The 253,959-nt window shown below is 39.6% G+C and overlaps 2 protein-coding genes across 2 annotated transcripts in view; both read left to right on the top strand.

The window, feature by feature from the left end:
- The first annotated feature begins 14,204 nt into the window (after positions 1-14,204).
- Positions 14,205-165,658, top strand: MYOM1 (myomesin 1). The gene is made up of 38 exons (XM_021686222.1): positions 14,205-14,242; positions 33,126-33,451; positions 55,649-55,789; positions 59,389-59,674; positions 60,384-60,541; positions 68,752-68,844; positions 70,782-70,870; positions 70,980-71,042; positions 75,016-75,180; positions 77,296-77,457; positions 84,192-84,333; positions 86,987-87,186; positions 89,016-89,072; positions 94,396-94,520; positions 98,994-99,177; positions 99,633-99,807; positions 102,178-102,299; positions 103,483-103,770; positions 105,874-106,070; positions 113,970-114,096; positions 116,703-116,887; positions 119,004-119,118; positions 134,144-134,300; positions 136,271-136,377; positions 136,710-136,754; positions 141,731-141,867; positions 144,464-144,608; positions 145,310-145,369; positions 145,666-145,733; positions 149,530-149,643; positions 150,577-150,664; positions 151,808-151,846; positions 151,937-152,042; positions 155,672-155,835; positions 158,245-158,281; positions 158,523-158,545; positions 161,126-161,181; positions 164,850-165,658. The coding sequence occupies exons 2-38, from the start codon at positions 33,153-33,155 to the stop codon at positions 165,141-165,143; spliced, it is 5,013 nt and encodes a 1,670-aa protein (XP_021541897.1). The 5' UTR covers positions 14,205-14,242; positions 33,126-33,152; the 3' UTR covers positions 165,144-165,658.
- A 70,841-nt stretch (positions 165,659-236,499) lies between these two features.
- Positions 236,500-253,959, top strand: part of LPIN2 (lipin 2) — a 61,706-nt gene continuing 44,246 nt past the window's right edge. The window contains exon 1 of the mRNA XM_021686042.1: positions 236,500-236,842. Coding sequence (XP_021541717.1) covers positions 236,732-236,842 — 111 coding nt within the window. The 5' untranslated portion in view covers positions 236,500-236,731. The remainder of the gene's footprint in view (positions 236,843-253,959) is intronic.

Raw genomic sequence — 253,959 nt, 5'->3', positions numbered from 1 at the left:
ACCCGCCCCCGCGCGGCCCCGGAGCGCCAGGCTCTGGCCGCCGGGCGGTCGTGCGCCTGCGCGCGGGACTCACGCCGGGTCTGGGTCGCTGTCTGTGAGGCTTTTGGGTAGGAGGTTTTATCTCGGCGTACTGCGCTGTGTTTTGAAGAGCCCCACCCCTTCCACATTGGAGCATACCTTCGGAAGTCCCCAGGGCCCTCAGCTAAGCGGCCACTAACTTTTTGGCCCAGACGGATTTCATGAGGTCACGAATGATGAAGACTTACTCCCTCTTCAAAAACGTTGTTTGGTATTTTTCCCACCAGAGCCCCGCTTAACAAGGAAAGACTGGATCTGACCAGGAAGGAAGACAGGCGACCAGCAAGAGCTAACGAAATCTTGCCCCTATCTCTCACTATGATGCAGACTTGTGGCTTGGTGAAAATAGGAATAAAAAGTTGGGGCTATTTTTTTCTCAGCTCTCCTTTCCTTGGACAGCTTCTAACAATTCATCTTGTTAAAGGAAAGCCCTCCCCAGTTCTGTCCTTTTCCGTCCAAAGCCTGGTGAGGAAAACTATGGTGCTCGTCACCTCAGCTCTAGTGAGCTCAACTACGAAAGGAGTGAATTGGATCCGGCAACGCTCAGATCATCCCAGCACTAATAAGGCTCAGTTCCTAGTTTGGCTCATGTGGCAAGAAGAGTTCTGACGTTTGGGGTGGCCCTATTGTCCTTTCCTCTCACTTGAATCACCCTGCTGAAAAGGAAGGTAAAAGCTGCTGAATAATACATTCTAAATATTAATAAACTGTAGTTTCGAGGAGCCCAGGAGCATTTTATCTGTTAACCAAGAGCATATTCCAAAGTTAACATTGAGGTGAAATCACTGAAAAATAACTGCCCTAATTCTATAGTGTGAGTGATACAAAGATGATTAGTTTCCTCAACTGCCTTGATAATAAGAATCACTTGGGGTGCTGGTTAAAAATATAAAGTACTGGTGCCTTATCTCCAATCTAATGATTCCGAATCTTCTAGAGCAAGTCCTAGGAAGCCATCTATTTAACTGGGGTCCTAAATCTTATCACGTGGGGACGCAGAACTAGACAGCTTAGGGCCTAAGATTTACACAGTGACAGGGCCAACTCCAGATGGCTTAGTGGTGGGGGACTGCAGTTTGGTTTTGGAGTTTGGCTTGGGCAGCAGTGTGAGCACCTTGCAGTGTACTCACATCTCCACCGAGTGGTGGCCTGCCACCACTGAGCTGGAGCCTTGCAACTACTGTCCTATTCTTTAATCCACAGTGAAATGGGTAGTTCAGTCTTCTCAGCTCAAAAGGAAGCAGCAGCATTCTTTTGCTTCTATACTGTCAGATAATTGCCTTCTTTGTCTTCTTTCTTTCCACTCAATCAGTCAACAGGTATTACACAGCAAACTCATTTCCAAGCAGTGTGGTGGTTATTGTGGTTTATGCTATTTGAACTAGGACAGAGTTGCTACCTCTGGGATCGAGGGAGAGGGAGTAGAAAGGGTTGCAAAGGCACAGGGAGTATCAGGGAACAGCTGTAAAACAGATCATTGCAGTACAATTAGGTAAGGCCTTTAGAAGGAACACAGAGAAGGAAATAAACCCGCCTGGGGATTTGTGGAAGGTGGCCCTAGAGGACTATTAAAGAGCTGATTCTAAAAGTCAGTGAAGAAGGGCACCTGGCTGGCTCAGTCTCCAGAGCATGTGACTCTTGGTCTGGGGTTATGAGTTCCAGCCCCACATTGGGCATAGAGCTTACTTTTAAAAATAAATAAATAAATAAAAGAATTAAAAATTAAAATTAAAAGTTAAAAAAAAAATTCAGTGGGAAAGGAGAAGAGAGATTCCAAGCAAATGGAGGAGCATGCTTGATTGTCTGAAGGTGATCAGAGGAACTGGCTGATTGAAGATGAACAGGAATTGTGTGGTCAGTGTTCATTCATTCATTTATTTATTCCATAAGTAACTCTGGGTATACAAAGGTTAGCAAGCCACTGTGGAAAATAAAAATCTTGATAAAATGTTTTTCAAATTTCCATCTAATATATTGATATCTAGTTTTAATTATTGGACCCACTGCCAAAGACCTATGACTCCATGATGTCTCTGTCCTTCTGAGCCACATAGGAGATCTTTGCCCTTAGGTAACAATTTCCTTTTTACCTTGTAACTAGAAGTTTAGAGACGGGTTCTGCTTCATTTCCTTCCTTTAGCCTACTGGGTAACACTGAGGGCAGGTCCCTCAGCTGATCTGAGCCCCAATTTTCTGATTTGTAAAATGGGGATAACATCTGTCCTGCCTACTTTATAGAGTTTTCTGATTAAATGAGATAGTTATGTGAAAAGTCTTATTAAGTACAGACCAGTGGCTTTCAAACTTTTGACTGAAACTGACTGTAAGAAATTTATATCACTGGGCACCTGGGTGTCTCAGTGATTATTGGCTCAGGTCATGATCTCAGGGTGCTGGGATCGAGCCCCACATTGGGTTCCCTGCTTAGCGGGGAGCCTGCTTCTCCCTCTCCCTCTGCCACTCCCCCTGCTTGTGCTCTCTCGTGCGCTCTCTCTCTCTCTCAAATAAATAAATAAAATCTTTAAAAAAATAGATTTATATCACTAAGCAATACTTGAGTACCTATGATGTTTTCTAAGTTTTTATTCTATTTCAATTTTATGTCATTTAACTTTTTTAAATGCTCCGTAGGACTCACTACATGTGAATTTATGATCCACTAATGCAGAGGTCCTTAACCAGGTGTAAATTGTTTCCCCGAGGAAATATTTGGCAATGTCTGGAGACTTTTTTTTTTTTAAGATTTTATTTATTTGACAGAGAGAGACACAGCGAGAGAGGGAACACAAGCAGGGGGAGTGGGAGAGGGAGAAGCAGGCTTCCCGATGAGCAGGGAGCCCGATGCGGGGCTCGATCCCAGGACCCTGGGATCATGACCTGAGCCGAAGGCAGACGCTTAATGACTGAGCCACCCAGGCACCCCTGGGGTCAGTATTTCTTATTCGTGTATCCCTAACTTGTAGGATAGTACCTAATTATCCATGAGTGCCAGTAAATATTTGGTAATTGGTTATTTGTTCAAATGCATGTAACTGGTAAATGGCCTAACCCAAAGCCCACATTTTATTTTACAATTCTGTGCTCTCTTTGGTTCAAGAAGGGAAACTCTACCCAAACAACAGGAAGCATGGCTGAATTAACCTTTGGTATTTACTGCCGAAGTTGGTAATTTCCTAGTGATCACTTACAATTTTTATTGCATGTAAGAAATTTTTGAATGGTGAGAGACATGGCTTACATTCTGGTTTTGCCTACATAAATGGAATTCTAATCCTTTCTACACAAACTAATATGTAGCAAATTAGCATTAATCCAGGAAAACAGTAGGAGGAGCTCCTTTCTTTTAAATGAAGTTAAGGTCTTTAAATTAATCTGTATGGAAATTAGCTTTAAAGCTCCAAAACTAAAAATAAGTGTATTAAAAGGGTTTAGAAATTTCTACATAAAGAATTCCTTTAAAAAATAATTACAATTACTTTAAAATTCAGGAATGATATACAAGATGAAATAATGTGGAATTGAATTAAGAATATTTAGTGGGTGGGGTCCCTGGGTGGCTCAGTCAGTTAAGCAACTGACTCTTGGTTTAGGCTCAGGTCATGATCTCCGGGTCCTGGGATTGAGCCCCATGTCCGGTCCCAAGATCAGCTGGGAGCTTGCTCAAGAATTCTCTCTACCTGTCTCCCTTTGCTCCTTCTTCTGCTTGCAAGCTCGCTCTCTCTCAGATAAATAAATAAATCTTTTAAAAAAAGGAATATTTGGGAGAAGTTATTACTTCCATACTAATAAATTTGAAAAAAAGATAAATGCTTAGAAAAATTAAAATACTAAACAGGATTCCAGAAAAGAATATGAATAAACCAAACCAAGAGAAGAAATAAGAATTACCTAAAAAATAATTTACCTGACCCTGATAATTATTAAAGAAATGCTTCTCCAATGATTAAGACAAATATCAAGATCACAAACTGTTATTAAATATGTACCTTATGATACTACTAATAATTTGTTAATGAATGAATATAGTGACCAAATTACATTTGCTGAGTTAATCTTGTGAGGCAGATTTTTTATTAAATACTCCCAAATAAAACAAATACCTAAAGCAAAAATTATGGCTTAGGCTTACTTCAGTCAATTCTCTGGTTTTCTCATCTGGAAAAGGGCGTAATGATATCATCTACTTTAGTCATCCATTGTGTGCATTAGGTGAAATAGTCCATATAAACTTCTCAGAGAAATATCAACTTTAGTTGTGTTAAGGCACTGAAATTTGGAGTTTGTAGAGTAGTTATTCTGCCCTGACTAATATACCAATGCTTTGTCTACTCAACTGGAGGAAACATGCTGAATGGTCACAGTTTAATGACCAAAGACCTCAAGTGGGCCCTTGATGTTACCATGATGCTCCTGCAATCATAGATGTCAGTTTTATAATTTTTCTCTCCTAGCACCTCCAACACCTTTTCTCCCATCCTTGCTCTCAGTTGAGGACCTTATTTCTAAGTCATTGAGAAAAAACAGAGACTCCCACAAGCTGTCACCACCACATCTACCTACTGACCAGCATCTGTCCCCATATATTGTCTTTTCCCTTTTCTTCTGTTAAATAGGGGAAGTACCCTCCTTGCTCCTGTGGAAACCAGTTCCTCCATTTGCTAATTTATGTTACTCCAATGATTCTACCTTGTCCTGCATCACCAAGTTTTCTCTCTCTTTCTCTCTTTTGGATTATTCCCATCAATAGGTATGCAGTAATGTATCCTGTATGTAGCAGATAGAATCATGGTTCCCCAAAGATGTCCACGTCCTAATCTCCAGAACCTGTGACTATGTTAGGTTACATGGCAAAGGGGAATTAAAGTTGCAGATGAAATTAAGGTTACTAATGAGCTGACCTTAAAATAGGAAGATGTCAATGTGAGTGACATCATAGCTGGAAAAGAAAGAAAACAGATTCTCCCCTAGAGCCTTTAGAAGGGAACATAGTCTTGCTGACATCTTCATTTTAGCCCAGTGAGATCCAAATTGCAATTTTTTTTTTCCAAATTGCAATTTTAACGATAGAACTGTAAGATAACTAAATTATGTTGTTTTAAACCATTAGATTTGTGGTAATTTGTTACAGCAGCAATAGGAAATTAATATATTACAAACAACAACAACAAACCCTCTTCCTGGTGTATTTTCCTCCTCCAGCTATTGTCCTGTTTCTTTGTTGCCCTTTATAAAACTCCTTAAAAGAGTCACCTAGCTCCAATTCTCTCTTAAACCCTCTATAATAAGGCTTTTTTTTACCCAACCACTTCACTGACCATGTGCTTATCAAGGTCACCAAATGACCATGTCATCATGGCCAATTCTCAGTCTTCAAACAGATTTGACAAGGTGATCACTCCCTCACCTTTGAAACACTTTCTCTCTCCTTTCTAGGGTGTCTCACTCTCCTGGTTTTCCTGGTTCCTATGGCACATTCCTTATGGCTACTCTTCAGTTTCCTTTGCCAGTTCCTCCTAATTTCCTCAATCCCTTGGAGTGGTTCAGGATTCAGTGTTTGTCTCTCCTCTCTTTTCTGTCAACACTCCTTCCCTAGCTGATCTCATCCATTTTCATAGCTTAAAATACTACTGAGACACTGATTATTCTCAAGTATGTATCTTGGCCAAGACTGGATTCCAGACTCATGATATAGTCACTTGACATCTCCACAAGGAGGTTTACTAGGCATCTAAACCTTCAGACCCCCAAACTGATCTTCTGACCTTACCTGTAAAACCTGCTCTTCCTGACATTTTCTCCACATAGGTTAATGGCAATTTCATCCTTTAAGTTGCTCAGGCCAAAAAACTTGGACTCATCTTTGCCACCTCTTTTCCTGTCCTGACCCTCATCCAACCTTTCAGTCAAACCATCTCCAGGGTCTAGAACAGCAGTTAACCAAACCTATTGGTTAAGTCCTTCAAAACATATCAATCTGACTATGTCCCATCACCCCTACAGCTACTATCCTAATACAAGGTATCAGGCCTGGATTTTTCAGTAGCCTTTTAACTGGTCTCCGTACTTCCATGTTCCCCTAAATTCTAGTCCCACAGACACAGACTGATCCTTCTAAAATAGAGATTAGATCGTATCATTGTTCTGCTCAACACCGTCCAATGGTGTCTCAACTCAGAGTGAAAGTCAAATGCCTGTAAGCCCCCAAAACATCAGACTGGGTGAACTTTCACCAGTTGCTAAACCATATTGATCAGGCTGTTCCTTGAAGAAGGTATTTTTCCTCTTCAACACCTTTGCGTTTCCTGTTCCTTTTGATTTCTTTCTTCTAATGTTTTCATTGCTTTCTCCCTCAGCTCTCTTGAGTCTTCACTTAATTATCATCATCTCAGTAATGCCTTCTCTGCTCATGTAAGATTTCATCATTCATCTTCCACCTCCAGCATTCTCTTCTCTTACTTAATTTTTTCCACTGCATTTATTATCTCTGACATACAATATACTTTTTTTGCTTACTGCTTATTTTTCATACTAAATTCTATGAAGACAAGGTTTGGGGGATTGTTTTGTTTACTGAAGTATCTCCAAGGCCCAGGACATTAATTAGCACATTACAGGCACACACTAAATAAAAATACATATTGAATGAATGAAGAACTGGAAGGTAGGGTATGAGGGGGAAATGGCAAAAATATGAGGACTAAGAGGGGCAGAGCAAGATGGCGGAGGAGTAGGAGACCTGGATTTTGTCTGGTCTCAGGAATTCAGCTGGATAGGGATCAAACCATTCTGAACACCTACAAACTCAACAGGAGATCGAAGAAAAGAATAGCAACAACTCTCTGAAGAGAAAAGCAACCACTTTCTAGAAGGTAGGACGTGCGGAGAAGTAAATCCGAGGCGATATTCAGGAGGATAGACGGCGGGGGAGGGGGCCTCTGTCGGCCGCTTCTGGCAAGTGATAGAGCCGTGGAGCACAAAGTTGGAACTTTTAGAAGTCGGCTCCGCTGAGGGACGTCACTCCGGTGGCTAAGCGGGGGGTGGAACCCTCATGGGACAGTGTGGTCTCAGGACCCTTGGGGTCACAGAAAGACCGGGGGTGCCTGAGTGCAGCAGAGCTCCCAGGTATCCGAGTGGGGAAGCCGGCTGCAGAGATGGAGCCGAGGCGCGGGCTCTCAGCTCGGGGTTGCCATAAACTGTGATCCGCCGCACAGTCGGGCCACTGCTTCTCCAGCAGGGACCCAACAAGCAGGAGATCCGGGGAGACTCACCTTCCTTCCCTGGCAGGAGCAGTGTGGGAGTGCACCGCAGGGATCTGCTGGGTTTGGAGACTCCACACGAGGTTGTGTTCCAGAGATAGAAACCCTTAGTCACAGGCCGGGTGAGCACAGAGTGTGGCCGGAGACCGGGGAGACAGGAGTGACTGACTGTTTTTCTCTGGGGGCACACTGAGGAGTGGGGCCCCAAGTTCTCGGTTCCTCCGGCTCCTCCGGGGCGGAGATTGGGAGGCCGAAATTTTCACTCTCAGCCTCCAAAGCTGTACGGAAAGCTTGCAGGGAACCAAAGCTCCCGAGAGCAAACCTGAGCAGATTACCTAGCCTGGACCGGGCAAGGGCAGGGCAATTCCGCCTATGGCAAAGATATTTGGGAACCACGGCAAGAGGCCCCTCCCCCAGAAGATCAGCAAGAACTGCCAGCCAAGACCAAGTTTACCGATCAATGAGAATGGCAGAACTCCAGCGCTAGGGGAATACTGCACATAGAATCCATGGCTTTTTTACCATGATTCTTTAGTATTTCAAGTTAATTTTTTTTTAATTTTTCTTTTTCCCTTTTTCAACCAACATCTTATCAATCCCTTTTTTAAAAAACATTTTTATTTTTCATTTTTAGAGTCATACTCTATCCCTTCATAGTAGTTATCCTTATTTTTAGCATATATATATAAGTTGTTCTCTCTTTAAAATTTTGAGATAGTTTCTTCTAACAGACAAAATATACCCTAAATCTCTAGTGTATGGTTTTATTCTACTCTCCTGCCTGATCACATTCTCTCCCCTTTTTTTCATTTTTTTTTAAATCCTCTTTTCTTTTGTCAAACAACTTCTTATCAATTCTTTTTATAAAAATTTTTTATAATTTTCATCTTTACAGTCATAGTCCATCCCTTCATCATATCAACCCTTATTTTTGTACACATATAAGTTTTTCTTTCTTTAAAATTTTGGGAGGCACTCTCTTCTAACAGACCAAAATACACCCAAAATCTAGTGTATGGCATTGATCTATGTACCAGCCAGATCATATTTGATCATATTCTGTTTTTTGTGTTTTGTTTTGTTCTGTTTGTTTGTTTGTTTTTTTCTTTCTGGTTTTTATTTTTTTCTTTTTTTGTTTTTCTCTTTTCTTTCTTTCCCTTTCTTTTTCCCCGGCTTCAGGTCTTTTCTGATTTGTTTAGAGTATATTTTCTGGGGATGTGTTACCCTGTTAGCATTTTGTTCTCTCATTCATCTATTCTCCTCTGGACAAAATGACAAGACGGAAAAAATCACCTCAACAAAAAGAACAAGAGGTAGTACCTACTGCCAGGGACCTACTGAATACGGACATTAGTACGATGTCAGATCTAGACTTCAGAATCATCACTTTAAAGATACTAGCTGGGCTTGAAAAAAGCATGGAAGTTATTAGAGAAACCCTTTCTGGAGAAATAAAAGAACTAAAATCTAACCAAGTCAAAATCAAAAAGGCTATTAATGAGGTGCAATTAAAAATGGGGGTGCTAACTGTTAGGATAAATGAGGCAGAAGAGAGAATCAGTGATATAGAAGACCAAATGATGGAAAATAAAGAAGCTGAGAAAAAGAGAGATAAACAACTACTGGATCACGAGTGCAGAATTCAAGAGATAAGCGATACCATAAGAAGAAACAACATTAGAATAATTGGGATCCCACAAGAAGAAGAAAGAGAGAGAGGGGCAGAAGGTATATTGGAGCAAATTATAGCAGAGAACTTCCCTAATTAGGGGAGGGAAACAGCCATCAAAATCCAGGAGGCACAGAGAACCCCTCTCAAAATCAATAAAAATAGGTCAACACCCCGACATCTAATAGTAAAACTTATGAGTGTCAGAGACAAAGAGAAAATCCTGAAAGCAGCTGGGGGGAAGAGATATGTAACCTACAAGGGTAGAAACATTAGATTGGCAACAGACCTATCCACAGAGACCTGGCAGGCCCAAAAGGACTGGCATGATATATTCAGAGCACTAAACGAGAAAAATATGCAGCCAAGAATACTAGATCCAGCTAGGCTGTCATTGAAAATAGAAGGAGAGATAAAAAGCTTCCAGGACAAACAAAAACTAAAGGAATTTGCAAACACGAAATCAGCCCTACAGGAAATCTTGAAAGGGGTCCTCTAAGCAAAGAGAGAGCCTAAAAGCACCATAGACCAGAAAGGAACACAGACAATATACGGTAACAGTCACCTTATAGGCAATACAATGGCACTAAATTCCTATCTTTCAATAGTTACCCTGAATGTAAATGGGCTAAATGCCCCAATCAAAAGACACAGGCTATCAGATTGGATTAAAAAACAAGATCTATCGATATGCTGTCTGCAAGAGACTCATTTTAGACCCAAAGACACCCCCAGATTGAAAGTAAGGGGGTGGAAAACCATTTACCATGCTAATGGACACCAAAAGAAAGCTGGTGTGGCAGTCCTTATATCAGACAGATTAGATTTTAAACCACAGACTGTAATAAGAGATGAGGAAGGACACTATATCCTACTTAAAGGGTCTATCCAACAAGAAGATCTAACAATTGTAAATATCTATGCCCCTAACATGGGAGCAGCCAATTATATAAGGCAATTAATAACAAAAACAAAGAAACACATTGACAACAATACAATAATAGTGGGGGACTTTAACACCCCCCTCACTGAAATGGACAGATCGTCTAAGCAAAAGATCAACAAGGAAATAAAGACTTTAAATGACACACTAGACCAAATGGACTTCACAGATATATTCAGAACATTCCATCCCAAAGCAACGGGACACACATTCTTCTCTAGTGCCCATGGAACATTCTCCAGAATCGATCACATCCTAGGTCATAAATCAGGTCTCAACTGGTACCAAAAGATTGGGATCATTCCCTGCCTATTTTCAGACCACAATGCTTTGAAACTAGAACTCAGTCACAAGAGAAAAGTCAGAAAGAACTCAAATACATGGAAGCTAAAGAGCATACTACTAAAGAATGAATGGGTCAACCAGGAAATTAAAGAAGAATTTAAAAAATTCATGGAAACCAATGAAATGAAAACACAAGTGTTCAAAATCTTTGGGATGCAGCAAAAGCAGTCCTAAGAGGCAAGTATATAGCAATACAAGCCTTTCTCAAGAAACAAGAAAGGTCTCAAGTATACAACCTAACCCTACACCTAAAGGAGCTGGAGAAAGAACAGCAAATAAAGCCTAAACCCAGCAGGAGAAGAGAAATAATAAAGATCAGAGCAGAAATCCATGAAATAGAAACCAAAAGAACAGTAGAACAGATCAACGAAACTAGGAGCTGGTTCTTTGAAAGAATTAACAAGATTGATAAACCCCTGGCCAGACTTATCAAAAAGAAAAGAGAAATGACCCAAATCAACAAAATCATGAATGAAAGAGGAGAGATCACAACCAACATGAAAGAAATACAAACAATTATAAGAACATATTATGAGCAACTCTATGCCAGCAAATTAGATAACCTGGAAGAAATGGATGCATTCCTAGAGATGTATCAACTACCAAAACTGAACCAGGATGAAATAGAAAACCTGAACAGACCTATAACCACTAAGAAATTGAAGCAGTCATCAAAAATCTCCCAACAAACAAAAGCCCAGGGCCAGATGGCTTCCCAGGGGAATCTACCAAACATTTCAAGAAGAATTACTACCTATTCTCCTGAAACTGTTCCAAAAAATAGAAATGGAAGGAAAACTTCCAAACTCGTTTTATGAGGCCACCATTACCTTGATCCCCAAACCAGACAAAGACCCCATCAAAAAGGAGAATTACAGACCAATATCCTTGATGAACATGGATGCAAAAATTCTCACGAAAATACTAGCCAATAGGATCCAACAGTACATTAAAAGGATTATTCACCACGACCAAGTGGGATTTATCCCTGGGCTGCAAGGTTGGTTCAACATCCGCAAATCAATCAATGTGATACAATACATTAACAAAAGAAAGAACAAGAATCATATGATCCTCTCAATAGATGCAGAAAAAGCATTTGACAAAGTACAGCATCCTTTCTTGATCAAAACTCTTCAGAGTATAGGCATAGAGGGTACATACCTCAATATCATAAAAGCCATCTATGAAAAACCTACAGCGAATATCATTCTCAATGGGGAAAAACTGAGAGCTTTCCTCCTAAGGTCAGGAATGCAACAGGGATGTCCACTATCACCACTGCTATTCAACATAGTATTAGAAGTCCTAGCCACAGCAATTAGACAACAAAAAGAAATCAAAGGCATCCAAATTGGCAAAGAAGTCAAACTCTCACTCTTTGCAGATGATATGATACTTTATGTGGAAAACCCAAAAGACTCCACCCCAAAACGGCTAGAACTCATACAGGAATTCAGTAAAGTGGCAGGATATAAAATCAATGCACAGAAATCAGTGGCATTCCTATACACCAACAACAAGACAGAAGAAAGAGAAATTAAGGAGTTGATCCCATTTACAATTGCACCCAAAACCATAAGATACCTAGGAATAAATCTAACCAAAGAGGTAAAGGATCTGTACTCAGAAAACTATAAAATACTCATGAAAGAAATTGAGGAAGACACAAAGAAATGGAAAAACGTTCCATGCTCATGGATTGGAAGAACAAATATTGTGAAGATGTCAATGCTACCTAGAGCAATCTACACATTCAGTGCAATCCCCATCAAAATATGATCAACTTTTTTCAAAGAAATGGAACAAATAACGCTGAAATTTGTATGGAACCAGAAAAGACCCCGAATAGCCAGAGGAATGTTGAAAAAGAAAAGGAAAGCTGGCGGCATCACAATTCCGGACTTCCAGCTCTATTACAAAGCTGTCATCATCAAGACAGTATGGTACTGGCATAAAAACAGACACATAGATCAATGGAACAGAATAGAGAGCCCAGAAATGGACCCTCAACTCTATGGTCAACTAATCTTTGACAAAGCAGGAAAGAATGTCCAATGGGAAAAAGACAGTCTCTTCAACAAATGGTGTTGGGAAAATTGGATAGCCACATGCAGAAAAATGAAACTGGACCATTTCCTTACACCACACACAAAAATAGACTCAAAATGGTTGAAAGACCTAAATGTGAGATAGGAATCCATCAAAATCCATAAGGAGAACACAGGCAGCAACCTCTTCAGCCTCAGCTGCAGTGACTTCTCCTAGAGACATCGCCAAAGGCAAGGGAAGCAAGGGCAAAAATGAACTATTGGAACTTCATCAAGATAAAAAGCTTTTGCACAGTAAAAGAAACAGTCAACAAAACCAAAAGACAACCGACAGAATGGGAAAAGATATTTGCAAATGACATATCAGATAAAGGGCTAGTATCCAAAATCTATAACGAACTTATTAAACTCAACACCCAAAGAACAAATGATCCAATCAAGAAATGGGCAGAAGACATGAACAGACATTTTTCCAAAGAAGACATCCAAATGGCCAACAGACACATGAAAAAGTGCTCAACATCGCTTGGCATCAGGGAAATACAAATCAAAACCTCAATGAGATACCACCTCCACCAGTCAGAATGGCTAAAATTAACAAGTCAGGAAATGACACATGTTGGCGGGGATGTGGAGAAAGGGGAACCCTCCTCCAGTGTTGGTGGGAATGCAAGCTGGCACAGCCACTCTGGAAAACAGTATGGAGGTTCCTCAAAAAGTTGAAAATAAAGCTACCCTATGACCCAGCAATTGCACTACTGGGTATTTACCCCAAAGATACAAATGTAGGGATTCGAAAGGGTATGTGCACCCTGATGTTTATAGCAGCAATGTCCACAATAGCCAAACTGTGGAAGGAGCCAAGATGTCTATTGACAGATGAATGGATAAAGAAGATGTGGTATATATACAATGGAATATTATGCAGCCATCAAAAGGAATGAGATCTTGCCATTTGCCATGACGTGGATGGAACTGGAGGGTGTTATGCTGAGCGAAATAAGTCAATCAGAGAAAGACATGTATCATATGACCTCACTGATATGAGGAATTCTTAATCTCAGGAAACAAACTGAGGGTTGCTGGACTGGGGGTTGGGGTGGGAGGGATGGGAAGGCTGGGTGATAGACACTGGGGAGGGTATGTGCTATGGTGAGCGCTGTGAAGTGTGCAAGACTGTTGAATCACAAATCTGTACCTCTGAAACAAATAATACATTATATGTTAAGAAAAAAAAAAAAGAAGAAGATAGCAGGAGGGGAAGAATGAAGGGTGGGGAATCAGAGGGGGAGACGAACCATGAGAGATGATGGACTCTGAAAAACAAACTGAGGTTTCTAGAGGGGAGGGGGTGGGAGAATGGGTTAGCCTGGTGATGGGTATTAAAGAGGGCACGTTCTGCATGGAGCACTAGCAGGCCACACAGAAATCTGATAACATGCATCTGCTTGTGTTTCAACACAGGACTACTTTCAACACAGGGTATTATGTACAAACAATGAATCATGGAACACTACATCAAAAACTAATGATGTAATGTATGGTGATTAACATAACAATAAAAAATAGGAAAAAAATATGAGGACTAAGAGTAAGCAGAGACCATGTCCTGAATGACCTCTAAGCCATGTTTCTGAAGGTTAGTGAGATACCACTAATCTGTCTTACTTATGGAATTAATATGATCAGATTTGTATTTTTTTTAAATCACTCTGATAATACTGTAGAGGATTAATGATTGTATTAATAATTTGGAGTAGGAATATTTGCCCAAAATGTTGACTTATTTTTTTTGTTTTTCCCAGGAAAAGAGGCTCTATGGTCTCTTTGCAGACTTTCCAGCAGGGGTTAATTCACAGAAATCAGTGCCTTGGGGCAGTATCTGTTTTGCCAGCCACCTGTAAGTATATTACAACTTTTGATTCTGAGTTCTTCTTTCTCCTGGAGAAATAATGATAAATGAAAGTAATTTCTATGGGCAGTTTCTGTTTTGTATAACTTGTCAACATTTAACACCAAACACCTCCTTTTGCATTACCCCATGGAGTGCCGATTTAGTAAAGCATTAGAGCACTGGTCTGGCAGCACTGCCCAGTAGTCCCTGAAAGACCAAAAAACCCAAAGTTAAATTTGAAGGGGCTTTTCTTTATTTTTTAAGATTTTATTTTTTATTTGACAGAGAGATAGCGAGAGCGAACACAAGCAGGGGGAGTGGGAGAGGGAGAAGCAGGCCTCCTGCTGAGCAAGGAGCCTGATGCAGGGCTCGATCCCAGGACCCTGGGATCATGACCTGAGCTGAAGGCAGACGCTTAACGACTGAGCCACCCAGGCACCCCTGAAGGGGCTTTTCCAAGATCAGTATTCTTCAGTGTCTTATTGTGTGCTACACAGTTTATTACTTGCTTCAGGAAGTAGAAAGAGCCATGACAGGAAGGAACACATACTTCCCAAGGGTGCCGCCTTCTGTTTTTATTCCCGTGACCATGCACAGTGCCAGGCATGTCACATGTGCCCAATGAAACCTAAGTTAAAACAGTAAACCTTGTTCAAGAACTTTGAGGCCGAGGTAGTAGAAAACAATAAAGGGGACTTAGGAAGTGGTTGAATGATGAAAGTAGTCCTGTGTTGAAACACAAGCAGATGCATGTTATCAGATTTCTGTGTGGCCTGCTAGGTCCGGAATGAAAGTTTTCTTGGTACAGAAGGTAGTTGTGGTGGCCGGATTAACCACAGACAGGTTAGATCTTGTTTGGATACATTAGCCCAATAAAAATTTTTGCTCAAGATGGGAGAACAATGAATAAAATCTTGTATGTTAGTCTATTAATTCTTGTAGTAATTTTGTCTGTTTAAAGTCTTTCCATATAGAGTGCATCAGATGTTTGTTAAAATAATGTGTATAACAGTTACGTGAAATTTATTTCATGTAAGTATACAAAAATAACTGTGTGTGTGTGTGTGTACTAACATTAGCACCCTTGCTTGATGTAAAATGCTTTACATGACTTTAAAACATTACAAATATCACAAGGGAACAAAATTCCAGACTTCTGAAGCAGATAGTATTAGGTTTAAAAACAGAAAAATTGGCCAAGGAATGACAAATATTAATAGAAATAGATTGAAGACTATAGGGCTCAACACATGACTTCTCAAGTGTTATTACACCATTACAATTGTGAAAGAAATAACTATTTGTAATATGTAGTTGAAAAAGAGAATATTAAAACTGAGAAAAATAAACTTGGATTAAGCTCCCATAGCATAAACCACAATAAATAGCAGGTGAGTTCTGGTCAAGCATGAAGCATAATAAGTTGAATGAAATAGAATTGTGTAAGTATCTTAACTGGAAAGAAGAGTATTTGTTTTAAAAAATGGTTTGGGGCAACCGGGTGGCTCGGTTGGTTAAGCGTTTGACTCTTGATCTCAGCTCAGGTCTTGATCTCAGGGTCATGAGTTTGAGCCCCACATTGGACTCCACACTGGGCATGGAGCCTACTTAAAAAAAAAAGTTTAACTAAAGTATTATTGGCATACAGTAAACCACACATATTTAAAATGTACAAATGTCATAAGTTTTGACGTGTACATTTGTGAAATCTTCACCACACTCAAGATATTAACATATCCATCACCCCCAAAGTTTCTTCATGCCCATTTGTAAAGCCTCATTCCTAACTCCTCTCACTTCTTACCTCCCCCATCTTCGAGGCAATCACTCTCTGTTTTCTGTCACTATAGTTTGTGCAAATGTAAGTTTTTGACCGGTGAAAGTATTACTGATTATAAGATTGATGGTTCCACTTTTATAAAAGTCAAAATGTAATGAAAACAAGGAAAGAATAGAAATGGAAATGTTTTATGATAAATGTGACAGATAAAAGCTTAACATCCAGAATATTTCAAAAATTTAATAAAAAGCGTGTTTTATTTTGACTTGTTTGATAGCAAGGAACAGAGACAAAGTCCAGTTAGCTCAAGAAAAAGGATACCTATGTTAGGGATATACATGACCTGCATCTAAACTGGAGAGTTGCTGAAAACAGAGGTAGCTTGGGGTACTTGACTCTTTGGTTTTCCTCTCATGGGCCAAATGATTGTTCTCTGATTAGGTCTCTACTTCTTTAAGCACATCTACTTAGTTTTCTCTCTACCAGCCGTCTTTCTCTGCTAACCCTAGTTTCTAGTCCCTCATAATTTCAACTTGTCATGGCTCCTCTGACTCCAGTATACACAAGGCAACTCTTTGTCCAGCCTTTTTCACTTTTGCTCCTTATATTAAGTGCATCGACACTCAACATTTCCAAATTCACATTCTCAAGAGAGGAATGTGATTGGCTTGGCTCACCTTTTTGGGCCAGGCCATACACCACAGGTGGTTGGCCAGGATATTCATCAGTTATCTTTGGGTCTGAAATGACCCATCACTGTGGGTCAGAGAGCAGGAATCACATGGTGCAAAACATCAGCATGTACTGTGAACAGGACAGGCATTGAGTGTTTACCTGTCCAGTAAAGAGGATAGTCCTTAAGAGCCAGATAGAGGTGGATTCAAATCCCAGCTCCACTATTTATTAGCTGTGTGACTTTGGGTAAGTTGCATAACCTGTCTGAACCTTAGTTTTCTCATTTATAACTTGGGGATAATAACTGCCTTGTATAATTTTTGTAAAAAATAAAATACGTGTAAAGCATGGAACAGTATCATGTAGTAGGTCTCAATTAGTGGTAGCTATTTTATTTTGTTTATTATTATATTAACAGATTAATAATGATCTCAAGAAAAATAATCCATCTCCATGGTAAAGGTCAAAAGACAGCTCATACACAGACAAAAACCAAATAGTTAGCTAACAATGAAAAAATGTCCAGTTTTTTACAATTTTTAAAATGCACTTAAAAATAGCTATGATATGGGGTGCCTGGGTGGCTCAGATGTTTAAGCATCTGCCTTCGGCTCAGGTCATGATCCCAGGGTCCTGGGATCGAGCCCCGCATCGGACTCCGTGCTTGGCGGGGAGCCTGCGTCTCCCTCTCCCTCTACTGTTCCCCCTGCTTGTGCTCTCTCACTCTCTCTGTCAAATAAATACATAAAATCTTTAAAAAAAATAGCTATGATACATTTCGCATCTGTTAAACTTGCTAATAAATTAAAATTATACATTGCAATATTGATGTGGCAGTGAAGAAAGAGTATATTCATATTTGGTAGATGGCTTGTAGATTAGCCTAATTATTCCAAATAGCAATCTCACAAAACATACCCCTTAATTCAGAGTCCCTTTCTGGGGAAATACTTCCCAAGGAGGTAATTGAAAAGGAAAACCTCTATTTGTGCAAAATATTTATAGCTCTCTTTTTAATTCAAAAGCTTTCATCATTTTAGAATGGAAAGAGACCTAAGAGATTATTTTTCCTTTGGGCTGCACATTAGAGTCATTTAGGAGCTTTTAGAAACACTCATGTCCCATGCCCAGAGATTTTGAGGTAAACGTCCTGAAATATGGTCCGAGCTTGAGTGCAGTTTAGAAACTCCTTAGCTATTCTAATGTGCAACAAGGAAGGAGAACCACTCTTCCAGTCCCACACCATTAGGGGAACTGTGAAAAAAACAGAGCCAGAGATTAAAAGGACCCTGAAAGGAGCACACATAGTTATGATAAAAGAGCTGGGTTGAAAATGAAGATGTTTGTTCCTAATTCCTAACCCTGACTTCTAGTCTTTTTTTTTTTTTAAGATTTTATTTATTTAAGAAAGAGAGAGAGCACGAGCAGTGGGCAGGGGCAGAGGGAGAGGGACAAGCAGACTCCCCGCTGAGCAGGGAGCCCAACGTGGGGCTCAGTGCCACCCAAGCACCCCTGACTTCTGGTCTTGATGATTAACTGGAAACATCCATGTGTCCAATATTTAGAGACGAGGTAACCAGTGATTGTGCAATAGTACAATGCATTCATTGTTATTGGCTATCTATGGACAAGGTAGAACATAGTGTGTACACACTGATGAGAACCAGGTGTGGTAGTGGTGTGTCTGTTGCTATCCTCACCAAGAGATTCCCAGCTGGACCTGTTGAGTTCCTCCTTGGGAGAGCCATGGTTCTCCCTTCATGCTCTACCTCCTGCCCAAGGTGGCCAAATTCCCTGAGTCCCCATCTCTGTTATGGGGAGTGGGGTTATTGATGTCCAGTACTGCTGAACTGTGGGCTGTCCATGCTGAACAGTGATGAATCAGAAGTCATGTTTTAAAATTGTGGTGAAATATACATAACACAAAATTTACCATCTTAACCATTTTTAAGTTGCACAGTTCAGTAGCATTAAGTACATTCATATTGTTGTACAGTCATCACCACCATCCATCTCCAGAAGTTTTAATCTTCCCCAGCTGAGACTTTCTACCCACTAAACAGTAACTCTCCACTTCCTCCACCCCACTGCCCCAGCCTCTGGCAACTACTATTCTACTTTCTGCCTCTATGAATTTGACCTTAGTGCCTTATATAAATAGAATCACACAACATGCGGTTTGGTTTTTTTTGTTTGTTTGTTTCTTTGAGAGAGAGAGAGAGCATGTGTTTGTGCATGTGCCTGGGAGAGTTGGGGGGCGGGGTGCAGAGGGAGAGGGAGAAAGAATCTCAAGGAGATTTCACACCCAGTGAGGATCCTGACACAGGGCTCAATCACACCACCCTGAGATCGTGACCTGAGCCAAAATCAAGAATCAGACATTTAACTGACTGAGCTACCCAGGTGCCTCCAACATGTGTCCTTTTGACTGGCTTATTTCATTTAGCTTAATGCCTTCAAAGTTAAGAGTCAATTTTTAGGGATAAATTATTCTTTGTCTTTCTACTCCGTTGTTCTTTCTTCCAAAGGCCACTTTCCTTTGGTTTGAGGATCACCCCATCCCTCCGATTGGTCCTTGCTCTCCTCTAGTGGCTACCCTGCCTTTTGCCTCTTCTTTTCTAGCCTCCGTATTATCTGGTATTATCTGGTAAGCAGGATAGGAAAAGCTAGCTCTGTAAGATTGTACCTGAAATTTGCTAAGTCTGAAGGTTTGTTTTGTTTCTGCATCTTTGTTTCTGTTTCAGTGTAGACTGGGGAAGAAAGGGGAGGGGACTCTCAGAATATGAAAGAGAAGGAAACAAAGAACATAACCAAATTAATACTTGAAGACATATGCCTGGCTAAAATGTAAAACTGGTATCTACATTATTAAAAGAATTGAAGAAGTTACAGAATTTTATCACAAGTGGATTGTTTTAGTTATGAGCAAGTATTGTATACTGGTTAAGTGTATGAACTCTGGATCTGGGTTAACTGAATTTGAATCCTCACTCTCTTTACCCCCTGGTTTTATTGAGATATAATTGACATACAGCAATGTAGAAGTTTAAAGTATACAGCATAGGATCACCTGGGATTGGTTAAGCGTCCAACATTTGATCTCAGCTCAGGTCTTGATCTTAGCATTGTGAGTTCAAGCCCTGTGTTGGGCTCCATGCTGGGTGTGGAGCCTACTTAAAGGGGCCACCTGGGTGACTCAGTTAGCGCCTGCCTTCAGTTCAGGTCATGATCCCAGGATCCTGGGATCGAGTCCCTCATGGGGTTCCCTACTCAGTGGGGAGTCTGCTTCTCCTTGCCCCTCTGCCCATTCCCCCCGCTCATGTGCTTTCTCTCTCACTCTGCTCTCTCTCTCTCCAGTAAATAAATAGATTCTTTAAAAAAAAAGAAAAGAAAAAAATGTACAGCAGAATCACTTGAATTACATATATTGTGAAATAATTACCACAGTATCTAACACTTTTTAGTTGTATGTACTTGAGCAAATTACTGAACTTCTCTGTACCTCAGTTTTGTCATTAGTGAAAGGGTATAGTAATAATAGTACCTACTGGGCGCCTGGGTGGCTCAGTTGGTTAAGCGACTGCCTTCGGCTCAGGTCATGATTCTGGAGTCCCGGGATTGAGTCCCGCGATCCAGTCCCACGATCGAGTCCCACATCCAGCTCCCTGCTCAGCGGAGAGTCTGCTTCTCCCTCTGACCCTCCCCCGTCTCATGCTCTCTCTCTCTCTCTCATTCTCTCTCTCTCTCAAATAAATAAATAAAATCTTTAAAAAAAATAATAGTACCTACCTTACAGAGTGTTGTGAGGAATAAAGAAGTTAATACATATAAAGCATTTATAATACTACCTGGAAAATAGTAAGTACTATATAAGTGTTAGATATCAATACTTTTTTGGTCAGCATTTTGAAATTTGTTATCTGTGAGACCAAATGTGGTTATTTATATAAGAACAAATATATTTAAAAATTCAAGATAGCATTATTCACAATAGTCCAAAACTGGACGTAATGTAAAGTCCATTAATTGATGAATGGATTAGCAAAACATGGTGTATCTTTCAGTGAAATATTTCTCAGCAATAAGAAGAAACAAGCTGTTGAATCTTGCAACAATATGGATGAATCTCAAAAACAGCTTGCTAAGTGAAAAAACCCAGACGTAACGGACTACATATGATATGATTCCATTTGTATAAAATTTCTAGGAAAGGCTAAACTATAGACAGAAAGCCAGGTGAGTGGCTTTTGTGGATGGGACCAATGATTAACCTCAAACTGGCATAAGGGGACTTTTCCCAGCGATGAAAGTGTTTTAAAACTGGATTTTGTGATGGTTGCCCAACTGTGTAAATTTACTAATGCTCATTGAACCTTACTCTTTTTTTTTTTTTTAAGATTTTATTTATTTGACAGAGAGAGATACAGCGAGAGAGGGAACACAAGCAGGGGGAGTGGGAGAGGGAGAAGCATGATTCCCGCTGAGCAGGGAGCCTGATGCGGGGCTCGATCCCAGGACCCTGGGACCATGACCTGAGCCTAAGGCAGACGCTTAACGACTGAGCCACCCAGGCACCCCAATTGAACCTTACTCTTAAAATGGATGAATTTTGTGGTGTGTAAATTCTACTACTCTAAAACTGTCAAAAAGAAAATGAAACTGGAGGTTCACATCCATTGCTCTTTAGCTTGGTTCTCACTTAAAAGAAGAAAAAAGTTACTGTTTTTGTAAAAATAAGGTATGTCAACTATTGGGAGACAGTTCTATGGGTCTGTCATGTTTCTGTATGTCTTGAAAGCAAGGTCCAGCTTCCGTTTGTTCCAGACCATCTTTTCAGGGATGTTTGTGTAGTGAACAGCCTTTGAAGACAGAGTGTCTCCCCTCAGGAAAAAAGGCAGGCATGCTTACTATCCGATATAATAAAGAAAATGTCTGCCTCTAGAGCAGAGGTCAAACATGCTTAATGCTCATTATATAATATATGGTTCTGTACGCTCAAAGTCCCTGTGTTTGTGCAGGTTTCACTGGCCCTTTTCATTTTTCCCTGTGGGAATTGGGAATTAGTAAACCAGTGAAGAATGTGCTCATGCTCTGGCCTCTGCCATTGCTGAGAGTTTTAAAGTCCTTTGATTCTGACCTGGAATCTCATGTCTTGTCAGCATCCACGTTACCTTGTTAACTTTCGAGTAGGGTAAAATCTCTGACCCTTCATTCTTTTTTTTGGGTGTGGTAACATATACATGACGTAAAATTTACCATCTTAACCATTTTTAAGCATATAGTTCAGTGGCATTAAGTATGTTAACCTTAAAAATAAAACTGCCAGTATTTTACCAGCAAAATGGGTTTATTCAGGAAAAGCAGAGAATTATAATTAGGGACAAGCAAGCTATGGCAAAACCATAGACAAGTCCAGATAACAAAGGAGAGGAATGCTTTTTTATAGAGGGAATTAGGGAGTTGGGAGGGCTGTTATAAACAAAAAGTCCATTGGAGGGCACCTGGGTGGCTCAGTTGGTTAAGCGTCTGCCTTGGGCTCAGTTCCCGGGGAACTGGGGTCTAGTCCTGCATGGGGCTCCCCACTCAGCGAGGAGCCTGCTTCTCCCTCTCCCTCTGCTGCTCTCTCTCTGTCAAATAAATAAAATCTTTTTAAAAAGTTCATTGGAGTAAACTGGGAATTTGAAGTATAGTGGCTTTTCATTGGCTGAGTTATGATAGTTTCATATTGACGGGGCTGTTTCAGGGGGAAGAGAAAAACCTTCCTTCCTCCCACTGGAATAGTAAAAGTAGCCAAGTAGTATGGCTTGCAGGGTACATGTCTTCCTGTGGGATCTGCAATTGACCTCAGCTGGTATGGTATGAGAACTCTCCCCCCGACTCCCTCTGACTCCATTCTAAATGAGGTTTCCTTTTATTAATTTTTCCATGTTCATTCACCACTATCCATCTCCAGAATTTTTGCATTTTCCCATATTGAAATTCTACCCATTGAATACTAACTCCCTATTCCCTCTCCCACCAGCCCCTGGTAACCACCATTCTAGTTTCTGTCTCTCTAACTTTGACTACCCTAGGTACCTCATGCAATATTTGTCCTTTTGTGTCTAACTTATTTCACTTAGCATAGCATTTTCAAGGTTCAACCATGTTGTAGTATATATCAGGATTTCATTCATTTTTAATACTGAATAATATCCCATTGTATATGTTCACAGCTCCTGACACTAATTATAAGAAAGAAAGAAAGAAAAAAACCCCTCACTATTTGGGAGTTACTATTGACATTGGCTGAGTATCACTCTAGACATCTATTTATGAGTAGACAGACAGAAAAATAGGTGGATATAAATAATGTTAGAAAATGGGCTTTGGGGGGGCACCTGGGTGCCTCAGTCAGTTAAGCATCCAACTTGTGATTTCAGCTTGGGTCATGATCTCATGTGTTGTGAGATGGAGCCTGCATCAGGCTCTATGCTCAGCAGGGAGTCTGCTTAAGATTCTCTTCCTCTGCCCCTCTACCCATTCTCTCTCTCTCTCAAATAAATGCATCTTAAAAAAAAAAAAGAAAGAAAGAAAGAAAGAAAATGGGCTTTGGGGTTTTGCTTTCTAATACTAATCTAAAGCTCCCTTGACTGGACTAAAGGCACAGGTAGGCTTCTGGGCTGAGACTTGGTCTGCTCCTAGAATCCATCCACCAGCGCCCAAGCAGTTCCCCTGCCTCAGCCAATCAATGGATGGTTGGCCGTCGTGACTCTGCTTTTATTTGTTTCCACCTCTAAGTAGTCCTTTAGTCCTGAGGATTTTTTCGGTACCACATTTCTCACTTTTCTTTATTCAGCAATTATTTTTTCATGCCTATCTTGTGCCAAGAGCTGTGCTAGGTACTAGGAGTACTTGAACAAAAGTACTCTCCTGCCCTCAAGTAATTCACAGTACAGGAGACAGAAAAGCAAACACATGCATTAAATATAGTTTGATAGACTTCCTATCCTAGTGGAATTAGGAAAGTCTTCCAGAAGAGATGGCCTTAGGAGAAGAAGGCTTAAAGGAATGAGAGTTAAGGAAGAAATGTGCATGTGCTGGACAGGGACGGGAAGAGCAGAATAGAGAGAACAGCAGGTGTGAGGGAACTGACACAGTAGATACCTGGAGTTCATGGATGTAAAAGCAATTACCTGTGGTTGGAATTTCACAAGGCAAGAAGGGAAGTGGCAAGGAGTAGAGCTAGAGAACTATGCAGGGTAAAGTGGCAGATACCACCTTATGCCATGATGCCATAATTATTTTTAAGTAACTACCCAGCTTTGTCTACCCAACTACACGGTGGCTACTTTGGGGACATCAGTAAGTCACCCCTGAACCCTGGGGCATGGCATAGTGCCTGACATAGTAGGTTTTCAATGCGTGCTATTTTTCCATATTGTTGATGCATGTGTTGTAATTGTTAACTACTACCAGCAGCTTTAAAAACATTTTTTGATTTCAGTTGGAATTTAGTTTTTGTTTTGTTTACATTACATTTCTAAAGAATATTTCTTTGTTTATTCCCTCATACATAGACTAATGGTTTGCTACTCTTTCCTCTTCCATAAAATGAAAATTACTAAGTGGCTAATATAATTTATATATTTATTTTGGCTTTCAGGATACACTACTGTTAGTTAAATTCAGCACTTCACATTTATAAAAATGTTAATACTCTTTATTTATTTATTTTTTAAATTAAAAAAAATTTTAGTAATGTCTACACCCAATGTGGGGCTCAAACTTACAATCCCGAGATCAAGAATCTAATGCTCTCTGCCTGAGCCAGCCAGGCACCGCCAAGAATATTAATATTGCTAAAGATAATTTGAAGAGAGGGTGCCTGGGTGGCTCAGTTGGTTGAGCGACTGCCTTCGGCTTGGGTCATGATCCTGGAGTCCTGGGATCGAGTCCTGCGTCGGGCTCCCCTGCTCAGCGGGGAGTCTGCTTCTCCCTCTCCCGCTCCCCCCCCTTGTGCTCTCTCTCTATCTCAATCTCTCTCTCAAATAAATAAATAAATCTTTAAAAAAAAAAGATAATTTGAAGAGAGAATGTATCTACTTTATTTTAAAAATATATATATTTTATTTATTTATTTTAGAGAGAGCGGGTGAGCGCACAAGCAAGGAGAGGGAGAGGGAAAAGGAGAGAATCTCAAGCAGGCTCCGTGCTGAGTGTGGAGCCCAACATGGGGCTTGATCTCGTGACCCTGAGATCACGACCTGAGCTGAAACCAAGAGTCGGATGCTTAACTGACTGAGCCACCCAGGCACCCCTGTGTCTACTTAAAATTACTTTAAAAAAAAAAAACAACTATGATTCTGAAAGCAAGTATTTTTTTAAATTTCCGGACTTACATAGTTAAATGCTTTTTTAAAAGTATTTTCCATTAGATGGTTTCCTGGGAAATTTGAAATTAACAGTTGGTTAGCATTCCATTAAATTTTCAGATTAATTACACATCTGTAAGGGCATTATGATTAAATCAGAGTAATTGACAGAATGATTATTCATCTATAAGGGAATAATGATTGAATCACAACAATTGATTTTTATGAGCCCAGCTAAATTTTTCTTCTTTAATTTTAGTTTAATTATACAGTACAACACAGTATGTGTGTGATCTGGATAGCTATATTTTAGATAAATACGTTGTTAGAAAAGGCTGAATCCAGATGATGCTATAACAGAAAGATCACTTAGTATACTAAGCTGGGTCTAGCTCATGCTTTTTTGTCAGATCTTACTATGTATTTGTTTGAAATAAACTATTTGACTTTCACTGGGATCCTGAGTGTCAGTGAATAAATGATAATATTTTAGTTTTTCCACAAGTGTGTGTGGACTTCTCTAATATTGTATTCTTAACACGGATCAAAGTTCAATAAATATTTTATTGATCTAATACTTGTCTGTTACATAGGAAATAAAACTGAAATTCTTTAGTAACAGTTCTTACTTTTTTTTTTTTAAGGTTTTATTTATTTATTTGACAGAGAGAGACACAGTGAGAGAGGGAGCACAAGCAGGGGGAGGGGGAGGGGGAGAGGGAGAAGCAGGCTTCCCGTGGAGCAGGGAGCCCGATGCAGGGCCTGATCCCAGGACCCTGAGATCATGACCTGAGCCGAAGGCAGACGCCTAATGGCTGAGCCACCCAGGCCCTCCAATAGTTCTTACTTCTAATGGACATTATTGGCACATGGCTCGCTCTCTCTCTACACACAGACACACAGACACACAGACACATACACACATACACACACGCACACAGTTAAATTGTTGAAAGGCAATATGGTATGATGACTGCGCTCTGAGCAGAACAGAACTGAGTTTAAATCCTCTGTCACATACAGTTGTGTGATATTAAGAATATCAACCTCTCTAAATCTCAACTTCATAATCCATAAAATGTTTTTATGTGTATATGATGTTCAAATAAGATATTGTAAAGCAGTTAGCATTAATTTCTGACATATAGCAAGTAGTCATTAAATATTAGCTAGTATTATGATGATTTATACCTCTTATTTTTGTTAATTTTTCTTCCCTCCTGCTTCGAGAAGATTTGAAACAACTTACCATGTTCTCTAGAGAAACAGCTCACTGGGAACCATTCCAATGCCTGGTGGACAAAACTCAGAACCACTACCATTCTATATTGGATGTTTAGAGAACATAGGGATGCTTGGGGAACATGAAGCTTCGAAAACTCTCATATGGATTCCAAATAGCTAAAACATCCATATGCATACTCACAGGAGGTATATGTAGATGAAGAAATGCCAAGTTGAATTTTACCAGGAAACAGCGTCAGGACTAAGTGGAATACATTCTTTTGCGTAATTTGCCTAGCTCAGAAGCTGCTGTTGGTTATGAATGGAGACTTAAATTGTGCTTGAAGACCATTGCAAAATATCTAGTTTCTTGTAAACGAAGTGTCACTAGAGGATCCATCAATACCTGACAAAAAATGCATGGGATTCAGAGTCCAAATATGGATTGAATGAATTGCATTTGTCATTTACTAGCTGTGTGATTTTTGGCAAATGACTTTGCGTTTCGAAGTCTTGATTTCCTTGGCTGTATAATGAAGCTAATCATACCTGGCTTGCAGGGCACCATGAGAATTAAGTGAGGTCATGTATATAAAGTGCTCATCACAGTGCATTAGTGTTAACTGGAGTTGTCACCAAGGAAGTTATTATAAAGTAGACTATGATATTGGGTCAGTTCAATATTTTGATAGATACAAGTGATCTGTGTTCAGTTGAGGTAATATCACTGTAATATCATGTCAGAACATAACCAACCAGCTCAATATGTATAATCTGAACAATGAGTTTATTTCTGTAATAATAGTTGATGTTCACTGAGTATTATGTGGCAGTCACTGGGTTAAGTGCATTATTGCATTTAATCTCCACAGCATTCCCATACTTTGGATATTATTTTGTAGAGAAGGAAAATGAAACTTAGGAAGGAGAATTAATTGCTTGAGGTTGCATGGCAGTTAAGTGCCATCGATGGCCAGGAATCTAGCTTTAGTCTGCCTCTAAAATGCAGGCTCTGACCACCAGGTTATGCCACCTGTTAATTTGTTACATAGTCTGAAAAGCAAAGAAAGAGAATCTCTTGTTGGACAGACTGACCCTACTCTGACTTTAGGAAAGATAAAATGTATTGCTTCTCAAAGGCTTTAATTTAATGAAAAAAGGGATTCAAATACTCAAGCTAGAAGCTGCGACTTTGAAAAACTTTCCTGACACGAGAGAAACAGTGGCTGTGTATTGTCAGACCAAAATTATCACCACATGCAACCCATTTTTAACTTGTTTTGCGTTTAGGTAGCCTCAAGTTCTTTTTTCACCTTGTGTCTTTTAGATGTACTGTACATGTGTCACGAACAGCACACCCAGAACCATATCTTGGCATTAAAATTCCATGAAGTCCATTTTGGGAATCAAATTACTACACCTATTTTTAGTTCTCAGCACAAATTACTTTTTCCATTACACTTTTAAATATCCAGTGATAAAGAGATTGAAAATAGCTCTTACAGCCAAATAAAAATCCTGCATTTGGTTTAATCAGGACAGACCCATTGACTTGCACTGGTGTAATTACATTACTGAAGCAGCTACCTGTGAGGGCCTCTTTCTTCCTCTCGTTAGGACTCCCCTCCCCATTTGCTGCTATATTTGTCTGCCCTCTTGGCCATAAAAGGCTGGCTATGTGGCTCTGACATTCTCCTGCCTGACCACATGCATTATTTTTGAACTGGTCCCCCGGGTCCTGTCTTTAGCCCTGCCTCTTCACTTTTTTTTGGGATTCAACCGACGTGGGTTTTTCATTCTCTCATCCAGCTCCACAGCCACATCGGAGCATTTCTACCCCCATCACTCCTTTGAACACGGGTAAGTGTGACACTGAGGTAGAAGAATGCACTTGATATTTGATGTGCTTAACAGCATTGCATGTGTGTGGTTTCTTTCCATCTTGTGAGTTCAGTGGTTTTCTCAGAGAGCGGTCAGAAGAGGAGAGAAATAGCGAAGGGGAGCCCCTGGGAAGGAAGACAAAAGCAGCAGGGTGCCAGTTTTCGCTGGCACGGCTCTCCTCTCACATCCATGCTGTTCTTTTTAAGTTAAGCTACTGTTTCTGGAACCATAAGGGGATAATGGTGGAACTGTAAGTGTGAGTCCCAGTACTCTTTCCAAGTTACAGTTCAATGGTCTAGTTAAAATCTGGAATGGATGAGGTGGCAGGATACAATGTGTTTTCTATCTTCCATATGCCTGCAATAGTCCCGATTATAAATTAGACCAAACGAGGTAAATTAACTCCGAAGTCCCTGGTTTCTAATTCAGTGATTTTGTTTGACAATGCCATGTGAATAGGTGTAAGAGTGCATTATGGTATTTCTAACATGGAAATGGTTAAATAATATTTCAGTGGCAACATAGATCCCCACAGAATGATCCTAAAGGTAACACTTTCTGTGAATGATTTAAATCAGCTTTTAGCCTCTAATGCCTATACAAAAGTATCATATCAGGATTACAATTATGGAATTAGTATTTCTTCCAAAATTCCCAAATTATGTTCAGAAAGAAAATGCAGGTCTTAAAGAAACAGAAGACAACCAAACCACCTTTCTTCCCAACATACTCTAGCAGTCATGTGTTGGGGATAATCCTCACTTACCTGATGAAGAGAAGGTAGCTTACCTTCATTCCAGAGGTCAGAGTGGTGACAGCCAGCTCTGATGGACTTAAAGCCAGACCCTGTTTATTTGTAATACATTATGCATGTGTCTGTGATATGAAATACTATTAAAATAAATATATTTTGGGGAAAATAGAAATAAAGAGAGTGGAAAGTAGAATTGGGGCAAGATATTTAAAGATTTTATTTTGTGAAAATGACAGCATTTCAAGTCACGTTAGCATATATGAACTTAGCTTATAACGTAATACATAAGAAGGTTATTCATCATTTATTTGGATGTCATTTAAATAATATTTGCCATGTTACAATATACTGTGTATCATTAAAGAAACTTACCTATTATCTTTATAACTGCTTAACATATTTCTGTATTAATATATTCAAATCCTTTTGTTTTATCAAAATTTATCTAATAATTATTCATTACATATGGTAATTTTCTGTATGTTTTAGAACAGAAGATAGCAATCTATTTAAGGGTTGAAGCAAAGTTGCTTGCCTAGTAGCTATTTTTTTCCTCTTGGGAAATGCCATGTAGACTGATATCTTCCATGAGCCCCAAGACAAATATTTCTGGAGTGCAGTTTGCTGGATTTTCTTCTCTAGGGAATACATACTGACTTTTAAAAGAGTTTAAATAGGGGTGCCTGGGTGGCTCAGTCATTAAGCATCTGCCTTCGGTTCAGGTCATGATCCCAGGGTCCTGGGATCGAACCCCGCATCGAGCCCCGCATCAAGCCCCTCATCGGGCTCCCTGCTCTGCGAGAAGCTTGCTTAATCCTCTCCCACTCCCCCCGTTTGTGTTCCCTCTCTCGCTGTCAAATAAATAAATAAATAATCTTTAAAAAAAATAAATAAAAAAATAAAAGAGTTTAAATAAAAAGTAGATTTAAACTTGACAAAAACATGGCAAGTTTAAAAGGATTCATTCCTCATTTAAAATGATCAAAGAAGAGATTTGGAAAAAATTATCTCACAACCAATTTTACTTGTAAAACTAAATATTTAAATTTTTAAATGTTATTTATGCTTATTTATTTAAATGTTTAAATATAATTTAAATGTTAAAAACATTTCAGAACATGCACAAAAACATTACAAATTGGAGGGGCTTTCATAAAACTATTACTTCATCGAGGTAAGTTAGCAATGTGGCTTGATAGACTCCTGCCAGTGGACACAGTATTCAAGAAGCTCATGTAGGAAGGGAAAAATGAAGGGGGGGGGAATCGGAGGGGGAGACAAACCATGAGAGACTATGGACTCTGAGAAACAAACTGAGGGTTCTAGAGGGGAGGGGGTGGGGGATGGGTTAGCCTGGTGATGGGTATTTGAGGAGAGCATGTGTTGAATGGAACATTGGGTGTTATAAGCAAACAGTGAATCATGGAACACTACATCAAAAGCCAATGATTTAATGTATGGTGATTAACATAACATAATAAAATTAAAAAAAAAAAAAGAAGCTCATGCAATGTGAAGCCTCCCCTCCCTATGCTAAGCAAACTTATCTTTTTGTCAGTTGAACTGTTAGCTCAAGTTCACAATACAAACTGCTACACTATGACTGACTCTTACTTCTTTATGTAAGAAGATTAGAAGACTTCATATTCTTTAAGGGAGCAAATAATCTGGTTTGACACTATACCTTTTTGAAGTGTTTGTGAGATTTGACAGAGTTCATTATAAGATAATACAGTTGGCCCTTGAACAACACGGGTTTGAACTGCATGGGCCCACTTACACACATTTTTTTGGATAAATACAGTACAGTATTGTAAATGTATTTCTTTTTGATTTATTAATATTTTCTTTTCTCTAGCTTACTTTATTGTAATAATACAGTATAAAATACATGTAAGGTGCAAAATATGTGTTAATCCACTGTTTATGTTATCAGTAAGGCTTCTAGTCAACAGCTGGCTATTGGCAATGAAATTCAGGAGGAAGTCAAAGGTGCTAGGTCGATTTTTTGCAGGTGGGGGTGGGGTTGGCACCTCTAGCCTCTGCATTGTTCAAGGGTCAACCATATAAGCAAACTCCAGTGTTCAGTCCTAGGACTTTTCATCTATTTTTTGGCTTTATTTACCATCTATATGTTGGTGACTGCTGAATGCAGGTGTCCATCCTGGACCTTTACCCTGTGCTCCAAAGTCATGAATGCAATTTAACATCTCCACTTGGATGTCTAGCAAGTATCTCAACTGTAGAATATCTCAGACCCATCTCCTGTTCTTTCACCCCTAACTGTGCTTTCTTACACTCCTGCCCATCTCAGTTAACAGCAACTTCGATCTTCCAGTTACTCAGGAGAAAACCTCAGGATCATCTCTCACCCCTCTCTTTGTTTCACACCCTAATTCAGAACTTTCAGCAAATGCTGTTGGTTCTACCTTCAAAACATGTACTGAGTCTGATCACTTCTCACATTTCCATTGCCACCATTGTCATCTTTAGCCTGGACTATTGCAATGGCCTTTGCCTTCATTTGCTAGGGCTTCCCTAACAAAGTACCACAGACTGGGTGCCTTAAACAACAGAAATGTATCTTCTCACAATTCTGGAGGCTAGAAATCTGAGATCAAGGTGTTGGTAGAATTATTTTTATCGGAGGCCTCTCTTCTTGGCTTATAGATGATCTTCTTTTCTCTTCACATAGTCTTCCTCTGTATACGTACACGTCTGTGTCCTAATTTCCTCTTCGTATAGAGACACCAGTCATATTGAATGAGGGCCCATCCTAATAATCTCACGTTAGCCTTATTTCCTCTGTAAAGACCCTGTTTCCAAATACAGTCACATTTTGAAGTACTGGTGGTTAGGACTTCAACATATGAATCTGGAGGAATATAACTCAGTTCATAACAGCCTTCTTTTTTAAAAAAGTTTTTTTAAGATTTTATTTATTTGAGAGAGAGCGCACATGAGCACGGGGAGGGGTAGAGAGGGAGGGATAAGCAAATTCCCCACTGAGCAGGGAGCCAGATGTGGGGCTCTATCCCAGGACCCCAGGGTCATGACCTGAGCTGAAGGCAGATGCTTAATCGATTGAGCAACCCAGACGCCCTTAAAAAAAATTCTTCAAAGCTTTTATTTTTAAGTAATCTCTCCACCCAAAATGGGGCTCAAACCCACAACCCTGAGATCAAGAGTCGCACGTTCCACTGACTGAGCCAGTCAGGTGCCCCTATAACAGCCTTCTAATTGGTCTTCTGGCTTTCATTCTTGTCCCTCAATAGTCTGTCCTTTATACATCAGCAAGAGTCTCAGTTTGGAACCTTCTGATGGTTTTTCCAGCCCTTTCAGAGGGAAAGACAAAGACCCTACAGTTGCTCATCAGACCTACACCCCACCCCCCGCCCCCGGCATCGTCTCCTATCCATCTCCCTGCACCCCGCTCACTCCTTGTAGCTTCACTGCCTATTTGTACTTCACTGCCTGGAGTACAACACGCATGTGCACACCCTAGAGTCTTTGCTATGGTCTTCCATCTAGGACACTCTTCTTCTAATTTTCTCATGCTCAGATGACACTTTTATGCTCAGAAGCCATCCCTGATGAGACTGTTTAAAATTGCATCCCAACTCCCTTTCCTGCTTTATTTTTCTCTGTAGCATTTAGCCCATTCTGTTATACCTTATATTTTACTTATTTTCTCTATTGGCTATCACCTGCAATAGAATATAAAGTTCTAGCTAAGGTTATCAGAGCAGGGATTTCGTTTTGTTCATCTCCGTATTTCTTGTGCTGGAACAGTACCAGGCTTATAGTAGGTGCTCAATAATTATTTGTTGAATGAAACCACATTGACCGTGACACAGACTCTCCATCATTACATATTCTTCCAGATGAAGCCCCTATCAGGATAAAATGCCAGAAAATTTGAAATACATATTATGAAAGGTCTGAGGAAAAAACACAATAGCTAGGGTAGGGAAGCTTTGTAAAGACCTCCTGGTTATTAAAACAAAACCCAAAAAACCAAACCCAGATTAGAAGGCAGCCCAATGGTGGAGCGGGCTTATGTGGGCTATGAAGTAGAAAGTTTGCTGAGTAACCAGTTAAGCTAACCTTCACGTCCTTTTCCATTTGCTCTTTGGAAAAGGTAAGAGTATTTATTTTTACATATTGATTTAGATACCTTGTTTCTTAATAGTTCACTCACAAGTTGCTGCTTTCTTGTAGGTCACCAGGCTCCCTCCAGGGCACACGATGTCTCTGCCCATTTATCAGAAGCTCCACCAGCACTATGACAGCAGCTACAGAAACAGGGACCTTCGCAGCACCATGAGCCAGTACCAGCAGGAGAAGAAAAGCTCTGCCATCTACACCCATGGCTCCACAGCCTACAGCAGCCGCTCCGCCACCGCGCACCGCCAGGAATCCGGGGCCTTCAGCCAGGCATCCACGGGCTCCTACCAGCAGCAGGCCTCCCGGGCCACTGAATCTACCCATGCATTCGCAGCCAGTCGGAAGACAGCCTCGGCCTACGATTACGGCTACTCCCACGGGTATGTCAGAAGCAGCCTTCCAACCTTAGCTCAAAGGCACACTCTCTAAATAACCCTCCTACATCATGTTTTCCCTTCTTTTGGTCTGGCAGCCCTACATTTAAATCAGGTTTGGAGTGGGGCGCCTGGGTGGCTCATTCGTTAAGCATCTGACTCTTGGTTTTGGCTCAGGTCATGATCTTAGGATCTTGAGATCAAGCCTTGTATAGGGCTCTGTGCTCAGCACAGAGTCTGCTTGTCCCTCTCCCTCTGCTTCTCCCCTGCGCTCTCCTTCTCTCTCTCTCTCTGAAATAAATAAATAAAATCTTTTAAAAAAACAAATCAGCTGTGGAGTGAGGCCCTGTATTTGGGAGACCTGGGACTTATGTGTACCTGTTTCCCTTTACCGTTTGAGTTTCACAGAGAGCTTCATAATCACACTGGCGTGTCTTGCTTGCGTTGCCAACTGTGATATTGCTAGAAGCAGAGAAGTTCTGCCACAGATTGAGTTCAACATTCAGTAGCAGCAGAGCCAGAAAACATCATTTCAACGCTCGCAGCAGGTTTCCTGGCCCTCAGAATGTTTCTACTTAGATGAGAAGCCAGTATAGAATTTAAAATTCACAGGTCACAGGCTCCCAAACCACAGTAGAGATGCGTTCTACTTTTTCAGTATCTGAGAGCCAGTATTAGAATTCTGAGCCATTGTTCAGGTAGGCAGCAGATATTTTTTTTAGCTAGAGTATTTTATACAACCAGGCCCCTATCTCAGTCAGCCTAAGACTACCAGAAACAAACCTGTATTCTGATAAAAGTAGATTTATCAACCCATTGCAATGAGGGAGACCACACAGCAGAGGAAAAGAGAGAGTTACTATATTAGGATTCTAGGAAGAGTGGAGTTTACATGCAGGTCTGGTCTGCAAAGCAAACCCAGTGTCCTGTTTCTATTGGAAACAGTGAAGTTGAGGACTGTTGTATCCAGAAGCCCTTTATGTGGAGCTCAGCACCTGAGTTGGGAACTGAGGCTGCTTCTCTGTGTCAACAGCAAATGGGGTCATCCAGGCAATGTCTCATTCTTACTGATAAAATTTCAAACAGCAAACTTACTGGTAATCTTTGATATTAGAGAAGAAAGTTTCTCAGTGAGTCTGTAGTCACTCAGAGAAGGAGGTTACCACAACCCTTTTTAGCAGCAGTGTCCCTGAGAGAAATGTTTTCTGTGAACTTTGCAGTTGGCTTCTGTGTCTGTAGTTCCAGCCTGATGAATGCTGGGCAGATGCTTACTTTCTCAGCCCAAGCCGGTTTTTATTTTCTTGATATCCAGAATGAAATGTTTCATTGGGATTAAAAAACACTTGCAAGATTCACGTGATTTTATTAAAAATCTATCTATAGTCCACAGAAGGAATTGCTGAACTTGCAAATGTAAACATTTCTGGGATATATGGTAAATAACCACCTGCTGCCTCAAGTCTGCCTTTCCAAAGCATCTGGCATAGATTGCATTTTTTTAGTTATCAACATAATATAATTTTAAGTCTTACAAAATTTAAGTCCACAAAATATCTGTTAGGACAACTGGAAAAGTGTTTCTTTCTGGGAGTTAAAGAAGTTATTGAGGAAATAATGCAGTGGATTGTATGAATAGAAGTGAGGCTAGTTTCTGAAGGCAGAAATTCCTGAATCCCCATTGGGTTTAAGCAGCACCTGATCTATGGCTGTTGTTTCTCGGGCACTGACAGGGACCTCCTGGGACCCTTCTGCTCTGTTTAGTAACAGAACCAGAGTCCGCTGGGGTTTGCCTGGAATGTCTGATGGCCACGTTATGAAATTCCATTTAAAATGGAACAGGATCATTTTGCAATCTCACTTTCATGGGATATTCAGCAGGACTTGGTGTTGGTTGTAAATATGGAAATATGGTCACTAAGGTGAATTCATTTCTTTTAGCACTTGCTTTAAATGAACTGCCTTCCAAAGGAAAGTTGAGAGGAATTAACACCATGTGTATGGGACAGCATCATTTTGTTCTGAAGAATGTTCTGTAGAACATTAAGAACCTCGTTTAGGAAAGCAGCTGTCTTTTAATAGAGGAGGATTACATTTTAAATATCCATTTTCATGGACTGCCTGTACTGAGTCTATAGAAGATGTTGCTAATGGAACTGCTTGTGTACTTATTTCATTTCCCCAAGGCAGTATGATCTACAAGTTTTATGAATTTGTATTTTAAAGAGATCTTTACTTCTTCAACTCTATTGCTAAATTTTATGTTAAGTTATTTTAATTTAATTTTATTTATTTATTTATTTATTTATTTAAAACATTTTATTTATTTATTTGAGAGAGAGAGAATGAGAGGGAGCAAGCACATGAGAGGGGGGAGGGTCAGAGGGAGAAGCAGACTCCCCGCCGAGCAGGGAGCCCAATGCAGGACTCGATCCAGGGACTCCAGGATCATGACCTGAGCCGAAGGCAGTCGCTTAACCAACTGAGCCACCCAGGCGCCCAAATTATTTTAATTTTAAACAAAACATCCTTTTAACCACATGTGTAATATTCATATTTCTTTATACTGGGATATATTATATTAAACATTAGTCATTAAACCTTTGAGCACTTTTATATTTTGTTCAGAAAACATTTGCTCTGTGTTATCTTTGGAAGACTTAGCCATTTCAGCTTTAAAAAGCCTCACATAGTAAAGTTTCTATAGGAAATGGAACTGTAATCATTTTTCTATACTCAACTTCATATTGTGTTCTTTCCTGCAATGTCTATATTTATGTAGATAGGTAGGTAGGTAGCTATTCATTAATGGCTTAATGTTTGAAGAACTCAAACTTCTTGGCAGAAACATGTTGACCTAGAAATGTTGGCCTAGAAACAAGAGAGGGAAGAAAACACCAATATTTTTTTCCTTTGTGTAATGCAGTGTAAAGGAAAAGAAAGTCAACCTAATGCTGGGGTTTTTAGTTTTTCTTTTTTTAGACCTAGAGCTAACAGGTTCAGATAATATTCTTTGAACATTTCAAAATCTTCATAATTCCTTTAGGTTGTGTTTTTGCTCTCTCAAAATGGAATAACTTTTCCCTGCTAAATGAAATATCTCTCTTTGGATTATGAAAAGTGTTGATTAAAACCCCTAGGTTTAGAAATGCGGTTCCATGGAATGTATGTAAACACTAGGCTTGATCTATTTTTAGCCCCTGCTTTGTAGTTAGATGTCCAGTAGTAAAGTGGAAACTATGGAGATTTATATGTGCTCAGGGCTTGGCTGACCTCAGTAGGTCTTAGGAACAATGGCCCGTTCAACATCAATGTGGTTGTAAGCACAGATCAGTTACCAATTGAATTCTGAGCCCAGGGTTATAAAATAAATCCTGGAAGACATATTCTAAATGCCTTTATTCTTAGTCACAGTGAGAAAAAAAAAAACCCTAATTCAGGAAGACAAAAATGACACAAGATTATTGTTTTATGCTAGTAATCCACAAATACTATCAGAGATTAAAGGAGAAATGGTACTCATAACTACCATTAGGCAATGGTTCTTAACTTCTATCCATGAATGGAGGGTCTTAGGTGATCTGAAATTATGTGCAAAATTAGGCACAGTTGAGAATTTGTTTTTGCTGAGAAAGATGGTAGCTTTCACCAGATTCTCAGAGAACCCTGTGACTCAACAAAGGTCAGAACCACCACCCTGGAAAGTCAACATGTAAACATCAGACAACCCCGTGTGTGGCCTGAGGATCCCTTTCTTAATGCCAATATTATACAAAGTTAGGATGAAATAAGGCAGATGTTTACAGGGAGTGTGGTATTATGAGAATCAGGGTTCCTTCTTTTCTTTTGAGTAGGCTGGATCATACATTAAGTTGGAAATAATAAGTGAAATATTTTGTTACACTTGATAGGAATGAATAACTTTCAAAAAGCAGAGACAACACAGCATAGTTTTTAGATGATGGAGGGATGTAGAGTTGTCCCTCAACCCTTTGTTGAAATGGTAGATATTTAATTGCTTGATTCTAAACAGATTGACATTCAACCCATATGATGCAACTCAGCACAGCATCCTCTGTACCATTGTATCCTTACAATAACCCTGAAAGGTAGAAATTATATCCCCATTTTAAAAATGAGAAAATCAGAGACCAAATTGATTAAATAACTTTTCTCTCTTGCACTAAGAAGTGGTAGAATGATGATTTGAACCCCCATCCTACCCCAAACCCTCCACTCTTTTCATGGGTACCCATTGACAGTTATAATCAGCTAACTCCCCTTGACCTCCTGGCCACCAGATTTTTCTTGAAGCATCAATATATAGTTTTTCATTATATTTCCTTTTATTTGCCCTTCTTGTGGAGAAGCTGTTGAACACCAGAATAACTAAGATTCAGAGTAGGGAACAGGCGATCCTAGGAGCATTCATGAATGCCAAACCTGGAACCTCACAGACTGTTTAACTTGTCACTTAGAATCAGACATAGTGACTTGCCTGGGGCATTCTGCCTAACCTTAAATTGTGCCCTCAACCTGCACTCATGTCACATGGATCAACTCCTCTTGGTTGTTACTACTATTATAGTTTGCAAAGAACACGCTAATGCTCAAAACAATTCCAATTCAGACAGAAGATACCAGTGCTAAAAATAGAGACCACTAAACACAGAAGCCCTCATCTTCTATTGGCAGGTCTGATTGCAGCAGAGACTGAGGGGGACCTGAGAACTTGCTCCATTTCCCACCCTGGTGTGGTTTCAAAAGACATTAGCAAAGAAATCCACTGCCTTGTGGACATTTTTGTGTCTTGACCTCAGCTGTTGGCATCAGACTAGTATCCACTTTCTACATATTCTTTTCCAGATGTTATAATGCAAAGTGGATAGTCTTTGGGGTCAAATGAGCCTGTGCTTCCTTGCAATTAGGCTTGTGACGTCAGGAGCTAGTTAACCTCTCAGTTTCTTCATCTGTGAAGTGGGGAAAATGTTCATCCCTCATGTTGCGAAGTCTAAAAGAAATAATGACATAAGGTACTTAGTGTAATAGCTGGCGCATGGGGACAGTCATTGAAGTCTAGGTATTGGTCATTCATTCAACAAATACTTCCTGAGTGCCTCCTGTGTGCTAAGCACTGTGCCAGGTGCTTGGGATAAACTGCTGAACAAAACCGACAAAGGTTCCTGCCCTCATGGAGCATATATTCTAGCATGAGGGACAGGCCATAAACAATAAACATAATAAAAAAGACATTGAATTTTATATCATGCTAGAAGGTAGTAGATTTTATGGAAGCAATAAAAAATAGAGTAGGCTAAGAAGGATCAGGTATGGGGGGCACGCCCCTTTGAGAAGGTGATATCTGAGCAAAGACATGAAGTACCAGAGGGAGTTCTCTGGAAGAAAGGTGCACCAGGCATCAGGAATTGCCACTGCAAGGCCTTTCAGCAAGGAACAGCACCGAGGCCACTGAGGGAATGGAGGAGTGAGGGAAAGAGCCAGTGAAGATGTCAGAAAGGTAATACTAGGGCAAGGCCAACCATATAGGGTCTTGTGGGCCATTGTAAGAATTTTTTATTCTGAGTTGGAGGGAGTTGTGACAAAGTTTAGGGAAGAGGAATGATATGAGCTGACTTAAGCTGTAACAGGATCGGTGTGTCTGCTGTGTGGAAAACAGACTGGTGCACAAGCAGAAGCAGGTTACCCAGGTAGGAGGCTAATGCTATAGTCCAGGCAGGAGCAGATGGGCAGTCAGAACAGATAATGGTGGTCTGTTAGTTATTGCTGAATTCTGAATTCCACCAATTTTTTTCATAGGGCTTTTCAGCTCCCGTAGCCACATAGTTTTGAGGCTGTGAAAAGATCCATATAGATTTTCTGTATACAATGAATTTTCTGAGATTCTCTTTAGGTAATGTGATGATGGTAATACCATATGCTTATTCTCCATTCCCCAAGATCCAACAAAGTAGCTTGTCCCATTGTTGGTGCTTTTTATGGGACTTAAGAAGAAAAGTACCTGAAATAACCATAGTTGTATGGGGATTTGAGTCCACCTGTAGATTCAAGTAGCTGAATGTGAATTACAAAAGATTATTGAACCATAGACTGTTATGGGAAATGAAGTTTGCTTGGAAAACTACTGATATATCCAGGTTGTGTATTCTTATCTTTTCTCCTCTAGAAATAGTCTTATAGCCTCTTCTCTAAATAAAAGTTTAACTATTATATATATAAGGAAAAAGCACCATGGTTTCTGGGTTACAAAAATCAATACAACGCTCTGGGATTTGTCTTACAGAATTTAAGTACCCAGAAAATGATGAATTAAATTACTTCCCATGTGATCAGAGAAGGTCAGAGGAAAATCTAATGAAAGCGGAAAAGCCAGTTACTTCCCACCTCCCCCCCCCAGAAATAGGCAAGTTTATTGCTATTTGCTTCTTTAAAAGGCAATTATGCACTGAATCCCAAAGACATACCCTGGGACCAAGGAGAGTAGCCCTCACCATGTTCAATCTCCTGTCCCTAGGAGTATGACTCCTGATAATACCAGCTTCATATAATCACCAGTTTGTAGATCCATGGAACTGTGAAATGGGCAAAGCAGGAAGAGACCAAAAGTTCATCTAACTTAAGCCCTTCCTTACACTGAGGCCAGGAAAGATCTTGGCTCATTCTCTGCTACCTATGCTTTATTACCCAAAAAATATTATTTGCTGGGTTCTTTTGCAGGTTAAATCCAAGTTTAGATGATACAAGATACTTCCAGAATGGCATTCATCTTCCCCAGACAGGTGAACCATCCTGTGAGAGGAAGGCATGTCCTTTAATAGAGTAGAATAGAAGGAGTCAGCCAAAAGTGGAAGAAGGGCAAAGTGGTATCTCCCAGGCTCTGATGTGAAATGTTAGCTTTGTTCCTGGCTGGTTGGGCAGCGAGGTGTAACTGAGCTTCCCCACAGAGGTCTGTGAACTCTGGAAGCCCATGGGAGCTGTTGCAACAGGCTTGACCTTTTCCACAGCAGCCTTTCTAGATGAAACAAGAGAAAGCAGGAGCACTTCAAATGAGGAAGGTAGCTTCCATGACACCATAGTGACCATCCTCAAAGTGGGGTGGGATGTGGGTTTCTGGGCTGCCTTGTAAATAAGTTAGTAAGCCTAACTTTTAAAAGTCCTGGAAAATTTTTAGTTCACAGATTTAGACTTTATAAGGCTTCTCCTGATACTATCTTCAAACAGCCTGCATAATATAATATCAAGGAAATAAGGAGTAAACCCTTTCACTTCTGCTTAAAAATAGTACATAATCTAGATCAATTGCTAAAATAGTCAGAAATGGATAAAAACTGAAGGATATATGTAGATAAGAACCACAAAATATTTAAATCTCTCAGTATTTTACTCATCCGCCTTTTCTGGGACACATGACTGTTCCACATTCATGTTGAGAAGTGGTTCGGACCCCCATGGTATTTGCTTTTAGATCACGGCTATACATTAGCTGTGGAAAGTTACCAAAAATGTTACTTATCAGTGGAAAGTTACCAAAAATGTTACTTATCAGTGGAAACTTAAATAGTGGGAAAATAAAGCAATAAATAGAAGAAAAAATTGTGGTTATATTCCTATTTAAGTAACTAAACATTTTTTAAAAACTAAAAATGAGATATTTCTGTTGCTGAGAAAGAAATGGAGATGGGGGGAGAAAGGATAAGTAGAAGGCAAATTATGCAAAACAAACAAAAAACCCAAGGGTGGTTGTTTGTTATGACACTACATGTCAGTAAATTTCAAGAGTGATGTTGATCAAACTAAATTCATGTTTATATCTTATAAGTGGCTTTTTCTGCAAAGTATATTAGCAAAAAAGAAAGGACTCAAAGCCTCCTATCTATCTACTAACTTTGATGTTCTCCTGAAACCTCCATAAGTGTTGAGATTGGGAAACAGGAAAATTGAAATGTCAGTAGAAAGTGTTGAGCCTGACATGATCCCATATCAAAGGAGGATCATTGAATGAAGTTGTTTTAAATCAAAAGTAGATCCAAAACAACCTTTTTGTAAAACCCCAAAGAAAGTATTCTTTCAAGTTTTGCAAGAGGGAGAAATGTGGCTGATGGAAAAGTAGAAATGGAAAAAGAGACTGCAAACTTCAAGTGCTTGCTCCTGACCCTCTAGGGGGTCTTGAAGATGAAAGAGATGGAACTTCAGATACGAGAAACGCGGAGTGGCTGTCTCGAGGAGCAGACAGCCAAGAAGGATGGTTTTCTTTTTTTTTTTTTTAAAGATTTTATTTATTTATTTGACAGAGAGAGAGACAGCGAGAGAGGGAACGCAAGTAGGGGGGACTGGGAGAGAGAGAAGCAGACTCCCCACTGAGCAGGGAGCCCCAACTTGGGACTTGATCTTAGGACCTGAGCTGAAGGCAGATGCTTAACCAACTGAGCCACCCAGGCTCCCCTTTCATATCTTCTAAGTTTTGTAATTTTAGCTTTTACATATAGAAATTTGATCCATTTTTAATTAAATTATATGTGTGATATTGAGTAAAGTTCTAAACTCATCCTTTCACATATGGATATACAATTGTTCCAGCATCATTTGTTGAAAAGACTTTCTTTCCCCTTTAATTCCTTAGCACCTTTATAAAAAATTAATTGATCATAAATAGGAAGGTTTGTTTCTCTCAGTTCTGTTCCACTGATCTATATGCCTATCCTTACACCAGTATCCCAGGGGTTTAATTACTGTTGCTTAGAAAAAGTTTTGAAATGGGTGAATATAAGTCTTCAACTTAGTTCCTCTTTTATGGAAAATCTTTTGCCTATGTGTTCCTTCATATTTTTATATAAATTTTAAGATCACCTTGTCAATGTCTACAAAGAAAAACATCTGCTGGGATTTTGATAAGAATCATGTTGAGGGCGCCTGGGTGGCTCAGTTGGTTAAGCGACTGCCTTCGGCTCAGGTCATGATCCTGGAGTCCCGGGATCGAGTCCCGCATCAGGCTCCCTGCTCGGCGGGGAGTCTGCTTCTCCCTCTGACCCTCCTCCCTCTCATGCTCTCTGTCTCTCATTCTCTCTGTCTCAAATAAATAAATAAAATCTTTAAAAAAAAAAAAATCATGTTGAAACTGTAGAACAATTTTGAAAAATGCGTCATCTTAACAATGTCAAGTCTTTCAGTCCATTAACATGGAATATTTATTTATTCAGATCTTTCTTCACCATTATCATAATAATGTTTTATCGTTTTCAAATACAAGTTTTATACTTCTTTGTCAAAGTTATTCCTAAATATTTTATATTTTTGGTACTATTGTGAATGCAGTTGTTGTCTTAATTGTATTTTTGCATTGTTCATTGTTAGTACATAGAAATATAATTTTTGTGTTTTGATTTTGTATCCTGTAACCTTGCTGAACTAATTTATTAGTACTAGCATTTGTGTGTGTATTTGTATTTCTTAGGATTTTCTACATACATGATTCTATCAACAACTAAAGATAGACTTCTTCCTTTCAGTTGTTGTTGTTTTTTTTTTTAAACTGTCCTGGCTGGGCGCCTGGGTGGCTCAGTCGGTTAAGCGACTGCCTTCGGCTCAGGTCATGATCCTGGAATCCCGGGATCGAGTCCCGCATCGGGCTCCCTGCTCAGTGGGGAGCCTGCTTCTCCCTCTGACCCTCTCCCCTCTCAAGCTGTTTCTCTCTCTCAAATAAATAAATAAAATTAAAAAAAATAAAATAAAATAAATAAATAAACTGTCCTGGCCAGAAACTCTGATACAATGTTGAATAGAAGTGCAAGAGCAAATATCATACCCTTATTCCCAATTTCAGGAGGAAAGCATTTATTCTTTTTACTATTAAATTTGATACTAGCTATGGATTTTTCATAGATGACCTTTATCGCATTGAGGAAGTTCCCTTCTATTCCTATTTTGTTGAGAGTTTTTAACATGAAGGAATGCTGAATTTTGTCAAATACTATCATCTATTGAGATGATAATGTGATTTTTGTTCTTCATTCTATTAATATGGTATATGTTACACTAATTGATTTTCAAATGGTAAATCAACCTTGCATTCCTGGGATAAACTCCACTTAGTTTAATATTTTATATGTTGCTGGATTCAGTTTGCTAATATTGTGTGAAGGATTTCTGCATCTATGTTCATGAGGGATATTGGTCTGTAGTTTTCTTTTACTATAATGTCTTTGTTTGGCTTTGATATCGGGTAATACTGGCCTTATAGAATAAGTTGGGAAGTGTTTCCTTCTCCTCTGTTTTGGAAGAAATTAGGAAGCGATTGGTATTATTTCTTCTTTAAATGTTTGATGGAATTCTTCAGTGAAGCCATTTAATTGTGCAAAGATTTTAAATTACTAATTCAACTTTTTAATTTATTATTGGTCCATTCAGAGTTTTAATTTCTTCTCAAGCTAGTTTTGGTAATTTGAGTCTTTATAGGAATTTTTCCATTTCATTTAAGTGATTGAATTACTTGATATAAATGCATCTACCATTTGCTTGTGAGCCACTTAATTTCTGTAGGGTTGGTAGTGATGTTTCCTCTTTCATTCTTGACTTTGGTAATTTGTGTCTTCTCTCTTTTTTCATGGTTAGTCTAGTGAAAGGTTTGTCAATTTTCTTGATCTTTTCAGTGAACCAACCTTTGTTTAACTGATTTTATTTGTTGTTGTTCTTTTTTCTATTTCACTGATTTCTTCTCTAATCTTTATTATATCTCCCTTCTTTTTGTTTCATGTTTAGTTTAATCTTTTTTCAAACTTCTTACAGTGCTTAAATTATTAATTTGAGACCTTTCTTCTTTTCTAAGATAGACACTTAAAGCTATAAACATTCCTCTAACCACTGCTTTGCCGTATCCCATATATTTTGATATGTTGTGTTTTTTTGTTTTCATGTAGTTCACAATATCTTCTAATTCCATTGTGATTTCTTTTCTCATAAGTGAGTTATTTAGAAGTATGTTGTTAGTCTCCTGATGCTTGAGGATTTTCTAAATTCCTTTCTTCTATAGATTCTTATTTAGTTCTTCTGCTGTCAGATAATATATTTTGTATGATTTAAATCCATTTCAGTTGATTGAGATTGTTTTGTGAGGTAGCATATGAACTGTCCTGGAGAATGTTGAAAAGAATATGTACTTTGTTGCCATTGGGTAAAGTATTCTAGAAAGGTGAGTTAGGTCAAGTTGATTGATAGTGTTATTTAAGATACCTACATCCTTGCTTTTGTCTAGTTTTATCAGTTATTGAGAGTACCATATTGAAGTCTCCAGTCATTTTTAATTTTCTATTTTTTCTTTCAATTATGTCACTTTTTGCTTCACATATTTTAGGACTCCGTTGGTGCATATAAATTTGTAATTGCCATACTTTTCTGAGGAATTGACCCTCTTACCATTATGAAATGTTTCTCTCTGTTCCTAGTAATATTTTGGTTTAAAGTATATTTTTTTATATTAATATAACCTCTCTGGCTCCTTGTGGTTATCATTTGCACAGTATATCTTTTTCATTCTTTTACTTTAGCACATGTGTGTCTTTGAACTTTTTTTTAAAGCTATGATTTTAAAGTTATCTCTACAACCAACGTGGGGCTTAAATCATAATCCCAAGATCAAGAGTCACATGTTTCACCAACTGAGCCAGCCAGGTGCCTCTATATATCTTTGAACTTATGGTGTGGCTTTCATAGCAGCATACAATTGGATTTTTAAAAATCCATTCTGACAATCTCTGCTGTTCCTTGGAGTTTTTAATCCCTTCACATTTAATAAAATTACCAAAATGGCTGGACTTACATTTGGTACTTTTGTGGGGTTTTTGGTATATCTCATATCCTTTGTTCATTTGTTCCTCCTTTATTGCCCTGTTTTGTGTTAAATAGATATTTTTAGTGTACCATTTAATTTCTTTGTTTCTTAACTATATTTTTTGTTTTTTTCTTAAAGGGATTGCTTTAGGAATTACAATACACTTATTAACTCATCCCATTCTACTTCACATTTATAGTAATTTATTACTGGTAGAAATAGAAATTTTGTTCCAATATAGCTTCATTTCCTCCCCTGCCTTTTGAACTACTGTCATATATATTACAGTTATATATATTATAAACCCAACAATGCATTGTGTTAACTATTGTTTTATGCAATCTTATATCTTCAAAGAATTTAAGAGAATAAAAATATATATATATATATTCATATACATATTTACCCAATTATTTGCTTTGTGGTGCTCTTCATTTTTTTGTGTGGGTTCAGATTACTGTCTGGTGTCATTTCCTTTAAACCTGAGGGATTTGCTTTAGCATTTCTTATCAGGCAGTTCTGCTAGCAATCAATTCAGTTTTTATTTGTCTGGGAATCTTTACTTAGCCTTTAGTTTTGAGTGATATTTTATTAGATACTGAATTTTTTATTGAGGTATAGTTGACACACAATGCCATTAGTTTCAGGTGTACAGCATAGTGATTCAACAAGTCAATACATTATGCACTGCTCACCACAAGTGTAGCTACCATGTTACCATATGACACTGTTACAGTACCATTAATTATATTTCCTATGCTATAACTTTCATTTCCATGACTTATTCATTCCATAATGGGAAGCCTTATCTTCCACTCCCCTTCACCCATTTTGCCCATCCTCCCACCCCCTCGCCTCTGGCAACCATCAGATTGTTCTTTATGTTTATAGGTCTGTTTCTGCTTTTTGTTTATTTGTTTTTTAGATTGCACATAAAGTGAAGTCACATGATATTTATCTTTGACTTATTTCACTTAGCATAATGCCTTCTTGGTGTATCCATGTTGTAAATGGCAAGATCTTATCTTTTTTTATCACTGAGTAATATTCCATTATATATATTTATATATATATAAAGTAATGTAATATATATAATGGAATTTATATATAATGGAATAGAATATATATATAAGAATGACTTTTTTTAATTAACATATAATGTATTGTTTCAGGGGTACAGGTCTGTGATTCATCAGTCTTACACAATTCACAGCGCCCACCATAGCACATACTCTCCCCAGTGTCCATCACCCAGCCACCCCATCCCTTCCTCCCCCCTCCACTCCAACAACCCTCAGTTTGTTTCCTGAGATTAAGAGTCTCTTATAGTTTGTCTCCCTCTCTGGTTTCATCCCGTTTCATTTTTCCCTCTCTTCCCCCATAATCCTCTGCCTTGTTTCTCAAATTCCACATATCAGTGAGATCATATGATAATTGTCTTTCTCTGATTGACTTATTTCGCTTAGCATAATACCCTCTAGTTCCATCCACATCGTTGCAAATGGCAAGATTTCATTTTTGATAGCTGCATAATATTCCATTGTATAAATATACCACATCTTCTTTATCCATTCATCTGTCGATGGACATCTAGGCTCTTTCCATAGTTTGGCTATTGTGGACATTGCTGCTATAAACATTGGGGTGCATGTGCCCCTTCGGATCACTACATTTGTATCTTTGGGGTAAATACCCAATAGTGTAATTGCTGGGTTGTAGGGTAGCTCTATTTTCAAATTTTTGAGGAACCTCCATACTGTTTTCCAGAGTGGCTGCACCAGCTTGCATTCTCACCAACAGTGTAGGAGGGTTCCCCTTTCTCCGCATCCTCGCCAACATCTGTCATTTCCTGACTTTCTTTGCAGAAATGTCTGTTCATGTCTTCTGCCCATTTCTTGATTGGACTAGTTGTTCTTTGGGTGTTGAGTTTGATAAGTTCTTTATAGATTTTTGGATACTAGCCCTTTATCTGATATGTCATTTGCAAATATCTTTTCCCATTCTGTTGGTTGTCTTTTGGTTTTGTTGATTGTTTCCTTTCAATGGACACTTGGGCTGCTTCCATACCTTGGCTATTGTAAATAATACTTTAGTAAACATAGGAGTGCATATATCTTTTCGAATTAGTGTTTTCATTTTATTTGGGTTAAATACCCAATAGTGGAATTACTAGATCATATGATATTTCTATTTTTAATTTTTTGAGGTGTCTCCATACTGTTTTCCACAGTGGCTGCACCAACTTACATTCCCACCAACAATGTACAACATCCTTGTCAACACTTGTTATTTCTTGTCTTTTTGATTCTAGCCAGTCTGACAGGTATAAGGCAATAATCTCACTGTGGTTTTGATTTGCATTTCCATGACGATTAATGATGTTGAGCATCTTTTCATGTGTTTGTTGGCCATCTGTATGTCTTATTTGGAAAAATGTCTATTCAGGTCCTCTGCCCATTTTTAAATCAGATTTTTTATGTGGAATTGTATAAGTTCTTTACATATTTTAGATATTAATCCCTTACCAGATATATTACTTGCAAATATCTTCTCCCATTCAATAGGTTGCCTTTTTGTTTTATTGATGGTTTCCTTTACAATGCAAAAGCTTTTTATTTTGGTATAGCCCCAATAGTTTATTTTTGCTTTTGTCTTTCTGGATATAGAATTTTTGATTAACTTTTTTTCAGAACTTAATATATCATATCAATGCCTTCTGGGATATATTGTTTCTGATAAAGTGTCAACGATTAATATATTTTTCTCCTATATGTGATTAACCATTTTATTCTTGCTACTTTCAAGATTTCTCTCTGGCTTTATCTAGGTGTGTATCTCTTTGTGTGTATGTTACCTGGGTTTATTGAGCATCTTGGATCCATAGAGTAATAGTTTTCATCAGATTTGGGGAGCTTTAGGTCATTATTTCTTTGAATATATTTTCCTACTCTTTATTGATCCTCTTTTCAATATTACTGTTACTCATATATTGGTATGTTTAATATTGTCCCACAGATCTCTGAAGGTTTTAAAAGTTTTCTTCATTCTTTTCTCTTTCTGTTTTTTATTTTTATTTTTAAAGATTTTATTTATTTATTTATTTATTTATTTATTTATTTATTTATTTATCAGAGAGATAAAGCACAAGCAGGGGGTGCGGCAGGCAAAGGGAGAAGCAGGCTCCCCACTGAGCAAGGAGCCCGATGTGGGACTCAATCCTAGGACCCTGGGATCATCACCTGAGCTGAAGGCAGATGCCTAACTGACTGAGCCATCCAGGCATCCCATCTTTCTGTTTTTTAGACTGGATAATTTTTATCTTCAAGTTCACTGATTCTTTATTCTTCTATCTAAAATCTCTTGAGTCCCTTTAATAAATTTTTCATTAAAGTTATTATACTTTTAAACTCCACAATGTTCATTTGATCCTATTTTAGAATTTCTTGGGTTTTTTAAAAAATATTTATTTATTTAGGGGTACCTGGGTGGCTCAGTCAGTAAAGCATCTGCCTTTGGCTCAGGTCATGATCATGAGGTCTTGGGATTGAGCCCCGTGTCAGGCCCCTTGAGGGAGCCTGCTTCTCCCTCTCCCTCTGCCAACTCCCCCTGCTTGTGCTCTCTCTCTTTCTCTCTCAAATAAATAAATTTGGGTTTTTATTTATTTATTTGAGAGAGGAAAAGAGAGAGAGAGCATGAGTGGGGGAAGGACAGAGGGAAAGAATCTCAGGCAGACTCCCCCTGAGTGCAGAGCCCAACATGGGGCTCAATCTCACAACCCTGAAGTCATGATCTGAGCCACAATCAAGAATTAGACACTTAGCCGACTGAGCCACCCAGGTGCCCCCCCCCCCATTTTGTTATTTCTATGTCTTTGTCGACATTCTCTCTTCTTTTGAGTCATTGTCATAATACTCTCCTTTAGTTCTTTAAACATGGTTTCCTTTATTAGTCTTTGAACACATTTAGAATTGCTGCTTTGAAGTCTTTGTTAAATCCAACATCAGGGTCCACTCAGAGACAGTTTTTTTTTTTTTTAAAGATTTTATTTATTTATTTGAGAGAGAGAGAATGAGAGAGAGAGAACACCTGAGAGGGGATAGGGTCAGAGGACGAAGCAGACTCCCTGCCGAGCAGGAAGCCCGATGCGGGACTCGATCCAGGGACTCCAGGATCATGACCTGAGCCGAAGGCAGTCGCTTAACCAACTGAGCCACCCAGGTGCCCCAGAGACAGTTTTTATTTACTGCTTTTTTTCTGTTGGTATGGATTATATTTTCCTATTTCTTGGCATGTTCCATAATTTCTGTTGTTGTTAAAAATTGGACGTGTTAGATATTGTAGCAATTCTGGATTCTGAATTTTCCCTTAAGTGTGTTGTCATTGTGTTTTGGTTTTAATAACTTGTGTAAATGCACTTATAGAATCTGTTTACTGTGTGTGTGTAAACTGTGTGTAACTGTGTGACTGCTGATGTCTCTACTCAATTTGCTTTTTAAATTATTGTTCTCATTTTTAAACCTGAATTCATAGGGATCAAATTGCGTTTGCATAGATTAATGACCAGTCAATGAATGGTGAGATATTGTATTAAAACAAAAGCTTTCACTCTCTGGCAGTAGATCTGTATGTATGTTAGGGAGGACATTTAAAGTTCAGGTAACTTTTAAATATATACATTCTGGCTTTGCTTTCCTCTAGACTCTCTTGTCTGTCCTCTGCACGTGAACACAGGATTAGTCAGCCAGTGATGTGTGGATAATTTGAGTCCTATCCAGTTTTTCCTATGCAGGCACATGGAGAACTTTGGAAGGCTTCCCATGGTGGTCTTATTTCCCAGATCTTCCTATTAAATGGCTGGCTGATCTACCAGTCTGCTGCTTTTTCCAACCATGATTGGAACCTGAGGCTAACTGAGTTGCTGGTCTTCCCTTGTTTGTTTACCACTTAGATTGCTAGTGTTTCTCACAGTGCTGCTGGATGTGAAGTTTTAACATGTTCTGCTCCAAATCAGGTCAGCCCCCTCTGGCAGTGAACATTCTGATTGTCATGCCTTTTTCGATTTTGATAGAAATACCTTATGGGCGCCTGGGTGGCTCAGTTGGTTAAGCGACTGCCTTCGGCTCAGGTCATGATCCTGGAGTCCCGGGATCGAGTCCCGCATCGAGCTCCCTGCTCGGCAGGGAGCCTGCTTCTCCCTCTGGCCCTCCCCCCTCTCATGTGCTCTCTGTCTCTCTCATTCTCTCTGTCTCAAATAAATAAATAAAATCTTAAAAAAAAAAAAAAAAAAAAAAAGAAATACCTTATAAACTGAGCTGGGGGAGGGAGAGGGGAGAAAGCTAGGCAGAATGCCATGTAGACTTCCATTGTTCATACCTAAAGTTCAGTGGCTTTTTTATGAATAACTACTTCTCAGTGTAGTGTATGTCTTTGGTTGATTTTCAGAGCCCTGAATGGGTTGGTTTTGACACCTGTATCCAGTTTTATCATTGCTTTTTGGGGAGAGTAACTGCTGAAGTACTCACTCCATCATACTAGAAGTCCCACCTCTACATTGGTCATTTTTAATAACTCCTCAGCAGATTCTGGTGTGAAGCCAAGGTTGAGAATCACTGGGCTAGGGTATGATGAAAGGAGGATGAATGATTTCACTTCATTCAGTAAAATTTATTGAACACCTTCGGGCACTGGACACAATGCAGATACAAAGATAACTAAAACTGTTCATCTCTATGAGTGGTCATAGGCAGTGAGAAAGATAGAGAAAGCAATAATGCACTATAACCCGAGCATATAGGGTTGGGTGATGCAGGGTTTGGGAGCAGTGTCAGCAAAAGACAATGCCTACAGCCCATCATTTTTCTGAACATGCCAATAGGTTATGACACTTTCGGAAAGTGATATAGCCAATAAGCAGATCCCTACTTAATGTAAGTATGAATAAAGTTACTCATCCTGGGGAACTAGGACAATTTCCCCCAAATTGTATGTTGACTACAAACATAACTTTAAGGAACTAACATTTTATTTCATGTAAAATTTAATGAGTTTTTTAATGATATATTTTCAACTGAACTGTGATGATTTCATAACCTGTGAATAAATTCAGGAATAACAAATCACCATGGGAGTCATTACAGGCAGTGTGATACAGTATTATGATCTCCAAAGTGGGGTGTCCACAAAGGCAGACCATGGAAAGATAGGAAGAAATATTAGCACTACTATTTTTTTTTAAATCAAATTTGTTTGTTGTTTTTTTTTTTAAGATTATTTATTTGAGAGACAGAGGCAGAGATAGCGAGAGAGAGGGCAGGAGCAGGGAGGAGAGGGAGACGCAGACTCCCCACTGAGCAGGGAGTCCAACACAGGGCTCGATCCCAGGACCCTGAGATCATGACCTGAGCTGAAGGCAGATGCTTAACCGACTGAGCCAACCAGGCGCCCCTCAAATTTGGTCTCTAAAATGTTTCTATTGACTGAATGTTTCATAAAGTGTGACTATTTATATGGTAGTATATGCATAGAACATATAAATAAACATATGTAGGTGGCATGCCCCCAGTATTTTTGGATTAGGAGTACTCAGTCACAAAAGTCAGAGACAACTGGTAGAGTGGTAAGAACACTGACCTAGATGGGTGCTAGTCCCTACTTCAGCTACCAACTTGCTGTGTGAACACGGGCAAGTTAGGAAGGCACTCTTATGTCTTCCAAATCTATAAAATGAGGAGCTTGTTATAAATATCCTTGAGATCTCTTCCAGTTCTGGGATTTTATAAGTGGTTTTGTTCTTTATTTTCCTGTCAAGTATAATTATGAAGTTGAGAGAACAGAAGGTTATCTTTTGTCATTGTTAAGTATTTGAATTAAATTCTGAGTTAGAAATAGGCTTACCAGAGAGAGCTCTCTCTACCTTGGCTACATCCCTTCTCTGTGGTGCTGCTGGCTGTAGATGTGATGATGCCATACACACCATGACATTTCTTTAAATTCTGTTAAATTTAGGCATAAATTTAGGCAGAGGACATACCCCAGTTAGTAGCAGAGTGCAAGAATTTGTACTTAGACACAGTTACAGATGTGCAAGTGCATGTATGCACACACAAATCAATCCTTAACTATTGCTTAATTTCAATGCCTTCATAAACTGAAATTCAGAAAGCTTCAAGATTTAAGCTCAGTACATAAAGAACATTAATTGTAGTTTTAATAGTTAAAAGATCCCAGTAGATCCATGCATATCAAGTTTCATGTCTACTCAGAAACTGACTTTAAGATGGAAGATTTTCAAAATTTAGATAAAACTAAACACCCAAGAGGTTATCAAAACCTTATTTCATCTTTTAAAAAAATTATTTAAATTCAAGTTAGTTAACATATAGTGTATTATTAGTTTTAGGGGTAGAATTTAGTGATTCATCAGTTGCATGTAACACCCAGTGCTCATTCCATCAAGTGCCCTCCTTAATGCCCATCGCCCTGTTACCCCATCTTCCCCATCCGCCTCCCCTCCAGCAATACTCAATTTGTTTCCTAGAGTTAAGAGTCTCTTATGATTTGTCTCCCTCTCTGTTTTTATCTTATTTTATTTTTCCTTCCCTTTCCCTCTGTTCATCTGTTTTGTTTCTTAAATTCCACATATGAGTGACATCACATGGTATTTGTCTTTCTCTGACTGACTTGTTTTGCTTCTTATTTCACCTTTTGATTTAAATTCAAAGAAATTAAAATTTTACATATTCTTCTTAAAACATTCTCCTCTAAAAACAATATTCAGCTTTAGAATTCAATAGAATAAGATGTTAGACTTCAGTGTTCATGGATCATGACAAAATAGACTATTGATGGCTTTTTCTTCAAATAATTAGTTACACTGGTTATTATATAGTTCCTTAAAGCTTTATGTTTCTCTGATTTAGTTTTGTTTGCTATCTTCAATAAGTGAGTTATTGTTAAATAGTCTGTTGGCATAGTATTTTAACCTCTAATCCTTTACATGCCTTTTTCTTTTTTTAAGGCTTACTTACTTATTTTAGAAAGAGAGAGAGCAAGAGCAGGAGAGGGAGAGAGAGCGAGAGAGTCCCAAGCAGACACAGTGCTGAGCACACACACAGCTCAGAGCTCCGCGCAGGCCCAGTCTCACAACCATGAGACCACAACCTGAGCCAAAACCAAGAGTTGGCCACTTAAGAGACTGCACCACCCAGGCGCCCTGCACTTTTTTTTTATTAGTGTTCAAAAGCTTGAAGAAACTTTAAAGAGCATAACAAAGATTTTTTTTTCTAAATACTTTGGATTTTCTAAATAATACTATATGTATAATATAAAACATCATAATGCTTTTTGTGAAGTTTTTTGTTCCAAATAACATATGAAGTGGAAACTGATGATAGTTCCATGAATCATTACCATAAAGTTCAATATTAGAAACCAGCCACTGAGATTTACCTGTGAGGATGGAATAATCACCTCCTGGCACATTCTATGTAATAAGTGCATCATTTCAAAGATTCATCTTAAAGGGAAAATGACAAAAAAGGAACAACAACACAACAAAAAGAATGACAAATCATAGCTGTTTCAATGTAAATAAATGTTGAAAATACGAGCTCATGAGAATGACTATAGATACTAGAATGAAAGTAAAGAAAAAAGAGCAAAAACAGAAAAGTGAGAGCAAAATGAAAAAAATGAAAATATTCTATAAATAGGAAAAAAAAGAAACTCTTAAACTCCAAAATTAATTTTATTTTGCATGGTAATGAATTAAAGAGGGCTTGAAGGAAAATACCACTTTAAACTTAGACGTGTATTAGCACAGCCTGTACTTTGTAATCTGCTGGGGATATAGAACGCAGTCATTTTGCTGCTGCCTGGAACAGGCAGCCAGGAACAAATTTCACTCAGCCTTCCAATTGGTAACCAATCCTCAAGCTTAAATTGAAGGTTCTAACCTTTAATTTCAATGCTGATCATACACTAGGACCTAGATATTCACCCTAGGGAAGGAGCTAGTTAGCGGGAGAGGAAGAAGTTGGCCACTGTGTTCTGGGGATCAAAGGCAGTAGTCCATCCTATACCCCCAGGCCCAGAACGACTGCACCCCCCTGTACTTTCTAGAAGCCCTACAGTTCTGTGCTACTTGTTTAGCAGAGGATAGATTTACTTGCATTATTATGTGTTCCTTTTGCACTATATATGTGTTTGGCCTGTCTTCTGCTTTTGATTTAGGTCATCTCTGCTTTTCCTAATGCTTCTTAAAGATTGAGAAATGGTCAGGTTTGGATGGTTTGGAAAGTTTTTCTGTCTCAGCTGGGCAGCTTGCTCTTCCCATGCCATATCACACACATGCTTCACTTTCTTCCCAAATTTTCTCTAGACAAGGGGACTTTTTAATACTGTTTTATTTTAGAATCATTTCAAATTACAAGGATAGTACAGAGTTCTGGTAGAGTTCCCTATTGTGAATGTCTTTCATTACAGTGTAGACCAGGGGATTTTAACATGAGTCCATGGATTAATTTGAGAGAGTCCATGAGCTCCTGAAATTTATGCCCACTTGTATATATTTGAATGAAAATGCATTTCATTTCATTCAAGAACTACGAAGATTAAGACGGATTGTACTTTTGATTTTATCAATCCTTTTCTGTAGGTGCAATCTCTGCTTTCATGTTTTCTGCCATGCTAATACATTTTTTTGTTTATTTAGAACACTGTCTACCTCCAAATGCACATTTGCACAAATGTGCATGGGTGGATTTTTGTGTACAACAGAACTGACCGAAGGGTTCTTTATCACACCCCTGTAACTCTCTGAATTACTTAACACTATGTGTTCACACAAAATATATTAACTCTTGTTTGATGAACTCAGTGTTTCTTCTAAGAGAGGAGTCTGTCTATACTACATAAAGGCCTCAGAGTTGAACCTAGGGGTCCTGCATCAAAATGGTTTGGTGGAGAAGGGCTCCCTATCCAGAACATTTTATATTTTATCAATCCCATGAAAAGATTTGGACAAAACCATTTTTATAGACTTCCTAAATTTTGAACATTAACTTAACAGCAAGGGGTATTTGGAACTATCACAAAAACACTGCTGTTTTCCCTTGAAACTTTCGGGCGGGGGTGGACAAAGCTATGAAATTACCATAGACCTATTTTTTTCTTGTGTCTATATAGAGTGCATTGTATGAGGTCTTTCTCACTCCTCTTTAGTTCTAAAGATAAAAGATATTATAACATTAGAAATCTAAGATTCTGTGAAACCTCCCCCTAGTTAAAACTTCCCTGTATAAGCATTTTTGAATATTTTCAATGCAATTTTTGGTTATTACCTAATGTTAGAGGTTTTGTTTCAGACTTACAGATTCCAGTCTGATGTTAGAAGATTATTCATCGAAGTTGAGCCCCCAAGCAAAGAGAGCCAAGAAGAGCCTTCTCTCTGGGGAGGAGAAGGAAAACCTGCCAAGTGACTATATAGTGCCCATTTTCTCAGGACGGTATGTATGCATTGTCTTCCTGGCCTTAAATATTAGAAAGTGAAGAGTAAATGTTGTCAGGTAATAATAATAATTGCCTCTGACATTTATTGAACACTTAACTATGTGATGATTGAGAAAGGTCTGAGGAACCTTGGAACTCTGCACTGAGGGAGACATGTTCATTGTGAAAATCGGCCATCACCTAGGATGGCTACAAGACAAAAGAGAAGGATCAGGAACTTAGTTCTAATTATGTAACTGACTGAAATTAAGAAGGAGAGCATTGGATGCTAGTGATTGGACACTATAGATAGTCACTAGAGTAGAAAGAAAGGTTCAAAACCATAAAATATTGGATGAACTAAAAAAAAAATCCGATGTTATATTTAGGCAGAGGGAAGCTATTGTGGTTGCCAGTATGGTTTTAATTATTTTTCATTAGGAAGAAAAAAAATCTTAGATAACATAGACTAAGTAAAAGAATGGCATCATAATTTGAATGCCTGCCTATTTGCCTGTATTTGTTTAATGTGAAAAAGATTACTATTTATCTTGAGGCAAACTTCAAACAAAATAATCATGAAATTACAAGTCCATTAATGCCAAATTTCTGTATTAAGGTAAATATGTGTATGTGATCTTTTTAAAAAAATATAAACTTTTTTGGAATGATTATAATATCTAGAGGAATCTTGAAACCTATTTGAGACACCAAATTAAGATTTAATGGGAACCTTCAGAGCCTTCCCTGTTTATTTTCCTTTGAATGGAGAACTATCCACAGAGCTGAGGTGATACTCAAAATGAGGGCTTCCTCTCAGGGCAAATGCCATCAGGAAATTCAGGAGGCAATGACGTGGTTGTCATCGTTGGTGACCTACCTCTGTTGCCCTGTGTTTTTCTTCTCATTCTTCTCTGATAGTTTCTTCTGGAATTGTTTCAGAAGCTAATGTCATAATTGCTCTGATTATAGTTAGGAAGGTGAGGGGGTAAATAATATGCTATTTTTAGCTTTCTCTTTGATATCTCTGATTTTTTTTAAGTGAACTTTCCATTGAAATATGCATATTTTGCTAAGTATGCTTACCCAGACTTAGCCTCTCCACAGTTAGTTTAATATACACTGACATTCTTTATAGGCGATGGCTAGGCTAGAGGAGTAAAGTATTTTATTTTCTGCTTTGTTCCCAGCTCACTCTTTTAAAAAATATATATATTTAAAAAGCACATTAACTTAGCATTAACCTACATGGCATACCTCTCCATCTCTTTACCACATGAAATGAGGCTTCTTGCTTTCAGTTGGTTTTATTTCTAGTTCTCCTTTTTTCCTTTTTAAAATATGGATCCATCTCTTATATTCTACTACTATGTTGAAAATAACACTTCGTAATGGTGTTGACAGTATTAACAATCTAAGAAGAAGATGGGGGAAAAATGAACCTTTGTTGAGTACCGATTGTTTTCTGAGAATCTTACTAGATGCTTTATGTAAACTATCTTGCTAAGTCCTCTATACAGCTCTAGAGATGTATTAGTATACCAATTTATGGACAAGGAAATTAAGACTCAATGACTTGCTGAAAGTTACATGGCTGGCAATGGAAGAGCTGAGTCTGCCGGGATTGGCCAATGCAACATAACACTGCACTCTGTGATTATAGTGTATTTCTGGGAAATACCGTTTCTTCTGGATGGCACTTGAAATTTTCACTTCTTGTACTCAGATAAATTGAGTTAACTTTGTGTCACCAGCAGGTTTTTGAGTTGAGATAGAGTATTGGGGAGGTGTGAAATTCATCTTAAATTTGTAGCTGTATAGTTTTGTCAGCATATTAGCATATTCTTGCTTTTGTACCCAGATTATAAAAGGGTTATCACTGACATACACTTATATTTACTTAAAGAAAAATATTCCTGCTGTCCTGGGTCAAAATATTTTTTAAGTGTATTTGAGATCTCACGTGAAATATACAGTCTTCCTGAAGTTCAGCTTATTTGTCATGGAAAAGGTAAGGAGACCAGGACTTCATTCTGACCTCTAGAGCTATGTCACATTAGAGGTAATGTGAGCTTAAACTTAAAGTTCTCTTATTTAAGAATTGTCTCAACTCAGGGCAAGACTAGCATTGAATAAAATGTATTATTATATATATCAAATCATTTTACAAAGATCATTTCAAATCTATTATATATTTACCTCTATGTGGAATTCCAAGCAGATTCTCATGACAGTTTGTCTTGTATTCACTTATTAATTCATTCACTTCCTATCTCATTAAAAAGAAATTAGAGATAATTATTTCAAGACACTAAACTGAAAATCTTCCATCTTCCCTTTTCTCTAAATTATAGTGGATGTATTACTCACTTACTTAGTAATGACTACCTTATTAATGTTTGGAGAGATAGAGATAAGGAAAAAGAAATTAAACTTTACTCACTGAGTGTAGTAAGAAACAAAGTAGACTAATCTTGTCTACCAGATGTTTTAGTAAAAGTCCATGAGAAATTTCAAACTTGGGCAAATATTGAGCCCTCTTTTTCAGCAAACTACACAGATTCTAGTACCAGAAACTTATAAACATAATGGCAGTATTTGCTTAAATTTGGAAATCATTATTCTTATAAGAAAATCAAAGGTAAAATTCAGCCTTCAGAGGTCTAAGGAGACTCAATTTCAAGAAAATCTTCAATATAATCATTATACTTCCTCACTGTTGGGCTTGACCACAAAGGTATTGAAGGAGATTAAAAATAATCTACATGTTTTTAACATTAATAAATTATAGCACAATTTCTATAATAAACTACTACATTAGGCACAGCACTTTTGGATGTTACCACTCACTTGCCATCATCATTAGTTATGAATAAAAACAAGTCACTTTTATAAATATCACCCCTTCAAATTAAATTTTGGTCATTTTTTTCCCTTATCAGGGCTATGTGCAAGCATAAATAAAGAATGTCGTTAAATATGTTTACACACACACACACACAAATAACCTTTAAAGAAACCCAGTAGGCATAAGGATCTCATGTAAATTTAGAATTTATTTATAGGTGCAACAGCTCTGGGCAATGCATTATATCAGGTGAGTTATAGAATCCAGATCAAGCACATAGTCCCATATCGGAATCACAGGCACAGAAACAATATCTCATTTTATAATGTCATCTTTTCTGGAAGGAAAGTCATAACTTAATCTTTTATTATAGACTCTATCCTATTTAAATACCCTAAAGAAACCAATGAAATGACCTTAAGCAAGTTATCTAATTTCTCTGAGCCTTGTTACCATGTGTCTAAAATAGAAATGATAGAGTTTACCTAGGATTATTGCAGGCTTAAAATGAGATAATGTATGTAAAGAAGCACTTGTCAACACCATGGCCATAGTAGGTATTATTATTGTTGTTACCATTATGGGTTAAGGTGATGATCACTTCTGTATGTGAAGAGTTAGCTCCTGATTTACCAGGTTTTTCTTTGTCAGGTTTTCTTTGGGCATGATACACAATGTCTAAGTTCTGATACTTTGAACTTAGTAAAAATTAGGCAATCCTATCACTGCCCTTCACAGTAGCCATGTTTTGCTCTTATTATATTTTAGCCAAGTGCATGTCAGTGGAAGTACAGATACGGAAGAAGAAAGAATTAAGGAAGCTGCTGCTTATATAGCCCAGAGGAATCTTCTTGCTAGTGAAGAAGGAATCACGGCATCCAAACAGTCCGCTGTATCCAAACAGTCAGCTATATCCAAACAGTCTGCTGTATCCAAACAGTCCTCAGTATCCAAACAGTCTACGTCCACTCTTCACCAGGAGGAAGCTTTTGAGAAGAAGTCAAGGAAAGTAACAATTCGAGAGAAGGCAGAACGGCTGTCGCTGAAAAAAACAGTAAGAAAAGACAATTTAATGTAATTTACAAATGCAGAAATGCATGTAACATTGTATGTGTGTGTACATATAGATTTATTTGTTTTGAATGAAGAAATATATAGTCTTCTGGAGAAACAAAACTAAAGAAAACAAGGAGAAAGACATCAAAATGTATGGGTCAAAGAAAGACAGACTTAGTAGTTTCAAACTCCATGAAATTTTAGGTTCTACAGAAATTATGGTTCTAAAGAACCTTAAGAAATCCACCTTAGGGGAAAGTAAAATATGTTGCTGAGGCTTAGAATGTTAAAAATTAAATGTATCTTTTTAAAAGGGGAAAAGAGGGGCACCTGGATGGTATAGCTGGTTAAGCATCTGACTCTTGATTTCAGCTCAGGTCATGATCTCAGGGTCCTGGGATTGAGCCCTGGGAGGAGCCCTGAGTGGAGCCTGACGTGGGGTTCCATACTCAGCACAGAGTCTGCTTGTCCCTCTCCTTCCCCTTCTGCTCCTCCCCCTCCCCTTGCTAAAATAAATAAATAAATAAATAAATAAATAAATAAATAAATAAATAAAATCTTTTTTAAAGACGGGGAAAAAGAGAAGGCCTTTGGTCTAAATAGAAAAGTAAGCCTCCAAGTGGAAAAATGATAATTTGGGTTTTTATTGTTATTTTAGCAGCACAGGTTACTTTGATTTCATAATATTTTCATATATTTTTTTATAGTTAGAAGAAACTGAGGCATTTCACAGAAAGTTGAATGAAGATCATCTTCTCCATGCTCCTGAATTTGTCATTAAACCTCGTTCCCACACTGTTTGGGAGAAAGAAAACGTAAAATTACATTGTTCTGTATCAGGCTGGCCAGAACCTCGTGTCACATGGTATGTTATCTGTATGAAAATTACTCATAGAATCTATTACACAAAACTAATTTTACCTCCAGTGAAAATATTCAGCATTGTGAATATGCAGGAGTCAATGAAAGTACCTACAAGTTTGTACAGATTTTTTAAATAGTGAGGAAAGGATACCAGGATGAATATTTTATGAATGAGAAGAAAGAACAGTCTCATGTACATTACGATATATTATGATACTTCATAATCCTGTTATAAAAGGGGACTTTATTGCATAAAGTATTAAAATATAGTCAACATACTTACATACAAAGAAAATATATGGCTACAACTGCTATAGGCCATAAAATGTAAATAGAAATTTGCTCCCATACAGTATAGGTATTATTTTGTGACCAGAAGCAATGCTCTTTTAAAAGATAATCATAACCCAGAGGGCTTCATCTCTACTCCTCACATGAGCTGAGATCTCAACATGCTTTCTAGAGCCAAACAGAAGAGGGACCCAGATGGAAGATATTACTCAATACGGGGTCTTAAGAAATTTTCTTTCCATAAAGAATAAGAACCCATTTTCTCTTTCTCATTGCAATTGTCAATGACTTGATGATCCCTAAACTCCAGACTTTCCTGTTATATGTCATGAATACCTGCCACAGACAGCAAAAGTATGAAAACGATGGAGCCAACCTAAAAAGATGTTTTCTGTTTAATTCCTTGACACAGGTATTTTGCATGCTGTTTTTTTATCCTCAGGAGTGGTGGTAAATGCACCCTATGTTGCAGTATAAATGCCACACAGAATGTCATTGCCACCTGCAGAGGGCCTGACTCCTCCTTTCTTAAGGCCGTTATTTCTGTTGGTTAGACACCTGCCTAGGACTAATGGAGCTAACTGACAAGGAACATATTTCAATGAAAATGAAGTTTTAAAAAAGTCAGTTTACAAGCTTTAAAGTATAAAGGTATACCAAATGAAGCTAGGGATCAATCAGTCTTAGCCCCACCTTTCTCTGCGACTATGGACTTACATACTTTGTTTGGCCCGTTAAAGGGCTATTTCCTCTAAGAAACTGATTACTTCCCACCTCATAAAAAAAATCTAAACTTTCCAATTGAAATGTGTGAAGAATAACAAATTTTCAGCTCTAATAATTCTTTGGTCAGTAAGAAATTCCTCTTATGAATTAAAATGTACTCCTGATAAACAAATAATTGGAATCCTAATCAAGTAGATTTATTTATTGCGCAATATTCTTTTTTTTCCTGCTTTTTAAAAATTAGAGTTAAAGATGATTTTCAAAAGGATACAAAAGAATTTCTAGGAGATAAATACTAATCTCTTAAGCACTTGTTTATTTTGTTAAATACATAGCTGCTATTACACAATACAACCACGTCATGTACCACTGATGGTGTTACTGAGCCAGAGTGATGTGTTTTTTTTTTTTTTTTTTTAAAGATTTTATTTGACAGAGACAGCGGGAGAGGGAACACAAGCAGGGGGAGTGGGAGAGGGAGAAGCAGGCTTCCCACAGAGCAGGGAGCCCGATGCGGGGCTCGATCCCAGGACTCTGGGATCATGACCTGAGCCAAAGGCAGACGCTCAACGACTGAGCCACCCAGGCGCCCCCAGAGTGATGTGTTTTCACGAAGGAAGAGCTCAAACTCTGTCAGAGATTAAATTCCTGCATAATGTTTTGTTGGCTGGAAAAGGAGTGATTTAAAAACAAGCAAAAAATATGAAAACTCCCCCACAAAAATATGAAATGACTAAATTGGCAACTCTTTGAATCCTAGTTAAATTGAAAAATAGAAATTCTGTCAATTTTCAGTTATTCTCACTAATGGAGCTAAGAAATAGTATGGTTGGCTCCCTAAATCTTTCACATCTGGCTTTGAAATATTTTTTTTTTCTTAACAATGAGTCTATATCCCAGGGGCTCATTTTAAACAAAAATGAAGATATAGACACAAGATTTGTCTCAGGAATGATTGGGAAGCTATTCATTTACTGTAACAAGTCTTCTCAAGTTCCTGCATATCCTTTAGTGCTTGGAGGAGACAACTCCATTCTTTATAAAATTCTCCCCCTAGGGAGCGATCAGAGCATTTCACAGAAAATCCTGTTGCCTTGCAAGCCAAATGGAAAGTCAATATGAAAACAGAAGAACTAGTGGACCACTAAGAAAATAGCGAACCATACTTCAGAGAGCAAGGTTTGCCCTTGGATAAAGCTTAAATTTAGACAGCTAGCAGATAACTGAAAATTGGCTATGGCGGTAAACAAGGTCAGATCCAGGTTTTGTGGGGCATGAAGCTCATACAATTCAGGGTCACTCTTTACAAAAAAGAATGTTAATAATATAAATTAGGCAGTGAGCCTTGAGGAGACACATGTTGGTGAGAGACTGGAAGATCCATTGGCCTCCAGGTAAATCCACCCCTGGGAGTAAACTGTGTGTGGGATCAGTGTACCTTCCTGGGTATGCTGCCTTTTAAAAAATAATCGTTAAATGAAGCTCTAACTTACTTTGTAACACTGGTACAGAGTACCCAGTCTTCAATAAGCATTCATCCCCTCAACGAGCAGGAGACCCACAACCCAAGCACAAACCAAGGTTGTTGGTGATTACTTTGCAGGCATTTATGTCTTTTTGTTACTCAGCTGTAGCTTTCTGGGCCTAACACTGAGGACAAGTATGAAAGAAATAATTGGGAATGGCCTTCCTGAATAGAAGGAGGTGAATCATGGGACCAAGTTTGTGACGATGCTATCGGCATGCCTTGTAGCTGTTAGGTCCTTAGCCATGCTTTTTCTAGGGCATGTGTGCCTGGGGCCTGTTTCCCTTAGAGCCCTTTCCAAAGAGGGTTAAGTTCCAAGTTTCCACTAAGCACCCTCGGGACATGGAAGTCCCTGAGGTCTAACAAATGATATGAACAGGCAGCAGCTGCTCTTTGGCCAATCCCATGTAATGACCAAGTCTGTCTAAATGGAACCTAGAGGTTACCGAGAAAGCACTAAATGATAGGAGCACATACCACTCATCAGGGCCAGGTGCAGAGATGCCAAGGGGCACTGTCCTATTCCCAAGTCACTTTGAGAGCAGACGGAAACCTGTTTAGGCATTGGGTCCAGTAGAAAAGTTAGTTGCAAGGATGCTTCTGCACCACCACAGTGAAGCTGGCCATCCTGAAGGAGGGCTTTGTCAACACAAAAGGAAGCGTGTATATATGGTGAAAAATGCCAAAGTTGTTTTACTTAATTTAATAGGCTGTATTTATATAATAACTTGTATAATAGGCTACATATTGGTTTAAAAGAGGAGGAAAAAAATTACATTTGTATTTGTTTTACTTGCATAAAGAAACTCTGGAAGGATTTGTAAGAACCCAAGGAGAACAGCTAGCTGTGGGAATGAGCTGGGTGGAAGACAGACACGTTTGAAGGAGACTGTTCCCTGTGTACCTTTATACTTTCTGGTTCTTGGACCATATAAATGTATTGCCTATTCAGATTTTTTTAAAGTATATGAAATAGGGGAAAAGAGAAAAGTTCTCTTTTAAGAAAGGAAGGAATTGAGTTAATTTTATACTTTTTAAAAAAAGAGCCAGATTTAATTGGATTTCCAGTCCAAAGTCTAGATCAATTTTGTCAATGAAAATCTGGATTGTAGTCTGTGGGGAGATTCATGCAAACTCACTGTGAGCAATGTGTTGGTGTTAGTGAGTAGCAGTTCATTCATTTACTTGACACCCATGTTTTTGGATCTATCTGTGAATACTAGGCTAGACTGTCAAGCAGTGGGACACTTAAAATACTTGTTTGGAATTCTTCACGTTGCCCCTAAAGTTATTGCCAAATAGACACTTAAAGAAATTTGTCATTAGGCATGATAATAGTTCAAAACCTCAGAATAAAATAGTATAAGAAATGTATTTCAGAAAGAGTCTGGAGATTTGGAAAAGTCTTATTCTGTTTTTGCAAATTATGAGAATTTATAAATTCCATAATAAAATCATACATTGAATTTATTTACAAGATTAGAGTTATTCACGATGTTATTTAAAGTTAGCTTTAATTACTACTGTATTATCTTTGGAAAACAACCTACATTTAAAATAGTTTAAAATTAAAATTATTTATAATTTATAATTATCCAACATAAGGGTTTGGGGTTTTATTTTAGATTTTAGATTTTTCTTATTTACTTAAGTCCAAAGTCTAATCTAATGGGGTAGATCTCTCTCAACCAACTGGTTTTTAAAGTGGGTAATAGCTATTTATTAAAAATACAAAGTTGGATTCTAAGTAATCACAGTTTGTGGTGAGATTCAGCATGTTAAAGATCATTTTGGCATGCATTATTTGTTGATAGAAAAAAATCGGAATGAACCTTTTTGCTTGGCCATGCTGTACGCTGCCAAAGAGCTTTCACTATAACCCCTTGTTACCAAGTCAGCCCAAGATTCAGACATTTATTTGGGGGAATGAAGTCTGTGTTTTACATACATAAAGGAAGAATATTATCCTACAAATACTTAGAGTATAATGAAAGCTCATTAACTAATAAGTAGTTCATAAACTCTATGTGAAAGTGGTAAGGAAAATGGTGTACATCTGAATAGTCACAAGAATTTCAGAAGCCTTGGGGCACCTGGGTGTCACAGTCAGTTAAGACTCCAACTCTTGGATTTGGCTCAGGTCATGATCTCAGGAGCCCATGTAGTCATAGGGCTCCCCACTCAGCAGAGTCTGCGTCCCCCCACCCCCGCTCCTCCTCTACTCATGCACTCTCTCTCTCTAAAATAAATAAATCTTAGGAAAAAAAAAAGAATTTCAGAAGCCTTTTGACAAATAATCCCAAAGTGTAGGTTACTCTCCAAAATTAGCCTCTGACTAGCCTGTTTGGAATTTCACTTTCCAGAAATAACAAGCTCTGAAGAATATACAGAGCAGGCCAAAAATCTCATAGTGGAAGATAGGCAGTCTCACAGTGACCCCAAACCTGAATGACTAGGTGAAGTTCTCAAAGAAGAGAAGAGAATTGCTTCTTAACTCAATCCTTGCGTGCTGCTTTACAACAGGCTTTTCTTAAACTGCCATCCGGAGTTCCAGAGGAAAGAGTCGAAGGTCCTCAAAGTGTTGTGTATCGTGTGCATGTACATTTTAAACCAACTTCTTATGCCAGGTGGTCACATTAGAAAAGTCCTGGGTATTTAGCTGGGGGAAGGCATTAAGGTGCTCAGTGGGGTAGTACTGAAAAGCAAGGAAGGTGAGGCAACCCGTGGCAGCTACAAGATACTGTTTTAACTCAAAGTTTATGGAGATATGAACAACATTTTTGGTCAGAAGCCAAACTGAGTGTCACTAAATTGGTTGCTCAGGTACGACTTGCCATAGCCTTCGGTGTCACATTTCTCTCCTTATGCTAAAAAGAACTACTGAAGACACCCCAGCTCATGCACCCCAGCTCATGCACAAGCAAGAGGGAGCTTTTGAGTCAAGTGTGAAATTACTGAGACCAATTTCTTCTGAGGAACATGCTGCTTAACTTGTTCTACCCTGTCGTTCATCAATACAAGGAATGTTTGAAATTAGGAGCACCTAGCAGATTTCTTTTTCTAGGCCGTCTGTGGTCAAATAGCCCTGTCTGCCTGGAGCTCTGGTGAGACAGCCGGCCGAGGACACTCTGGGGCTGGCAGGGAATGGCTCGCCCTTCTGCCGTGGGTGGGGTAGAAGGTTGTGCCTCCCCACCTGCCACGCAGCTGTGATCCTCCAGCCAGTGCAACCCTCTCATTTCACATCAGAGGGAACCGAGACACAAAGAGCCTCAGTTTACTTTCTTGGCATGTGCTTATTTTAAATTAGCCATATCATGAAGTGTGTGTTTGTCAGAACTCTGTTCCTTCAGCCAAACATTATGAAGCCACAATTAATCTATTGTTACACAATAATTCTGTTCAAGCCAACTTAACAAACACTGAGTGCCTAATATTTGCCCATGACTCATCCTTCCTTGAGAGTGGGAATAGAAGTAAAAATGGATCAGACACAAGCCCCGTCACCAAGGCAATGACAGCTTAATAGAAGAGACACATATCCAACCATAATCTGGTGAATGTTCTGTCTTGCAGCTTGAACCAAGTAACACTGGTGTAGAGAGGCAGGAACAATTAATATCGTGTGGGATTTCAGGGAGGAGTTTATTGAAGAAATGGAATTTGATCTGAACCTCAAAGGATGAGCTGGGATTTTGCTAGGTGTAGAAAGAGAATGACACATTTTTAAAAGTATAGAAAATGAATATGTTTTAGGGACAAAGGGTGTGTGTGTGTAAGCTGGGGAGAGGAAAGAACTGACTGAAGATTAGTTCCTTTCTTTCTCTCCCTTTCCACCACTTTCCCTGCTCCCATACCTTGTTATAACCGTTTCCAGAAGTCTGAAGAAATAAAATGCAGCTAAACAGAGTATATTTGGAAAATGGAAGCATCATATGTTGTCACGAGCTGGATGCTTGGTTTCAAATCCCAGCTCTGCTCTCTAGCTGTGTGAACTGGGGCAAGTTATTTAACTTCTCCATGCCTTGGTTTCTTTATCTGAAAAATGATGTTAAAAATAGGCTATCTCAGGCAGTTGTTGTTAAGAATTGAATTTTCTTCTTCTTTTTTTTTTTTTTAAGATTTTATATATTTATTTGAGAGAGAGAGAGAGTGAGAGAGAGAGCACAAGCAGAGGGAGGGACAGAGGAATAGGGAGAACCAGACTCCTGCAGGGGAGCCTGATGTGGGACTTGATACCAGGGCCCTAGGATCCTGACCTGAGCCAAAGGCAGCCACTTAACCGACTGAGCCACGCCGGTGCCCCAGAATTGAATTTTCTGATCTATGTGTAAAGCACTTAGAACCTTGTTTGGCTCATAGTAAATGCTCTGTCTCAGTTGTGGTTATTAGTGTTATTTACGTTATCTGTGCACATGAAGTGGGGTGTCTGAAGGGAAAATAAGTGAAATCTAGCTCTTCTTTTGGACAGAAAATGGCTTCAGCAGAAAAGCCTGGTTGGGCACCATAGTCACTGGCTATTGAGGGCGTGAGGACGTGGTGAAGAATAATCAAGGTGCCACTTCCAGACTCAGAAGATGGTGTCTCAGGAAGGGCCCCTCCATGTGGGCCTACCCTCTGAGGGCTGAGAGGCTTAACCAGGAATAGGACAGTCAGAAAAAGGGAATCTCTCAACTCTTATTTGTCAGACTTTTTCTTTCATGATTGATATTTAAGTTCTTCCAAGCCGAGAGCCCTGCTTGCTTTTAACAGAACAAAACACTTAAATATAAGAGCTTTCGATACAATGACATTGTTTTTAACAACATGCAAGAATGTTAGTAGGAAGAATGTTTTGCTTTCATCCTACACAGACAGCCAACAATAAAACCCCCAACACAAAGCCTTCCTTTCTGTCTTGTCAACAATGGACAAGTTTTTCTTTAGGTCTTTGATTGAAGTATAATATACACACACAAAAAGTATGTATTACATATAAATGTAGAGCTTTGATGAGTTTTTGTAGACTGCACACACCCATGTCACCAGCACCCAAACAAGAAACCAAACAGTATCAGCGCCCAAGATGCATCCTTCATATCTGCTGTCTACACCCCAGGGAAATCACTCTCTTGACTTCTAACAGCAGTAATTTGGTCTTATATGGTTTTGTACTTTATATAAAAGCAATCAATATACTATGTACTCTTTTTTTAAAGATTTTTTTACTTATTTATTTGAGAAAGAGAGAGAGAAGCAGACTCCCTGCTGAGCAGAGAGCCTGACGCAGGGCTCAATCCCAGGACCCCGAAATCATGACCTGAGCCAAAGGTAGATGCTTAACTGACTGAGCCACCCAGGTTCCCCTATGCTATGTACTCTTTTGTGTCTGGCTCTTTTCATTCAACATTGTGTATATGAGACTCCACCACACTGTTGTGAATGGTCAACTTCTTCAATGTAATTTTTATGAGAGAGGAGAGGAAAGCACGCTCATCGAGAAGTTTAATTGTATTTATAGTGCATTTTATTTAATCTGCTGTAGATTTGTATTCATTCAACAGATGCTGCTGCAACCTCAGTGCTGTGTTTATGGGTGTTCCTTCATGAACAAGAATCACGTGTGTGTATGCTTTTAATCATAAAGCTATTTACATTTCAACTTACTTTGCCTTGTTTCCGTTGTCTCACAGGTATAAAAACCAGGTGCCAATCAATGTCCATGCAAACCCTGGAAAATACATTATTGAGAGTCGCTATGGAATGCACACTCTGGAGATCAATGCGTAAGAGGACGTCAGGGTCCATGTGTGTCGCTTGACAGTTGCCTGGAGAGGTGTTCTCAGTGGTTCACAACCGCTGTCCCCCTTTCTTCCAAATGCGCCATGGTCACAAAATGATCTTACGTTTGAATTTAGTGATGATGAGAAAAAAATTAATTTGTACCTTTTAGCTTATCCTTTTATATACTTGAGAGTTTTTCTTAGACATTAGTGAGAAAATAAGTTACATAAATAGGCATTTATATTTAGTTATCCTTCCCCATTCTAAATCGATATCATCAGCAGCGTTATCCTTTTTTGCCTTGAATCAGCAAAGGCCATGGAGATTGTGGTGGGTGGCAGTGAAAGTAAGCTGCACCAGGATAAATTCTCTCCTTCAGCTCCCCAGGAAGTGTAGGAAACTATGCACCTACCCTCTCAGCCTGCAGATGGAGGCAGGACTGGACAGGGGGATGTTTTAAAGCAAAATCCAAAGCAAAATTTGAAAGCCAAACCCACATCAAAATTTCTAAGTCCTCCAACATTTAATCTATCTCCTAATATGGTTTTGAATGCAATTCTGGTTATGTGGATGAAGAAGTCCCACCATTTTTAGTTCACATGAAACCATGACATGCTGAGATGTCAAAGTAAAATTTACATCATTCTGATCAGAGCAGGTGACACACATGATACTGGGTTTCAAGCAGGACCCTAGGGCCCTGGGACATTGTCCAAGCACTGACCTTGACCTAAAGTCACTTCAGTTCTGCCAGTTGGTGGTTCTACTGAGGCTGCAGTGAGCTATGTGGTTGCTTTATGATTAAATAGTTATGAGAAAGGCAACCATATTGACCTTCCTGGAGTTCCGTTGATGTCCATAAAATTTCAACGAGAAATTAGTTTTTACAAATGACACTAAATCCAGAAGGTCAACGAAGAACACAGACACTGGTTGTGATAAGACACAGAACAACCTGCTCTGAAATCTTAGCTTGTTCATCTCTGTGAGATCATTCTTTCTCTTACTCCATTATTAAACCTATCCCGATTTCTGTATTATAACTTGTAGGAACTTCTAAATGGCGCTGCTGTGCTGTGCTGTGGGCTGAAACTCCAAGTGTGACCTGAACCTTAGTTGAGTTGAGAGATAAACACCATATTTGCACTTTGAAGCTAGAACACCGAACCACACATTAGACAGACCTGGATCCGGTTTGTAGCTCAGGGAGCCTGCGGGAGTCCTGCAGGGGAGCCTGCGGGAGTCCTGCAGGGGAGGCTGTGTCTTTCCCTCTCTGTCGCCCTGTTGCCCCCAGACTGAAACTCTCCCCGAGGGGGGCCAGCAGGAAAGTTGTACCCATGGGGTGCTCTGGGAAGTTACCTGCATGGCCAGACATTTTCTGCTCCTGATACCACTTTAGACCAGTTAATCATAATACTGTTCGTGCTGTAATTTATATGCTTAACAGTTTGTTGACATGGCGTTTTTTTGGACATTTTAAATGAACCTGGGCTAGGGTCACAGTGCTGTAGGTGTCCTCCTCCCGTACTGTGCTGCTGGCTTGAAACTGTAATAGGTATCCTGCATTATATAAAATCCCACAGGGAGCTGGATCCAAGTCAGCTTCATCAAAAGTCCCCCAAGCCACGTGCTGGCCAGTGATTTGCAGTGTGCCATGTTAGCAAAGAGATCCTTGATAGAAGAACAGCTTGGGGTGCCTGGGTGGCTCAGTTGGTTAAGCGACTGCCTTCAGCTCAGGTCATGATCCTAGAGTCCCGGGATCGAGTCCCACATCGGGCTCCCTGCTCGGCAGGGAGTCTGCTTCTCCCTCTGCCCCTCCTCCCCTCATGGGCTCTCTCTCATTCTCTCTCTCTCAAATAAATAAATAAAATCTTAAAAAAAAAAAAAAAAAGAAGAACAGCTTGTAGCGATGGTCACTCATCTCCATCTGTCCTTTCAGATGTGATTTTGAAGACACTGCTCAGTACCGGGCCTCTGCGATGAACGTTAAAGGAGAGCTTTCAGCATATGCTTCAGTCGTGGTAAAGAGTAGGTTTGCTGCACTTGTTTTATTCAAAGTGTATTTTTAAAAATTTATTCTCATTGATAAAAAATAAATCAGGCAGCAGTTCACATGCATTTCTGCTTTCTTTTCTAGGATATAAGGGAGAGTTTGATGAGACTCGCTTCCATGCTGGGGTTTCCACCCTGCCCCTCAGCTGTAAGTTTAAAAATATATTTGCTAAGTGTCATCTCTATTTAAAATACATCAGAATAAGCCATTCTATAATGCTGAAATAAAAGAGAGGATTATTATAATATATGGTAGTATGTATATAATAGCTATCTATTCTGGGTTTTATTTTTTAGATTCTTTGGTTACTATTCTCCTGAATATAACTGCTTCATTCTGGTTTTATAAAAGCCCAGATATGATGGGCTAAAAATGGAAAGGGTTTTTAAGTCTTTTTATATTAAACTGAAAAAGATCATTACACAAACCTGGGCAGAGAGATTTAACCATGCTCAACACCCGCCCCCCACACAAGTCTGTCCTGTATCAGAGCATCCAGGTCAGCATCACCTCCTGGAGAAATTCATGTCTGACTCCCACTGCCACCCCCAAGTCGAGCCAGTCAGGGTTAGGCGTCCCCAGTGAGACCACGGCACCTCCACCACAGCATCCATCACGCTGGACGCTGTTAACTGTTATGTGTCTTTTTCTCCCACCGAGCTCCAAGCCACTTGAAGGCAAAGCTGGACCTTTTATCTCTAAACCCCAATGCCTGACACAGAGTAGGTGTTTGATAATGAATGAATAAATAAATACACTAATTTATGAAGTGCAATTTAAAATGAAATCTAAGGGCTCTTGGGTGACTCAGTCGGTTAAGCATCCGACTCTTGATTTCGGTTCAGGTCATAGTCTCAGGGTCGTGACATCAAGCCCCATGTTGGACTCCACACTGGGCATGGAGCCTGCTTAAGATTCTCTCTCTCCCTCTTCCCCTCCTCATCTCCCTCTCTGAAAATAAATAAATAAATAAATAAAATGTTGTCTAAATGTTCTTTAATAACAAATGATTAAAAATATTCTGATCTGTGGTAATTTGTGAACTTCAATAATTTCACCTATATCAGAACATCTTTTCATAGGAAGCAATAAAAGTAAAACCCTTATGGTTGTTCAGATAATTCAATGCTTACAGTGATCAGACTGAAAAAGGTAGTCAAGCCTGAACTTACTTTCTAAACATTAAAAATAAGTGATAGTTTTGAAAATGCTTGAGGAAGATACTTTCTCATGGGTCAGTTTTTCACCTAACTGGTTAGTTTGATGTCCGTAGATGACCTGTTCCATCAATTTTGTGGGATGGCTCCTAATTTTAATATTCCAAGTTTTAATCTTTAGTATCAATCTCATGGGCGGGTGGGAAGGAATGATCCGTAGGAGTGAGGGAGGAACACACCCCAAATCATGTTTTTCTCCCATCATTTGATTTATACTGAGATAGAATAGTTGAAAATTCTGAAACTGACTTATCTCCCATTGTCCCTAAGACAGGTTTATTAATCATTTATTTCACAATCATCTGAATGTATCCTGCTCATTCCCACTGCCGTATCAGCATCCATATTTCTCCCATTTCTCCCTTCTCCATCAAACCAGGGTCTAAAAACCCAGCTCACCCTTACTTCTCTAACTTCTTGATCTTTCAGATTCTCCTCTGACTGGTCCCTGAATTGAGTACAGTTGTTCCTAACATAGAAAACAGAGGCTTTTTTCATTTATTCAACTAATATTTTTTGAACATCTACTATGTGCTAGGTACTGGTTTAGGTGCTTGGAATATGCTGATAAATATCATAGATAAAGCTTCCTGCTCGTGGTTCTGTTCTGATAGTTAATATATATTGATCAGTTGTACCAGACAGCATACTAAGACATTTCGTTATATGCAATGATCATTTAATGCTCTCCCAAAGCTTATAAAATAGGGGTCTTTTATCTGTACTATGCAGATGAGTAAATAGTTTTAGAGAGGTTAAATCATGAGACAAAACCACACATAATGGTAGAGTAGGGACTTATAAGTTGGTCTTTCTAACTCTAAACCATATTCTATATATTTTTTTTTGGTGGGGTGGGGGAGTAGAGGAAGAGGGAGAGAGAGAATCATTTTTTTTTTAAGATTTTATTTATTTATTTGAGAGAGAGAGCACATGAGGCGGGGGAGGGTCAGAGGGAGAAGCAGACTCCCTGCCGAGCAGGGAGCCCGATGCGGGACTCGATTCAGGGACTCCAGGATCATAACCTGAGCCGAAGGCAGTCACTTAACCAACTGAGCCACTCAGGTGCCCGAGAGAGAGAATCTGAAGCAGGCTCCACACCTAGCACGAGCCGAGGCAGGGCTTGATCTCATGACCCCAAGACCGTGACCTGAGCCAAAATCAAGAGTCAGATGCTTAGCTGACTGAGCCACCCAGGTGTCCCTCTAAACCACATTCTAAGACAAGAGTTGGCATTTTCTGCCAAGGACTCCTGTAATTATAATTTGTAAACTAACTGTAATTTGTAAATTGTAAATACATTAGGATTGTAAATACTTTAGACTTTGTGGGCCCTATGGTCTTTGTCACAACTACTCAATGCCACCATTGTAACACAAAAGTCACCATAGACAGTAGGTAAATAAATGAGCATGGCTGTGTTCCAATAAAACCTTATTTATGAACATTGAAATTTGAATTTCCTATGACTTTGCCTGTGTCACAAAATAGTCTTCTTCTTTTGATTCTATCTCAACCATTAAAAAATTGAAAAATTATTTCTAATGGTACAAAGCAGGAGGCAGTCCAGATCCGGCTGACAGATTTGCCAAACCCCAACCTAACCCTTACTATTTTGTAACTCTTATCTCTACTCCCTAAGGCAGCTTTGGAGCCAGCCGGGCTTCCCAAACAGCAAGGTCTGATTGAATTATTCCCCTTTCAATCTTAGTTGGACATCATCCTATAGAAGTGGGGCAGGTGGAACCTGTGCTTCAAAGAGGAGTTGTTTCACTCCTGGTTAGCGGTTGCCAGAGCGGTTGCCTGGTTAACTGGTTGCCTGCCAGTGTCAGTCCTGGCTCCACAGGGTCATTGTGGGCAGTTAATTCGGCCTCCCTATGCTTCTGTTTCCTCATCTATAAAACAGAGAGATGATAATGGAACTTACCCGAGAGAGCTATTACGAGGTTTGAGTTAATAGATATTTAACACTGGGAACAATACTTGACACAAGTTGAACTCAGTAAATTTTAGCTTGCATTTTCAAATTAATTCTAAGAGGTGTTAGGAGGAGAAATAAAATATGAGAGGGCCTAAATTTTAGAGTCGGGCAGCTATGGGTTTGAATTTCAATTTCACACATAATACCTTTGAAACCTGGACATTAGCTGTGTATTATTTTTGTGAACTTCTCCATTCTCATCTGAAAGAGAAGGAAAAATATATCTGTGCTGTGGGGGTTTTGTAAGGATTAGAGACATGTCAAATTCAGGTACGTGGCATGGTAACCCATTAATGGAGTCATTATTTTCCCAAGCTCTTTCCCTTGAGAAAAGAGAAAATAAAACCTAGGAGGGTTTATGATGCAGGTATTTACTCAATCTATAAGTAAGATATTTCTAAGAAAAATATTTTTTAAAGTCACAATATTATAAACTCAGTTTGAAATTTCTTATAATATTTTTCTCTCACTCAGATCATTAAAGACACTGAAGCAATAAATTTCTCCAATAAGTTGGAAAACTCTATTTTTATGAGTAATTGATCTGGCTCTTTGTCTGGAGAGTACAGCAGTTGAGTTTTAAATGAACTAGGAATCTAAAAAGTGCATATATTGTGCTAAATATTTAAGTCTAAGCTAAATGTGGTATTCATTTACGTGCTATGTGAGGTATTAAGCCTGCCCCTTAAAATTCTATTCATTGCAATAATAAAAATAAATATTGAGCTTATCTGACCAATGAAGCAAGAATTTCCACTTCACATCATAATATATGGGAATGTGCTTTGTACTTCTTTATAAGACTTAATTTTTGCCCAGAGAGTTCATTTGATCAGTGTTTGTTGTGACTGCTTATTAAAATGCTAGTGTCTCTTTGATAAGAAAAAAACAAATTGCTGATGTTTGTTTTTGTTGTACCCAGTTGGCGTGACCCCTTATGGTTATGCATCCAAGTTTGAGATCCACTTTGATGACAAATTTGATGTGTCCTTTGGAAGAGAGGGCGAGACAATGAGTCTAGGCTGCCGTGTAGTTATCACTCCTGAAATTAAGCATTTCCAGCCAGAGATCCAGTGGTACCGAAATGGTAAGCCTTTATGATGAATTCTCACTTCGGTTTTATTCACAGAAGGTGGCAGACGGGGCTTGGCACCAGAGCACGAGCTTCCATAAGACTGCAGACCTGTTTATCAGAACTGGCAGAATCTGGACATTAGAAGGCATAACCTACTGGATGTTGAAAGAGTTTTTATACATATATCAAAGTAGCAGAACTTTCATAATATATTTGTGGAGGTTATAATTTCTTATCACCAAGTAATCTGTGGAAAGGATTACAAAAATGTATTTTTACAAATTGCTTATCTATTCATTTTATAAGTTAATTTTATTTAGTAAAATTAAGGGAAGTCCACTGAAGTCCAGTGGGACTATGGAGCATGGCCACTGACCCCTCGACATGGTGGGCAGAAAGCAGCATGCTCACCAAGCAGTTGGCCTGAACTTCAGGTACCCGGGGCAGTCTGGAGCATCTGGGTCCAGACCGAAGCCGGTAATGGCAAAAGCACTGTGGATGGTGAACATGGCCCTAGGGAAGGGAAGGGGCTCCAAGTGGGGGGCAGCATGGGAACCTACAGCCCAAACAGAGTCGGAGCTTGCCAGCCCACCCCTCCTTCCCCAGAGCTCATTTCTATGGCATCTGCACAAATGCTAACTTACTGACCTGAGCATCCAGACAGGAACTACCAGCAACCAGGCAGTAAACTTTGTCAGTAAAATATTACAAAATAAAATCACGTGTATAGACATTGCAGTAAAGCATATGAAGCAGTTGTTGGAATTCTTCAAAGATTTGAGAATCCCTGGTATTGAAAACTGCTATAACACTGCACAGCAAATATTCAGAGGTTTAGAAATGTAAATTAAGCTTAAAGATTGTCGCGTTCAATGAAAAAGAACACTATTTTCGTATGAAACTGTGGATGAAGCAATTATTAATAAGATAATCTTAAAATTAATTTTTCCTTGTAATTGAAGATACAGTGATAGAATGCATAAACAGACATTTGGATTATATACAAATCATTTTCAGCTTCTTGTATAACCTCCACAAGTTACAGAACATGATAGAGAAAATATCAAAATATTATTATGTAAAATTACATTTAAAATTAAATTCAGACTTATGTGAAACTGATCTATATGAAATCAAATTTTTTTAGAAATTTTGTTCCTTAAGAATCATTAGCTCTAGAGTACTAAAATTTATATTTTGAAATAATTTATCAGAAAGTTAACCCAATGTTAACTTTATAAGAATTTATCTATATAGTATAAACTATATGATATTTTTAGTATGTAATTTCTTAACAGCTGCAGTAATAGTTGCATCAGCAGAAATATCCTTCTCAAAATTTAAAGATTATCAACTCATTTCTGATCTTGCATTTGTAAAGAGTGACTGATGTTACTTTTTTTAAAAGATTTATTTATTTATTTGGTGGGGGGGTGGGGGGATGAGGGAGTGGGGGGAAGGAGCAGAAGGGGAGGGAAAGGGACAAGTAGACTCCGCCTGAGCACAGATCCAATTGTGGGGCTCAATTTCATGACTCTGAGATCATGACCTGAGCAGAAATCAAGAGTTGGCCACTCAACCCACTGAGACATCCAGGTGCCCCTCAATTATATTGACTTAAAAAGAAGTTGCCAAAAGTATAAATCTGATGACCTAATAACTGAATTTGCAGAAAAGCAAGCCTGAAATATCTTATCAATCAAGATATTACATTAATAAAAAATTATTTTTGTATATAAAATTATGGCATGAAAGTATTTTTTTGCAATTTGTGTTACCCCAATTATATATAGTAAAATATTTTTAGAGGAAAGAGCCTTATATTTTAGTACCTGTAACTGTATTTTTTTCTTTGCTTTTTGAACAGGGGCTTTGCAGTTTCATTTTGCACTGGACCCTGCAGATTATGTATTTGGCCCTGGTCCCTTCACTTCTGATACAGTATTTTTTATCAATATAAGCATGGCAGAATGGCTCAAAGCCCTAGAGACTTCTACTAACAGTCAAATAGCTTTCAATATAGAAGAAGAGGCAGAGAGAGAGAGAGAGGGAGGGAGGGATGGAAAAAGAAGGGAGTAATGGGGGGGAAACTGAGTTAATTTTCTTATGTTTTAAAAAAATTTCCAGGAGCACCTGTTTCTTCATCCAAATGGGTTCAAACACTTTGGAGCGGAGATCGAGCAACACTGACATTTTCTCATCTCAACAAAGAAGATGAAGGCCTTTACACAATCCGTGTACGAATGGGAGAATATTATGAACAATATAGTGCTTATGTCTTTGTTCGAGGTAAGACCCAGCAAAAAGCAGAACACCCAAGAATGTTTAAAACACTGAGGCCAAATCAATCTATCCAAACGTGTTTTTTGTAATGATGAAAGGTCCATTTGAAAATTCTTCCAAAATACATGGCATAGAGTTATTAACTTCCAGTAAAATTAGACCCAGTTTAAAAAGGTTAACCCTGAGGCACCAACCCAAAGGTAACTAGCTTCCGGACTGTGTTACTATTACTAATGTCAGGACTTTCTTTATCTTTAGTAAGTCACCAGTGCAGCTCTCTATAGGTGTTCGAGTAGAGATGCTACATCCCAACAATATAAAAAGCCATTTCAGTTTATGGAAGCTGCAATAGAAGAGTGATGTGCTACGGGGGATTTACTCTTTAATATCTATTTCATGGAGCAAATTCATTATTTCACTCCAGACACCTTCTTTATAGTTTCAGCTTTACTGAACTAGGAAACAAGGTGCTACAACTTAATCCTTAAGGCAAACTGTGTGATTTTAGGAGTCTTTCTTTCTTCGTCTGTGTCTTGAATGGATTGGCTGTCTGCAAGTGGGGATGTTATTTGTACACGGGATCCCAGCGCATTTGGAAGACCATTGACACAGGCTTCAGGGTCAGTGTTCTATGTTCTTTTCTGTGATGTTAGTCAGGTGTGGCCACAAGAGGAGACACAGGAGAGGCTCAGGAAAATAAAGTTTATTGCACTCACAGGTTTTAGCACACCACATAGGGCCACCTGGGGAAACATGAGCATAGGTTGGGTTGGTCAGGAGGCAGAAGGACCAAGAGGGAGGGGAGAGCTTAGGCCATGGCTTTTATTGGAGTTTCTGTGGGAAAGGCAAGGCAGGGCAGGATTAACAGTTTAGGACTGGCTAGTTTCAATCATTTTGGTACACTCTAAACTACAGGCGTGGTCCCTAGTGGCCTGCTACCTGGCCCTGGGATGATTAAGGCAAGGGAATATGGCCTCCTGGGGTGCACAAGCCAGATGGAGGAGGCATGGCTCTGGATTGGTCAGTTTGCATATCAAAGGCATGCTCCTGGCTGAGCCCTTGCTCTCTCTGAGAATTGGCTAGCCCTGGGAGGGGCAGTGTCTCCCCAGTCAGAAAGGTTTTTAAGGTGTCAAAACATCATAGTATATAGACAGCTAAAATATAAACAATATAGGAGACCTACTAATTTTTTTAAATGTCTCATACACTAAATAGAATCATAAACTCATAGGAAATTTTGATCAAAATGGAACTTTAGAGGTCAGGTGTCCTTAACTGGGATCCACAGACTCCCAAAGGGTCTATGATTAGAATTATATTTCAATATATTTAGTTTCTTTGGCAATCTCATGTATTTTATTTTATGCATTTGAAAGCATTATTCCGAGAAGGGGCCTCTAGACTTTCTTTGTCAGTCCTGCCAAAGGAGTCTATGGTACGAAAAGGTTAGGATTCCCATTCTAGTCCAATCCTTTAATTTTAAGATGCAGAAGCTGAGGTTCAGAAAAATAAAGTCATTTACCAAAGCCTCACAGTTAGTTAAAAGCAGAAGTGGACCTAGGATACAGATCTTCTGATGCCTAACCCAGGATTTTAATTAGGGTATAAGCTAAGCTGATGAAACAAAAAAGCTTATTTCTCTCCCATGTCTATCAATTCAGAAATAGGGGTGTGGTTCAGAGTCCCACGTTCCATCTACATTGTTATTCCATTGTCCCAATGGTGCCATGCCATGTTCCCATCCCAGCCTATGGGAAGAGGAGAGAAAGGACGTGCAGGGGGAGATGCAGAGTTGCACACATCACTTCTTCATGGTGAACACTTAGCCACACACACACATCTCACAGTGAGGGAAGCTAGGGCATCATGTGGCCAGTCGGGTGGCCATGTTGCCTGCTGAAGCTAGGGCTTCTAGTACTAAAAGGAAACAAACAAAAAAAAATGGATCCTGGGAATGGTTAACAGCCTACATATACCCGCAGTGAAAAATAATGATTGTGGAATTCTGTCCTGGAACAACAACTGATAAAAATACATGAATATCTACATCATCTGAAAATGTGTCAGACTTTCTCCTACACAAAAGCCTGGTGGGAAAAGTTAGCTATCGCTGAGGGAAGAGAGATGCTAGCCTCTGGATAAATCACTGTGAAGACGGACACACTGAAACTCCTCAGCAAGTAAGTTTGTGTAGACAAACCACCTGGATAAACCTGGCTAGATAAGGACTGAAAAAGCAAAGTCTTTGCCTCTGCTCTCAGTTGTCTTACCTAAACCAGACAGTGTCTCTGGAGACTCAAGAAAAAAACCTTAGTTACTGAGACCTTGGCAATTCTTTCGTGGACTTTGTCTGGGAACTCTGATATAGTCTAGGGTTTTCTCAGTAACATTTCTCAGTGCCTGTATCCAGAATTGTGGCTCTCTGCCAGATTTAGGCCAGGCTTCACATTACTGACTATAGAAAGGAAGAAGGCATTGAAATTTGAAATTTATACTTAAGGTAGTTTTCAAATCCACAAAAGAAGGAAATGGAAAGATTCTAAAATTTATCAGATGTTGGTGTGAGAGAATTGAGAAGATAAATGGGAAAGACAAAATTGGGAAGATAAATTTCAGTAATTGCTTTGTGAACTTGAGAACTTTTAGAAAATTTTTCACTTATAAGTTTATTTTAAATGATGTGTTTTAGATTCTTTTTTTTAAAAAAGCCTTTGTTGAGGGCGCCTGGGTGGCTCAGTTGGTTAAGCGACTGCCTTCGGCTCAGGTCATGATCCTGGAGTCCCGGGATCGAGTCCCGCATCGGGCTCCCTGCTCGGCGGGGAGCCTGCTTCTGCCTCTGACCCTCCCCCCTCTCATGTGTTCTCTCTCTCTCATTCTCTGTCTCAAATAAATAAATAAATAAAATCTTAAAAAAAAAAAAAGCCTTTGTTGAGGTGTACTTGATAAACTGCAAGATCCACCTATGTGGATCTGTGGTGGAAAGCACCTGCCAGTGCTTTCAGAATATTTACAGAGTGTGCAGCCATCACCTACCATCCAGGTTAAGAACATTTCCATCACCCCTAAGGGATTTCTTTGCCCATTCCCCACTGTCATCCCCAGACCAGCCCATAGGCAACCACTAACCTACATTCTCTCTGTCGGCCTTATCTGGACATTTCTGCATATAGTATTTGGACTTTTACATCTATCTTCTTTCATTAAAACATATGTTTTGAGGCTCATTTATGTTTTAACACATATTAGCAGTTTGTTCCTTTTTATTGCTAAGTAGTATGGCGATGTATGGAAATACCTCATTTTGTCCATCCATTCACCATTTGGGACAGTTGGATTGTTTCCACTCTTTGGCTATGATGAATACTGCTGCCATGAACATTTGTGTCCATATTCATGGGTATGTTTTTATTTCTCTTGGATAGAGACCTACAAGTGGAATTGCTGGGTCATATGTTAAATTTATGTTTAACTTTTTAAGAAATTGCCAACATGTTGGTTTTTTGGTAAAGATTTTATTTTTAAGTAATCTCTACACCCAACATGGGGCTCGAACTTGCAATCCCCAGATCAAGAGTCACATGCTCCAACACCTCAGCCAGCCAGGCACCCCAAGAAATTACCAGCATGTTTTAAATGACACTTCATGTGTTTTATAAAACTCTGTATATATTGAACTGCATAGGCCATTTCAGTGCATTTTTAGAGTGCTGATATTTCTGCTGCTTAGAAAATAGCTTCTGAACCAGAACGATCAGTGTATAAAGCACCATATGTCTGCAGAAACACATTCCAGAGCTGCACATATTTGGCCAGGATTTAATTACATAGGTAGTGTGTGTTCTTTGTGAAAAAAATAGATCATATAAATAAGCAAAAAACAAAAAAGGAAAGAAAGAAGAAGAAAGGCTATTCCAATGTTATTATTTTATTACATATTCTTCTAGAATTCTATATTTTATATATTCTTCCCTCCCCTATCCTCTCCACCGCATAGAGGGAAAGAGATGATAAAGTGGCAAAGGACGGGATAGAAATGTCTTGAAAAAACAATTACAAATGACAAATAAATATATGAAAAAATTCCACTAGTAATCAAAGAAATGAAAATTGAAATGATGTAACATTTTAATCTATCATATTGCAAAGATTTAAAGGATTTTTAAAATCCACTGGGATAGAGGGATGGAGGGAGGGAATAGCACACCTGTACACTGCTGATGAGTGTTAATTGTTTCAACATTTCTCAGGATGTTTTGCTACTATGTATCAATAGTGCACATTTCCAACAATTCTAGTTCTAGGAACTTAAGTGGGCAAAGGTGAGAAAAATGTTTGTATTGGGAAAAACTAGAAGAAATCTAGATATCCATCCATGGGAATTATAAAATAAAGTATAATAAATGCCCCATTGTAAACAACAGAATAACACACAGCAATGAAAACAAATGATGTGTATCTGTATTTATTGATATGGAAACATATTAACATGAAACTGCATAGTCCAGTCCCATTTTTATTTCAAAAACCATCATTTTTTAGTTCGTAAATACAGAAAAAAATCTAGAAACATCTAGGCCAATATGTTAGTAGTAGTTATCTCTGAATTATGGAATTAAAGGGGATTTTAACATATTTTTTTTGATTATCGTACATTTTACAAGCAAGCACTGCTTTTATACTAAAGATAATAGTTACTTACATTTTGACAAAAAGTTATAATTAGCTTGTGTCAGAAGTCAAGATATAAAGAGTAGCAGGCTAATCTTTCCCCTAATTAATCAAACGTACAAAAACTTTGGCATTTTGGAGGGTTGGGAGAAAGGAGGGCACAGGCTAGGAAGAGGGCAATTGCCACGGACCGAGTGGGCGCTATGGTCAAGCAGCCTGGAGCAGCTGCTGAGAGCCGCGAGCACAGATGTGTCTCAACATAACACAGTATTTGGATTTGGCTTCCAGCAGCTCCTACACAGAACCTGTTTTTAGAAAGACTGTTAAGCCCACCCGAAGAATGGCACGGTGCAGGCCATGTTATAAATATGCTGAAAAATGGCTCCCTGGGTGCCTACTGTCTGCCAGGGGCTCTGTTATATACAGTGGATATTCAGCAAGCTAAACCGGGGATTCCTGGTTGTTACATCATGGGCCGTTAGCAAAAGGACATGGGTGAAGGTTGCCACCTGTCCCCTCCCAACTGAGTGGCTTTCCAGCATCCCTCTTCTGCCACTTAGGCCTGTTAACCTCAGCATCTTGACCCCTTTCTAGCTCTGCTCTAACTTCACCGTCGGCAGGCTTGCCCCCCAATCCAGTGCTCTCAAAGCCTGAAAGCAAAGAAGTTTCTCCCCACCAAAATGCTTGCTTTTAGGGGCCATGATTTAGTTATGTTCTGGTACAGCACTTATGCCAGAGAAGTTGCCTAGAACACTTTCCTGCAGGTTTTTGGGGCAAAAAACAGAATGTTCAAAACCAAAGTGACTTGAGCTCCTCACGGGCAATGCAAACCTATCAAATTCAGAAGTGCACAAATATTTCTGCCTTATTATCAAATGGTTTAGTAATTCCTAAGAGTTACAGAAGTATAGCTCGTTGTAAAAGAAAAGTGTTTATTCAGTCAACAGAAGTGTTTTCCTTGAGTTGAGTGGCTCCGACACGTCTCAGCCTCCTGTCCGGTTAACTCCAGTTATGAAGAGGTGGATCAGAGGTCAGGAGGAATTGGCACTGTGGACCCCACCTCCAGGAACCCTGCCTCCCACTTAAAAGGCTATTGACTGATTATTTTCCTTCTCCTTGCTCTCCTCCTGAAAACATCCCTGGTTCACTAATTTAGCTGTGCCTGAAGACACTGCTGTGAGGAGACGCACTGTCAGAGGATCTCATTTCATAAACAATAACTGCCCTCTCCTTCTTCTATAATCCTGGACTTCTACTAAACTTGGATAAACTATGCTCAGATGTGAATATTGCATCAGAGTTCCTTTCGCAAGTGTCCTCAGTCTGGGAACAAACATTTGATTAAAGTGAATGTTTTCCTTTCTCTTCCAAAGTGGGAGTGCCCCTCAGAGGGATGGGCGAAGCTTCGTGGTTTGTATTCTCTTGTGATGCATCCACAAGGTGACAGAGGGGGCTGTGTGTTCCCCTTCTGAGTAATTCATATTTCTGAGTAACACTGCACACTAGATATCTTAAGAACAGACTTTCTGGCTCAGCTTCCCTTGGACTTTTCTGATAGCGATTCCTGACATCTCCATATTTATTTTCCTTTATTTTTTATTTTTTTAGAAGATTTTGTTTATATTTGACAGAGAAAGAGAGAGCACAAGCAGGGGGAGCAGCAGAGGGAGAGGGAGAAGCAGGCTCCCCACTGAGCAGGGAGCCCGACATGGGACTCGATCCCAGGACCCTTGGGATGGTGACCTGGGCCGAAGGCAGACGCTTAACTGACTGAGCCACCCAGGCACCCCATATTTATTTTCCTTTAGGACATTTTGGGCAGGCGAAGGCCATGAGGCAAAGGTCATGAGTCCTTTTTATAGCCCTTTCTAACATAATGTTCTTTGTACTGATGATGAAAAGCACAGATTTTCATGTTGGTCAGCAAATTCTAAGATCGGAACTCGCTCTGTTTGGGCCAAAGATGCAGCCACTATGCGTGTGGTAAGAAATGTGTGCACTGAGTCCGAGACTGCCAGACTCTGATGGCTCTTGTCTGAGAGGCTTAAAGGGATCCTTCTTTATCTCCACAGACGCTGATGCAGAGATTGAAGGAGCTCCAGCCTCTGCCTTGGATGTGGTGTGCTTAGATGCCAACAAAGATTATATCATCATCTCTTGGAAACAGCCAGCTGTGGATGGAGGGAGTCCTATTCTGGGATATTTTATTGATAAGTTAGTACTTAGTTTAGTTTCAGTTCAAGTGATTTGGCCATAGAGAGGCATGCTTGATTTCTCCCACCATTTCTACGTGAAATATTTCTTTTCTGGTCTCCTCTCTCTCTTTCTCTTTCTCTCTCTCTATGTCTGTCTGTCTGTCTCTTTCTCTCTCTCTCTCTCTCACACTCACACCCCTATCTATTGACCTAAATTTCAAAGATAATTTTTGAACTTGACTACCAATGGAAGTCACTAATTTGGCAAGAATGCTATAAATTTGTAGACCTTATAGAGGGTCCAATATATTTAATGTCCACATCCCTAGTAAGTCAGTAATTTTAAAATATTAAATACCTAAAGAATAATACTTTAGGAATACTAACAAAATCTTATTTATTTCACAGGATGTGGTTTCAAGTTAAACAAAGAAATAACAAATATCAATAGTATTAAATTATGTTCTTTCTACAAGTTTTTGCAATTTACAATCTCCAAAACTTAGAACCTCTGATATTTATAGTAACTGGGTCTTACACATTAATTATCCAGTGAGTTTGGACAATACAGACAACAAATTTAGATTATCAACCTAAATACATTATTATCTGACTTAGTTTCTATTCAAATAGTTGCTACAATTCTCTTTCCATTTTTTAGTAATAGAATCTAATTGTGGAAACCACTAAGGACATATAATCTGTGCCACTGTGGTACAACAGGTTTGTACCAAGGTGTCTTAAACCAAATATTTATGGTAATAAGTAAATATATGCCCATTGGGCTCAATACCATCCAGAGAAATATTTATAATAAGTCATATACTATTTAACCATATACTAAATATTTCCACATTACTTTGTCATTTAGTAATGATGAACTGTGAAGTTTTTGGTAGATTCTTTTTCATCCTTACAGACTGCTTTATTGTCTTTGGCAGATTTCCAAGGGATTTGCAAACTTAATCAGTGTTAAGACCAGGGACAATCAGAAGTACATTTTGCTTAGTCATAATAAAAATAACCGTATTGCGGCTGATATTTATTAAACATTGCCTATGTGCACGGCACTGTTCTAAATACATCACATATATTAACCATTAACTATAACCGCCATTTGAAAGTTAGATACTTATTACAAGTAGGAAACAGTTGCTGGCCCAAAGCCACATGCTAGTGAGAAAACACTAAGTTGCCTAAATTCGCACAGGTAGTAAGTAGCAGAACTAGAATTCAAATATCAGCCTGGCCATATATTTGTGTTCTTTCTGCTCCAACATGCTGTAGACATCTCCAGAGCAGCTGCTTTCCGCCTTTCTTTCTGCCCACATGAGGGTTGGGAAGCACACTGTTGTATCACTGGGTCCCCATGACAGCATCTGCATAGGGAGAGAGGAAGAATCTCTGGAGACAGGGGCAGTTTGAAGAAATGTCCTAGGCCTCTCGGCTCCCTCCCAAACCCTACCCATAGCAGCTCCAGAATTTCTACAAAGACGAGATTTAAGGGTGGCAGGCAGGGATTGAAGCCATATTTCATAGCACTTTACATAAGGTTGAGGAAATGCTATTATCTATATCAAAGAATGGAAGGGTGAGGCTGAGGAAGCAGAGAAACCTCTTGCCCTGACTACGTTTGCACTGCCATTGGAACCCCCTCCCCCATGCAAATTATTTGGGAATTAGACATTTTAGACATGGAGCCATGTTGGCAAAGTGACATAAACTAAAAGTTCAGTGCTCTGCTCATGAAAACTGATGAGTTACTTAATCCTAATGCTGTGTAATTTAATCACACACTGAGAGCCATTAACCCCTGTCGATCAGGCCAATAGCATAATATGAACTGCCATCTATGTCTCCCAGGATGTGACCACTCCATCCCAGACACCAACTGCTGTAAAAGCACCTTGTTAGAAATCAGAGGTTCAAGCACGTAATCTCTCCCTGCCAGGCCTGAGAGTTTCCCTGCATCTCACCAATCTCATCTGTTTAGAAACACATATGTTACAATACTCTCCTCACCCTTCTACCCACACAGAATGTAATGATCATCAAGCGGGCTCTTTCCAGGGGTGACTGGCTGGCTCAATCCTAGAGCGTGCAGCTCTCGATCTCAGGGTTGTGAGTTTGAGCCCCACATTGGGTGTAGAGATTACTTAAGAAAAAAAAGTACACTCTTTCCAAACTACAGTATAAATAGGTATATTTAAGGTATTAACTTTCTCAAACAGTAGTTTTATTTTTAAAAGAAAATGCATAAAGAAGACAAAGAAGTCACCAATGGTAGAATTGAAGATGTCAGCCAGGAAGATGTTTGGGGGATCTCCCCCTCAGTCTCTCCAGTGTATAGATTGTACAAACCTACCTATTGTTGTGTCTGTTTTTCCCCCAAAGTTCTTCTGCTTAGCACACAAAGCCCCTCAGCTGCTTGCTTTTAGGGAGTTTAAAGGAAGTATGCATGTTTAGGAAGGATCTGAGGCATTTTTATTATTAAAGAATACACACTGCAATTGAGTGGAACTAAGTGCGTGCAGTTAAGTAACTACTGAACCACACTTGAGCTGGGTAGGTTATAGGGAGATCTGAAGCAATTGGGTGGGTTTGCAGCTTTGGAGCTATTAATTTAGTCATACTTGTTTTAATATTCTTTCTGATCATTCTCTTTCCCTCAGGTGTGAGGTGGGCACAGATAGCTGGTCTCAATGCAATGATACACCTGTGAAGTTTGCTCGTTTTCCAGTTACTGGATTGATAGAAGGTCGTTCTTACATATTCCGAGTTCGAGCTGTGAATAAAAATGGAATAGGTCTACCATCTAGAGTTTCTGAGCCTGTGGCTGCTCTAGATCCAGCTGAGAAAGCTAGACTTAAAAGTAAGCATCTTTCAAAAATAGAAAAAAAAAAAAAAAGTAAGCGTCTTTCAATTTTCAGGATCTTGAACCTTTTTTTTTTTTTTTTTAGTATCTACACTAGATCTCATTGCAAGGTTATTCCTCCCCCTTCCACTAGAGGGAGAAGAGAATAGGAAATCCTTTATCAGAAAATCCTAGGGAAAAAAAAACAAAACCAAAACCAATTTGTTTTTAGACTTATGTCTTCACTAAGGGCTTTATTTTTTGTCTTATTTTTATTTGATTCAGAAAACTTTCCCTTGTTAAACTGAGTTCTGGGCATTCTGTTTGAAATGAAATGTGATAAAAGCCTGGGAAGCATTTTTATTCATTTTATTAGCACATTCCAAATATACTTTTCTTTTAATTCTTAAAATTATAAGGTAAATTTCTTAACCTAGAATTTGCCCCTTAGAGCATTAATACTCAACACAGTGAGTTTCTTTATATCAAAGAAAAAATACATTTACAACCTTATGTCTCTATACTTGAGTTACCATATTAGACAATCAAAAATAATCTTTTCATGTATTTAAACTCCAAGTCTCAATGTCAAAACCATGGTACATGAATTATGCCCTGCATTTGTTTCGTGGGAACCCATATGCATCCTCAGTAATAGGGATCATAAAATGACATTAAAAGATTGTTGGAAATTAACACTTCAGACTATACCAGATTTTTCAAACTTGACCCTATTAAGACATTTTAGGCCAGGTAATTATTTGTCATAGGGGGCTGTCCTGTGCATTGTAGGATGCTAAGCAGCATTCCTGGCCTGTACCCACTAGATTCCAGTAATGCCCCTCCTCCCGTTGTGACAATCAAAATTGTTTCCAACATTAGCAAATGTCCCTGAGGGGCAAAATTATCCTAGTTGAGGACTACTGGTCTATGTCGTATTTGCAGTGTTATTCTTTACTTAGGTACATGTATGGCATCATAAAAAGCTAAGTAAAATACCTTTTCTCTGGAGACTTTTTCTAATCAAGCTCCTTGATTGCCCTCTGATTATTTTTCGCCTACTATCTGACTTCCCTACCTCTTTCCTAATTCCAGTTCATATTTTCATTTACTCCTCTTTTATAAATTCCAGTGAAAGTAAGATTTGAATTGAAAATAGGTTATCTTTCATATCCTCTTTCTGGTTTTGTACAAGCTATGGTGAAAATCTGTTGATAAAGCAGGAGTTGAACCATTCTCTCTTTCTGTTACTTGTGGGAACACAGAAATGAATTTCCTCTTCAATGAATGAATGAATGAAATGAATTTAAATGGATTTTCCTCTTTTCCTGCCCATGTCACCCATTTTCCTTACTCCAGATCTAAACTGGTTTCCTTTGTAGATAACACTTTTCAAAATACAATGGAAAGAAATTGCTTTCATTGAACTGTACTGTAGGATTAGCCTCCCCCCCTCCTCTTTTGGCTTCATTAATGCAGATAAATAACTACTGGACTTGTAATTGTTCCAGAAACATTTCCACCAAATACATGCTATCTCTTAAGAAGAGATGAGAGAACTTACATGTTTCCAGAAATCTGTATTGAACAGTAAATGAACATAGGTTATTTACCTTGCTTGTGAAAGTATAATTCCAGAAATATTGACTCCAACTAGGTGGGCTCTGTGCTCTGTAAGATTGTGGGTCCCTTGAAGACACAACACCATATATATGCTCAGTAAGATTCATTAGGAAAATATGTAATAAACTAGTATCAAACCAATTTGTGACTATTATGGCCAGTTTATGAGTGCAATTGAAACCGCATTTATGAGTTTTGTGATTTTTACATTTATCTTTGCTCAGGCCGCCCTTCAGCACCCTGGACTGGGCAGATCATTGTCACTGAAGAGGAACCTACAGGTAAAAGCTCAGTTTTCCCCAGATACTGTTGCCAGTGTTTTGCCATGTGGTTTAGCCTTTATTACAGAGGGTACAGTGTATATTATTTAAGATGTTTCAGAAAGAACATTCTGAAATATTTGGAGATCATAAAGTAGCTTATATTTTTAGAGAATCACTGTTTTTAAAAAGAAGGTTTAGGGGCGCCTGGGTGGCTCAGTTGGTTAAGCGACTGCCTTCGGCTCAGGTCGTGATCCTGGAGTCCCGGGATCGAGTCCCGCATCGGGCTCCCTGCTTGGCGGGGAGTCTGCTTCTCCCTCTGACCCTCCTCCCTCTCATGCTGTCTCTCATTCTCTCTCTCTCAAATAAATAAATAAAATCTTTAAAAAAAAAAAAAGAAGGTTTATTGAGGTGCAATTGACATCGAGTAAACTGATACCTGTAAAATGTACAATTTGACAAATTCTCCATGTATATACACCTGTGAAACTGTCACCATGATCAAAATAATGAACATATCCACCACCTCTAAAATTTCCTCATGCCCCTTTGTAATTTCTTTCTCCTACCTCTGCCCATCTCCAGGCCTTCACTGATCTGCTTTCTGTCACTCTAGTTTGCATTTTCCACACTCTTAGATAAATGGTATCATACTCATTTTTCTCTGGTTTTCTTCACTCAGCATAATTATTTTGAGATTTATTCATGTTGATATATGTATCGGTTCATTTCAATTTTTTATTCATTTACTGTCAAAAGCCTCTATGAACATCCTTGTTAAGTGTTTGTATGGACATATGCTTTTCATTTCTCTTGGATAAATACCTAGGAGTTGGACAGATAGGTCATGTGGTAGGTGTATGTTTAATTTTTTTTTTTTTGGTGTAAGTTTAATTTTTAAAGAAACTGCCAACTGTTTCCAAGATATTTGTACCATTTTATATTCCCATCAGTAGTATATGAGTTCCAGTTGCTCCACATTGTCACCAGTAATGGTATTTCATAATGGGAGCATAGTGGTTTTAATTTGCATTTCCCTAATATTGTTGGACATCTTTTTATGTGTATATTGTCATTTTTGCCTCAAATTTGAATCTTTGCCAAATCAAGTTTACTTAGATATTTTTCCTAGAAATGTTGTAGCATTAGCTCTTAGATTTCAATCTATATGCTCCGTTTTATTTTATTATTATTTTTAAAGATTTTATATATTTATTCATGAGAGACAGAGAGAGAGAGAAGCAGAGGGAGAAGCAGGCTCCCAAAGAGCAGGGAGCCCGATGCGGGACTCGATCCCAGGACCCTGGGATCATGACCTGAGCCGAAGGCAGACGCTTAACCGTCTGAGCCACCCAGGCGCCCCATATGCTCCATTTTAAATTAAATTTTTCTATATTGTGTGAAGTAAGGGTCTAAGTTTTATTGTTATCATGATCATTTTGCATACGGCTATCCAATTATTTCAGTAAACAGTTCAAAAGTTATCCTTTTTCCATTGAATTGCCTTGGCACCATTGGCAGAATCAATTGGTTGCATATTTGTGGATCTATCTGGAATCTCTATTGATCAATTTTATTTTCTCTATACCAACAACACTATCTTGATTACTGTAGCTTTAGGTTGTTGTTGTTTTAAAGCTTCCGAGTCTAAAATAAATAAATAAATAAATAAATAAATAAATAAATAAATAAAAATTTTAAAAAGCTTCATAGTTTTGAAATTAGGTAATATTAGTCCTCTATTTTTCCCCCAAAGCCATTTTGGCTATTCTGCCTTTGCATTTCCACATAAATTTTAAGATTAGCTTATTAATTTCTATAAAAACCCTACTGGGACTTCAACTGAGTGTTATATATCCTATCTTCTTGTTCTATCAGTTGATAGAGTAGTGTTGAAATCTCTGACCAAACGGTAGATTTATTTTTTTTCTTCTTGTAGTTCTACCGTGTTTTGCTTCATATTGTTTGAGGCTTCGTTATTACATGCATAAACATTTTAATTGTTATATCTTCTTATGAATTGACCACTTTGTTATTATAAAGTGACACTCTTTATCCATGGTAATGTTTTTTTGCTCAGAAATCTACTTTGTCTGATACTAATATAATCATTCCAGGTTTTTTTTAAATTAGTGTTAGCATAGTATATGCTTTCCATCCTTTTACTTTTGACCTACATGTGTCTTTATATTTAAATTGTATTTCTTGTAGGCAGCATATAGTTAGGTCTTGATTTTTCATCCAGTTGGGTAATCTTTGCCTTTTTATTGGAGTGTTTGAACAATTTACATTTTGTGTGATTATTGATATGGTTGGATTTAAATCTACCATCTTGCTATTTGTTTTCTACCAATCTACCTGTTTGTTTCCCTTCTCCTTTTTTTCTACTTTCTTTTGGATTGAGTATTTTTTTATTATTCCATTTTAGCTATTTTATCTTATCACCTATAATTCTTTGTTTTGCATTATAGTAGTTTAGAATTTTAATACACATCTTCTCACCACCTCCTTCAAATAAGATTATACTACTTCATGTATAATGTAAGAACTTAAAACAGTGTTACTCCATTTCCCCTTTCAAGCCTTGGTGCTGTTATTTCATGGATTTTATTTGTGTATATATTACAAATTGCACAATACAATGTTATTGTTTTAGTTCAAATAGTCACTTATCTTCCAAAGAAATTTAAAAGGAAGAAAAAACTTTTCAATATTCTCTCACATTTTTATCGTTTCTGTTGTTCTTCATTTCTTTGTGTAGATCTGGATTTTCATCTGGTATCATTTTCTTAGTACCTGAAGCATTTCCTTTAATATTTCTTGCAGTGCAGTCCTGCTGATTGTGAATTATTTTATTTTTTGTATGTCTAAGACAGTCTGTATTTCATCTTCATTTTTGAAATAGATGTTCACCGGTTATAGAATTCCAGATTGACAGTTTTTCTTTCAGTACTTTAGAAAGGATGATCCACTGTAGCGCATATCTGCACTATAAGAATGACTATCGTTATTCTTATTTTTGTCCCTCAGTATGTATCTTTTTCTCTCTACCTGCTTTTAACAGGTTCTTTTTATCATTGGATTGAGAAATTTGTTTGTGATATGCATTTGTGTTGTTTCCTTCATGTGTCTTGAGCTTGGGGTGTACAAGTTCCTTGGATCTGTGAGTTTACAATTTTCATCAGCCTTGGAAAATTCTTCACCATTGTTTCTTTTTTTCTTTTTTTCTTTTTTTTAAAGATTTTGTTTATTTGACAGAGAGAGATACAGCGAGAGAGGGAACACAAGCAGGGGGAGTGGGAGAGGGAGAAGCAGGCTTCCCGCGGAGCAGGGAGCCCGATGCGGGGCTCGATCCCAGGACCCTGGGATCAGGACCTGAGCCGAAGGCAGACGCTTAACGACTGAGCCACCCAGGCGCCCCACCATTGTTTCTTTAAACATTTTTTTTCTGTATCCCCTTCTCTCTGCTGTACTTCAGGAACTCCAATTACATGCCACTTGAAACCACAGATCACTGATGCTGTGTTCATTTTCCCTTTCAGTCTTTTTGCTTTCTGTGTTTCATTTCAGACACTTTCTGCCACTGTGTCATAATTTTACTATCCTTGTCTTCTTCAGTGTCTAACTTGCTGTGAATTCCAGTCAGTGTGTGGGTTTTGTTTTGTTTTGTTTTCATTTCAGACTTTGTAATTTCCATCTGTAGAAGTCGAGAACAATTTGTATTATTTTTTATATTTTCCATGTCTTTATTTAACATGTTTAATCTTTACCTTCTTGAACATATGGAATATTTTTACAATAACTGTTTTTATATCCTTGTTGGCTAATTCTATAATCTGTGACATTTTTGGTTTTGTTTTTGTTGATTGATTTTTCTCCTCAGAAAGGGCTGTATTTTCTTGCTTCTTTGCATACTTAATAACCTTTCATGAGATGCCAGACATTTTGAATTTACATTGTTTGGTGCTGGATATTTTTGTATTTTTATAAATGCTCTTGAGCTTTGTTCTGGGGAAATGATTTGATCTTTCAAGGCTTGCTTTTGTTAAGTGAAATCGGAACAGACTTTAGTCTAGGGATAATTTGGCCATGCTACAGAGGAAATAGCCTTCTGAGTAGTACTCTACCAGATGCCTGTGAATTAGGAGATTTCCGCTTTGACTGGTGGGAATATGGACTCTCCCAGGCCCTATGAGGGTTTGAGGATTATTCTCTCCAATTCTCTTGTGTGGGTTTTCCCCCCGTCTCAGGTGGTTTCCTCGCATTGATGTGCTGATCAATACTCAGGTGAGCACTCCAGAGGGACCCTCTGAAAATCTCTGAAGCCTCCCTCTCCATGCAGCCCTTTCCTCCAGTATTCATCCTTGTGACTCTATCTGTAGATACCTTGTCCTTCCTGGAATTCCAGCTTCTTCTCCTCCACCTGGGGAGACTGCCAGGCTCTACCTGGGTTGTTCTTCCTGAGCTGCTGTCTTGAAATTCTCTCCAGACAATAAGCCAGGACAATGGTAGGGCTCACCTAATTTGTTTCTCTTCTATCAGGAATCATTGTCCTAAGCCAGTAATATCCAATGTCTGTAAATAGTTGTTTCATGTATTTTGCTTGGTATTTTAGTTATTTGATGTGGAAGGGTCAGGCTGATGTCAGGAACTGCGGAGGGTCTAAAATTTTACCCTGCTTAGAAACTAATGTTTCATACCACAGTTTCATAGATGCTGGCAAAAGATAAGAGATTCCTAGGGGGAGACAAAGGACTCTATTACTCACAGCACAATTAGACAGCATGAACTTCATGTTCTCATTACTTTCCTTTGCATTGTCCCCCCGCCAAGTTCCACAGTGCGGTAGGGAGCAGCACAGATGGATGCTGTACACACAGGATATGTGTTACATCTGACTTGTACTTATAAAAGGGGCTGCCAGCAAATCTACCCAAGCTTTCTCTGAAGAAGGACATTATCTTTACTATCCTGGTGAGAAAACAAATCAACTTTCTGCCCTAGAGAATATACTGTCTTTATATTCCAAGTTTGTTTGCTATCTAAACATCCTTGAAAAGATATTCTATAAAAAGCTGATATAGGATATACAGAAAGTATAACTTATATCATTACTGTTTTTTAGGACCAGTAAGAAAATCAAAATTGCCAAGCAAAGAAAGTAAAATTGTGGCTTTGAATGAATGAATGAATGTTTTAGGAAGAATTTCAGAGATGAGGTACTTCTTTATACTGTGGAGCAGTAATTAACTCTTGCTCCAGTGGGAGAGAAACATCTATGACTCTTGGCATATGCTGGGCTTCCCAGAGCATGTGCTTTTCACTTTTCCTTGTTGTTTTTCAGAGGGTATTATTCCCGGGCCCCCCACAGACCTCTCAGTCACAGAGGCTACCCGGAGCTATGTGGTGCTAAGTTGGAAGCCTCCTGGCCAGCGTGGCCATGAGGGCATTCTGTACTTTGTGGAAAAGGTAAGACTCTGGGATCGACATTATTACCTCAGGCCTCTTCTTAAAGATTTCTTTAAAGAAATAGAGATTACATTTCCATTGTGTCCTGACCTCTTTAAACCCTTATAAACTATAAACAGTCCTCACCAAAATATGTATATCACATAGAACTTTGCCTGAAAGTTCAGGGGGTTTATGGATCCCTGGAGCTCACCCATAGACTTCTAAGAGGTCCGAAGACCCCAAATTAAAACCCTTTTAAGCAGAGAAATGTTCCTGAAACTAGATTGTTCATATGGCACTGTTTTCTAGACACTTTCTCTGTTTTCCTTGCTCTAGTAATGGCTTTTCATCTCTCTACAACTTGTCTCATACAGTCAGAAATGAACATTGATGAGGGTAGATGAGCTAGAGGAATAAAAGTTACAGTACTTTCAGAATCCTGTCAAATAGCCAGAGAGTTAAAGAGAGAAAGTCCTTACATGCTGCCGCACACTCGGCTAGTACTACTCAAGTGTAGATAGTAGGGTAGGGTCAGGAATTACAAACAGCATGAGATACTGGCTAGTTCTTGCCCTCAAATATCTTACAATTTTATTGTAATTATGTTAGAGAGGGCAGCATATAATGAAGGCCTAAAATGGGTGGGATGATGAGAATTATATGTGACTCCATCACATACCTATATTTGAAGGTGGTTGTGGTAAGTATTTCTACCCAGAAAATGGAGAGGAGCCAAGACCTGGAAAGGATGTTATTTGGGGGAAGTGCCCAGTTGCAAGTGCAGACATATAGGAGGAACACCTGCTAGGTAAGGCATACTTGCTACAGGAAAAGGGCATTTAAAGAGAATTTGCTTAAAATGAGGTTCAAAATCCATTTGTTAAAGTTTTGATTAAGATGTAATTGGAAAAAATGAAACAAAAGTAAGTTTATTTTATGTTATCTGTGAGAATGTTTACATTTTTATTGGCAGCCATGCACCATTTTATTTATTTATTTATTTTTAATGCACCATTTTTTTTAAGAACAGTGAATGAAACAATTGGCTGTACTCTTTTGTGTATTTTGTTTTTATAAAATTTTGTGATAACACGATAAGTTATCATTTACATTTTACTTTCATAGCAAAATTATAGAAAACGTCTTTATTTGGCAAAAATATTATGTAGCTTGGTTAGTTTTCCTGAGAGCTTTTCTCTTTCATCCTTAATGCTATTCTGATCATTCAATTTCAGAACACCTATTAGGTCACCTTCCCTGACAATTATTACAAGAGAATAGATATCATAGATATATAGGTGTGTACAAAAATGCAAACATCTGCAAATTAGGTGACAACATAAAACCAAAGGCAACTATCACTATGGCCTTTTAGTCATTTCAGATCATCAGAGAAAATTATACTAGCACTAAAACTGCTAGGATCTGTGGCTTTCCTATCTTAATTAATAAATTTATTAATTTATTTCCTTGATAAAGACATTTAGCTCCTGTCTTTGAGGAGCATGCCTCACTTCTTATCCCTAGCAAATTGGTAACAATAAATGGATTGTCTCTTTAACATGCAATATGGGCATCTTTCAAAAGAGTCTGATTTTACCAAAATAATATTAGAAGTTTTTATTGGTATTAATTTGTGTATTTTCTAGATGTTAGCCTCAAATTAAGTATAACTTGAGTAGCATTTCTGATTTAAAATTTTTTTTTCTATTTTTTTTTAATAGGGGGCAAGACTAGAGTGGAAAATGTTTATTTCCTGGTGTGCTTAATTCATACCCTTCACTGAATCTTTTTGAAATGCTCCGCAGGAAAAGAGTTCTGAATAAGCTCTGTGACAATAATTACCATCTTTCCTACAGTAGTGACATAGTAACAACCTACCACTGAGGCATTTTCTTCAGATGAGTTAACTTTGGCTTCTGTTGAACATTTCCTCTGGTCACATAAACTCTAATTTCTCCAGGAAAATCTATCACTTCCCTAGACCTAAATGCATATGAGTCTGTGATTAAAAATTTAAGTGTTCTTCCACCAGCGAACCTATTAGTATGGAACAGAGGGAACATGTATGAGTGCACTCTGAGTAGAGAGGCCTCTGTAGGCACCGCTGACATATACAAAAGGCCCAGGATGTTGACATATTGGGGGAGCAGAACATGCCCAGAGACTAGGGCACATTTACAGAAGAACTCTCCAGACGTCAAACCGTTCTACTCAGCTGAATCTCAGGTTATTTCTGATGAGCCTCTTCTAACATGTTGACCTTTCTAAAGGGCAGTGTTTCACATGCTCTTGTCCTGCAGTGCGTTTTCATCCCCAGAATGCTCATGCCTGTGGGAATGCTGCTTCTTCAGTAACCCTTGAGCTTGCACTTCTTTACAGAACTTGTTACCAGAAATTGCACACACATAAAGCACAAACTTGCCTGTCTTGGCTACTGCTTACTTCCAGTTACACCGTGTCTGTGAGCCCTGAAATTGTTGACATTTAATAGAAGGCATCGATGGGGCATAGAATTTGCAGTTAGTAAGAGACAGAGCTAGGATTTGAACCTGGGCAGTCTGGCTCAGTTTTCATATATTGTATCCAACTAGTATACATCATTGCATTTCAACCTTCCCAAGCCTGCCTTCTCTGGAAAACTTGGATAATCACACAGTGCTACCCCCACAATACTTACAGTTCAGAGCATAGTTGAGAGGATTAAAGAGTTACAATGGCATAAAGCTCTTAGCATAGTGAAAGGCAGCTATTATTTTTATTATGAAAGAACAAATGGTAATTGTTATATGTTCCCCAGTGGAGAAAATGTCAAAATGAATCAAAGCCATAAACTAAAGGATTAAAGATCTGGGAGAATTTTATCCCTCAGTTAGCAGCAGATTGACTGTTTAGGGGGAATTTATCCTCTCCACCCTCCCACACACAATGACACAATCATGAAAGATTCTACAAGGGCTTTAGAGGTTACCTTGTCACATTTGCTTTTTTTACAAATGATGAAACTGAGACCAAAGAATACTCACATGACTTTCCCAAGGTCACATATCTTGTTATTAACAAAGCTAGGATCGCAATGAATGCCTCTGGGTCCTTTGCACCATACCACATTGCCTTCCATTTCAAGTCAATGAAGATTACGCCAAGCGATATATCAGTATTCTTATAGTCCCAACAGCGTATCATCCTTGACAGCTGGTCACTGTATCACAAGGTTTGGATTTCTAGAAAAGTCTCTTGAAAATGTTCAGAAGTTCCGAAGCAAAATCACTTCTACTGACCTTGGGGCAGAATTGAGAGTTCAAATAGGCGGGATAAAGGATTACTGAAGACTAATCATAGTTTTCTCACTATATTCTCTACAAAGTGCAAATCGACACCACATCCTTTCAAGGATATCAGAGTAATTCTAGATCATTTTAGTTCTAAGAACAGAATTGCTTTGAATTTAGTTTACCCCATCATTTATTCTAAAATATGGGGAAGAGGGGCGCCTGGGTGGCTCAGTCGGTTAAGCGGCTGCCTTCGGCTCAGGTCATGATCCCTGGGTCCCGGGATCGAGCCCCACGTCCGGCTCCCTCTCAGTGGAGAGCCTGCTTCTCCCTCTCTCTCTGCCTGCCTCTCTGCCTACTTGTGCTTTCTCTCTGTGTGTCAAATAAATAAATAAAATCTTTAAAATAAAATAAAATATGGGGAAGAAAAAAAGAACCTCTTTAACTTTCATTAACTTCCTTCCTTCCTTCATTCAGAATTCAAAACAATTCATTCATTCAGAAAAAAACCAATTGTTGATTATCTACTATGTGCCAGATACAATTCTAGGCTCTGGGGTATAGCAGTGAACAAGACAACTCCCTGAACTCATTTCATTGAAATTTACTTTCCAATGGAGGAGATGACAAATAAACAACTTAATTTCAAATACAGTTAAGTGTTTTGAAAAAAATAAAGCAGGGTAAGGGATAGAAAGTGATGAGAAAGGAGCGAGGAACTCTTTTAGATTCTTTGATAGAATAGGGAGGGGATGATCAAGAAGGCCTTTTTGAGGAAGTGGTGTTTGAGTACAGACCTGAATGAGATTATGAGTCATTAAATAACACTCAATTAAAATAACACAGTTTATAACAATGAAAATTTAAGTATTTTATATAGCATAGTAAATCTACTTACCTACCCTAAGAATTAGAAAAGTATCTGACCCCAAACTGCCTTCAAAATAAAGTCTTTTATAAGTAGATCGATGATCTTTAGTTAATAAGTTAGTGAAGTATTAAAGTAGCATATTTGTCAAACAATCTGAAGCCATATGTGATTTTGATAATCCTCTGGACTATAGATGCTTCATCCCTAATTTCCTCCAAATCTCTTCTCCAGTTCAACTCAAAACAGGTAAGTAGTTGCTGACTGATAAATAAGATTGCTAGTTGCCTGGCTCAGAGTCCCCATCTATTCTTGCCCTACTGTGAATGGGTCTCTCTGTTTGGGCTGCAGTGTGACGCAGGAACAGAAAACTGGCAGCGGGTGAACACAGAGCTCCCCGTGAAGTCTCCCCGCTTTGCTCTGTTCGACCTGGCTGAAGGGAAATCCTACCGTTTCCGCGTCCGCTGTTCTAACTCAGCAGGAGTTGGTGAGCCCTCAGAGGCAACCGAAGTGACCGTGGTAGGGGACAAACTTGGTGAGTAAAGAGTTTGGTTGAACAACTGTAAACTGATTTTACTTCAATTTAAGAAAAAATTCCAAAGCAAGAATCTCATTAGAATGTATCTATCCAGAAGTAAAAGTGGTGGCATCCTTCTTTCACATTATAAATGTAATTGACAACTCTACCTGACTGATACGTTTTAAAAATTCATTATTATGAGTTATGAAGTTATGAAAAGTAAACTTCTCCAGGAGTTTCAACAGTATTGCTAATGTATTTTTTTCCTGGAGTATTTAGTGTATCGTTATGCCCCCAAACTAACATACGTATTTTAAAATTTTCCACTTTAACAAATTTAAATAAAGTGACTGTATGTTCGACATGATTACTTATATAAAATTTATATATGTGTGTGTTTGTTCATATGTGATAAGAATGCATTTTTTAAAACCACCCTGAGTTTGATCATCATTTTCCTCCTTTGTCAGATATCCCCAAGCCCCCAGGCAAAATCATCCCGAGCAGAAATACAGACACGTCAGTGATAGTTTCATGGGAGGAATCCAAAGATGCTAAAGAGCTGGTCGGGTACTACATAGAGTCAAGTGTTGTTGGCTCTGGCAAGTGGGAGCCCTGCAACAACAACCCTGTGAAGGGTCCACGGTAACCACAATGTTGGGGTGGGGGCTGCTGTGGGGAGCCTTCTGACTCTAGAACACGGAGGCTATGAAGAGGAAATGCACAGCAAATGAATCGTTGAGCACTACATCAAAAACTAATGATATACTATATGTTGGCTAACTGAACATAATAAAAAAATTAAAAATTAAAAAATTACTTTTTAAGGGGCGCCTGGGTGGCTCAGTCGTTAAGCGTCTGCCTTCGGCTCGGGTCATGATCCCAGGGTCCTGGGATCGAGCCCCGCATCGGGCTCCCTGCTCAGCCGGGAGCCTGCTTCTCCCTCTCCCACTCCCCCTGCTTGTGTTCCCTCTCTAGCTGTCTCTCTCTCTGTCAAATAAATAAATAAAAATAAATAAAGTCTTTTAAAAAAATTACTTTTTAATTTATAATAAAATTATGATCCTCCCCGCCCAACCACACAAAAAGAAAATGCAACCATGGTCCCATATAGCAGCACAAACATCCAATGGAGGGAGTTTTTTTTTTTTTTTAAAAAAAACATTATACTTTAAATATCCAAATGAATTTAAAATTGAACATAATCTACTGCCATATATTTGGAAAAAAAGGTTTACTGGTGATCTTAAACACTTAGAAACACATTAATGCCAGCTCTGATGAATTCATTTTATAGTATTTTCCTGATTATTTTCCTTCATGCCGTTTGTCCTTTTTACCCCTCTGTTCTGGTCTTTAATATTCAGTGTGATACCAGATTTCAAGGATCCAATAGATTCTAGCTAACATAAAGGACCCAGGCATTTTATTTATTTAATTAATTTTTTTAGAGAAGGGTGTGGTGGAAGGGTAGGGGGAGAAGGAGAGAGAGAATCTTAAGCGGCCTCGATCTCACAAAGATCATGACCTGAGCTGAAATCAAGAGTTGGACGCTTAACCAGTTGAGCCACCTAGGCTCCCCTAGGCATTTTAAGTGAATAGGAAAAAAGCATCAACATTTTACAAATTCTGAACATGGTTAAACTCAGTGCTAAGGAGACATAAATAACACCAACAAAGGGACGTTCAGAATACTTTGGCACTTATTTATATCTGTTTCTAATATGGAAAGGGTTATTTTTTTCTTGCTTTCAAATATTTTATCAACCAACTTTGCAGGTTGATGTTGAATTCTGACCTGCAACCAAACTCTGAGTCTCCTTTGATTTATGACCAATCTGGAGAATTCCAACCCCCCCACCCCCAAATTGTCAAACAGGCTTGTTAGATAGTTTCTGGCATGGCCACGTCAAAGTCCAAGGACCCCCATAGGATGAATTGTTTCTTTTGCAGAACAGGAGAGATTAGAGGCAAATCAATGAATGGGAGAAAGCAAGAGATTCATTTAGCCCATTTGTTCATTTCACTTTTATTGTTAAGTTCCCAGCCTTTTCCTGGGACTATTTAGAAATATTTATAGAGGGTTAGGCCGGGTCTGCCTTTCCACAAACAGATAAGAGCTGCTCAGGGACAGGCACCATTTTTTTTATTTGTCTTTGTGTCCACAATACCTAGCTCAGTGTCTGGAACACTGAAGTGCTCAATAAATATTTGCCAAACTGAGCTGATCTGAAGGATTGGCCTAATTTATGACTGCCTTCGTTAAATATTCCAACATTACTAATGGTAATAGAGTCATTAGCAGACCTGTTATTTCCTCTGGTTATAGTCTTCAGAATGGATTAAAATGTTACAGTGATTCATGAAACAGCTATTTATAGCCATAATAGCTATTAAGGAGTGAGGTTGTTTTATGTGTGAAACTGCCCATGGATTCACACCTCATTACTGGATCCTTACATCTAAATGGTAATCCATATTTCATCCTATTTTCAGATTCTAGTATAATTTCTCAAGTAATTATACCTTCCCTGACATGCAGGGAAGCAGTAACTAGACCTCTGTAACAAGGAGCAGCCAATGCCTTACAGCCATAAGTATATACCTGAAATAGCCATTATCAGTGTTAATACCACCTATTATTTATTAAATGCCTCTTATATGCCAGGCCCTGAAATAGGTACTTTAAATACTTTATGGCCAATCTTTACGCAAAAATTATCATGGAGGCATTATTAGCCCCATTTTACTGATGTGCACACCAGAGGCTCGGAATAGTTAAGGTACTTATTCAGGGGAAAGCCAGGACTCTGCATTGTTTGATGGAGTGAGTTTAGAAAATTGCCTTAATTAGCTGCCTTCTTGTCTAAAGCACATACATTACCTGATCTCTGTACATCTTCTTCCTTTTAGAAAACGAATTGTTTTTATAAAGCCAGATCATTCAGTTAAGCTAAAACCATCTTGTCTAATTTTCCCCCTAGGAAAAACTTCTAAAACTTCCTTTCCTTTTAGATTTACTTGCCATGGATTGGCGACTGGTCAGAGTTATATCTTCCGGGTCAGAGCAGTGAATGCAGCAGGACTTAGTGAATATTCCCAGGATTCAGAAGTGATTAAAGTAAAAGCTGCTATTGGTAAGTTCCTTATGCGTAACTTGGTAGTTAAAAATGGATTTTTATAAGTTACAAAGGAAGATACCATCCTCTCCAGAAATTGTCTAAAGCTTCTAGTATTGCTTGATGATTCCATCCTCAGATGATCATTTTCTCTGACTCCAGGTGACAGCTAACCTTCCATAGCCGTCATTTTACAGATCTTCATCACTTATCAGATTCTGTGCATCCATAGCCTTGTCATCTTCATGAGTCCGAGTTTCCTCAGATACTTCCCACTGTGTGAAACTCCATTCTAACTTCATGCTCATCCTGGGAATGTGGAGGGCCATCCGGTTCCTTGAAGTGGTATATCACCCATAACACAGATATTTTGTACCTAAAAGCCATTTCACCTGTGACAAAGCCTGGCTTGTTTTCACTAACAACACATTAACATGCTTTTTATAAACTCTAAATTTTGTGCGAGACACATGTGGTTGCTTAATCATATGCTACATCTCTGCTCTCAAAGTAACCAATAGAATAAAACCGGTAACAAAGTAATTGTGTGTATGTATATGATGTGCCTCCCAATCTTACATAAAGTAGGGAAGGGACCCAGGTAGTTCAGAGCACCAAAAATGAAGTCTGTGATAGAGTAACCCATATTTGAAGGGAAAGATTATTTCATACCAGTTATCTTCGGTTATCATGCCGTATTACTTTTTAATATTCCTTATAATATGGACAATAGTGACCATGTTTTTTGAGATTGGGAGGTACAGGCCATTAATAGTTCAGTAATGTACATAATTCTGTTATAAAATCAGGATCTTTAATATATGCCTTGTGCACTTCATGATCCTTTCCTCCCCTCATTCTGTTGAATAATAGGACTTAATATCTTTCAAAAAATGTCGGAGATTTGCTTTTTTCTTATATATACTTGGGTTCTGCAAATCAAAACAATTCCTGTTCTGTCTGTGGTTTTCTGTTCTCATTTCTTCTTTTCCCAGAATATGGAGAAGTTGAACTGTTTCCTAGGTGTAAATTATGTGAAACGTATGCTTTCCATATTTCTTGCCAATCTGAGTGGTTTCCATTAAACTAAGATTACTTTTGTTCTGCTTGTGGTCCTGTTTTTCCCTTTGTTCTATTAAGTAAGAGCAATTTATACTGTGTCTGGGCTTAAAGTGTTTCTGTTGTTATTTGGTGATTATAGGGGGAGGCGTGTCTTCAGATGTGTGGCCTGAAATGAATGATACACCTGGTGGACTAACAGACTCCAGGGGAGGCATGCATGAAGCCTCCCAGCCAACCTTTAAGAAAGATGCTTTGCTTGGTAGCAAACTTAACAAACCTTCACTACCCAGTAGCCCTCACAACCTGGGCCAAACAGAAGTGAGTAAAGTAAGTGAAACAGTTCAGGAAGAGCTTACCCCATCACCACGGAAGGCAGATGGTAAGGGGAAAAGTAAGTCTGACCCTCTGAAAAAGAAGAAGGACATAGGTGAGCGTCGAAAGAGTACAACTGTTCCATCTGTTGCCATCAGTGTCCTCACCTCATTGTCTAGATCACATTCTTCCATCTGTGTTCACTTTCATCTATGTTTATTCTTCATTTGACATGTTTTCAGCTATCCATTTGCAATACTTTTGTCTAATGAGTTGTAAAAGTAATTTTATATGAGTTTGGCTTTTATATATACTTCACTGTGCTTGATGACAATAGAATATTTAAAATAATTTGGTTATAGAGTCCTTTTTGGTTTCTCAGGCAGACTTACCTTTGGCCTCATTTCACTAAGAAAATTAGAGCTGAGAGCAGGAAGAATTTGATAATCACAGCCTATGTGGGGTCCTTTGAAATATTCATGTTCAATAATGTATAGGAAAAATATTCTACAAAGAAGTCACATTTTATCAGGATCATAGTTATTAACTTCTATTGTTCATCTTCAGGTTTTCAAGTTATCCTTTATATTTAACTCAAATAAATATAAGTAACGTTATCTCTTTGAGGTGCCATGAAAAGTTTAACAGGGTGTCATAATCACATAAAGCTAAATTCTGTGCTATATGAATCACATTCCCAGAACTGATTTATTTAAGACTACTTATCGGTAAGCTCAAAATTTTCTTATTAGGATATTTGGTACTTGTGGCTTATATATTCTAGGTGACAGTGTTTTCTGAGCAAATAAAAATGAAATGATAAACATGTACTGATACTCCACCCCCGGCTTCTGTCACTTCCCTTTTGTTTTGAACCTTTATTGTCCCCTCAACTCAAAATGGGATATTCATTAGAGAATCCACATTCAGTATTGCTCTGTAATAGGAAGAGTAAGAGAGGGAAAGTTGGGGGGTTTTTTTGTTTTTTTTTTTTAAGTAAAGAATGAAGGAGGTTGGTGAGGGGGAGGGAGAAACAAATGTATTTTATTTTTTAAGTCTTTATTGTTCTAAGACTTGAATAAGAATAAATAGTTCTTTTTTTTTCTGTAATCCAAATAAATATTCAGAAAACCCTTTGATGTTATTGCACATCTAGATGGATTTCTTTTCACCATCTGACCCTCTCTCTCTTTTTTTTTAAGATTTTATTTATTTATTTTACGGAGAGAGACACAGAGAGAGAGGGAACACAAGCAGGGGGAGTGCGAGAGGGAGAAGCAGGCTCCCCGCGGAGCAGGGAGCCCGATGCGGGGCTCGATCCCAGGACCCTGGGATCATGACCTGAGCCGAAGGCAGACCTAACGACTGAGCCACCCAGCCATCCCAAGACCCTCTCTTTCTTTATCAAAAACCCTAATTTAGTAGTTGGATAAAAAGTTGATCAGAAGCCACATGAATGAAGGAAGACTTTTAAAATATCCTCCAGATATTTTTCTGGCTAGGAACTAATAACCACAGTGACAGCTATATAGTATTTTGTACTACATGAGTAATAGTCCAATATCAGGTTAAAAATAATGCAGCAAAAGATATTATATACTAAGAGAAAAAAATCACATGGCAGATTTTGCCTTTTTTTTTTTTTTTTTTTTTTAATTTTTTTTAAGGTGGCATTTAGCTGAGCTCCAAATAAGATTTTTTTCTGTGTGTAGACAGAACTTGTTTAGTTGTAAGGTCTCACAAGAGTATGTATGCCTGAATGGTGAAATGCTAACCATTTGGAAATAACATGGAAATTCTCCATAAGCACATTGAGGCAGAAATTGATATACATTACTTCATTTTCTTCCAGGAGCAAATAAGAACAAAACCACATAAAGAAACAAAAATATATATATTGGGGAAAATATTTCTTCTTATGGGGAATAGAATCATTTTTCAGAATATTGCACCATTTTGCTTCTGGTATTTCTAAAATTGTTCTTCCATGGAAGTGGGGGGGGGGGCAGTGGAATAATAATTGTAGGACACTTTTCACTGTGTGTTGGTTTTTTTCTCATACACCAAACTGGGTGCCAAGTTACAGATCAGTCTCACATTTTAGTTTTATACTGCAAGACCCTAGGGCCCTCACACGTGGCACGAATGAAGCAAGCTTAACGTACATAAAATCATAAATGTATTTCTGTCTACTCACTTGCTATTCATATTGCAACAGCGGCACCATCTCCTCCCTGTGATATCACTTGTCTTGAAAGTTTTCGTGACTCGATGGTTCTTGGATGGAAGCAACCAGATAAGACTGGAGGGGCTGAAATTACTGGCTATTATGTGAATTATCGTGAGGTAATTGATGGAGTACCAGGAAGATGGAGAGAAGCCAACATCAAAGCTGTCAGTGATGAGGCATATAAGGTAAATGACCTTCTGTAGTATGGAGTCATATAAATGATGACATGCTCCCTTGCACTCACATGCACATCCACACCCACACTCGGCGCCTTGTAAATGATTCATGTCATTTCTCCGGTGTCCATTGTCTACAATGACATGGACTTTTGTCAAAAATATACCAAGGTAAATAGAAGTAATCTGACTGAGCAGGAAGGATTTGTATTTTCTGATTCATACACATAAACATAATAACTTCCTAGAATATTCACTATAAAATGTTTACTTATGGTAAAAATTAATGGTTATTTCAAAACTTAAAAAATATCTGTAACCAGTGTGCTGCTAGTTTCAAGGGTCCCAGAATCCAAGTGACTGCATTTTTCATTTTCAGCATTCAAATCACAAAGGATAATGGGACATGGGCCCTCAGCTCACCATCTGTGAAGGTTCCCCCACCATAGTGGCTCTGATAGCCATGAAGGGATGGTCCACATGTGTCTAACCACAGATTTCTTTTCTTCACTGCTTTGCCCATCTCAGGGTACTTGAGTCTCACTGTTGCCATAGCTATGGCTCCCCTCTTTGGAGTATTGTCAGCTAGAGGAAAGTCACCCTCCAACACTCCCAGGGCCCCAGGCTGTGAGGGCAAGAGCAGGGTGAGGCCGGGGGAGTGATGCTTTCCCAAACTCAATGGCACAGTTTTTAAATCTAACATTTAAAACTTAAGAAATATCACACGCATTCTGAACACATAAAGAATAAAACAAGAATACATAAAATAAAATTGTATTTTTAAGATTCTTCCATGTTGGTGTGTAGCTATGACTTCATTACTCTATGGTATTCTATTATATGAGTGTCTCACAATATACTTTTCCATTCAGTTATTGATTGATATTTGGGCATTTTCACATTTATAGCTATATCAAACAGTGTAACTATGAACATTTTTGTGTATGTCTGCTGGCATATATATGCACTAGTTTCTCTAGGTTATTACCTAGAAGTAGAATTGCTGGGCCAGAGAATCTGTTTATCTTCAATTTTAGTAGATAAGTCTATACTATTTTTCTGAAGAGTATGAGAATTCCCATTGTTGCACATCCCTCTAACACTTGGTATCACACATTTTCAGTTTTGACAATCTGGGTGTCAAATGAGTCTGAATATCATTTGCTATATATACATACTCCATTTTGAAATCTCCATTTATAACATGCCTGTACAGAGTCTTTGCCCATTTTTCTAATAGATTTTCTTACTGACTTGTGAAGTTCTTTATATATTCTGAGCTTAAAATCCTTGGTAGCTGTGGAAGCTGCATCTATCTTTCCTGCTCATTGGCTAGTATTTTCTTCTCCTTATAGTAACAACACTAATTCATGATAGCCAGACTTAACATTTTCTGTGTCTTTGCTCTGCCTTTTTTTTTTTTATGTTATGTTAATCACCATACATCATTAGTTTTTGATGTAGTGTTCCATGATTCATTGTTTGTGTATAACACCCAGTGCTCCATTCAGTACGTGCCCTCTTTAATACCCATCACCAGGCTAACCCATCCCCCCACCCCCCTCCCCTCTAGAACCCTCAGTTTGTTTCTCAGAGTCCATAGTCTCTCATGGTTCGTCTCCCCCTCTGTTTTCCCCCCTTCATTGCTCTGCCCTTTTAATTTTTTTTTAAGAGATGCCTTTGCCTTCCAAGGTCATGGGGATATTGTACTAGATTATCTTCTAAAAGCTCTCTGGTTTGCCACTTACAGTAAAGTCATTACTTCACCTATACATTTTGTGTGTGATGTAAAGTAAAGGTCAACATTCGTTCTTCCCCTGTAGGGACACCTAGTTGTCTCATCTATTGAAAAGTTTGTCCTTTCTCTACCATTCTGCTAGACTATCTGTATCATGTATCACGTTTCTTTGATGCACGTGTCTGCTTCTGTGTTTTCTATTTTGTTCCACTGCTGTTTGTCTACCACTGGACCAGTACCACATTAATTTAATCATTACCACTCATAGCAAATTTGATAACTGGTAGATCAAGTTATCTCAGTTTATTTTTTAATTCCAAGGCTGTTTTTAGCCCCTTTGCACTTTGATATAAATTGTAAAATTAGGTTACCATGTTCTACCAAAAAAGGACAAGCAAAAGCAAACACAATAAACAGAATTAAACTAAACTAAAACATTTTAGAATTCTGATTGGGATTGCATTGAGTCCATAAATTGAGGAATAATTGACATCTTTAAAATATTAAGCCTTCTAATAAATAAACATGATATTTCTCACCATTTATTTTGGTCTTTAAAGTTTCTCAGTAAAGTTTTATAATTCTCTATAGAAGTTTTGCACATCATTTGTTATTTATTTATAGGTATTACATATTTTCAGTGTTTAAATGGTATGTTTTTATATCATTTTGTTATTGCTGGAATAGAGAAATATACATCATTTTATGTATTGATTTTACATATCATTGTTATGTATAGGTCTCTACTAAATTTTCTTATTATTTCTTTAAGTTACCTATGAGCTTTTTTTGATTCTCTGTAAATCATCATATCATCTGTAAATGACTGTTTACTTCTTCATTTCCAAATTTTATATTTTTTGCTTCATTTTCTTAACTTTCTGCTTAAAATCTTTAACAAAATATTGATAGAAGTGGTGATCTTGGTCATTCTAGATTTGATCTTTGTCTTAAAGGAAAACATTTCACCATTGAGTATTATATTTACTATCAGTGTTTGATAGACATCTGTTATCAGCTAAAGGATGTTTCCTTCTGTTCCTAGTTAAGAATTAATTAAAATTATGAAATATTTTTTCTGAATCTATTGAGATGGTTATATGATTTTTCCCTTTAGTTTTAATGTAGTATATTCTAGTAATTAATGTTAAAATAACCTTGCGTTCCTGGCATAAATCTAAGCTGGACATTATGTAAACTCTGTCTATATATTACTGGATTTTTTTTTTTTTTTTGCTTATTGCTTATTGCTTATTTTTTTTTTTGCTTATTTTTGCTTCTATGTTTATGAGTGAAATTACCCTGAGACTAGAGTTAATTTGATACAAATACCTGACAAGGATAGTACTGAAAGGGAAAATTGCAGGTTAATCTTACTTTATTGAGATATAATTCACATATCATAAAATTCACCCAATTAAAATGTTGCTTTATATATTTTGAAGGGGTGTTATTAGATGTATACAAAGTGATTTTCTGTATCACTAACAATATATTTTGCCTTCAAGTCTATATTATCTGTTTTAATATAAATTAATCAATTTTCTTTTTGTTGGTGTTTGCATGGTATATAATTTTTCATCCTTTGACTTTCTAGTTTTAACTTTGTGCTTTATATGTGTCTCTTAAAAATAGTATAGAGTTGGATATTTTTCCTACCTGAGAGTCTTTGTCTTTTAACTAGAGTATTTAATGTTACTACTACTTTTTGGAAAAACCAATCATCTTTATTTTGTGCTTTCTCTTTGTCCTGCCTGTTCTGTTTCATTTTCTGTCCTTCCTTGACTACTTTTGAATAGTTACGTTTTTTCCTTCAGCCATCCCCTTTTCACCCTCTACGCTTCCTTAAAAGCTATAGATTCTGGGTTTCTGTGTTTGTTTTTGGTGGTTACTCTAGAAATTACAGTGAGCAAATTAACAGTCTAAATTAATTCTAGGGCGCCTGGGTGGCTCAGTTGGTTAAGCGACTGCCTTCGGCTCAGGTCATGATCCTGGAGTCCCTGGATCGAGTCCCGCATCGGGCTCCCTGCTCGGCAGGGAGTCTGCTTCTCCCTCTGGCCCTCCCCCCTCTCATGTGCTCTCTCTCATTCTCTCTCTCTCAAATAAATAAATAAAATCTTTTAAAAAAATAAAATAAAATAAAATAAATTAATTCTATTGCTTTACCCTTGTCTAAGAAAAATAGGGCCTCAGAATACCTAAGCCATTTATTCTATTCCCAACTTGTATGCTATTGTATATGTGCTTTTAACTAATTTTTTAATCCAAAAGTATTGTTATTATTGTTTTATAGTCAATAATTATTTAAGTTTATCTAAATTATTTTAGTTAAGATTTTATTTGCTTTTAATTTCACATCTTTCACCTTCCATTTGAGATTACTTTCCTTTCATCTAAATTAAATAGTTTAGAATGTTCTTTAGTTAGGGTATTCAGAAGGTACATACTCTTCATTTTTGTCTGAAAATAACTTTTTTCTTCATTCTCCAAAAAATTTTTTCTAGACAAAACATTATATAATGGTAGTTATTTTCTTTCATATTTTGAAGGTATATTCCACTGTCTTTTGGCTCGTTGTTGCCAGTGACATGTCAGCTTTTAGTCTGTTTGCTCATTTGAGGGTTGTCTTTTCTCTTAGACAGCTTTTAATATCTTCACTATCTGTTTGGTGTGCTACAGTTAAAATATTTTGTGTCTAGGTATAGGTTTTAAAAAATGCCTTTGCCTAGGATTTTGGCATGAGGAGAATTTTCAATCTGTGGGTTGGATTTTTCAGGAAGACCCTTCTGGAAAATTCTAAGCCATTTATCTCCTAAAATATTGTTGCTGCCCCATTCTCTCCCCTCTCCTCTTGAAACTCTAGTTAACATGTGTTTGACATTCTCATTCTGTCTTCCATGTCTATTAATCACTCATCTCTCTTTCCTATCTTTGTGTCTTTCTGCACTGTGGTCTGTGTAATTTCTTATAACTTTCCATTAGTTTACAAATTTGCTCTTCTTTTGCATCTGATTTCCTGTTAAACACATCCATTATTTTTCTCTTATTGTATTTTTCCCTTTTTTAGGTCACATTTTACAAAATATTTTATAGTTTGCTGTCTCCTGCAGATATTTTATTTTATTTATTTTTTTAATGTTTCAAGTTTTTATTTGAATTCTACTTATTTAACATATAGTGTAATATTAGTTTCAGGATTAGTCCTGCAGATATTTTAAGTTTGTATTTTATGTTTAAAACATAGTAAGCATAGCTGTTTTTCTAATCTATGTCTGATGATTCTACCATCTAATATCTTTGCAGGTCTGTATCTGTTATCATTGGTTTTGTAGTCTGGCTCATGGTATCTTGTTTACTATGCTTGGTTATTCTTGATTATGTGCTGCTCATTGTCATTAAAATATTATTTGCATGAATAATTTGAGCTTTAGGATGAAGGCATCTTTCTCTGTAGAGGATTTGTTTTTGCTTCTGCAAGGTGCCTGGGGATACCACCTGTTAAGTTTTTTTTTTTTAAAGATTTTATTTATTTATTCATGAGGGACAGAGAGAGAGAGAGAGAAGCAGGCTCCCAAGGAGCAGGGAGCCCGATGTGGGACTCGATCCCAGGACCCTGGGATCATGACCTGAGCTGAAGGCAGACACTTAACCATCTGAGCCACCCAGGCACCCTGTTAAGTTTTTTCTTAAATCAAATACAAGAGTTTATTTTTTTGGACAATCAAGCAATGTGAATTTGCACTGTATAAAGGCAGGTTTATTTCTAATTCAACTTTACTCCCAAAGAGTAAAGCCCTTTAGGGTTCCATCTTAATTGTAGAGGCTTCCCTTTTATTATCCCCTTTTTAGGTTGGGTCTAGGCTTTGATTTCTGAGTTCCTCTGCTTTTGAGATAATCAAAACCAAAGGTCAAATTTTTCTTTATTGGCAACTGTCCCCAAGGTAAAAGCTACTTCTGTGTTCCACTTATCTTTTTTTTGGTTTCCTATTTCCCTTTATTCTGTCCTGATAATTCTGTAACATCTTTTTTTTTTTTAATATTTTATTTATTTATTCGAGAGAGAGCAAGTGAGAGAGAGCATAAGCAGGGTGAAGGGCAGAGGGAGAAGCAGAGTCCCTGCTAAGTGGGGAGCCTGATGTGGGACTCAATCCTGGGACACCGGGATCATAACCTGGGCTGAAGGAAGACATCTAACCAACTGAGCCACCCAGGCATCCAATTCTGTAACATCTTGACACTAATTTGATGCTTTTGAAAAGATTTTTAAAAGATATTTTTATCTAGTATTTTGAATTTTTTAGCAAGACAATTAATCTCTGTAGCCTAGTTCACCATTGCCAGAAAAAGAAGTCCCATGCCACAGTATTTCACCTAAGCCTAGAATGACCAACTTTTCCCATTTGCCTAGGACTCTCCTAATTTCAACACTATACCGCCTACATCCTTAGAAACCCCATAGTCCCAGGAAAACTGGAATGGTTGGTCATACTAATGGAGCCCCAAAACAGCCCTGTACCTGAATAAAGTACTTTTAGATCCAAGTTATCTACATGATGGTTTCCTCTTAATTAAAAAGATCTTCCCTTCTTAAAGGGAATGTGTGTGCATGTGTGTGTGAATCAAAAAGGGAGTTTGTATTATTCTGTTACCATAACATATAGCCATTATATTCACCTTATACCCTAAATAACTGGCAAGACAAGCCCTCTTGCAGATGAACTTATGACTTCATGATCAAATCAGGTGTAGACTGGATCATAGATATATACTTGTTTTGCCTTGTCTTAAGTCATACAATAGGTAAGCTTTGTTAATTCAGCTGATTCCATCAATACCTCCATTATTAAGCATTTTTTTAAGATTTTATTTATTTATTTGACAGAGAGAGACACACAGTGAGAGAGGGAATACAAGCAGGGGAAGTGGGAGAGGGAGAAGCAGGCTTCCCACAGAGCAGGGAGACCGATGTGGGGCTCGATCCCAGGACCCTGGGATCATGACTTGAGCCGAAGGCAGACAGACGCTTAATGACTGAGCCACCCAGACACCCCATTATTAAGCATTTTTAAAAGATTTTATTTACTTATTTGAGAGAGAGCGAGAGCATGAGCGGGGGGTGGGGGAAGGGGCACAGGGAGAGGGACAAGCAGACTCCCCTGAGCACAGATCTTGACTTGGACCTCGATCCCAGGACCCTGAGATCATGGCCTGAGCCGAAATCAACAGTTAGACACTTAACTGAGCCACCTAGGCGCCCCCATTTATTAAGCATTTTTAATGCTCAAAGGATTGTGTATAGTCCATGGATTTTTTTCACACTAATATATTCCATCATTTCTATTTTGCAAATGTTTCACATTCATTACTTTATCACATGTATTTACCACAACCCAATTTCTTCTGAGGGATATAGAAAACATTAGGTCAATAGGGAGCACAAAAATGACAAGATTTTGAATATTTTGATTCCTAGCTTAGAATTCTTTTAATTTTCATCTGTACAAGCATTAATTTTCTATTAATTTGTTATAAAACAGTGTCCATGAGTCAGGAGTTTAGGCATGGCTTAGATGGGTCTTCTGCTTGGGCTCTCACAAAGATGTCCGCTGGGCTCATTCTACTCTGGAGCTGAGTTCCTCTTCCAAGCTGATTCGGTTATTGGCAGAATTTAGTTCTTTCAGCTGTAAGTCTGGGGCCCTCTGCTTCTAGAGGCTGCCCTTCTCCAAATTTGAGTGGCTAGGTAGTTCACAACCTGGCATTCACTTCTTCAATGCCATCAGGACAGTGTTCTCATCATGGAAGTCCCAAACCCCATTTTGACAGTTTTCATCTGATTAAATCAGGCCTACCCAGGATAATCTCCCTTTTGATGAACTCAAAAATCCACTGATTAGGGACTTTAATTACATTTGTAATATCCTCTCTCCTTTTCCATATGATGGAACAACAATCACAGGGTGATATTCCAATACCTTTGCCATATTCTCTTGGTTGGAAGCAGGTCACAGGCTTCACCCACACTCAAGGGGAGTAGATTACAAAAGGGTATAACTCATTGGGGGTCACTTCAGGGTGTGTGCAACACAGGAGGTAAGTAAACAAAATATTGAACAACTTAAAAAAAAATACCTGAATCAACATCCCCTCTCTGTGATATTGTCATGTTGCAGATTAGCAACTTGAAGGAAAACATGGTGTATCAGTTCCAAGTGGCAGCCATGAACATCGCTGGGTTGGGAGAGCCCTCAGCAGTAAGCAAATGCTTCAAATGTGAAGAGTGGACCATTGCTGTTCCAGGTAAATCATGAAAAACATTTCTCAGCACTGAGGCTTGGGGTTTCTTTCAAAAGAACCTACAACTTGGAAGTAAATTTAAGTGCCATATAGACAGCTCCTAAGGGAAAAGAATTCTCTTTTGTTTACCTGAGATATTTTTATAATCCTATTAAATAATAGGTGCCAATATAAAACTGACTATGATTTCTTGTGCTTGTATTCCAAATAAATCCTAGAGCCCTCATAGTTATACCTCTGCTTGGAATAAGATTAACAGAAGCACAAATCTGAGTTCCAATGATCATTGAAAAGGAATTCTCATTTTTGTTTGTGCTTCTTAATAAAGACCACTGAAGAGCATCCAATTCGTATCCCACAACAAAAGGTCTTAAAAACTTCTTCCTGTACTCCCTAATTCTCATGCATTCTCCCACTGTGCTGGAACCTTTCATTTATCAACCTCCCCCAAATCTCTCTCTCCAAGCTCAGCCAATGTGGCTCCTCTTCCTTGTTGTCTCTCTCCTCCCTTGCTGCTAGCTCTTTATTATATTATGTAGGCAGACTTAACATGCCTGCCTAGGACTTAAGTTCTGGACTTTCTCCGCTTCTCCAGTCCTTTCGATCTCTCTACACTTTTGTCTCAACTCTGTATCACAATAAATTTCCTGAAACTGGCTGGAAACATTCTCCTTTGAAGGTTGCCATAGTGGGTGGTTGGCTGAACAGGGAAGAAAATGGGGAGAAGGTAGAAACATTTACCTGTGCTTTTTAAAACATAGCAACAACACTGAACTAATTAAAAAATTGAATACAAATAAATTTACTAAGCCATTAAGTTTCAAACTAGCAAGACATTAATGTATTTGGTGGGTGATTTTATTTTGCTTCCAACAGTACCAACTTCACAGACCCAATGAGTGCCACAGGATGACTAGATTCTCCCACTTGGGTTTAATATTCAACATACGTAACAACTGGTATAGCACCAGTATCGACCACATTAGAACACAAGGCCACGCTGGAGCATACTGGATAGATCCAGCCCTGTCCCTGATGCCACCCTCTTCCTCTACTTGAAACGCTAGTGCCCTTGAAGAACCATCATTTTTGCCTTTGCTTAGAGAGCTTCTGTTTGCATCACTTCTCCATCAAGTGTGAATAAAAAGATTACAAGAGAAACCCAAGAGAAGTTCAAGCACTCACTCAACTTCAGTAAATATACGGGGCAAACATGCTGCCTTTCCTTGCACCTCCTTTAAGCCAGTTGGTATTTCTTAAGCTCTTTCTCTCACCTACACAAAAGTGGATCTGTTTTTAAATTCTTGCAATTCCTGAATAAAGGTAAAATATGAGTGACTAGAGACTAAGAAATACTGAGCAGGCTTGTGGAAAATGTTTTGATTGAAAGAGATGTAGTTAGCAAAAGAGGTTGTAGGGTGAGTGCTACCTGTTTGGATGCCTCATGGGGTTCTGAGGATGGCACAAGAAAATGATTTAAAATCCTCTTTGCGAAACAGAACCTGACACACTATTATAAGGCATTGATGTTATTATTTAAATCTATTACCATGTTATTTAAACCTCTTACCTTGTCGGAAGGCAAGGATGACACATACCCGTGACTGTTAAGCCAAGGGACAGGGCCCCACAAATATTGAGCTATTAATTGCAAAATGCAAAAGCATTGCATAGCATATGTTTGTAGCTGGCTTTTAGGGCACCGTGAGTCAGTTCAGGGGATTTTGATTGGTTGGTTAGAAATCAGTTATTTAAAAGAAAAAAAGGTCAGGAAAAAAGAAAATAAATATATCACCTACATAGCAGCTGGTGGTCACGGAAAGATGTGGGAGATCACTTAGTAGTTTGTATTCTCCCAAGAGTGCAAAGAGCACATGGGCAGGGAAGACATTTGGCTTTCTTCCTAAACAGGTTGATCAAGTTACTTGGCTTCTTTGAGTTTTCTGTTGTCTTAAGGATGAATGAGATAAATAAATATAAAGTACCTAGCAGTGTTTAGCTGGGACCCACGGGATCGATTTTATTTGTTTTGGTGAAAGTTCTTTGTAAACTGTAATTGTAGTTTGTTTTTACTCCTAGATAGAATATTTGCTTTATGGAAAAGATTTCCCTCCAGAGGGGAGCTATTTTGTAATATATTCCTTTTTCCTATAAAAGAAATATTACTATCTATATTCATATGCCATCAAATAGGGTTGCTTTCTTCATCCTCATTTGAGGTTTAAGGGAATTTTCAGATTACCATCCAAAAATAATCTGAAACTGAACCTGCAACCAAATTAAGCTGTTCTTGATAAAAGATGAGGACCACAAGCCCAGGAACACCCTGAAGGCAAGTTTTCATCCAGCCTCGGAGTGGGGGGCACTTTGAATTGGCTCTAACCACCTGCTGCCCAGAAAGGGACTTAGTAGGTTGATGTAGAGCCATTGAGGAAACGTGACACAAAATGAACACAAAATACCTATTTCTACAGGAATGGTAGATTTCACAAAAGAAGAACACTGGATTCAGCTTTAAGACTTCAGATGTGGTTCTAGATTTACCCATATTTGCATTTTGTCATCTACGTTATGATTTGTATACATTGGTCTCTCTGTCTCTTTTTCAGGACCCCCACACAGTGTCAAATATAGTGAAGTCAGGAAAACCTCCCTGGTTCTGCAGTGGAAGCCTCCTATCCACTCTGGAAGGACTCCAGTCACTGGTTACTTTGTGGACTTGAAGGAGGCCAAGGCCAAGGATAGCCAATGGCGAGGACTCAACAAAGCAGCTATTAAAAACATGTACCTGAGGGTAAGAGGGTGCTCATATTTTGAGAAACCTTTTTTTTAAAAAGAAGAAATGCTCCCCAAATGATATTAACTTTAAAGTTAGCAAGATAAAACACAACATTTCTGCTGTGGTCTATTTCATATATTGGGCTCCTCATAAGATTCCATTTAGCAGTGGCTGGGGATGGGGGGAGTTTCTGGTGCTTAAAGCAATTTGGTTATATTTAACCTGAATCCCTTAGCCTAGCTTCAGAAAATATTCCACAAGCTCCCTCCTCTCTCTTCTTTCCCTCCTTGCCTCTACTTACCCACCTCACATTTTTGTTACTCACGGTCTTAGAAAGGTGACTTTCTCATTTCTTCCTCTGATTTTTTTTTGAGGATGGTTTTTGATTTGAGGGTGTTATTTTCATAGCATTCATGCCAGCAAGGCTTTACCTGCTGATTCCTTTGAGTCACGCTCTGTCTCACTTCATGGGCTCCCTCAAGCTTATGCTCACGTGAGGACCCAGAGGCTAGTGGAATGGGTTCACTCAACTCGGACCTAATCCTCACCCTTATCCGCATCTTTGCCTTCCAGATTCCTCTAAAGTGTTGTAATTGAACAAATTCCTAACTTCATTTACCAGAGACTGTTCTGCTAAAGCCACTGAATCTCACTTGTAACAAATGGATATCTCAAAAGAATGTTTTCTCCTATGTCAGCAGTGACACCTGGAGACCCTGAAATCCACACTAGGGCTTTAGAAACTGTGGGAAATATGATTCTGACTCTTATGACTTAGAATGAAGTGTGGCTTCGCCACAATCATACAGAAAGCAGCACACTGCATTTCGTTTGCAGTCCGATCTGTTGCCAGAATAAGCCACTGCCTAGAGGGGGTGAGCCTTGGAAGCTACTCAGAGTATGCCTGCTCTAAAAGTTCTCTCCCATTGACCTGCCACTGTGGACTAAAGTCCATGCCATCTGTCAGCCTCTCTCCAGGGTTGAGGTATTTACTGTCCCCATAAAAAATATAAATATATCCTCCAAGAGAGATGACCTTTAAATATGCCATCAACTCAGCATATGCCAGTGAGCTCCCCAGCCCCTTACAAAACCTTGAGGAGGTAGGAAAGGTCACATTTCATGGGGAAGAGAAAAAGGTAAAGGAAGGTCAGGAAGTTAGCATGCTGTTTGGTTGTCCAAATGAGTCAAGAGTCCTCTAGATTCAAAGAAACTCCCAAAGGACAGTGTAAAATAAAAGTCAGACACATCCTGGATGGTGATGGTGTGTATTTATGGCCAGGATAATTTCCAAATCTTCAATTTGCCGCAGCACAGGATCCCAAGAGCTGAGGCTGGACTTGACTCAGGTTAAGCGCCAAGCAAAGGGGACCAACAGCCCAGAAAAAATGGGCGGGAAGAAAAAATAATACAGTTTAAACATATCAAAGAATGGTTAAGTTCACTCATTTGAAAAAAGAAAAAGAAGAGAGGCGAATATAGGAAAGAGGGAGAGAGATTGACATTGAGGTTGAATGTGCCTCTCAAACTGGGAGGTGAATTTCCTGTAAGGAAATTATCTTAGAGTTTGTCCACAATTTTTTTTAAAAGATTTTATTTATTTATTTGACAGAGGGAGAGATAGTGAGAGCAGGAACACAAGCAGGGGGAGTGGGAGAGGAAGAAGCAGGCTTCCCGCGGAGCAGGGAGCCCGATGCGGGGCTCGATCCCAGGACCTGAGCCGAAGGCAGATGCTTAACTGACTGAGCCACCCAGGCGCCCCGTTTGTCCACAATTTTTAAAGTGAAAATAGACTTACTGACTTTTCTGATTATAAAACGGACACATGCTCATGATGAAAAATTCAAATAATGTAGGCATAAAGAAGTAGAGATATCCTATAATCTTCATACCTATTGTGATATAGATTCACTCTTCTGGATGTTTTATATTCAGAAAAATTTCAGGCCTGAGGTGGAGAAAAAAATGTACATGTTAAAAAGTTTAATCTGGTAACCTTAAGTGAAGGTGGGAGATAGAGTTCCACGAATGGGAGAAGTTGAACTCTACAATGAAATTGTATGTACGAACAAAGAACACTTCTGTTTAAATGACATGGAGCACCCATCACTTCTGTGCCTGCTTCTTCCAGGTACAAGGCCTCCAGGAGGGCGCCAGCTACGTGTTCCGTGTCCGAGCCGTCAACCAAGCAGGTGTCGGCAAGCCATCAGACCTTGCTGGGCCTGTTGTGGCAGAAACCCGTCCAGGTGAGCTTTTACGCTTTCATTAAAATTAATCTCATTTGTGTAAGATACCAAAGCAACATTCAATCTTACTTTCTATGTTTTTCCTAATTTCCAAAATTATCAATGTATGCTATCTGAATAGTTGGTAAGTTTGGCCTGTGGACGTGAGTCGTTTATTGCATCATAGGCACTCTTAGGACAGGGGTAAACCAGGTTTGAAGTGATCTAGGGCTATTCTGGTCTATACCTAAAAACGGGGAAGTTCTTGATCAAATTATGTGTCTTGGACTGACCATTTCAAGCATACATTCCTGGGACGTTATTCCTGTTACTATACTGTGGCCATTAAGTCCTACAAGCGTATTTTCCCAGTTGTAGGAGAAGCTGAACAGCCTAGTGAACAAGCATGATTCTTAAACAAAAGCAGAATTTATATAACTGTAGCTATTAAGTTAAGCCAGGGGTCAGCGAATGTTTTCTGTGAAGGACCAGATAGTAAATATTTTCAGCTCTGTGGCCATATCGTCCCTGTCACAATATCAACTCTGCCATGGCACAAAAGCAGCCATAGATAATACATAAACTCATGAGCAGGGCTGTGTTCTAATAAAACTTTATTGTGCCAGTTATATGCATTATATATTACATGTATTATGAAATTTAAATTTTAAGTAATTTTCACATGCCTTGAAATATTAATTTTCTTTTGATTTTTTTTAACTGTTTAAAAATGTAAAAACCATTCTTAGCTTGCAGTCCATACAAAAAGAGGCAATGGGCCAAATTTAGCCTGCAGACCATAGTTTGCTGACTCCTGGGTAAAACTAGCAGCAGTTTTAACTGGATGATCTATAGAGTGGCAGGAACTTTCACTTCCCAGTTTGAAGAGATGCCATGATTGGACTAAGGAAGACAGTCTTCCCTTTTATTATGTGAACAAACTTTACAGTGTTCACTGTGCAAATAGTTTCAGATTATTACATAATAATTATTTATTTTTATTTTGTCATTTAATCTCTGTTGCTTTTCAAAGTTATTATGTATTTCAGCTCATAGAAGTTACATTAAGGAAAACACTATAATGGTCAGCATAGGGAATATAGGCAATCATTTTGTATACTTTGTATAGTGACAGATGGTAACTAGGCCTGTCAAGGTGATCACTTCATAAATATTGAATCACTACATTGTACATGTGAAATTAATGTAATATTGTGCCAGTTATAAATCAATAAAAAATAACTTCTAAAAAAAGCATTGGAAATGAGAGAGGATAAAAACCTATTAACCAGTTATTTTAAGTTTGCCTTCATTGTAGTCCAAGCATGTTCACTTCAATACACCTCGATTTTCAGATTAAAATAAAGAGTAGATATATAATGTGGTATTTATTTTTATGATAAGGAAAGAAAGTAAACATAGAAACTTTTGCTCTCACTGCATATTACTTGAAAAGTATGTCAAAAGTATTCTTTTAGGAAGTATCTACCCTTCTCATGCTATTACTTCATAACCTACTTTCAACTACTCTTATAACTACCCTCTAAGACCTGGGTGTGAAAAATGACCTTATACACAAGTGTGGAAGTTGTCTGGAGAAAGTGCCACACCTCATTTAAGTCCCTTTTGCAAAATTTCATGAGAAAACAGGAAAACACTAGGCACATATATACCAGGTAAAAGGCAACACGTGAAGACGCCAGGATATATTCATATAGGAATCAGACTCTGAAGTTGCCAGTTGTAAGGAAATAGAAACAAATGGACTTGCAAACTGATCCCACTGCAGACTCTTAATAAGAAGAACATTTAGGTCACCATAGAGGTAAACTCTTCACCTAATCATCGATCAGCTAAAAGCACCCTTGAGGCAGTGGATTCCAACTCTGATCAACTGAAGAAAGGTTCAATTGATTTCTTAGTTTCTCCTCCATAGCCTCAGAATGGCAGGTGGCCAGGTATGACATTAATAAAACTAACACTATGGAAGTTTGACCACCAGAAAATGATCGTCTGCTGAGCTCGTGGGCGAAGAGTTTTGTTTCACTGATTTGGAAGTCATTTTTTGTGGTCATTCCATTCCCAGAATATAACTACAAAGAACAGCTGCAGACATTGATCCACAAAACAGCACCAGATGAAGCCAGTCTTTGGCTCACAGCCTAGGAAAGAATCCTAGGATGTACAAAGTCAAAGTGCTTCAGCATGAAGGAGCACCAAAACCTAGGAGACACATGGACTTGTTCATATGCAACAGGCACATTCATTCTTGGGACGTACATTTCTTTTTTTTTTTTCTTTTTTTTTTTAAAGATTTTATTTATTCATTTGAGAGAGAATGAGATAGAGAGAGCATGAGAGGGGGGAGGGTCAGAGGGAGAAGCAGACTCCCTGCCGAGCAGGGAGCCCGATGCGGGACTCGATCCTGGGACTCCAGGATCATGACCTGAGCCGAAGGCAGTTGCTTAACCAACTGAGCCACCCAGGCGCCTGGGACGTACATTTCTTAAGGAGCTATGATGTGTCAGCACAATAGGCATGGGCAACAGGAGCAGAGGAATACGATATCATCACTCTGTACCAGGCTTACAGTCTAGGTGGAAAACTCAGAGCTTACAACATGGTGTGTGATGAGAGCTATGATAGATATTCATAAAATATTTCTCATACCCGAATAGGCTATAAACTGGGGTTTCATAGTCCCTGTAAAAACTTACATGTAGTGTGAAGTTGTCTATATTTAGTAATTTCCTTAAATACCAATATTTTACTTTTACCCAGATATTTATTTTATGTTAGAATGGATAGGGTAGGGGTGGGGAGGCATGTTACCAATTTCAAGATTTGGGGTGTGAAATTTGGATTGCTATTGCAGAAGAACAACTTCTTTTGGAATCTATTATTAAAATTTCAGAAAATAAAGCTCATCGTGTAACAGCAAGCCTCAAATAGGTCTAACAAGATATCCCAACTGTAATCTGAATTTGAGTTGAAAGTTAACTTAATCCACCAGGGTTGGAAGGATCACTGGTCTCCCTTTGAAGTCAATGAATATGCCAGCAGATGTAGCTCAGCCCCTGCCAGAATGTCCAGTTGTTCTGCCAATGAGGACCCAGAAAAATGAACCCAGTGTATCATGCTTTACCAAGAAGTCTATTAAGCTAAAAAAAGCCTATAAGAAGAATAAGCTGAAAAACATTTAGTGTAGATTTGTTGGTATATAAAGGGTACTTCTGTTCTTGACATTTGATATTTTTCAAATAGTATGTGTTGATTGCATCAAGCCTGGGGCAGGAAGGCGAGACAGAGGCAAGGTGAGCCAGATCAGATGGGAGATAAAAGAAAGACCTGCCAAGGTGTGGCAGGTGATCTGGAGGGCAACAAATGACTGGCGGTCCAGGCTGCAGGTATTGTTACCAGAGACTCAGCAGCAGGCAGGAGAATTCAGGCGATGCACAGGAGGGCCCAAACACAAGGCAGAGTCCCAAGCAGAAACCGGCTACCAGAAGTTAGGATTTAGTCACTAGGAGCAAGGCAGGTTAGAAGAACGCAACACTAGAAGGATTGATTGAGTTAACAACCTCCTAACCAATTCCAGTTTCTGAAAACTGGTTGGTCATAGAACCTGGCAGGACTGAGAAGGCAAATGTGTGCTCAGTCGCCTAGAGGTGGAGTTTTCAAGGATTCAGAGCAGGAAGCCAGGCTGCCTGTTAAGCTCAACTGGCTTCAGTTAGAAAACTTCCCTTGTATTTGTTTATTGACTGTTCTCTTTCACCCATTAAAACAGTAGTCCTCAACCTTAGCTGTACATGAGAATCATGCCAGGAACTTTTTTTGAAAATACTGACTCCACCCAGACTCCACTGCAGACCAATTATATCAGAATCTCCAGGACTGAGCATAGGTTCATTTTTGTTTGTTTGTTTAGCCGCTTGGGTAATTCTAGCATGAAACCAGGGTTGTGAACTTTGCTTTACACTGTGGGCTCCTTCAAAACAGGAACTGTGTGTCTTTTCTCCCTGTATGCGAGGGCCTAGTACCTGGTGTGTGGTAGTCATTTATTAAATGTAAAAAATAATGGATGACTACCATGTTTTGGCCAGTGAGTATGACTCTTTTATAGCCACAGTGTGTAAACTTAACTCTAGATATTTTGTAATGGAGGCCATGATGTGGGTACCAAAGTGGTAGGTCAGCCAGCAGTTTTGGTCTTAAACATAGAGGAGCTAAATATCACATGTGTCTGATTACATTAATTCAATTCTATCTGCTTCTCTTCTGTCCCACTCTCCAGTTTTTTAAACATTGCACGAGCGCGCACACACACACACACACACACACACCATGGAAAAGCACAAATAATTAAAGCTTGTAAAAACAATCTATTAATGCTGATGTAAGAGACTAAATTATGTGAGAAAAATTTGCATATCAGATTATGAAATATATAGGAATATGAACAGTTTACTGTGATTTCATTTTAGCTTTCAAGTTTTATTTTTTTTTAAATCATTTTTTGGAGAGGAGGGACAGTTAATTTCCACATCATTCATTTTAGCCCTGCACTGTACCTTAACTCATTCACATACTGGGTGTGGTGGCACACCTGAAGGGACCATTAAAATGCCATTCCACACAATCTGGTATCCCCCTGTGTCCATATCAAGGATTTGTGTAGGGTGGGGTTGAGGTAGCAGACTCAAGACAACTCTTCTTCAATCCTTTTTAGACCAAAATAATCTCATTCAATTTTCTATAGCCAAATCTCCTGTTCTTACCTGAATTCTTCATGTTCTTGAGCAGATTCAAAGGTCGTTTTTGAGAAAATCTAAGTCCTGACAGATTTTGCTCCAATTTTCCAACCCAACTCTGTGGGAGAGTGGAATGGCCTTTCATCCAGATGAGAACATCCATAGGGAAGCCTTGACTTTGGCAGCAGAATAGCAAATTTACTGCCTGCCAGTTAAGTATCTAAGCCATTTTGATCATACATTAATCAGCTTTAGAGAATATAGCTCTTCAGATATTTATGAGTTCAACCATGAAGTGACAGTAGCTCTGTGCTTGGCAAAAACTCAAATAGGCCATGGGACATTCTAAAAAGAAAATTTGAGGATGTTGTAACTACACCTTTCTTGACTCTGACACTGCACTAGGTCCATCTACACAGGCATGGTTCAGGGGACTAGCCTGGGCCTATTAGAAATGCTGGCATTATGTTAACTAACTAGAATTTAAATAAAAACTTGAAACCAGACAAAAAGAAACAAAAATGCTGGCATTATATTTGCTCTTGTTTTTTTCTAGAGTATTTATAAAAAGAATCATCCATTTGAATATCATACATCTTTCTAAAAATTGCTATAGAATTTTTTGCCCATTATATTTTAAGAACTCCTTTATTTACGGAATTCCACTATTGAACTTCCTCTTAGATTTTAATATGTGGAAAAGTTAGCCCTTCCAGTTGAACATAGTTACTTCCTTCATCATACAAAGAGGAATATATAAGCCAACATGTCCTTCCTTTTCAGATACAAGAAACTCTGAGCTCATTTTTAAGTTGTTTAATCTGCTTTGAATTTTCCAAGAGATGTCTTTTTGTTCTCATATTTATTCTTTGTTGTCCCATATAATTTCTTTAAAGTATTTTCCCAAAATGCTATTTTCTCTGTAAACCCAGAACACAGGAAGAGTCTACCTTTTTTCCGAAGGCCATCTCAATTCAATCTCCCATTAGAGTAAGATTGTAAAATATTTGGCTTATAAATATCTTTATTCAAAGAACTATGTTAATAAATTAATTAAAACTAAATAGTAGTAGAAAGCTTTGAATTTGAAAAGCATTGAAAGATTGGATGGTATCAGCATCATAATCAATGTGACAAATAAGGACAAGCTATAAGTTGTTGCATTGATCATTTTAAGACAATAACCTTGTTTTCTGTTTACACGGTGATATTTTTAAACTTCCCTGCAGTTACTTTGACTAAACACTGTATTCTAATGAGAATTGTTGCAGAGCTCAAGAAATAGGCTTACATAACTGGTATTTGAAATATTTGCAGTGAATTTGATTTTTCAAAAGCTTGAGATTATGATTACTTTTAGAGTGATTCTTTGAACCAGTTGACACATTACTGATTTGTCATGGAAGAGACCAAGCTTTGGAATCTGAGTGTAAAATTAAGGAGGAAACCCACTGTGACTATAATATTTTCTTGTCGATACTTTTATTTCATCTTGACTGTTTATCAAAATATTGGTGTTATACATAAGCTTTAATTAGACAAGTTCAAATAAGGTAAACATTGCAATTCTAAGCTGACATTTTTATTTTAAATCTGTTTATTTATTTATTTATTTATTTATTTATTTATTTTTTATTCTTATGTTAATCCCCATACATTACATCATTAGTTTTAGATGAAGTGTTCCATGATTCATTGTTTGTGCATAACACCCAGTGCTCCATGCAGAATGTGCCCTCCTCAATACCCACCACCAGGCTAACCCATCCTCCCACCCCCCTCCCCTCTAGAACCCTGTTTGTTTTTCAGAGTCCATCGTCTCTCATGGTTCGTCTACCCCTCTGATTTCCCCCGCTTCATTCTTCCCCTCCTGCTACATTCTTCTTCTTCTTCTTTTTTTTTCTTAACATATATTGCATTACTTGTTTCAGAGGTACAGATCTGAGATTCAACAATCTTGCACAATTCACAGCGAGAGTGGGGGGTAGGGTGGGAGGGATGGGGTGACTGGGTGATAGACACTGGGGAGGGTATGTGCTCTGGTAAATCTGTTTTTTCAATCCAGTCCCTTGCACATGTAAATATGTATGGAAAATATGGAAGACAAAATCCCAGCCCTTTTAGATTTTATTTTTTTTATTTTTTAAAGATTTTATTTATTTATTTGACAGAGAGACACAGCGAGAGAGGGAACACAAGCAGGGGGAGTGGGAGAGAGAGAAGCAGGCTTCCCGCAGAGCAGGGAGCCAGACGTGGGGCTCGATCCCAGGACCCTGGGATCATGGCCTGAGCCGAAGGCAGACGCTTTACGACTGAGCCACCCAGGCGCCCCCCCCCTTTTAGATTTTAATCTTATTGTTGATAAATTAAACACCAGTGCAACTTTTTGAGAAATGAAAATCCAATCAAATGCAAGTTTTAGTGAGTATTTGATTTTTAAACATTAAGTGCCAAATATAGTTTTATTTTTATTTTTCCTTTTATTTATATAAATCTCAACCAATAGCACTCACTATCACCACAATTATGTATGCATTGCAGCTGGGCCAGACACCAACCCTGCCCACACTGAGCTGCAGACACAGAGCTGCCACTGCATGTAGGTACATGCAGTCCACACAGAGGGTGCCCCTTGATCATCCAGCTCTGGCAGTCAGAGGAGATTGCACTGCTGCATTCCACATGACATTTTCTACACTCCTTCAAGACTGGGAGATGTAGCTGATTTGCCTAATACATGGAAACAAACACAGAGAGTCAGGAAAAAATGAAATGACAGAAGAATATGTACCAAGTAAAAGAAAAAGACAAAATATCAGAAAAAGACATTAATGAACTGGAGATAAGCATCTACTTGATACAGAGTTTAAGGTAATGATCATAAAGATGTTCAATGAACTCAGGTTAAGAATGGGTTAACAGTGAGATCCTCAACAAAGAGACAGAAAATATAAGAAAGTTCCAAATAGAAGTGACAAACCTGAAGAATACAATAACTGAACTGAAAAATACACTAGAGGGATTCAACAGCAGACCGGATAAAGCCAAAGATCAGATCAATGAGCTGGAACAAAGCAATAGAACTGACGCAGAGAGGGGCACCTGGGTGGCTCAGTTAGTAGAGCATCCGACTCTTGGTTTCAGCTCAGATCATGATCTCATGGATCATGGTATTGAGCCCTAGATGGGCTCTGCACTCAGAAGGGAGTCTGCTTGAAGATTCCCCCCGCCCCTCCCCCACTCATGTGCGCATGCACACACACACACACTCTCTCTCTAATAAATAAATAAATCTTAAAAAAAAGAAAAAAGAATTCACCCAGAGTAGTAAAAAGAAAAAAGAATTTAAAAATATGAACATAACTTAAGGGATCTCTGACAGAACATCAAGAGGAATAACATTTGCAATCCTGGGGTGCCAGAAGGAGAAGAGAGAGAGAAAGGGCTATAAAATTTTTGAAGAAATATGGCTGAAAACTTTCCTAATCTGAGGAGGGAAACAGACATACAGTTTCAGGAATCCCAGAGAGTTCCAAATAAAATGAACCTAAAGAGATTCACACTAAGACACATAATAATTAGAAGGGTAAAAGTTAAAGGGAGAATCTTAAAAGCAGCAAGAGCAAAGCAACTTACTATGTACAAGGGAAACCCCATAAGGCTATCAACAGATTTTTCAGCAGAAACTTTGCAACTCAGAAGAGAGTGGCATAACATAGTCAAAAGTGCTAAAAGGAAAAAACTCCCAACCAAGAATTTTCTACCTGGCAATGTTATCATTCAGAATTGAAGGAGAGATTAAGAGTTTTCCAGATAAGCAAAAGCTAAAGGCGTTCATTACCACTAAACTGGCCTTACAAGAAATGTTAAAGAGGCTTCTTTAAACAAAAAAGAAATGGCACTAATTAATAATAAGAAAATATAAGAAAGTAAAAATCTCACTGGAAAAGGTAAATACATAAAGCTAGTGGATCAATTCCTTATAAAGCAAGTATGAAGGTTAAATGACAGAAAAAAGTAAAATAAATTTAAAACCACAATAATTAATTAAGGGATGCATAAATAAAAAGATGCAAAATGTGACATCAAAAATAAAAATGTGTAGGTGAGAGAAAAATGTACAGTTTTGGAATGTGTTCAAATTTAAGCTGCTATCCCATCAAAAAAAAACCCTGAAATCTTGCCATTTGCAATGATGTGGATGGAACTAGAGGGTATTATGCTAAGCGAAATAAGTCAATCAGAGAAAGACAAGTATCATATGATCTCACTGATAATAAGGAATTCTTAATCTCAGGAAACAAACTGAGGGTTGCTGGAGTGGTGGGGGTGGGAGGGATGGGGTGGCTGGGTTATAGACATCGGGGAGGGTATGTGCTAGGGTGAGTGCTGGGAATTGTGTAAGACTGTTGAATCACAGACCTGTACCTATGAAACAAATAATACATTATATGTTAAAAAAAAAAGAAGAAGATAGTAGGAAGGGAAAAATGAAGGGGGGGAATCGGAGGGGGAGATGAACTATGAGAGACTATGGACTCTGCGAAACAAACTGAGGGTTCTAGAGGGGAAGGGGTGGGGGGATGGTTTAGCCCGGTGATGGGTATTAAGGAGGGCACATACTGAATGGAGCACTGGGTGTTATAGGCAAACAATGAATCATGGAACACTACATCAAAAACTAATGATGTAATGTATAGTGACTAACATAATAAAATAAAAATTCAAGTTGCTATCAAGTCAGAACATACCGTTATATACATAGGTTATATGTGAGCTTCACAGTAACTACAAAGCAAAAACTTACAGTAAATATATGAAGAAAATGAGAAAGGAACCTAAACATAACACTGAAGAAAGCCACCAAACTAAAAGGGAAGAGAGAAAAAGAAGAAGAAAGGGACAGAGAGGAACTACAAAAACAGCCAGAAAACAATGAACAAAATAGCAATAAGTACATACCTATCAATAATTACTTTAAATGTAAATAGACTAAACTCCCCAATCAAAAGATACAGAGTGGCAGAATGGCTAAAAAAAAAGACCCATTTATATGCTGTGTACAAGAGACTCACTTCAGATCTAAAGACATACACAGACTGAAAGTGAAGGGATGGGAAAAGACATCCCATGCAAATGGAAATGAAAAGAAAGCTGGAGTAGCAATACTCATACCAGACAAAATATCAGACTTTAAAACAAGGACTGTAATAACAGACAAGGGCATATAATCATAAAAAGGTCAATCTAACAAGAAGACGTAACATTTATAAATATATATGCACCCAATACAGGGGCACCAAGATATATAAAGCAAATATTAACAGACCTGAAGGGAGAAACCAACAGCAATACAATAATAGTAGGGGACTTTCACACCCCCACTTACATCAATGGATAGATCATCCAAACAGAAAATCAATAAGGAAACATCAGCCTTAAATGACACATTAGACTAGAGGGACTTAATAGATATATGCAGAACATTCCATCCAAAAGCAACAGAATAAACATTCTTCTCAACTGCACATGGAACACTCTCCAGGATAGATCACATGTTAAGTCACAAAACAAGTCTCAATAAATTCAAGAGCATTGAAATCACATCAAGTATTTTCTGTGAGCACAATTATAAGAAGAGTGGAAAAACCTCAAAAATGTTTGAGATTAAACAACATGCTGCTGGGGGCACCTAGGTGGCTCAGTTGTTAAGTGTTTGCCTTCGGCTCGGGTCATGATCCCAGGGTCCCGGGATCGAGCCCCACATTGGGCTCCCTGATCTGCGGGAAGCCTGCTTCTCCCTCTCCTGCTCCCCCTGCTTGTGTTCCCTCATTCGCTGTGTCTCTGTCAAATAAATAAATAAAATCTTAAAAAAAAAAAAAAAAACAAACATGCTGCTGAACAACCATTGGGTCATCAAGATAATCAAAGAAAATCAATAAAAAACACCTAGAGACAAGTGAAAACAGAAATTACATACCAAAATCTTTGGGATGATGCAGCAAAATTCTTTTTTTTTTTTTTTAAAGATTTTTTGACAGAGAGAGACACAGCGAGAGAGGGAACACAAGCAGGGGGAGTGGGAGAGGGAGAAGCAGGCTTTCTGTGGAGCAGGGAGCCCGATGCGGGGCTCGATCCCAGGATCCTGGGATCATGACCTGAGCCGAAGGCAGACGCTTAACGACTGAGCCACCCAGGCACCCCGCAGCAAAATTCTTTCTAAGAGGGAATACATAGCAATACAAGCCTACCTCAAGAAACAAGGAAAATCTCAAACAAACAATTTAACTTTACTCCTAAAGGAGCTAGAAAAAGAACAAATGAAGCCTAAAGTCAGTAGAAGGAAGGGAATAGTAAAGATTAGAATGGAAATTAATGAAATAGAGATTAGAAAAAAATTGGGAAAGATCAGTAAAACTGAGAGCTGGTTCTTTGAAAAGGTAAACAAAATTGACAAACCTTTAGCTATACTCACCAAGAAAAGAAAGGGAGAAGATTCTAATAAACAAAATCATAAATCAAAGAGAAGTTACAACTGACACCACAGAAATATGAAGGATCATAAGAGACTATGAACAATTATACACCAACACAGAGGACCACCTAGAAGAAATAGACAAATTCCTCAAAACATACAATCTTCCAAGACTGATTCATGAAGCAATAGAAAATCTGAATATACCAATTACTAGTAAGGAAATTGAATCAGTAATCAAAAAATTCTCAACAAACAAAAGTCCAGGACCAGAGCAGCTTCACTGGTGACTTCTATCAAACAAAGATTTAATACCTATCTTTCTCAAACTCTTCTAAAAAGGGGCACCTGGGTGGCTCAATCAGTTAAGCATCTGCTTTCAGCTCAGGTCATGATCCCAGGGTCCTGGGATCGAGCCCCACATCGGGATCCCAGCTCAGCAGAGAGTCTGCTTCTCCCTCTGACCCTCCCCCCTCTCATGCTTTCTCTCACTCTCTCTCTCACTCTCTCAAATAAATAAATAAAATCTTAAAAAAAAAAAAGACTCTTCTAAAAAATTGAAAAGGAGGGAACACTTCCAAACTCATTTTATCATTATTCTGATACCAAAACCTGATGACACCATAAAAAAAGAAAATTAAAGGCCTGTATCATTAATGAACATTGATGCAAAAATCCTAAACAAAATATTAGCAAACCAAATTCAGTGATACATTAAAAGGGATCATCCACCATGATTAAGTGGGATTTATTCCAGGGATACAAGGATAGTTCAATACCTGCAAATCAATCCACATGATTCACCACTTTGACAAAATGAAGGATAAAAAGTATATGATCATCTCAACAGATGCAGAAAAAGCATTTGACAACATGGATGGACCTTGAAGATATTATGCGAAGTGAAGTCAGTCAGATGGAGAAAGACAAATACCATATGATTTCACTCATGTGGAATCTAAAAACATAAAACAATGAACAAACAAAACTAAAGCAAACTCATAGATATGGAAAACAGATTGGTGTTTACCACAGGGGAACAGGGGTCAGGGGGTGGACAAAATGAGTAGAGGGGGTCAATTGTATGGTGATGGATGGTAGCTAGACTTTTAGTTGTGATCACTTTGTGCTGCATACAGATGTTGAATTATAGTGTTATATACCTAAAACTTATATATAATCTTATAGACTTAATAAACTTATATAAAATATGTTTTTCCTCAATTAAAAAAAAAACCTCAACAAATTATTGTTCTAAATTCCCAGTTGTTCCATTTACCTGAGAATTTACTGCTAAAGCATCAGTACTTTAAAATTCATTCTAAAACTCTTTGATGAAAATTCTTGTAAAATAGATCGGACTTTTTGTATGTCCTTTTCAACCTTGGATGCAGTATACTAAATCTTATTTACCTTTTTCTGTGTGACTCAGGGCCATAAGGATCAACCTTATTTATTGTACAGTGTTGGGATACAGTGATGTTATTATAGGGTGAGGAGCCATTTGCTCCTCTATTAAATAATGTCTTTGTGCCGGCATTCAGGTTTTCTGCCTCCTCTCCTGCTCTCATTTTCTTTATTCTCAGTGTGCCTGCTGGTAGTAGCTTTTTACTTCCCTCTCTTTTGGGGGTCTAATCTACTGATGGAACCCAACCAACCAACTTTCTAGAATCATCTCAAGTGAAATATAAATAGATTCCAAGGGACAATCTATGGAATTCTCCAGTGAGTGTCCAGGAATATTAGTGTGTGGACTTTGTCACATCCTTGCTGCCTCTTAGAGGCTTGTTTTCCTCATTTTTTGGTTTGGGGCAGGGTTCCAGATGGATGAAGTGTTATAGTGCAAAAGTTCTCTGTGGAACGGAGAGAAAGGCTAAGCTAACTTTACTATTCATATTCTTTCAGTTTTGTGACTCCTTTGCAAAAAAAAGTCAGATCTTTCACTTTAATTAAAAAAAAAAATCACAATTCTTAACCTAAGCAATATTTTTTTCTGTTGTAAGCTTAAATCATACCTCCAATATAATAAACAGCAAGCCTATGGATGATTCACTTCCTTTCAAAAAGGATTACAGAGAAGACAATGAATGATTAATATGAACAATCTGTCATGCCTCCAAAATAGCTATTATGCAAATAGTAAGGAAGGTCTAGTCAACCTCCATCACTTCTTTCCTCTTCATAATAATACAGATATACAGAAATATTCTTATTTGTATTCTCTCTGTGACTCAACCATGCTCTGTATCATAACACTGTCTAAACCTCAGCCCTCTTAGATGTTAGTCTTTTCTTAAGTTTCAATGAGAGCACTTTTTCACTTTTTGTTATACAACAGTGGATGGTGAGGATTCGTCATGTGTTATCAGGAGTAGCACTAAAACATGGTCTGCAACTTCCAGTGGAGTAGAGTCTCTTTAAAAGTAATACATGGTAGACATTTCACTCAAGTATAATTAAATCTTTATTTGATCATAATTTCAGTTTATAGCCAAATATGAAAATAACTCTTTTGTTTTTTTAAAAAATAATTTTTAAAAATCTCTAGAACTAGTCTTCTTTAAGTGTTCATGTGTTTAAGAAATCACTTTTTAGAGGTTTATAATTAAAGCACACCCTGTTATCTGTAAAGACAAATTAAATCAGCTGCCTGGCTTAAGAACCAAGATCTTCATGTTGCCACACACTGGGCACTAATTTTCTCTTGGCCTTCCCCTGGGAGGATTTTTGCAATTTTTTCCCCCTGACAAGTTTTATTGCACAGTAGGCCAGGATGCTGACTTCTTACAACACAATTTAGAGAGAAAACCTTCAATCTTTTGGCAGTATCTATTGGAAGGTTTTTTAAATGCCTTTTAAAAACAAAGCTGTACCTTTCTGAGATTAAATATATTTTTCCTAACATATGGAAACAAACTGAGTTTAGACTGGTAATCGAATGAGTGTCAATTTGAGAAGTACATTTTACCTTTCAAATTGGATTAGGCATAGATGTGAATATTTTATATGCTGTACAAACTCTGAATTGCTAAATTAGATGCCGGTGCAATTTGTTATAACTCTCAAAAATACAAGAACTCAAAACATTAACTGAATTGCTTTCTTTTAAACCTAAAAACCAGTCTTGAAACATCTGGATCTCTTGAAATTCATTTCCATTTAAATTTCCAAAGAGTTCAATAACAGTCATGTTTAGGTCGCTGTCATTCTAATCTAGAGGGGCACCTTTAGGTTGATTTATGGTTGCTTGATCAACAGAACAAGATCTTGGCCTCAAGTTTCCATGTAGTTCTCCATTTTTAAATGATTTATAACATTAAGCTTATGAACATAGGCAATTTTTACTACCTCTACTTTCTCCCCTTCAATTTCCCACTGGTTTCTTTATCTCTTAACTATCCTTTCCTGATGAGTAGTTGGATACGGATGTTAATGAAGCAAAAGTCATTGATTCAGTCCTGATAAGGATCGCTCAACTTTCTTTTTGCCCCAGGCTGCCTTGCTGCCCTTACTATGACCAACACACTCCTGTAACTGTACCTTCAGTCACATCAACCAATTTTTATTCAGCCCTAGACAAAGAATACTGTCCATGGTGTTGGCTCTACCTGAAAAACAGTAGGCACATTCATTTAATTCCATGTTGCAGTATAAAAGTTGAATTGTAGAGCAGGATTGTCCATTCACAGTGAGCAGCTGGAGCTTTTCCCTTGTGGGGGCTCAAGGCCCTGATTTAAGGCTACAGTAATGAATCCCAAAGTAAGGAATTCTTACTTCATTAATTTCTATCAGGAAATAATCATTGTTTTGGATCTTCTAGGAACCAAAGAGGTTGTTGTAAATGTGGATGATGATGGAGTAATTTCATTGAACTTTGAATGTGATCAGATGGCTCCAAATTCTCAGTTCAACTGGTCCAAAGATTATGTATCCACTGAGGACTCTCCACGATTAGAGGTTGAAAGCAAAGGCAACAAGTATGTACTGTTTCAGTCTTAATAATGGGTTTCCTTTTCATGATAGGAAAGTGAAGTAAGCTAGTTGCTTTCTATTTCAAATACTTAGTATAAGGGGATGAAATCACAAATATTTTTTTTTAAAGATTTTATTTATTTATTTGAGACAGAGAGAATGAGAGACAGAGAGCATGAGAGGGAAGAGGGTCAGAGGGAGAAGCAGACTCCCTGCCGAGCAGGGAGCCCGATGCGGGACTCGATCCCAGGACTCCAGGATCATGACCTAAGCCGAAGGCAGTCGCTTAACCAACTGAGCCACCCAGGCGCCCAAAATCACAAATATTTTATATCTGGTCATGTAAAAAGTAATAACCAACGTCAGCCTTAAAAAATAACAATCCTTATAAAAATACTTTTCACGTTATTTCAGTTAAAAAGCTTTCTCATATATTATCTCATTTGTGATGTTAGAAAAGCTTTGATTGACATAAAATCAGCTTTAATGATGATTCTTGTTATTTTATGAAATTTTGTAATCTTAAAGTAATGGTGAGGATGCTTATGGGGAGAGAGCAAGGAAGAACTTGCTACTTGCTGGTTCAAGTTATGGTGAATTAAATGGGCTAGGTATAATCTCTTCTGCTTTTTTCACCACCACTTATAAGTGACATAATAACACACTGGAAAGAACTCTGTATGGGAAGCACAGGATAGATGAGTTCTAATCCCAGCTCTACCAGGGGCTGGCTCTGTGACCTGGGGCAGCTTTTAACTTCCATGGGCCTTGGATTTCTTTTTCTGTAAAATGGGAGAGAGCAAAGGAGATTAATTTTGTGATCAGTTACTTCCTTTTACATCCAAGAATCTAAGTTTTCTTTTACTTTGCCTTGCTTAGCATATTTACTACCATATTGGATTGCATTTGGTAAAGCAAAATGCTTTTAAGTATTATTTTTATTACGAAGAAGCCCAAAATATCTCAGAAATAAAGAAATAGTAATTTTGTTGGAGAATGGCAAGGACATACTGAATATAATTAAAAGACATTTTTCTGTCAGTGTGCTATAAAGTCCTTGAAGTAAAACATAAATTTGGTGGGGCACCTGGGTGGCTCAGTCGGTTAAGCATCTGCCTTCGGCTCAGGTCATGATCCCAGGGTCCTGGGACTGAGTCCCACATTGGGCTCCTTGCTCAGCGGGGAGCCTGCTTCTCCCTCTGCCCCTCCCCCTGCTTGTGCTTGTGCTCTCTCTCCATCAAATAAATACAAATAAAACCTTTAAAAATATATAAGTTTGGTCAAAGAAAAGACAATCAAACTGTAAAATTTTCTTCTGATTTGTGCACTTACTAACATTTATATATTTGGCTGATCTTAGACACTGACTAGCAACATCACTCACCAAAGTTAGAAAATGCAGTGAACTAAACCATTGACCCATTCACTTATTCATTCCACAAATATTTATTAAGCACATATTATGCTGGAAGACACAAAAGGACATGAACCAGATCTTGTCCTTAACGGTACAATGACTATATAGTAGAGACGTATGGATAATAAAAGAGGCAATACCAGTGCAGTATGATAAGCTCAAAAAGGAAAGTGCAGGGGATGACATAAAGGAAGCACTTGGAGTTGCCAAAAGAAGGTTCTGCCCTGTGGGGGAAGGTATTTTTTAGGCTCCCCAGCAAAGGCAAATCAGCTAAAAATACCTTTGTTGGGGGTGGGTATTGATATGCAACATAATTTGGGGATGGGATATTTGTACCAACTCCCCACTCCTGTCATCCCACCCCCGATTCCTGGGAGGAAGTCAAGAAAGTCTTCCTAGAAACAGCTTAAATGAGCAGGTTTCAGGTCAGTAAGGGGAGATGGGAACACGTGCTCCCAGTGAAGGGAGTTTCCTGTGCAGACACCTAGAGACAACAGTAGACGTGGGCTCATAGACCCCGCACAGCCTCCCTTCTTACAAGAGTATTCTGTTCCACAGAACGAAAATGACCTTCAAGGACCTGGGGATGGAAGACTTGGGCACTTACTCCTGCGGTGTAACAGAGACTGATGGAATAGGGTCAAGCTACTTGATCGATGAGGAAGGTAAGTTCAAAATCATTCCATTTATTGGGGTACCTGGTGGCTCAGTCCGTTAAGCATCTGCCTTGGGCTCAGGTCATGATCTCAGGTCCTGGGATGGAGGCCCACGTAGGGCTCCCTGCTGAGCAGGGAGTCTGCTTCTCCCTCTGTCTCTGCCTGCCGTTCCCCCTGCTTGTGCTCTCTGTCTCTGTCTAATAAATAAATAAAAATCTTTAATAAAAAAATAAAATCCATTCACAAGTCTAACGCTGCTTTGATTCAGCAGTGATCCTCTAGGATCAAGTGACTTTCGTTTTAGTTGTTCAAGTTTAATTGTTCTTTTTTTCTCCCTACAGAGCTGAAACGTTTACTAGCTCTCAGCCAAGAACACAAGTTCCCAAGTAAGTGTCCACAGTACATCCACAGAGTTTAGCAGTCCTACTGGGTGGTGACTTGTGGAATAGGTCAGGCAACAACTCTCACAGGATTAAGAGAAGAAGCTCTTAAGAACACATAATGGAACATACACTGGTAGCTACAAATGCGCTTTCCAGAAGGGCTGCTTTTATCTTGGCCATTTTTCTAAAGAGATACAAATACTACACATCCCATGCTGTTACATAGTGAAGTGTCAGGTTACACAGGTGTAATAGCTGAGTAGTTAAATTCTTCACTTTTTGCCTATGTACTTTGGAATCCTATATATTATATGATACTGGATACATTAATCCACATGTTTTTTAGGCAAACCGATCTCTTCCTAAGCAATTTAATGTTAGCACTTAACAGAAGAATCATACTTCTAAAAAAAGATAATCTAAAGACATTATCTACCATTTTAAACTCCTGGAAAATGAGGTAAAGATGTCCTAGTCAGAAAAAGAATCCCTCTGAACTATCTACAAACTCTTCCATAAAGCACTTTCCACATAAAAGATTAAATTTCGCAGTTGACACCTAAGAGAGAGAAGTCTGAAATGATACTAGGAAAGTTCCACTGACCTGATACGTTCTCTTGCCATTGATATCTATTGGCCAAACTAGTGGATTATCCAGAAAGTTATACCCTGGAGTTTGAGACAACAAATGGAGAGTGATAATACACACTCACTCTTTTAAAACAGGAATTTTATTTTGTTTTGTTTTGTTTTACTCTTTAGTCCCTAAAATACAACTCCTTCACCAATACAGACTTTTCAGGAACAGGAAACTATACCATGACTCCACACTATAGGCAAAACCCTGTATGTTTCTATATGTACATTTTTCTAGGAGGAGGGTCTGTAGCTCTCCCGAAATTCCCAGTGAAGGCTCTGACTCAAAAATAAACACACACTGCTCTGGAACTAATCGCCTGACTTCTTTTCCATTCCCAAGGAATCTTGTTCCATCCTGAGGCTGAGTGTTAGTGACCATTGGCCTCAGTTGTTATGTTCTCAAAACCAACGTTGTTCAACAAAGAGGCACAATGGGGTGCCTGTGGAGTGTGGGTGTAGAATACAGACTTTCTGAATTCTGGGAGAGACCATTTCTCATCTGTATGCTTATTCACCATAAAACTAGAAAAGTAAGACTATGAATGGTGTCTTCAAAGTTATATTATTTTTTAATTGCATGGAAGGTAGAAGTTTGGCTTGTATTCTTTGTTCTGTACTTTTGACCCACTCTATGAACCTTGGCAACTCAATTTTAATTTCCCCATGCCTTAGTTTCTTTTCTAGAAATGGCTGTTTTAATCGTTTATAGCACCTACTGTATAGAGATGCTGTGAGAGATCCTTGAACTTTTCAGGAAAAATATAAATATTGATGGAAACAACAGTGATCCTCAAAAAACCCACTTGTAGAAGATCTGTCTGCGAGCTATACAGGATGTTCTACCTTCACATCCCCAGGGCTGTGAAGTAAGGAGTGTAGGAGAGGGTCACTATGTTGAACACAGCCAGACCCCATTAGGGATCAGACTGCCTCCTCCCAAACATTGGTGGAAATGGAGAGAAACCGCAGCATCCACTAATCTAGTCAGACAGTAAACATTGGCAAAGTGTCTAGGCAACAGCTGGTCCAAACAACATTTACATTTAGCTTAAAAGATGGAGATGAGACAACATGGGGTGTTACTGTTGAATTGGAGGTGCCCAAGCCTCCCTGATGTTCAGTGATCATATGGACTTTGAGACAGTAGTTGTCTGATGTCAGTGTCACGTATACTGAGAGATTTATTTTGCATAAGCATGATCACTCTAATTACTGGTTCTAGGAGAGAGAGTAGCAGCAAACTCAGGTTCCCTTTTTATTAGAGACCTGGTGTGGCATTTGAGTAGGCAGAGAGAGAGAGAACTCAACAATGTGTTAAAAATTCTGACATGCAAATGTCAGATCTCCTAACCCAAGGGAGATTTGCTTAGCCCATTGAAGTGGCATTTTCAAGAATACAGCTCCCACACTTTTCTTCCCCCGACTGCTAGTAGATCAGCCTGGTGACTACCTGAATATTTTCAGAGATCTGATGAAGAGTCAAAGCAGCATATCTAATTTCTCAATTTATACCCACTTCCTGGCGGTAAATGTTGAACATCATTAAGTCTTTTTGTGAGATTTTGTAAGTTTTTAAATGGGTCTTGTTTCTTACAGAATGTAATAAAGAGCATGGTGCTCCTTTATCCCTTGGCACAGTAAATTCTATTTTAAGCTGTTTTCAAAAATATTTTGAAAACCACTAAACATATGCCTTAAACCTACAAAAAATAGATATTTTGCTGGAGCAAATTAACTGCCAGAGAAAAGAGTGTAAGGAAATTTAGGACTGAGAAGAAGTAAAAATGTATAAAGCTAAAAACAGAAAATAGCCTAGTTGGTCTTGCCACTATTGATATTAAGCGGCAGTGTAGAGAGACAGCTTACTTAAAGATTTCAAGGTATTGTGAGGTAGGTGATGGAAGGTATCCTTCAGTATTGTTAACATCCTGCATAATATCTCTTGGATATTACCCCACTTGTACCCATATACCCTATGTGTACAGATATATGCAAGCACATATACATAAATTGTATCTATTTCGTATGTCCTCTTAGGTGTCAATACATTATATTTTATAATTGGTAGTTGTAGGGTGTTGTTGAAGCAACTGATGGAGGAAAGAGATACCAAAATATTAATAGCCAAATTTATAAAGCACTTGTTATATGCCAGAGTATTTATAGGGTGCTGAAAGGGAGTGTATCATTTAAACTCCACAGTGACCGTAAAAAGCTCGGTTCTAAGGTGATTTAATTTTAGAGATGTATGAGGCCCAAAGAGGTTGGGTAACTAGACCAGATGTACACAGTGGATACCCGTGGTTAAGCCCAAGTGGTCTGACCCTAACCAGGACATGACTATTAATGTGTATACACCTGCTGTTTGCCACCACACCCTCTCTGGTGATTCCTGGTAGCCAGTGTTTCCTCGTGTGATGTTCCTATTACTCAGAGAGGGCAGTGAACACTAAGGGAGCTTGAAACTTCCAGGAGGACATGCCCTTTCTCCTCCATCACCACTATGGTCCCCTTAGGTAACTGCAACACTCATGTATTAAATTTCCCAGAACGAGGTCTTCAGACTTTCTCAGGAAAGATTCTACTCTCCATTCTCCTCAAGAGTTACTTGTAGCAAGTAGGAGTGTCCTGTAGGGAGAAAGCTTAGCCTCTGCTCTCACAACCCTGGAGTCTGTCCTTGTTGCTTTACTTAGACATGCTCACACTGGCCAATCACTACTGTTCTTCAGAATGGACAGCCAGAACCAAGAGGAGCACAGAATAGAGGGAATAACCCTCTCAGCTCTGCTGCCCAGATATGTTACTAGCCTTTCCTGGGGCTCAGTTTTGTCATCAGTAAAATGAGGAGAGAAAAGAACTCACCTTTCCTGAGCACTGGTCATTATTCACAGCGTCTTAGTGTCTTCTGGTACTGTATTCATTGTTCTTGGTGGTCTTATGAGGCAGATCATATCCATGTTAGCAAGTGAGGAACATGAGGTTTCCGAGAGGAGAGAACTGTCCAAGGTCACGGTGTGACATCAGAGCCCATCTTCAGTGCATCACAGACACTCTGCAGTAGATGACATCTGAGCCTCTGTTTAGTTCCTCATGGGAACAAGTTTATAACTGAGTTTCACAATGACTATGGAACAGCAAATGAAAGGCATCCCTTAAAGTTTGGAAAAGATAGTTTTAGGATAAGTACAAAGAAATTTTGATGTATATTTGATACAAGTTTGGGAAGCTTACAATTTAAAATGTAGCATCTGTTGAAATTTTGAGATTAGTTTAAGAACCATTTAGAGACAGCAAAGGGTGATGATTTCTCCTAAAGGAAATGAAGGACTACTAAACTTTGAGAGACAGCCATGGTTTTCAGCAGAGTTTGCCCTGGAGCTACCACTGATACAAAACCATTGGAGGAGACTTTATAGAGAACATTTTCAAGTTACAAGAAATTTAGAAAACTGTTCTTGAGGGATATCAGCCAACTTTTAAAATTTCACCCAGACTCAAATGGCTTAAGCAATACAGGTATATATCAGAGATACCATATGGTTCCTTTACTTTCTTTGTGCGGCAAGCCATGCTATATCTTAATATGCCTTCTTATAGTGACTCACATATTTGCCTCTGAAAAATGTTTCCTTGTCTAAGAATGTAAATGAATTGGCAAACCAGTGGGATGGATAGAGTTTAAATGATAAGCTAGTTCATCTTGTATATATCAACATTAATTCTGTTTTAAAATTCATTTTTAAAAACATTTGAAAGAACCTCCAAAGTGAGTTTAATTGTTGAGAAAAATAAAATTTAACTCCTTTCCCAGTATTTTGAAGTAATTAAGATTATAGAATATTGGAGCTGGAAAATCTCTTAACCATTTAGGACATTCAGTACAATCCCATTCATTTATAAATGAGTCAACTGAGGCCCAGATATGTGAAGTGACCTGCCTAATATTACACAGTTGCTGATGTTGGACTAGGCTCCAGCTCTCCTGGGGCCAGCCCAAGACTATTTCATCACACTTTGTTATTGTCCCTAAAGCCACAGTAGAGAGTCACACAGGTTAGGTGAAGGAACCCTGGAGGTAAGTTTATCTTCCTCATTTTTACAGTTGAGATATCTATGACTCAGGGAAGGTGAATGACTTGCCCAAAGTGGCAGCAGGATTAGAACCCAGGTCTTCCATCCTTGAGTATCATTCTTTCCCTACAACGTTCTTACTGCCTCCAGGCTTTGCAAGAAGCAAGGTGCTGTATTGTCATTTCCATTGAGTGTTTTTTCACTGAAAAATCGGTATTAATATAATTGGTTACCAATAAAATTACTGTTTTTGTTTTTATTTTGCATAGCTGTCCCAATTAAGTCAGAGTTGGCAGTTGAAATTTTGGAGAAAGGCCAGGTCCGGTTTTGGATGCAGGCTGAGAAGCTGTCTGGCAACACCAAAGTCACCTACATATTTAATGACAAGGAGATTTTTGAAGGACCGGTATGTTTTACACTTTTTTTTAATTTTTTAAAAATTTTTTTTTTTAAAGATTTTATTTATTTATTTGAGAGAGAGAGAATGAGAGAGAGCACATGAGAGGGGGGAGGGCCAGAGGGAGAAGCAGACTCCCTGCCGAGCAGGGAGCCCGATGCGGGACTCGATCCAGGGACTCCAGTATCATGACCTGAGCCGAAGGCAGTCGCTTAACCAACTGAGCCACCCAGGCGCCCAGTTTTACACTTTTTAGATTCTAAACATATCACTGTACAATGTGCTGAGGGAGCCCTATTAAAATGCAGCTAAATTGTTATGAAAACCACTGGGTGCAGGGTGGGAGAGTAAAAAAAAAAAAAAATAGGGAGAGGAAAATATAGATTGATTATATCATATTATCCAAACTGGGATACTGTTGAGAATGAAAGACGGTTCTAGTAATAATTTTTCCAGGACAAGAATCAAACCAAAACTGTCCCGGGCAAATCAAGAAGTATGGTTACCCAGGAAAATAGAGCTGCTCTCCTGAGAAGCAGAGGAGTCAGCATGCTTACCTGAACTTACATACTCACATCAGAAACCTCAGCAGGAGCTTGGTTCTCTACAGGGAGGAAATGGCCTCCATTGTTCCAATGGCTCAGAAAAAAATGCAGCAAAAATATCTTTCCTTACTTTTCTGCTGAAAAATGCAATACATTTTTATTGTAAAAAAAATTGTAAAGACTCAAAAGGGACAAATCACAAATTCTCACAACTTTTTAATATACACATTGGTTTATACTTTTTTGGTCTTTTTCTACACTTCTCTGTGTGTGTGTGTGTGTGTGTGTCTGTCTGTCTATGGATGTCTTCTTTAATTTACGTAGGTGTTTGTATGTATCTACTCTTTTCTTTGCTTTTAACATAAACATAGTTTCCATGGATAGAGTTACAACATCTGCACTGTATTTGTCCTCCCAGAATCAAGCCAGTGCCCAGTGGTACTGAAGAACTTGGGTTTAGGAGCTCTGGCTCTTACCGGGCTATCACAGGTATAAATGAGAGTCTCAAAAGATGGGAAAGAGGTGTGATATGTGGCCTGTTCTCCTTTCATCAAGATATGTTTTTAAAACATTTCAGGATTCATTAGTGAGTGGGAGAATGAATAACATAAATAGCAAAAAAAAAAAAAGTAATATATTTCTTTTCAGCTCATTTAGCAACTGTGTATAGAACCTGAGTAAGTCACACAGGGTCCACAGTGGCCCATCTTCTCTGTTTTCAAGATATTCTCCTTGATCGCCGTGCTCATCACCTGGCCAGTAGAGGGGAAGGAAAAGCATTGTTGGCATCACTGTCTGCTGCCACAGCCATTTAGGGACCACTCGTGCACACACATTCATAGATGCACTCCCCTTCATGTGTTCACACATGGTTTCATGCTGTTGTACACATGCGCACATGCACATACATACTCTGAACTTGGTGAACTGTTCATTGTCATTGCAGTTAGTTCTTACACTATTTTGTTGGGTGGAAATTAGTGTCTTAGGCTAAGTTCCCTAGAAGGACAGTCTGAAATAGAATTTCTCTTTCAATTGATTTATAGGGGAGTACTCTCAGGAGTGGGGATTAGGGAAACAAGCTAAGGTAGAGGAAAGCAAAGCAAAAATGTGGTCTCGGTTGGAGACTGGCTTCCTGCAGGGAACACTCTGAGGCATGAACTGCCGCACACAGTTGATCCCAGACCTGAGCCTTCATTCTGTGACATTTTATAGGAAAACTTCATTAATTCAAATCCACTATAAAACCTGCACTTGTATGCCCAAGGGTTAAGATTTATCTTTACACTGAAAAAAAGTTGCCTAAGCCATATGATAAAATAATTACAGAAGAGTAGGGCAAGTTTAGTTTATTAGGAACAAATGAACTTCAAATGCTTTGGAAGCATTTTTATTCACATATTAATTCTGCAGATATTTACTAATTGCCTGCTATAGGCCATGCATGCACAAGACGTGAGGGATATAGCAACGGACGAGACAAAAACACGCCCCTCACGCTGCCTATTGTGTGCCATTATTCTACTAATTAAAACGAATGTAATCTGGAAGGTAAAATGGGAATCTAAAAACACCTTTGTTTTTTTCAAAGATCTTACTTATTTATTTGAGAGAGAGAGAGACAGCCAGAGAGGGAACACCAGCAGGGGGAGTGGGAGAGGGAGAAGCAGGCTTCCCGCAGAGCAGGGAGCCCGATGCGGGGCTCGATCCCAGGACCCTGGGATCATGACCCAAGCCAAAGGCAGATGCTTAATGACTGAGCCACCCAGATGCCCCTAAAAACACCTGTTTGACAACACTTGTGACTTAGGATAACAAAACTTTATTTGTATTTAAAAAAATTAAATTTCAGACTTTATAGTAATCAGTTCTGGTCAAGGTCATATATGCCAGGTCCTATTTTTCTTTTTCCGGGGAACAAGATTTTGAAAGCTCATCTAAAAAAAAAATTTAACAAGAAATTTTGTTAAAATTATGATTCTTTGGAGTTTGTGTTTATTCCATCAGGCATTGGCATCCTATCTTCCTCACTGATTTCTGTTTTCATTTCCACATTGAAGAAATATAAGATGCATATCGACCGAAACACTGGCATAATTGAAATGTTCATGGAAAAGCTACAGGATGAGGATGAGGGAACATATACTTTTCAGCTTCAAGATGGAAAAGCAACTGGCCATTCTACTCTTGTTCTCATTGGAGATGGTAAGAAGTCTGTGGCACATTAACTGAAAGACTTCACTGCTCCCTTCAGTGTAAATACCCTGTGGCACGAAAGTGGTCACATGGAAGGCAGCAGGAATTGTTTCTGGTATTTTAAACATTGGAATCCAATTTCAGTTAATACTTTCCATAGTATTTCACCAGATTTATCCTTAGCCCACAGGGAAGACTGCAGTTAAATGATCTCCTATCTAAACAAGTATTTATTACTAAAATTCTCCAGTGAAGGAGATTGTAATACAACTAAGACTCCACCTATATCTCAGGAACAATGATACTACCTTATACTGTGTACTTCCTTTAAACTACTTAAATTAAGAAGAAAAATATGCGAAAGTGGTGCATGCCAGATCAATTAATCATGCTTTATAACTGGATTATACAGTTATAAAGTGCCATAAGCCACTGTAGATATAAAATGTGGCATTTAACAAATGTGGCATTTGGAAAAGCTGGCCAGATCTCTACATTTGCGACATCCGATACTACTTGACTATTTCCTAGCTTCATGACCTTGAACAATTTACTTAACCTTCCTAGCCTATGTCTTCATCATAAAAACTTAAATAGGTTGTTGTGATGTATGAGTATGTTATAATAATGAATATAAATCAGCACAGTGGCTGGCATATACAGTTATACCACTCAGCTCAATTTCATCCTTCCTTATTTTTCTATTTTAGTTTATAAAAAGCTCCAGAAAGAAGCCGAATTCCAGCGGCAAGAATGGATCAGGAAACAAGGTAAAAATGGGCAGTGAGTAAAGAGAAAAACTTTAATTTCTTGAAAAAAAAAATTCCAAGATTAATTCCATAACAAATTTAAATGTATATTTTTGCTTAGGCTAATAATGCCCTGGTAAATAAAAAATAATTGAAAATATTTATTATTAAATATGTATCCATTTAAAATATTTGAAAACTAATCTTGAATTTTAAAATATCACTTCATATATATATCACTTTAGAATTTAAGAATGAGCTTTGATTTTGCATTTGTGATTAAGAGAGTGATTACTGATGTCATTGAAATTTTATAGGTCCTCATTTTGCTGAGTATTTGAGCTGGGAAGTGACGGGTGAATGTAATGTACTATTGAAATGCAAGGTAAGGGGGACCCTGAGGGGCTGTTTGTTGAGCATCCAACTCGGTTTTGGCTCACGTCATGATCTCGTGGGTCAAGGGATTGAGCCCCACGTCCAGCCCAGTGTTGGGCTCCCCACTCAGTGGGGAGTTTGCTTGAGATTCTCTTCCTCTGCCCCTTCCTCTGCATGGATGCATGCTCTCTCTCTCTCCCTTTCTCTCTAAAATAAATAAGCAAATCTTAAAAAAAAAAAAGAAGAAATGCAAGGTAAGGAGTAAATTTTAAATATTTGATATAAGGGAAATAAAAATAAAGTAGAATGTGAGAAAAGAAAGATCAATTTTTCATCTCCATTTGAACCAAAATGCTAAGTGACACATTCTTGCTATTGACTAGCACTGTAATCATTGGGTGGTAAGAAACATAAAATAAAATAAAACATAAAATAAAACAACATAAAAATATGGGAAGACAAGATGATTGCTCCTATTCATTACACCCTCGTTGATAAGGACTGGCTCTTCTCTTTTTTTAAATTAAGACTTTATGTTTTTTAGGAGCAGTTTTAGGTTCATAGCAATATTGCAAGGAAGGTAAGGGATTTCCCATGTAGCCCCTGTCCCCCTACTTGTACAACCAGCATCTATATCAACATCCCCCACCAGAGTCTCACATTTGTTCCATTTGATGGAACAAACTGACATATCATAGTTGCCCAAAGTCCACAGTTTACATTAGGGTTCACTTTTGGCATTATATATTCTATGTGTTTAGACAAATATATAAAGACATTTATCCACCATTATAGTATCATACGGAGTTTTTTCACTGCCCTAAAAAGCCTCTGTGCTCTGCCTATTCATTCTTCTTCTCCCTCCTCCCCATTTTTTTTTTTTAATTAATCTCAGAAGAATCTCACAATGTCTTTGTTTCAGGCCAAATCTTCATTCTAACTAGTAGATCTGTTTCACAATCATTCCAGATACACTGTCTTTCTGTGGAAGTGTAGCAATTTCCTGTCTAACTTGTGTGACTAAGGCAACAATCCCTTTGAGAACTAGCTAGCTCACTGCGGGTTCTGAAACCAGTGTGCTGCCACGAAGCGAGAGGCTTGGTAAAGAGTTTGCCGCTCATACCCAATTGTCTCATTAGGCCTTGGGAAAAACATAGAAATAAAAGTCCATATCACATTCTAAATCATTTTGTACCTTAGCTCATGGTGTGTTCAGCTGAGTGAGTCATCAGAATGTTTTGGATGGGGAACCGCTGGATGAGGCTGGAGTGTGAAGGTCATGACAGAAGACAGTGACTCCAAAGTAGAAGCATGTATTTGGCATTTGGCATTGTAAAAGCCAGAACCCAAGTGCCCCAGTCTCTTTTAGGTCTGATGACATTTAAAGAAAGAGCAGTCTACCTGAAATGTGTCCGAGAGATAAATTCTAGGCTTTAGCCTCTCAGTAAATGGCAAAACTTCCTGAAAAACAATTTCTCAGCAGCCAAAACCCTCTCTCTCCTCCTGGCTGTCCACTGCCATGTTGGCCCCGACTCACTTTCTCCTCCACCCTGCCCACCCCATAAACCATGTTTTCCCCAAGGCCCACATATCTACCCTCCTTCTTTCTGTACTACCTGTTGCACTAGCCTTCTGGGAGGTGAGCCCTGGTGTCCTGTTCTGATGTCAGCCCCTTGCCCAGATTCTGAATCTAGAAATAGATTCTGAATATTCATACTTTATGTATTTATGTTGTTCCAGTGCCTGGAGTGACCTTCTTCTTTCAGCTTCTCTGACAAAATCCTTTCTCTAGGTCTAGCTTAGTCATCTTTTCTATAAGGCCTTCTCCTTCTCTGTCCAGGTAGAATGAACCTTCCTCTGTCTTCCCATAGCTCTTTGTTTCATGATTATAGCAATTTAGGTACATTTGGCGATTTATAGATTCACTATAGTTAATGGAGTATGTGTAGCTAAACATTCAGATTCATGAAACTATCATGGGCCCCAGTTGGAACTAGTCAACAGAATATAGGACAAGAACCCCAGCTTGCCTGCAAGGCAGTGCTGGACACTCCTCTCCAGCAGGAGTCCACTTCACCACCCCCTGATGACACTAAGGTGCGAGGGGACAAGCCCAGTTTGGTCAGTGCAGGAAATGCAATGGCTTTAAAAATACTTCATGACCTAAGGATCCAATACCTCTTGTAACAACTCCCTAGGCAGAGCTTCCAGGGGTCCCCCATAAGGGGCATGCCCAAATTACAAGCGTCAGCATACTTAGGGAAACCTAAAGCTATGGAGTCCATTTCTAGTCCCTCCCAGTCCAGATGCATTTTCCCAGTCAGGGGTCATTTTTATCAGAAGCAGTGTCACCTAGTAACACAGCTAATTTCTATAATTCAGGGACCAGTTGACAGGATCATAAAGAATGTTCGTTTGTGCTGGTTTCATTGTAGAGTTACCAGTGTTTGTTCTTTTTTTTTTTTTTTTTAAGATTTTATTTATTTATTTATTTGACAAAGAGAGAGACAGCGAGAGAGGGAATACAAGCAGGGGGAGTGGGAGAGGGAGAAGCAGGCTTCCCGCGGAGCAGGGAGCCCGATGAGGGGCTCAATCCCATGACCCTGGGATCATGACCTGAGCCAAGGCAGACGCTTAACGACTGAGCCACCCAGGCACCCCACCAGTGTTTGTTCTTATGTTAATTTATTAACTGAAAGTTTTTAACATTTTAAAGCTTGCACATCCTTGTTTCTAATCACATTAAACGTTTTTTTCATCTGTTTTGTGGTTATAGTTCCTCTTTGGGGAATTGTGTGTTCATTTCTTCAGTCATCAGTGGGGTGTTAGGGATTGTTTTCTTGATTTGTATGAAGTCTTTACTTTTTTATACAATTTTAATTATACAAGAAATACATGAATATACTCTTCTTTGTAGAAAATTCAAACATTGTAGCTCAAGATCCCTTTAACTGTATGAGTTTGTTAGCCTATTTGAAATTTGTATGGGAATGGGATTTAAATGTTTCCTCAAAATTGCTAAGCAATTAATTTATTAAACCATACTTGATGGATATTAACTTACTGTGGTAATCATTTCATAAAATATACATATGTCAAATCAATATGTTATATAGCTTAAACTTACATATGTCCATTATATCTCAATAAACCTGAAAACACTTTAATTAAAAAATGTTTTTAAAAACATTCTTACCTTCCACATTTATTTGCAAAGCTTCATTCATATTTTTAAAAATATTTGGAGGGGCGCCTGGCTAGCCCAGTCAGTAGAGCCTGTGACTCTTGATCTCAGACTCATGAGTTCAAGTTCCACGTGTAGAGATTATAAGTAAATAAACTTTTAAAAAATAAAAAATAAAATATTTAGATATATATTTACTCATTTAGATATATACTTACTCATTCTGTTCTTTTGATAAAGCCTTATTTTTGTGACACAGGCTATATTTTAATGTGATGGGATGTGTCTGCCTATGATTTTCAGATATTTATTATTATTATTTATTTTATTTAAGTCTGCATGCTAGCATGTATGTATCTATTCTTTTCTGTCCACCAGACAGTTTTAAAATCAATTTTTTACTGCTGGACAAAAAATGCTATTGATTTAGGTTTATTCATTTGTATCTATTTTATTTTAAATTCTTTATCAATTAAAATAGCTTTCAATTTATCCCTTTAGAAATGTATGTCTTCTAAGTTCAGTGCTTTTTGTTCTATCCAATGCTATGTTAAGAACTATTAAGTTTTGTAAGAGTAGCAGTCCCTTATTTCAAGAAGTATAATTATGGTTTTTCTTCTAGGTGGCAAATATTAAGAAGGAGACTCATATTGTGTGGTACAAAGATGAGAGAGAGATATCAGTGGATGAAAAGCATGACTTTAAGGATGGCATATGTACCCTGCTTATAACAGAGGTAGGTGACTATAAATATAAGATGTAATACATTAATTCTGTACCCTACATTCTTCTAAAAAAGACACTAGATACTGTATTCCTTTGCCCCGGGCATTTTGTTGTTGTTGTTGTTGTTTTTTAAGATTTTATTTATTTATTTGACAGAGAGAGACACAGCGAGAGAGGGAACACAAGCAGGGTGAGTGGGAGAGGGAGAAGCAGGCCTCCCGCGGAGCAGGGAGCCCCATGTGGGGCTCGATCCCAGGACCCTGGGATCATGACCTGAGCCGAAGGCAGACGCTTAACGACTGAGCCACCCAGGCGCCCCCGCCCCAGGCATTTTTAACACCTTACTTCTAGCTGCTCCAAAGATCCCTGCCCTGACATCACCCAAAAAAACAAGTCATAGGAACACAAAAACTTCTCTCACCTTGTGATCATGCACGGATTTGTCAGATATCCAACCAGTATTGGCTAGACACCACCAACTCTGGCCTCTCTGAAGTGCCTCTTTTCATACATGGGTGAGTGGCAGGGCAATTAAGTGGGCTCTTCTTGGTTTGCTCTTAAGCCTCATGATAACTTGTTCCCTAAAAGTACAGACACGATCAGACATAGTATTCAGTTAAGTACAGGTTTTTATCTACTTTTTGTCTAAAAGAACATATCTGTCAAATATATTTGATCATTAGTTTTTAATATGAAGGCAGAATAGAGAATAAGGACTTTAAGTCTCAAATCAATAGCCTTAAAAGGTGAAAAATCAGGACCGCTAGCAGGTCAAATGATGATGGACAGTTAACATCTGTGAACTCCTCATCACTCACTGGGCCAGATGTTTGTTCAATGTGTTGTTTGACAGAAGTTCTATAAACCACAGGACCTTAAAAATGCAAACACCATTCTCTGAAGCTGCTATAAGCTGCAATGTGGTGTTTCCATTCCCTCTTAGTTTTCCAAGAAAGATGCTGGGATTTATGAAGTTATCCTGAAAGACGACAGAGGAAAAGATAAGAGCAGACTGAAGCTTGTGGATGAAGGTCAGTCCTCCAACTGCTGGGGTTGATTTTGTGTGTTCTGTGTCACAGGTAACCAGACTGATTAGTGAGGCTAAGTAACAACTGAAGTCATGCTGAGTTTTTGTCCACAAATTTTAATTGAAATTCCAGCAGAGTGAACTACTCTTTTATTCAAAAATACTTCACTTTTAGTCTTCCTGTAAATCAAATATGTACTTTTGATCTTCAGAGAATTTATAGGCCATAGTCCACAAAGGTTCTGTTTTCAATATAAATCATCATTTTTGTTTCAACCCTATAAAAAATGTTCCAGGATCAAAAACTACTGTGAGGGGCATCTGGCTGGCTCAGTGGGAGGAGCATGTGACTCTTGATCTCAGGGTTGTGAGTTCAAGTTCCACGTTGGGTGTAGAGATTACTTAAAAAAAAAAAAGTTCATTTAAAAAAAAAAAACCTACCGTGAAAAGCATGTCACCAAATAGTCCACTCTTAACAGGTGGCAAGAAAGATTTATATATGAAATGTGAAGCCTCTCAGTTATTAGCAGAGCAAGAAAGCAATTTCCATTTTTCAGAGACTTCTAAGGACAAATATATCATGATAACAAAGACCTACATGTGACCACCAGACTGCCGAGTGTGTTCTTGAACAAGATCTTTAACAATATTAATAACAGTGTAGGTCTGACTTTGATTTCACCTTCCTATTCCTGGTGGAGGCAAGACTAAATGTGCTTATTGGCAAGAAGCATTATCAGGCTGAGAAATATCAGGGAACCTGGATGGTTAATTCATTATGAGTTGATGATGCAGATAAGAAAATTCCGTATATGTGAACTAAGACTTCTTGGGACTTAAGAAAGCCAAGAACCTTCCTGGAAATCTCATTGTGGCTTCCTCTAGAGTGTAAATATGGTGATAGTTATAAAGAATTAGAGGGAAAAATATATCAAAATAAGAGCAAGAATCTTTTAAAAGTTTATACAAATTGAGGTATTATTTCCTCAAAGAGCACTTATTGTCAGTTGTTCAGCAAATTCACCTGTGGCCAATACCCTTCACCAGGCAGGATAATGTTGAGAGCACATGCTACTCACAGTTTGAGATCTGACCTTACGTTGAGCATTTTTATGCTAAAGCTCTGTCTATGAATCTCTATCCACAGCCTTTAAAGAACTGATGACTGAAGTATGTAAAACAATAGGTAAGTTAGAGTGATCTCCCCACGGCAATGCTTCACTATCCTCCTGGATAGACTTACAGCTGTGTGAACTATGCTGTTTTCCTCTTTCAGCTTTGTCTGCTACAGACTTGAAAATCCAGAGCACAGCCGAGGGCATCCGGCTGTACTCTTTTGTTACTTATTACCTGGATGATCTGAAAGTTAACTGGTCCCACAAGTAAGTAAATGGGAACTTAACTGCCATGTAGAAATTCTTTCTCCCCTGTGTGTGTGTGTGTGTGTGTGTTGGGGGGGGCAAAAAGGGGGCAACAACAATCCTCTATTCTTCCTCTCAGGTAAGGAGCCTTCTTACTTCCTAGGTCTGACATTGACAAGTGTAGACAGAAGCATCCCCACCATTCCCTTAGCCTGAACTTGAGTTCGGGGTGAGTCCAGTGATGGCTAAGATCATCTGTCTTTGTGATCTGGGAACTGTCATCATCCGTACACATCTCTATAATAGAATTTCCACCTTCAGAAGGTTGAGCTTGGGCTCCCTCTGCTTTGCCAGGCACCCAAAACCAGATTCTTATCCCCTCTTTCTATACACAGCTCACCCCTGTTATGGTCTGGAACAAAACTGAAGCAGCATGCACCAAGAGCCACCACATTTCCTGTTATATGAATTAATAGCCATTCACCAAAGAAACCCAATCCAGTGGAGTGCCTGAGTTTGTTACTGTTATCATTAATAGCAGCTGGCATAGTTGGGCATTAGCATGTCTCATGTCCACCCTTGGAAGGCTTTGGGGATTCAAGATTACTTTGGGAATGTGTATTTGAGCTAGACTGAGCCTGTAGATCTGTTCTAATCCCAGGTTCCTTTGTGGAGTTACAGGTGAACTCAAGTTCACCTCTGGGATTCTAAGAGCCAAAGTAGGTTTCTAAGTCCAGCCAGTTCCCCCATTATACTTTTGGCAGTGTCCTTAACCTCTGCCCTTCCTTGAAATGTCCTGAGCTGAAAGAAAACAGCAGCCTGGCATAGAAATCTGATGGGGCACAGCCACCTTCCGTCCACTCTTCGGCTACAGGGGATGCTCATTCCAGAAGTCCTTTACTGAGCCCCACTGAGCAGTAGGTCACTGTGACAGCCCTGGGAGGAGGCACACAACAGTGTTTATTTGCATCTTCCCTACCATGGGTGTCTATCAGATGCTGCCCACGGCCCCAAGCCCTTCCCATGTATGAATTCATTTAATATTCACAACTCTAGGAGGCAGGTAATTCTCACTTTAGTGACTAGGAAGCTCAGGCTCGGGGAGGTGACTTGCTCGAGGTCGCACAGCTCACTGGCAGGTGGAGGACTGAACCCAGGCCTGGCTCCACAGCTCCCCTCACCATGGCACTATTCTGTGTTCCAGTTGCTTTAAAAGTCTAGGTTGAACATTTAACCAGAACTGGGTCGTCCCACAAAACAGACATTTGTGTTTTCTTTAAAATGACTTTACTGTGATATAAAACAGTGTTTTTATTCTTATTCTTATTCATTTCCTGAGTTCTTAAAAAAAAAAACAACAACAGAGGGAGAGAACAAGCGAAATTCCAATTTGAATGCTTGGGGTTTCAGTCCTTTGTTCTACTTCTTTCAGAGCACATTTTAGGAAAGTAATTATGAGTTAAAATAGATCAAATTCTAGGAAATTCCTCTGTGACATCTAGGACATTCTAATATATGAGTCTGAAGAATAAGAGAAGATGAATTAACTGAATAATCAATCAAAAAGCTTTATATCATCTTTAAAAGAATTACTTGTTCAAAAAAATTAGAACATTCAGTTTTAAGGAAGTTGCTATTAGACTAGTAAGGCATAAACCTCTTACACTATTTGGTCTAGTCAGCTGAATGACTGTTTTGTGTACCCATGTGGCTAGGAAAGATTCAGGAATCAATGACTGATTGTCTTCACTGTCTTTTCGTATGTGGCGTAACAGGAGAAAACTTGAAATGGGTTTTAGCCTTGACTTTGCTCCTATCTTCCCTTGAATCTTAGGCAAGTCATTTAATATTTTGAAATCTTAGGTTTCTCTCATATGAAATAAGAGCAATAATACCTATTCTATCTCATAATACTGATGGAGCCAATGAGAGAATGAAATTTATGGCACTTTGTAAACCATTAAGGGCTTTACAAATCTAAGGTACTATTATGCATGTTAGTTAGAGATTAGAGAATTCAAACAGATTTATTATAGCAAAACCGAGGACTGTCTACCTTTCTAACTCTTTAAGACATATATATTGCTCAGACTCAAGTCTGTGGGTACAGATGGGTTCCTTTACCCTACATCTTATGGAAGTTTTTTTTTTTTTCATTTTTTTAAAGATTTTATTTATTTGAGAGAGAAGGAGAGAGCGTGAGTGCGGGGAGGGGCAGAGGGAGAAGCAGGCTCCCCACTGAGCAGGGAGCCCACCCTGGGGCTCGATCCCAGGACCCTGAGATTGTGACCTGAACCAAAGGCAGTTGCTTAACCGACTGAGCCACCCACGTGCCCCTCTTATGGCAGTTCATGAATATCTTTTAAAGAATGTATTGTATAAGAATGGTGATGGGGCGCCTGGGTGGTTCAGTCATTAAGCATCTGCCTTCGGCTCAGGTCATGATCCCAGGGTCTTGGGATCAAGCCCTGCATCAGGCTCCCTGCTTGGCGGGAAGCCTACTTCTCCCTCTCCCACTCCCCCTGCTGTGTTCCTTCTCTCGCTTTGTCTCTCTCTGTCAAATAAGTAAATAAAATTCTTTAAAAAAATAAAAGAAAGAAAAAGAAAAATGGTGAATGTTTATTTGAAAGCTGAAACATTTTTATTGGAGATTTTTGTTTTTCTGTTTTTAGTTCATTTTGTTTATTACAACTACAAATGTAATACATGCTTGTTTTAGAAAATATATCTTAGAAAGAGCTTGTAATATAATATCATCCATAGTTCTCCTAGCCATAGTGTAAACTTTTTGGTGTACTTCCAGGCTTTTCTCTATGCATAATTGTTACTATAATTAAGTAGTTTTGCATACTTCTTTTTTTCCTATTTCCTCACATGTTTACAAACTCTTCATAAAGTTTCTTTCAGCATCATTGACAGTACACCCACATCTACCTTTCTCTTACTTCATTTATAACAGTAACATTTCTAAACCATCAGATCACAAGGCCAAGGGTTCTATTTGCTTTTATTCTCTTGTAAAGAATGCAATGTATGTGTCTGCTCATGACCTACTATAGAATTTGGAGAAACTCATGTCCAGGGACAGAGAGGTGCCTCATTCATTTTGGCAGAGACTCTGCTTTTCATTTATTCTTGGCCTTACTACCAAGTACATATTTACATATGTTTTAAATAGCTTTGTAACCACGTATGTCAATAGATGTCAACCACAGATGAACCTCCTTAAGTCTGTTTTTAATTAGTTTGTAAAATCTGACTTATAGCCAGAGACCATCTGCAAGAAATATGCAGTAATAGAATATATAGTTTGGCCTTTTCCCTTTAAAGATTCTCTTAGTCCTACAAATAAACCCAAGCAAAAACAAAGAAAATTAATACCACTGAGAAGTATCAGTGTTACAATAGCTAGGGCCCCAGACTGCTGCTGGGAGTTAAATGTACAGACTGTCCACCCCCCACCCCCACCCTGGGCCTTGGAATCCAGGTTCTGTGATTCAGGGCCCATACTTTTTCTGAAGCTGAACATGCATGGTTCTCATGTTGTTTGAAACCCTGTAAAACGCTATGGTGAGACCTTCAAAGAGAGACAGTAAAAATCAGCTCTGGATGAAAGCAAAGGATAACAATGTTTTCTTTGCTATGAACAGCGGGACTCCTATTAAGTACTCAGACAGAGTTAAGAGTGGGGTCACCGGGGAACAGATCTGGCTGCAAATCAGTGAGCCCACTCCGAATGACAAAGGGAAATATGTGATGGAGCTCTTTGATGGCAAAAATGGACACCTGAAGACAGTGGATCTTTCTGGACAAGGTAAGTGAATATTTTACAGATTAGAACTTTCCTGTGGAGGAGTGTGGGCTTTTAAAAAAATAATGAAGGGTGATAAGAGGCCATTACATCTGACTATTGGAAGATGATTGGAGATTTTAAGAAAGCAATTTAAATTCAGCATGGTGGTAGAAGCAAGAATTCAATGGGTCTTGGAGAATCAGTGAAAAGTATAAAGTAGAGACAATAAACACGGAGAGCAAGAACTCCCTTTTCAAGATGCTCACAAAGGAGGGCAGGTTGATTTACAGTCACCTGAGCAAGAACAAGCACTCAAAAAGAATTGTTATGGTGATTGGAATTTGAGCATGTTTCATAGAGTTTAAGAATTCAATTGAGCTGGAAGTTGTGAGTGATGAGGAATAACCAATGTATCCATGTTCTGAAGAATGGAAAGTCTGAGATCCAGGGCAGGGGTGAAAGTGTTGACTTTGGAAAGGAGCAGGTATCCCTTTTCTTCAGAAATCAGAGAGGGGTGGGTGGGTAAATATGAATAAGCAAAGATTAATATTGAGGAGAAGAGAAGAAAGTTGGAGAAGTTGGGTCCTTATGGCCTCTGATGTCTTGGTCATCTGCTGAGAGAATGGGGGCATCTGGAGAGAAGAGGGAAGAGGAGCAGGAACTATGGAGAGACATGGACAGATACAGAGGTAACATGCAACTAGCAGCCACAAGTTAAACAGTTTAGAGACGTGTGGCTCTTGATCTGTCAGCCCCAAGGTCTTGGAAACCACAGGGTCAGGATGTTGTGCCCCGAGGCTTTTAATGTGTAGCTTATTTATCACTGTCCTTGCCTCCAGCTCCTGTCTCTATCATTCCCCCTCAAGGACTTGGGACTCTGCCTTAGGGCGGTCCTTCCACTGCTCCGTCTAGATTCTGCCTAACATTCCTCAGGGAGACCCTGGACTGACTTTTTCTTCCACTCCTTCATACACTAAAATGCGATCTGAATATTCCAGAACTCTTAGTGGTTTGGTTTTTTTTGTTGTTGTTTTTAAAAGATTTTATTTATTTATTTGACAAAGAGAGACACAGCGACAGAGGGAACACAAGCAGAGGGAGTGGGGGAGGGAGAAGCAGGCTTCCTGCAGAGCAGGGAGCCCGATGCGGGGCTCGATCCCAGGACCCTGGGATCATGACCTGAGCCTAAGGCAGACACTTAACGACTGAGCCACCCAGGCGCCCCGAACTCTTAGTGTTTTTAATCCGCAGAGAGTAGACTCACAATTAAGAGCACAGCCTTTCAGCAGTCCTGCCTTGAATTGTTTTGCGCTGAGCCCCCAGACCCTTCCCCCCACCCCCACACACACCCCTTCCCCCCTACCTCCCCATCTCCCACCCATGAGGACTAGAAAGATGGGAGTGGCTGCCTGCAGGCCCCGCCGTGCCTGAGGCACACACTGCAGTAACAGGGGATTTCTTCTGCAGTGCATCTGACCATTTTGAAACACAGACGAAACCAGGAAACAGGAAGGGGGTGGATAAATTTAAAACTTAAAAAAAAAATTTCTTTTACTCTCTGGCCCACCCAAGCAGATTGGTTCAGCAGGGCCCAGCTCTTCTTTAGTGTAGTGTGGGCAAAAGGAAGAGAACTGAATGCTTAGCCTGGCTTAGCCTAACTGGTCTACCTCCAGAGACTTGAAGCCTGACTTTTTATGCTTATTTTTCCCCTCCGTAAAAGGAGGGGGACGGTAAATACTTTCTAGACGTAAAATATGATGATTCCCAGACCACATAGGAGCTTAAAGAGGAGGTGAGAGAGATTTCAAAATAAAGCTGCCTTTTCGCCTGAATTATTCAAAGTGGCTTGCTTCCGCAGGCTCGGGGGGAAGAAAGATTTTAGAACTCTGTAGCTCTCATTTCCTTGTCTCACTGTCTTTTCTCTGGGCTCCTGCCCAGCTTAGAAGCATTGCTTCAGGCCGACAATGGCGCAGGCTGGGAGCTCCGTCGCTCCTGTGCCCTTTAACACAGATAGACGGGCCAGACCGTGTAATATGGAAACATTTAACTGTCGAGCTCAGGGGCTGTGCTGAGTGGGATGATTTAATAAGAGGAAAGCCTTTTTGATGTTCAGGATGCTTATCACACAACCACCTTTATTACCATTTTATCTTTGGCAGAGCTAATCTTTGCCTCTGCTTGAAAGGAAGGTCTCTCACTGAATTGGGAGCTTCTAAAATCCACTACTTCATCTTTTCTACCTAGAAAGTATTTGCTTGTCCTGTGAAGTCCATCATGTTGCAGAGTAAATGGGCAGGCACAGTCTTATTCAGTCAGCTTAGTCATGTCTGGACTGACCACACTGACCTCAGGCTGCGAATTTCAATCCACTGCTGTGTGTTGTCAATTCTGGGTGAGAACATTCTAACTTCTCTTTTTTTTCTCTTCAAGCATATGATGAAGCCTTTGCTGAATTCCAGAGACTAAAGTAAGTCCCTTGCCATTTGTGTGCCCCGATTTCTCTGGAACATGATGTGCTGCTCCCCCACCTGAGGGTTAGAGAGGGTCTTTCATTTTGGCAGATGCCTAAAAACCACACTTCCCACTGCTTTGTTGAGCAGCAAAATGTCTCTGAGGCAATGAAATGCAGTCAAGGTTCGCTACTTTGAAGTACCACTAAAACAAAATTCTTCTTTGTTTGCATGTTTGTTTGGTTCTCTCAACCACAGACAAGCTGCCATTGCCGAGAAAAGTAAGTAAACCCCCTTCCCATTTATTCCTGGCATAGTCTCAAAACATAGCTTTTATTTTTTTATTGTGACTGCAGACAGAGAGTCTTTCATTTTTTTTTTAATCTTAGGTGTTCTACATATGTTTTCATTTAGTCTCTTGAGTAAGAACGTCTTTGAAAAGAAGGTGTCAGATTACATTTTAAGAATGTCACTGAGCTCTTGACTTGAGCTAACCCCTGGGTGTCCTGAGAAATCTCTGGGCACAAGTTACACAATAAGTTGTTAATCACTTGCAGCAGGCACAATGTATCAGAAAAATGTATCTCTATTAAAGAAGAAATAAGAAACTATAAATGTGACATCAGGAAAATCACTGTGACTGGTCTCCCTACAAATACTCCTGCATTTTCCTAAGAGCCCCTGTAGGATAAAAGAAGCCAAAGAAGGCCTTCTTGAATTCTTCACAGTCTGAGTGAACAAACACCAAACTGTCAAGTCTGTGTACCCACAAACGTGCTCACTACTAACTTCTGTCAACTGTTGGCCTCATATGTGGAGATTTCTACAATTCAATCTTTCAGGATTCCGAGAGTCATGAACTAATTACCATAATCATTCAGGTTCTCTCTGAGTGTGTGAGGCTGGGTTTGAAAATTGTTGAGGGCTAAAGTTGTAGTCAGTCCTGAGCTGGAATGGAGGGAACCAGGAGGGGGAGTGAGAAGTGAAGTGTTCTGCCAGCCTTTCTGTAGCTCCAGGTCATTCAGGATGGAACTTTGCACTCTGGACTGTCTTCCTCTCTCCTTGCCACTCTTTCCTTCTCCCCCTTCTTGGGCTGGGCTCCTGAGTGGTAAGGCAGCGGCTAGTGGTGAACGGGGCTGATGCCCACACCAGCACTGGGCGTGCCGGGGCGGGGCAGGGGGGGCAGCGTCAGAGGGGAGCGCTTCTTGTTGGGAACAAGTGTGCCCCTCCCGCGCCTGTATGCGCAAGCAAAGCCAGAGTCCAAAGTTGATGGCCACTCCCCATTCTTGAACTCTGGTGGGCAAGGAGCCTGCCCCTCCCTCCAGTTCATGAATTCTTTCTCAAGTTTCTGCATTGAAGCAGTTTAGAGCTGGAAGAGACTTGAGTGCTCTTCTGGCCCCCTGTGTTTAACCTTTTGTAAGCCGAGGGATGCTTAATTCAAACAAATTCACACAGATCCAAGATGTAAAATAGGTAAAAGCCAAGTTAGCGTAATTGAAGGTGGGATGGGGTCCAGGCTCCCTGACTCAATGCCCCTCCTCAGACCTCCTCCCAGGGCCCCCAGCAGAATCCCACGGATGCTATGGAGCAGAGCTGGGTAACTTCATGTCCACAGGTGTAACGCAACCCTTCCCCCATTCCACATATTAGGAGACTAGGGTCCACACAGTGAGGTGACTTGCCTGATGTCACACATCGGGTGATGTAGGAGCCAGATGATGAGTTGAGCTTACAGGTGGTCCAAGGTGCAATGGAATCAGCAGGAGAATGCAATCAAGATTTAAGGCTTGTTCAAAGCTTTAGTCTGACTTAGTGGAGAAGGGAGTTGTAGAAATAGGATCTAGAGTCACACATTAATTGAAGTAGGCCTAAAATTGAGAGGGTGGTGGCCACTGTGTTAGTGTCAAGACAGTGTACCTTTGAGCAGATTACAGGAAGGCGTCCTTCCCTGGGGCTGAGCCAGTCACACCCAGAGCACAGGGCTGGGTGGAGTGAGAGGTCAGCTCTGGAATTCAGCACCCTTCCCACACCTTGTCCCCTCAGCTGGGGGCCTTTGTACTTCATGGTCATAGATAGTAACCCTACATAGCCCTATACACCAAGAACTACCAGGGGACAAAAAAAGGGAAGCTCTCTAGGAAAGGCCTCAAAGAAAGCCCACATCTGCACAAGCCTCCAGATCTCATGGCATTCAGCCTCCAATTATGCAACCTTTTTTTTTTTTTAAATGATAGGGAAGCCCTTAAAGGAGGCCAAGCCGACTTGGAGGCTGTCCATAGAGATCTGCTTTTGCCTCCTTGAACTGAGCCCCACGGAGCTACAGAAGAAGGGCCAGGGATGAAAATAGTCATGAAAATTATAGAGCAGGTCTTAATACCACAAAGCCATCTCAAGCTGATAATTTAGGAATAGGTAGAGGCAGCCACGCACACAATTTATCTGTGTGAGGAAGGATTAACATCTAAAATTACTGGATCCTGGGCGCCTGGGTGGCTCAGTTGGTTAAGCGGCTGCCTTCGGCTCAGGTCATGATCCTGGAGTCCCGGGATCGAGTCCCGCATCGGGCTCCTTGCTCAGCGAGGAGTCTGCTTCTCCCTCTGACCCTCCCCACCTCGTGCTTTCTCTCTCTCTCAAATAAGTAAATAAAATCTTTAAAAAAATAAATAAATAAAAATAAATAAAAAATAAAATAAAATAAAATTACTGGATCCTTTTCTAATTTTCGTGTTAAAAACAGGTATAAAATAACTGTAAGGAGGAGGAAACTAAATTGGAGAGTTAGTCCCTGGGGTGTTTCTGTGAATGTGATCACTGGTGCTCATCATTTCAGTGATTAACCAGAAACACATATATGCTTGCAGATCGTGCCCGAGTGTTGGGTGGACTCCCCGATGTGGTCACCATCCAGGAAGGCAAGGTAAGTATGGAGCACTCCTGTCCCTGCTTCTTCCACACTAGCAATGGATTCCAGTGCCCCAGACTTCGTTCCGTCTAAGAGCTCCCACCATCTTCATCTTAAGCCACTGCTGCTTAGGCTTGACATCAGAGTAGCCAAATACAAGATTCAAAATGCAGTCCATTTTCCAGTCATCTTAACAGTTTGTAGGCCAAGCATCAGGATACAAGTTCGCCTTATGTGGTCACATGTAGACCACTTAGTCTCTTTCCAGAGGTACCCTTTCATATCACAAGAAGCAAAAAAGGTTCAATCACAACTATATGACAAATATAATTGGAGAAAGATGCAACCTCTAACACCTAGTGGAAAATGGGCTGTCCTGTTAAATACTTTACCTCTGAAGGGAAACATCCTGCTCCATGAATTTCTACAGGCTCTGTTTCAGTTGAAAACTGATTTATTTCTCTTTTTTTTTTAAAGATTTTATTTATTTATTATAAATAAAATTGAGAGAGAGAGAGAGAGCACAAAGAGGGTGGAGGAGGTGGAGAGAGAGGGAGAAGCAGACGCCCCGCCGAGCAGGGAGCCCAATGCAGGGCTGGATCCCAGGACCCTGGGATCATGACCTGAGCCAAAGGCAGATGCTTAACTGACTGAGCCACCCAGGCGCCCCCAAAACTGACTTCTTTCCATTTAACTTTAAACTAGTATTTCCTGGCTCTGTAATAATCTCTCTGAAAAGCAATGAACATAATTTCTAACCTGGATTCACTTTCTTCATCCCTCTGTTTCAAAAGCAATGAACATAATTTCTAACCTGGATTCACTTTCTTCATCCCTCTGTTTCATTAAGACAAATTCAATAAGCCAGCCATAATAGACAGGTACTTGTAGTGAAACAAAACCTTTTCCCAATGAAGACATATGATAGGTAGACTAGGGATAAAACAAGGCATGTGGAAAGGCTTTAGTAAGAGGCAGGTTTCATCCAGCTGCATTTCTTCATGGGTGGAATATATATGACCACAGCCGACCTGAAGCTCAACCATTGCAAGGTTGCTTTTGTCTTTAAACTCCGTTTTTCATGTTCCTCATTTAATGGGGTTCACAATATTCAGCTCACTGGGTTGTAGTGAGAATTTGGAGAGAGAATGTATGGGAAAGGACTTTGTGATCTAAACGGAAATAAATCTAAAGTATGGATAGTAGTTTTCCGTGACACCTAAGGTATTTGGGAGTTTGGTTTGGTTAAAAGTTTTAACCCCTGAGGGGCACCTGGCTGGCTCAGTCAGTAGAGCATGCAACTCTTGATCTCAGGCTCATGAGTTCAAGCCCCACGTTGGGCATGGAGCCTACTTAAAGAGAAAAAAGAAAAATAAAAGTTTTAACCCCAGGTCCGCTTGGGTAAGTTTGATGGCAATAGCCTATTTTTCTTGCTGAAATGTGTTTATAGGATAATTCAGTAAGAAATGCTAATTAACCATGGAAGGGAAAAGATTTCTTAATCTCCCAGTTTTAAACAATACTCTTGGGGTGCCTGGGTGGCTCAGTTGTTATGCATCTGCCTTCGGCTCAGGTCACGATCCCAGGGTCCTGGGATGGACCCCTGCATCGCATCAGGCTCCCTGCTCAGCGGGAAGGCTGCTTCTCCCTCTCCCATTCCCCCTGCTTGTGTTCCTTCTCTCGCTTTGTCTCTCTCTGTCAAATAAATTAATAAAATCTTAAAAAAAACCCCAATACTCTTATAGAAGAGGTAATAAGTGATCATATAAGACCCTTTAGAGGGATATTTAGAAGAATATCCCTTTCCTGTATATTGTGAGCCCTAGTTCTTTTCCTTATACTTTCTGGATTTCGGTAAGAAAAAAAAAATGCAAGAATGGAATTTAAAATGTGAAGTAGGGGCGCCTGGGTGGCTCAGTCATTGAGCGTCTGCCTTCAGTTCAGGTCACGATCCCGGGGTCCTGGGATCGAGCCCCACATTGGGCTCCCTGCTCAGCAGGAAGCCTGCTTCTCTCTCTCCCTCTCCCCCTGCTTGTGTTGCCTCTCTCGCTGTGTCTCTCTCTGTCAAATAAATAAAATCTTTAAAAAAAATAAAATAAAATGTGAAGTAAATTCAACATTGTTGGCCATCAGAGAAATGCAAATTAAAACCACAGTGAAATAACATAACACCTATCAGAATTGCTAAAATAGAAACAGTGACAACAACAAATGCTGATAAGGATGCAGAGAAACAGAATCACTCGTACATTGCTGGTAGAAATGTAAGCCAAGATTGTATAGCCACTCGTGAAAACAGTTTGGCAATTTCTCAAAAAGGAAAACATACATTTATCATATGACCCAGTAGTTGTACTCCTGGTCATTTATCATAAAGAAATTAACATTTATGTTCACAGAAAAACCTGTATATATTCAATAGCAGCTTTATTCATAATAGCCCCAAACTGGAAACAGCCCAGATGACCTTTATAAGTATATATATACATATACATATATATATATATATATATATATACACCATGGCACACTACTGAGCCATACAGAGGGACAAACTGTTGATCCCTGCAGTAGCTTGGATGAATCTGCAAGGAATTATGCCAAGTAGAAAAGGCAGTCTCAAAAAGTTACATGCTATACAATGCTATTTATATAATGCTTTGGAAATTCCACAATTTTAGAAATGGAAAATGGATTGGTGGTTACGAGTTAGAAATGAGGTTGGGAGGTTGCGGGCAGGGTGTGGGTGTGGGTATAAAGGGCAACATGAGAGATCCTTGTGACGGAAATGTTCCTTCTCTTGACTGAGAGGAGCTAGGACAAGGGATAAAATTGAATAGAACCCCACACAAACAAGCACCAATGAGTATAGGCCAAACTGGGGAGATCTGAATAATAACCGTGGATTGCATCACTGTCAATGTACCGGTTGTGTTATTACACTATAGTTTTGTAAAGTGTTACTGTTGGGCGAAACTGGGTAAGGGCACATACAATCTCTCTATTATTTTTTACAGCCATTTCTGAATCTACAATTATCCTTAAATTTTTCAACAAAAAAAAGTATGGTAAAGTAAAACTATAGGCCCAAACATTGATCTTTTAAAGTAAGAGGGTTTCAGCACAGATGGTGATGTAATAAAATATCAAATAGGAATACATTCTGGTAGGGCACCTTTGCAACTACAACAGACTGGGTGGGGTTTGAGGGGAGAAATAAAAGGAGGGAGATGGAACCTGAGAATGAATCCCATTATATGAAACAGTGGTCATGATTCTGCTGCTGGGCTCTGGGAGGCAGACGAAATGCAAAATGAGCAGGTGGTGATTATGGCAATGAGATTTCTCTAGTGAGACAGAATCCAAATGCCACGTGAGAGCAAAAGGCATCTATGTGTTTATGAAAGCAAGAGTACAGCTGGGAACTGGAAGCAAACTCTGTGTGGCTTTGATGATAAGCCTCCCCAAAGCCAGAAAGCTGAGGTCTCTAGGTCCAGAAACCTAGCTAGGACTGAAGTCAAATTGTAGTTCATGCAGGTGCATACCCCACATAACTCTACCCATCATTCCAGGGGCTTTATATTTATCCTCCTTCAGCTCCTGCCAAACCACCAGAAGGGTTCTTGAAGCTGGATCATGGTACCTGATCTATCTCCTTCCCTCTCATAAAACGTGTTTTGCAGGCGCTTAATCTCACCTGCATCGTTTGGGGCGACCCAACTCCAGAGGTTTCCTGGTTAAAGAACGAGAAGCCCCTGGTCCCGGATGACCACTGTAGTGTCAAGTTCGAGGCCGGCAAGACTGCCTACTTCACCGTCAGTGGGGTGAGCACCGCCGACTCCGGCAAATACGGGCTGGTTGTGAAGAACAAGTATGGCTCAGAGATAAGCGACTTCACTATCAGTGTGTTCATCCCGGAGGAGGAGGCAAGGAAGGCCACTGAGCAGCCCCAGAAAGGCCACAAGAAGGCCAAGTGACCAGGAGGTTGCTTGAGGGGAGCTGCGCTGAGCTGCCTTGTGTTACTTGTGTGCGAATGGCTTGGGTTAAGTGTAAGGAAGCCTTCCTGCTTTCTACTCCCTATTTTTGTGCTGGCTCGGGGGAAAATTGTCAATCTCTTATTCATATAAAGAAGCATCAACTAACAACATTTTAATAGTTTTTCTTTATCTACAAATTCTGCGTTAAGAAAATGCCATTGGTAGCACAAATATTAGGAAACGGTTTTAAGGAAAAGACCAGAATAAAGCCAGAGGGATGTTGAATGATGGTCAGAGAGCAGATGAATGTGTTGTGGAACAGCGTTTGGACTTGGCTAGACCTTTCTCAGGAAATTCTCATGGGTTGCGATCATACTTCATCCTGTCAAAAGGGGGACAAATTGTTAAGCCAAGTGGTATGTTTTGTGTGTTGTTAATGATAGTGACTTGCATTTCTGTTGGCGGTCTTGTGATTTGGAGCCTCCTCCATATTAATAAACAGTCCTCACACCTCTCCTCTTTCCCATCAGTGTTTTTCTCATTCTTCCTGTTTGGCTGCTCAGTGGTGTGGTCTCTGCTGCATCCTTCCCACCGCATCTTATAGCACATCTTCTGATTTAAATTCCTTTTGATTAAAGCAGTACCTTCCGGGGCGCCTGGGTGGCTCAGTTGGTTAAGCGGCTGCCTTCGGCTCAGGTCATAATCCTGGAGTCCCGGGATCAAGTCCCGCATCGGGCTCCCTGCTCAGCAGGGAGTCTGCTTCTCCCTCTGACCCTCCCTTCTCTCGTGCTCTCTGTCTCATTCTCTCTCTCAAATAAATAAATAAAATCTTTAAAAAAAAAAAGGGGGGGGCGCCTGGGTGGCTCAGTCGTTAAGCGTCTGCCTTCGGCTCAGGTCATGATCTCAGGGTCCTGGGATCGAGCCCCACATCGGGCTCCCTGCTCCGCGGGAAGCCTGCTTCTCCCTCTCCCACTCCCCCTGCTTGTGTTCCCTCTCTCACTGCCTCTCTCTGTCAAATAAATAAATAAAATCTTTAAAAAAAAAAAAAAAGCAGTACCTTCCTAGCATGATCAGATGAGCCATCCAAGGTCAACTGAGGGTCAGGGGTGTGAAATTGCTCTGTCACTGTACATCTGGTGGCTTACTGTACAATCAAGTCGATTCCATTGTTAAGATACCCAAAGTAATTGCATGTAATGGGTCAGTTAAGGATAATAAGACAGTGTGGGAGTCTACTGCCAGAATTGTCGACTAAGGGCGCACAGCTAGAAGAAAAGAACCCTGATTCTGAGTTCAGAGAACTGCCAGCTTTGGAGCCACCCCTCTTTGCAGGGCTTGCTGACAGGCAGCATTATGCTTTAGGAAATTTGGTTCTCCCCCCATGTCTCCCCACAACCACCGCCATCACCATCACACACCCACACCCCCTACACACACACACACAAACATGCACACTTGTGCTCACTCACACACCACTGGAGGAAAACAGTTATGATAAAAAGAGGTTTCCCCTTTCCATCCTCCTGCCAAAGGTCAGGGATGGGACAACAGACTCCCTTATAAGTTTGGAGGTACACCTACGCATCCTCTCCTTTGCAAAGTTCAGGACTAGAAATTGCCTCTCGTCTGATTCCCTTGTGCAGCCAAGTGCCCCCCCTGCTGTTGCCATGACATTGAACACCAGGCAGCAGAGAGATGCTGTGCTGTTGCTAACAGGCATGGCAAGTAGATGAGCTTCTCGAGGGTCAAAGGGACCCTGCCAAGGGCAGCTGACCTTGAGCAGTCTGAAGCTTTACCTCCTTCAGCAAGAGGGCTCTCTCTGGACAAGGGGACCAAAGGAAAGTGGACACCAGCAGGGGAATTGAAGAGAGGAGAAAGGAGAAAAGCAGGAGCTGTGCAGGTGAGAGGCCCCCAAGACTCTCCTCAGAACCCCAAATGCACCCCTCTTAAGAACCAGCAGCAAAGTCACCAGTGTGGGGGGAAGGGAAGAAGGGAGGTGTGTGTGTGAGCAGAACCTGCTACCCCGGCCCCGAGTTCCATGTATCTCTGGAGCCCAGACCAGAGAGAAAACAAGAAGGACTTTGAATCCAATGAAAACACAATTTTAAAACAGTGTGTCCTAAGTTCTGAAATTGTGTGAAAATTTGTGAAATCAAAGTGTGCATCACTGAGATCCCTGCCATCCAGTCCAGAGGGACTTGATGAAACAAGGTGGCAGCAAGGGAGAAAAATGCTTTCATACTCATAGCTCCATAAGCTGAGACTCCTCAACAAGATGGTTATAAGAAGTATTTCACGGGTGCCTGGATGGCTCAGTCAGTTAAGTGTCTGACTCTTGATTTCAGCTCAGGTCATGATCTGAGGGTCGTGAGATGGAGCCCCACGTCAGGCTCCACGCTGGGTGTAAGGCCTGCTTAAGATTTTCTCTCTCTCCTTCTGCCCCTCCTGCACCACCCCCCACCCCTGCTCTCTCGCCCAAAAAATAATTATTTCAACCATTTTAACAACCAAACTAAATCACTACATTATGATTTAATGGCTTATGTAAAAAGCTGCTGTTTCTACAGGGGAAAATAGAACAAAAGTATAGATCTATCAATTTAATGATGCTGAAAGTCTTTCTAACTCATGAGAATGCATGAATCTGGACCTGCTAAATGTGAGCTACTGGTACACAGAGAATCATACTGGAACACAAAAAAGACTATTCAGAGTTTTGTTTTATAAGATTAATATTCAATCTATTAAAGTAATAAATTTAAAAATCTAGATCTTCCTAAATCCTTGAAGGTTAGCTTTAAAATCTTATTTTTCTATTTAAAAATCTAGCCATTGAAAAGAGTTAAGGGTGCCTTAATAGTATATCTAAATTCCCTTTGACTTATTAAACTGTATTTATAAATTAATCTATTGGCTTTCCATTTTAGGTACTACTATCGTCTGACATAACAAACAAAAACTTTCCAAAAACTTAAATAACTTTAATTACCTATGAAACTAAGCATATTGAAATGGAAAATTTGAGTTCTCTTAAATGTTCTCATTTTGTATATAAACTCAGTAAGGCTTCAACACAAAATCACAATCAGTTAAACATTGTAAGTTAAAATCATAAAGCTGAGCTATTACTAGGATAAATGATCTAAAACATCACAAGTACCTAAAAGTCAAATATGCACAGATGCCATAATGCAAAAGTATTAATTCTACCTAGATAAAGCCCCTCTGGCCTGGGACTAGAGTTAACACCCACGTCAGAACAAGAGACGTGGCTCCGACTGTTGAAGATGTGCAGCTGTATACAAGGTCCTGCACAAACCGGGGTACGTGAAGGGTAGCTTAGTCAAAAAATTGGGAATGGTAAAAATATCACAAACTGATGGGGAGAAGCTACACGGAAGCCTGCCATCTGCCTGGGGGTGGTTCTGGGTAGAAAAACAAAGTTAACGGATTCCTCAAGCCAGCATTGCATGCTTGTGGGGTCCAAATTTACAGCACCACATGGTGTAGGAATCTCAAGCCAAAAGTTCCCATAAAAATGGCCAATGTCTGGGGCCCTGGAGAAGCACATGTAAAACTACCCTACAACGGACTTCTGTGTCTGCCCACAAAGGATTACTGTTATGGAAATTGTCCTCCCACCATAAACAACTAGAAAACCAGGCGAAATATATGGGGGGAAAATGTTTTAAAAAGGGCACTGGCAGGGCGCCTGGATGGCTCAGTCATTAAGCATCTGCCTTCGACTCAGGTCATGATCCCAGGGTCCTGGAATCGAGTCCCGCATCGGGCTCCCTGCTCAGCGGGAAGCCTGTTCCCTCTGTCGCTGTGTCTCTGTCAAATAAATAAATTAAATTAAATTAAATTAAATTAAATTAAATTAAATAGCACTGGCATGCAGACACAGAGAACTATGAGCCCTGAGAGAAAAAGAAATCGAAATGAGAGACCTGAGAGTGTGGCCCTGGACAGAGTGTTCAGGCTGCAGTTCAACCAGTGGGAACCCAAACAGAACCTGCTGGTCTCATTGAGCTGAAGGGACAAGAGACTGAAGTTCAAAGAGGCCGAGGCGGCTAGAATTTGTGGGGAAAAGTCTAGGGAGAAGCCAGTGGCACAGAGGAGCTGTGCTGGATAGCTGCGGACAGGTCTCTGGTGGGGCACTGCTCTGTGGGTGCTGAGGAGAGAACCGGTGGGAAGCAGTAGGTCAGTTCTCGGGGCTCACGCAGGCTGGGAACAGTTCTCCCTCCCACCAGCCTGCATGAAAAGACTTTGTAATAGGTGGAACATCAGGGAGAGTCCTCAGAAGTTTCTCACCTTAGTAGCAGGGCTAAATTAACCCTAGACTAAAAGCTGCTCTTGACCCACCCTAATAAAAGGCAAAAGCAAAAAGGATCAAATATCTGTAATAACCTACGGGTGTGTCAGAACCAAGTGCAGCACATTTTAAATGGACGCATTATCCAATAGTGTAAAATTCATTATAGAGATTTTCAATAAAAAAGGCATACCAAGAAGCAAGAAAATATGACTAACAACCAGGAGAAAAGTCCATTTAAGATAAATAAGTCCTGGGGATATAATGTATAGCATGGTGACTGTAGCTAATAATACGGCATTATATCTTTGAAAGTTGCTAAGTAGATCTTAAAAGTTCTCATCACTCAAAAAAAAAATTGTAACTATGTGAGGTGATGGATGTTAACTAACTTTATTGTGGTAATCATTTCACAATATATGCATGTCAAATCATCATGTTGTATACCTAAAACTAATACTATGTTATATGTCAATTATATCTCAATTAAACTGGAAAAATACTTTGTACACAAACATTATGGGAGTATCAAGAATAATTCAATACTAATTTAATATTGTTGGAGCAGATAATGAAAATTCAAAATAAATTTTTGTAATTTTAACACTATGTAATCCCAATAGCAAATGTAATCATAATTTCAAGAAAAGATGCTTGAGTAGCTTTTGAAATATGATAAGCTATGTGTAGATCAGTAATTTGTTGGTGGATTGTAGGTATATAACTTGAAATGTCATTAGTATTGTTTTATAATCATTAACCTAAGTTAGCAGATCTCTATAATAATACAGACTTGGGGGACAAAAAGAGAAGTACATTAATAAAAACAAAACCCAGAAATGACAAAGATAATAGAATTAGCAGGCATGGACCTTAAAACATCTGTTATAACTATATTCTGTATTTTCAAGAAGCCAGAGGAAAGATTGGATATATTAAGTAGAGACAGAAGAATACCCTGGCATGCCATAATTAATTTGCTGGAGAACATTGATCAAGACAAAATTTTAAAAGCAGCCAGGGAGAAAAAGATATCACATTCAGAAGCAAGAATAACAAAAAACTTCTCAGGAGAAACAATAGAAGTCAGAGGACCTTGGAGCAAAATCTTTAAAGTGCCAATGGAAAGCAAGCCAAAAATCCCTCAACCTAGCATTCTCTACCTGCAGAAAATACCATTCAAAAATGAAGGCGACATAAAGACTTTATGCGACAAGCTAAAGCTGAGAGATCTACTACCAGCGGAACTCTCTCTGCTCTCAGACTTCTGTCAGTGCAGGCACCCCCGCCTTGGGAGCTTCCCCCAGTCCAGTCCCCGTTCATCAGAACGTCCCAGGAGATGTGTCTCTTCCTCACACACCCAAAACCAGGGACCACCACTGTGACAAGAGGAGCTTTTCGTTTCTCTGAAAAGAAAACTGTGCTGAGCGAGAAAAGAAGCATATGAATATTGCTGGAATGGAATCAAGAAATCTTAACTCCTCCTCTCAGGAGAAAGTTGCAGCAGTGTTGAAAGTAAAGATGAAGAAACGGGGGCGCCTGGGTGGCTCAGTTGGTTAAGCGACTGCCTTCGGCTCAGGTCATGATCCTGGAGTCCCGGGATCGAGTCCCGCATCGGGCTCCCTGCTCGGTGGGGAGTCTGCTTCTCTCTCTGACCCGCCCCCTCTCATGCTCTCTCTCTCTATCTCATTCTCTCTCTCAAATAAATAAATAAAATCTTTAAAAAAAAAAAGATGAAGAAACGATGACAATGAAAAAAGTTATTTGTTTCCTTCTCAAAATTGAAGGAGAGGGCAATTACCTATAACTTTTATATACTAATAAAAATATAAGCTATCATTTTTTTCTACTCATTCATTCATCAACAAATATTGACTTAGCACTGGTTTGCTCCAGGCCCTGTTCCTCACAGGCTCCTCCACACAACAGGCTGACCCGCAATAGTGGGGAGAGCACACTCAGACTCTAAAATCCCCGCCTTCTCCCCAGGTTTATGTCCAGCAACAGTGGAAAATCACGGGCAGCTTTGACCTCTGCACAGACTCTGCCAGAAGTCATGGAACTGAACTGGGGTGAGAATTGTGTTTTTCCATCTCTCTGGACCAGGAATGAGGCAAGATGAGAGTTTCTCAGTGTGTGGGCAGCAAGGCAATGAGAGGAAGAAAGGGGAAGGAAAAGAGACTATTTTTTGGCTTCTATGCATCAACTTCACGTCTATAAGAATTAGACAATTTTGTGTAAACACTTTCAGTTGGACTTCTTCTCAGTCTTACATTTCTCCAGGCTTTTAATACTAATGTTTCTTATCTAGGCTACATTATGGTTATTAACATTTCAAAAATTTGCTGCACGCTTCTAATGCTACATGAAAGAAGGCTGTTGCCTTAAAATATGAGGCACCAAGAATAGAAAAGCTGTAAGTAAAAATATAACAATAAACTTGTCGCTAGAGTGATAAAAAAATTTTATTTGTATTTTAAAATACGGTCATACTCAAATCACTCTGTCTTATAAAACAGAGACATTTGGTTGTGATGTCCTGGTTCTGCTAAAATTTGAGTCAATGGCGTTTGAACAACTTTTATGTAGAAGCAGATTGATTTCTGGCAGAGCAGAGATGCAGAGCCAATTTGTCCCATTTCCACTCTACCTTAATAATATGAAACTAAAATAAAGGGAAAAGTTTAAAGCTGAAAATTTTCAGTAGGTGTTCAGATCGCTGTTGATAAATAATTTAAAGCAAAATAAGTCAAGATACTAGGAAAAGTTTAAAAAATTGAAACACATTACTTGAAATGTTATTATAGTGGTATGTTATAGGGATATAGTTGAATATAATTATTATATTATTTATATACTATATAGAGATATAGTATATATTTATATATTGTATTATTATGGATTATTTAGAGATACAGTTGTATATTATAATTGTATTATAGTTTATGTTATAGAGACATACACATGATAAAGATTAAGGGACTTGAAATCTCAAAAAAAATTGCATAAAGACCTTAAACTAGTAAGACATTTGGAATTTCTATGGAACTACATTTACAAAAATGCAGTGTGTCTCTTGTCAACACAGGAAGTTTGTTATAAAGACATCATTCAAAACAAGAGTCAAACCCTGGGAACTCCATTTAAAATGAAATGGAAAAAAAATTTCAGATGTTTACTTCTCTAGCCTTTAAAGTATTTTATGTAGAAATTAATCAAGTCCCTGCCAAAAACAAAACAAAACCATTCTAACCCAATTCACTTGTGCTATGGACCTTTTGTGTAAGTCCTTGAGAATTCCACATCATTCTAGCATGACATTCTCTCCTGCTCAAGGTATCCATCTGCCTGTATAAAGGTATATATAATTTCATACTAATTTCATGCCTCTTCCACCCAGGCTTCTAAAGGGGTCAGTAGCTGGCAAGAGTTCCCCTAAGCATGTAAGGTCTTAAAATAAGTCAGTCATTGATCAGAGATTTGGGGGAACATGTAGAACCATATAAGCAATGAGTTCATAAGGAAAACACAGACAACAAGCTGTTATTTGAGTTCAGAGGAGGGATGTAATACTTTATAGTGAGGGGAGGATAAAGAAGAGAGTGGGATACAGGATTGAGAGAAGGCTTCATAGAAGTAGGAGCATTTTTTTCTGAGCTTTGATGAGCCCACGGGGTTTTGCCATGTTGAGACTGAAGAAAGGGGTATTTCTTTCTTTTTTTTTTTAAAGATTTATTTATTTATTTTAGAGCGAGAGAGCAAGGGGGCATGGAGCAGAGGGGCAGAGAGAGTCTTAAGCAGACTGCCCGCTGAGCAGGGACCCCACACAGGGCTCAATCTCACAACCCTGAGATCAGGACCTGAGCCGAAATCAAGAGTCGAAGCTTAACCGACTGAGCCACCCAGGCACCCTGGGTTATTTCTGTTCAAAATCACTCGGCACCATGAACGCATTCCAGGAGCAGACAAGTCTACACAGGAATAGGCTGGAATAAATGCTCACAGAGAAAGGAAGTGTCCAGCAGAATTTGTTCTGTCCATGTTATTGGCTGAATTGTATCCCCCAAAATTCATGTTGAAGACCTAAAGCCCAGTACCTCAGAATGTGACTGTATTTGGAGATAGAACCTTCAAAGAGGAATATTAATTAGGTAAAAATGAAGTTATTAGGGTAAGCCCTAATCCAATTCTACTGGTGTCCTTCTAAAAAGAGGAGATTAGGACACAGAAACACACAGAGGAAAAACCATGTGAAGATACAGACAGAAGATATCTAGGAGAAAGGCCTTGGAGGAGATGCTGCTGACTCCTTGATCTTGGACTTCTAGCCTCCAGAACAGTGAGGAGATAAATGTCTATTATTTAAGCCCAGTCTCTGGTATTTTGCTATGGCAGCCCCAGCAAACTAATGCAGTCTCCATGGAGACTTTAGACATTCCCCCGGTTTGGACCTGGTTTGGTTTCCCACCTCCCTATCTTGCTGCAGCTTACCACTCTGCCCAGCCGGACCCGGTGGACCGATATGACGGGTCATCTCACCAACACGCCCTGACCCACAAGGCTTGCAGATGACACAAGCCAAAATACAGCAATAAAGGCAGCAATAAGCATTTCCTGAAGACCTGCTAGGCGTAGAGCATTGTATTTAGCCCTGGGTCACTGTAGTAGTCTTCTTAGGCTGCCAGGGCAAAATATCATAGACTGGTGTGGCTTAAACAACAAACATTTATTTTCTCACAGTTTTGAAAGCCAGAAGTCTCAGGTCAAGGTTGCAGCGGATTTGGCTACTCTTAAAAGCTCTTTTGGCAGCCATCTCATGGCTCATGTGGCCTTTCTTTGGTGTGTGCATGCAGACACCAACCCTTAAACATATGACTTTGGGTGGGTGGGGGATGCAATTCAGTGAAGAGCAGCCACTGATGTTTGTGTGGCAGCTACTAATTAGTAAGTATTTACTGGGGCGCCTGGGTGGCTCAGTGGGTTAAGCGTCCCACTCTTGGGTTTTGGCTCAGGTCATGATCTCAGGGTCCTAGGATCGGGCCCCATGTCAGGCCCCGTGCTCAGCACAGAGTCTGCTTGAGATTCTCTCTCCCTCTCCCTCTGCCCCTGCCCCAACTCAGATTATCTACCTTTCTCTAAAATAAATAAATAAAATCTTTTTTAAAAATTAAAGTACTTACAATATGCCAGATACTGTTTTAAGCATTTTAGACATTGAATCCTTTTAATAAGCATATAAGGAAGATACTATTATTGGACTGATTTTCCAGATGAGGAAACTGAGGCACCAAGAGAGATTTTTGCCCAAGACTATATAACTATTAAGTGGCTCAGCTGGGTTTGGAGCCTAGGAATTTAGGCCCCAAAGTCCACGTTTTTAATAGTTAATTCTACTCAGCTGCCTCTCAGGTTACGTGTGGATAGAAATATAGTCACAGTCTTCAAGGTATGCCGGAAGCCTTACCATCCTCTCAACTTCACTGGGCTCAGGTGGGGGAAGAGGGACAGCTGAGCGTTCTGGCAGATGGAGCCGCTGCAGGAAGACGCCCTCTCCCTGTAACCCCCACATACATATACACTCCAAATGCACAGAAGTGCTGAATAAAATACAACAGAACTGTTTCTAAGACATTTAGAGCATGGGAGGAGAAAGAGAAATCTCTCAAAAAGTAAAATGCTTGAGAGCAAAGATATTATTTACTTCATCACTGACTCTCTAAGGCTTAGCATTGTGCCTAGTGCATTCATAGGCATTTTTTTTAAAGATTTTATTTATTTATTTGAGAGAGAGAATGAGAGAGAGCACATGAGAGGGGGGAGGGTCAGAGGGAGAAGCAGACTCCCCGCTGAGCAGGGAGCCCGATGCGGAACTCGATCCCGGGACTCCGGGATCATGACCTGAGCCGAAGGCAGTCACTTAACCAACTGAGCCACCCAGGCGCCCTATTCATAGGCATTTGATAAATATTTGTTAAAGGAAAGAAACTTTTAAGGTCTGGAGAATGAACAGTAAGCTCAAAGTCAAAGTAGCGTGCAACACTAAAGTTGCACAGCTGAAGAAGGTATTAGAACTCGACACAAGCTTCAGGACTTGGGAGCTGGGCTTTTGATGTTTATATAGCCAATGTTCACAGATCAAATACATGATGTTCACACATGTCAGAAGTGGAAGCCACTAACCTGTGGCACAAGAACTCCTGTATAAGGCCCAGGAGTTGTCCCATCTGTGAAACAGACTAGAACATTCAAGGCCACCAGTCCTGAGAAGCCACAGGAAGCTAACCTGCCCTTTGCAATGTGTCTACAAAACCAAGGAAGGTGGGACTCACAGGAAACAGCATCCACCACAGATGAGCTCACAGGTAAAAGTTACAAACCATCCAGGAAATGAACCACCCAAGGGAGAATCACAAGTAAGGTCATTCCCGTCTAAGAATGAGAAGTACTAGAACAACATGAAAGAATCTTTAAAATAATTGTGTTTAAAATACTGAACAAGGTAAAAGAAGAAATACACTCTATAATGCAGGAATTGCATATTATGGGGAAAAGAACATGTTAATTTGGAAAAAAACATATAGAAATCCTACACATGAAAAATATACTAATTGGAACTTTTTAAAAAACTCAATGGACAAGCTAAACACTTGAGTAGAGAGAGAATTAATGAAGGAGAAGATAGACTGGAGGACACATTTCAGAATTCAGATTAGAAATATAAGAAAGAAAACCATGAACATTATTTCAGAGACCAGGAGACTAAAATGAGAAATACCAAATAAGTTGAACAGCACTTCCAGAGAAGAAAGTGAAAAGAACACAAAAATCACTATTGAAAAATGATGGATATTTTACCCATAAAGATACGTGGTGAAGCTCCCTATATGAATAGAAAACATAAAAAATAAATCCACATCTTGACCTCTCAGAACCGAATGCAGAGAATCAAAGACAAAGGGAAAATATTAGAGTTAGCTGCGTGAATATTTCAAAATAGAACATTTTGAAAAATGCTGCTGAGGATACTGTAGCTGGCATAGAGAGCAGCATGTAGCCAGTCTGCCTCATTCCTGCCCATTGGTCACAAATTCCGGCTTCAGTGCGCAGAGAGCACTGCTTTGGCAGGGGAGTCAGAGTTGTGCCTTGTCAACAGTGGGAGGTGGATAGATTCGGGGGAAAAAACAGCTAGATTATAATTTTATTACAGTCTCAGGAACTATCTCAAATACAGCATTTAAAAGGACAGACTCTGAAGGAGTGCCAATATGTTACTCGTAATTCTGTTCGCATTTTCCTCAACTTTAGTCTTGCTTCGATTTTGGACAGATGCCCAAGCATATTTTTTACTGAAGATAATTAAAGCATAAATCAATCAGTGAACAAGCTTTGTTGTCATTAAGCAGCGTCATTTGTTTGTTCCAAAAATATTTATTGAGCATCCACTAAGAGTAAAATACTTCAGTGAAAATTTTGGAGTTCAGAGTTACGAAGACATACAACAGGACAATGGATAGTGAGTTTCAAATGGTTTAGCTAGAATGATCCAGGCAGAGGATTCAGCAAGTACAAAGGCCCTGGGCCAGGTCTGCGTTTATCATGTTTGAATAACAGAAAGTAGGTCTGGAACGTACTCTGCGTGGGAGACAGTGATTGAGGTGAAGGTCAGAAAGGGAAGCAGGGGTCAGATCACATGAGACAACTTTAGAGTCGGGTAAAGAGTTTGGACTTTATTCTAAATCCAGTGGGAACCCACTGGCGGATTTTAAGCAGAGGAGCAACATGAGTTGATTAATTTTTTAAAAAGGTCATTTTGGGTGTTTAGTGGAAAATGGATTGAGGAAGGACAAAAATGAAAGAAGGGAAAGGAGTTAAATTGTTTTTCCAACAACTCAAGAGAGAATTGATGACAGCTTTGGCTACAGTTGGCAGTAGAGATGGAGAGAGGCAAGAAGATTTGAGATATAATTTGAGGGTAAAGTTATGTTAATGCATTGGATCTAGTAAATGAGGGAAAGAGAAAAGAATCAAGGACAACTTCAAGACTTTTGGCCTGTCCGCAGGAAGGAGGATAGTACCACTACTTGAGGTAGGAATAAAATGGGGAGAAACAGGAAAATCAAGCATCCCATATTGGGCATATGTTAATTTTGAGATACTTATTAGACCCATGAATGGATATGACAGGTAAGAAGTCGGACGAAGTCTGTGGTTCAGAGGAGAGATCGTGAGAGAGATGGATATTTAAGAGTCACTTGACTTTATTTATTTTTAATTTTTTTTTTTAATTTGAGAGAGAGAGAGAGCGAGAACACAAGTAGGAGGAGAGGCAGAGGGAGAGGAAGAATCCCAAGCAAACTTGCACCGAGTGCAGAGCCCAATGCGGGGCCCGATCCCACTACCCTGAGACCATGACCTGAGCCAAAATCAAGAGTCGGATGCTTAACCAACTGAGCCACCCAGGCAACCTAGAGTCACTGGACTTTAGACACTACCAATAGCGGGGGGCTTCCAAGAGAGAACCACCTCTGGAAAGAAGGAAGCGGGGAAAGAGAGATCTGGTGCAGGCCAGCATTTAGAGTTCCAGAAGAGGAGGAGAATCCAGCAAAGGCAACTGGGAAAGAGTGGCTTCGGAGGTAGGAAGAGGACCAGGGAGTGTCAGGGAGGCAAAAGAGAAGAATGTCCATCCCAAACAGTGTGGACAGCTATATCGGATGAGGATGGCGTTTGGCATTGGGTTTAGTTTTAGTAACAGAAGACTTGGAGTGGGTTTGAAAGTAAATGAAAATTTTAAAAAGTGGGGACACAGAGTACAGATCATTATTTCAAGTTGTTTTTGTGAGTGGGGAGTAAAATGACATGGTAGCTGAAGGGGACTTGGAGTAAGATGGGGGGAGAGTTATCTAGGATGCTGGATAAGAGATGAAAAGATGCTGAAGAGGCTGATTGAGAGGGAGACAGTGAAGGTGGAGACTGAAGCTTGTGAGTAGCAAGAAGGGATGACAGCCAGAGCACAGGCAGAGGTTTGGCTTTGCGTGGACGGGGCCCCTTTCCCTCCGCCATAATAGGATAGAGGACAGCAGACGTGGGTAGTTAATAGTGAGATGATGAGGAAGTTCCTATCTAATTGTTTCCATTTTCTTTATGAAATACGAGGCTAAGTCATCCGTTGGAAGTGAAGATGCAGGAGGAAGATGAGGCTCGGGTTAGGAAGAGAGGAAAGGGAACAATATAAATAGCTTAAAGAGCAGGAAATGCGGTGGGGTTTCCGGGAAGTGTCAAGGGCCCATAGAAGTCTGTGACACATACTTAAGATGAGACTCACCAGCACAATTGTGCCACTTTCTACAGTATGCAGTTGCACAAGTGTACTTACAATGGAGGACAGGTGCTTCGCCAGATGAGTAAATGGAGAGAGAATGGAGAAACAGAGTCAAGGCAATTCGCAAGGAGGCAATTACAGAGTTGGACCATGGAGTCCAAGGCTGGGCAACAAAGGGAGAAGAACATTTTGAAAAATGATGCTCAACGTGTAAGTAGTCTCGATGAGATAAAACCATTTGGAATGAAGCATTTCAGTAAGTAGGCCAGAGGATACCATGTCATGGCCAGAAAGTGGAAAGCATAAATTTGGGATTTCAGAGATATCCCCCTGCCCCCGCTTAGCTTTCCCTCATGAGTAGGCAGAATAAGTCATAATCTGTGGAGCAGTTTGCAGAAATAACAAGAAAAGTTCATTGTCTTCACCTTACCCAGAATATATCCCCCTACTTCTTCACAGGTGGCTGAAATTACATAATTAGAAGGCCATTTCTCCGTCATCAAGTGACTTCCTGTTAGAATGTAAACTCTGTGGGGGCGCCTGGGTGGCTCAGTTGGTTAAGCGACTGCCTTCGGCTCAGGTCATGATCCTGGAGTCCCGGGATCGAGTCCCGCATCGGGCTCCCTGCTCAGCGGGGGGTCTGCTTCTCCCTCTGCCCTCTTCCCTCTCGTGCTCTCTCTCATTCTCTCTGTCTCAAATAAATAAATAAAATCTTTAAAAAAAAAAAAAGAATGTAAACTCTGTGGGAGAGATGACTTATGCCAACCCAGGCAGGCACACCTCATCCACTCCTTCTTTCAGTAATTAGCACCTCTCAGCAAAGTCTGTTCCCAACTATGACAATAGACAGGCTCACCCTCAGGTGAGAATTCATTTATCGGATTATTTATAGAGAAAGGTTTTTATGTGGAAAAGAGCAGATATATCCAGCACCTGAACCAGAAAGTTTGGGCCTTCACAATGAATCTGGGCCTGGTATTTTTTACCTAAAGTTAAAGCATAACTAAAAGTTCTGTTAAGGGGGGCAGGCAGGGAAGCAGACTTATGGATGGAAAAAATTTTTAAATGTTTATTGTTAATACAGAAATTCTGCATTAAACAATTTATTTTAAGGAAATAGGGATGATGTAATAAGTGTTTGAAAAAGAAGATTTAACACAATACTGTTTATGATATCAAAACATGGAAAACAATCTTAATACTAAAGAATAGGAGATTGGCTAAGACACACAGTCATCCACAGAGGGAATGCTATGCAGCAATATTGATTGATATATTGCCTAGTTGGAAAAGAAAATGCTTTTTCTTTTTTTAAAATTTAAAGTCATATAAATAAATAAAGAGGAAAAAAAGGAAAAAAGGGATATGTTTATCAAACGGTTAACAATTTGTATCTATAGGGTGGGATTATGGGTGATGATTCTTAGTTTATTTTTTTTCTGTCTTTGTGCTTTATTATGTTTTGTATGAAAGCAAAACTAAATGTGAGCATATTTGGTCATCAAAGAAAATATCCAATTTGATTTTATTTCCTAGCTGTGCAGAATACATGTATACCAGCCTCAAAATTCTGCCGTAAGACCTAATTAACTTTAACAAACAAAATTTAATTCACGATGTTTATTCTGACACTTTCTATCACAAAGAAGCAGTGGACTCAAACTGAATTATCTGATTATAAAAAGAAATTATTCTTGTCAGAAAATAATGCTGCCTGGGCACCGGGGTGGCTTAGTTTGTTAAGCATCTGCCTTCAGCTCAGGTCATGATCTCAGGGTCCTGGAATCAAGTCCCATGTCGTTGGGCTCCCTGCTCAGCAGGGAGTCTGCTTCTCCCTCTCCCTCTGCCCCCCCGCCCCCCCGCCACTTGTTCACTCTCTCTCCGAAAAATAAATAAAATCTTAAAAAAAAAAAGAATGATGCCCATAAATAGACAAGAAGGTACAACCTTCTTTTTCTCATATACATTTTTTCCTGATAACTAAATTATCCTACTTTGGGAAATGTTAATGCAGTAGCTTGAGCTGGAAGACATGCCATATTGTAAGGCTTGGCAAAAATAGTTCTGGCATCTTCCTGGAGTCAGAGTGGGAACATTGTGGGAGGAAATGACAGGTGATAAGTACAGTGACTGCCCTCCATCATGCTGGACACAGAAATCAGCAGGCAGCACTGTCCTGTGCTTCTACTTTAAACTCCAAACAGACCAAGAAACGAAAGGAGGGAGAGAAAGATGGGCAATGAATCTGAAGGTGGATAAAGCAGAGAAGATTTAAAAAGAAAGAAAAATGGAAGGTAAGAGAAAGAGGACCATGTCATTTATTGTGTTCCCATTGATATAAAGGAGGGAGAGTGATGACTTCTATTATAAATAAGGCATTAATTCATCTCAACACACATGGATTAGGCCCCCATGATGGTTGCGATAAGAAAGAAAAGCATGTTTCTATCCCGGTGAACACAACCAGACCAGTATTCTAGAATGTACTTTTTGCTATTCCTCTGCTCAAAACTTTATGAGCTTGCTCCATGAGCTTGGCTCATGATTTTCCAGCCCCTAGAATCACTGTTACCTCCATGTTGCCCCACCAAATCCTAATTGTTCTTCACTGCTCACCTGCTCCATGAAGTCACCTTTAACTGTTCCTTCCAGGCTGTGTGCATATTTCTCCTTTGAACTCCTATTTTATTTACAGTGAGTACTATGCTTACATGTTAGAATGAAATTATTCTCTATTTGTGTGTATTTTCTACTCAGTGTGTAAAGTGGATCTCGTGGATTCCTCACACTAACAGAAATTGACATGCAGTGAATATTGATTGATAATCCCACTATTATGGTAGTTGATTCGTTGCACACCAAAATAATGCTCTCAGACACCAATCTGAGGGGTCATTCAGGGTTGCCTCTACAGGGGAGAGTAGCAGCGGCTGAATTGTGCACATAGCTTTTATTTAGTTTTTTTTATCAGCGAAGCAAGGACAGATGTGTCAAAGCATAGGGAAAGAATACAAAGAGATGGCAATTATCTTGAAGCCGGAAAGCAGGCCTGTACCCTCCTCTATGCTTGCGCACGCAGGGAGGTGGTTATTGGATAAGGGAGGAATGGGATATTCGTGCTAACAATTGCCCAAGGCAGGGGTTGAGGGTTACTTTCCTTTATAGCTCCTTATCTATGCCCTGCCCCAGGAGATCATGGGATCCTGTTCCTACCAGGCCATTGCTTTTAACAGCCCGAGAACAGGAATGCTGCTGATGTTGCAGTTGCTCCCACAATCACTCCTTAGGGCTTACAATACACTTTCTAAGAATAACCCCACAGTTGACTGTATGATTACAGGGATTTTGAGATAATCAGGGATCAATCTGTTAATACTGACTGATAAACACACCATTATTGTCCTTTTGGTAACTAAAGCAGGTGATGATCACCTGGTTATAGCAAGGATTTATAGAAATGTGTTGACATCATTTATTCACTCATCCATTCAATAAATATTTATTAAAGATTCATTCACTAGGAAGATACATCCTCACTTTCTGGTTGTTTTGCCTGTAACTGAAAGGGGGAAGTAAAATTCCAAATGGAATAGAAAAAGATCAACAAAATAAGCTAATGAATACTTGGCTAAAGCCACCCTAGCCTATTAATGCCTCCTTCTGCACAAAAACACGTGTTAGGTATATATTTACTTAGGCAAATTCCAAGAGGCCTTTTAAACACTTTGGGGGGAGGGGACCCAGAAAGGATGAGGTACCTTACTCTTTTGCAGATTTTGATACAGGAAAAAGTTCTTAGAGGTACTGATATTGCAAAACTAAAGCAGTCATCATCAGGCTCATCAATATTGACCCCAAACCTTTATTTAGCATCTCTATAAACTGTGAACTAGGTAAGAAGTGTAGATAAAATTATGAATAAAATATAGACTCTGCTCAGGAGAAGCTTAAATGTCTCAATGGAGAGAGATAAGAATGTCACCCATAAGTTTGCTGGCAGTATCTGGAGGGGTTTGGAGGTATCATCCATCCCCCTAGAGAAGGCAGTATTCACCAGTAACTCCCCTCAAAAACACCCTGGTCAGGGGGCCATAGAAATGTGTCTCAATTTTGCCATTCAATCACCGGGCAGTTCATACAGATCCCATCCAATTCCGATGCTTGCTACGAGGCCCTTCAACTTTTAGTCTCCTCACGCTTTTCTCTTCCTTTGCACTCTGGGGTCTTTTTACCCACCCACCTTCCTTCTGCAGGATCCCTAACACTGGGCGTGGCCCTGGGCTCCCTCAGGCCAAGACAGCCACCGGCCTGGCCCGCACTTGCCTTCATCTGTCACATGCAGCCCACAAGACAAACAAAACCTTTCTCTTGCTCATAGTGACACCATCTCTATAATTTGTGAGTGGGGTAGGAAGGGGGGGATCAAGGAGAAGAAACATCCTGTCCAGCATATCCACAACCAAATATAAATCAGAGAACAAATGTTACTGAAAAAGTATGTATTTGATAGGAATAACTTTGCCTCTGGGAAATAAAAATTCAACATAATGGTGACTAAAACAGGATAAAGGTATATTTTCCCTCTTATGTAAAATTCCACAGCTAAGTGTCCAGTCCAGGGTCTGCTCCATAAAATTCTGAGAGACCCAGCTCCTTCTGGCTCACTGCTCTATCATCTTGAGGATGTGGCCATGGTCTTCAGGTCCAAGATAGCAACTAGATCTCCTGCCATCACATCCTGATTCCAGTTAGCAGGATAGAGGTTGGGGCAAAAAGAAGAGACAAAGGATATAGGTCAGTTACTGTTGTCTTTTTAAAAATTTTTTCTTTTTTTGTTTTACTGTTGTCTTTTTAAAATTTTTTACAAATGATAATATTTTATTATAGAAAAAGCATCCCAAATACAGGATTTCATAAATGCCAGTAGGTGAACAAGTATAACTTTAAAAGTACCTACAGGGCCACCTGGGTGGCTCAGTCCGTTAAGCGTCCCACTCTTGATTTCGGCTTAGGTCATGATCTCAAGGCCTGAGATTGGGCTTCACCCTGGGCGTGGAGCCTGCTTACGATTCTCTCTTCGGGGCGCCTGGGTGGCTCAGATGGTTAAGCGTCTGCCTTCGGCTCAGGTCATGATCCCAGGGTCTTGGGATCGAGTCCTACATCGGGCTCCTGGCTCAGCGGGGAGCCTGCTTCTCCCTCTGACCCTCTCCCCTCTCATGCTGTTTCTCTCTCGCTCGCTCTCTAAAAAATAAATAAAATCTTAAAAAAAAAAAAAAAAGATTCTCTCTCTTCCTCTCCCCCTGTCCCTCCTCACTCCCCCCACACCCGCTCTCTATCTCTTAAAAAAAAAAAAAGTACATTCAAAGTAGAGAGGCAAAACCTAGAAGCATTTTGCCTTTGAAAGAGAATACAATGTTCTCCTGCAGAGATGATCCCACCCAGAGCACGAATGTGGCTCCACCTTTCATGCAGACATCAGGTTTGCTTTCTGAACTCACTATACCCATTTTAACAATTTCAAAATGATGGCAAGAAGTGGCATTGAATAAATTACTAAAACTCCTTGATTCTTAATTTTCTGTTGACACTCAATAAAAAAGATACTGTGTCACACTTTATGACAGATTTTGAGTTAAAGCCTGTTTGTTTTTACCTACAGAAGAGTCCAGTGGAACACTATTTGCAAATATATCCATTTTTCCCGGGCTTATGCTACAGTATTTTCATAGGCCTGTATACATTAGATATCACACTGTTCCCTTGGAATTTAGTTTAAAATAATATTGGCTGTTGCATAATGTGCAGTAAATCCAGCTACTTTCTGGCTCCCTAACTCTTCTTGCTGTCATTCTTTCAATACCTTTCCTCCACTTTGGAGAAACCATTAAGTAATCTAACCTGACACATTTTAACACTGCCTCTTTGTCTACTCTCCAAATCCTCAAGGCTAATGCAGACACAAACTCAAGATTCTAAACCTCAAATTCAGGTTCACGTTGGCTTGCTGAAATGACTTGGAGTGAGATATCCTGGGGAAAACCGTTTTCTTACGGAAATGTTCCTGTATATATTTAGGCACCTGGCTTATTTAGGTTATTTAGGCACCTAGAAAAAACACCAAACCTGAGCTCCAACTTTTTTATTAGAAACACTTCTTGCCTAGCTGGCCAATTTCTACATGCTAATTGTCTCTTGAGGAAGATTCCCAGAAGTCACCACAGGACAATCCTACTTATATCTCATTGGTGAGGACTTGATCACCTGGTTACTGCAAGTCAAAACAAGTCGGGAAATGGAGTCTTTCCTGAATGGCATGAGCCCAGCTAAAAATTGAGAGTCTTTCTGTGGAAGAAGGAGAGAATGGACATTGTAGGAGAACTAGCTTCTCAGTGACAAAGAGCAAACAAGATACTTTAGAAGTAAAGAATAGAAAAAGACCCATTTAAAATTAAGAGAACTGGGGCACCTGGGTGGCTCAGTTGGTTAAGCGACTGCCTTCGGCTCAGGTCATGATCCTGGAGTCCCTGGATCGAGTCCCGCATCGGGCTACCTGCTCAGCAGGGAGTCTGCTTCTCCCTCTCCCGCTCCCCCCTCTTGTGCTCTTTCTCTCTCTCACTCTCTCTCAAACAAATAAATAAAATCTTAAAAAAAATAAAGTTAAGAGAACTGAAGATCATTTCACGGAAGAAAGTTGGGTCTTGAAAGTTGTACTATTTGGACTGGCAGATATAGGACAGAACAGGTGGAATGAATAGAGGGAACAAATAGTAGTGGGCACATGTACATCCATTCATTCTCTCATTTCCTTTAGTCATTAAATTTAAAAGTATTTTTTATTCTAGAACTTTTCAGTTACACATAAATATAGAAAGAATAATATAAGAACCTTCAGGGCTCATCAACCATTATGAATACTTTAGAAATGATCGATAAACATTTATGAAGTAGGCTTTCAACTAAAAATACAGAAATGATTAAAATGCAATCGCCCCAAGAAACTTAAGCATAGTGGGTATGTCTGAAGGAGTAATTCATTAAGGAAATGAATGAACATTTGGTGAAGTTAAGTGGTAATATAGCAGCCAATGTAACCAGGATACATATGTGTTAGTTCTTTACTATGTTCCAGTCATTGGTTGGAGGAACTTGGATAAAAAGCTCACTGTTAGCCCTGTGGATATTTACTGTCCTGTGAAGGGCTCATAGGCCAATGGAAATAAATAGCTGCAAATAATGGAAGGTCTGGACTATCAGAATGTGGAATATGAACAGGCAATATTCAGGCAATAGGGAATTACCAGACGTAGTTGAGCAGGAAAATGACCGAATATTAAATCCAAGGTTTAGAAAGATAATTGGTGCCCGCATGGGGGATAGATTGCAAAGAGGAAAACAAATTTAGGAAAATAGTTAACAATTAAAAGTGAATTTCAAAACAACCTGAGTAAAAGGAAGAGAAGAAAAGTAACATATTTTGATGTCTACATTGTCCCACGCATAGTGGTTAGCCCTTTACACACACTATGCCTGACATTAATCTTCATGACAGCCCCAAGAGGAAGGTGTTATCCCCTTGATTTTTAGATGAGGAAGTAGAGGCCCAGAGAGTAATTTTTTCTGGCTCTATTCCTAGGTCCTAGTGGAATCAGAATTTGAATCTGTTTTGCTGGCCTCCATGTTTACATCTGTACCACATGCCTCCACGTCCTGAACTACAGAGGTAGCAGAAGGAATCAGAAAGAGGGCACAGAAGTGAGGATGCTCCTGAAGAACAGACTGGGGTGAGTGATGAAGTGGTGTGGCTGGGGAAGAGGGAGAGATCAGGGGCGTCACAGACCACTGAAGCCCCAAGCCTGAGCGTCAGGACGATGGTAATGTGTTTATACGAGACATATACGAGACAGAAGATAAAGAGTCTGGGGAGCAGATGATGCATTTGAATTTGGAGGTGTTGAATTGGAATTGATGTCTAGCAAGCAGTTGGAAACTTGGGTCTGAAACGAAGGGAAACACCAAGTCCCTACACATACATGAAGAAGGTTCTGGTGTGGTGTGAGAGGAGCAGTGCAGAGTGTGTGAGGTCTCCCGAGAGACAGGGACGGGTAAGAGAAAACAAGCACCTGAATTGACCTGAGTTACTGCCCGTATCTCCGGGATACAAGGAGGAACGGGGACAAGGTCTGGAAAAGGGCTGTCAAAAAACAGGAGAAACAGGAATATGGCTCATCCCAGGAACTGTGGAAGGGGACAGCCCCAAGATTCACAGTTGGGTGAGCGAACATTGTCTCACAGTTGGAGGGTCATCAGGGACCTCTTCTGGAGCAGTGACCTCTGCAGAGGGCCAGGTGGAGAGGGAGCTGGACAATAGCAGGCTAGGAGAGGCACAAACGAACACTCCTCCATGGAGAAATCGTCTTTGAAAAGAAGGAAGAGCTAATACTGAAGCAGGATAGGAGATGCCCGGCTGGAGGAAAACTTTTCTTTTTAGAACGAATGGTATCAATCTGCTTGTGAGCAGAGAGAAAGGCGCTGTGGAGAAGCCAGATTAGTTTTTCCTGGGACAAGAGGGAAGAAAAGGAGACCAGAGGGAAAGGTGAGAGAGAAAACGTGAAGACTCGTGCATTTTTTGTCGTACTTGGGCAGGTTTTCAGGAATTTGAGAGGTAAGGTGATGGATGGAATAAAGAGCGAGGGTGTACTTATGGCTGGAGGAGAGTGGGAAAGATTTGGAATAGATGCATAAAGGAACAGCGCTGGGCTTGGGCAGGGGCAGGCACGGGGTGACCACCTCATGTGGAGCCCGGTTTTGTGGGAGTGTGGCAGCTGAAGAATGCAGGGCTCAGGGGGTCCAGGGTGATGATAAGAGCTTAGAAGCAGGGGCGCCTGGGTGGCTCAGTTGGTTGAGATGCTGACTTTTGATTTTGGCGCAGGTCGTGATCTCGCGGAGGTGGGATGGAGCCCCACATCCAGCTCTGCTCTCAGCGGGGAGTCTGCTTGAGGATTCTCTCTCCTTTCCCTCTGCCCCTCCCACCTTTCACTCAAGTAAATAAATAAATCTTACCAAAAAAAATAGAAGAGCTTAGCTGCAAAGAAAGTCTATGACCTTACTTGCCTTAGATGGACCCGGTAAGGGAGGAAATTTTCCTGAGGGCAGAAACTGCATCTGATGTCTTATCACATCTCTCAACTCCTGGCATGTAGTAGCTTCTCAGTAAATATTTCATCATAAATGAACAAGCTGAGTATAAGATATAAGGTCTCAAGAAAGTGCCTCATGGATAATGCAGACTGTTGCAGGAGAAGAGAGGTCCCTTGAGGCAGAAGCAGTCCAGGCAGTTGAGAGAATCCTACTCAGAAAACTTCCTCTTGGTTTCCCTTCCTGGTGTCTTGTTCTTCTGTCCTCTTTTGGCATGCGACTTTATCAGAGTTAACTCCTCCTCTCTGCATCTAGCACCGTGTCTTGTGTCTTGCACGGAGTAGACATTCAATGCATGTTTACAAGATTGGATACAAACCAAGCTGTGATTGGTATTTCATGGTGGTTGTTTATCTTTGGGGAGTACAAAGCCTGCCGAATATAGGAATTGCTGCTACTGCTTCCTGTCACTGTCCCTTGGCCTCATCATGCAATCTGTCTTGCTTGTTTTGCAGCTGCCTGGGTTACTTTTTGGCTTCCATTCCCTCACCCTCAGCTGGCCTGAAAACAAACACCCCTAAACATTCTGGCACTGGTGCAACCCCACCTAGATCCTGCATGGCACTTCCCACCCTGCCTCCTCACAGAGGAAGCCTTTGCCTTCTCAGGACTCCTCCCCAGGGTGCTCAGTATTGCCTTGCTCGATCTTGGCTACTTTCCATCAGGACTGGGTCTCTGCTCAGACAGTCTTGGGTAAACACTTCTCCCTGTTCAACCCAACCCTAGGCCATCCATGGGTGACCCATCTGCACCGTTAACCCATTTCAGCAAGCAGAAGCTAGACCAGAACTATTAATAATCCTCAGACCTTTTAAAGCTATTTTCTGGAATTCACAGACTACTCTTCCACAATGGAGGCCCTTTTCAGAGGTAGGGACATGAGAGAGTCTAGGTGAGGCTACTAGTACTATGATAGTCATAGAAAGGAAGCCAGAATAGAAGCCCTGGCGATGTTATATATATTTCAAACCTTTTTAGTAAATCTTTATCCCTGAGGGCTAAATAGGGTCATTACTTCCTTTCTTTCCTAAGTAGAAATCCTTGCTATTACAACTGAGAAAATTAGCACAGAAAATATAGAGTCAATCACCAGCCTGGCCCAAAAAGCTGAACCCACTCCTCCTGACTAGAAGTGAAGGCAAACTATTGGATTTCTAACATCAGATTCTACCTTATCTTATTAGATATTGCAATGGGGTGGGACCTTATTCACATCATTGAGCTGAATCTATTCAAATGAGTCTTGCTACTCACGACCACAAGTTCTTTGTCTTGTGCTAAAAGTTTGACTCATTAAAGGCCATTTGAGACAAAATCAAGTCCTTTGTGTGTGTATACATTTCCCCCCCTGGTGACTCTGTAATCACTGTTCCCTTGTAGCTCAGCAATACTGTTGAGCAACAGAGTTGAGTTGGATTCTTGTAGGGCAGTGGAAGAACATGGACCTAGACAGAACTGACCTCAAATCCATCCCTTTCCGACTGTGTAAAAGTTACATTCCCCACCTACGCCACTGGAAAGCAGGGGTAAGGACATTGCACTGTCTCCCATATGGAGATTTTGTGGGGATTAAATTAGTTCATTTCTTTAAAAAGTGCCCAGGAAAGCACCTGGCACATATTAGGTGTATAACAAGGGGCTTCCCTTCCCATTTCCCTCCCTTAGTTCCTACCTTGTTTTCCTGAGGGTAACTTTTCAAAGGGCAAATAGAACATATTATGGAAGTGCTTCTACCCATTCATAGTACAGAAATCATTTTAATGTATAGAATCAAGAATTCATTTTTGTGACGTTTTCTTACTTACATCACCTAGAAATTTTACCGGAACTATTTTGTTTTTGTATGAAATATGTTTTTAAAGGGCTTCCTAGTTGAGACAGCACTTTGGGTGTACATAAAGTAATACATACAACCTGGTGACGTAGCTCAGGGTCAGGTTATTATTTTTTTTTTAAGATTTTATTTATTTATTTGACAGAGAGAGACACAGCGAGAAAGGGAACACAAGCAGGGGGAGTGGGAGAGGGAGAAGCAGGCTTCCCGCGGAGCAGGGAGCCCAATGCGGAGCTTGATCCCAGGACCCTGGGATCATGACCTGAGCCGAAGGCAGACGCTTAACAACTGAACAGGTCAGGTTATTTGTCCCCATTTTACAGATGGACAAACTAACACTCAGGGAGGTGAAGCACTTTGCTCAAGGTCATGTGACAGATAAGTGTGGGAAGAGTGGAACCCAGATCTCTCAACACCTTTCCCCTGTGACTTTCTCTCTCCAGCTGCACTGAGGTACTGGTCTTCCAAAGCCCAGGTGCGAAGCCCTTTGTTAGATGAATTCGTGATGTACTATGGAGTATGGAAAGAACAACATCCTTGACGAGGAGGGAGTGTGGAAATGTCAGTTGCCCCAAACATCTAAGGATTTCCTCTATTACACTGCCATGGAAAAACCCAGCTTCCCATGACCCTCCCCCAGGAGCCTAGTACAATTTCTGTATCACTGGAGAGAGTGAACCCTTTGCCTTGGAAAGGACCGAGAAAAAGTGGGAGGGGATTCAATAAATAAGAATCAGGGCAAGAGTTGTTCTTGAGGAGGCTTTCACGGTTTCATGGAGACAGATGGCAGCTATCTATAAAATATGCTTGCAAGTCCTACTTCCTTCTTCATTTTGGTTTGTTGTGACAACTAGATTTAAGTTTTAGGCAAATAAATACATAGGAGCATATTTTCACTCCAAGTATTGGAATAACTAAAGCAACAGGATACCTCACAAATTTCTCCATTTACTTTGGGCAAGAAAACTTCTTTCTGCGAAGCAAGTTTTAGTGTTTTCCTGGGTTTTGATGGGAAGGCAGGGGGAGACTGTTAAGATCCATTTCTTCAGTAGTAAGCACTCCTGGTATAATGTAATTAATCAGAGTTAGCCTGGAGCAGTCTCCCACTCAGGGGAATTACCTTCTTCCATTTGGTATCCCACACCTGCCTTTTGCGTGGTGCACCTGGAGCCCACTCACCTAATGCTGGTTCTTGGCTGATCAAACCTCCAGCCCATTGGGCTGTGATGCTCACATCAGGCCTGTCTCCCACCACAGTCTATCGACCCCAAGAACCAGTCCCCTCATAACATCCCTGTCCTGAGTTCCGTTCCCTCAGTGTCCTCTAAGCTGAGGGATGGGACTCCCATTGGAAATTCTAATCCCTTTTGAAAAACATATTTTATTTTCACAAAGGCCCCTAATGCAAAATCTGGGGTACATGCTAGAGACCATGTTTCAGGGGTGCCGGGTCTTTCAGGATTCTAGTCATGCCACCGCTGTAGAGACAAATGATTGCTGGTAAACGGTGGAGAGAACTGCACCCAAATGATCTCCTCAGAGCGATCACCTCACTTTACCAGATATCAAGAGAGCATCTTGTCATATGATTCAGACAAGAATCTCCAGGAAAAATAAATACTGTACAACATGAATTACTGAAATGCAGTGAAGCAAGAACTGAGTTGCAAAGGCCTGAAAAGAAATGAGGCTCAAGATTAAGAGCGGGGGGGGGGGGGAGGACAAATGATAAAGGAGACTACATGGAAATACGTGCAGAAATAGGCTTCCTGGAAGTAAACTCTGGACAATGAATGTCAGGTGAAATTAGGAGCAAGAAGGACATAATATGAGATGCTTCCGAATGGCTGCTCTAAGGTGTGATGAGCATAATTTGACTTGATTAGACTCTCTAGAGTCTCTGATTTACATGATGCAAAGATAGATGCTCATGTAGATCTATTTAATGTTTACCTCTGAAAAGCCTTATGCTTTCTTGTCTTATTTTAAATTCAGACTTGGTGGGTTCTTTCATTTTTGTCATGTCAGTTTGTTTCTTTATGGTGCTGTGAGGTGTTAAAAACAGACACGATGACCATCTCCCAAGAAATAAAATCAATCACCTTTAGGATTGAAAGGTGAAGGGCATTGGCTGAATTAGTAATTCTCCTCTTGAGCTTGAAGAAGTTTTAAAAAGATTTGTTTTCTCTCTCTTGTGCCTTTTTCATGATTCTTCATTTAATTGATTTGTGCAGACATTAAAATTCCCTATTTCTATACTCCTAATGATTGAGATGACAATGTTTCCCCGGTTTACAAAATTTTAGTGGATTGGAGGGATACATAATGTATGGGAAAAATTAATTTCGCAAAAGCCTTATGTAAAGTTGAACATCTCTGATGGTCCATTTCTTACATGTGCTAATTGGGCTTATATATCATGGTGGCTTTGGGGACTGCCAGTCTGAGACCAATTGCCACTTAGTAGTTGTGTGACCTTAAGTTACTTGATATTTTGGGCATCAGTACTTTATCTGTAACATGGAGATAAGATTTTTTTTTTTAATTTATTTGACAGAGACAGAGACAGCGAGAGAGGGAACACAAGCAGGGGGAGTGGGAGAGGGAGAAGCAGGCTTCCCGCTGAGCAGGGAGCCCGATGCAGGGCTCGATCCCAGAACCCTGGGATCATGACCTGAGCCGAAGGCAGCCACTTAACTGACTGAGCCACCCAGGCGCCCTGTAACATGGAGATAATGTATAGTGCCTACCTCTTAGAGTTGTTGTGGGGATGGAGGTGATATACATGTAAAGCACTTATTAGGACAATGTTTTCATTATTATGCGATTGGTTATATAGTCTTAGAGGAGCCACAGAAGTTTAGAGGTTATGCCCAATTGAATACTTAGAAGAAAGATTTTAGGTAAAAATGTGATTTGACATATATTTGAATGATTTTTATTATGGTATTTAAAAAGTCAGTTTCTTTTCAGGTTGCAAAAATGTCCAAACACAAAATACTAAACAACATGGTTGAGATGGAGACCTTATTTGGCTTAATGCGTAGCTAGAAATAACATCTATTTAGCACCAACTTCTAATAAAGAGCAAGTTTTGAGAAGCAAAATGTTTGTCTTCCCTTTATAACTAACTTCTGCTTAAAGTTTTGGACTGGCAATAGGCATTTGTCATTTGGTGGCTGCCCAGTGGCCAAATTCCTTTCTTACGTTCACAGAAACCCCCGCTGTATGAATCTTGGTGGAAAAAGCCAGGAGACTGTGCCTTATTTCTCTCTGCCTTGTGCCATGTTTAGAATCCTTCCAGGTACACAGTATGCGTTGGTTAAACTGAAAATGTAAACAGGAAGAAGAAAATTTTCACAACCAGGAAAGGCTACACGATGAGTCAGGGGTTATTCTCTGTTCACAAGTAGCTCCACTGTGATTAACTGAATATCTTTGGGCAAGTCACACAACTTGCTCAGTTAGTTACTGGTTAGTTAGTAGTTTCTGCATCATATATGGAATGTAAACAAACCCACTGACCCAGCTGGAGGCATGTAAGGACTAATCAATGAATGAAAATTAACGGGATAGCCATGTAAAATCACGTATCTATCAAATACCAAAAGATATGTTTAGTTCACAAATACATATCCCATTATAAGTTTTTTTTTTTAAGATTTATTTATTTGACAGAGAAATAGAGAGAGCCAGAGAGCATAAGCAGGGGGAGTGGCAGGCAGGGAGCCCGATGCGGGGCTCGATCCCAGGACCCTGAGATGGTGAAGGCAGACGGTTTACTGACTGAGCCACCCAGGCACCCCTGTAATTGTTTTTAGATTGGTTTAGTTGAACTCCTAGAACTTTCTATGCTCTATATTGTTATAAACATAAATTTATCCTCATACAATTATGAAAGTAAAATAAATGTTTTATTATGTATCCAAATTCCGTAATTCCAGTTTCTGGATATTTAGAAAATTTTCCTTCTTCAATCTTCCTTTTACTTAATTAGGAATTTATTTAATAGTTACCACCTTTTTAAGCTTTAATTAAATTGTATATTTCCTACTTTAGTATTCCTTTTTCTTTGTTCTCCTTTACGGGGCTTCTATAAATTCAGCTCCCACTTTTTTTTTCTTAAACAGATGCATTGCTTACCGCTCCCCCTTGAGAAATGTGAATTAAAAATTTCCCATGACTGGGTGCTTGGGTGGCTCAGTCATTGAGCATCTGCCTTCGGCTCAGGTCATGATCCCAGGCTCCTGGGATCGAGCCCTGCATCGGACTTCCTGCTCCGGGGGAGGCCTGCTTCTCCCTCTCCCACTCCCCTTGTTTGTGTTCCTGCTCTCGCTCTCTCTCTCTGTCAAATAAATAAATAAAATCTTTTAAAAAATAATAAATAAAATAAAAGCTTCCCATGACTTCTGTAATTACTATTTCAGTCCCCTCCAAATAGTTCAACCCAGTTCTCCTAAAATATGTGATCCAAGACTGAATAAGCCAATTTTATCTTTTTTTTTAAAGATTTATTTATTTATTTATTTGAGAGAGCGAGAATGAGAGAGAGAGAGAGAGGGTACATGAGAGGGGGGAGGGTCAGAGGGAGAAGCAGGCTCCCCGCTGAGCAGGGACCCCCCGATGCGGAACTCGATCCCGGGACTCCAGGATCATGACCTGAGCCGAATGCAGTCGCCTAACCAACTGAGCCACCCAGGTGCCCCGCCAACTTTATCTTTTAACACACATTTGCACACAAACACCACAACCAGAACACAAATATCCATACCTAGACACCTCTCTGCTTTATGCTTTCCCACCTTCATCAATTTTTTAGATTTTTGCAAAGAGTAAATCACTAAATCCAATAGACCAATCCCTAACATGTGTATGGCAATGGTGATTTATGATGCTAAGTTTAAAGCCAAGGTGATTTATGATGCTAAGTTTAAAAGAAGTATCACTGCTATTCATTGATCTGCCTGCAATTTCATGGCTTTTCCTAATGAAACAAGACAGGAAAACATTTAATTAAAAGTGCACTACATTTGGAAGACATAAAAGTCTTTAGCAATCTTTGAAAATTAAATACTGCGTGTATGGGAGAGATACAGACGCACTTCGCTTCATGGGATATTGCTGCCATGCTCCTGAGACTTTGAACATGAAAGGAATTTTTTAAAGTGAAGTTTGATTCTTTGAAAAATCTGTCTTGAGTCTTTTTATAAAACAGAGGAGGACTTGAATTTCAGCCTGGAAGGGAGGGCAAGCCTTAGACGATTAGAAGCAGAAAAGTCAGGCACTTCAGGTGGGAAGAATGCCATAACCAAAGCTGCAGACGAGGAATGAGCATAATGTTTTCCAGCAGTGATGAGGAGATGAGTTTGGCTGGTAAGTAGAGGGAAGAAGAGGGAAACCAAGTTGGAGATTGGTGGAGGCAAATACTCTGGGACAGGGCTGGGGAAACTGCTCACTGTCGTGCAACTTTTTTTCTACAGGACATTAGCTGTGCGGCACAATCCACCCACTGCGTGGATCCATCTTTGCTCTTACTTAAGGCCACATTCATCCACTTGTGCATCAAATATTTATTAAGCTTTCTTCTGCAGTATGATACACAGTGTCAGATGTTATTGAAGTAACAATAATAAACTAGGTGTGTATCAGGCAATCAACTATCAAATAATCTGGAAAGGGAGATTGGATTTACATATAAATAATCATAATATGGGGCATTATGTGAGATACAAACAAATTGCTTTGCCATTCAATAATTTGAAAGGAAAAATTACATCCATTTGATGAGCTTAGGGAAGACTCTTGCAGATGCAGCACTTGTTCAGAACTTGGCAGAATAAGCAGAACTGAGGGCGCAGGAGAACATTCCAGAAAGAGGGAAAAATTTGAGCCAAGTTGGGAGGACATAGGTGGGAGGAGGGGGTGTATCTAGTTAATACTTGGGACCAGAAGATGGATGAAAGCAATGGTGGGGATAAGCGGGAGTGTTGTATGTCACCAAAGCCGTCAGAATTTCATTTGTCTAGACAGCTGAGGAAGGACCATAGGGGTGATTTGTTGCTGTGAATATTTCCAGGTTGCTGGGTTTTCTCTTAAAACCAGTCAGGCATTTAAAGACTTGGAGCATTGATATCCATAGAAATTTTAATTGGGGAAGAGTTAGCTCCTAACAAGAATATTGGTTACATCCAAGGAAACATCCTTCAGGTCTCACTATCTAACAACGATGTGAAAAGACGTTTTAGCAAACATTATTACGAGGTTTCACTGAGGACAACTCAGAAGTGAGTTGATAAGACTCTCTGAAGCCAAGGGGGCTGGCTTCTCAGGAACCTTCTATCTCCAAAACAATAACAATATAAAACTTCCTCTCTGAAGCTAAAATAGAAGAGGTAAAGAGATGCCTGCCCAGCAGGAAAAGCTTTACAGGCTCCTCTATACCATGATCTAAATTTAGACTCAAATCTGAGAACAGGAGTGCAGATCAAGTGTTTGTTTCCATTGTAAATTCCACATTCCCAGTTTGAATTTCCTTTAGTATCTTGTAGGATCTTTTCAAAGGCCCCCGTTCCCAGGCTGCATCTGCTCCCAGACTGTAGACACCCAGAGCTGTGTTTTCTGGCGCAGGACCATAAAACAATTCCGGAAAGTTTGAGGAGATGAAAAATTTGGAAAGGAAGGTGGTTCCTTGACGGTGATAACATCAGCTCTGGGGAAGATTTTTTTTCCCATAGCACCCCCTACCCCTCACCCCAAACTGCTCTCGATCAGTCATTACAAATTAATTCGGTTCATAACGGTCTAAAGCTGACTAAAGCTGAGTTCTGATTCTGTGCGGAGGCCTGGGCTTCCTTCTTATCATTTTCTTCCTTGCCACTCCTCTGTTTGTACCTTCCCTTTATCTTTTCCTCTCCAGCTAAAACAGAAAGTCTCAGCAGCATGTGTTATGTTTTGAAGGGGAGGATGGAATAGGGGGTGGGATGTGTTGGCGGAGGGTGAAGGACGGTTGGGAATAGCACATGTTTCAACAATGAAACTTTTAAGAATCCCTGTTCCAGCTGTACATTTTCTTTCTTTCTGTACCCTCTGAGACAAGTGCTGTATTCTTCTGCACCCAGAAGTTAATACAAACTGGGCCATCCTTGAGTTCAAAAGTAGTCTGTTTCCTCACAGAAGTTTGTGGAAGGTACATTGTAAGTAACCCACTCAAGGGCATGCTTCATAGATTAACTGATTAATTAATAACTACATAGCATAGCACTCTAAACTTGCTGAGCATTTATTTTATAAATTCTGGAGATTATTATTTAATAACAAGATTCCCTTAGTAAAAACACCAAAACTTGAGTTCTAACAAGAAAATAACCTACAAAGCCATACCCTTTCACCCTGACTTTTCTTTTTTAAAAGATTTTATGTATTTATTTGAGACAGAGAGAGTGAGTGACAGAGAGAGCATGAACCGGGTGGAGGGGCAGAGGGAGAGGGAGAAGAAGACTCCCAGATGAGCAAAGAGCCCGACTCAGGACTCGATCCCAGGAACCTGGGATCATGACCTGAGCCGAAGGCAGATGCTTAACCGACTGAACCACCCAGGCGCTCCTCTCCCTGACTTTTCTAACATTGGAAGAAATTTGTCTAACATTACTAAGCCATTTAGAGAAATAGGAAGGAATGAGGGGCGGCGGGGGGGAGGGTAGGAAAAATCTTTTGTGTTGCCAAAAAAATTCACTTAGTGAAGAGCTTCCATAAGGGAGACAATGAGGAGAAGCAAAAGAAGGGAAGGAGTACACACATCATCAAGATCATTACATAGGACTAACACTCCCAAACCAAGGAGGAACAAAGAATAGTTTTTGAAGTCTTTTGGAAAAGGAGAAAGAAGAGACCAGATGTACTTGGAAAACACATTCTTTAAGAATAGTCTGTGGTTGTCCAGACATTCCATTCAAATTAGTGGCTATTCTGGAAAGAAATAAAGACAGTAGCTGCTGAAACAAGCAATCTGGAAGCACAAGAAAGTTAATATTCACAGAGGGAAAGTTGTCCAGGCTGGCCTCAGAATGGTTACTGTGGAGTGTAACAGTGAATTGCTTAGGGCTTTCCTACATGCTTGGTGGCAGAGCCCTTCTTAGGTCAGTTAAAATCTTTCCTCCCTCCATAACTCCTAAAATTTGTTATTCTTGTTAATATTATTTGTTTGGTTATAATGTACAATATATGCTGGTGAAACTTGGTGCTACAAAGGAGAAGAAAAATCTCAGGGTGCTATTAAATCAAATCCTTCTTAATGTTTTCTCTAAACTGACCAACTATGGAAGGTGGTGGGTACTTCAACAAGGGAATGATTTTCAGACAAAGTCCATCTCCTAGGTGAAACTGAGTGATCTGAGAAGGTCTCCCAGATGCAGCTCTGCCTACCGAGTAGGGCAACAATCCTAACTGCCTGGTCATGGAATGAACTGCCCCCAACATGATGAACTGCCCACCACTGAAGGATTCAAGCAGAGACAGGACAGTAACATTCCAAGGGGGTTTTTTTTTTTTTTAAAGATTTTTATTTATTTATATGAGAGAGAGCAAGCACATGAGAGGGGGGAGGGTCAGAGGGAGAAGCAGACTCCCTGCCGAGCAGGGAGCCCGATGTGGGACTCGATCCAGGGACTCCAGGATCATGACCTGAGCCGAAGGCAGTCGCTTAACCAACTGAGCCACCCAGGTGCCCCAAGGGGGGGTTTCTGCTCCGGCAGCAGATCAGACACATTTGCCTCCTAGGTCCCTGGTTCTATGATCCCTGCAGCACATAACCAATGAAAATAAGAAAGTCCATCTTTATTTAGGTGACTTTGTTCTCAGGACTCAGAATTATAACCACTGATTTAAAAGAATGCCAACAGACCTAATTGGAATGATTTGGAGATAGATACATTGGAAGTGACTTCTTAGAAGAGTTTTTGTGCTTCTACTATTTCCTTTCGCACTTCTGGTCCATCTTTTCTTGCCCATCATTTAGGATTTATTACAAAACAAGCTGTGCATCACACTGTTGGAAAGAACCTGTTCCCTGCAGCTTCTTAGGGAAGTTGCAAGACATACCAAGTTTTTCTTGCAAGCCATGAAGATAAATTTACAAAGCTTGTAAGCACAATATAACATTTTAAAAAAATACAGAGAGGTATTCATTTATTGATTCGTTTTCATTTGTCTTTCATTTATTTTAATTTTTATTGTAAAATAAAGATACACACAAACACCTGTGTAGTCATCACCCAAGACACCCTACCCATGACGTTGTATGCCGCCCTCAGACTGCACCGGTCTCTCTATCAAAGCTAATCCTACCCTGAAATTTCTGTTACTTGCTTCCTTGTTTTTTCTTTGTAGTTTTTATTGCCTATGCTTTTATCCTTAAATGATATATTGTTTAGAGTTGCCCGTTTATGGAACAGAGTAAGTAGAATCATACTTTAATCTTTTGTTGCTTCTTTGCTTAACATTTTATTTTTGAGATTCATTCATGCTGATGTAATTTCATAGTATTTCTTTTCTGATTGTACCACAATTTAATTATCTATTCCACCTTTGGTGAACATTTGGATTCTTGCTCTTTGCAATCAGAGCAATGCTGCCATAAAAAGTCTTGTATGTGTCTCTGAATACATTTGTGCAAGGATTTTTAGAGGGTATATATACATAACATTGAAATTCCTGAATCTTCTTGTATGTGTCTTTCAACTTTTTTTTTTAAAGATTTTATTTATTTATTTATTTGACAAAGAGAGAGACAGCGAGAGAGGGAACACAAGCAGAGGGAGTGGGAGAGGGAGAAGCAGGCTTCCCGCTGAGCAGGGAGCCCGATGTGGGGCTCGATCCCAGGACCCTGGGATCATGACCTGAGCCGAAGGCAGTCGCTTAACCAACTGAGCCACCGAGGCACCCGTATTTCAACTTTCTAGGTAATACCAACCTGTTTCTAAAGTTGTTTTGCATTTGAATTCCAACCAGCAGCGTGTCTGAGCTCTTGTTGGTCACTCTACACCCTTGTCAACACTTTGCATTGAACAACTTTTAAAATTTTTGCCATTCTGATGAGTGTGTGGTGGCATCTCATTGTAGTTTTAATTTACTTTTCCCTGATTACTAATAGAACTAAGTATCTTTTCATATGTTCATGTACAATTTGTGCATGTTTTATGTGTGTGTGTATGTGTGAAATTCCTCTTTGTTTCTTTTGCTCATTTTTCTACTGATTGCTAGACTTAGTTATTGATTCATATGAGTTCTTCATATATTTTGGATCCTACTATTTGGTGGATTATATATGTTGTGAATATGATGCTTATTTTTGTTTTTTTTTTTTACTCTATTTTCTCTTTTAAAGAAGTTCTAACTTTAAAGTAGTCAAATCTATCGATCTTTTTCTTTATAGTTAGTGCTTTTTTCTTTATAGTTAGTGCTTTTTGTTTAAGAAATACTTCCCTACCCAGAATTTGTTAACATATTCCCCTATATTGTCTCCTAAAAGTTATATATCACATGTCATTGAATATAAGTTGCCATTGATTATAAGAAACATCACAATTTCAGAAATGGCAAAATGAAAAAGGAAGTATGTCCTTGAAATGATGACAGCAAAGCAAATTTGTTTTTCTTATATGTGCCTTTAATCCAACTAAGGCTGATTTGGGGATTTGCCATAGAATGGAGTCCAAATTCTTTTCCATGTGGATAATCAACTGCCTCCTCACCATTTATTGCAAAGTCCACCTTTTCCCCAATGCTCTGACTTGCCACCTCTACCATACATCAAGTAACTGCATATACTGGGTCTGTTTCTGGGCTCTCTATTTTGTTTGATCTGTTTGTCTATCCCTGTCCCAATACCACCCTTACTGATTACTATAGGTTTGCTATACAAGAGCATAAATCCTCCCTCTATGTTCTTCAAGAAGAGACCTCTGTTGGGGTTTTGAGTGTAAATGCATTGAATCTATAGGTCAATTTGTGGAACATTAGTATTTTTATGAGACTTGGTCTTTCTATCCATAAATATCATATTTCTTTAATTAAGTCTTCTTCATAGCTTTTCAATGAAGTTTTATAATTCTCTTTACAAAAGTCATGCACATATTTATTTAGGGTCATTATTAAGTACTTTGTTTTTTTGATACTGTATGGGGGAAAAAAGTTTTCCTTGGCCCTCTTAGGGTCCCAGGCTGGGTCTGAAAGTTAAACTAACAAAGACAAATTAACAGGAGAAAAGCATACAAATTTACTTAAGTTTTGAATGATATGGGAGTCTTCATGAAGAAATGAAGACCTAAAGAAACAAGTTAGACCTGTGTATTTTAATGCTAGTTTCCATGAAGAGTGGGCAGTCATGTAAAAATAGGAGAGGTTAAGGAGTATGGGGTAATTATAGTAAACATTGTCATCTTTTAAAAAATTCATTTTTGTTTATTGCTAAATGACTTTTGTATATTGACTTTCATACCCACAACATTGCTAAACTCTCATGTTCATCTCAGTAGGTTATGTACATATTCTTTTGAATTTCTTACACATACTATCATGTCGTGATTTCTTCCTTTCTAGTCTGTATATATTTTCTTTTTCTTGCCTTACTCCACTATTTAGGTCCTCTAGTACAATACTAGAGGTGGCAGCATACTTTTTTTATTCCCCATTTTATTTTTTATTTTTGAGAGAGAGAGAGTGTGTGTGTGTGTGAGAGAGAGAGAGAGAGAGAGTGGGGGGAGGGGCAGAAGGAGAGGAAGAGAGAGAATCTTAAGTAGGTTCCACACTCAGCATGGAGCCCCATGTGGGGCTCAATCTCACGACCCTGAGATCATGATCAAGAGTCAGATGCTTAACTGACTTAACCATCCACGTGCCTTTCTTCTTTCCCATTTTATTTTTTTAAAAAGATTTTTATTTATTTATTTGACAGAGAGAGAGTGCACAAGCAGGGGGAGCGGCAGGCAGAGGGAGAAGCAGGCTGCCTGCTGAGCAGGGAGCCCCACTCAACCCCAGGACCCTGGGGACTCGATCCAGGACCCTGGGATCATGACCTGAGCCGAAAGCAGATACTTAACCGACAGCCACCCAGGCGCACCTTGTTCCCCATTTTAAAAGGAATGGTTACTTACGTTTACTGTAGGTTTATGTAAATACCCTTTATCAAGAAACATATTCTTAGTTTATTATGAGTTCTTCTAGGTGGATTTTGAATTTTATCAAAGGCGTTTCTGAATCTATTGAGACCATCATATGATTTTTCTCCTTTAACCTTTAATATGGTGAATTACATTAGTTAATTTTCTCATCTGAAACTAACCTTAAATTACTGGGTGAACCAATTTGATTATGATGTATCATTTTGCTGAACATAAATTGCTGAAATTTTGCTTAGGACTTTTATGTCTTTTATGAGTGACACTGGCCTGAAATTTCTGTTTCTCACATTCTCCAAGTCAGATTTTGGTATAAGGTTATGCCAGCCTCATAAAATGAGTTGAGGAATAATCTCTCTTTTTCTATATTCTAGAATAGCTTGGTGAGATTAGTATTATTTATTCCTTGAATGTTTGGTAGAAGTCACAGGTAAAATTGTTTCAGCCTAGATTTTTTTCTGCAGAAAATATTTAACAATAGATTCAAGTTCTTTTTTTTTTTTTAAGATTTTATTTATTTATTTGACAGAGAGAGACACAGCGAGAGAGGGAACACAAGCAGGGGGAGTGGGAGAGGGAGAAGCAGGCCTCCGCTGAGCAGGGAGCCCGATGCGGGGCTCGATCCCAGAACCCTGGGATCATGACCTGAGCCGAAGGCAAACGCTTAATGACTGAGCCACCCAGGCGCCCCTAGATTCAAGTTCTTGAATGGTTATGAGTCTCGTCTTGTTTTCTATTTCTTGAAATTTTTCCACTTCATCTAAATTTTCAAATTTAATTCACAAAAGTGTTCTCAGATTTTTTTTTAATCTGTAATTTCTGCATCATGTGTGATTATAACTTTTTCTTTATTCCTCACATTGTTTGTTGTACCTTCTCTTTTTTCCTGATCATTTTTACCAGAGGTTTGTAAAATTCTTTAGTCTTTCACAAATCCAGTGTTTGGCTTATTTCATCCTTTCTATTGTTTATTTGTTTTCAATTTTATTATTTTCTTACTGTTTTATTATTTCCTTCCTTCTGTTTCCTTTGACTTTATTTTGCTATTCTTTTTCTAACTCCTTAACTCTTCATATTTCAAACTATTTTCTCTTTTTTCTTTTTTCTTTTTCTAATGTAGGCTCCACGTCCAGCATGGAGCCCAGTGCAGAGCTTGAACTCAGGACCCTGAGATCTAGAACCTGAGCTGAGATCAAGAGTCAGTCACTCAACCAACTGAGCCACCCAAGCACCCCAAACTATTTTCTCTTCTAATGTAAGCTTTTAGGTCTATAAATTTTCCTTGAACTACTTCTTTAGTTTTATCTCTCAACTTTCTACACACAGTACCAAATATTTAATATGTAGCATTTAAATATTGTCAGATTTTCAGAACGATTTTTTCTTCGACTCATGTGTTTTCAAAGAAATGGGTATTTCTAGTTATCTTTACTTTTTTTTTTTAAAAGATTTTATTTATTTATTTGAGAGAAAGTGAGAGTGCGTGAGCAGGGGGAGGGGCAGAGAGGGAAGGATAGGGACAAGAAGACTCCGAAGTGTGAGCACAGAGCCTGACCGGGGGCTGGATCTCTGTACCCTGAGATCATGACCTGAGCTGAAATCAAGAATCCTGGATGCTTAACTGGCTTCGTCACCCAGGCACCACCCCAGTTATCTTTTTTAAAGAATCGATTCTTTTTTTTTTTTTTTTAAAGATTTTTATTTATTTATTTGAGAGAGAGCACAGAGAGAGGGCCAGAGGGAGAAGCAGACTCCCTGCCGAGCAGGGAGCCCGATGCGGGACTTGATCCAGGGACTCCAGGATCATGACCTGAGCCAAAGGCAGTCGCTTAACCAACTGAGCCACCCAGGCACCCGATTTAAAGAATCGATTCTTAATTGCATTGCAGTAAGAAATATGGTCTGTGTGATGCAAAAATTTCAAAATTTGTTGAAACTTGTCATATACTTCAATCTATGATCAACTTTAGTGAGGTTTCTCGGTGGGCTCAAAAATAATTGATTTTTTTCTAACTCTATAATTTTGCATTTGGAGTCCCAACTTTATTGGGACATTTATTTAAACTGCATTCTTAAAGCAGACACTAGGCTTTCACTTCTGCCCCTAAGACTTCCAAGGCTACAAAAACCAATATTCAAATTCACTGGATTCAGCAAATACCTTCCAGGCAAAAGTTGATTTTGGGCTCTGCTTACCCCACTGGTTTCTGGCCTTTACTCTGTCCTGGTGATACTGTTCAGCTTCTTGCTGGTCTATAGATGCCAGAATATATTTTTAATATTTTACCCAGTATTTTTATTGCTGTTATTTTCATTGAAAGAGTTAGTCCAGACACTTCGCTGAGCATATAGTAGAGGCAACTAACCAGTGGTGAAAATGGGTGGTTAAAAATACAGGTTTGGGAGTCAAGTATGCCTGGGGACGAAACCCAGGGTCACTGCTTACTAGCTATGAGACTTGAGGCAAGAAACTCAAACTCTCTGTGCCTCAGTTCCTTCATCAATAAATTGGTGTTAATGATAGAGATACCCCATAGGTCTGTAGTTTGAATTTCTAAAAGAACTGAGCATACAGTGATGGCTCAGAAATTGCTAAGTAGTCTTAGTCCTGCGAAAGGACTTCAATCTATAATTGAAGGATATGGAATGGAGGTTATGAAATGGAGAATATTGCTCATGTACCCGCAGAACTTAAGAACCAAGAGACTGATTTCCTGTAAATGCCTGGTTTACAGAAGACAATTTTCTTGCTACAGCACAGGTTTCCCAAATTGCTGTTCCTCTGCTATTTCCCGATAACTCAAGTTCTGGTAATTTGAGCTTGTATCACTTCACTTCTTTATTGAGATTGACAGTCCTTACAGAGGAGATACATAAACTGGGAACCACAAAGTAATTTCTCTAAGGTTTAATCACCTCCCATGGGAAGCTGCCAGAGGGGGCGCATAAAAACCACCTCCCTGGGGCGCCTGGGTGGCTCAGTTGGTTAAGCGACTGCCTTCGGCTCAGGTCATGATCCTGGAGTCCCTGGATCGAGTCCCGCATCGGGCTCCCTGCTCAGCGGGGAGTCTGCTTCTCCCTCTGACCCTCCTCCCTCTCATGCTCTCTGTCTCTCATTCTCTCTCTGTCAAATAAATAAATAAAATCTTTAAAAAAAAAAAAAAAAAAAAAACCACCTCCCTTCCAACTCCGACCTGGGGAGACTTGATTCTTATTCTAGGGAAAATCCTCCCCACTTCTGGGTTCCCTTAAAGAAAACCTTTTTCACTGGTTCTCTCTCTCCTGACTTACATCAGTTCCTCAATGAGTTTAGAGTGTTGGGAATTAAAGATATAAAGGAAATGTCTTGCAGGCCACTTCTGCTTTCCAGAAGTTCCTTGAGACAAGCAGAATGCCTGATTACACTGTTAAAAGGGGGTGGGCGTGGGAGGGAGAAGGAAGAAAATGCATGGAGAAAGAAGTTAGTATTTCAAAAATGATCCTGTTTTAAAAGGAATGGCTAAAGCATACCAGCTGGAAGGAGCAGGAGAGAAAAGTGGAGAGAAAAAGAACACTCTGATGCTGTGCTAGAAAACTTAGACTTTTTCCTCTAGGTATGCATTGCCAATAGCTTGTGCTACAGGTAGATCTGCAATTCAGAGTGGAGGTTACTTAGAACTGTGGAGAACTGGAGGGCAGAAGACGAGCTCAGTTGTGTCTGCAATGGATGGTAATAGACATAGCAAGGGCCTGACAGTCAGAGGGGTGAGGCCACATGGTTGTATAATCATGGAGGACCCTGAAGGTGGCCCACATGGCAATTCTGCAGAGACCTTAGAGTAGAAATGAACAGATTTGATGTACATGAAATGAGAGTAGAGGGGAAATGAGACTCCCTCCCAGGTTTTTTTGTGGCTAGGATGACTAAATGGGTGATGGTGCAATTAGCCAAGACAGGAGATTCAGGAGGAGCAGTTTTGAAAAAGCAAACATGTTGGGCCTGAATTGGATGTCACTGTGGGCCATGCTGGTGGAGGAGATGTCTAAAGCCACCAAGCACAGGCATGAGGATCTCAGAGGAGTTTCTGGATGATTGGAGGAGGAGGGAGTTTCAAGAAGGAAATCATGGTCAATTGTGTCTTACCCTACAGAGATTGTGAGAGAAGACTGAAAGAGATCCACTGTATTTGGCAACCAGAAGGTTGTTGCCTACTTTAGCTTGAGCAGTTTCAGGAGCCAAGAGGAACAGAAGCAGGAAGCAAGATCATGAAATGAAAAAGCAGAGGCTCCTCTTGCAGGTAGTTTGGCTACCTTGGGGAGCCAAGCTGCGATATAAGTCGATAGCCTAAGAAGGAACAAAGGACCAAGAAAGTCTTCTCTGGCTTCTCTTCTCCCTTCCCTCTCTTCCTCCTCCCCCTTCTTCTTTATCTTAAGTAGTAGGAGAAGCCTGAGTCTGCTAAAGCTAAGGGAGTTGAGGAAGAGGGGACAAGAAGAAGAGTGAGGGTCGCCCATGGAGCTGGAAGGTGGTGGGGCCAGAAGACAGGTGAAGGAAGACATTCCTCCTTCTGACATTCCAGTGGGGTAGGTGGGTATTTGACTTCTTAAGCATCAGGGGTAGGAAATGAAGGGATATCATGAAACAAATATTTAATGAGTCCCTACTTTGCTTAAGTCATGGTGTAAATTAGGTAGACACCAGAGAATGAGGAAATACTAGAAATGCGAATCACTCATAGTGAGGTATCAAACCTAAGGTTGTTTGGAGGGAGGGAGGAGGGGATGCCTAGGGCTTCCTGAATGGTGAAAGGAAGGAAGGAAGCTTGGCAGAATATTTCCCTCCCAAGGCAGGAGGTAGCAAAAATAGCCTGAGGGAAACAGGAAAAGTCTTATGAGGGGAAAATGGAAGAAAGGAAAGAAAGCAAACGGTAGCAGCATGTTCCAGGTTCTAGACATTAAGCTAAATTAGGCACTTTATAGGCAAAACAATCCTGTGAGAAAGGCATCACTATTTCCATTTTATTGAGGTAGAAAGTGAGGATCCAGCTCTTTTTCTGTCTTCAATTCCACTTCTCCATAGAGGAGTAAAATGCTTTGAAATATTGGAAGAGAAATCCCAGTTCTTGTCTTTTAAAATTTTTATTTCACTTGGAAGCCAAGTGAAAGGCACAGAAAAGAGGAAAATTCTTAGTGTGCTTGGGCCAGTGGAACTACCTAGTCTCTCTGTAGGGCCTTGGTTAAAGATGGGGCAAAGCTTGGCTGAATGCGAAAGAGGCCAAGGAACTTAGATGAGGAAGTGGTTGCCTGTGTTCCTTCTTGTGAACCACAGAGGGGCCCTGAGACTGGCAGCCGGTTTCTGCGTCCGGGCGCAGCCCAGCCACGCCACACTCCATCTTCGGAAGAAACTGTGCTGCCGCTGGGCTCGTCACGCAGAAGCTTTATCTAAATGCCTATTTGCCAAGATCCTCAAAGTTATATAAATTATAATCCACGAGGGGCGCCTGGGTGGCTCAGTCGTTAAGCGTCTGCCTTCAGCTCAGGTCATGATCCCGGGGTCCTGGGATGGAGCCCCACATCGGGCTCCCTGCTCGGCGGGAAGCCTGCTTCTCCCTCTCCCACTCCCCCTGCTTGTGTTCCCTCTCTCACTGTGTCTCTGTCAAATAAATAAAATCTTTAAAAAAAAATTATAATCCACGGAATGCATACTGAGAAATTAACTGACATTTGGAAATAACACGTGCACTTCCATTCGTAACTCTTTATAATAGGCTGCAAAAAGATAAAAACTAGTGTGCAGTCATATACGGTTTTGGCAATCCCTCTCTTAAAAAGTGTATTTTTAAATATGTCATAGGATTGGGGAGGAGAGGGGAGGGGCGGGGAGAGTAACCAAACAGGCGAAAACCCTACTGGGGATCAAAAGTGGGTTATAAAACATTCAACTGTATACCTTTTCTGCACTTTAATATTTATTCTTTTTGGCAGTCGGGCTCTAAGTTCCACGTGACGCGCCGCAGGGTTGCCATGGGGACCAGCAGAAACTTTTTTTAGAAAAGTATCGCTAGCGTTGCGCCAAGCGAAAGAGGCCAGTGCTCCGAGCCACCCAGCGAAGGGGACGGGCGGCCGCCACGGCGCAAACGGCTAGCGCGGGCCCGAGAGGGAGGCCGCTAGGGCGTCTCGCGGCCGGGAGGCGGCGGCCGAGCGCGGCGTCACGTGGCCGGGGAGGGGCCTGCGCGCAGCCCGCCCGCCCGCCCGCCGCTCGGCCGCCGCCGCGTCCCATTCATGAGGGCCGCCCGGCTCGGCTGTGGCCCAGGCGGCTCCCGAGGCAGCGGCGGCGGCGGGCGCCCGGGTCTCGCGCGCGTCCTCGGCCGACCCCGCTCCCTCAGCCTCCGGCGAGCCCGGGCCGGTCCTCACCGTCGCCGTCCAGCCGCCGCCTCCCCTCGGCCGCCCCCGGGCGCCGGCGCGGGTCGGGAGCGGAGTCGCCGCAGGTAAGCGGGCGCCGGGCCGGGTCCTCGTGCCTCCGCGCGGCCCGCCGTCGCGGCTCGGCCTCCGCGGCGGGCGTCGCGTTTCTGCGCTCGCGGGCGGCTGGGGTCTTCCAACTCGGCGCGGCGCTGCTCTGCCGGAGGCCGGGAACCCTGTGCCTTGCCGCCGCCGTCACGTAGACGGCGCCACGGCAGGACGGGTTCCTGCCGGGGTGGGCTGGGGGGTGTGTGTGTGTGTGGGGGGGTGAGCCGGGGCTGACGGCTGCGGGGTCAGCGTGAGGAGGGGGACGTGAAGACTGAAACATTCGGGTGCCCCCGCCGCAGCCCGCGGTGATGGTCACCTCAGAGCCCCCAGCTCGCGGGTTTCTGGCGTGGAGGCTGGAACGGAGGCCGAGGTGACGCTTAGCCGAGCGGCGCCCTGCGAGGAAAGCGCGGCCGGAGGCCGAGTCTCCATCCCGCCCCCTGCTCTAGGGGAGGGGGCGCCCGCGGCACGTGATCCGCTTTGAAGGCCGGGCTGGGAAGTTGCTGTTATTTCTCCCGGGCGGTTCGTTCGCCCCGTGTCTCCGCCTCCAGGTTGTAGACCCGGTCCTGAGTGTGAGTAGTTTTTCCCTTCTCAAACCCCCTTTCCCTCGGCCAATCTCAATTTGTATCGAACGTGTTAGGGTAACAGTTGTATAGTAAGGGCTTCTCTCTGAACTTTAAACCCGGCGGAACACATTAAGACTATTCTCATTGAGAATTTGGGATGACATTTTTAAGTCATACTTAAGAAAAACGACCAGAAAGATCACTCTTCCTTTCAGAAAGTGCTGGAAGTCTGAATATTTGAAAATGCTCTGAGGGATTACTTAAGCCTCTATACTAATCTTAAATGTACATTTCGGGATGATTTTTCCAAACCTGTTTATTTTAAACTGAAAAAGAGTCTCTGTCTTGTTGTCAGGCCAGGCCCTGTTGAAGATGTTAGCCCAGTAGAGATTGTCCGTGTTACTGTTTGTTAAAACCTGGCCTGGCTGGTTCATAATGCTTTGACAATACAAAGTCAGTTTTGAAATACATTTGAAACGTTTACAAATTATTTAGTGGCCCATATGGTTTATATGTTGATGGTCTGATATTGATCTTAGTGGTTTAAGAAGGAAAAGGGTGGCAGGCTATGCTGAGGTGGGGAGCGTCAGAGCCCACAAGGTGCAAGGCAAGGATTCTGCCCGTCCCCTAGTGCAACATCCTCAGTTTGCCTGAAGGGCAGTCAGCCTCGGGGCCATACCCGTCCAGAGTATAAAAAGCAAGCCCAGGGGCGCCTGGGTGGCTCAGTCGTTAAGCGTCTGCCTTCCGCTCAGGTCATGATCCCGGGGTCCTGGGATCGAGCCCCACATCGGGCTCCCTGCTCGGCCGGAGGCCTGCTTCTCCCTCTCCCACTCCCCCTGCTTGTGTTCCCTCTCTCGCTGTGTCTCTGTCAAATAAATAAATAAAATCTTTAAAAAAAAAAAAAAAAAAAAAACAAGCCCAAGGCCACCCATGAAAGAGCACTGGCCAGTGTGGGTGGCTGCTTCCTTCCAATTAAATGTACAGTTAATTGTGATCTGTCGGACTGAAGTATAAGTAAATGTTGATAGAGATGGCCGTAGAGTGCTAGAAATGAAACGATAGGTTCTGTTTTAGTATGTGCTAGCACAGTTGAGAACCAACAGAGAAGCTTTATGTTTAAGAGGAACTGGAAATGGGAGCATTTGAAAACCATTTAACACTATAGTAAAGCTACTGTTAAGAAACAATTAATAGAGTCAGCTGGGCACTGTGTCCTTCATTGCTCCAAGAATGTAGCAATGAAGATACTCATCACCCTGTATTGTAATTTTTGGTTTATCTGGGGGACTATTGCCTGCACTAGACTGAAGGTCCTTGCAGGCCAGACTTTGGTAGCTGCCTGGTACCAAATGCAGAGCCAGCTTTTAGAAAAACCTCTATGGAGTTCTGTTGAATAAAGGTAGGAAGCAGCAGTCAGTGTGTGTGTGTCCTTACCAGTGACCTGAGAGCTGGTGGTACTTTCTGAATGAATTCACTCAACTTTCCTGAACTTGAGCTTTGGTTGAATAATCCTGATGGTGCCACCCATTAGAGGTGGTAAAAGGTTAAATTAAGCTCATGAGTATTATATTTTGCAATGTTTAGTTTAAATATTAATATTTAGTTTAAATATAGCTTGGTTCTCTGTGTCAACAGCTATTTCCTCTGGGTATGCTTTTTTTGTATACATTATTTCCTCATATAAAGCAGCACAGTAACACTTAGCTGGAAGCTTTGTCTTGTTGGGAGATAGATTCAGCTGCCTCCCTTACGTGCTTAGTAATGTAAGTCAGGAGGTTTTTCTTTTAAGTCTGACTTAAGTCCACCTGCCTTTAATTTAAATCCTTTCCTTTTGCTCTGACCCTAATAGCTGTCACTGTGTGTGTGTGTGTGTGTGCTTATTAACTTACCAGTCAATGGCTAGACAGTGGTTTGGGACATTTCTTTTGAAAGCCCATTTTTATCTGTTTTATTCCCTTCGTTTATAAGTAAGACGTTATACTTCTGGCTGAGCCCCAGAGTCTTCTGAACTGTCATTTGCCTGCTTCATGATGAAATAACTCACAAGTTAGTAGGGAGAGCCTCCAGTTGGCAGAATCCTATATAGATTGTCTTATTAAAACTTTGAAGATAATTATTATAGGCTGGAGTAGTAAGCTTTATGGCTATATTAGAAGGTGTTCAAATAAGATTTCTTGGTGGCTTTGCTAGCAGTTAACTGCACTTTTTGGAATCCACCTCCCCTGATGTCAATTTGATTCTTTATTCTTTTTAGTAACACAGTGTTACTAACACTAAACACTTTACATGTGTACCCTCCTTTACTCTTGAAGACAAATGTGTGGGGTGCCTGGGTGGCTCAGTTGGTTAAGCGTCTGCTTTCAGCTCAGGTCATGATCCTGGGTCCTGGATGGAGCCTTGTGTGGGGCTCCCTGCTCAGAGGGGAGTTTGCTTCTCCCTTTCCCTCTGTCTCTCCCCCCCTGCTCGTTCTCTCTCTCTGTCCCTCTCGTCCTCTCTCTCTCTCTCTCTTTCTCAGATAAATAAAATCTTAAAAAAAAAAAAAAAATGAAGACAAATGTGTGAGAGAACCACACTCAGCCCTGAGGTCCAGGTGAAGCAGCTAGGTATCTCTGAGAGTCGGTGGCAACCTGTGTGTGGTGGAGCCATTCCAGCTCTGTGCTCCTCAGTTGTGGCCACCTTGCTCCTGACTGATCACTGGAAGCTTGGCCCAGATGGTCTACCTCCATTTTGAAATTCTGTGACTGGGTGATTCTAAGTTTTCAGTCTATCAAGAAGGAAGGAGAAGAAAAAAAGAATCTGTTAGGAGATAAGCTGTGTGGCAATGCAAGATAAAGCCCTGAATGTGACTTTGAGGATTAGAAGGATGATAAGATACATAGTTTTTTAAATTAGATTCACTGACTACAATTTAGATTCTTTTTCCTCTAAAGCCCCTGAATACTAAATTTCTGTCATCCTATTTTTGTCAATTTAGATTGGTGTTAAAATTATTACTAAGAAAATGAGGAAGAAAGTAGCCAGAAATCATTGAACTTGTAAAGCGTAACACAATGGTTACAGCATCCGCTCCTTTTACTACCTTCATTTTATCTCTATACAAAGAGGGTATAGCTGAAAGTCGAGGTGGTTTATGTGTTAGAAGAAGGGTCTTTTAAAATTGTTTGTTTTAGGTCAAATATATAAGTTGAGAGACTACATAAATGTGTTAGAAAAATGGAGGATTCATAGAGATCTTTTAAAAATCCACTTAGAATCTATGTAGCTATTTTTATAATCTTTGAATTTAGAACTTTATTATGTGGTGTTTATATTTATCTGTAGTGTCCTATATTTTCAACATGAACCATCCAAATTAGGCTTTTCTACTTCTTTGGAGGAGAAACATTGGCTCATAGAAAAGCCCACCTTGTGATGTTCAGGTAGCTGGAGGATTGCCTTTATCCAACTTGTTGTCACATTTGAATAGAAAGTCTTTACCTCTGTAGTTACTGTAGCTAATTTTATGAATAGTAACTTAGTTTCTTGCCTTTATTTCATTTCATATTCTTATTTACTTTTTGTGCCAATTCTCTTAATTTTATTGTTTAGTAATATGTGTATTTGTCTGAACTGCCTCAAATTAGTTTTTCAACCGGGCAAAGTATAAATAAAATTCAAACTGATTTATAAATTCTAAGTTGTTTTCAACTCCTGGCATCTTTTTTATCTTTCTTGTTCAGGAATCTCCAGTGATCCATTCTCACCTATTTTAGCAAATATATTTTTCCCATCTCAGTTCTTTCATTTCAGTTTTCTCCCTACCATCTCCACCTGCCCCAAACATTTAATTATTTTCTGCAGTACTCACTTTCCTTGATGAATTTCAGCTGTAGGAGGTGTTGATCTTGTGTTACTTTGTGTTTGCTCTTAAATCACCTGTGGCTTTTCTCTAGCTGTTAATCTGCATTAGAGTAAATAATTGTTGTCTCTTTAATTTTCAGACACTCTGTTGTGGCCTGCAGGCTAGTGCTAGTTTGCCTCCTTGCTGTAAACGTGGAACTAAGGAGAGGAGGAGGGGAGAGATGGATTGTTGAATGGAAATGATAAAAAGCTTGCCTGAAAGGTTTGTCAGACTGGTAGAGAAAGTAGGATTTGAGGAGAGGAGGAAGGAACCTTTAAACACGAACACCTAAGGATAGGATCGCAACAGATTTTAAAAGTAACTATGAGGGAGAAAGAGACAAAGGGACAGACCTTCATAGGTTGATGTGCAGAAAGCTCAAATAGAGTGACCTGGAGTGGCTATACAGACCTGTTACTCACAATGTAGTGGAAATTTTTTGAAGGTCTGGTGTGCTGTCTCCCATTGTTTTGATTTTTAACTTTTGGGGTCACTTGTGAATTTAGTTGAAATTATAAGTTAACATTATAGGGGACGTGGATTTGAAAAGTTTAAGAAACATTAAAGACATAGTATTTCAAAGAGAAGGGGTACCAGTATCTAGGTTTAAAAATTATTTGATTTTGATGCTCATAACTAATTATTAGATGAAGAGGAGAAGCTGAGCATGAGGAAAGCATCCTTCATTGATTTTACTTGGAGGAAAAAAAGATAGGCATATGGTACCAAGTAACTTTAGTGACTGAATTTCTGCTTTTACCTATTTCTGAAATATAGTGTAAGGGATAATTGATTTAAACATCTTTTTTTGTTTAAAACATCTGTTTTTAGATCTTTAGTAAGATGTTTTCTTTTTTATAGAAAGAATCATAAACAAAAAATTCATTGGTTAATCTGGAATTGAAATCTACCTAAAAGCCTTTTTTGTGCTTCTGAATAAACAGTGGAATTGTACAATTCCATGATGGTTCTAATCTATTCAGTGCATTATGATGTGACCTGTATTGCTCCTGGCAAGATAGATGTGTCCAGCTGTACTAGGGACTTGGTGTTTACTGATTCTAAAGAGAGGTGTCCAGAATGTGGATAGGTTTTATCAGGTATTTGGGCATAAGCTATTAAATTTAGCCTTTTGAAGCACTTGGGTGGCTCAGTTGGTTGATTTTAGCACAAGTCTAGATTTTAGGGTTGTGAGTTTAAGCCCCACATTGGCTTCATTGTGGGCATGGAGCCTATTTAAAAAACATAAAACAAAAGATAAATATAAAAGAATCTCAGCAAAATCATCAGATAGTTGGTATGAATTATGAACTCTGAATTGGAGCTCTTTGAATTGTGCTATGATATTTTCCCCAACAGTTGTCTCTAAGTTTATGATCTTTGTAAAGTGATGTGCCTTTTTTCTGGACCAACGTAAGTCAGATAGTGTTTGGGTTTACTGAAGAACCATAGGGAATATACTTTTTGTTTCCTTCAGGATGTTAAGTGTAATTATTTTTTTCTTTGTAAAATATTGCAAAGTGCCCACGTTTTATATCTTTTTAAATTACTTTAATCTCAACATTTTTTGGATGAGTAATACTTATCTATTTGACATTATAATTATAGACATAACATCTTTACATACGAACTATACAAGAACAGCATTTATTTAGAGAAGTATCTAAATACTTTCTAAATAGAAAGCTGTCTATTTTATCTTTTTTTAAAGATTTTATTTATTTATTTATTGATAGAATGAGCGGTGTGGAGGGAGAGGAGAAGGAAGAGGGAGAGAGAGAATCTCTCAAGCAGACTACATGCTGAGCTCGAAGCCCGACTCTCTGGCTGGATCTCATCAGGACCCTGAGATTGTGACCTGAGCCAAAACCAAGAGTCGGATGCTTAATCGACTGTGCCACCCAGGTGCCCTGGAAGCTATTTTATAATTTATTTATTTATTTATTAAGATTTTATTTATTTATTTGACAGAGAGAGAGACGAGGAGAGAGGGAACACAAGCAGGGGGAGTGGAAGAGGGAGAAGCAGGCTTCCCGCTGAGCAGGGAGCCCGATGTGGGGCTCGATCCCAGGACCCTGGGATCATGACCTGAGCCGAAGGCAGACGCTTAACGACTGAGCCACCCAGGCGCCTGCTATTTTATAATTTAAAATATGTATTAAATAAATGTTTTGTAAGAAAGGAGTAATCTTTTGTTGTAGGGTTTTCTGACTGGTTCAATGAATTCAAAATATCTTGCCTAAGTAGCAGTATTTGGAAAGTAAACATTTGGAATTTTGCTGTCTTTAATATACACTGTCCACTGAGACCCAGTCTGTAAAATGGTGCTGATGCCTATTTTTTTAGGAGCACTGTTTCTAGGTGTTTAATGTTTGTAAAAGATTATGGTTATTACAGTTACACGATTGAACACCTTTGGGTGAGGCATTTTGCTTTACATAAATTATTAAAAGGCACAACAACTCTGCACAGTAAAGATAGTAGCTGCATTTTTTAGGTGAAGACAATGAAGCTGAAAGAGATTGCCAAAGGCATGCAACTGTGTGTTGACATTGACGTCATTCCATTGCCCCTGCTCCCATGTCACCGCACTGCGCAAGGACTATAAGAATTCTCGTGAATCTGATTGACGTGCCTAAACCAATTTGGGGGTTTTGTTTTTACTTTATTAGGTAGAACTGGAGAACTTACTCTTAAGGTCAGCATCTATAAACTGCTAATAGAAGGGTAGTACCTGCTGTCTAGGAGCCTTGGGTTTCTCTAAATCATTTATGTATGCAAAACCAACCAGGTTGAGAAAGACCAGCCAAGAAAACTGTGGAAGTGACCTGGTTCCACCACACCTACCTGGGGCTTGCTCCAGAGTGAGTTGTACGATATGAACCTGGTGCTCCTCAGCCTGCCTTCTGTAATATGAGCATATCCCTGGGCTGAGTTCGGTTCCGGTGTTTAAAACATGGCCCCTAAACTCTAGCCAAATTTTGGTCTCAGACTCAGCTTGAGGGGAAGGCAGTTCTTTTTAGTGTTGGGAGGAAGAAATGGGCTCAGTTGGACTTTTTGAGACATAGTATGTCAGTATCCAACATGATGTCTTCTTGAAGGATTTTCCCTTGTAATTTTGATTATTCCTTATATGAGAAGTATACTCCATAACCCCTGGGTTATGTGGGACTGGATTGTACGTAGGAGCCCTGAGTTACAACATTTCAGAGTTGGACAGAACTTGTAGCCTCTTACTCCATGTAGGAGCCCTTGTCCCATCACATTGTGGGTAGCCTGCTGAAACCTCTAATTTGTTGAGTATCTGAGTTTGTGTTTTTGAACGGATTTGTTTTTTTACTAATTGGCTCTTACTTCACTGTATCATTTGACTCACTTGGTAACTACATCTGCAGATAGAATTCTCTCTGATGGAATTTTAATGGTGTTTTACTGTAATTGAATAAATTACAGTAGCCCGATTTGGTATTTATGAACTCTTCTATACAGAATAACTTCTCATTAAACAGAAATACATTCATAGATCTTTAGGAATTCCCAAATTCATGATTACGTGTTTGGCATATAGTTACTCAGTTGTCTCCTCTGTAATGTGGAGATAACAATACCTACTGATAGTCTGATTCTGAGGATTGGATGAAGTTGTGTATTAAACCAGAGCCGCAAGCCACCTAAAGGTCCAGAGGCAGAGTGGCAGGGTAGGATTTCTTTTTTTTTTTTTTTAAAGATTTTATTTATTTATTTGCGAGAGAGAACGAGAGACAGAGCGCACGAGAGGGAGGAGGGTCAGAGGGAGAAGCAGACCCCCCGCTGAGCAGGGAGCCCGATGCGGGACTCGATCCCGGGACTCCAGGATCATGACCTCAGCCGAAGGCAGTGGCTTAACTGACTGAGCCACCCAGGCGCCCCCTCTTTTTTTTTTTTTAATAAAGGTTTTATTTATTTATTTGACAGAGAGAGACAGAGTGAGGGAGGGAACACAAGCAGGGAGAGTGGGAGAGGGAGAAGCAGGCTTCCCGCTGAGCAGGGAGCCCGATGCGGGGCTCCATCCCAGGACCCTGGGATCATGACCTGAGCCGAAGGCAGGCGCTTAATGACTGAGCCACCCAGGCTCCCCAGGGTAGGATTTCTAACCAGACAAGATGCGCCAGTGTTGAGAGGCACGGGGCAAAAAGAAAAACGGCGAATAGCACATCTCTCTTGCCTTGATGTACCTTATAGGCTTGTAGGAGAATTAAGTAAGTCTAGTTCTGTATCAAGCAAACTTTTCTAAAACCAGGTAGGGAGGGATTGTGAAGGGAGTACTGCATGAGTGATTGAAAGTGAGTCAAAGGAAGTATCTTGGAGTGAGCTTCTGTGCTTATGTTTTTAGAATGAGCATATGATGTTTAGTTGAAAGATGTTTGTGCTTGCTTAAAACTTCCTTGACCTAGAACTTTTATCTCTATAGTGTTAACATAGAAAATTTATTTTTATGTTAGCAATTTTGTATATAAGCTTTATGTACTACATATGTTGGTAAATTTAAGCCTTGTGATTTTTGCCATCATTTTATCTCTTGCTCTGGGAATTTTGTTGTCTAGGCCTCTAAGTGGAGCCTTTTCTTTGTGTCTAGAAAGCACAGCTGTCCTCTGTACCTATTGTATACAGTGTTGGTGAATGCTTAACTAAAAAAAACTGTTGCTGACTAATTCATAAAGTCTCTTAACATTTTTCTATAAACTTTAATAACTGATTATCATTAAAATTTCCTTAGATTATAAACCTACATGAAATTTTATTTTTTACTATTTGAAAAATATTAATAAGCCTGTATGGTTAATGGTGGATAATTTTTTTTTAATCTTTTGAGTGTCATCTTTTTCAGTGTTGGCTAAATCTTTTGCTAGTATTTTGACATAGAAAAGGGCTTTTGGTTTAGGACATTTCCCTTTTCAAAGTGAATGAACTAGATCACTAATAAGAATTTTATATATTTAAATTTTCTGGTTCATTTGTTTTGTTTTAATGAGACATACCTAAAGCTCAGTGCTAATGCCGAGAGCTGGAAGAGAGCTTTTCCTAATTAAAAGCAAAACAAAATAAAAACCCACAGTGCTCATATTTGCTTGGTGTTTGTTTTTTCTTTTCTCTAGTAGTTTTTATTCCTTGTAGATATGATTCTTTATCATAAGGCTGCATCGCATGATAGTCCTATTCATCTTTTACTTTTTTTCATTTTTTACATTTTTAAGTATATTTTATGTCTAAAAATTCAGAGAGTACTTTGAGATATATAGTGAAGAATACCAGTCTCTTTCTCACTGCCGGTTACTGCTTCCTAGAAGCAGTTTCTTTCAACTCTTTTGACCTGTTTCTTGTGAGCTTTAATTCTGTGCGTATATGCCTACGCTACTGTGGCTTGGTTTTTCAGTTTTAGACATTCTCTGTGGATTTCCTACTGTGCTAGATGAAGATTCATCTCTTACATAACCCTCACACACTTTTCCTTCTATCCTTTGCATGTAATGGTATCATAATTTTTAAATTTCTCAGGATTCAGTATTTATGTTTTCATGGCTGAGTACTGTTTAAAACTAAGCATATGCAGTGACTTTATTTCTTCACCAAATTTTTGTTTTCACTGGAGTTAATTGTTTTGTTGGGATTAATCACAAATTCAGGCCCCCCAGTTTCTGACAGAATTACAGGACTCTGAGCAGTGAACACCTCACCTGCATCCTATTAATTTCTCACCTCTGTCGGGCCTTCTTTCCTAGATAGTCCTCTGTCATCCTGCTTCCTCATTTTGGTGGGCACATCTCCCTGTAGCTTTTTTTTAAACTGTTAATGTTAATCACCATACATTACATCATTAGTTTTTGATGTAGTGTTCCATGATTCATTGTTTGTGTATAACACCCAGTGTTCCATGCAGAACGTGCCCTCCTCAATACCCATCACCAGGCTAACCCATCCTCCCACCCCCCTCCCCTCTAGAACCCTCAGTTTGTTTTTCAGAGTCCATCGTCTCTCATGGTTTGTCTCCCCCTCCGATTCCCCCCTTCATTCTTCCCCTCCTGCTATCTTCTGCTGCTGCGTTTTGTTTTTTTTTTAACATATATTGTATTATTTGTTTCAGAGGTACAGATCTGTGATTCAACAGTCTTGCACAATTCACAGTGCTCACCATAGCTCCCCGATGTCTATCACCCTGCCACCCTATCCCTCCCACCCCCACCACTCCAGCAACCCTCAGTTTGTTTCCTGAGATTAAGAATTCCTCATATCAGTGAGGTCATATGATACGTGTCTTTCTCTGATTGACTTATTTCGCTCAGCATAACACCCTCCAGTTCCATCCACGTCATTGCAAATGGCAAGATCTCATTCCTTTTGATGGCTGCATAATATTCCATTGTATATATATACCACATCTTCTTTATCCATTCATCTGTTGATGGACATCTTGGCTCTTTCCACAGTTTGGCTGTTGTGGACATTGCTGCTATAAACATCGGGGTGCACATAGCCCTTCGGATCCCTACATTTGTATCTTTGGGGCAAATACCCAGTAGTGCAATTGCTGGATCGTATGGTAGCTCTATTTTCAACATCTTGAAGAACCTCCATACTGTATTCCAGAGTGGCTGCACCAGCTTGCATTCCCACCAACAGTGTAGGAGGGTTCCCCTTTCTCCGCGTACCTGCCAACATCTGTCGTTTCCTGACTTGTTAATTTTAGCCATTCTGACTGGTGTGAGGTGGTATCTCATTGAGGTTTTGATTTGGATTTCCCTGATGCCGAGCGATGTTGAGCACTTTTTCATGTGTCTGTTGGCCATTTGGATGTCTTCTTTGGAAAAATGTCTGTTCATGTCTTCTGCCCATTTCTTGATTGGATCATTTGTTCTTTGGGTGTTGAGTTTGATAAGTTCTTTATAGATTTTGGATACTAGCCCTTTATCTGATATGTCATTTGCAAATATCTTCTCCCATTCTGTCAGTTGTCTTTTGGTTTTGTTGACTGTTTCTTTTGCTGTGCAGAAGCTTTTTCTCTTGATGAAGTTCCAATAGTTCATTTTTGCCCTTGCTTCCCTTGCCTTTGGTGATGTTTCTAGGAAGAAGTTGCTGCGGCTGAGGTCGAAGAGGTTGCTGCCTGTGTTCTCCTTTAGGATTTTGATGGACTCCTGTCTCACATTGAGGTCTTTCAACCATTTGGAGTCTATTTTTGCGTGTGGTGTAAGGAAATGGTCCAGTTTCATTTTTCTGCATATGGCTGTCCAATTTTCCCAACACCATTTGTTGAAGAGACTGTCTCTTTTCCATTGGGCATTCATTCCTGCTTTGTCGAAGATGAGTTGACCATAGAGTTGAGGGTCCATTTCTGGGCTCTCTATTCTGTTCCATTGATCTATGTGTCTGTTTTTGTGTCAGTACCATACTGTCTTGATGATGACAGCTTTGTAATAGAGCTGGAAGTCCGGAATTGTGATGTTGCCAGCTTTGCTTTTCTTTTTCAACATTCCTCTGGCTATTTGGGGTCTTTTCTGATTCCATACAAATTTTAGGATTATTTGTTCCATTTCTTTGAAAAAAAAGTGGATGGTATTTTGATGGGGATTGCATTGAATGTGTAGATTGCTCTAGGTAGCATTGACATCTTCACAATATTTGTTCTTCCAATCCATGAGCATGGACGTTTTTCCATTTCTTTGTGTCTTCCTCAATTTCTTTCATGAGTATTTTATAGTTTTCTGAGTACAGATCCTTTGCCTCTTTGGTTAGATTTATTCCTAGGTATCGTATGGTTTTGGATGCAACTGTAAATGGGATCGACTCCTTAATTTCTCTTTTTTCTGTCTTGTTGTTGGTCCCCTGTAGCTTTTTGAGAAAGGCTTCACAGTAGGTCAATTCTGAGACCTTACCTATCTGGAAATTTATTCTAGCCTCATACTTAATTGGGAGGCTGGCTATGAGAATGCTAGAATGGAAATAGTTTTCCTTTAGAAGTTTGATTTGTTTACTGTTGAGAAATACCAAGCTTTTTATTTTCTGTTTCTCTCTCCTTCCCACTCTTTCTGTCCTTTCTCTTTCTCTTCCAGTTTTGTTTGTTTTTGTTTTGTTTTGTGTTTTGGGTTGTTTTTTTTTTTAAGCAATTCTTTCTCTTTTTAAAGTCTCTCCTCTTTCTCATATTTTGATGAAGTGCCTTCATTTGTGATTTGCAGCCTTTGTCCCTGTACCATTCACTGTGAGGGAGTGACTGGAACACCTGAGAAGTGCCCTCCTCACGTGGCCTCACGGTGGGACCCACTGTCCTGGCCTTGCTTTGTACACTGATGCCTGGCTAGCAGGCAGGTATATTACCAGTCTGTGTAGGTCAGAAGGGCATAAAAACCTTCAGTATATGGGTGCTTCTCAGATCTGGTGAGGCTTCATCCCCACAAGCAGAATCATCTGCGGCTGTGTATCCTCATGAAAAGTTTGAGGGGTAGCTGACATTGGGGTGCTGTATCTCTGATTCAGAGTATGATGTGCATCCTGCTTTGTATAGCCATGCCCACATGGTGATTTCTGAATCCTTTACCCTTAAACTGCAGAGACTTTAACGTTGTCTATTGGCATCTTTTTATTGTGACTGCCTTTGGTGGAACCCACTACAGTGCAGATACCTGTCCACATTGGTGCTGGGTACTTGGTAGGAATTTTCAATTTGGAAAATCATGTTTTTGACTCTGGGAAATGGACTTATAGTTGTAATGCTTTTTTGACATACCTCCACCAGTGTGGGCTCTTGTTTTGAGCACTTCCTTACTTTCTGATCGTCCGTTTTTTTTTCCTCCATCCATTTTTTGCCTTTCAAAAACTTGACAACCTCTTTCATTTCCTGTTATTTCCTCCAAACATTCTCTTTGTACTTGTGAGTTTTATATTTCTTTTATATTTCTTTATATATTTTATATTTTTATATATAATATAAAATATTTTATATTTTATATTATATATAAAATATATATTTTTATATTTCTTTTATATTTCTTTACTATTATGTTAGTGTATAACAAAGTACCACACACTGGATGGTTTAAACAGCAGAAAAATTTATTGTCTCACAGTTCTGAAATCAAGGTGTCAGCAGGGTTAGTTCCTTCTGAAGGCTGTAGGGAGAATCTGTTCATGCCTCTCTCCTAACTTCTCGTGGTTAGCTGGCAGTTTTTGGCATTTCTTTTTTTTTTTTTTAAAGATTTTATTTATTTATTTGACAGAGAGAGACATAGCAAGAGAGGGAACACAAGCAGGGGGAGAAGGAGGGGAGAAGCAGGCTTCCCCGCGGAGCAGGGAGCCCGATGCGGGGCTCGATCCCAGGACCCTGGGATCACGACCTGAGCCGAAGGCAGACGCTTAACGACTGAGCCACCCAGGCGCCCCTGGCATTTCTTGATTTGTATATACAGTACTCTGATTACTACCTTCATGGTCACATGGCATTCTGTGTGTGTGTGTCTTGGTCCAAGTTTCCCCTTTTTCTAAGGAAGCCAGTCACATTGGTTTAGGGCCCACCCTGATGACCTCATTTTAACCTAATTACCTCCATAAAGATCCTATTTCTGAAGAAGGTCACATTCTGAGATACTGAGAATTGAAACTCCAAATTAGTTCTGGGGACACAGTTCAACTCTGAACAGTGGGCTTTAAGAGGGAATGAAGATCAAGTGTATGACATCCTTTGTGTTTTTTGTGTTTTGGTGTTTTTTTTTTTTTTTTTAAGATTTTTATTTATCTACTTGACAGAGAGAGCGAGAGCAGGAACACAAGGAGGGGGAGTGGGAGAGGGAGAAACAGGCTTCCCGCCGAGCAGGGAGCTCGTTGCAGGGCTCAGTCCCAGGACCCTGGGACCATGACCTGAGCCGAAGGCAGACGCTTAACGACTGAGCCACCCAGGTGCCCCGACATCCTTTGTGTGTAACAGAATGTCTAGTTATCGTAATATTTTTAAAGACTCTTAATCACATCTGTCTTCACTGAAGATCAGAAAGCAACTCTCAGGAAATAATTTTTAGATTACAATTGGCGATTTTTGTTCAGATTTGTGTGACTGTTAAATTTCTGCTGGTTTCCTGAATGTGTAATAACTTAGTATCTGAGTCACCTCATTTGCTACCCTTGTTTTGTTTCTGAAGTAATTTGAAGGTTGGCAGCATGATTACAGCACTGTCTTGTGAGAAGGTAAATTCTGTCGTGACATAGTTATGTGAACATGATCAGCCAGGTTCTGATGCTGTGTCTTCTGTGTTAGTTGCACTCTTTCTTTTTCAGATGTGAGCCTCCTGGGTTAAGTTTGTTTGATTTTAAAAGTTCTGTCATACATTGTTTTGTTTTGTTTTGGCTCCTCAATCCTTTTACCTAAAGTAGCCCTTCCTGTCCTTCCTCCCTTACTTTCTGGCAGCATCACTCTCTTTAATTTCCTTTATAATAGTTATGCAGTCTGGAATTTTATTTATTCTTTTTTTAAAAGATTTTATTTATTTATTTGTCAGAGCACAAGCAGGGGGAGCGGCAGGCAGAGGGAGAAACAGGCTCCCCGCTGAGCAAGGAGCCTGACGTGAGACTTGATACCAGGACCTGAGCCGAAGGCAGACGCCCAACTGACTGAGCCACCCAGGCATCCCTGTTTTTTATTTCTTGTCCCTCTTTCTCTATTAGAATCTTAGTGCTGTGAGAGCAAGCACCTCATCAGCCAGGTTCACTGCTTGATCTCAGCTCAGAATAGGATAGTACCTACACATTAAAGTAGACACTGCTTTTAAACAGTTCAGTGAGTTGAAATAAGCTTTATTTTCCAACATTCCAAATGTTGCTTCACTGAGTTACTGTTGCTCTTGGAAGTCCTTCCCTCTTGTTGCAGTAGCTCAGTGTACAAGTCAGCTTGTGATAACACAGTGGTACAGCCTTACCTGGCGTTTGTTTTGCAAAGCTGTGTCAAACTAGGCCACAGCTCAAACTGGAGTGCTGGGTGGCTCTCACAGTAGTGGTGCAGTTGGCGATGGCTGCTGTCTCCTCAGCTTCTCCCTTTATCCACCCAGATGTCCTCCAGGCTGGGAGAGGGAGGTCCCCCTCCTAACATTTCTGAAAATTCTGTTAGGGTCCTAGTAGTAGTGCACAATAAAGCAGGGCCTGAAATTTGAAAGTTGTGTTTTAATTGGCTTCTGGTGGAAGACTCCTCCATCTCCACAGCCTCTCCCAGTTTCCCCAGGAGCCTCTGCAGACACCAGTATGGGATGCCTGGAGTTGGGAGTGGGATCTCTGTATGGCTGCACAGGAGTTCACATCCCTGCTTCTTGGCCTCATGGTGGCCATGTTCTGTTTAATTGAGACAGATCTAGGCAGTTCCAAAGAGAAGAGTGGAGAACCGGTGAATTTGTGCTTCCTGATCTAAAACCTGTTCCTCTGGGAAACAGGGAGGGGGGTGCTGCATTCCCGAGAGTTAAATACAAGAGAGATTGCCAGTATTGTTAAAAACTGAATATGTGTTACTGGAGCTGAGGAATTCTCCTGGTCACTTTCATGACATCAGTTAAGGGGATGGATTGGCACTTTTCCCCCGCCTTATTTCTTTTTTATTAGTATGCTACCAGTAATCAGGGAAGATTTTTCTCTCCACCGGCAGGAGTCACTGAAAGATGGTTGATGCAATGTGTGAGGTTGGTCAAACTTTATGCAGTAGAAGTCACTTTTAACTAGAGTTGTGGCACTGTCTTGATTTCATCATGATACCCTCAAGGGTTACAGGCAAATGGCTTGGCATTCTGATGGTGTCCCACAGGTGATTGCTATAGCTTTGACCTAACTAATATTTCTTTGAATTTCAGTTAGGTTTAGAAAAATATAAGCTCCAAAAATGAAGTGTACATATTCCTGAAATGTCAAATCTGGTATCTCTCATGCAAAAGTTAACATTCAGCTTTGAAATTCTTAGGCAATTTAGAGAACCTGGTGCCTGTGGCAAGGTCTCTGAAAAACAAATGATGCTTTCTGTGTGTGGTGGGAGAAATGGATGTGGTTCTCTTGTTCTGGGATATATGTATGATATCTGATAGATACATACCTACAGACTGTCCTGGGATGTGAGCAAATAGTCATTTCTTTCTTGCATCCTCACAGTGCCTATTGAGATGGGGGTGATAAATGATGACAATTGATGGACATTATTCACGATGAAAAATACTGTTTAAGTAAAAGATTCAACTTTTTATGAAGTTTTAAAGTTTACCTATAATATCTAATAGAAGTTTTCAGTTTTGCACCCCATTACAAGTGAATAATAAAACTGTTGATGCTTCTGTAAAAAATGTAACTGTGGAGGAATATAACTAAAAATTTATGCAATCAAATAAGTGTACATTGCTCACTTTAGTGCGATATATGCATTTCAGTGATGCTGTCATTCTTAAAACATTTTGGAACACCCTTTTCTTTTTAAGTTGCTTTCAGTCTTGAAATATATCATTTTATGCTCAGTAGTGGAAAGTGTTTACCCCTCAAGGTAGGTTAGGTTTTGCAAAATTGCCAGAAGTCATTGAGAGCAGCATCTGGTGGATCATGCATATCAGAGAGATGAGTAATAATCTACTTCTTTGCTGTTTAAGAGTTGTGAGCATATAGAAATGGAAAAAAAAAAAAGTTGTGAGCATATAGTAATGATACTGATTTTTATCCTGTGTAGCACCTAAATATAAAATCTTTCAGAAAAAACAAAGAGTACTAATAACATGCTGGACAGTGGCATATCAATGGGATCAATTTATTATAGCCTTTAGAAGTATTTAATTTTAAAAGACAGCCTTCATGTTAGAGTGTTAATGTGACTAAACAGTTTTACACCAGAACTTCAAAGAAGGAAATGCCCTGAGGAAGGTGCCTTAGGGAGGCTCGTCTGATTTGGACCCAGTGTAGGGTGGAGGTCTGGGAGTAGCTGGATCTAATAGTTTTTATTTTAAGACCACCCCCTACAACCCTAGGATTCTTCTAACTTGTTAGTCTTATTTTGGCTATTTGGGGATGGAATGTGCATTATACTATTTGAACAAAAAATAGGCTGAAGGGTGGGCTTCAGTTGGATGGGCCTTAGGGAAGGGGAAGAAGGTATGGAAAGCTAAAACAGAGATAAAAAAGACCTGTTGATTGAAGTGGAAATTAGATCATAAGTCATTTGTTTACTTTCCTATGTCCCTCACTAAATAGTGAGCTCCTGGATGGCAGGAATTCTGGTCTAACAATCATCTGTTAGACACTTGTGGCATAAGTCTTGAAGGTATTCAATACATTGCTTTTTAATGAAAAGAAAGAAGTTAAGCACTTAGTAGTTTCCAGGTGGTACCTCATTGAGGTACCTGCATGGTAGGTTTGGTGACTCCAGCTCTATGGAGGGGTCATAGGAAGCTCCAGTCGAGCTGAAGCTCAAAGAAAGGGTAAGTACTGGGGATATTTAGTAAGTAGTAGAGATGTAATTTAAAATTCGATCTGTCTAAATTCAAAGCCCAAGCTATGTGCCTGACTGGTGCACCCCTAACATTTGTGAGGGCCCAGCCAGAACAGGAATATAAATACAGGGCTACATACCATCTGTCTAAACCATTAGTTCTCAACTAGAGGAATTTTGCCTCCAGAGACCACTTAGAAATGACTGGAGACGTTTTTGGTTGCCACAATTGGGGAGAGTGCTACTGGCATCTAGTGGTTGGAGATCAGGGATAGTGTGCTCCTTCACGCCTTGGGGGAAAAAATGATCTGACCCATGTCCCTATGCCAAGGTTGAGAAACCTTGGTCTAAACTGTTAAAAGCTATGAATCCAGTCACCCCCATGGACTGTCCAACATTCCCACCAACTGGCTGTTTCGTCCTGTCACAGAGCCTGAGCACTAGCACATACTATGCTGGCGGTGCAGGTCTAGGGTCAGTTTGGCTTGTGCTTCCCTCCAGTTCTGTTAGGTAAATTGTTTAAAAAAAAAAACAAACAACAACTTACATAGGGTGTCTAGGTGGCTCAGTCGGTTAAGTGTCTGCCTTCAGCTCAGGTCGTGATTCCGGGGTTCTGGGATTGAGTCCGGAATTGGGCTCCCTGCTCTTCGAGGAGCCTGCTTCTCCCTCTCCCTCTGCCTGCCACTCCCCCTGCTTTTGCGAGTGCTCAGGAGCTTGCACACGCACTCTCTCTCTCTCTGTCAAATAAATAAGTAAAATCTTAAAATAAGTAAATAAACTTTCCTAGAGATCTGAAAAGAAGAAAAACAAATGTGGTCTTTTTATTTGGGGTTTGTGGTATGCAGGGCTTTGTAAAGTGCAGGGCCTGGGGCAGGGACTCCTTTTGCCCAGGGATAGAGGCGGTACTGGTGCCTGACATTATATATAATAGACACTGGAAAAGTGTGTAGTTTGTCTTTTCACTTTCTTGATAATGTCCTTTGATACAAAAAAAAAGTTTTAAATTTTGATGGAATCTAGTTTATCTCCTTCTGTTGTTACTCATGATTTGGTATCATGTCTAAGAATCATTTGCCAGATCAAAAGTCATGAAGATTTGCTACATGTTTCCTTATAAACATTGTGTGTTTTTAGCTCTTATATTTAGGTCTTTGGTCCATTCTGAGTTAATTTTTCTATGTGATGTGAGGGAAGTGTCCAACTTCATTCTTTTGTATGTGGAAATCCCGTTCTTGGTACCATACATTGAGGAGACTCTTCTTTCCCCATTGAATGGACTTGGCACCCTTGTCAAAAATCACTGGCCAACAGGGCTTCTGGGTGGCTCAGTCAGTTGAGCATCTGACTCTGATTTCAGCTCAGGTCATGATCTCAGGGTCGTGAGATGGAGCCTCACTTTGGGCTTGGTGCTCAGCGTGGAGTCTCCTTGGGATGCTCTTTCTCTGCCCCTTTTCCTGTGCAGATGCTCGCTTTCTCTCAAATAAAATCTTTAAAAAACATGATTGGCCATTGATGTTTGGGTTTATTTCTGGACTCCGTTCTACTCCACTGGTCTGTAGGTCTGTCTTTATGCCAGTACCATGCTGTTTTGATTACTGTAGCTTTGTAATAAGTGTTGAAATCAGGAACTTTTTTCTTCCTTTTCAAGATTGTTTTGGCCCCTTGTAATTCCCTATCAGTTTGAGGATTGGCTTTTTATTTCTGAAAAGAAAAAAAAAAAGTCTTTTGAAATCTTGATAGGATTGTGTTGAATTCGTAGATTGCTTTGGATGGTATTGACATTTTAACAATATTAAGTCTCTGTGTCCATGAACATGAGGTGTCTTTTTTACTTAGGTCATTTTAAATTTCTTTTAGCAATGTTTTGTAATTTTAAATATGCAAGTTTTCACCTCCTTGATTAAATTTATTCCTAAATATATTTTATTCTTTTAGATTCATTTGTTTTTGAGATTTTAAAAACACCTAGCACATTAAATCTGCATTCCAACCTAAGTATTAAGTCCTAGAAAATACTATAGAAGACATCTGGAAGCTTGAAAACAAGTGGATTAGGGTTTGAACCTGGCTTTGGCACTTTTATTTTTTTTTTTAAAGATTTTGTTTATTTGACAGAGTCCTAACGAGAGAGGGAACACCAGCAGGGGGAGTGGGAGTGGGAGAGGGAGAAGCAGGCTTCCCGCTGAACAGGGAGCCCGATGTGGGGCTCCATTCCAGGACCCTGGGACCATGACCTGAGCTGAAGGCAGATGCTTAACGACTGAGCCACCCAGGTGCCCCGGCTTTGGCAATTTTATTTTTATTTTTTATTTTTTATTTTTTAAAGATTTTATTTATTTATTTGACAGAGAGAGACACAGTGAGAGAGGGAACACAAGCCGGGGGAGTGGGAGAGGGAGAAGCAGGCTTCCCGCTGAGCAGGGAGCCCGATGCGGGACTCGATCCCCGGACCTTGAGATCATGACCTGAGCCGAAGGTAGACGCTTAACGACTGAGCCACCCAGGCGCCCCTGGCACTTTTAAAAACTAGTTGGTAACCTTGAATGTATCATATAATCTCTCTGAGTCTGTTTCTTCATCTACAACTACAGGGATAAAGCAGATCTTTCACAGAAATTGTATAGATCAGAGATAATATATGCAAAGGACTAGCTCTAGAGTATGACTCAGTTAAATACTAGATAACTAATGCTAGGCTGCTAGTATTGTTTTTTCTTGTATGGTTTGAGTATAAATACTGGTTTGCCATACAGTTTCTCTTGAACATTTAGCTTAGATTACCTTTGTTTGCTTTATTTCTTTTCACATCCAAAAGTTTTGTGATTAAACAGTATACATTAAAATCTTGAGGGGCGCCTGGGTGGCTCAGATGGTTAAGCGTCTGCCTTTGGCTCCGGTCATGATCCCAGAGTCCTGGGATCAAGGCCTGCATCGAGCTCCCTGCTCCTTGGGAGCCTCCTTCTCCCTCTGCTTCTCTCTCTCTCTCTGTCTCTCATGAATAAATAAAAAAAAATAAAAATAAACGGTATACATTAAAATCTTGAGTAGAATTAATTTGTTGCAAAGGCTAGTGATTTTTACACAAACTAAATATTCTGTTCCTCAGAGAGCCTTAAAAGGTATGTTGTGTTGTGGTGGGGGAATAGTTACAAAATTGTCATAAACTATCTGCGTTTCAGTGGTGCTGTGTCCTTAAAAGAGGGGAACCTTTCTTCCAATGTTGCTGTTCTTAGATGCCTCTTAGCTTTCTTGGATCCTCTACTGTCCTGGCATTGCAAAGTTAAATTTTAGACATTACCAGCATTTAACCTCTAAGAATAGCAAAGCTGACTTAACGCTTTACCTGTCTTAGAATTGCATTTGTTTGTATGTGTGAAATCTATTGTCATGTATAAATCTGGGTACCAGTGCTACATTTTTTTTTCTTACGCATTTGAAGGGAACTTCAGATTGAAGTAGGGAGATTTGATTTCTGAACGACAGTCTAAGAGTTCTGATTGTTTTCGTTTTAGTTTAAATACAGGCAGTTGAAAAAAATCTGGTAAGAAAATTAGATGTAGATAGAAGTTTCTTAATATCGTAAAAGTAAATTCCTTAAGTTATCATTGTCATAGCAATGTAATTTAGCCATTTTGCTGTTAATTTCCTGAAGAACACAAATGAACCTGCATACAAGAGTATGAAATGGTGCATATTCTGATGGGCAGGGAAGGGTGATGTGGATGCAGTCAAGTTAAGAAATATGTGGGTTTGAAAAAGAAACAAGTTGGGAGAGCAAGCCTATCAGAGGGTTGCCAGATTCCGTTGGGGGCCCATTTAAGGCTACAGATAATAATTGATACTTTCACCTGTCCTACCAGGATGACTCTTCTCAGCAGTGCTCATGATGATTCTTTATTAAAATGATAATCCCAATTGCTTGGGTGGTATTTTATTTAAGTCTGCTAATATGACAGGAAGCAAATTATAAATTAAACATCAATGATATGGTTAAAAGCAAAGGTTCTGGAGTCAGGCCTTGGTTTATTAAATTCTGGCTTCTTTTATTTATTTATTTATTTTTAAAGATTTTATTTATTTGACAGCAAGAGAGCACAAGCAGGGGGAGCAGCAAACAGAGGGAGAGGGAGAAGGAGGCTCCCTGCCCAGCAGGGAGCCCGATGCAGGGCTCAATCCCAGGCCCCTGGGATCATGACCTGAGCTGAAGGCAGACGCTTAACCAACTGAGCCAACCAGGTGCCCCTATATCCTATCCTGGCTTCTCCATCTAGTAGCTGTAAAACTTGAGCAGGTTCTCTCTGTGATAGTTGTGTATATGGGATGTTTATACACTTATCTCTTGAGGGTCTAGTGTATTATTTGTATGAGTTTTATATATAATAGAAACTTTATAGATAGAATCTGTAAGTATTTAACCAGCATTACAATTGCAGTTCATTTACATAGATACAAGAAGAGAGCAAGAAGACAAGTACCAGCTAATTACCAGTATTTTTTTCTTTTTAAGATTTTATTTATTTGACAGAAACACAGAGAGAGAGGGAACACAAACACGAGGAGTGGGAGAGGGAGGCTCCACAGGGAGCCTGATGCGGCGCTTGATCCCAGGACCCTGGGATCATGACCTGAGCCGAAGGGAGACACTTAACAACTGAGCCACCCAGGCGCCCCACCAGTATTTTTTAAATAAAATTGTAAGTAATTCAAAGAGGTGCAGTCGAAGCAAACAGCAACAAGGTAGTTAAAACAACCATCACCAGTTTTTCAGGTGGTCCAGAAAATCTTTAGTTAAAAATATGCAATACCAACTGTAGGAAGGGAAGATTCCTCTTGAGAGCCAAGAAGTTTAAGAATATGACTGACTTGGGTCCCTGCATGATGCCGTTCTCATAATTTGTTAAATTTTTGTTTATTTTTTCTTTGGATTGTGTTAATGATATCAAGTCTTGCTCACTTTGTTATTTGCTGTAGTTTTCTTTGGCAAGTTCTAAGCCATCTCACTTTTGACCTGGCTTGGAGAGATCTTTAAAGTATCTTCATTTGGCCTCAGTGTTGTGATGTGCTCCTATTAGTGGTAAGTTTATAGCAACGAATTTGTTTCTATGAGATTAAAGCATCACACTTTTTTTTTTTTAAAGATTTTATTTATTTATTTGAGAGAATGAGATAAAGCGAGCATGAGAGGGGGGAAGGTCAGAGGGAGAAGCAGACTCCCCGCCGAGCAGGGAGCCCGATGCGGGACTCGATCCTGGGACTCCAGGATCATGACCTGAGCCGAAGGCAGTCGCTTAACCAACTGAACCACCCAGGCGCCCTAAAGCATCACACTTTTAAAAGTATTTACGATCTTTAAATTTGGTAACGTGACTTGCATTTCAACAGGATTTCTTGAGTATGCTTGAAATGGGATGACATAGCCCTGGTACAGAAAATTGCTTATATAATTAGGGTGTCATCCCTGAGTGTCACCGTGGTGCAAGGCCATTGCAAACTGCTATTCAGAGGGTAAAATGAGAAGAAAAAGAGAAATATTTAAACAGAAACAGTTGTGATTAACCGGACGTGGACGGACATACGCGCACACACACACACACACACACACACACAGCATTGAAACAGCTGCCACGGGAATTCTGAGCAGAGAGTGCCCCATTTGCTTTGGCTTTATTTTATTGGCAGTGTTGTCCAGAATTGGTGACACAAGTCAAGCCATGATTCTTCTGATCCTTAATCGGGCTGTTCAGCTTTACCATCTTAATGATCAAGCAGATACACTTGATAGCTGCAGCCAGACAGCTCTCAGTATTGTCTCTCTGGTCTCAAAGTATTGGGTGAAAGTGTGACCTAGAACATTAGTGTCAGAAGGGTTGGGCTTCCGAAGTTGTTTAGTACCAAACTCCTTAAATTGGGATATGGACACTGAGGATATTCCAGGCCCTAGTCAGTGTGATACATTAACCCTTGAACTTGGTAGAAGAAAACTGTCCAGTCATCTTTTTTTTTCATACTTAAAAAATGGACGTAGCAGAGTAGAATGCAAAAAGTATGTTGAATTTTAAAGGTTAAAAAGATTTCAAGATTATCTTTGAAAAAGATACTTCAAGTTGGGCCTCAGGAGACCCTTCCTGTTTTTTTCTCCTCTGTTCCTTAAAAGACCTATATGCATTTGATTTTTCATTAATTCACAGCTCAAATGAACAGTCACTGGCTACCCTTGTTAAGAGTTCTGGGGATTGTGTGAGGATATAATGAAACACTGGAACCTGAGTAAACTAGCCATTATCCAATAAGCAGTTAAACTGCACATGTTTGAAAAACCTCAGAGTTTTATCAAGAGGAATTTTGCTCGGGGTGCCTGGGTGGCTCAGTGGGTTAAGTGTCTGCCTTTGGCTCAGGTCATGATCCCAGGGTCCTGGGATCGAGCCCCGCATCGGGCTCCCTGCTTGGTGGGGAGCCTGTTTCTCCCTCCCCCTCTGCTGCTCCCCCTGCTTGTGCTCTCTCTCTCTGTCAGATAAATAAAATCTTAAAAAAAAAAAAAAATTTTGCTCTTGGTTTTGAAGAAAGCATATTAGTCCCTTTTGTTTTCATAAGCAAACAGTGAATTATAAGTAATTCCAGATATAGGAAGAAAAACTTCATTGGTGTAGGTAAGAGAGCCATTTGGCTCAAGGAGCTCTGTTGTGTGGGTCTCTTTGTCATGAGTGCCCTTGAAAGTGTAGAGATGTACTTGAGTTAATTACTTTACTGTAGACCAGTCATGATAGAGATTATGAATTCATTGTAACTGAGGCTTTAAAAAATATTTTCATCGTGATTTTATACTAATCGAAACTTTTTAATGATTTTACCTCTTCATTCGTAATTCAGTAGAAATAAGTTGCTATTCCACGGTGTGACCACTCGGGGGTGTAGATTATTTTCATTTTTTGTGTTAAAGTCAATATAACTTGTGGCGTAAGTACTTCTATTGAACCAATTTAGCTCAACCTCAGATAAGCAAATCTCAGGTTAGGACGTTTTAAGTTAATCTTTATGTCTTCTTAAGAAGCCCTTTAATACCTGGTCTCATACCTACAGGATTAGTAGTTAAAAAAAAAAAAAAAGGTGTATTTTACTAGCATCATTATCAGCTGTGGAGTCTGTCCTGATTAGCATTTTAGCTTTGTTTGTTTCCTTAAGCTAGACTTTTTGTGGAAAGATTTAAGTCTAGGAAAAACTTCCAAATTCTGAACGCTTTTTTTTTTTTTTTTTAAGGTTGTTAAAGATGCTGTGTAAAAGTAAAAAGTAGTCTTCCTTGGTATTCAACCATTTATTATCTTTGGTTGTAGAGAAAAAGTTTGACAGTACAGTAGTGTTTTTCTTTGAAAAACCATATGGATGATTAAGAATTACTGGTTGTAGTTTTAACTTTTATTGACTCAGTCCAAAAAGTGCCACCACTCAAGAGGTGGGCCAGAACCAGAATGTTGGCTACCAACTGGGAGTCAGGTGGTCCACAGGTCACCACAGGGGGAAACTGGAGGTGTGTGCGTCTTGCAGAATCAGTGTTTGGAAGATGAGCTCATCGTGTCCGGGTCCATGGTGCATGCCCACTTGCAGTCAGAGCATTCTGTGAGTCATCAATCCAAACAGTGAAACAGTCAGTACCAAGACTAGCAGGAAATTGAAGTGACTGGCCTAGGGCCTGGTTGTTTTGTAAGAGGCGTTTGAGGTGAAGTTTACCTGAAGAGAGTTCATACCCACCAACCTCTGGCTCTTGCCTCTCTTCTCTTGTTAACCCTTTGTCTTTCCTTTTCGTTGACCTTTATTCCCCTTTCCCTAGCACTTTGTCTTCTGGTCTTAACCTGGCATCATGGGAAGAAAACAGTGAACCAGAAATTGGGTCTAAGTGGGTGACCTTGGACTAACTGCCTGATTTCTTGCTGGGCCTCAGTTTACTCACTTTTTAAAAAAGATTTTATTTATTAGAGCGAGAGCACAGGGGTGGGAGGTTGGGGAAGGAAAAGGAAGGGGGAAAGAATCTCAAGCCGACTCTGCTGAGTGCAGAGCCCGAGGCAGGGTTCAATCTCCCCACTCTGAGATCATGACCTGAGCCGAAACCAAGAGTGGGATGCTCAACCAGCTGAGCCACCCAGGTGCCCCTCAGTGGACTAACTTTTAAAATGGATAAAGTTTTTGTTTTTCTCTTTTCCCTGTATCTTTATCCCTCCAATTGCCTTCTCCTCAACAGTTTTCCCTTTCTCCAGTCATTCCATCTATATATTTTCTCATCTCTTTCAAGTTTTATTTTCGCTGCTTTTCCTTTTCCCCCCTTCCTCATCTTCTTATGTAGTTTCTCCTTAATCTTTCTCGTTCTCTTTTACTTACCTTTCTCCCTGACGTCTTGTTTCTCCTTTTATTATTTTCCTATTGGCAGCACCCCAGTATCAGTTTTTATCTTACTACCATCTGATGCTGGGGATCCAGAACTGCCATAGGACATGGAGGGAAAAGTTTAAATTGTTACACGTTGTGTAATATTTAGACCAAAAAAAAAAAAGATCACTTCTCTTTTAAAAGGAGGAATTTGTGTTACCCGATGTATACAGAGTTAGATTACAAGCGCCCATGGGCACTTTGATGTACTCCAGGCTCACATTAATGTCTGGTAGGCTGGGCAGCAAGCAGTATAACATACTGAATGCAAGATAAATTTTTTGCCATTTCTCGTATTGGTGAAATTTGTTTTTAATTCTGCCGTTCAGTATTTTTATTATATGTATCTTGGTGGTGTACTGCTGTAGTAAACATTACCAGCCTCCCTTCACTTGGTCAGACATTTGGAAATACTGTCTTTTTGTGATATTTAGAGGTAGAGGAAAAAGTTTAATAATTTGAACATCATTAAATATATGAGGATCAGCTAGTATATTAATTAACTCAGTACTTTTATGGAATGATGAAAAATCCTGTCATCTTCATTTCTTCTTTAGTAGAACTTTGGCTGAATGTCCTTTTTCTCCCCTTGTTCTCAAGATTGTCTCAGGGCCCTAAGGTGGTGCTTTGTCCAATAGAAATATAGTGGGAGTCATAGGGGCGCCTGGGTGGCTCAGTCGTTAAATGTCTGCCTTCGGTTCAGGTCATGATCTGGGGTCCTGGGATCGAGCCCCGCGTTGGGCTCCCTGCTCAGTGGGAAGCCTGCTTCTCCCTCTCCCACTCCCCGTTTGTGTTACCTCTCTCGCTATGTCTCTCTCTGTCCAATAAATAAATAAAATCTTATAAAAAAATAATAATGGGAGTCATATATGTAATTTTAAATTGCATATAGCAAAAAGAAAAAACCAGGTATAAATTTTAAGAATATATCATATTTAACTCAGTACGTCCAAAATATTATCATTTTAACATGTATGTATAACAAATTAGATTATTTCACATTCCATTTTTATTTTGTGTGTTTTATGCTTACAATACCTGTCAGTTGGTTCTAGCAACATTGCAGATATAGCCACGTTGTAATGAACAGCACAACCCTAGACAGCTATATTGAATATAGTTTTTAATTAAAAACAATATATTTTGTCCATGTGTGTTAAGTATGTTTTCATGTTTTAGAAAAATTCACTTGAAGTTACTAGATGTTGACTTACGGAAAGATAGAAAGGGAATACCAGGAATATTTGAATTTTACAATGCTGCAGTGTCATACTCTTAAATTGTTCAGTATTTTACTATATGTTAATATTATATAACAATACTAACAAATAATTTATTATATAACTTTTTCATTATTTACAGGGCTGAGCAGGCTGTCTTCCATCCAGAATTGTGAAAACATTGAGTCATACTGATATGACAAAAAATTGTTATTGAATTCTAGAAAGCATCTATAACCTGCTGTCTTTGGGAAGCTTGTTGATTACTTAGAAAATATATGTACATTATTTTCCCTCAAATGATTAATTTTTTATAAGATTACTTCTCTATATGTATAGTTTTTATTTCTAAAAACGAGGATGTGATTGATTTGGAGAATCATTAACTCAATCCCTGTCCTGTGTGATGGAAGCTGCAGTGACCGTCATGTGATTGGGCAGGACTTGGTACCTATCAGTGTAAACACATGGCACAGCCTGTCCCATGCCCCTCCTTATCTCCTTCAGAGAGAAGGGGTTGAGGCGTTTTGAGCAAATCTTATTGGTAAAGTCGTGTATGTATTGCTTTTTTTTTTTTTTTAAACCATTTCCTTTCAGTTTTAACCATATTACTGTGTCGGCAAACAGTTTGCTCTCAGTTTGTCAGCAGAGCGGCTTTCCGTTTTGATAATTTAGGACTGTAACTTTGTCTCTGAAAAAAGGACATGCTTGATAAGCTAGTTCAGTTTTAAGATGTTTTACTTAGAAGATGATAGTAAAGATGAGGAGGAGGAGAAGGTTCATGAAGACTCACTAAGTAAAACTGAAGGTGTTTACCATGGAAAGGCCCCTGCTGGTATCCTGGTGAGTTACATGCACCCAATGTCCTGTTGACTTTGCTTGCTTGCTCAATCTGGGTAATACTAAGAGAAGAGGGCTAATGCCTTTTCTTTGGAAAATGTAGCACCATGCTACACCATCTTTCTACTTTTTTAATTTATTATTTAACAAATAACTTTCTGCCTAGAAAAAAATGAGGTTGCTGCTTTAAACAGAATTTTTTTAAAACTAGGTTTCAAACTAAACATATCTGGTTTTACATTTTTGCTTCTAAGTGCAGTAGTTGAGGAATAAAAAACATTTAAAAAGTTTTATGGTTTTTACTGTCCTAGCCAAAATTTTTTGAAAACTGAATATTTGAAACTAGCATTTTATTCTGGTAATATGATACAAAAGAGTGACTGCAGTCTTTCTCCTATGATTACAAAAAAAAATATTGTAAGCTTTGCCATGTGGGCAAAATGCAAATTGAGGTGTTTTTTTTTTTTTTTTTAATGTAGACAAGATACAAAATAAATCACATAAAAGTGTTAAGTTCTAGAAGTCAGCATTAAGGAAATAAAATCAGGTAGATTAAGGACAATATAATTTAACTCTACCTGTGGAACCTTTTCCTTCAAAAATCTGAAGTAAATACCATGAGGTAAAGGTATTTCTTAGGAAATTAAGGATGTATGTTTTTATGAAAACAAGTGTAAAAACCGGATAATTTCTAAAATCTGTGGCTCATAATCACGTTGATTTTAAAGTTATATAAATTTTTGTCACCTTTAAAAATGTTATCACATTTGTATGCTTTTTGCTTTTTGGACTTGTTGATGAAAGTGTACTTGTTCAGGGTTCTCAGGAACCAATGGAACTGAACGTTGTTTGAATATGAAAGGAAGTCCGGTATACAGAGAGAAACAATTTACTTTTCAAATTTCCTTTTTAATAGTGTAGAGTTTATGTATATATGGATTCACCCACATTTGTTGTAAAGGTCAGTGGGGAGAATAATACATATAGTTGAATCTTTACGAATATATAAAAAATTATTTTATTGAGCAGCACTAATACACACAAACCACCTATTTCAGGAAGAAGTTCTTATGCTTCCTGATACTGGTGTTTTCTAGAGAGAGGTCAACGGGTATTCGATTAGACTGCATTTTATTAACAGTTCCCTTTTATGTTGATGTCAGAACATTGAAGTCCCATGAGTCACCTCCCTGCCCCAAGAGAAACTTTGATTTTTCTGAATGGCTAGTGTTAGGGTGCTAGATTTGATATCTGCTTAATAAGCTGTACTGATGATGTAAGAGACTTTATAACTTGGGTGGGTGGGTGTGTGGGTGTGTGTGTGTGTGTGTGGCAAGGGGGACAGGGAAAAACCTAGTTTTCAGGGTCCAAGTCCTCAGTGACCCTGACACTCCTTACTATTCATATACTGCCTGGGTGAATGTCTCCATCTTAAAGGAGATGATTTTATGGGTTTGGAACATAAATGTATAAGTCTCATAATTTAAAAACATGAGAAGCCTTTTGTGCTTTGTTAGAAATTAGCAGTTGAAAAAGAAATTTCCATAATTTTTAAACAAGTGAAGATAATCCCTTTATTTGGTAAGGAAAAGGCCACATTATTTCATATTTCAGTATCCTGAAGTTCCAAAATAATCTGCTGGCCTTATTTTCCACTGGTTATTTTAAACTACCTTGATTGCATTTTTAAATTAGGGCAGCATGTACTACAGGAGTGCTTAGCCAAACTTGTAATCCTAGGAAATGCTTCTAGAATCAAGTATTTCTGTGGAGACTCTAGACAGCATCTGGACATTCTTATTAGAGATGAGAACCCATGCACAGAGGCTGTGGGACCTGCTCATGGGGCAGAAGTGAGAACTTGACCTTGTGTCTTCATGTCCTCACCGCTAGCTGCAGGGAACTCCAGGAAGCAAGTGGGCAGTGCTTCTCCATCCTTATCCCTCTGTGCTCTTTCAGAGGACCTGGGCACCAGTGTGGTCAAGTCCAAAAAGCTCATTTTTTTCAGAGAGAATTTTGTATGTTTATGTCATTTTATAGTAAGATTTACTAACAAACACGGTAGTAGAAGATAGCAAGTCACCCGATAGGCGGGGCATGTGGCTTAGGGCAGTGTCTTATGCTGAGTTAGGAAATCTTCAGTGGGGGATGAGGAAGCCTCCCCTCAATCCCCCACCCTTAGCACATTTTGTCATTACTTCCTGCTGCCCAAAATCCTAGAATAGCACTAGGTGAATGGGTCCAAAACCAAACACTTTCCTCCAATCCAGCATCAGGAATGTTCACAAAACTAAACATTTAGTTGCATAGAATTTTATTTCATCTCAGAAATATGGTGGTGTTACTAGGTAGGCAGTTTGTGGGGAGTAAATTCTAGAATCTTTCTGTTTTCACAACTCATTTGCCTCTTTAATCCTGATGCCACAGATGAGCTCAGGAATTTTGTGGAGAGTAGCATAGAGGCTGTGGCCAGAAATATGTTTAGGCTTTTTGAAAATTATTTATTATCCATTTTTATATTTATGCCCCCATCTGTTGTCAGAAATGACTTAGAGACATGCATACACACAACTATTCCCTAATGCTGTAGAGTACATGACTGAACTGTTAATATAAAGAAAACAAAATTCTTTTCATTCAGCAAATATCAATTATGCCACACTGCCACACTGGTTTTGCTAGATACTGACAATTTTTTTTTTTTTTTTTTGCACTTACTAATATGTCTGAATTATTTGCTGCTCTGAGTTTGTGAGTAGCACAATAGCACAACTGGACAGATTTCAGCAAATGTCTATAAAAATGCTGCCTCTTGGGGCGCCTGGGTGGCTCAGTCCTTAAGCGACTGTCTTCGGCTCAGGTCATGGTCCCAGGGTCCTGGGATCGAGTCCCACATCGGGTTCCCTGTTCACGGGAAGCCTGCTTCTCCCTCTCCCACTCCCCCTGCTTGTGTTCCCTCTCTCGTTAGGACTCTGTCAAATAAACAAAATCTTAAAAAAAAAAAAAAAATGCTGCCTCTTTTAGTTTGCCCACATCCTTGTTTCTGATTACATACTCCCAGTTAGCCTAGCTGTTTCACCCAGTTGATTGGGATAATCCCAATATTGCAGGTCTGATCCAGATGCTGGTCAGGCAGTTTTGTGCATAGGAAAAACAAGATGTAATCCCGTCACTGTTTTTAGATGACACATGAATCAGGTGTTGGTCCAGTCTACAGGATTTGGACACAACTGCCTGAAAGGATCTAAATAAAAATCTTACCTCTCTTGGGAAAAACGCGTATCTTTTTATATAATGTTTTACATTCACATCTTAGGTATTAAATATTCAAAATCAACCCATTTGTACTGAAGAAAAAATTTTAGACAGCAATTCTAGAGTAGATAATTTTTGTTCGTGTTAATACATTCTTATCTAATTGAAAGTAGGGAAAATAATTTTTATTGGTTATTCACTCTTGCTGCTTGTTCTAGAAAAATACTTATCTGTCCCTTTGAAACCTGTTGCATAATCTAGAATCATTGTCTGAGCTCTTTTACTTTGCTTAACCTAGAATACTTAGGGAAGATATTTTTCAAAGGGTGGAAATAAAAGTATACTGATCTTAATGTTATTAGAGTACCATATTAACTCTGATAAAAATCATGTTTAGAACTTTGTATGCCCTTGGTGTACTGTCTTAATCCTAGCTGTATCTATGTAGAAAAGACCTTCATCAGAAATTTGCCTAAAGTGAATCCCAGGAAAACCTGAAGGGAGAGCTATGTAATCTCCAGAATGTTACTGCATTCTTTTGAGACTTATCTAACTCCACTTGAACTGCAGATAGAGGCTATCGTAAGTTAGAGGTCAAGGGGCAGTAGTTAAGATTATAGAAGTCATCTGTCATCTTTTATAGTCTAACAAAGCATGAAGTCATAACCATTATAGACTGATAATTCAGAACTTATTGGAAAAGGAATTCCTCCTTTCGGGAAAGTGAGGCAGGAGAGGAATAGGAAGTACACGCTTCAATTCTGTTCGTTCCCCGTACAGTGAGTTTTCAAGAGGGGACTGGGCATTGATGCCCTTGCCTGTAGTCCTCAGACACAGCTTGACAAGCTGCCATTTGGGGGTCTCTTGGGGCTTTAAAAAGTACTTGTACTTAGAATCTACGGGCGGTGGCCTGGTCATCAGGATTCCTCAGAACTCCTCAGTGATTCAAGTGGCAGCCAGGGACAATGATACCCAAGTCTGACCAACCCCTGGAACCCTTACTGAACTTCAAATATACACCAAAAACAAAAAACCAAAAAACAAAAACAAAACAGATTTAACAATTAAAAGGGGGTACTGGAGCCTAAGAATTGTTTTTAGTATAACTACAGGGGTGTCTGGGTGGCTCAGCTGGTTAAGTGTCCGACTCTTAATTTCAGCTCAGGTTATGATCTCAGGGTCCTGGGATTGAGCCCAAGTCAGGCTCCGTGCTCGGTGAGGAGTTGGCTTGGGGATTTCTCTCTCTCTCCCTCTGCCCCTCATGTCCACTGCTCACACTCGCTCGCATGCTCTCTCTAAAATAAATAAATCTTAAAAAAAAAAAAAAACTAAAACTAAACTACAGACTTTATTCGTATTTTTTTTTTCCACTAAAGTCATTTTTCTGTTTTGGGATCAAATCCAAAATCCCAGCTTGCTCTTGGTAATGTCACAGTAGTCTGGCAGTGACAGTTCCTCAGTCTTTCCTTGTGTTTTGTGACCTTAACACTTTTAGTGAGTACTGGTCAGCTATTTTGTTGAATTTCCCTCAGTTTGAGTTTGTCTGATATTGCCTCCTAATTAGATGGAGGTCATGTATTTTTGGGAAGAATACTGCAGACATGATGTCATATCAGGAGTTCCGTGATGGCGATATGTTTTATTCCTGGTGAAGTTTCCCTGATTCACTTGATTAAGGTGGTATCTGGCAGGTTTCTGTACTGTGAAGTTAATGTTTTTCCTTTTGTAATGAATACTGCAAAATATTGGGGGGAGACTTTGAGAATATACAAACATCCTATTTCTCTTCAAACTTTTGTCCTCTATTTTTAACATCCATTGCATGCCATAGTTATTACTGTGGTATTCTAATAGTGGTTTTCTATCTCCCTCATTCTGTATTATTTGGAATTCATCTTTAAGAGAAAGCTGCCCCTTCTCCCTACTTATTTATTAACTTATGTCCGTGTGGACTCATGAGTATTTTATCCTGTAGGTAATAATCAAATACTGTCACTATTCAGTTGCTCAAATTGTGTTAGCTCTAGCCATTGGGAGCTCTTTCACGTTAGTTCCTGTGTTCCTTTAACCTATCCCTATTTTCTTGATTTTGAACAATTTCATACTTTCTGGCACTATTAGATACTCCAGCATCAACTTGTATTTCCTTGACTCCAGCCCTGGGATTAACTACTTCTCCAAGGAGCCCTGGTTCTTTTTAGTAGAGAATGGTATTTAGAAACCAAGATCTGGGCTCTAGGTGTGCTTGTTGCTTCTACAGTGTCCTTGATTCTAGTACTCCTCTTAACAGAGAAAGCTAGGATGTTAAATGTGCATTCTAGCCCAGGTATAAACACATCAATATTTGCGCATCTGTCCATGGAGACTTCTGATTCTAGTCTAATACCACAGGGTTTGTTTTAGCCTTCCCTCTAGGAAATTGTATTTTTAGAAGCTTCCCAGGTATTTATGATTAATCAGACTTGGGGAATGATAGCTTTGGGATATAGATCTGTTAGGTACATTGTGGACCCAAAGGTCTTGTGGCTTTGTTAAGTAGTCTTCGTTGATGAATACTCCCTTTGTTGTTGAATCATCATTGTTTTCTATTCCTGGGTTAGTCATCATTTCTTACACTGAAAAGAATTTCTATGTCACTCCTACCCCTTCTAACTAAGGGAACTCAGCCAGCTAGGAGAGAAAGTCCCCAGTTTTTTGTAGTGGAGTGGGAAGCCAGTTCAGTCTTATGGCCAGCATTTTTACAAAACTTGTCAGAGAAATTGAGTGTACTTGAGGCAGTGTTAGTGGTTTGAATGCACAGGGAGGCCATGTGTATATTAGTATATATACAACCCACTCAAATGACAGAAAGTTCACAATTTCACTAAAGCCAAATTTATTTTAATCCTTGAATTATCTTCTTTTTGATAAGGCAATCTGCATTCTTTTTCTCTAAAGCACAGCATTCTTTCTAAAGCAGGTACTTGGTCTATCAGACTTGACAATAAACCCTTCAGCCTGGGGTTGTCGAGGATGTTTAGACTGTGAACTTTAGGCCCACACGTGCTTGTTAAGTTAGTAGCTGTAAAGTTGGTTAAAGTAGGTGCAGTGACCTTCACATTCTACTGGAGTAATTCATCTGGCACGTTCCTACCTGAACTTAACAGGGTACTGTATGATGGGGGTTGAGGGACTTTCAACCCAAGGACTTAACACAATTGGGACAAGTTTTAAATGTCAACTTAATTCATCAGTGATATTAACTGAGGTTTTGGGGGGGGACATGAGAAGAAGATGAATTTAGTTTAACATGTCTTTCCCTAGACCTACAAACTACAGGAACATGTTTATTTGTTCCCAGTCTCACGGCTGTTATTTCAACTGTAGAAGGGTCATGATGTCAATTCCTGACATCTAGGTCAGTGAGTAAATAGAACTTCAAATAAAGTCAGAATGTTTCAAAGGAAATTGTATCCTACCAGTGTGTGGACTAAAGTGATAGTCATCATTGAAAATACAGCATATGGTTTCCTTAGAAACCTGCTGAGATTGTTTGCTTTTCATATGTGAAAGTGAGCGTAACAATCAAATTTCCTGTTTTATCTTAGAGTTGCTTATAGTTATCAGTGATCACCACCAAAATAGGTTAGCCACAGTTGTCTTATCCTAGAAAGTTTAGGATGAGAACATCTTCCTTAAAACATATTTATAACAATTGGGGTGCCTCGGTGGCTCAGTCGTTAAGCGTCTGCCTTTGGCTCAGGTCATGATCCCAGGGTCCTGGGATCGAGCCCTGCATCGGGTTCCCTGCTCGCCGGGAAACCTGCTTCTCCCTCCCCCAGTCCCCCTGCTTGTGTTCCCTCTCTGTCTCTCTCTGTCAAATAAATAAATTTTAAAAATTAAAAAAAAAAAAATTAAACATTTATGACTATAATGTAGTCATACCTTTAGGGCTACTCATAATAGAAAGCTTAACATTTTTCATGTATGATAGCATGTGGAAGAATCCTCATGGCCTTCTAAAAGCATTTATGAAATTCCTACTTACACATGGCCTTGAAAATTACTAAACTTAGCATTAGTGTTTTTAGGAGCTTATGGTCCCAAGATACAGTAAAAAGCCTGGGCATTTGAGACAGACATATCTGAGCTTTTGTCTGTGAATCACAGTGTAACTATTTGGCTCTATGTAAATTGCTTTGTCTCCATGTAAGTTGAGCCCCAGTTTTCTTGCTACTACAATGCATATGGCATTTACCTCACCTAATTGTGAAGATTAAATGAGATGAGGTATATAAAATGGCATTTGGAAGGGATGGATGTTTTGCCCTCTTCTCTCTTTCCCCCCATCACTTTCGCATGGCTAACACTAGGAAGAATATGGAGCAAAACATCTGAATTGTAGGTTAGGTTATATGTGTTTTTTCAAGGATATGCATAGCTTAAAAAGTTATAGTGTGAGTAATTAAAGAGTTTGAATTTTCACCCGTGTAAGTGAATCTCTATTTTAAGTAACTCCCACATATGAAAAGCCAAACTTGTAAAACAATTAAGTTATTACCACTTTGTAAAATAATTTAAAGGATTTATTTTAATAGCAAACTTCTCCCAGGACACCAAAGATATTTTAAAAACAATAGCTGCAAAATCAGCCTTGCAAAAATACATCTAAAGCAGTCCCATTCCTAAGTTATTTACCCAATGAAATGAAATTATGTTCACACAAAAGCCTGTATACAAATGTTTTTGATGGCTTTATTTGTAATCGCCATAAAACTGGAAACAAGCCAGATGTCTTTCAGCTGCTAGATGAATAAACAAACTTTGGAACATCTGAGTAGTGGGATACTATGTACTTAACACCAGGAGACAAAATGCTGATACCTGCCACAATACTGATTAATTTCAAATGCATTATGCTAGGTGAGAGAAGCCATATTCAGAAGGCTACATACTATATAGTTTCATTTATGTGACATTCTAGAAAAGACAAGGATTATAGAGACAGAAAACAGATCAGTGGTTGGCAGGGGATGGGGGAAAAGTATGGACTACAGAGGGGCAGGGGGGCATTTTGGGAAAGGATCTAGTTCTATATTTTGATTATGGTGGTTATTACGTGATTGCATGGTTAAAACTGTACACTAGAAAAGGGTTAATTTTAGTCTATGTAGAGTACACCTTCATTCTTTTTTTTAAGATTTTATTTATTTGACAGAGAGAGACACAGTGAGAGAGAGAACACAAGCAGGGGGTAGTGGGAGAGGGAGAAACAGGCTTTCCGCAGAATAGGGAGCCTGATACGGGACTGGATCCCAGGATCCCGGGATCACGACCCGAGCCAAAGGCAGACGTTTAACGACTGAGCCATCCAGGCGCCCCAGTACACCTTCATTCTTTAAAAAAAGAATTGATTTTGAATAGGTCAAGGTATAGCTATTTGAAATTTTAAAATTGCATTTCATAGCAGACTTGGCATGAACATTTAGCCAGAAGTTTGTATATGCTGATAGGTATAACCATTAAACTAATGTTGACTAAGTAATAGTTTAATGTCTTTCATTATTAACTATAAATGGAATCTTAAACTCATTACATTTCTTAATGATTTCACTTCTGTGTTTCTCTCTAGTCTCCAGTCAGGTTAAATGTTCCTGTAACATAATCTGTCACCTCATATACAAGTAGATTGGGCATATTTTAGGGCATATTTATGACAGGAAAAAGCATGAACTAAATTATCAGAGACTGCCTTCGTTTCAAGCATTATTCTGTAATTTGGGAAACAAAGGGAGAAGTGATGAAGAGAAATACAAGAACTGTTAAATTTTATAGAGCTGCAATAGTCTGAAACGATTTTGGTCACAGGAGTGATACGAGGGTTGAGGCAAGTAGTTAGGGCCCACCTTTCCTAGTGTGCTGCTAGCCACTTTAGGATCTACGCAAGGAACACGTACTTCATTATGTGTAGTGAAATCTAAAGATATGTGTAAAATTGAACATTTAGTTTTCCTTGCTCTGTGCCAATTCTGTTGCTTTAAGAGGTGAATATTTTGTTAAATTGCTGAGCATTAGGAAAATGAAACTGTTGCCACCAGCTATTTACCTTGAAGGCTGTGCCTTATAGAATTCTAATGTTGGGCATTTTCATGTAAGTAGACTCGCTAGTAGGAAATGATAACCTAAGTTCTGTTTCACCCTGTTTTCTATAATAGTCTTTGGTCATGGTATGATCATTGTCACCTTCTGCCTTACCTCAGCTTCAGCTGACTTCCGCATACTGACTTCCCCTGACAGACCAGCCAGGGGTCTCTTCTACAAGTTGCTCTGGGGCTGCCCTGTGTTCTTCAGAGTGATCTGCACAGATGTCATTTGTTCTCACGGGGATATTTTTAGATTTACCCATCGAAGGTGGGTGTCATTTTTAATTGTCACTCACATACACCAGATTTATGCAAGTTTTTTTCGGTGAAGTCTTAACTAGCATCTGGAGAAAAGCATTGGTTTCAGAATATCTGAGCATTGGTTTTGAAACATTGGGTTGGCCCCCACTATTCTTGGCATTTTTCTTAATGTGTGGCTATGTGTATATATACACACATATCTTCATTTACTTCTTGAATTTCTCTCTTATTTAGGTTACAGTACAAAACATTGTGTATATTTCTCTCTCTCCTTGCTGATTCTGTTCACTGGATCTTGCATTCATTGATTCATACATTTGTTGGTCCGAAAATACTCATTAAAAACCTCTCATTGCTAGGCATTGTGCCAGGTTTTGGGGAGACCATGAAGCATACAACCCATCTTTCTTTGTCGGAACTTTGGAGGTGGGGTACTGTGGTGAGTGCCTTTGTGCTGTGGTAGGGAAAGGGCAGGGCGGGGCTCCCTGGATGCACCTAGCCACAGACCCCTTGCTGCCTGCGGCTTTCTTAACCATTGAGCCCATGCCTCCTCGCCCCATCTCTTTTTGATCTTCTTTTTGATCTTCTTTTGGATTGTGCTCTGTGTGGGCATACTTTATTCCCATCTCTTCCCATCTCTTCTTTCTTATGAAATATTAGATTAACAGCCAACAGTAGTAGCTGGATAGATTGAGAAGAAAACTTAGTTTGGATTTTGGAGGATTGTCCAAAAAATTATTAGGCCAGTAACTGGGGTGGAAAGTAGGGAATTGATGGTTTTTGAACATTAAATAGGGGACACAGTCCTTCCTTCAGTTGTACCTGCTGAAAAGTCAAAGCAAATATTCTAGTAAAACTTGGGACCACCACTTGGGAAAAAAATGTATCTTGCTGTAGCGGCAAAGTATCTTCCCTTTTTTCAACTTTACTCAGCCCAAGATAATTGTTCGTCCACTTTGCAGCTAGTGAGCATGGTGAAATCACAGAGAAGTGAGCTCAGTAAGCAGAAATCTGTGCTTGCAAACTTCCTTGAAGAGAATATGTCGTGACAGATTAGAAATCTGAATTTATCGACTCACCGGCCAAAACTTAAGGCCAGCCTCATGTTTTCTCATTAAAAAAAAAAAAAAAAACCCAAACTTAAAAAAAAAAAAAAAATGTCAAATCACTATGTTGTACACCTGAAATTAATGTAAGCTTGTGTGTTGACTATACTTTAAAAAAAAAAAAAAAGTTCTGAGTTGTTCAGGGGAAGAAGGCTTTCACTAGTTTTCTCAGGGTGTTTTTTTGGTGGTGGGGAGGGCAGGTTGTAGAGAGTTCCAAGTGGCTTTATCAGGTCAGAATCAGTATCCACCTAGCTGTATTTAAGTCCTTTGTTGGTAAACATCAGAAATGGACACTGAACCAGCCAAGCAAACAAAGAAACTTACGACCATTCATGAGTCAGAGAAGTGATGAGAGGGCAAGGTGTGGGGCTCTGTGGCATCTCAGTGTCTTGAGCTGGTGGGCCTTCTGGATTATTGCTCAAGTAGCTCAGCCCAGCTAGATTCTTGTTGCTTTGGCTCTCTATACACACTTTGTCTGGGTCAGAGGTCTCCCTACCCCATTAGTCAGCTGGTGCCAAGGTCTAAGTCCCAAAGCCCAGATATGGTTACTAGGGATTTATTTACCCCTTTGTTTGGAGGGTTTTCTGAAAGATGAAATCATTGTGATCCAGGGAGCCTTATAATTACCCTCTGATCTAGCTGTTGCATCATGGATCTGTTCAAATTCCAAAGCAGGAATATCGGGTCAGAAAATTTCCTCTTCTCACCTATCTATCCTGAAGGTTGATGTTGAATAGTATTGGGTTAAAATTAAGGAAGGAACTGCTAGGAGAGCAATCTTCCCAGATCAGAATTTTTATAAATGAGGGGTACCTGACTGGCTCAGTTGGTAGAGCATGTGACTCTTGATCTCGGGGTCTTAAGTTGGAGCCCCACATTGGGTGTAGAGATTACAAAAAAAATAAAATCTTAAAATTTTTTTAGAGAACCACTGCCAGTCTAGAATTCAAGTCTTATGAAATGATCAGGTCAGCTGTTTATTAGAATATACAAAATTCAAGGTCTATTTAGTTTGGGTTACACGTCAAGGTAATAGATACGCCTTAAAGGTCAGGATACTCGGTTTTCCCAAGCTGAATCAGGACTGGGAGGACAAAGTTCATGCAGTAGAGACTGAGTTAGTTCCCAAACCTGGATGCCTATTAGAATCATGGAGAACCGATCCTTAAGACCCCACTTTCAGTTTTTTATGTCTGGATTGGGGTCCGGGAATCTACATTCTTCAGCACCAAAACTTGATTCTGTTACAGGTGGTCAGAGGACTACTCTTTGGAAATAGTAACCTTGCAGTGTGGTCCTTGTCAGTTTTCTTCGCTTAGCAGGGAAAAAAGTTGGTTAGACCTAAAACAGTCCGTGACTGTGCCTTCAAACAAGGGAGGTGATAGGGTTGTTGTTCTCTAGAAAGACACCTCAAAGTCTACAGGGAACTGACTAGAAACCAGATCCTCCAAAGAACACCTCATCCTGGCTAAATCTGTGTCTCAGGAAAGAATCTTCTGAGGCTAGACCCCAGCTCCGATAGATTTCTAGAATTCCCCTGTACATCTTCTCTAAAGAAAGATCCAAGACAGCAGCCAAGGCTTTAAGCCTTCTTATAGTTCATTTTATGATAGACTGATTTTGGAGGTAGCAAAAACAGGCATGGAATTTTATTATAGGATCTCTTGCTTTTACGTGGAGCTATGCTTCCCTAACCTGGGTCATCTTCATAATTAGTTATTAAACTTCAAAAAAATTCAAGAAAATTTGCATTTCAAAAAACTGTTAAGGATGATTTTCATAAACACAGAATTTTGAACCAGTGCAATAAGTAAAAATTTTTGAAGTTTAGCCTTAGTAGGAAGTTCCCCACCAAGTCTGCCCTTTTTATTTCCATATTTAAGTTGGTTTCTTCATTCAGCAGTATTTACTGAATCCCATCTATGTGCCAGATGTATTTCTAGCTCTTGTCTAGAAATTGTGGCGTGATCCTAACCAGCTGCTTCCTTTCCCTTAGCATCGCCTTGGGTCTGTCACAGGTCCTACTGATTTTCAGTCTCCTCTGCACTTCTTCTGCCTTTAGAGCTGTGCTGTCTCTTATTTGAATTGTTGTACAGTACTCCGGAATTTTGCTGGGAGACACTGGGTTTTAGTTTACAGATTCTGTACACGGGGACTGAATGGTCCTAGAAATGAAGGAGAGCCCTGTTTCCACAATCGCGGGACAGAAGGGGACCTGCTGTGATCTTGAGGAGACTTCAGGGCAGTGCAGTTTAGAGGTGCAGCTGTCAGCATTTCCTCATGGACTTTAGTTTCAAGGAAATCAGATGGGCCTTACTGCACCATCTACTTTGGAGCCCTGGGGTAAGGCCCTTCCCTCACCAAGGGAAAGGGCTGTTCCTTATGCTGCAGCTATTTCCTGTTCTTAAGGCAGCTGTTTATAAAATAAGAAAAATTAAACAAATTAGCATTTTGTTATGATGGGGGATTAAAAAGCTGAGTGGTACAAAGTAAGGCATTTATTTGAATTTAAATGGCCAAGAGTGGCTTCTCCAGGAAAGCTGGGTTCCTTTTCAGGCTTAGTGTCAGTTGTCTGTTCTCACTCAGAGGTAGTACTATTTTGTATAGTTTTCCATTACAAATGTCTGGCCAACTTGAACCTCATTTAGTTCTTTGTGATCTCCATATTGTCTGCTGGCCACCAAGTAAATGTTAGAAAATGTCTTGACAGGATGTGGGCAAGTCCTCTGGGGGACTTTTCATTCGCAAATGCCTGACCTCCCAGACTAGGGAGAAGCTTTCAGCAGGTGCTTCTGTGTCTGCCCTTGCAGCTTTTCATCTCCTTACTTTTTTCAGAGTTCAGTTCTCAGCTGATAGTGCCCTCCAGTTCATGCTTGGCTACCTTTAAGAGACTCTGGAATTCCTGGAGGACTGTAGGACTTAAGTACAACTTGAGTTCAGCCCTGAGATCTCTTGTCCTCAGGGTTACCAGCTCACCTTGAGAGGCCATGATTTAAGTTACTGTGGGAAGTAGCAAGAAGGTTGGGATCCTGAGTCACAGTACAGCTGGGTTCTAGTGAATAATAATGGAAAATAAATACCTTTTTTCTCAGCCTAAATGTAAAATGAAATGAAAAATGTCTGTCTTATATAACCTAAATTCTCTTTTTGAAGATCAAATGAAGTATGTTTGAGAAAGTTCTTAAAAAATAGTAAGTGCTACTCAAAGGCAGAATATAAGCTTGGATGCCTGGAGGAGGTTGGTCTAGGAGCATAGGTGTAAGCTGGAATGTGTACAAGGCAACAGTGTTCTGGTGTTTGTTTGCTGAAGTATCTAGAAGTTCCTGTTCCCTCATAGCACACTCCTCACATCTGTGAGCAGAAGGTTAGAATGTTCAGGGCAGGTTCTTGGATAAAAGCTGTTCGTCTCTGTCCACAAGCCCCGACCACACGTGATCTCCCAGGAAGTCTGCTTCCTAATCTTGAAATGCAGGCCTAGCAGGAAATAGTATTCAGTGCTACCTCTGGTGACAGCGTGTAGAGGAGACTTGGAGGGCCAAGCAGCCTTAAGTAAAAATAATATTCCAGTTGCTAAAAGCAGCCCACTTGCAACAAGAAATCCGGAGGGGGGGGGCGGTCTCATCAAGGCTTTTGGGATCCGTGCTTAGAGCATTTCTATCACTTAGAGATGCGGTTAAGGACAAGGGCTCTAGAATCAGACTTGAGTTTGAATATCACCTTTACCACTTAGTGTGGTGACATTGGACAGTGCTGAACCTCAGTTTCCTCATATAAATGGGAATATTGATCTCTAACATTCAGGAACTGAAGTACAGGCTTACATAGCACTTGACATGTGATGGACATTGTAACACCTGTAGTTGTGTTTGTTAGTAGTAGTACTGCTAACTAGTTAATAGTATTGAATAAATATATGAAGGTAAACTTAAAACTTAGGAGACAGATTTTGATGATATATGAGTGGTTTGGAATGTATCCATTTTTGTATTGATCACAATTTAGAAATTGTGTTTTTTAATAATGCCTATATCTCTTTTCCTTAGCAAAAATTATTTTTGAACATATCACCTTTAAATAATGTGGGGCAGTTTTTATAGGAAGAGGATCTGTACTTGAACCTATTTACTGATGGATTCCATTTATAAATCTCTACTACATATTATGATGGTTTATTTAGTTTCTCTGATGCTCAGGAAAAGCTGCTAAACAAATCTTTAAATTTTTGGTAAATAATTGAATCTTGAAAGCTACTCATTTATTCCAGATACTAGTGTATGTTTACTTTAAAATATTTGATAAGAAAAATCTGATAGTGGACACTATTGAATTTTATTCATGAAGGACTGATTGAAATCTATTGAATTTTATGCATAAAGGGCCATTTAGTTTCTGATAAGTATTTTAGTTACTGTCTTCTGATTCTTCCCATTTTTAGTTTAGTGATCAGTAAGTGCCTCCCTGTCTTGGGAGCTCCCAATATTTAACCCAGCCCATGGGAGCCAGTGCCTGCACCTAAACACACTTTACATTGTATACATTGTATATCAGTCAGGTCTATCTGCACCACTGTGTCTAGTTTTGGATCTCCCATTTAAAGAAAGTTCTCTAGTTTGTCATAAAAGTGAAAGTAAACCCAGTCATTTTAGATATTTTAAGGAAGAAGAATGTTTAGCCCAGAATAGATGAGACCTAGTTATGGTTGTACAACAAACTCTTCGGTGTAAGTGGTATCATTTAGAGGAGGGTGGCGCATATCCATTGTGAGTTCTAGTGGACATAGTAACTAGGGCTGTCTGATACAGTTATGAACTTCTTGGTGAAAGGAGTGAGTCTTTGTCAGTGAAGTACCCCAACATTGAAAAACAGTAGGGCAGTTATGATGTTTAAGAAGATAACGTGTCTTAGTTCAGGCTGCCATAACAAAATACCACAGATGGGTGGTTTAAACAACATTTATTTCTCACAGTTTTGGGGACTGGGAAGTCCAAGATAAGGTGCTGGCCAATTTTAGTTCCTAGTGAGGGCCCACTTCCTGGCTTGCACACAACCACCTTCTCTCTGTTTCCTCACATAGTAGGAGGAAAGAACATGAGCTCTCCTAATAAGAACATTAATCCCATCTTGGAGGTCCCACCTCTTGACCTCATCTAAACCTGATTACCTCCCAAAGGCCCCATCTCCAGATACCCTCACATTGAGGGTTAGGGCTTCAACATAAGAATTTGAGAAACAGACACAAATAGTCCATAACAATATTTAACCTTTTTAAGCCTTAATTTTATTATCTTTAAAAATAGAAATAATAATATTTACTCATTCATAAGCTAGTTCTGAGATAATGCATTTTGGTACATACATAGTGTGGGGTGCCTGGGTGACTCAGTGGGTTAAGCATCTGACTCTTGATTTCAGCTCAGGTCATGATCTCAGGATCGTGAGATTGAGCTCTGGCTCTGCATGGGGCATGGAGCCTGCTTGGGATTCTCTCTCCCCCTCCATCTGCTCCACCCCTGCCTTTAAAATATTATTAAGAATTTGGTACATAGTAAGATCTCAAAAAATGAGTTGCTGCTACTGTGATGATTAACTTTACCATATTTCAGGGATGTGCTAGAAGTGCTTTTGGTATTTGAAAGACTGGTCTAGATACTTTCAGTTCTAAGAATCAATTAATACATGTTTATATTTTCTTTTGTGCTTGTGAGCCTGAAGATAGGGATGCTGCTCTATGAACATCCTTCAGTTCCACATTCCTCTCTCTCTATTGGCATTTTTATGTCCATCTGCTTTCTGATTATGTATGTATTCTTATTCTGTCTTTGCTTTGTCTCTGAATTTCCATCTCTGTCTCTGCATCCCCTCTCTCTTATTCTCTGTCCCTGTCTGTCCTTGAATTTATTTTCTCTCTTCTACTGTTTTTTTCTCATCATTCGCTCTAATGAATAATTTACAGTATATATTATTTTGCTATATTTTTTAATCTTTGTTTTATTCAAAAGGTAGTGTCTTCAGTGAGGTGTATCCCTGACATGTGACTGTGGGTACTTAATCGTCTTTCTGCCCCTGTTCGGAGTCCCAATTTCCCAGGCGTTGAACAGGACAGGTGTAAGGCCTGAATTTGTTCTCAATTAGCTTTATTATGGCTAGTGCTGGGCTGGACATGTAGGAATGAAGTTTTTTGGTGATAGATAATGCTTAAAGAAGAAGCTGTTTAATGTATCATGTGTACAACAACCAACTGCTTTCCCCACAGACATAACCATGAGGGAGCCCCCTTCCCCAGTTTAGTTGGAGTGCCCCTCCTAGCAAAAGTGTGCCCCTCATTCCCAGGGTGTAGCGAATGTTACAGCAGCAGGACTCCCTTTACTTTTGTTTT

This window comes from Neomonachus schauinslandi, chromosome 14 (assembly GCF_002201575.2).
Source record: "Neomonachus schauinslandi chromosome 14, ASM220157v2, whole genome shotgun sequence".
Lineage (NCBI taxonomy): Eukaryota > Metazoa > Chordata > Mammalia > Carnivora > Phocidae > Neomonachus > Neomonachus schauinslandi.
This window is presented reverse-complemented; position numbering and strand designations above follow the sequence as displayed.

Bases quoted from the DNA above. Each gene is read 5' to 3' on its own strand.
- MYOM1 (XM_021686222.1), top strand. From the start codon at position 33,153: ATGTCTCTGCCCATTTATCAGAAGCTCCACCAGCACTATGACAGCAGC. The intron at 106,071-113,969 runs GTAAATGACCTT...GTCATGTTGCAG, and splicing joins TCAGTGATGAGGCATATAAG to ATTAGCAACTTGAAGGAAAA. The intron at 114,097-116,702 runs GTAAATCATGAA...TCTCTTTTTCAG, and splicing joins GTGGACCATTGCTGTTCCAG to GACCCCCACACAGTGTCAAA.